This window comes from Bubalus kerabau, chromosome 3, assembly GCF_029407905.1.
Source record: "Bubalus kerabau isolate K-KA32 ecotype Philippines breed swamp buffalo chromosome 3, PCC_UOA_SB_1v2, whole genome shotgun sequence".
NCBI lineage: Eukaryota > Metazoa > Chordata > Mammalia > Artiodactyla > Bovidae > Bubalus > Bubalus kerabau.
The window spans coordinates 93,303,898-93,592,255 of NC_073626.1; the positions used below are offsets into that span (position 1 = coordinate 93,303,898).

Genomic DNA, 288,358 nt, shown 5'->3' on the forward strand with positions numbered 1-288,358 from the left:
TCTCTTTTCTTCTGCGCGTGTGTTTCACATGCAGGGTAGTTAATTAGAGGCCTAAAATACAAGGCACAGGCCCAGAAGGCTCATTGACTCCAACTCTTGATACAGAACTTCTCTAGTTGCCAGGGTGCCATAACAATGGAAAATTTCTGTTGTCTGCTTCCTTCCTAAGTCAAATGTCATCAGGTGAAATCTGCCATGAGTGATAATGCAGTACTGACCAAGATTGCAAAGTATTGATGTGAGTATCTATCTCTCTTCCTTGGATTACCCAAAATTTTACACATTTAGAAAACCAGGAGTAATGTATTTTGACAAATTTTATGTTGACAAATTTTAAACTGCTATGAAGTGTGATGAGCTAAATCAAATAAACAGTGTTTTGAGCTCTTAGATATTTTTTCCAGGCCTTGAACAAACAGTTCATTGTTCCAAGTCTGTCTGGGGACTAGTGCTCTGTGTTATTCTATATGATTTCAAAGAACCTCTGAAGCTCACACAGGCCTTTGAGCACGCAAAACCAAGAGGCAGAGCTTCTAAACCACAAATGGAGACAATGCTCCATATACATGTGTAAATTAAAACCTATAACATAACATAGGCATTATAAAATTTGTGTTAAAACTGATAACAGCTTTACTGATTTACTGACAATGAAAATATATAGCATTTTTTCTGTCAGAGCATTTATCAACACTTGGCAACCCTACACTAACTTGACATGTAAGATGATCAAAATGGATTATGTAATCTTTCCCATTCATTTCTATTGATTTTGGTTATGATAAAATTCATCAGTGTGCCTGGGAATGCTCAGGCTAAAAGGCTCTGGTTGACAAAAGGAAAAAAAAAAAGAAAGGAAAAAAAGAATTCAACAGACTTGTAACTGGATGCATGTAATTTTAGAATAGGATTGCACAAATACAGAAGTCGTGCCCTAAAGGTTCCAGCAACAAATTAATACAAATAAATCTGGCAGTCTCATAAAATTACATCAGTCTATGCAGGGATTCACTTTTGAGATAAAATTACAAAATTGCAAGCGAAAAGTATTAATGTGTGAATGCAATTAAAAATACAGTTTGTGAAAATATTTCCAAACTTTTTTTTAAACTACAAGTCATCAAAGTTATTTCTCTGACTTCAAGGTACATCAACATGCCAGTAAATGGACCATTTTAATCAGCTTTATTGATTCATGCTTTCAGTTCTTATTCAGTTAAAAACAAGGCACATTAAATACATCCTCTTATTGCTCTATAAATGCATGCAGCTCATTCTGTATATCAAAAGTAATAAATAATGGCGATAAAACACCAAGACAGTTATAAAAATGACAACCCAGCCTCAAACATAGTATTTAACAGTCCAATCTAGAACAATAACCCAACACAATACATAAAAAATGCCATATATGAAAACATGCAGTGTGTATATCGACTCCAGAACTGGGCTTATACTTGACATTCTTTCAAAGCACAGTAGGGCTTTTTTACCCCCTATAAAGGGTGGACATAATGCAAAACAATGCAAGGTATTAGTGTCACTGACTTCAATGTTATTACATTCATATGCCAAAAATCTTTACAAATACATAAAAAAGGGAAATAAGATCAATGATCATTCTTACAGTTCAGTAAAAGAATGAAATTTTGTTGTTGTATAAAAGAGCAAACTACATACTTTGAAAAAAGACAATACAAAGCTAGAAACTAAAGCAGAATAGGGAGCATGCATTTAGTAGTGGAAATCCTAAAGTTAAACTGATTGAAAGCAAGAATATTGCAAACAGCATGACGGCAATGAGGCAGACAACCTTGGTTTAACAAATAATCTGGCATTTCTGCTCTTGTTATGACTGTGCGAAGGGCCACTGAAGGGAGCATTCAGCTCTCCACCACAGATGGGGGTACCTTCACCTGAATCCCATTAAAGGCTCTTTAAACAAATCACTTGATGACAAAAGACAGTCTTCCACACACCCCACACCCAGCCCAACAGAATCAGCTAATACCATATTTATACAAAAAAGAAAAAAAATTCTTTTGGCGCTTGGAATAGATTTTGAATCACACTTACACCCCACCCCCCATTTCTTCTCTCCTTTTCTGAAATCAGGTAAAGAAGCTGCACAGGTTTAATTAAGAACTTTATACAAAATGCGGGGGTGCTTTATTCACAGTAAAGACTTGGAACCAGCTCATTTCCAAGACGAGACTCTGGGATTGGTGAAGGAGCGTATGTTTTAGAATTAGCAGATTTTAAGCAAAGGCAGATATGCTCAAAGGAAGAAAAGTGTGCTTTTCTTTGTCCTTAAAGGAACTTCACTCAAAGCAAAGCGTGCACAAACAAGGCCTCTTTTCAAATACAGTTCTGCCCAGGCCACTCAGGTCATAAGCCCGATCCCTACTGTAATGGATTCAGGGGGGATACAAGCCATCGTTATCTTGATTTAACTAGAAATGAAGAGAAAGAGAGAGAGCACAAATGTATAATACTGTGGTACATCATCTCTGATGTTTTAAAGGACAGCTCTTCTATTAAGGGTCGCTGGGCTCTAAACAGTGAAATTACTATCTTGATAGAAAAACAAAACTACAAAACCACATGCGTCTATTATTTAAAAAAAAAAAAAAAAAGGAAAAGAAACCAGTGCAAAAAAAAAAAAAATTACACCTTAAAAGAAAAAGTTCACAGTGATACTTGGGAGCCTCACTTGCTCTGTTTTAGGTTTTCCTTAAGGAAGTGGCAAGTCTAAACTTCATTTTAAAAGCAAAATGAGTTACCGTGCTACCTTATCTGTTTCTGAGGTGAGGGTGGGGGCTTAGGTGAGCTAACCTCCAGTGTGTATATTATGACAGACAGGCTCATGCCCAACTCGAATGAGACATAAAGATATTCTACAATGTTGACATATATAGAAATAACAGCACAAAAGTGTTTTATGTACCAGTTTGAAAAATTAAGTCTGCACAATGAAAACCTGACATTAAAAAAGGGTCACATTTCCTATTTTATACACAACGTGATCTTAAAAATCAAAAGAAGCAGGTAGTTAACTTCACAAGAGGAAGCACAAAGAAGACATATTTAGACGACTGGCTAAAATGCCACCAAAGTATTATAAAAGCATGCCAAATTGGCCCTTTAAATTCAGTATATTATGTGTTTACTAAATTCTGGGCAGATTGATCTTTTTGTTTTGTCTTTCTGTGACTGTGTATATGTGTGATGGTGGACATGTGTGAGTGTGAGTCGAGTATGGTTTTCTTTTTTCTTTTTCTTTTTGGTTGAGAACTTTTCCATCTAGTACAGAAGGAGAAAGGCTTTAAGCAATTAAAATGACCATGAACGTTGTAATTGTGTGCCTTTTTACAAATAATTATAATTAAAGTTAACTAATAGGCTATTTCTATTCTCTTTTACTATCTGTTTATAAATATTCCCTAACCTAAGCAATAACCTAAGCAAAATAGGCCATGTTCGATGGTATCACATGCTCCAACATTTAGGATTTGAGAATTGAAAACTGTGCTATATATGTGGCTATATGAACACAGGTTTTTTAATCCTTCAATTTATTACAACTGTAAAGATTTGAGAAATCTAGTCCCATCCCACTGTATCCAACTTGCCACTTAAATCCTGGTTTTAAAATAAGAAAAGCAGGGATCTTCCTGGCAAGTGTAACAGTCAAAGAAAAACTCGCAGTGACTGGGGGAAGACTGAACTGCTGAAATGAAACTATCACCGCACCTCCCAGCAAATGTCAGTGCTGTCCTTAGACCTCGTACCTGTGGTTCTGGAAGCCTTCAGAGATTCTCTTTGAGACTTGCTCTTATAACCAGATCTAAACTTTTTTTCCCTCTCCAGTTTTACCAGTCATGCTTAGATATAAAGTATGGATAAAGAAGGCAGACAAGCTGAAGGAAGAAGGGGGCTGAGAGGTCTCCAGAAATGCTATTGTTTTAATAGGTCCCACTCTATTTCTTTTAAGAACAAATACTATGAACAAGCTTAATGTCCAGAGGTTTGTGCATCTCACAAAATGCTTCCAGCTTCTCGTTTCAATTTTTGCCAAAATATTCTCTCAAATTGACTTAGAATAAATGAATAAACAAAAAGGGAGTATGTCCAGTCTAACAGATCACAAAATGAAAGCAAAACATTAAATCAGTGTGCACTGAAAATGAGAAAAGATGATAAAATACACTTTTAAGAAGCTAGACTGAATGGCAAATACCAATAAAGGGTCTACATCGACACCCTAAAGCTTTGGAATGTTTCCCAGTGTTAGAACAGGCAGCTATCCGTGTCTACTGTTTTGGAGTGGTGTCGGTCCTCTCTGGTTTGTTACATGATGATTTGTTGTTCCTATGTTTGTCGGCTGTGGATTCACTGCTCAGACTCACAATCCTCCACAACTTCGGTCCACAGGGATGGGAACTCTTCTATCAAGGTTTTCTTCGGCAGTTTTCATGAGTATAGCAAGCCGGCTTCCAGACACCCTTCCTTTTTGAATAGCACTCATCAGCTTAAAGAGAAAATAGGTAACAGATTCAAAAGGCCGACCAGCTTACTCCTGGTCTTCACAGCATTTTAATAGTAACCCTTGCAGCAGGTGAGGATAATTAAGTGCCCCATCAAAACCATAGCAGGTACTACAGTTCACAGAAGAAACTATGATTTTCAAACATTTCAAAAAGGGGCAAAGGGGCAGGTATTTTGCCAGGGCTGCAAAAACCAACACCTATCTAGCAAATCAGTCTGCCTTTAAAATGCAGATTGAATACATCACATTTTGCCCCTTAATGAGCTCAGCACATATACATTTTTTTGAGCAACTCAAATATTGAATCTTTAATTCCATTTTAAAACCTTAAAAAGGAATCTCAGGGATTGAACAAAGACAAACCGTGACATATTTAACTACTCTTTTTTAGTGTTATTGTACTTGACAACTTCAAGTCCCCCAAATCCAAATTCCTTAAAGACTTTTTAAAATCATTTACATTTAAGTCCTTGAAAATGGACCCAGAGATCTACCTTAAGAAGTAAAAGCACTCCACAGCCCAGATTTTAGCTAATTCATTTTTATCCAGTGGATAAAATCAGAATTAGTCTTGAAATTACATGCAGTCGGCGGGCAAAGGCCTTTAATCTGGAAGGCACTGTGCAATTATGAGCATGGGGTTTTTTTTTTTCCTTTTCAAGTTGATGTGGTTTTAACTATTTGCTTTTCTTGATCTCACTTCTTCAATATTTTTTATCTATTTTTTAAAGAACTGATTTAGTCATTCATCAGGAGTATGTATGTGTATATATATATATATATGTAAATCCTCAAAATATTTTTAGGGTTATAGTTTCTAGTCTAAAGAGATACATTTCTTAAAAATGACTCTGAATAAGGGTCAGAGGCATCTGCCGAGGGGCTGGATCAGAATTTCATGACCTTATTAAAAGCTGTTTCACAAGCTACTGTTTATTAGAGATGGACTCCTACATGCAGAAGTCATTAGAGTCCAAACCTAAAAATAAAGTCATATAATGATGCAGAATCTACAGAGATCTTCCATGAGGATTATTTTAAAATATCTATATTCAAAACTATCTAATGGGATACACACGGGCTCTTAATCTTCAGAAAGGGAAACTATTTTAATAAAAATGAAACAAAACCCTGAAAAGATACTCTTCATCTATGAATCGTATAACAAAGAATGTGGACATCTAAAGACAGCAATGTCTTGTTTACTGTTTTGTCTGATTCAATGAATACCTTCAAAGTTTATCAGCACTAACAGAACTGAGAGAGCTGGAGTTTTTTTTTTTTTCCTTTATCCATAAAGGTTGTGTGATGTATCAACTTTTAACAAATCAAAGTTTTCTTCAAACATTACATATTTTTTAAAACCATATTACAAGAAAAAATAACATTTGGGTGTGAATATATTTCATAAGAAATATAATCAGCATTTTTTAAGTTGAAAATTATACTATGTATGCACTTAGTAAAGCATCACTAGTCCCTTTCACTTAGAACTGGACAAGAAATAATTATTAAAAAGACCATAAGAAAACTTGCAAGTAGTTTAAATTATTTTCTATGTGTTTAGCTCTACTGCACTCAAGAAAATTACTTAACACCCAAAATCCATATCCATAACATTAGACTCTTATTGTTTCTAAGACCTCAGGTCTTTGAACCCTAAATGCTGCTGTCTATTTACAACCTATATGAAATGAAGCATTAGCTATTTATTTGAAGAAAAGTTTTCTAAAATCCTGAGACAGACAAAAAAATTTCTCATGGAAAACAACCAGACAAAAAATGTATGAAATGGTTTCTAATTTCCAAGCATACATTTTAAACTCAATTTCAAATGTCCACCTAATTAAACAGGAAGCTAAAGAAGTAACATTCTTTTTTGTAATGCTGGACACAACCCGTGAAAATTTTCTGCATTTAGATTCAACAATGCTCTTATCTGCTGCTCATCTCCAGAGAGACAATTACCATTTCCTTTGCCTTGATCTTGTTTGTTTAACTTGACACAGTGAAGAAAGGGCTGACATTGACCAAAATCCCCAGCATTAATTTATTTCATGTTCAGCATTCATCATTGCCATGGTGCAAGCAAGACCTGGCATTCATTTGAAATACCTGCCCAAGAAGCACTACAGAAAAAACCTGGCCTGTCTGGAAACCAATACATTCTTCATAAGAGCAGAGTTCTATGGACAGTTACAAATAACGTATGAGGTGGTTGAGTTTCCTTCTTTTAAGGAACTTTTAAGGATTCATGTATAGCATCCATTTTGAAGTAACAAAATTTACTTTCTTTCCGGTTGTTATTAAACAACTGAACCTTGAATAAGTGGAAAATTAGAAATAAAGATGCTTGGATTACATGGTCTTGACCCTAGACTATAGCTTTCCTTTCTCTTGCTTTTCAGGTTTGTTGTAACGTAAGAATACAACCATTTCATTTTGGGTTCTCAAGTGAATATGATTCTCAAATGAACACAACTTTGATTTCTTTAAACTTCCTCTATTAAAAATAAACGCTGTACTTTAGAAGTAAAGAAGTATCCGGCAGTGGTCTCCCACAGCATATTTCTTTATAAAGCACATTTCTGATTTATCCCTTTAAGCCATAATTAACCTAGATTTAATCTAAATTGCCCAATACAACATAATGTATCTTATAAAAAGCAAAAGAACACACACCATGCAAAGTCATATCCTTTAGGACATGTCAACCTTCTCTGGCTTCAAGCTTCTTCTTTGTCAGATGAGGCAACAACTGTGCTGACTTGGAGCCCTTTCCTGAGAATCTAATGATGGCGGACAGATAACAAGCAACTATTCCTGTTTCCTGTCACCACAACTCACCTGCAAAAATTCATTGAGTTCAACCTGTCCATTTTTATTCAAATCTACTTCATTCAGAATTTCATGTAGCGTATTTTCATCCATTTGGACGCTGATACTCTAAGTAAAAGGAAAGCACAAAATAATGAAGTTTCACTAAAAATTATGTATTTCCTTTTATTAACATTACTAGCCTTTCAAAAATTCAGAGAGAAATAGTATTTATAGATAGCACTAGATGAGAAAAAAATTATCTAGGATAATCTTTACATTCCTCTGCTATCAAAGACACTGAACCATAAAAAATACCTCTAATACACGTTGAACATCAACAATGGTAATAAAGCCTTTCTGGTCTGCATCGAATTTATGAAATCTCTTCTTGTACCTGGAACACAATGGTAAATAATGGAAAAATATACTTAGGTAAGTGAAGACAAAAAGAGAGAGAGAGAGGGAGACAGAAACTTATTAGAAGTACCTGTCAATGTCTGAAGGCAGTAGGCTAATTTCAGAGCGATCTGTTAACTGTTCTGATCGAGATTTATAGCCCATTTCATAATATAGAAACTTCCTGGCTGTTTCAAGTTCTTCCTAAAACACAGACACACACAAAGTTCAAAGATTTATGGAAAGAATTATTGATTTTTTTTTCTCCTTTTTTTCCACTTGGTTTTCTAAACAGAAAGTTCATCCTCATTTTTCTGGCCAGGACAATTTTTTATTTCCTCTAGTTTTACTGAAGTATAATTTTATTCAATAAAATTCACCAACTTTAGGTACACAGTCTGTTTATACGCTACCACGAACAAGATAAAGAGCATTTCTATCCCCTAAAAAGCTTCCTCATTCCTATTCCAATTGCTTCCTTCCCTTGACCTCTACCCCTAGGCAACCACTGATCTGATTTTGTCACCAGAGTTTTGTCTTTTCTAGAATTTCATATTAAAGGGTTCATATAGTATGTAGTCTTCTGTGTTTGACTACTTTCACATAGCATAACGATTCTCAGAGTCATTCATGTTGTTGCATGCTTTAATACTGTTTGTTTTTATTGCTGAAAATTCCTCCACAGTATTGACTAGCAAAATCTACAGGACCAAATCTTTGTGGTTTGGTGACCAAAGAGCAATTAAAAGTAAATAACTATTATAATGCGGCATGCTGTATCAAGACAGACATCGTGGGTTAACCAATTCTAACATTTTGTCACTTGGATGCTGCTGCTAAGCTGCTAAGTCACTTCAGTCGTGTCCAGCTCTGTGCAACCCCATAGAGCGCAGCCCACCAGGCTCCCCGTCCCTGGGATTCTCCAGGCAAGAACACTGGAGTGGGTTGCCATTTCCTTGTCCAATAATGCTTGGATGCTGCTAGTTGGATGGAAATGACAGAGCTTTGGAAAAAAAAAAAAAAAAAAAACGCTAGTCTATTGAATAGTTACCTTTCTTGTTTTCAATGATCCCAGCCTCAACTAATACTACCTATTGCTGTGAACACTGCAATTCTACCAATTTGTTTGGGATTAGTGAAACTTTCTGAGAGTAATTTTTTCTAAGTCAAAAGATTTTTTTCCTGTATCACAGCACAACAAATATTGAGTTGGCAAAAAAGTTCGTTCTGGTTTTTCCTAAGCTGTTTCGGTAAAACCCAAACAAGCTTTTTGACCAAACCAATAGAGCTTTCCTTCTTAAGAGTTTTTTTACTCTCCTGTATAACACATGATTTTAAATCCCTTCACCATGCTGGATAATTTCTCCCAAACCACAGCTAGTCTGTCATGTAATAAAATGGTCAGAACACAACACAATACTCCAACAGAGATCTGGCAAGTACCTAGAAAGAAGTAACTATCAGCATCATTAGTCTAGATATATGATTTCTTTAGGAAGCTTAAGATTGTAATTGCACTTGGGGGCAGCCATGATCCACTGTTACCTGCTATGCATTTACAGTTAACAAAAAATATATTTCTTTTTTGCATATGCTACTGTTAAGTCTTGTCAAATCTATCATGAATGGATGGTGTTGTTTTTCTACCTAATACAAGGTCTGCCATTTGTCTCTATTAAATTATACCTAATGTAATTGCAATTTCACCCATTGCTTCAATCTATCACCAAGCATTCACCCTTCCTCCAGTTTCTTACGAGTACACCAAAGATGATCATTTGACTAGTTACAAATCCATTATTTTAAAAAGACATCACAGGGGGCTTCATAAAATGCTTTATGGAATCCAAACATATTATGTCTATAACATATCCTCAATCTAACAATCATGTGCTTTTCCTGAAAAGCTATATCTGAAGTGATTTTTTTCTAAGTGATTAATTATTACCTTCCAGAGATCACTACTTCTTGCTAAATACTGATAAAACAAACTTAAATGCCATAACCTACAAAACAGCCCAAGACCAATGCCAAGACCACAGGCTTATAGGTTATAAACTTTATTTCTCCACTTTCATTAGTTACTCAGGACCCAAGCAGCCAACTTAAGAATGTGGTACTACATTTGCCCACCTTCTGTCTTCTGATTCTGTTCCTATTTGCCATAATATTTTAAACCTCGACAGTAGTTAAATAAACCCCATCTGCAAATTCTCTGAGTACCCTGAGGTATATAAAATTTCTGAGTTGGCATAAAAACGCATTTAGAGCAGTCTCCTATTTAAATGCCTATTTCCTCTTATCAATATTTATTTTGCTTTTCTCACAATGAAAATCATTCTCCTTGACAAATAGGAGAAAAAGAAAAAACAAATTGGAATTAAACTATGAGTTGAAAGGTTCCCTCCCTTCTCTGGCAATCAAAAATCTGGTGCTAGCTACCTCTGAGCAAGGATCTAGGTTAGACTTTCTTTGAACTCTTTTCTAGTTTTAAAAGCTACTTTTAATGTTTTTAGGATTTTTGCGAGTTGCTGACACTATTCATATACATTCTGATTGTCCTGGGTACTCTTCCGCTGCTGAGCACCTATCTTCCCTCTGTTTGATATTTGGTGCTTATCAGTTTGCTCTGTCCATGGTCACTCCATTTCTTCACTTGCTTCCTCTTTATTCTTCTTGTTGGAATCAATTTTGAAATAATTTCCCTTTGGGAGATCCCCTCAATCTACTTAAGTGGTCTTCTTTTTAAAGTCTCTCAATGAAATGCATGTTTTCTCTGCAGGTTATAAAGTCTACATTACCAAGTATTACTGCAGCATTTCCCAAAATACATCCTAAAGCAATACTAGTTTCCCTTTCCACCAGTCCTTCCAACATGTGAGAGTTGGATCTGTCCCCAAATAAGCTGCCTTTGGGAGACTGACAATGCACATAAGCACTTTAAAGGCACCAAATTATCTGCACTAGGGAAAATGGTTTCATTTGCTTAACTCAGATTTTCCCAAACTCTTTTGACCATATAGTCATCTTTTCACTGTTATTAATTTAGACACTGATTATTTATTTATAATTATGTATTGTTTTTACATAGAGCTTCCCAGGTGGCTCAAGTGGCAAAGAATCTGCCTGCCAAAGCAGGAGCCACAGGAGATGAGAGTTTGATCCCTGGGTCTGGAAGATCATCTGGAGGAGGAAATGGCAACTCATTCCAGTATTCTTGCCTGAAGAATCCCATAGAATCCCATAGAGGAAACTGGCAGGCTACAGTCCAAGGGGTTGCAGAGTCAGACACGACTAAGCACGCACACACACATATTAACATATATAATTGTGTAAAACACAATTTGGCAGTGTTGCATTCCTAAATATCCTCACCACCTCCTCCATCAATCCCCAACTCCCCTAGCTAATGCCTTCCTCCTTAATCAGTTCTAAGTTGGCTGCCTTTGGTCTTAAATAACGGTTCTCTAAATCATCTTATAAATTTTGGAAAATACACACACATGTCTGAGGTGTATATATATATATGTGTGTGTGTGTGTGTGTGTGTGTGTGTGTGTGTGTGTGTGTGTTGTAACCACTCGATTAAATCTGAAGATCCTTGAAACTATGAGCTATTTATTATTCCCCTAAATATTTAGTATAATGCTCAGGATACAAGTCACTCAGTTAAGTATTGACTGGTAAAAACAACCACAATTCATCTACAGAGAGTTATTCATCACCCTGCTCCTCTTTCACTTTTGCAGGTTACATAATCCCAGTGCTTTTAACCTTTTCTTAGCAGTCCAGTAACCTTTAATTCTTTCTCCCCTCTCCTTTGTTCTCTCTAGACTATCTACTGTTCTCATGAATACTCCTATATCTCAGATACTGAGCAATAACTTTAGGTCTCTTATTTCTGTTATTTTGTTTGTTTAGGGGACTGGGAGAATATTTCTGAGTACATAAATCTGCTCATAAAACCTAAACCCATGTAAATCTAGTTTCCTCGGGAGGGCTGAACACAGCCAGTTCACAGAGTTTTCTTTCTTCTTCCTACCTCCTACAGCCTGCATTCCTGGCACAAAGCACCTTCCTGCATATTCAAATCACTCCAACCATAATTTTTACAGGAACACATTATCCCCAGTCCTTCTACATGGTAGAAATGATTGGCAGTAGCACAGGAGTAAGTTTCACTCTAGTGTTGCCTCACTATATAGCTTTAAAACTGGCCAAACCCAAACTCAAAACCAGAAGAGCTATATAAACCAGTCCCGCCAATGCAGAGGCAAAAGGGCTGGGTGGGAGAAGGGCATCCAGGATCTGGACACCTGGCTTCAATCCCAGTTCCAAAATCTACTGGTTGTATGAACTCTCACCGAGACTTACTCCCTGAGTCTGTTTTCTCATCTGTAAAATGAGGGTAAAGGTTATGCCTGACAGCACTGTGACCAGGATTAAGAAGTTCTTTCCAGTGATTTCTACCATCAGTACACTACATATGTGGCATGAACATGACCGATGGAGAATATTTTAAATGTAGGGCTATGGCTTCACCCCTGAAGACGGATTCTAACAGTCTAAGTGTTAGTCGCTCAGTCATGTCTGACTCTTTGCAACCTCATGGACTGTAGCCCACCCATCTCCTCTGCCCATGGAATTCTCCAGGCAAGAATACTGGAGTGGGTTGCATTTCCTTCTCCAGGGGATCTTTCCAACCCAGTGATAAAACCTGGGTCTCTTGCATCGCCTACATTGGCAGGAGGATTCTTTACCACAAGTGCCACCTGGGATACACTACATGGACTGAACTGTATCCTCCCAAATTCGTATGCTGACAGCCTAACCTCCAATATGATAGGATTTGGAAATAGGACTTTGGGGAGGTAACTAATTTTAGATAAACCTTGTTGGGATTAGCACACTCAACAGAACAGACCAGACAGTACCCCCTACCTGCATCTCCTCCTGAAAGTAGCTGTCTGAAAGCCAGGAGGAAGGCTCTCACCAGAACCCAACCATCTCACCCTGGCACCCCGATCTCAGATTTCCAGCCTCCAGAACTGTGAGAAATACATTTATGTTGTGTAAGCCATTCAGTCTATGGTATCCTGTCAGAGCAGCCTGAATAGACTAAGACAGGTGGTGTATAGGAAAGAGGGAGGAATCAACTATAGGAAGGCCACTAACTGGCTGACTAAAAGGATGACGAGAGCCAAGAACATGGAGCAACATGGAGGAGACCGGAAAGTGTGACCAGAGCCACTAACAGCAAAGTGGCCGTGAAGGAGCCTAAATGGAATAGGTTCAAGAAAGACTAGGGGAAAGGAACTAAACCAATTAACACAGGGAATAGTTTCTGAATAAATACAAGAAAATGCCTCTGCCTGAAACTTTGGTTTAATTAAAAATCATGACGATCTGTTTATTACAAGAGGCCCTGGGCTGTATATGTGGACATCTGAGCATCGATGGCTTTCTTTTTTTAAATTTGGATATAAAGTTTCAAATGACACAAATCAATAAGCATTTGTGGTCAGGCCATAAAACCACGATTTCCTACCAAAGGCAAACTTGCAGGAGTGTGAATTTCACTGAAGAATACATTCTAAGAATGTTTTCAATGAAAACCAGAAAAGGTTCTACCCACAATCATTATTATCTTACTTTTTCAGGAATTACGACCACAAATTTTAGAACATTTTTCTATAAGGGATTTTCCAAAAACAACCAAGAAGAATATTTGGTTACAAGGATATTTGTTACCAGAATTTGTTATGATGACATATTTGTTACAAGAATATCTTTCCAGTTTCCTAAGGCCTAGTAGTATTAAACACATGCAGAAATTGGCAGGAATTATAAAGTCACCATCAAAAACTGTGCTAGCCTCTGAACCTATTTGCTGGGCAGGAAAAGAGACATGGATGTACAGAACAGATATATGGACATGAGAGGGCAGAGGGGTAACGGGGACAGTAAATTGGAAGATTAGGTTTGACATATATACACTACCATGTGTAAAACAGATAAGCCAGTGGGAACCTGCTGAACCGCACAGGGAGCTCAGCTCAGTGCTCTGCGATGACCTAGAGGGGTGGGGTGGGGTGGGGGCTAGGGAGCAGATCCAAGAGGGAAGGGATATATGTATACACAGAGCCAATTCGCTTTGTTGTACAGCAGAAACCAACACAACATTGTAAAGCCACTGCCCCCCAATCAAAAAAAGAGAAAATAACTGTTAGCCTCTACTAACAGATTAAGACATTCCATGTCTATAATGGAAAACGTGGTTTTAGAGACTTCTATATAATACCTCTTTTTTAGAATCATCCCAATTCAATTCTCGGCCCATCAATTCAACAATCCTGGGTAGGGCCTCCTCTGCTGCCTGCACATTTAGGAAGGCCAGGCGAGTACGACGTGAAATCATATCCACAGCGGTACAAGCATACTCCTTAATCCCGTATTTCACCTAGGTTTGAATTAAAATGATTAATTTAAGCCTTTTTTAAAAGGAGGGAAATAAAGCTTCACTTAAAATCCATGCTTAGGTACAGTGATGTTTTTCTTTATATACTCTGGTTCCCTAGTCTAGCAGGCATGAAGCAAATAGTGACATCACACAATTTCCCCATTTTTCTGCCTGCCAAAGGAGATTTGGAAATTGAAACAATTTGGATAAGAGTTATTGTCTTCTCCTTGAACAGAAACTGCCCCAAACATGTAAACTGCATCACTTCTCAGTTACCATCCACAGTAATCACTTCTTTTGTTTATGACAAGGATGTTAATACACATAGCTGAATAGGCAAAGAACAAGTTTAAAGTTAAAATTAAAAAGTTACAGTCTCATCTCTGAAGGCTGTCCACAGTTTTATGTCTCAGAGTAATCAGATGACAGAAGTCTTGCATTCAGTCAACAACAAAATGCTTACTGGACACTCGTATTTAAGATGTAGTGAATTATAAATGTCAAGTCAAGACATATCATCAGGGACTTTCCTGGCGGTCCACCGGTTAAGACTCTGCCTTCCAATGCAGAGGGTGTGGGTTTGATTCCTGGTCAGGGAGTTAAGATACCAAATGCCCCATGGCCAAAAAACCAAAACATAAAACAGAAGCAACACTGACAAATTCAATAAAGACTTGAAAAATGGTCCATGTCAAAAAAAAAAAAATGTCATCAGGCAGAACGGAAGTGGTACAAACTTGAGGAGCTCCAAACTCTCAAAAGGGGCAAAACAACTGAGTCAATAAGACTTGGGATAGCTCTGTGGAGCAGAAAGAAATCCATATTTTCTGTGATTATTGTTATCACTATCAATATAACTTCAGAGATGAAATTAAAATTATGTAAATGAAACAATTTACATATTTGTTTACAATTTACAAATGTGCTGGGCAGACATTTTGCTCCAGCTTATAGCTGATATTTCTGTATTAAAACTTAGCTATGTATAATTTCTAAAGAGGACGAAGAGTGAACAGATGAAAAGTATCCCAGGGCAGATGGGAAACTTCCACAGGGCCATTCACATACCTCTGCTTCAATGTATGGAAATTCCGACACCAGACGCACCCCAACAATGGGCCACCGCTTTCCCGTCACACTTGCCATCTTGGCCACCTCAAAAGCCTTATCACCATAGGTGGCGGCAAGATGCTGGGCCACCTAAAGAAATGAAACTGCATCAGGCAGGTCCTTTGAAGTATCAGTAGCTTCTGGATACAAAGCAAAAAACTACCTGCTTATCTCGTCAGGTTTTCTTTTTTTTTTAACAGCCTGTAACTAATAATCCTAGGAGAGCATTCGATTTTGATTTCGTGGGAGGAAACCACATAGGCTCCGAATGCTTAGGCCAGCACAAAGTCTACTACACATGTATCACTGTACCAGTGACTGATGAAGCTTCAGCTTCACTGTGCTCCTGATATCACTTCAGAAGAACAGCCTTCCTTATGGTCAAGAGAGAAAGAATTCGGGAGGTCCTGTCTGCTAGGAACAAGCCATACAAACCCTAGATTCTAAAACAGAAACCAAAACATGCATTGCTTTTTAGCAACTAAAGCAAAATATTTTTTCCCATTAGTTCACTCCCACAGTACACTGTCAGAAGCAAATTGAGCTATAGGAAACTCGAAGTCATGGAGGCCCCGTGGTTGCCGATCCTGTTACCGGCAACAGTGAGATTAAGTCAAGAGGAAGATGATGCGGCAATGCACACCCACCTCACTTTCAAGTCCATAGTCCTGGACGAGCCTGATGTAGAGTGTGGGGCTCCAGTCTTTGCCCCCCTGAAGGAAAAGCCCAACTGTTCTACTTGGTCCTGCTTTCAAATTGTGTGCCTTGACTGCGGCATTTATGGTATCTTCTGCCATGGATCGATAGGTTGTCCACTTTCCACCTAAAAATACGTTGATAAGTCATTCGTCAGGTTACTACCCATTTTTCTTACAGTTAACCTTTTCTCAACTTATTAATAAGAAAATTCACCTGTTGTTTATAACAAATGTGGTGAAGCCATGGATGTTACTCAGAATCATTAAAAAAAAAAAAAAAAACCTGCTCATTAGCATTAAATGAGATTTTGATGGGAGAATTTAACTCAAGTTGCTATCCAAAGCACATCCAACCACAAGGTAGCATCCTGTACCTGCTATAGTGATAAGGCCACTCTCGCTGATGTCCACGACATGGTTTCGGGAGATGGACTTCGTGTCTGCAGACTTGGGATCTGTCACAAGGGGGCGAATACCACTCCACGCAGCCAGGACGTCCCCTCTTCTCACTGGGAAGGATCAATGCCAAGAGTTAAAAAGGATGACTCAAAGACATCTCAACAAAACCATGAAATAATTAATAAGCAGAAAATAGTTCAGTAAAAGGAACACATAATATGTGGTTTAAAAGGGAGGAAAAGCCCTTAAATATAAGAGCTAGATGAGTGGTAAGTTACAATGGGGATGGTGACATCCCCGGCAGTTCGGTGGTTAGGCCCTTGGTTAGGTCCAGGGGTTAGGTCCATGATTCCATTGCAAGGGGCACAGGTTTGATCTCTGGTAGGGGAACTAAGATCCTGCATGCTGTGCAGAGCAGCCAGAAAAATGGTAAAGGAGGTGAAAAAAAAAGCAAAATTCTGGAAAAATCACTGATATGGGTTCTCAAAAAGGAAACAAAATAAATGTTAGCAGCCCTCAGCTGGGACAATCTGCAGTAGTTACAAAGAACAACAACAGTAAAGCAGACACAAAAACAAACCAAACAAACCAAAAGGCTTATGTGTTGTCATATCTCCTCCAAGAATATATCCTGCTATCTCTTCCCAGAAAAGACAAAAATACTTATTAGGAGAACAGGGCAATCTGGATTTCAGATCCCATTCACATCTGAATTGTGTATTCTTATATAGTGAACCTCCTATATATTTAGACAAAGCAGACTTTGAAAAATATTTAATATACATCTAGCAAATTCTTGTGTAAAGAATCACAAAGACTTTGAAATGACTAAATATTAGACCAGTCCAAAAAAAGAGCACATAACCAAGTACAGGGAAAAGACCCTAAAAAGTTATACTGGATGACAGACAATCTCTCCATCTTGATCTCAAACGAAAGATAGATGTCTGGTAAAGATAACTTCATCTAAGGCTAAGGTAATCCGACATATTTTGGCATAGCTCGTTAAGGGCCACACTCGTAATATGACTACAATCTGAAAGAAAGAGGTACCTGTACATCTCTACAGGGGTGTTTAATTAAACCCATATTCCAACACTGAATCTAAACAAAGCGAGAATAAAACTCATACGCTAGTGAGGAAAACCTAAGGCTTCCAGTCTTGTTAACTGGTGACCATGAGGGCATCTTGATACTGGGATACCATCCCTAGATTTGCTCCCTTAGGGGGGGATCTTCTTCAACAGATTTAATTCTGATGGTTTCCATGGAATGGGGGTTAATTCTCACTCCACACAATCCCACAAAAGTCTTGTAAAACCACAACACAAACCATGCAATATTTTAATCTTTACAAAAAGCTTAACTAGGAAATTACCACTATTTTCCATTAGGGTTCAAACTGCCCTCTGAGTCAAAAATAAAACTTAGCCAACCACTTAGAACGTCATTGTGGTCACTGCAAAGTCTCAAAGTGTGTCTCTGAAATTCCTTAGGCAGCCACACTGATCAGGAATTTGGTTTCAATTCTCACAGCCTTCTGACTGATCTTAAAATTATTTGGTAGAAAACTAAACTTTCTAAAGTAAATTTAAAGCACATCCAAATAATCCTTGTGACAAATGCTTTACCTTTTCTGGTATAACAGGCAGAAAAACATATCTATGAATCTGTACTATCTGAAACAAAAAGACCAAACTAAAACATTTGAGTTTTTCATTCAGGGAGGAAAACTAAATGAAGCACAATATATACTGATATGATTTTTAATCCTTATTTTTGAAATTGATACTCAAAAAAAGGAAGAGAAAACATTATCAGGAAAACTTCATAACAGGTCAAGAACCTTAATTTATTTTGCTTGATATCTTAGCATTCCGTTTTTTAGTCTGAGAATTATATCAGATGAATACTGAGATAAAATTTACTTAAAAAGATACATTTAGGATAATCAAAGTTTAGATCACATTTAAAGTAAGAATCAGGTTTTATGGCCTACAGCATTGTTATATTATTATGTTAGAGTGTGGTTGGATCAGGGGATCTACCGTCTATCAGTTTTCTCCCAACCATGAGATTTAATGACTTGTATGGATTATTCAAAATGCCGTTTTGCAGGGGGCGGGGGGATGTGACGAAGAATAAAGCACTTTTTACCTCTCTACCATCTAAATTAAGTAGTGACCAGTCAGGGCTGTGGGTATAATCTAGGCCCAGGGAACAGCATAGCTAAATATATGAAACATGAATTCTAACCTCTTGTAGAAAAGACAGCAGCAAACTGAACTAACAGGTTTCTCTCTTTATTACTTATTCACCCACAATGGAAACCTCGCGCACTGTTACACTCTAATTAAAGTTCTCTTTGGTAACAGATTCACGAGCACTGGACAGATAGCATAGAGGACCTTCCAATACTGCTAGGAACTTCTGCAGCCATATTGTAACAAAATGGGAAACAACTGCGGGGCAAAGCCAACCTGGAGGGTGGTGGAGTGAAAAGCAGTAAGGGCCCTGCACTGAAGATTTTGCTCAATCACGAAATTAATCACCTCTTGAGACTTCTTATATCTGGAGATCTTCTTTTACAAGATAATGCATTCTTTATTTTATAACAACAAAAAATACAAATTCAATGACTCTAATAAATTGAGTATTTGCTTCTAAATTGTCTATGTAAGTACCTCTAGCTTACATAGAGTTGTTCCATAGACTTTTCTGCAGTGATGGAACTGTTTTGTACCTACACTGTCTAATTCAACAGCCACTAGCTGCATGAGCTTATAAAGCACTTGAAATGTGGTCCATGCAACTGAGAAACTGAAATTCAAAGTTTATCTCATTTTAACTAATTTAAATTTAAATAAGCACACGATATTCACACGTATAGGCTGTAATTTTGCATAAGGCAGTTCTAGAACAAACTGTCAAGTAGTACATCTCAGACTTGTCCTGGTAAATTGTCAAACTGGGTAACTCCCCCAGGGCCACCTTGCCCATGTCTCCAATGGAGCAACCATTCAGTGAAATCTGACAGTGAGAATATAATCTGCTGTACTAAAATGTGACTCTCTCCAAAATACTTTACTGTCACAGCATGCTCCATACTTATCATTTCAAAGTATCCTTCTCTCCTACTAATCTCATCAATTCAAAGAAATGAAAATATTTTTACTAAATTAAGTACTCCTACCCTCAAGTTCTTACCCAGAAATTGACCCTACCATTCCAGCTGTAGCCAAGAACATCATCTTGGCTGTAGCCAAGAACTCACCATGGTATAATATGTGAGGAAAAACCTCAACTCTAGCTTGCATGCTTCAGAACTCAAAGATTCTATTCACCTTGATTTTCCTGGTCCTCATACTGTCAAGATAGCTAAGCAAGATGGCATTACTGTTGCATCTTTCTCACCATGTTGAAAGTCTTTGGCAGTATCAATTCTAGTATTTCTCAGTACCTCAAATACTGTATCAAGTAGAAGTCATGAATACTGATCAATATATATGAAATGGCATATTAGAACATTCTCTGAAGTTTTTATATCAAACAAGAGCTGACATTACAAAATCAAAAGCAATAACATTTTGGCCTCTGAGCCAATATGCTACACTTTAGGTTTCTAATGATTACATATTTAAATAACTGGATATCCTCTTTTAGAATAACTGAAAACTTGAGTAAATAAAGTTAATAAAAAGCACCAGGGCTTCCCTGATGGCTCAGACGGTAAAGAATACACCTGTAATGCAGGAGACCAAAGTTCCATCCCTGGGTCACAAAGATCCCCTGGAGAAGGGAATGGCAACCCACTCCAGTATTCTTGCCTGGAGAATTCCATGGACAGAGGAGCCTGGAGACCTATAGTCCATGGTATCACAAAGAGTCGGACATGACTGAGTGATTAATACTTGCACTTAATAAAACAAGATGAGAGGAAACAACACTACTATTAAAAATGAAAAAAAATTCTTGGTAAACACCACTTATGAGAGTAGCTCACCCAGATGGCACCTAGTTGATTTTTAAGTGCCAATTGCGAGTACTTCTGGAGTGTATAAAGGTTCTTGTCAATATTTTCAGAAGGATAGTGAGGAAATAACATAGTCCTTCTAACCACCATGGTTAAGAATTCTTTTTATTATATTATTTTTATTGTAAATAACTCATTCAAGTTTTACTGTATAAATTATATAATGACTAAAATATAAATAGTAAAGTTGAATAGACATTTTTCACAGCTGGTTGAAAAGACTAAGTGCTGTATAATTGTTTCCAATTATAATTAGTATTTTTATTCTTAAAAACTTGGCAAGAGAAGCGTTGGTTTTAAAAGTTAATAGAAAACGCAGCCCACAGGAAGTGATAATTAAGAGCTAAATGTGCGGTTTTGCTTCACATCAGTTATTTAGCCATACGTTTTGGGGTGCTCTTTCTCATGTTTGCCACTTTCAAAAAAATCAATAAAAAGCATGTGAAAATATCTAAACGAACACAGGGGAAACAGCGTCAGAAATCAATACTTCTCTACCAGCATGTTTAACCTGCGGAAATGAAGTGTTAATCACAGAAATAAGATACCATATTACATTTATAAACTAATGAAACTAGAAAAAGCAAAGCGCGTGACACTATAATTAAACAGCTGGAAAACATCCAAGCCTGTGTAAGTTGATAACCCTGGTACAATCTCTGGCAGTGAAAAGGCAGGTCTGCAGTGAGTTGATACGGCCAGCTCCGTTGTTAATTGAATAACAGGCAATCTATAAACACTACTAATTGCATATGTGAAAACCTGTGTACAACTAGAGACGCTGCTTAGAGAAGCACTCCAGAAAAACTCCATGGATAAAGCACTCTGCAGATCTTCTGTCCCCCTCCACCCCTTTAAGCCACAGCTTGGTTCACCACTGCATCCTCCTGATTAACCTCTATACAGCAGACTTAATGATACATTTTTCAAAAGATCATTTTTCCTCCTAATCCAATACACACCGCACAACTATCAATTACCCATTTCAGAAAAGAACAAACAAGTAATCTAGAAAATTCAGCCTGTGAATGGTGAGCTTTCTAAATTGTGAAAGAAGACATGGTCTCCTTCCCAACAGACAAAATGCTTTTCAGAATTGTTCTGACGCATTTTGCAGAAGTGCGGCAGCTGCTGTGAACAGCGTGGAGTGTTAAGATTTGACACTTTTTTTTTTTTTTTCTTAAGGATATAGCCATTTGGGGAGGCTCAGAAACTGTTGTCAGAATTTTACTTATTCATCTAATAAATCATTTTTAAATGATTATTTCAATCCTGGTGAATACTAACCATTTCAAAAACATGGCTCTGGGATCTACACAAAGTTTCTAATTTTTTAAATCTGTAGAGAAGACTGCTTAGCCCAAGGGACTGGTTATGAGAAATGAAACCTCTACTTTAACAGTCACATCCAAATAAGGCCAGTCACTTGAGAGCAAACGTCACCATCACTCTGAAGGTGTCCACCAGCTTCCATGAAATGAACTGAGAGAAGTAATCCACTCCCTAGTGGATATGATATCACATCATGCAACAAACCCAGGACTACCAAGTGGAATATGCACAATATTTAGAAGCATAAATATTAGGGCTAGACTGACATACACAATATCAGGCTCCAACATGAATGACCTATGGGAAAGAAACTTAAAGCCAATCGGCCTCAGTTTCTTCACCTATAAAATGGAAATTATAAAATAAAACTAATAAGGTTGTTATGAGGAATCAGATAATATAAGCAATAGGCTTAGCAGAGTGTCTTGCATAAAAAGCAATCCATGATGGTAGAGTTTTCAAAAATAAAGCACTCATTACCTACTGAGGAAAAATAAGATTAAAATATGTGAAGCAACAGCATGTAGTCAAAAAGACTGAATGGGGCCTGAAGCTGAGTTTCACTTTCACATTTAGTGAAAGTGAAACTTTCACATTTATTTCACTATATTTCACAGTATAGAAGAGAATATCAGGTTTCACCAAAATTCCTTGAAAAAAATACAAATGAGAATGCCTTGACTTTGGAAATAGACATACTTTAGCTAACTAGGACTCTACCAAGACTGAGGGTACTTCCTCATATACTCTGAGGACTTCAGTTCAATAAATATGAATGAAAAGAAACCATGAAGAATCATTGTGGCTGAATTGCTTTTAAAAGGATAAGCTGATAAGGAGGAAAGGTGTGGCACGGGGAAATAAATGAAGTACAAGCAATAGCTGTCACTTCTGCTTTTATCCTGGATGTTTGCTACCTAGAGAATTCTTAATCTCAAGATTCCTGAGACCACCAGTGGAAAGGCGATTTACAGTGTCCGCATGTTTATGCAATTTACAGTGTCCACATATTAATTTCAATCGATTTTTACAAAAAAAATCAAAGTTGACAAAAATTCTTCGTTAGTTTCACCAATTAACCTGATTACCAAAAGGTATGTTAACTGAAAAGCCCTCTACAGACCAAGGAGGTCCTAGCTGGTATTACCAAGTCCTCTATGTATTAATAAGCAGAATAAAAGTGAGGGGTATAGGCTTGGTGTCTGTTCTAGCCCAAGGCTCATTTCACTAGTGGAAATCCCTACCCATGATATGGGCACAGCAGCTTCTTGGAACCTATACCTGTTTCCAGCACATCCAGTTAGATTTCTCATTCGTGCATCTGAACTTTAAGAATTTGGAACCTGTCAACTATAGCTCTCTGCTCTTGAATTAATTTTGTTTCTTGCTCTAGCGATCTAAACTTCCTTCTCTTGGAATCCAATATAAACCCACTTTTAAAAAATATATCCAGGTAAATGTGAAATGAAGCAGGATTCAGCAACAATAATCAGTTCATTAAAGTACAGTCATACCCAGATAAAGCTCCTTCTAGCTCACAAAATGAGGGGAAAAAGTATCAAGCTGAAATTGCAATGGATATTAAACTGGGCATAACTATTTCTTAAATAACTGTGTGTGAGTGTGTGTGTATGTGAAAGAGTATAAATTTGGCTACATAGATTTCAATTACATGTACTTAATATATTTATACTATTATTACAGATAGCCAAAGAAACTCTACTCAAAATGAAATTACAACCATTATTTGAAATTAGAAGAAACTAAAACTATATAATATGGATCAATCAATCAAACTAGGAGAATCCACTAAACCACTTTGTAAAGCAGTTTGTTTTGTTTGATTGTAAATGTGTGATTACATAATGAAAAGAATTCCTTAGGGAAAAAGGATTCATAGATGCTAGTGAGTCACATTAAGACAAAAACTGTGTCCTTGCATGGCTTCCACTGAAGCCAACATTATAGGATATTCCTGATATAAACAGATGATGACTATTTTTCAAAAATCTTAAATTTTGTACTTTCATATAAAAAGATTTTCATATTGCTACTAGCATCAAAAACCTTGAAAGCACCTAATTCATTTTGATTTAAAATAATTATAAGTAGCATACCAGATACATATAACAAGCTTTGAAACTGAATAAAGAATACTTGCCCTTAAGGAGCTCCAAGTGAGAATATATCTTACATTATTACCTATTATACACTGTTGTGATATACTAGCTCAGTGATTTAAGGGACTACAAAAGATAGGCGGTTTCTGAAGTTTAAATAATATTTTGCCAAAATGAAAACTTGGGGGAAAGACTATCCAAGAGCAAGACTTCGACCTACATAAACAAGGCATGAAGATTTAAAAGTGCATGACCTGATTTGGAAATAATAAGTCATGCAATATAATTAAATGACTGAATGCACAGAGGTGGAACAGCTGAATGCAAACCTGCCAAGACAAGTCATGAAAAGCCTTAGATTCTGTATGAGATAGTTTAATAACTTTGCTAAAGTTAATGATGAGACATCAAAGGGATATTTTTGTGCAGGGACATGATGATAGAATTGTGTTTTATAGAGTTCTGATGGAAGGACCAGACCAGGTGAGGACACAGACCTGATGCACGAAAGCTAGTTAGGGGGTCAGTGCAACTGTTTAAGCGAAATACGACACAGGCTTGAACCAGGGCAATGGAAGTGAGAGCGGATTTACATGATACTTCCGAGTAAGCAGAGATGGGAACTGGACTGGATGTAGAAAGAGAAGGATCAGCAAAGATAAGCATGCCATTCCAGCCTGGGTGACTAGATGGATGGTGAGGTTATTAAGTGAGATAGGAAATAATGTTGGAAAACTTTTGAAACTCCCGTGAATTAAAAAAAATGCATTATATCATATATATCCACTGGAGAAAATACTATGACATCCAAGTTAAAAGAAGGCATGTTCAAGTTAGCACTGGAAAGAAGTGAACTTTATCTTTTTCAATTAAAACAGCATACTTATTAGCTAAATCCATAGTTAATATTCCAGTTTCCACATAGTAACAGCTCACTAAATTTCTTAGAATACATTCCTCTATCGTCTCATTTCTCTAACTAATTCTTTCCTATGGGTATCCTAGATTTGTCAATCATACCTTCTCAAGCTCTAGAAATTAGTGATGCAAACATTTCATACTCTCCTAGAAAAGCATAGGTGTTTAGAGCTCTGCCGGACTGGCACTCCAATCTTGCCATTAGAAATGACCAGAAGAGGATGGTATGCATTTCATGTGGATATAGAAAGTGGAGGGGGAAAAAGGCAACTTCTTACTATTGTGTTATGCCTCAGCCTTCATAAGGCTTCTAGAAGAAGTGGTCAGTACCTAAGAGTCAGAGCCAGCCAGCTGTGAAGATGAGTCAGTGGGGGCGCATGGGAGTTATCTAGTGAAAGCTGGGATGGTTTGGGAGACATGAAAAAGGGAGAGTAAACTTAAAGGAATGCATGTTACCTTCAACGTCACAACTCAAGTAGTTACGCACTTCATTCAAAATGAAGTTGATGTCTTCTTCGGAAGGAATGGGATGGGGTGTAACATCAGTTGGAGTGTCGGTAGTGCCAGCTATAGTCATCTTTTGCCAGGGCAAGAAGAAAATAACTCTCCCATCACTGGTCGCTGGGTCAAGAAGTCCCATGCTCTCTGGGCTGGGGTGAAAAGAAAGGGTCACATATTTCTGAAGTCAGCCAGAGTTCAATCTTAATCTGCATTCTAAAACATTTTATTCACTAATTCTCATATAAGCAAATTAGGAACACACGAACTATTACTTTGACTGCCGCTAACCTAATCTAGAAATTCCTAAAAGAAAAAAAAATGGTAATACAAAAGGAATCAAGCAAGTGTTATTATAATAATATTCTACAGCAAAACCAGCAATGCAAGGTGAGTTAAGTAGGTGGACTTCAATTCCGATTGGGTTTTTAGATCCCTTGCACCATTCACATCAGATAATGTCAGCAGGATAAATGCCTATGATTCCTTTCATGATGGTCACTTAAGTTCTTCAATCTTTTTTCAAGCCCATGAAAAGTATTTTCCTGGAACATTTGACATTTGGTACATCTTTCAGTATAAGGTCTGAGAAGTCTGTGAGAAAAGTGAAGGGTCTAACTTTCTAGAAACTAAAATATAATCAAAAAGTTCTTTACTCTTTTGTGCCTGAATAAGCTTATACCACTTCACCAAATATGAGATTTCTTACTTTATTTCAATTTTACTGAAATCTCAAGAAATGCATCCATGAGAAAAGGGCTCAGTTTTCTATTACTACCTGGATAACAGTGTACTGGGATAAGATCAAAAAGGAGAGAAATATTTTAGCAATGAAAATCTTTAAATAGGCAGAAGATGCCAGTGTATTATACTACTAAATTAAGCTTTAAGGACGCCTCTTCTGCCAGACCAAAATCTTCAAAAATATTAAGAATTTTTCTAATACCTACTTAATATTCTAAAACCAAATTGTAAAACACACTTGCAAGAAGAGGCAACTGAAAATAAACACTGACAAAACGTGCCCAGTTGTGTTATTGAATCATTAGTAACTGTTGTTTTAATGGATTCATTAACCATTCTAAAATTTTGGAGACGTTGTTAAAATGGCAGGAGGAATCTCAAAGTGTCATTTTCAAATAGTTGAACACTACAAACCTTCAGATAGCTGAATTTGACTGAATTCTCATAAGGAACCAATGTTAAAGGTATTTTCTGTAAATATATTTTCAGCTTCTATTAATAATATTTCTTAAATAGGAAATATAATTCTATTTGGTTTCAATAAATTCCAAAAATCCCTGTTATGCTCACACATTTTAAAAGACATACAGTCAACTATTCATAGTTGCTGCTGCTGCTGCTGCTAAGTCGCTTCAGTCGTGTCCGACTCTGTGCAACCCCATAGACTGCAGCCCACCAGGCTTCCCGTCCCTGGGATTCTCCAGGCAAGAACACTGGAGTGGGTTGCCATTTCCTTCTCCAATGCATGAAAGTGAAAAGTGAAAGTGAAGTCGCTCAGTCATGTCCGACTCTTAGCGACCCCATGGACTGCAGGCTACCAGGCGCCTCCATCCATGGGATTTTCCAGGCAAGAGTACTGGAGTGGGTCTTTCTCTTAAAATTAAAAAAACAAGAAACTCAAGATTCAAATGTGTAAGGATGAGAGTCTGAATACGTTTAAAAGCAAACCAAAAATGACTTTTTTATGAAAAAGAAATCCATAGTCAGTTTAGTTAATGCATCTTCTTCATTGAAACTACAAGGAGTAATAATACTTCTTTGCAAAGACTCGTCAGCCCCATGAAATGCCTGCCATGTCCATACAGCCTTTGTAGAAAGAAATCAGTATCTGTAGTCTACGTGAGACACAGGAGAGAATAGGCTTCAATTCTTCTATTTAGCACAAGCAAAAATCACCCCAAAGTGTGTCAATCATTTAAACTTTCAGTGAGGATCTCATCTTCACTCAGGGTTACTTAAAGTAATTTTACTTTCAAAAAATATACTGAAAGCTATAAATATCGAGTATTTTCAGTCTCTGTATGTCTACAGTTTTCCTTTGTACTTGCCATAAAACTTTCTAAAGATCTTAAAAGAAACTAGTTAAAATATGGTTTGTAAGTACCTAATTTGATCCTGGGTTGATATGCCCTTATATTAAACATGTCACTTTATGATAGAAATTAGCTCATGAGTTCAACTTTCAATTTGGTAAATAGTCCTATATTGAAACAAAAGGATAAATTCTACATTCTAAAATTTAAGGAACAAATTACATGTTGGTATAATATATATATGATCATTTTATGGGCTAGATACTATGTGATGTATCTAAGCAACTCAATAAACTTGATCAACTTCAGCATAAAATTATAATATTCAGTAACTGAGACATGAAATGCTGTTGGAAAAGCACAACTACTGAATCTTTTAAAACCTCTCAGTGCAATAAAAGCAGTTTAAAGGGTGAATGTGATAGTTACCAACACACACACAACTGGAACCTGTAGAGAATCAACTGCTTAAGTGAAGACATATGTGTCAAACATAAAATTAACAAGCACAGAGGGAAGACAAAGCTATTAATGAATGGTATAAAAATTTAAGAATCCACTTGGAAATACTTCTCATCAGTTCTAAATTACCTAATTCATAACTCACCCTTAGGGAAAAGTTTGTTTTCTTATGAAGAATTAATTCTGCAAGGTCGCACAAAAGTTTGAAAATGGCTGTCATACTATAGGGATGGTATACAACGCGGTGAGGCATAGGTCTTTTCTCAATATGCATAAGTCACTTGACATCAGCAGAAGAAGCTTGCTGCTAATTTATGTGTGTGTCTAGGATTAGATGTAATGAAAATTTTTCTCATGCAGACCATTGCCATCCTGAAGTACCCTTATTTAAACTGAAATCAATTTATTACTAACTACTCAGCAATCAGTGTTGGAGCCAGGAGTATGCACACATATTATGGGGGAAAAAAACTGACCTCTCACCAGTAGTAAAAAGCATCTGTAGGCTAAAAGGAGGAGACAACTATTTTCATGTATTTCAGTCATTTGATGTATTGTAGTTATTTTTGTAAGATCATCTACCCACAACTCTGATGAAAATTCCAGATTTTTTAATTGGGGGATAATTGCTTTATTGTGTTGTGTTGGTCTCTGCCATACAACAATGTGAATTAGTCCTAAGTATACATATGTTCCCTCCTTCTTGAACCTCCTTCCCATCCCTCTAGGTTGTCATAGAGCACCAGGTTGAGCTCCCTGGGTTATACAGCAACTTCTCAGTTCTTAATGTAGAGTGCCTTCAAAAGTAAATGATTTCTGTGTGTTGAGTTTTCTGAAATTAAAATAGTCTAGAGAGAGAGAGAAAGCTGCTACGATGGCACAAGATAATTCTACATGTGGAATGTTAGGGTCATAATAAGCTTAATAAATGCCATAAAGAAACTCTGAAAATAGCCCAACAGGGTAGACTGCATATCGAGTCCTTATTCCCCATTTAGCTGCCTACACTCAATAAACCAGTGGCTCTTGAAGTTATTGTATTGTCAAACTGATCAGCTTCTAGTTGAAATGCTAGGCCTTAAGTTATTGCTGCTGCTGCTAAGTCGCTTCAGTCGTGTCCGACTCTGTGCGACCCCATAGACTGCAGCCCACCAGGCTCCCCCGTCCCTGGGAATCTCCAGGCAAGAACACTGGAGTGGGTTGCCATTTCCTTCTCCAATGCATGAAAGTGAAAAGTGAAAGTGAAGCCTTAAATTATTATCAGCTGGTTATAAGGGCAGCGCCATAAGGTCTTACTCATCTCTAAGGACCTAGTAGAACCCTTGAGTTACAGCTGTTGAGTAAAGACTGACTGAGAAATCCAGAGAGCTATTTCAGTCTGAGATCTCTGGACCTCACCCACCCAAGAGAACAATTTGATATGGAGAGAAAAACCATCCCTTGGATACCAGCGATATAGCTGCTCAAAGTCAGTACTGAAAGAGGGACCAAACAATTAACCCAGACTGTAATCCCAAACCAAGGGACTCATCTGCAAACAGAGACTGAACAGGAACTGGGCTGCCAGGCCACTCCTCCAAGGTTCCCCACAGGATGTTTAGTGGTTGTGGTTCGAGGTGCTAAAAACGGAGATATTAATTTCTCCCAAAGTAGAACGAGATCACTTACTGCATCTTAAACAGACCCAGCTGTGACTAACACTTTTACAACTTACAGGCATGGGTCTGAAACTAATGCCTAATTTTTAGGATTAAGAAAGACTTTCTGTTTTGAAAGTATTACATGCAGGTAATATATATTTATATTTCTTAAAAACCACCTATCTGCTCGTTGTTAGCATATTATAAAGCATAGTACAGAACATATATATAGCATGAGTTCCTTCATGAAAAAAAGTTTAAAAGGATATACATTTGTGCAAGCATAAACACAAAATTTTATGGAAGAAATCAGAAGGAAGCATTATCGAAAACTGAAGCTGGGGACATGAGGAAAGGAGGGAGACTTTCACTTTTCATTCTATATCTTTCTATTTTTCTATAGCGATTACTTTTGTTTATTTTTGTCTACAGGAGTTGGCAGTAAAAAGAAAAATCATATTTTGTTTTATATTTTAATATCTATATATTTAAAATTCCCTTATAGGTATAAGATCAAAATTTTAATTAGAAAAAGGAACAATCTCAATTTGGGCAAGTTAACACAAAAAGTTAGTAGAACTCATCAAAAATTTACCAGTCATTATTATGTACCAGATAATGTACCAGGAGCTGCGGATGTAGCAGTCAAGAAAATAAAGAAAAATAAACAAAGGAATATTGTCCAAATGTACACAAATTAGGAACTACCATGAGATAAGGAACCAGAAGCTGGAAATGAGCAGCTTCCCAAAGTTGCACAGTTAACAAGAGGTAAAGTGATGAACAAACCAGGAAGTTCTTCACCCAGGTATCACCTTATCTTACTCTTCATACTGTCTTTGTCTGTATACTTCAAAGAGTAGAATGTCTTCACATTTTAACGACAGACAAACTAAGGTTTACAGAATAAAATGGCTTGTCTGAAACATGAAGTGGCAGAAATAATACAGGGAATAATACAGAATACTAATTTGTCCTCTGATATCATGGGACAATAGTAAAGACATGAAACACAACGCACAAGTAAGATCTAAGCAAGTGTAAGGATTGTGATGATGCGTGTGTGTCTATACTTTAGGTACTACATCTGTACTCCAACAGATGTTAAAAAAAAATGCTTCCAAAAACTTACAAACTAGCTGACCTTGCAAATTTTTATCCAACACAAAATAAATCCATATAATTGTGTCTGAAACTATTTTTGAAAACCTCTATATACAAGAAACATTTGCAACATGTACATATATTTACTTCTCGCCTTTTCATTTGAACTAAACTTCTGCTTAACAGTTTTTAAAACTCTATTAAGCACCACTGCATAAGTTTTTATTATTGAAACTGGAAGCACCATGGTCTCTACAGTTCTAAATGAAAACACTGATGACTGTCTATTAATTAGATGTAGACATTTAGAAAACGACAAAGAAACCTTGGAAGCTGGTGGATACGAAATTTCGTTAATATTCTTCTTGGTAGAAGTGTGATATCTTTCTCATTAGAAGTGTGCTTGGTACAATATCTTGGACTCTTTTCAAGAAGACTTAGTGGAGAACTAACTAATAAGGCAGCAGCATCCATTACATAGTGGGATGGCATTCTAGAAGAATGCAGGTATTAAATGAAATATCACGGATCTGTATATCTGTTTTATCAAATATTAAAAATATGTCTTTTATGGAAAATTATTAGAATATAGAAGCGATAACTCCCATTCTAACCATGTTACCTAGAAATGATAACCTTTTACTCACTATCACATCACCTAGAGGCAATCACCATTGGTATTTAAAATACTTCTTTTCATCTTTTTCTAGATACTTATATAATGTTTGCTCATGTTACACATACAATCTTCTATTCTCCACTCAAAATTAACACTATATCTCTAGGGTTTTCCTAGGAGACTAAAATTATTCAGAATTTTTAATGGCCATATAATATTTCCTTGTGCAGATACACCATAATTTACTTATCCATCCTCCTAACGTTAGAAACTGATGTGGTTTTTAATATTTCTCAACTACAAATGATGTCTTAATGAATACCCTGAGCATAAATCATGATTTCACAGAATTATGTACTAGTTTGCCTATTAAATTGCCACATATGAAAATAAAAATGTTCCTATTCATCATGGACACATGAACTTTTCCCCAGATATTTTGAAATGTACATTAGGGGCAATCATTATCAGTTTCTTGGGATCATACATATTTGTTTTCATATTTATTAAAAATAAAAAATACTAAAAATTCAAATGCACATAAAAATTGCAGTTTCATGTGCATCACCCCACTTAAAGGATTTTCAATTAATAGCTGTTCTTATTTCATCTCTATTCCTGCCCATTTCTCTACCTCTGATTATCTTTGCCAAAATGATAAATCAGAAATTATAAATTATTTTTCAAAATATATTTCAAAAATTATAAACATAAGAATATTTGGTCCTCATTTTCAGATTCTTCATAAGCAAGTCTGGGTATTTTATAAAATGAACTTTTTAGTGTTTTCATGTAAATGTCTTTTATGGACATTTTTGCAAAATTAATTTTAGGGTTTTCATGAAAATTAAAATTTAAAAATACTAAGACTTAGCCTCTGATGATGAGTACACTGAAAAAAAGTACAAAAACAGATTCCAAATCACTAACTCATAGAAAGGGGTATTGTCATAAAAACTAAGAAATTCTCAAGCCTGGTTTGCGATTTGTATTTTGGAAGAGCTTTTTTTTCAGTCATTTCTCCTCATTTTGAACAGTGAGCTAGACCATCTATTATTAAGAAAGGTATGCTATAAGAATACGTGTAGACAATTTCTTGCGGCCCTTCTTTGGTGACGATGCATGAGTGGGAACACGGGTACCTGTAGTAACCAGGCATCACGATGTGGACGCCGGCACTCGGCTGGCAGATAGCTGTGGTGTCCTTATCGTCCATTTTGCGCACGGTGTCTGTGAAAGGTCCCGTGGCATTGATAACACACTTGGCTCTCACATCAAATTCCTCCCCTGTGAAAGAAAGCAATGTCAGTCACACACCCCATTTGTTTCTCTGCTCACTGATGCTTTAGATTATTAATTCATCTATTAACTTATGGTGGTGTATACATTATCACTTGAGTGATACAGGCAACCAGAGTCATTGAGAAGCCACACAACAGGCCTGCATGTGAGTACATTTAACCAAAAACAAGTCCAAACTGCAGGAAAAAAAAGCACGCTGCTTTTTCATTTCAGCTCTCATTCCAGTTTGCAAAATGCCTGACATTAAAGTGTCAAATAAGAAGAAAGTGAGTAAATGAGCTGCTTTCTCCTTAAAACTCAAAAGTGTGAGCAGTGGTTTTGAAGGAAACGACGTAATTCTGAAACTTCGCCCACCTGGCCGCAAAACTGGACAGGCAAGCAAATCTCACCAAAGTTAACGTGATTGACTTGAATGGCACGTAAACACACTGCTTTTGTCACCTAAAGGATACTTTTTGAAGCTAGCCACATTTATTGACTTTTCTTAACAACATGTTTTTGTAAAGAAAACATAATGCATTCATTATGTGAGAATTTTGCAGACATTATTATCATGATCATCATTAATGTTTAACAAGAGGAAAAAAAATGGCCAGGTTCCACAAAGGAAAATTTTCATGTGAAACCAGTTGTTGTTGACAATAAGGAATATAGGTAATAGGACTCTGAAATCTGGCTTCAATAAAAGAGAAGTGACAGAGAAATAATCATTCAGTCATTGTAGAGACAAAGCAAGATGCTAAGAAATCTGCCCTGCCGGAGCCTTTGCATACCTGTCAGCACATCCTTACACCGTGCACCGCTCACACGCTCTTTCCCTGTCTGGGGGTCTGTCTTCTTGAGCAAACTCATGACCTCCATGTAATTGGCCGTGGCAGCCCCATACCTGGCAGCGGTGAGAGCAATGGCAAGGTTCATCCGTGCATCGTTGTGTTGTCCTGCAGCGGGAGAAAGCATCAGAGGAGGGACAGGAGTCACCTCAAGCCACAGACTGGTGGTATAGAGAAGTGTGTCACAACAGATATGTCACATCTGTCCCTGTCACGTGGAATATACTTGATGGCTGGTCAGCTCTACAGGGCATGATTTGGAAATACATGGTCATTCTCTGTCAGGCATTTACCTGCCACTTCCGCAATTGCACTTTGTGTACCACAAAAGGATGCAAAGTCTCCCTTTCCTACAGAGCTCACATCAATTATCTGCAAGTTAAGAAATAAGTAATTATTCTCTCCGTTTGGGAACATATGCATATGTCAGGCTTTTCCTAATACAGACAACCCGTACACATGAAAGTGAAGTAATTCAAAACTTCAGAATATTTGACACCCCAACTGGTGTTGATTAACAATTTTAATGAATACGTGCTCTATCTAATATTCAAAATCAAGAGCTTAATCTTCCATAGAGAATCTCTCAGTATTCTATAAAGGAGTTTTCTGGATTTGAATTTCAATCAGAGCTCCTTAAAATGTTAACTTTTTGTTTTTCGTCATACATAAAAGGTAAGAAATTAAGCAGGGCAAAATTTAATTACAGAACAATTCCTACCTGTATTGTTAAAGATTTATTGCTGAAAAATCTTAGTTAAAGAAAACTGAGGGGGAGGCGAAGCGGGGAAAGATGATTAATCACTTTAAAATACTGGCATCACTAGAGACTTTTTCTATTTATTATTGCCAGTGGAGTTAACGCTGACCAGGAAGAATTACTCTACATCGCAGGGGCCAGGTTCTCTGTGCCCTGAATAATTAATTACACAGGACTAGATGTATTGAAGCAGAGTTCAAATTCCCACACATTGGGATCAGTTCTATCAAGATAATACTGATAAAGGGATGAATTTATAATGGATATTGTTGTTGATTTATGTTGCCGGCATACCAAGCATTTAGTATAAATGGTTTATGTAAAGTTTCTTCCTTGTGATTCAGTCTGTGCCGGGTCAGAAGCACCACAGGTAATCGGCTGCAGCTAAAAGGGCACAGTTATAAAGAGAGAATCAATGACAGGACTCTGCCGCCCCTCCCCACAGACATCTTATTCTAGAACTGCTAAACTAATGCAATCAGCCAAGAACCTTCCCTCAAAATTAAAGTCTCTATCAAGTTAAGAACATACATTAAACCTCGACATGCAAAATAAGGAGTTATTTTATCCAAAGATGAATAGAATGAAAATAGAAGAAAGGCAACAACAGCAGCGGCAGCTGAACTTTAAGTCGAAACAGAAGAGGGGCAGCATTTCTATCAATTTCACCTAGCATGACCCTAATGGTGCAATTAAAATAGTAGATATATTTAAAATTAAGTTGAAGAAACTGACTTTTATTAATGTGGCCATTTAAAATTGGAAAATATGATCCATAAAGTTAAAAGCATGAAAACAGATTATACATCTAAATTTTAAAAAATACCCATCCCACTGAATCTTTCTATCTAGTACATAACAATGAAACCTTTAAGGGGTAGGTAGTCCAAGAAATCCAAGTCATGTTCCTATGGTAGGAAAACTCTCACCAATGCAAGTGTGCCTCGACTTAGACACAGGGTGAGAAAGCCACATGTAAATCAATTATTTTAAATCCTATATGACATCACTGTTCCTAGGAACCAGGCAGAAATTCATTTATTAAATGACAGCTCCCGTTGTAAAGTGATATATTGTTGTTACGGTTTAGTCGCTAAGTAGTATCCTACTCTTTGCAACCCCATGGACTGTAGCCCAGCAGTCTCCTCTGTTCATGGGATTCTCCAGGCAAGAATACTGGAGTGGGTTGCCATTTCCTTCTCCAGAGGATGTTTCCGACACCAGGGTCTGAACCCACATCTTCTGCATTGAAGCGGATTCTTTACCACTGAGCCTCCAGAGAAGCCCCTGTAAAGTGATATGCTGTATATCTATTTAACAATCATCCAGTAATGAAACTAACTTTTGAAAATACACAAGCTTTCTTTTAATATATTTTCCAATTATAGAATCTCATTGGAACAGTATTTGTATAGTTCATCAGGCTCTATTGTTTCTATACTAAGATATACCTCCTATACTAAGATACACCTCCTGAATTAGCTTCCAAATGCCAATACTTTTGAGGGTAAATAAGATGAACCTCAGTTCAAAATGTGAGGTGGAAACAAGTCTCTTTGCTCTTTATTTTGCACTCTTACTCTGATACCCAGCAGCATGCCGTGACTCAAATCAGAAATGTCACTTATTTATGAAGGCTCTCCCTGCAATCTTCTACTCCCTTTATTCTTAAAAAAAATTATTTACAACTTCTTGAACATCCATGTCATTTCATACCTCCTTGCCTTTGTCCACATGAATTCTTTTGGCTGGAAAACCATTCTGGAAGCTCTAGACAACTCCTATTTCTCTCCTATGAGCTGATTCAAATATCTCCCTATAAAGACTTTCATTATCTGTATTGAACCCCTCCAAGGCCAAGTTGTTCATCCCATCTTCTGAATCCATATTGTACCTTGTACATGCCATTTCCACAGTCTTTATGAAACTAGTCATCCATGTATCCATCAACTTGAGAAAATGATAAGCCTTAGTTACGAGTCAGGCACTGTGACAAATGCAAGGAACCTAATGGTGAGAAAGATACAGGGATACTTCTGTTCTCCTGGAAGTAACATTCCACTGTAATTACTGCGTGATTTCCACGTCTCCTCGGCCTTGTCATGGGAAGGCAGAAGTCCTACTTTTCATCTTTTCTCTTTCTCATTAGTACCAAGCACAGAACAGGTATTCAGGAAGTGTTAAATTTAGCCAAATTCCATTCAATGTGTTAAATAAACAGGTTTATTTATAGTCTTAGATTTTTACAGTCTTCCAGATTTATATAAATCTTATAGCCTTTATAGATTTATAGTATTATCTCTAACTATAAAACAGAATGCTTTGTCTAAAGTTTAAAAAAAAATCAGTTTATCAGTAAGTTGGTGGCAATAAACTTAAGGGAATCAGGGAAACCCCAGAAGTGTGTAAAATCTAAACTTAAACCCAAACTAGCCCAAGAATGAGAAATGGATATGAATGATTCCCTCTAGACTTAACCCACAAGTTGCCCCGTGCTTCCCTGGGAAATGCAAACACAGTTATTATAAAAACTGAGGAATTAAGTAACCTGACTTTCTTCTGGGCCTAGGAGTTCACACCTCTACCCAGGAGTTCCCTTCTTTGCAGTCATTAAGCTTAATTCAAGTACCTGCTTTGATTCAAGGCCAACCTCCACTCCTCGACCCACATTAAATTCACCCTTTACCCTGAGAGGCTCACAGTGTATGCTTCCTGTGATAAGTGGTATATATTCATTATTCCTAACTAAATTCCCCCCAACTCCTTTTCCTGACATTCTGAAAGGTATATGCCTCCTGTAATTTTTCTGCTGAAGAAAAAAGTTTTTGATAACACTGCATGTTATTGGAATGCAAAACAATAATATCAACTCCCCCACCCAATTGATCTGCTTATTAAGTTTGGGTTTTCAAATCCTTTTCTTCAGAGCCAGGCAACATGAAACTATTCACTGATCACTGAATCGCTTTACGTTGGCACTTACGAAAGGATCCAGACTGGGACTGCGAAAATCTGTTTCCTACTCTGTTCTCCTTTTGCACTTGAAATCTTACATATGTGCACGTACTGAACTTACAACTCAGATGCGAGGAAGCACATAAGAGGTGGGACTATAACTGCTTTTCCTTGTTTAGGAAACAAAATGTAAAATCTACCCACGAAAGAGAATGAAGGTCAGTAGTAAAAGAGAAGGATTTTGCCTTAGTCCACAATGGCCTTGCACCCAGGATCATGAGAGATATTTTAAAGCGAAAAACATTTTTAAGATGCAATTCTCTAGTATGAGATAGGCCTCAAATATAAATATTTTGGAGACAGAGCAATACAATATTGTTCTCCTTAGAGGGTTTCAAAGTTTGGCAACTAAGTTAACATGCAAAATAGCTGGTAAAAAAAAAAAAAGGAGGGGGTGCAGAGAGAGAGAGAAACAAGCATTGAATGTGTAAAGAGTATGAAGAATGTATAAATATGAGAAAACCCCAAGAAATTACCTGGCATTTTCCTGATCCTTCAGATCTAAAATTCCATGATGCCCTGAAATTCTACATACAATCTTCTTTTACAGCCTACTGTTAAATGGTCATTTACATAGATAGTCACTATCCATGGACCCAGAAAGTCTAATTGTTAGCAAAAAACCCTGATTACTTAAAATAATTAAATATTTATTAAAATAATGTGATCATAACTTTATCAATTAAAAAAAAATGTGCTGAGAGTATTTCTTTCCACCTCCCTGTGCCCTGACCTGGGTGTTATGCATTCACGTGACTTAGTGCAGCAGAGGGAAAAAGGATGCAGGAGGAGAAAGAATACCTCCCTGAAGCTTAATCCCATTTCTAACAAAATCCACAGGGCACATGCTTCATCATCTCAAACTGACAGTGACACAATGACCCCTCTCAGGAAGCTTCTTAACAGTCCAGCAAAGGTAATTAAAGGCTAAGGCACCAAACTCGCACTGATTTAATAGAATCATTATATTTAAAATATCCCTTTCTCATGGGAAGAGTGAAGTAGAGGCAGAGCAAAATAGGTGTGTGTGTGTATCTGTGTGAAAAGCGATTACTAAATTCTGGTTTAAGTACGTAGGATGAGTAAGCTTGCAAAGAAAAAGTCAAATGAGAACGTACTTTTCAGGTAAATTATAACAAAAATGCAATCTCCCCCCAGAAGTAAATTATTTATAAAAATGGTTATTTGTGTGGGGAGTGGAGGGGGTCAGAGAGACACATGAAGCAGTTTAGGAAGAATATACCTTACAAGACACAGCAGAGAGCCTTCCCTGGTGGCTGAGAGGATAAGAATTCATCTGCCGATGCAGGGCACATGGGCTCGATCCCTGATCTGGGAAGATTCCACATGCTAGGGAGCAACTAAGTCCATTTGCACCACTACTGAGCCTGTGCTCTAGAGCCTGGCAACCACAACTACTGAACCCACACGCTGCAGCTAGAGAGCAGCCCCTGCTCTCTGCGACCAGAGAAAAAGCCCAGGCAGCAATGAGGACCCAGCACAGCCAAAAATAAATAAATAAATAAAATTATTTTTAAAAAGAAAAGATACAGCAGAGAACGGCTCTGGATTGGGATACTGGGCTAACAAGTTTTGAGTGAATCACTAACCTGGTTGGGGGAATGCAGGGGGTGCACTGCATTCCTCTGGGTTTCAGCATCCTATAAACAAAGACGAGCTAGGTGGGTACCTCTGAAATTACACAATGCATGCATTGCATTGGCCAGAAAGTTTGTTCAAGTTTTTCTGTGACATGCTATGGAAAAACCTGAATGAACTTTTGAGCCAACCAGGTAATAGCTACTCTTCAATTAAAAATAAATAAATAAATAAATAAAAATAAAAATAAAAACTTCAATTTTATCCTCATTTGTGATTTCTCTGACTTTGCTTTTTAAAAGCATAGGATTAAAAAAGACCAAAAGATTATTTTATAAAGACACCAGAAAAATAAAGTGAAAAATCATATTCTTCTATCGGATCTAGAATTATAAGGAAATCTTGATTTGATTAGCTTTTATGAGCCACATACTATATTGCAAAAGTTCTCCCAATTCTTCACCCCTCCTGTATTCATGCCCATTGTCAAAAAGTCTTCACAGTGTTGATTCCCACTCTGACTCTGGACCCAGACACGTGAAACTGTTTTGGTCAAGGGAATGTTAGCAGATGTGATTTTGGAGTGTTTATCTAGGTGGCTCTTGTCTGGGGTTGGGTAAGTGATTCTTCTGGTCTCTTCTCCTATTAGCTGGTGTAGGATGGTTTTGCTGGGATGACTCACCACAGGGCTTCATCATCCTCCTGGTACTAAGCAGGTTAGCCTGGGCATGTCATTCCTGGCTGTGTCGTTTGTTTTTTTTTAATATCATTTAAAATTTATTTATTTATTTTAGGCTGTGCTGAGTCTTCATTGCTGCACGGGCTTATTCTCTAGCTGCAGAGAGCAGGGACTACTCTCTAATTGCAGTGTGTGGGTTCAGCAGCTGTGGTTCCCAGGCTCTAGAGTGCATACGTAATAATTCCTAATTGTTTTTATGCTACTCAGGTTTTATGGTTTTATGTGGAATTGTGAACACACATAACTTACACAGGCAATATAGCCAATTTTCTAATAAAATTAGTCCCAGGTTCAAAGCAGGTCAGTCTTTGAGACTGCATTCTAAGATGGCTATTAAGAATACAATCTATTTTCCTATATTAATAGAAATACTATAAACAGATTAGTGACTAGTTTGTGGCACAACTTGGACTGCAAGAAGATGAAACCAGTCCATCCTAAAGAAAATCAGTCCTGAATATTCATTGGAAGGACTGATGCTGAAGCCGAAACTGCAATACTCTGGCCACCTGATGCAAACAACTGACTCTTCGGAAAAGACCCTGATGCTGAGAAAGATTGAAGGCATGAGGAGAAGCGGACAACAGAGGATGAGATGGTTGGATGGAATCACTGACTCGATGTACATGAGTCTGAGCAAGCTCCGGGAGTTGGTGATGGACAGGGAAGCTTGGTGTGCTGCAGTCCATGGGGTCGCAAAGAGCTGGACTTGACTGAGCAACTGAACTCAACTGAACTATGCTCATTTGCTCAGTTGTGTCTGATTCTTTGCAGCCCCATGGACTGTAGCCTGCCAAGCTCCTCTGTCCATGGAATTTTCTAGGCAAGTATACTGAGTGGGTAGTCATTCTTCCTGACCCAGGGATTGAACCTGCATATCCAGTCTCTTGCAGATTCTTCACCATTGAATCATCTGCAAAGCCCAAATAAAGTGGTCATCCTTGAATAAAACTTTGCTCTTTCACACCTCTGACTTTTCACTCATGGTATTCCTACTCCATGGAACATCTTGCCTTACCTTGTAAACTATTTAAACATCTGCCTGATGATAGGCATTAGGGATCCACTGAGTAAGGAAAATAATCTAACACTGGTCTCTGATCCATAGAACCATGTTCTAAGAGGAAGGACAGGTAAAATCAAGTGAAACAAATTACTAAGACAATTACAAACTGCAAAAATGGCCACAGAAAGGAACACAGTGGGCAGGGAAAGCAACTCCCTGGGGAGTTAGGGAAAGTGGGCAGTTAGGGAAAATGGTCAAGATAAGCAAGAAGTAGAGAAAATGCAGAGACCACCACCTGTAAACTTTAATCCCTGCTAATGTGCAATTATATCCAAGCTTATGTGAAGCATAAGCTATCAGAAATGTGACTGTGGTATTAGGACCACCACATTTAATTAATCTCTGCAAAGTGATTTTTTTCATTATACTTTATTCATATTTCATATATACTTATCAGGAATTAGGTTTAAAAATCTTCCTAGGCTGATATACATTTTTGCAGGAAATATCTTCTAGTATAGACTGGTGAAATTCAAAACAAAAGCATTATATTCAAAGTTTATGAATTGGAATAATTTGCTGTCACTTATCCATACTACAGTTCTCAGCAAATGACACCTGTTAGCCCTAAGCATGTAATCATTGTTATTATTAAATACAAAGGTACAATTAAATACAGGCACAGAATGTGACCTACATCATAATTCTACCCAGCCTTTCTCATTGCAATATCCTTTTCATTATCGTGGGCCTTTTGTTCCTTCATCTTTCTTTTGTCTCACCCTAGGTTCTCAAATAAGCTATTTACAATCTGAATAATTAGCAATCAGCATGGATCTGTGGTCTCTGGCCCCATGTAAACGAAACACTGTGAAGTGCCTTCACATGACATATTTAAGTACATAAAGTTTCTATACCCTCAGGGCTTTCCTTTATTGAAAAAGTTTTACATGAATTTAATGAAGAGTAAGTTTTGTACTTTTCAGATACTTAGGAATCTAGCTGGATTTCAATGAAAATAAACCACTTTTAAACTGCAAACAACAGAAAGCTCCAGGGATTCATTTGCTCTCATCTGTACAAAAATGTCTATACATCCGTTTATGCTGGAGAAGCCCCTCACTTCCCATGCCTATCCAGACCAATTCATTCTCTCTCTAGCACAAGTCAAAAATAAGTTTTTATACTTGTAAGGAAGAAAAAGGAAAATGTGACAAAAATTAGTTGAAATGCAGTTGAAAAGTCAGGAAGCACGACACTCTGGAGACTCTTTGACAGACCGCATAATCATGCGGTACAATTAAATGTGGCCACAGGTCATCCTCCTTGGTTGTTTGTGACATGCACCAAAGCCACTGATAAGTAAAGAAAGATAAGGGTCTTTCTTTACTGAGAGTAGCAGTGTGGCATGCACGGCATCCTAACCCAAAGTAACTGACTTGAGGATGCTTGAGATTTATTTCTTTAGCAAATATTTATTAAACACCTTATTATGCACCAGGCAGTGAGCTAAGTGTCACTGTGAGGAGCAGACTGAAATGGATTGGCCCGAGACTGCCCCAAGACTCTGAGAACGAGAGCAAGTTTACAGTCTAACTTGGAAAGGCTGCAAGTTCCAAAAATTCTCTCCATTTCTTAGCATTTTCCCTTTCTCTTTCCTCTGCAGTTTTCCTACAATATCACCCAGCACAGTGCTCCAGACACACCTCCTTTCCTCTCTTTATGTCACAGGAAGATTCACAAAGCTTCCTTTATAGGAGTGGGCTTAAGTCCAAGCCTCATCTCTACCAACCGTGAAACCTCATGCTAGTTGCTTCATCCAAGGTTCAAGTCACTATATGTACGGGGCGGATAACAGTGGGATTGACAGAGGGTGAGCAGTGAGATAGAATGTATGTTATGACATCATGTGCTCAGTCACTCAGTCATGTCTGGCTCTTGGTGACCCCACAGACCATAGCCTGCTAGGCTCATCTGTCGATGGAATTTTCCAGGGAAGAATATGGGAGTAGGTTGCCATTTCCTACTCCACATGACATCACAGTTCTCAATAAATATTAACTATTATTATTAAAAGGTTAAAATATGCACAGAAAAGTCAAGACCATTTTGTACCTTAACTGAAATGTATTGCTACTGGTCAAAATTCTTGAAAAATAAAAACAAACAAAAAGCTCAGTATATTTTCTAGTTCTAAATAGTTTCTGCTCATCAATCTGGCAAACTTTTCCTGAAACGTATCAACTAATCTCTAATCTCTGCACTTCCTGAACAATGTTTTTTGTTTCTCTTTCTCTCTCTCTCCACATTTTACCACTAATGAGCAAGTATTTTATGGGTGCCACAAAGGACAGGAATTTAGGAGAATGGTTTTCAATCCAAAAGAAAAACTGCAAAAAAAAAAAAGAAAAGAAAAACTACATTGACAGGATAAGAGTGTTTCAAAGTATTAGAATCACCAAGTCTTCATCCAGAGGACTTCATTTTCCTTTAAAAATGAGCCTCTGACAGTTTTTGCAAAGGAAGTCAACACTTGCTATAAAGTGAGAAAAGTCAAAAGGCCCAAGTTCTAATGCCTCAGAGAGTCACTAACTGGATGTGTTTCTGTAACAGATATTGCGTTTTGCTTGTTTTTGCTTTCCTACATCCACCCATCACCCATTACATAGGCCTTGTAAGAGGCAGAGTCTATACCTCCACCCAGGGTCACAGACCTCTAACACCGCTCCACCAATCAGATGCTCTCCACACAGATTTCAATCTAGAGCTAGTGAGCCAGAGAACTGGACACGGAGCATCCAATCTGATGGTGGAGGCAAAATAACAGCAGCACCATCCTGTTCTAGGGGAAAAAGACAGAGATGTGAGCAGTGACGGCAGACGCAGTGCACGACGGGTAGTCATCAGCATGAACACCTTCAGTGCACCAGTTCTAGGGTAGGGTTTTGCCTGTAGCTTTGATTGCTGCAATTATTTATGTCTTCAGCAGCTTTCCCAGGATTTCTGCCTCTTGTTCAAGGTCCTCTCAAAAAGTTCTTTTCTCCTTAAGTCAGCCCAATTTCTTTTTCTTTTGATGGTTTAGTTGCTAAGTTGTGTCCTAACTCTTGCGACCCCACAGACTGTAGCCTACCAGACTCCTCTGTCTGTGGGATTTCCCAGGCAAGAACACTGGAGCGGTTTGCCATTTCCTCCTCCTCCAGGGGAATCTTCCTAATCCAGGAATCAAACCCGGGTCTCCTGCATTGCAGGCAGATTCTTTACCGATTGAGTCTTTTGCTTGTAACTAAAAACCTGGGCCTAGTACCAAGCCTTGTGCCTCAGTTTCTTCACTGCTCGAACCACATAGTTGGCACTTCAGGATCTCTCTGGTTCCTTCCAGCTCTACCAATTTTATAAGCTGCCATCACAAAATGTCAAACAAGCCAACTGAGAACCAAATTCTGTAAGGAAGGAAAGGAAAGGCTTCAAGGGGGACTAATCGACCTCTCATAAAAGGACTGGCCAAAGTGAGTAAGCAAATCCTTTCACTTACCCAGAACCACCTCCCAGGCTCTGTTTCCTCATTCATGTGTGAGCACATGCACACAACTTTTCACAAACCCGCTGAAATGGCTCCACCTGCCCCAGGGGTGATTTCGAGTGTGAGCTACATAATAAATACATGAACGGTGTCCTAAGGACCAGCTGGGGAATTCTAACTGGAAGCAGTCTTTTGAGAAGCTTTATCTGTTGCAAGTGAGTAGTGTATCTTATCGGATTTCTCCCTCTAATCACAGGAAGATTCCACACCTTATCAAGTTGTTATCAAATCAGTCTGACCAGGGCACAACGTCCTGATTGAAAAGAATGTGCACTCTCACATGAGCATGAAAAGCAGGCTAACTCTCAGCCCAGGCAGAACACGGCGTGGAGATCCAGAACGCTAAAGTCCAGTACATACCACCTCACAGACCCATGTGATCGCTGGGCACATCTCAGAGTTAACACCAACTTCTTTGCCACTTACCCTGAAATGATCAGGTTAGAGCATGGTTTAGTTGCTAAGTCATGTCTGATTCTTGTGACCCCATGTAGCCCTCCAGGCTCCTCTGTCCCTGGGATTTCCCAGCCAAGAGTATTGGAAAGTGAAAGAAAGTGAAGTTGCTCAGTCGTGCCCGACTCTTTGCGACCCCATGGATAGTAGTAGCCTGCACCAAGCTCCTCCGTCCATGGGATTTTCAAGGCAAGAGTACTGCAGTGGGTTGCCATTTCCTTCTCCAGGGAATCTTCCCAAACCAGGGATCAAACCCAGATCTCTCACATTGTAGACAGAAGCATTACTATCTGAGCCACCAGGGAAGTCCAAGAGTACTGAAGTGGGTTGCTATTCCCTTCTGCAGGGTATCTTCCCAACCCAGGGATTGAACGCTGGTCTCCTGCATTGCAGGCATAGTCCTGCTGCTGCTGCTGCTAAGTCACTTCAGTCGTGTCTGACTCTGTGCGACCCCAGAGACGGCAGCCCACCAGGCTCCCCCGTCCCTGGGATTCTCCAGGCAAGAACACTGGAGTGGGTTGCCATTTCCTTCTCCAATGCATGAAAGTGAAAAGTGAAAGTGAAGTCTCTCAGTCGTGTCCAACCCTCAGCAACCCCATGAACCGCAGCCTTTCATGGGATTTTCCAGGCAAGAGTATTGGAGTGGGGTGCCATTGCCTTCCTAGTGCCAATCAATATAGCAGAGCCTTATCACTCTGAGAGCAGTGAAAAAACAGATACTGTGAATCTTTACAGCCAAGATCACGTGCTGAGGCAGAAGACTAAGGTACAAACACTGTGAGAAACAGCTTAACAGGGCTCTTCTTTTAATGTCATTACCTACTTCCTAACAGCTAGTAGAATATCTGACATCTCGCAGATTTTTTAAAAAACCCAAAAAACGGGAAGTTTATACACAATGTATTAATAGTCATCAATGAAATTATGTCAATTTTGCAACTGCATACATCAAATACTATGCCAGATGCTCAGCCATATTTTTAAAGCCAACAGATTTGCTCTTCTGGAAAGATGAACACAAAGGAGAGAAGAAAAAAAAAAGACTAGACACTAAGAAAAAGAAGATCTACTTTGAGAAAGTAACTTGAGTTGTAACTGATTGATGATTCAGGATGATTGTTCATACTGTTCAGAAGACTAGAAAATAAATTAGATAACTGCATTCTATTATCTAATTTGAAAATGTTCACTTTAAGTAAAAGACAACAATCCACTTCCTGACACATGCATAGAAAAGTTTTGTTTCATTGCTCTAACCTTCAACTTCCAGCTGGCCAACCTACATCTCATACAAAACGTGAATTTGGACAGTGGATTAGATGATATTAAAAAAAAAAAACTGTCTATAAATTAGTTGGATATATCAATAATAATGAGACAGTAGCTTTAAATTGTTTTTAAAAATAAAGAATAATTGTTGTCTGTTAAATATGCTTTAAATCTTCTAGGTATGGGGATGGCATACTTTTCCTATTTAGGCCATTCATTCTCTATTGTCCTCCTCAACTCTGCTGTTGGCAACACGTAAATGAATTAGCGAGGCTGTATCCCAATAAGGCTCTATTTTATGGATGCTTAAATTTAAATTTTATATAATTCCATGCCACAAAATTTAACCATTTAAAAATGTAAAAACAATTCTCAGCATACAAAATAAGAGGCAGGTATGAACTTAACCTCTGCTCTAGGAGGAAAAGCAGAAAGGAGAGAGGGGAGGGAGAGAGAAAAAGAGGTAGAGAGGGAATAGATAAAGTAAGAATACCCTTGAGTTGATAACTGTTATAGCTAGAGATGTACATATCAGCTCAAAATCCTACTTTTCTTTGTGTATGTTTGCATGTTTTGATAATAAAGAGTTAAAATTTATAAATCAATGAAGGGACTCCTTTCACAATGTATATCAAACATCACATTGTATATTTTTAAATATCTTAACCATTTTATTTGTCAAGTATACCTACATAAGGGCTTCCCTGGTAGCTCAGAGGGTAAAGACTCCACCTGCCAATGCAGAAGACCCATGTTTGATCCCTGGGTCAGGATGATCCCCTGGAGAAGGAAATGGCAACCCACTCCAGTATTCTTGCCTGGGAAATCTCGTGGATGGAGGAGCGTGGCAGGCTACAGTCCATGGGGTTGCAAAGAATCGGACATAACTGACCGACTAAACAACAACAGATACTTAAATAAAGCTTGGGAATGAATTAAAGTTTTTAATGGAAAAGAGAAAGGAGGGAAAGAAGAAGGAAGAAGCAAGGAGGAATGAAGGAGGGAAGCAAAGGAAGATTTGATTTTTGCTGCCACCATCACGCTGACTGAGCTCCCAGTGACAAAGCTAGAGTTAATTTGGTTCATGTGAAGTTTCCTTTACCCTGCCACATGTTATCAAACTTGCCACACCAATAAAACATTGTTTAGAACATTTGGTTGTTCTAAACATTGTTTGGTTGTTTAGAATGCCCTCTCTGGGGGAAAGAACAAAATGACTATAGATTTAATCAAGTACAAAAAGACATTTCCAATATTCTACACAGTTTGATTCATACCTGCACTCAATAAATATTTAAGAGCTTAAACAAGATTCAATAAATAGGCTATAGCCTCATTTCTGATAAACTCTTACATAAGTTAAAATTAAAGAGTACCATTAAAACAATTTTTTTCAAAAAGGTTTCAATGAATATCAAAAAATTTTCCCTTGCTTTCTGAAATTCTGGAGCATGGTAACATGAAGCAAGACTCACATGTAAAAAAAAAAAAAAAACTAACTAAAAACAAATAACCACACCCTCACATCTCTAATCATTTCCTATAATATAAAAAAAATAAAGTTACATATTATACAATACCACACTGAATTGAAATTATATTTATTAAATTTTACTCTTAACTTTTAGATACAGGGCTGGGACATACCATAACTGTCACTAATAACTTTCATTTTAAAATGGAAATTAAAAAGAATACCATGCTCCAGTGAGTAGAGTTTCTTGCCCATATTCCTAGCAGTTCTCAAAGTCTTCCCAGAAAAGCTAGCCAGTGGTTACTGTCAAAGAAAGCTCATACTAGTTTCCATCTGAGATGGTCAAGTTACCCTCACTCAGCTATAATCACTTACAACCTTGTAGATCAACTTGCAGGCTCAGCCCTAAGCAGTCCCTGAGTTAATCCTGATGGTACTTGCCAATATATGCAGAGTTCCAGTCCTCCAGAATTAGACTCTGCCCTCAAACTGTTATTTGCCTACCAGGAATCCCTAGACAATGGAATTATGGTGTTTTCCAGGCTATAGTCTCTTACGCCACATACAGCAAACACAAGAGTTACGGCCCAGTATCTGACTTGGACCTTACATTCCTACTTGGACTAGACCTCTGCATTCATCTCAGCTTGCTTCCCTGGAGTTCTGACATTGTGCCTAGCCCTTCTTTCAAGAACTCACTTTTCTCCCTCTATTTTGAGAAGATGCCTAGTGTCCTCCATTGATACCCATTATCCCAAAGAATCCCCAGAATGCACTTGACTTTATGGAGCATCACTTTCCTGAGAAAACTGCTTCCCTGCTCAGACTCACCATCAGTCTCCTGCACACTGATGAGGGCCAGGATTTCTGGGGTTGCCAAATCAGCTGAGACAGGTGGTTAGGACTATGAGCACTCCCCTCAGAAGAATGCTCACGGACAGGCTAGACCTTGAGCCTGCCTGTTTCTGGTTCACTTCTCTGCTCCTACCAACCTGGCCCTGCCTGCGAGTTACTGAAGGGTATCCATTATTTGAGGGTAAAAAACAGTTTAGCAGATCTAGCCAAGGTTTAGTGCTGCCACATAAAACTATCTCTAAGAGTAGATTCTTCTTACTGCCCATAGAGAATAAGGAAAAGTCACTCATCCACCCTTCATCAATACCATAGTTCAGGATGCAAATTCAAAGTCAATCTTACTTTACGGGCTTAAGGTTCACCTGGTCACAAATAAAAACTTTAAATGTTAAAAATATTCAATTCTAGTTAAAAACCTAAGCCTAAGAATCAAAGACCCAAACAGACTCTTTACCTTAAGGAGAGGTCAAATTATAATATATTACTCCATTAAAATACAACTTAACATGCAGCATATTAGGCTTCAACTTAACATACGTCTCAAAACTTCTGAGGAGCACTGCACAGAGACGCTTTTGTAAAACAACCTTTACAGCACTTTGATGTGACCGTATGTTCATTAAAAGGAAGTATTACTACGTACATACATAAGGTACATAATGAATTCAGTATGTGTCTAGAGTTGGCTAATACCATTAAAGCACACGCCAAAAGCACAGACTATAAATCAAAATGCGATTTGTCAAAGTAAGATCTTAATATGATACAGGTTAGAAATAAGTAAGTAAACCACTGATGTTCTGACATGGAATTAGTGAGGCAAACTAAACCCAAACTGAGCCCAGGTTGCAGTTGACATCCTTTTGTTCTATCTATAGCGTTGGCTATTCCTCTCTCTCTTCCACCTGGGGAAGTACAAAATTAGCATGCATGCACCAGGCATCCTTCACTCCCCCAAGGGTTTACATCTCTTACACTGATTTAAAGACTGATATTCTTTCCAAAATGTTGACATAAGCCAGTTGGACAATTACAGATTTTTTAAAGCCCACGTTACTTGAGTTTTTAAAACTCTAGATTTTTCTTAAAACAGAATTTGTAAAACACTTGACATTGGTTTATTAACTCACTTCCAAACTGGGGACAATTTAACAAAAGACCAGAAAGAGTTGGCACACAGTAAATAAAAAGGCCAAGCCACAAGACAACTATCAAAAACATAAGAAAACCTAGTTGGTGAATACTGGAGTTATCCGGGAACTGTGAACAAAGAGATGGATACTGCTACATGTATTATACCTTCTCTTTCCTATGCCTTCACCTCACTTTCAGCCTGGGTTCCTCCAAATTAGCCTAGCAGATTCTTTACCATCTGAGCCACATGGAAGCCCCAGTCAAGACTCTCCCACTAACCAAATACTGTCCCTAGAATCTGAGTTCCCTGCATCAAATGCTATTTTCACTCACTAGATGCCCACTGCCCACACATTTCAAAGTTAACTCCTTAGCAGGGCATACCTGATCCTTCAGACCGGGGCGGTGTTTGTTACTCCACACCTCCACTCACCTGTGCTCACTCTCCCTTACAGTGGCTTCCTGTACTCCCGTGTGCCTTCTTGCCTTTCGCCACAATGTTCCTCCATATCCTTCCCCACTGGCCTCACCTAGCTATGCTGCTCTTTTAAAATTCAGAAAAGTATGGCTTCCTCATGGAAGTTTTTCTCAGTCCCCATAACCATCTTAGGTATATGCCTCTTATAGAATTTCTCACGTATACTGCAAACCATTGACTTCACTGTCTGCATTCTCCACAGAGCTTTAGGAGGAAAAACATTTTGTGTTATTCTGTATATCTCCAGGATCTATCAAATTGCCTGGTTTTTACATGGTGCTAATATATGGCTCTGGAAAAGGTGATGGCACCCCACTCCAGTACTCTTGCCTGGAAAATCCCATGGATGGAGGAGCCTGGTAGGCTGCAGTCCATGGGGTCATGAAGAGTCAGACACAACTGAGCGACTTCACTTTCACTTTTCACTCTCATGCATTGGAGAAGGAAATGGCAACCCACTCCAGTGTTCTTGCCTGGAGAATCCCAGGGACGGGGGAGCCTGGTGGGCTGTCATCTATGGGGTCGCACAGAGTCGGACACGACTGAAGCGACTTAGCAGCAGCAGCAGCAATATATGGCTCAGGGAAGCCCTGGTAGCTCAGTGGTAAAGATTCCACTTGCAAAGGACACCAGGTTCGATCCTTGGGTTGGGAAGATCCCCTGGAGAAGGAAATGGCTACCCACTCCAGTGTTCTTCCCTGGAAAATCCCATGGACAGAGGGGCAGGGCAGGCGCGGGTTTGCAAAAGAGTCAGACATGACTTAGCAACTAAACAACAACAACAAAAAAATAGATATATAAATAAATAAAATTGCTAGTGGCAGAAAAAAAAATACTAAGAATACTATTCTAACTAGAAAGGTATGAATCAATACTTTATTTCAACTTGCTGTACAAATGCTTTCTTTTCAGTCCTTCCAAATATCCCAAGACTAACAATACATTAAGGTCAATCCTGATGAAGAAAGTCAGAATTGAAGAAAAGAAAATCTTAGAAAATGCGGATGCACATTTTTACAGTCTACACAGACATGGCAATAACACAGTGTAGGCCTAGACCTATAACAGACACACTTTAATTCCAAAGTAACACATGTCAACATCCAGTCAACTTCTTTCCAAAAATCAGGAATTAGGAAGCTCACCAGTGTTTACATGGAAATTGTTTTCTGTTTTTTCACATCTTGGGACTTTTTACAAACTTCTGGAAAGAAGATTTATTAAAACCTACTAAGAGTGATGAAGTACAGACTGGAAGCCCTGCTGACGGAAGCAGATTCCTGGATAGACTCAAGGGTGTGAGGTGAAATGTAGGCTGGTCAATAAGCCCTGAAGTTTTGGGAGGCAAAGCTTCAGCAGAAGAAACATGAAGTGAAAATTCAACTACTGCTTTTTAAGCCATTTTCCAACATTTCTTCAGAAGCTCTCATAGCTCATGCATTGATGAGGGAAAACAAGACTTTTCCCAGTTTCCCTTTCATAGATGAATCAAATGTACATACAGAGACTACCCAGGTGGATCCAAGGGGTCCTCAGTGCTACAATGGTACAGAATTTTCTGGAGGACTCCTGTTTTATTTTGGACACAAGGATTCTGGACATAAGGAAACCTAAAAGCAATGGGAGTGGTCACAACCCACTGGACAGGAGAGAGGCCCTCAGTGCTTCAGTGGCCACTGCTTCCTCCTGCCCTTGCAAACGTCCCCTCCTGTGGAGGCAGAGGATGGCTTTGAGGGTCTGGGGTAACTTAACCATCCCAAAGGCTGACTTCAGGCCTCACAGGCTGACAGAGATCTTCTCACACAGACTAACTGCCCTACACTAAGTGCTATGTGTCTCTCGTGAATTAGGGAAACATTTATGACACCTTGTTTTAACACATGCCTCTGCCCAATCCTAGCAAGGCACAATTTTTATACTAAATCAGATAGTAGAGGTGGAAATTGGGGAATTTTTCTTCTCCCCAGCTCTCTGCTACTCAATAGCCTTCTATGCTCCTGTCACTTTGTTGGTTCTGCTTCAAATTCCTGTGACTTGGCTTCACCTTGTTTCCGGGCGGCCCTGCTCTCTGTTTTGTAACTGCTATTACAGCCAGAAGAATGATTTCAATAAAATATGACAAGATCAGGCCCTTGTGGTGTCTCAGAAATTTCAAGTGCAGTATGTGTGAAATTCAAACAGAATTCAGAGGAGGAAATAGTTTGAGATATGTAGCTCAGAAAGTGTACATGGTGAGGGAAGACCACGTCCTCAAAATCCGATAGTGGAGGACAACTGTGGGAGAGAGGGCTGTGTGCCACGCAGCACACACGAGGCCTTCCCAGGAACGCCAAGGAACTCAGATGCAATCAAAGGCTTGAAGATACAAAAAGGGAGGAGGATAAGTTTCAGTGAAGTGAGTGAAGTGAAAGTCGCTCGGTTGTGTCCGACTCTTTGTGACCCAGTGGACTGTAGCCTGCCAGGCTCCTCTGTCCATGGAATTCTCCAGGCAAGAAAGCTATGGTACATATACACAATGGAGTATTACTCAGCCATTAAAAAGAATACATTTGAATCAGTTCTAATGAGGTGGATGAAACTGGAGCCTATTATACAGAGTGAAGTAAGCCAGAAAGAAAAACACCAATACAGTATACTAACGCATATATATGGAATTTAGAAAGATGGTAACAATAACCCTGTGTACAAGACAGCAAAAGAGACACTGATGTATAGATCAGTCTTATGGACTCTGTGGGAGAGGGAGAGGGTGGGGAGATTTGGGAGAATGACATTGAAACATGTATAATATCATGTATGAAACGAGTCGCCAGTCCAGGTTTGATGCACGATACTGGATGCTTGGGGCTGGTGCACTGGGATGACCCAGAGGGAGGGTATGGGGACGGAGGAGGGAGGAGGGTTCAGGATGGGGAACACAGGTATACCTGTGGCGGATTCATTTCGATATTTGACAAAACTAATACAATATTGTAAAGTTTAAAAATAAAATAAAGTTAAAAAAAAAAAAAGAATACTGGAGTGGGTTGCCATTCCCTTCTCCAGAGGATCTTCCCAACCAAGGGATCAAACCTGGTGTCTCTCACACTGCAGGCAGATTCTTTACCGTCTGAGCCACCAGGAAAGCCCTAAGTTTAAGACAAAAGTCTAAATGAAAATGTATGGATTGAATTAATTCTATTCACATTTGAGGAGGATGACAGAAGAAAAGAACCACAGTTATATTGAACAGCAAAGGTAGCAAATTAAAATAATTAATCTTCAGCAAATGAAGTATTTAACTGCACCTAGGTACTTATATTGTGGGTTCGACCCCTGGGTTGGGAAGATCCCCTGGAGGAGGGCATGGCAACTCACTCATTTTTGCCCAGAGAATCCCATGGACAGAGGGGCCTGGAGGGCTACAGTCCATAGAGTTGCAAAGAGTTGAACATGACTGAAGCAACTTAGCACACATGCGCGCACAGGTGTTTATATACTTTAAATGTTACTCTAAACTGTATGTTTGTTTCATTGTGTTTGTATTAATCATGTTTACACTTGGCTCTTTTAAATACGATCTTTTGCTACTTAAAAAAACATACATAATTGAATGGCTTTCCCTCTTTATTCATATTGAAGGATCATGAAGACATGAGTTTTACCCAAAAGAGATGAGAAAACAAATATCCAAAGAGAAGCTAGAGGGAAGAGATAAAAATATATATTAATCTTGCTCTACACAAAATATATTTCTTGTAACTCCCATGTACTTTTATTTTTTTTAATGTTTTTTGAAGAGGCAACTATTGAAAAAGAAAATTTGGGTTTGTATTATTTCCTCCAGTCCATCCTAAAGGAGATCAGTCCTGGGTGTTCATTGGAAGGACTGATGGTGAAGCTGAAACTTCCATACTTTGGCCACCTCATGTGAAGAGTTGACTCATTGGAAAAGACCCTGATGCTGCGAGGGTTTGGGGGCAGGAGGAGGCAGGGGACGACAGAGGATGAGATGGCTGGATGGCATCACCAACTCGATGGACATGAGTTTGGGTAAACTCTGGGAGTTGGTGATGGACAGGGAGGCCTGGCGTGCTGCGATTCATGGGGTTGCAAAGAGTCGGACACGACTGAGCGACTGAACTGAACTGAACTGAACCGAAGGAAATGGGAGTAGTGAATTTGTCTGATTTGTAAATTCTGACTGTATTCAGATTACTTTTTAAAATAATAATGTATTTACACCCTTTCTTTTGCCAAAAATAGATCTGAGTAGATACTGAGGTACAACACTTTGCACACAAAAGATTATTGAGAGAGAGGCAGAGAGAACTCTCTGGAGCCTCTCCATGGCTATCGTTCAGTCAGTTTGTTCTCTGTAAAGAAAAGTAAAATGGCATGAATTCCTAAGCCCACTCATTATTTTATTTCTCAGGTTAAAAATGAGAATTTAAAACACCTGGAAAATAGGAAGTTCCTGGTATACTAAGAGACTTCAGAGTTACCTGCTGCTACTGCTGCTGCTAAGTCGCTTCAGTCGTGTCTGACTCTGTGCGACCCCATAGACGGCAGCCCACCAGGCTCCCCCGTCCCTGGGATTCTCCAGGCAAGAACACTGGAGTGGGTTGCCATTTCCTTCTCCAATGCATGAGAGTGAAAAGTGAAAGTGAAGCCACTCAGTTGTGTCCGACTCTTCACGACCCCATGGACTGCAGCCTACCAGGCTCCTCCATCCATGGGATTTTCCAGGCAAGAGTACTGGAGTGGGGTGCCATTGACTTCTCCGTCAGAGTTACCTATCCCAAATTAACTCAGCTATATATTAATTATCTTTGACATAAAGACATTACATACAAGTTATTTGATTTGTTCTTAACCTGATAGTTGTTCATCTAACCCCTATGTTCTCTGACCATTTTCTCATCAAAGCCTTATTCTTCTTAATAGACAGTAAATTACCACACTGGTAATACTTTTTCAGTGAATGCAAGACTCTCTCTTAGGTTTTCAATAGTAGAGAAGCAGCAGTTATACAAACTGTGCGGGAAGTCAGTTGTGTGTGTGTGTGTGTGTGTGTGTGTGTATTTAATGTGCAAAGCTGAGTTATTTTTTTTTTAAGTAAATGGTTGTATGGTTCATATTTTCTGTGGATGAATATAATGATCTAAGGAGTGTTTTACTAATATAAAGAGTGACATGAGTAAGTATTAATAGTAATAATGAAACCAGTTTAAAATTCACATTCTAAAATAGTGGTCTATTTGGCGCCAGAGAATATAATCTACCAAGGTGTTAGTTTCATTTATAAGAATGGCTTTTTTTCAGTTTTTCTATATTATATTAGCAGAGCTTGGTTGTAGAATTTGTAGTTGCAACTGCCATAGGGGCTTTTTAAGTGAAGCGATATTTTTATTAGTGCTATTTCTTGTGAGGGTAGATACCAGCCCAGCCTTCCATTACATAAGAAAGCCACTGTGTGTTGTGTGAACATCTAAATATTGATTTGACTTTTTTTTTCTTTCTTTCTTCCTTTTCCTGAGCATTTATCTGGGCAAAGACTCTTAATCTCCCTGAAAGAATTCTAGAAATTCTCTAGAATGCTAGAGTGCATAGATCAGTGGACACCTGGGGACTCTGCCAATAGACAGTGCCAATAGACCCTGTCATACAATAAAGTAGTAAGAAAAAACAGTTCTAAAGATCAATTACTCCGGCTTTTTTTATTTCCTATTTATTTCTCCACATTCCAGTGGTAATTCTTTCTTTCCAAATATGATCTGCTGCTGCTGCTAAGTCACTTCAGTCATATCCGACTCTGTGCAACCCTATAGACAGCAGCCCACCAGGCTCCCCCATCCCTAAAAGACCATATCTTTGAAGGAGAACTACTTTGAGACAAACATACTGGGGGATAGTAACTTTAAGCTTCAATATGTGTTACATTTAAACAGGGCTCCTATTTCTTGGGAGTGTGTTTTCCCAAGGTCTCTAAAACAGAAGCGGAAAATAAAAATTGAAAGTCTTAACCATAAACTACAATTAATTAGCTTCATGTCTAAAAATTTTAATTCTATTACTATAAAGAATATAAAATAAAATTTTACTAAGAAGTGTATAATTTCATGTATTAGGATAAAACAGATCCATCTATTTAAAAAGACTGTACTTAACATGAATATTTAGTCTGAAGATTGGCTTTAAACACAAGCAGATGATATGTACCAGGTTTTAGCAAATTTAAACAAATCAGAGGATGACAACAAAAGCATTTGAGACTCACAGCCTAATTTTAATCTCCCTATACAGATAAAAATCAGAGAAGGCAATGGCACCCCACTCCAGTACTCTTTCCTGGAAAATCCTATGGACGGAGGAGCCTGGTAGGCTGCAGTCCATGGGGTCGCTAAGAGTCGGACACGACTGAGCGACTTCACTTTCACTTTTCACTTTCATGCATTGGAGAAGGAAATGGCAACCCACTCCAGTGTTCTTGCCTGGAGAATCCCAGGGACGGGGGAGCCTGGTGGGCTGCCGTCTATGGGGTTGCACAGAGTCGGACACGACTGAAGCGACTTAGCAGCAGCATACAGATAAAAATAGTGGATGTGCCATTGTTTTGTGGTGTCCAAAGAAACAAAATTTCATTTTCATTTATAAAAAGAAAAATAATTTCGGACTTCCCTGGTGGTCCAGTGGTTAAGGATGGGAACCTGCCTTTCATTGCAGGGGACTCTGGTTCTATCCCAGAGTCTCTGGGATAGATCTGAGATAGATCTGGGATAGATCTCTGCACTCCACAATTAGAGAGAAGCCCATACACAGCAGTTAAGCCACCACAGCCAAATAAATAAATAAATTTTTTTTAAACAAAGAAAACTAACTTGAAAATATTGATGATGACTAAGGCTGTACGTACCAATGCATATATCTTGATCTAAGCAGTAAACATGACTATAATATTTAATTCCATGAAATTTGGTTCCTAGATTCTTTTTAAATTCACCTTTTCAAAACTTTGGGGCTCCTTATACTACCATGGAATGAAATATTAATTATATTAGATAAAAAGAGAAAGGCATTATTATTATCTAAGGAATGGGAGGAGAAGAAATGAAAGTGTACATAATATATACACATACGCATACACATGCACAAAATGAGATGATAAGCCAAAATTCTATTTTTTAAAATGTTATCTTTAAGGAAAATGAGGAAATGGTGAGAAGGGAGAGAGGCTAGCCTTATTTTGAATAGTTTTTGTGTCTACTTTGACTTTGAAGCCCTGTATCTTATGTTTTTTTTTTTAAAGCACACTTTTAAAAAGAGAAATCCCTAAAAATAGAAAGCAAAATTAAAATAATTTGTTGTATCAAGCTGATGGCTTAGCCACGCTGATAGAAACTATGTAAAGTAGCTTTAAAAGACAGTAATTCATATATTCCCATTGGCGTATACTCTAAGAACAACAAAAACAACAAAACTGCAACAACAAAAATCTTAAACTGGTTTCAATAATAAAATTTCTGGAGGTATGATTGATGAGATTAAATAAAGTCATGTACACATGAATTTAAGTATAATTAATTATGTCTAAGAGGGCTTCCCAGGTGGCACTAGTGGTAAAGAATCACCTGCCAATACAGGAGACATAAGAGAAATGAGTTCGATCCTTGGGTTGGGACGATCCCCTGAAGGAGGGCATGGCAACCCACTCCAGTATTCTTGCCTGGAGAATCCCATTGACAGAGAGGAGCCTGGTGGGCTACAGTCCATAGGTTTGCAAAGAGTCAGACACAACTGAAGCAACTTAGCATATATGTCTGAGAATTCATCATATTTTTCTTTTTTAAACAAAAATTTTTTCTTAACTCTTTCTATAGAAAAGCCTAGAAATGACCAAGTGGCAATGAATATCCCTAACAAATAGATTATGGTCCCTAATTATCATTTCCCACAGGAAGAAGTCAAAATTTATTGGAGAAACGAATGCTTTCAGATCTAGGTTAGAAAAGTTTATGAGATTACCCTGGCCTATTTTGTCATAGCAGATAACACAATCATCATAGACCACTGACAGCTCATCAAAAGGGATCAGAAGCCAACTTGAAGAGGTGCCCATAAGTCAGAAAAAGGGTAGTTTGAACATCAGATCAGATCAGATCAGTCGCTCAATCGTGTCTGAATCTTTGCGACCCCATGAATTGCAGCACGCCAGGCCTCCCTGTCCATCACCAACTCCCGGAGTTCACTCAGACTCACGTCCATCGAGTCAGTGATGCCATCCAGCCATCTCATCCTCTGTCGTCCCCTTCTCCTCTTGCCCCCTATCCCTCCCAGCATCAGACTCTTTTCCAATGAGTCAACTCTTCGCATTAGGTGGCCAAAGTACTGGAGTTTCAGCTTTAGCATCATTTCTTCCAAAGAAATCCCAGGGCTGATCTCCTTCAGAATGGACTGGTTGGATCTCCTTGCAGTCCAAGGGACTCTCAAGAGTCTTCTCCAACACCACAGTTCAAAAGCATCAATTCTTCGGCACTCAGCCTTCTTCACAGTCCAACTCTCACATCCATACATGACCACTGGAAAAACCATAGCCTTGACTAGACGGACCTTTGTTGGCAAAGTAATGTCTCTGCTTTTCAATATACTATCTAGGTTGGACAGTCACCATCTGCAGTGATTTTGGAGCCCAGGAAAATAAAGTCTGACACTGTTTCCACTGTTTCCCCATCTATTTCCCATGAAGTGATGGGACCAGATGCCATGATCTTTGTTTTCTGAATGTTGAGTTTTAAGCCAACTTTTTCACTCTCCACTTTCACTTTCATCAAGAGGCTTTTTAGTTCCTCTTCACTTTCTGCCATAAGGGTGGTGTCATCTGCATATCTGAGGTTATTGATATTTCTCCCGGCAATCTTGATTCCAGCTTGTGTTTCTTCCAGTCCAGTGTTTCTCATGATGTACTCTGCATTTAAGTTAAATAAGCAAGGTGACAATATACAGCCTTGACGTACTCCTTTTCCTATTTGGAACCAGTCTGTTGTTCCATGTCCAGTTCTAACTGTTGCTTCCTGACCTGCATACAGATTTCTCAAGAGGCAGGTCAGGTGGTCTGGTAGACTGATACATTTCAAATATATTTAGAACCATGAGTTTAATTAATAATCTAAAAAAACTCATCACATTTTGAGTATACTAGAAAACTAACTCATTATTATTGAAAACTAGCATATAAATGAAAGAATCTAGCATTTATCCAGAAATTTTATACAAAATGCATTACAAGGTAGCCAAAAAGTTAATACTGGGAAATTATAACTATTCTAATTAATGAATGAAGTTGGAATGGCAGAGTTAGAAAAGTGCCATTTTAACCCTCTAACCTCTAATGACATACTGAAATCAATCTAGAAAATAATCATGACAAAAAGGCAAGAAGACCAGTGATGGAAATTCACACCACCACCTAAAAATTATTTATGACAAAACAATTTGATGCAGCCTCCTTGTAGCTAATCACTAAAGATGTCTCACCTCCCCACCTCCAATAAACCACACTTCCTGTATTTTTTGCACTGTGGTGGCTCAGTAGTAAAGAATCCATCTGCCAAGCAGGAGACATGGGTTCGATCCCCAGGTTGGGAATATTCTCTAAAGAAGGAAATGGCAACCCACTTCAGTATTCTGACCTGGGAAATTCCATGGACAGAGGAGCCTGGTGGGCTACAGTCTATATGGCTGCAAAAGAGTTGGACACAACTTAGTGACTAAACAACAACAACCAATCTCTTAAATCTGGGATGCCTCTGTGATTCACTTTAACTAGAATATGGTAGAAGTGACACTGTGTGACTTCTAAGGCTAAGCAGAAGCAGTCTTGCATTTAAGACTCGGTCTCTTGGTTCTCACTGGGGTAAGCCAGCCACCACATAAGAAGTCTGACTACGCAGAAGTCCAACTCAGCCATGTGGAAAAGCCACGATGAGAGAAAGACGTGGGACCAGCCCCTAACTGGAATAATCTTCTCAACCCAGGTAAGAAAGCTTTCGGAAGACTCCAGCCTCAGCCAGCACCTCACTGCTTATAGGAGGGGTCCCAAATGAGAAACACCCAGGTGAGCCCATCCATTCTCAAAACTCTGAGAGAGTCTATTGATATTTTGAGTCACTAAGCTTGGGTGTTGTTTCTTTTGCAGCAACAGATTAATGGGACAGGCCTAAAACCACTGTACAGGAAACACAAGGGAACTGTTAAACAAAACCATGAGGAAGGAAACAAAGGGAGGGATGGGAAACTATTAGTTAAAAAGAATTAATTGGTACACAGAAACCTTAACTAGGATTTTGTTTATTTTATGGGTTTATTTTTTAATCAGGAGCCAATTAAAGTTATGATACTATAGGTGACATAGGATCATAATCAGACATTTGATCTTAAGGAATTACTGTTAAACATTTTAAGTGTGGCTATATTTTAAAGAAAATTCTTAACTTTAAAGCTATAGACTGAAATATCCAAGGATGAATATTTGTTATCTGGGGGCAGCAAACAGGTGGATAGATGAAGCTGGGCCATGAGTTTATGTGTTGAAACTAGAAGTTCATTTTATTACTCTCATTATTTTGCATATGTCTGAAGTTTCCTTTCGTTAAAAATGCAACTATTTGGCTATATTTTGTTAAAGCATATAACTGACTTAAAACCTAATATAGCTGAAAGAAGACATAATGTTATAAGTTTTTGTAAAGTTCTTTATGTTTAGCCAAGGAAAAAAATTATTTTCACATCATTGCATGTCCAAAATATTGATCTAGCTATTTAACTCTGCTTCTGTACTTCTCCTGGAAAAGAGGAATCATGATTTCCATTCTAGTATATGCTGAGTTTGATCAACTAAGACAATTTATGGGGAAAAAAATGTTTTGAAAACCATAGTCTGCTACGCAAATGCAAAACATTATTGGTAGTGGAGACCACGTTTGGCCCAATATTTGGAATATATGCAGTGAGCCCTCTCAAAATCTGTAAGCTCAGAACTCTGTCCTTAATGCATTTGGATCTAATACTAGTCACAGTGCTTAGAAAACAGAACCTTCAGAAAGATTTTTTGGATGAAAGAGTAAACTGGAGGAAAGAGGGCATGGAGATTTTTGATACACTTGCTTTATCTTTGATCCTGCATCTTTTTTAAAAGCTCAATTGAGCAACAGAGTGTGAGAGAGAAGTTATCATTCTGTGACCCCACCAGAAGTAGTTGTTCAAACAACATATGCATACAGATCCTTCTACTGGTGAATTTTAGCATTGTTTTTAAGCTTTTAGATGCAGAGTTATGAATTACTATTTCAAAATGAATTACTATCTCAGTATGCTATACCTGATCAAACCTACTTTTGTGTGCTTTTGATTTTCTTAAAAAAAAAAAACTAATTATAAGAGAATAAATTTAATATATGATGGTATTTAATACATGATGGTTAAGTGAGCAGTAAACAATTGCAAGCTTTCCTAGGGGCTATTTTGCTCTGTCTCACCATTAGGAAGCTAAAGCATATGTTGGATGTTAGCCTGGGTGGACACAAATGTGCCCTATTTACTCAAGGTTTCCTTTGAAGCCACAATTTATAAGTTTTGTTTCTTAGGGGTACATGTCAAACTTCATTTAGCATTAGTTGGTATCCAGATACACTGAATAGCAAAAAGGCAGCATTGTGGGGCAAAATATATGACTGCTATATGAGCAATAATGTCAGTTTCATTTATGTAACTCACAAAAAACAAGAAGAGAAATACAATGGAAAAGCTGACAGGAGGAAATCAAGATAAAAATTATTCACTAAATTTATTTAAGTATAAAACTTCTATAGACAGGGAAAATATTAAAAGTAATAGGTTTTAAATCAACATCCAAGTAGATAATTTTAGAGTAAGTTCTTTTAAAAAGTGTTCTTTAACCCTTAAATTTCAAATAAATTTCAAAGAGTATATACTTATATAAACATATGTGTGTGCACAATATTTTCCTTTTTCCTAAGAATGTTTTGCAAATTTTCTGGAAGAATCTGCAAATTTTAAAAATATATATATATATAAATATATATGGGGACATTTGTGGAATTGATGCTTTGCTTTAGGATATTTTTGTGAAAAGCTGAAATTTGATGGTTGATACAATATGCATAAAATTGACCCAAATAAAACAATTAAAATTAAAATAATATTATACTTAAAAAGTTATTTTATATTTATTAATTTATTTGAAGCTCAAAACACTTCATGAGCAACACATTATAAACTAAATTCATAGATGTGCAGCTCAAAACTCAATAAAGCTTGTAAACTTAAGCCATCTACTTTCATAGTATTGTCTGCTTCAGTGGCACTTCGTTGTTGTTTAGTGGCTCAGCCGTGTCTGACTCTCTGTGACCCAATGGACTTGTAGCCTGCCAAGCCCCTCTGTCCATAGGATTTCCCAGACAAGGATACTGGAGTGGGTGGGTTGCCATTTCCTCCTCCAGGGGATCTTCCTGACTCAGGGATTGAACCCACGTCTCTTGCATTGGCAGGCGGGTTGCTTACCGCTGAGCCACCATGACAGTCTGGAAAGCATTTTTCAAGTATGATTGCTTACAAATGTAAGACAAGTTATCATACCATCTTCAACATATATTTTCTAAGACTCATCCCTGTTGTTCAGCTTAGCTTAGTTCATTCACTTTCAATGCTCTATTTTACTCCATTATGTGAATACACTATAGGTTACTTATTTATTTGTCTCTTGCTAGATATTTGAATTATTTTGCTTTTTGAAGTTATTCCCAGTGCTGCAATAAACTTTTTGTCCATATCTCCTGGTTGCCACATGTAAGAGTTTCTCTGCGATTTATAAAGGATGACAAATTACTAACCCAGTGGTACAAAAAAGAAAAATCAAGTTGAGTATTCCAGAAGTAGAGTAAATGTCAACATATAAGTCCAATATGGACATTTATTTATAAATTACATACTTGTACTATTGTACATATATATATATAAAATAGCCATTTAAACCTTATGTAAAAAAAGACATTTCTAAGGAATTTGATAGAAACAGGTCTAAGTAAAAGTCCCAAAATACTCTTCCTTACCCCCAGTCAAGGTCCTGTGCAGCCCAGGAGGTTCACACAACCACTTTAGGATCACCATAACAACCTCACAAGAACTGTATTAAGAAGCACAGAGACAAACCTGCATAATGGCACAGCTATTTCATTTGTAAATCCATACTATTTGGTTGTTTATTGTATCTATTTCTGTTCTGAAGAAATCAATGTATCTGTCAGATTTAAAGTAGATAACACCCAATTATAGTTCAACAACTGTGTTTATAAAATGTAAATGAGGATTAAAGGCACCATCTTTAGGTTTGACTTATACTCCAAAAACAAAAGGAAACAAAAATGAAAACACAAGACCAAAAAAAAAAAAAAAGAAAAAAAAGATCACCTTTGTGTTACTGGGTAATTGATTTTTCTTTCCTTTTTTTAAAGCTTTCAAACTAGATAAAATCAACACCTTAAAAGACTTGTCTTTAACCCAGGCTTTCTTTTATTAAAGTATACAATTGTGGGTACATGCCTAGAGGAATAATAGTTTGTTCCTAACAAAAGAGTCTGGATTCCACAATATGCCTTTAGCCAGAGGCATCGTTCCCCAAAGCACACAGCTAACTGCATCTCCTGCTGTACCTGTAACAATTTAATTGTATAAGTCAGCCTAGTCAAGCATCTCCAGCTCATGACTGGGAGACATGAAATTCATTGTCATTATTGTCCCTGTCATTTTGGATCATTATATCCTGCTGCAGAATTTTCCTCACTTCAGTGCATTTTTACCTCCAGGAGCCAGGGATTATAGCTGAGGTTGGGGTGGGGGCAGGACCGTGAACTACATTTACCTCGGGGGAGCCAGAGATTAAATTGGCTTTGCTCTCTCACAAGCTGAATTCATCTATTTGTATGCTGTGAGTTTTAGGCTGGAATAAAAATGAATATTCTAGTGAAACTTGGGTTTCAATTCCCCCTTTGAAACATGGCTGTAACCAACTTTTATTTACATTAGGAAAGCCAATGTAATTTCTTGTAGGTTGCTATTTTCACATGTGCATAAGGAATACTTAAGGGCATCATCGAGTATGAAATAACAGATATCTCTTTCTGTCACTGCCTGGACTCGCAGAAGAAAGGATTTAAAGCTGTAATTTTGTTCTCCAGTTGCATCTTACAGAAGCTTAATGGGGGTATCTTACGGTTTTAAATATTTAATGATTTTTAATTATATCTCATTTTCTGTGTACTGGATTGGATGAGTGAAGTTCAACTAGAATGGCAGCAAAGATCTCTAGGATCAAGCAGAGTAAAGTTGACAGAGGAAGACAAGTAAGTTTCTGAGAAAACTGGCAAATCATCCATAGCTGGCTCAAGAACCTCACAGCCTGCCAAGTCACCTGAGCCTGTCGTGCCTTAAACACTTCTTGCTGATGTGGGAAGAGTTCCAACAGTCACCAACCTATACATGGAAACCCAGGATCAGTGGTAATGGCCACAGACCGGTACAGCTGGTCACTCTCTGGCAGGACGGGAAGAGGGACAGAGTAAAAACACTGGACTAGTCTCAGGCAGAAAACCAGTAAGATGACTGTATCGTTTTCTCTAACATAATATAAAAAAGAAAATACAACCTGGTATGTCATTTCCTACCCCAACTTTCACTTCAGAGGGATTTTACGGAAAAATCTGACATCTACTTTGTTTACACAGTCTGTGAGGTCGCAGAGTCAGACACGACTGCGCATAGCACAGCATACTGAAAAAAGATGGAAGTTATTCCTTCACATATGTGAGTTTGTTTTTCAGAGGTTAATAAAAGATGGCAAGCACAGAATAGCCACTGTAATTACATTAACAGAATCCCTTTGCTCTATACCTGAAACTAACATGACACTGTAAACCAACTATATTCCAAATAAAAAAATTAATAAAAGATACTCTCTGCCCTACAGCCATCAAACTCGAACCCCACCCTCTTTCCTATTCTTGGAAACCAGAGTGTTTCCATATCTGTGTAAATATGCCTAATCTGGACATTACATATAGATGAATCATGTGAAAAAAAGAGTATGTGGTCAAAGATGTAAACTTCTAGTAATAAGATAAATAAGTTCTGGGGATGTAATATATAGCATGTTGTGCTGTGCTGTGCTTAGTCACTCAGTTGTGTCTGACACTTTGGATCCCATGGACTGTAGCCTACCAGCCTCCTCTGTCTATGGCAATTCTCCAGATAAGAACACTGGACTGGAGTGGGTTGCCATGCCCTCCTCCAGGGGATCTTCCCAACGTAGGGATCGACCCAGGTCTCCCGCATTGCAGGAAGATTCTTTACCATCTGAGCCATCAGGGAAGCCCAAGAACACAGGAGTTGGGTAGCCTATCCCTTCTCCAGGGGATCTTCCCGACCCAGGAATTGAACTGGGGTCTCCTGCATGGTTATGTTGTTGTTATTGTTAAGAAAGGTTTATCTTGTAAATTACAATGTTCAGAATTCAACTGCAATGGTATATGCTTAAGTATTTTTTCCTTTCTGAAGTACTTTGGTAGCAGGATAATAATGCTATTTTTCTGGTTAAAGAGTAAGTCGTCCTTTCCTTTCTCTAAGCACACATTTATTACATTTAATTCCTTTCTATATACTCCTTTCTACCTTATTTCCATGTTGTTAGTTAATTTGCTCATCACACCATTAGGTTTAACAAGAGTTGCCCTACCTGTGAATACAGCTGTGAAACTGTAGAACTACACTGTTTCACGTTGCTGTTTTGTCTTGCCTCAAGCATGACATAGTTGGACCTACATCATTTCAGAACAAGATTAAAAAAGAAACTATTTCCAGTGACTAGAATGATTTTTACTTTTTCAAGACTTGGGTTTCACAATCAATTTTCAAATATCAATTTGAAATTCTTTTAAAAAATAATTTTTAAACTTTTCAGTAATCTTTGCTAAACTCATAATTTTGCAATCTGTAACAAGCTATAAACGCCAATTGTAGATTAAAGAAATTCTCCTTCCTCTGATTTTAATATGATAATGTTTCTCCTGCATTATGTGACATAGATTTCCCTTGGTTTCTCTATGTAATCAATAAGAATCTATAATTCATAACAATATCAAACCAACATAAGACAGGACACCACAAATTCAGATATGACATCCAGTAATACTCCCCCTCAAGGAGATTCAGATATGCACAAGCTAAAAAATAAAAATAACAAATAAAAGTAGTTTGTGTTCAATAGATCAAGTGGTAGAGAAAATGGCCAAGTACTTGAGAGAGTTTGCATGGGAGGGATTGAAATTAAGAGGCAAAGGGCACAAACATTTCCATGGCAGGATGGGCAGGGGTCCATTTGCAGAATGCCTTCTGATTCCTCCTGCACCAAAAACCTCTTTAATGTAATCACCCAACAAACTACAATGGATTAACGTTAAGGGTTTGAAGAAGGGAAAGAAAATTCACAGTTAAGATTGTCCTTTAACATGAGATTCAATCAGGGGCACCAAAAAAGTAGTTAAGTGCCCCCCTGTGGTGTTTAGATGCTGCAAGGCACTGTAAACTGCATTTTCTGGCTTTTAACATTTGTCAAAGACCCTTAACATTTTTCTAACATTTTTCTATGCTAGGTTGCTCCTAGCATACCTTCTTGAGTTTGTCCCCATTGCCCCATCTTCATGTATACATTTCGCATTCATACATGGAAGCCTGACAGATAGCTAAATTGATTCAGAAACCTAACGCTGAGGAGAAACAAAGGGGGTAGCCTAAAAGATATCCCGTATTATGAAGTATAAATATCAAAGTCTCCTGAAAAAAAGAAAAAAACAAAATATTTCTTCATACTGAGAGTTTAGATATCTAACACTAAATACATAAGATCACATAGTGCGATTTTAAAAACTCACTGAGCTATAGGGCCTAAGCTATCCTTTGTGTCACAAAATTTCTAAGACTTTTTGAACGTGTACAGTTATCTGTGTCCAGCTATTTATTTATAAACAGAAATTCCTGGACTATTTTCCAATTCCATTCTCCCTTAAAAAACGCAGTAAAATTTCACAAACAGCTTTTCCTGTGATGTTTTGTGTTGTATTGTGGTTCATCTGGAGCTATGTTAAGTGGTTAGTTCCTTCAAATAAAAGTGTACGGAACTGTACTTGTTAACACACACACAAACACAATGAATGAACTCTGAACACAAGGCAAATGGGTACTAGATAATGTCACTGTTAGAAAACATCTGATAACAATAAAATAAGCATTAAAAACTGAGGGACTGAAGAAAAAAAAACAACAAACTGGTTTAACAGATGCAATGTTCATCTACCTTCATCACATAAATTATATGTTCAAGAATTGTATCCTGTGCAAAATATGAACATGTCCATTTCAGCCCAGAGGCATTTTTCCCTAGGCTTATAACCCCTTGAAAATAGAGGTTTCATCTAGAAAACCTAACAGATCCTCAGCTGCTTTCAACATTATAATATATTCATAAGGCAAGCGTTCACTGGCAAACACATAACAAATTAAATGGCATGAAGGTGGGGCCCAAAATGCACAATGATGGAAAATGGACCAAACCAACCATGAGATTCAAAGTCGAAGGAATATTCAAGACCGAGTGATGTTAAAAGCAAAACATTGCTTGCAGAGTGCACATGTGTGTTTGTGTGTTGTGTAAGATTAGCATGAATTAGTATGCAAAACTATCTCATTAAGAATACACTGTAAGGGTCATGAGTATCCTGAAAAAACAAAAATCACGTACCATCATAGTAGACAATTGCTCCCACCAGTTTGTCCTTCTGGAGCATTGGGAAATGCTCAAGGGCTCTTGATTTGCTGAGGACATAACTGCTTTTCAGGCAATTACTTCCAGCAACCAGATCATATAGCTTGATTCCTACCCAGTAGTAGGGTAACTGCCACCACCTACAGCATAAAGAGGGGAAAGGTTTCTTTATAAACAGGTATAGAATGTCACTTTATATGACACTTTTTATTAAGAAAAGCAAACTATATCTAGAAGTGTACTGCATAAGAAACAAGAGAAGTGCCTTCCTATTCTGAGACCAGCCCAGCTGAATTACATACATAAATGAATCATCTCAAAGGCAGTGGTTCTGGACCTGACTGCATATTAGACTTTCTAGGGAGCATCAAAAACAAACATAGCTGCCTGGATCTTGTGTTCCTAGAGATCAATTGAACTAGACGAGGGCAAAGACCAGAGTGACTCTAATGTACACCCAGGGTAGAGACTCATTGGCATGAGATATCTCAAGCCATCTATGACAAAATATAGACAAAAATTATAAAATCTGTTTCTAGACCCCACAACACTCATGCAGCTAACAGAGCTACATAATCCTGTATTTCCTATTATCTGTCTTCCAGTTTAAGTCAACTTGATGGATAGCTCTAACAATATTCAGAAAATTGGGTTTAATAATTTACGATTATCTGACACCTACAAACCAAATTTCAGGTTTGGTTAACTCAGAAATTTAAAATGACACAAAATGGCTTAGGGTTTGGAGTTGATATATGTCAGTTCAGATTTCACAGCAGGATTCATTCTGGCTCTGCATTTTAGCCTGCAAATGACCCTCTTATGTTTCCCAGAGCAAATGCAGTTGTTCCTCTATATACTCTCAGAAACTGGAGTTTAAAATGACTAATTATAAAAGCAGAACACAAGCCACTTTGCCTTCAAGATCTAGCCCTCAGAGGTGAGTTGGCAGAGAGTAATTTAGAAAAAGTCACACTTTTAAAAATACAACAAAGGAAAATATTTTAAAAGGATTAAAGATTAGGACCAATTACAACTACTTTAAGAAATACACACTGAGGAACTCCTGCCATTAAAACTGGGTTGTTCTATTGGCCTCGGATAAGCAAAGAGTATATTGATGATACCAAAAGGCTTACTTGTAAATTGGAAGCATAATAGGCAATGGAGCTGATAAATGGGGAGCAATTTCCAGCAGGTTGGCACGCTCATGAAGGGCTTCTTTTACCATCCTGTACTGAAAAGCAAAACAGAGAAAATTAGTTTGGCAGTAACAGATCATAATATTTTCAAATGGCAAATAGACACCCTGCCAACTGATTGATACACAGAAACCTCTCTACCTCTGAGTGAGGATGGCTCCCTCCTAATCAAATTTCTAATAATACATCATGCTGTCAACCTGAAAGATTTTTTAGAAACCTTAACTGTATTTGCATAGGAGAAAAACATGCTGTCAGAGTTCCCAGGTGTAAGATATTTTCCTGACTTGAGTTACAAGATTATTGTAACAATTTATCTTGCATTGTCTGTATTGTCCCTTTTCTCAGTCCCCCATAATATTTTCTCATGTAAGAGGTAACAGATTGTTCAAATTCATGTTAAACGTTTTCTTCTTGCCTCCACTAGCCCAAGCAGACATAGTACTTAGGAGTTGCATGGTATTTTATAAATGATCATGAAAAAGCTTTTGTCTTTAGTTTTCATTATCCCTCTCTGAAGACCTAGCATTACTATCATAATACTAATTTTTACAAATGAGAAAACTGAGGCTCATAGAAATTGAATAAATAAGTTATAGCACATCACAAGTCATCTGATTCTAAACCCTATGCTCTTTACGTCCATCAAGGTCCTAAACAGACATGTAAGAAAAGGGGACAGAGTCAAAATTGACAATGTCAAGTTAGTGCTGCTGTGTTTTTCATGGACGAAAAGCAGATAGGGAGTTCAGCTGGTTTTTTTTTTACCCCCTCTGGGAAATGTCATCTTCCACGCTGCCTTGGCGGTTTTCAAATGGTGGCAGACTGGACACAACCAAGTGTGACATAAAAAAAAAGCATGACTCAGATCATCTTTTCCTTCAGAATATGTCAGTGACAATATGCAATGTGACTGCATTTGCAGTTAAGATCAATTTAATACTCCTCATGTATTACAACAGAGCTCCCCGAACCTGCTTGGAAAGGAGCAATTTGGCAGCCATTGTTCAGAAAAACAAAACAAAAAACAATCACAACTGTTAAAACGTAACACATCCAAAAGTGATTTGGTAAATCTGCTACTTTGACATGTCTGTGTAGAAAAGGACCCTGGTTACTCATGAACCTGTTGCTACAGGAAAAAACAACAACTACAAAAAAAACCTGACACACCTCTCCTGAAAGACACTGCAGCAGAATACACTAAATAGGTATTTCCAGTAGGAAGAAATCTTAGACCATTAAAAAAAAAAAACAAAAAAAAAAACAAAAAACTGATTTAATTGGGTAGAAAAAAAGCATAGTAACAATTTTTGTTTAACAACCAGCATACACAATTACCTGCTCAATATCCAACTTCATGATAGCCTTCTGAAGATATCTCACACCACCATGGATCAATTTAGTGCTTCTGCTGCTGGTCCCCGATGAGAAATCATCTCTTTCTACAAGGGCTGTTTTTAGTCCTGTGTAACCAGAAAACCAAATTAACTTCTTAAATTACACAATTTGTATGTAATTCATTAAATGCACTTCTCCAGGGTAGAGACAATCACAAGAAAAATTACTCTGAACATGGATAAATTTGTATTCAAAGTGCAGTACACTGTCTATATTATAATGAAGAGATTTTAGTCTCTTCCTGGGGGAAAAGTCAAACCAGAACTAGAAGCATATTAAACTGTGAATGAATCACAACTAGAAAATATTACAGTGCAATTTCATGGCAGTGATATACTCTGGTGTGTTTACAGGGTTGAAGGGAAGACTGGCACCCATCTTTATCCATGTAGAGTTAACTCAGTATTGTTACGATGCCTTCTGGAACTGACATTTAACTCCTCACTAAGAGTCCAGACATGTGCCAGCCTCTCAACTTTAGTCAACTCTAATGCACATGCATGTGTGGTAAGTCAGTCATGTCTGACTTTCTGTGACCCTATGGACTGTAGCCCACCAGGTTCCTCTGTCCATGGGGTTCTCCAGGCAAGAATCCTGGAATGGATTGTCATTGCCTTCCTCCAGGGAATCTTCCTGAACCAGGGACCAAACCTGCGTCTCTGGCATTTCCTGCATTGCCAGGCAGATTTTTTACCACTAGCGCCACCTGGAAAGCCCCAACTCTAACGCATCAACCATGAATCTAGACTAGCCGTCCACATGCATGTTCCTCTTGCCAGAGTGGTGTAAGAGTGGGTATAAGACAGGAAAAGAGATCAAAGACATCAAAACAGAAGAAAAAAAGAAGAGGATACCCTCTGATGTTGAGTTTACAGTCTAATTGAAGACATGCAAGCACAACACTGTAGAATTACAAAGAAAAATACAGGCCAGGACAAATGAACCCAGTACAGAGTATCCATGAGCAAAGACAGTATTCTTGGGAAAGGTGAGGCTGAAAAAGGACAAGTCATTCCAGCCTCCTTTCTCTTTGAGAGTTGCAATAACTCTCTTAGGAATGAAATAAGTTTTATTTTGTTTTCTTGCCGACACACCTCTGCCTCTTCAGGATTGGGAGGACCAACAGTACTATGAGTCCCATATGCTAGTTACAGATGAAATCCAAAACTTCAAAAGACCCAAAGTATACATCAACACAAAGCCAGGAGGAATTTTCATGGCTTGGCGTACTCTTGGGGGATGAGAGAATGTCATAGGGTCCAATTACAACGAGAATATGTAACTGGAGCAGTTTGGGCTCACAAAGCTCATATAAGAGAACCTGTGCATGCATTCAATTCAGAGCCATTTATTACATTTAATACCAAAGGGTCGTTTTTATAACTTTTTAACAGTTTAAATATCGTACCCAAATGTCATCATAAAATCAGGGCAATTCCCTTGACTCAAAAGGACAAAATATTTGGAAACTGTGGAGAGAAAAGTAGAGAACTTTGATTCAAGGGCAAAACTGCTAATGCTCTAATGAACTAGCAAAATAACACAGAAATTACAGGTATAATAGATCCAGGTCACTCTTTTTAAGTATTTATGCCAGAAAAAGATCTGTAGAGTTCTAAACAATGAAAATGCTAGCAATATTTAGCTAATTTGATACAGGGTGTTTTAAACACACAAAAATATTTCATGTTAGTACATATTTTTGAGAGCCTAAGTGCCAGTGAAAGTGCTAGTATTAGAAATGAAATAGACATGGACCAAGCTGTTTAGTAGTTCCCAACCAAAAGAGAGGCAAGTGAACAAAATGAAGCAAAGTTTCATGGTGTTTCATTTGAAAATGCAGTGGACTCTTATCTTAAAGGCGGTCAAAAATTAAACTCAGAATATAAATCCCAAATTGCTTAGTGGCGATTACATTTGCAATCTCTTTAGAATGCACTGTGTTGATGAGTTCTATCAACTTTACTTAGTAAATCCAACACAGACTTCTTCTTCCAGCACTAAAATATACCATTTTTTCTTCAGTTGAAGATCAGATGAGGGAGTTGACTTTCAAATGGCATTTAAGAGCCAGATTATTTAAAACACACCTCTCTTCCAGTCTTAGAAGCAGTCGTGGCATTAAGATGCCCACACCATGAGAGGCAGGGACCTTAGACTGAGAGAGGAGAAGCAGTCTTCCATGCAGCCCCTGGCTCCCATCTGCCCAAAGGTACCCACAGGCTGTGGGAGAAGATGCTTAGTCCCCAGTCAGCCTCATTTCCTAGTATGTAATCCCCTACCCTAGAGTGTGGACTGGACCTAGTGTCTTATTCTAATCAACAGAATACAGTCATGATGATGGCTGTTCACTTCCATGGTTAGGTTAGTCACCAGAGACTGTGACTTCCTCTCAGATGAAGCAAGCTGTCTTGTTCTGAGTCCAGGAACCCATGGATCCCCCAGTCAATAGGTCACAAGGAATTGAGGCCTCAGTCCAATAACCTGTAAGGCTCTGAATCATGTCAACATCCATGTCAATTGCTAGAAAGCACTGCAGCTTGTGAGAAACTGAGAGTCAGAGGGCCCAGGCAGATTCCTGACTTGCAGACACTGTGTAGGAAAAAAATATTCTTGTTTGAGGTCACAAAATTTGGGGGGTATTTTATGGATGGGGCTTCCTTGGTGGCTCAGATGGTAAAGACTCTGCCTGCAGTGCAGGAGACCTAGGTTTGATCCCTGGGTTAGGAAGATGGTCTGGAGAAGGGAATGGCTGCCCACTCCAGTATTCTTGCCTGGAGAATTTCATGGAGACAGAGGAGCCTGGTGGGCTACAGTCCATGAGGCTCCAAAGAGTCGGACACAACTGAGTGACTAACACTTTCACTTTCTTTATGGATGACACAATTGTTGTGGTCCAGGCACAGGTTGGAAAAGAATTTCCAGACATGAGACAGAATGAGAGGGAAATAAAGTTTATTACAGTGGGAGACGCTGTTAGAACAGCAGGCCAGCTCAAGGGAGAATCAACGTTGAACAAAGGTCCTTAGTCCACTTTTATACCCAGGGTACAAGGAGTGAGATAGGGGTCTTGTGGGTCATTTGCTGATTGGATAAGGCACGGATACTGGGTAGGGGAAGAGCAGGGCAAATAAATACCTTCTCCCTATGGGGTAGGAGGGGAGACAGGTTATACTGTTCCATTAATAGTTACAACACAGGGGAGGGAAGGACGATAAGGGTCTGGTTTTTCCATTCCTGCATTCCAAGACCCTCCTTGGTTCTATCTGCTCTTTTGTCCTTGGGTCACCACATTCCTCCCTCTCTTTATTTTTAGGGCCAATTCTTCGGCCCCTTTTGATACCCTGCTCATGTCTAACTATCTACTTATTTCCCTTCTCAGGCATTTGGGAACCCAGCCTCAAAGGGAAAGGGGCAATAAGCTCTCTGACTTCTTCAGGCTGTACAGGGGCGTCTGGGGCTCTGGGTTCCCTTGGCCTGGTCTCTGTCCAGGTGCATTTATGCAGACAGATGAGAGTCCATGGGATGATAAGGTGGACTTGTTTCAGCATTGTCTGGGTGTTGGTCAGGGAATATTCTTGTCATACTACCACTTGGGGATTTGTTGTATTCTAGAAGAAACAAACTTAACAAGAAAGTTAAAGGTATGTGGCCCAAAGATGAATAGAAGTAGAAAGCTGCTCAGGGGCTAGCCAGGAGAACCAGGTCCAGACAGTGGGTCGTGATGTTAGTGTTTCTCTGGGTACCCGAAGGTACAAGGATTTGGGCTCATAAAATCTTGACCTAAAACATCTGACTATCTGAAGGCCAGTTCTTCTGGTTTTATTCCAGAGCACAGAGTGCCGTATTTCTGATCTCCACCCTGAACTCCTTTCAGGGGGTGTTGAAGATCAGCAGCTTGCAGTGGTCAAGATGTAATCTTTGTAGAGGCAGCTGGCAAGTGCCAACTTCCAGTCAGCAGGGTCCCTTCATAGCCACATATTTGACCATGTTTTAGGGTGATTTCATGGCCATTGTAATCTGCAGTGCTAGGCAGGCTTATTCCCAGGTCTAGGGAAGATTCCATTGATAGGCCACTCAGTGTGCTGTTATTGGAACAGGCCTTGCGAGTAGCAAAAGTCTCTGGACCATACCTGTCTTACTAGCCTCTTGGTCCAGGAAAATATTCCCTCTTGTTGCTTCTTCCCATATCTAGAGTTACATTATTACAATCATTGATCTCATATGGAACTGCATATCAACATTTTATCACAGGCTCAGTCACACATTTAGTAATGTAAGAAACAATCTTCTGAAACAAGCGACATAGAAAATAATATAGCTAGCAGTTATTAGTAACATCACAAGCAAGAATTTAAGTCAAGAACTTTCCTTAGGTGTAGGCCCAGTATACCCCAGGTCATCTGACTTAGTTAAATGATTATAGCCAGGTGTTAATCTCCTGGTTGTACATCATGGAGCATCTGATCTTTATCTGATGATTGCTTATTGAGATAAGCTTTAGAAACAAACTTAGAGTGTCCTTTTTAATAACTTAAGTAAATCTTTTAGCAGTATACCATAACAACAAGGAACTATCTAAGAAGTGAGTGTTAGTAAACACTAGACATTAATTAACAAAACTAGAAACTTAGTTTAACAATTAACAAAACTTAATATTTAGTGACATATAATTTTTTCATATTAACCTTGTAGCCAGGGAAGGCTTTAGCCCATCAAAAAATGACGTTTGTCAGGGACTGGGAAAAGCCAAGTGGTTGTCTTGGATCTCCCATAGCCCTGACTCTGATTTAACAGCTTCTGTTCACCCATTTTTAATTTTCCAATTTAGGAGTAGACTACTTTAACTGTGTGGATCACAATAAACTGCAGAAAATTCCGAAAGAGATGGGAATACCAGACCACCTGACCTGCCTCTTGAGAAACCTATATGCAGGTCAGGAAGCAACAGTTAGAATTGGACATGGAACAACAGACTGGTTCCAAATAGGAAAAAGAGTATGTCAAGGCTGTATATTGTCACCCTGCTTATTTAACTTATACGCAGAGTACATCATGAGAAATGCTAGACTGGATGAAGCACAAGCTGGAATCAAGATTGCCAGGAGAAATATCAATAACCTCAGATATGCAGATGACACCACCCTTATGACAGAAAGTGAAGAAGAACTGAAGAGCCTCTTGATGAAAGTGAAAGAGGAGAGTGACAAAGTTGACTTAAAGCTCAACATTCAGAAAACTAAGATCATGGCATCCGGTCCCATCATCTCATGGCAAACAGATGGGGAAACAGTAGGAACAGTGGCTGAATTTATTTGGGGGGGGGCGCCAAAATGCAGATGGTAACTGCAGCCATGAAATTAAAAGACGCTTGCTCCTTCTAAGAAAAGCTATGACCAACCTAGACAGCATATTAAAAAGCAGAGACATTACTTTGTCAACAAAGGTCCATCTAGTCAAGGCTATGGTTTTTCCAGTAGTCTTGTATGGATATGAGAGTTGGACTATAAAGAAAGCTGAGCACCGAAGAATTGATGCTTCTGAACTGTGGTGTTGGAGAAAACTCTTGAGAGTCCCTTGGACTGCAAGGAGATCCAACCAGTCCATCCTAAAGGAGATCAGTCCTGGGTGTTCATTGGAAGGACTGATGTTGAAGCTGAAACTCCAATACTTTGGCCACCTGATGCAAAGAACTGACTCATCTGAAAAGACCCTGATGCTGGGAAAGATTGAAGGCGGGAGGAAAAGGGGACGACAGAAGATGAAATGGTTGGATGGCATCACCAACTCAATAGACTTGAGTTTGGGTAAACTCTGGGAGTTAGTGATGGACAGGGAGGCCTGGCGTGCTGCAGTTCATGGGGTTGCAAAGAGTTGAACACGACTGAGTGACTGAACTGAACTGATACTGATTGCCATGTTTTAAGGATATCAGGATAGCAAAAGTCTAACCACGAGAGCTTATTTTTTTGTAGAAGCAAAATGAGCTTTGTCTACGTGTACCATAATCTTAAATAATGTTTATTTACTTTACCAAAGTAACAAAAGATTTTAAAAACAAATACAAATCACTTAAAAGCAAAGAAATTCATTATGTGTTATCGAAAGCTGCATTCTAAGAAAACTTTGTTTTCTTAACACAGACAGTAGACTAAATTCCAGTCTGTTACCAGTTTACCAGATAAAAAAATTTGTTTATTGTTTAATCTTATAAGTCTTTTCCATAAATCTTGAAGTAGCAGTATTCTTGCAAAGGCATCAGAGTGAAACCATAGAAGGCATGTTTAAATTGCAATTGGCAAGGTAGCCTGGTCATTGCTGTGATACTGAACACTTTAATATGATAACTAGAATTATAACTGACAACATTTTACCAGAACATATCAGATTTTCATGAATTTCAGATAATTTCTAGGATATCTGTATTAGTAACATCAACCATACAATATAATCTGAGAAGATACATCACTCCTCCAACAATAGTTTCCATGTAATTTAACATGTCAAATGAACTCAGGTAGTTTAATATTTCTCTTTGGGATGTTTCAGGGGCCCTCTGAAGTATCCCAAAGTTAGTTAGAAGTCAAATGATTTAGGAAGTGTTTTCAATAAATATGAAAAAGGTTTATAACACTCAGATAGGATTATATAGATCACTGTGAAACAATATATTCACTTAGCTAAAGTTAACAAAAGATTTCAAAGGTAAACACAGAACAGATCACCTCAGAGGTAAAGAAACTTGATATCCATTATCGAAGGCAGTTCAACATCTCAGGAAAACTTGTATTCATGCACAAAACTCTTCCTTTGGGGTCCACTTTCTATAAAACCTTCTTATCACTCTCAGTACCCATTACTCTGTTCTTCCATCCTGAAACAGCCACCTGTCAGACCTACTTCCTTTTCCCCTCATAAAATGTAATTTCATTTCTCATACCTTCTTTACTGAAAACACATATCCCACTTTCCTTAAGCAACCAAGAACTGACCTTTACATTAGCATTCTATAGACTGGTGAACATAAACACCAGTGATAATTTCTAAAAAAAAAATTTTTAGAGAACGTCTCAGGATGGCATCAAACATTATTCATTAATAGTCCAAAATCTCTAGTTTCTCTGTAAGAGGAAGTTAGTGTTCAATAATTAATGTTTCAGAATCTTATTGTATTTGAAAATGACCTAGCTATTCAATAAACTTCCGTCACTTAGTTTAGCACAACCATAGAAATTCAGGTTACCAAAATCTAGAGAAACTGTTTTAGACAGAAATTTCTAAAGTATGATTATTCTTAATAGAGTTTATCTAAATGCTCATCTCTCATTTATATATTTTTTGAAGTCTCTTCACTAGAGGTACTTTCATTGCTGACAAACTTGTAACAGATATAATAATATAACAATATTTAACTTATAATAAACCAAGGTACAATGAAAATACTATGCTTAATGTTAATGACTCTTAGACATGTCTATATTAGATTAGCAAACAAACATTAATACTAGATTTAATATTGACTACTTCCCAGTTCACGTGAGTCTGAAATTCTTTTAGGTTACTTCTCTTGTATTTAGAATTGTCTGATTTCTAAGCACATACTTTTCTTTAGGCCAGTTAAATTAGAACTCATTTACAACTTCAGCAATATTATTAAAAAAAAAAAAAAGACACACACTGAAACATACATAAATCCAGATAGACAGACAGACAGAGATCTCATAGTTTTCCGCTTGAGATTTAAAATGTCTCTGTGATCCCCCACCGTTTTTTTTTTCGAAGTTCTAATTTGCCCACAGAGGATGAGATGGTTGAATGGCATCACCGATGCGATGGACATGAGTTTGAGTGGGCTCCAGGAGTTGGTGATGGACAGGGAACCCGGGCACCATGGGGTCGCAGAGTCAGACATGACTGAGCGACTGAACTGAACTGAACTGAATTTATCCAAGGCTGAGGTCTCAGGCAACAAGGACATGGAAAAGGTTAACTTCAAGCTTTTCCTTAGGCAGGCCTTTTAACAAGCTGCTGCTGCTGCCGCTAAGTCGCTTCAGCCGTGTCCGACTCTGTGCAACCCCATAGACTGCAGCCCACCAGGCTCCCACGTCCCTGGGATTCTCCAGGCAAGAACACTGGAGTGGGTTGCCATTTCCTTCTCCAATGCATGAAAGTGAAAAGTGAAAGTGAAGTCGCTCAGTCGTGTCTGACTCCTAGCGACCCCATGGACTGCAGCCTACCAGGCTCCTCCGCCCATGGGATTTTCCATGCAAGAGTACTGGAGTGGGGTGAACAAGCTAGTTGTTTTTAATTGCATATGCAAAAAGAACTGGCTTTGCAGTTTCCAAGAAAAAAATTTCACTTTAACCAGTTTTCTGCAGAGTCTAAAGAGTATCATGGCCATCCTGTGTCAAAAAGTCATCTTTCCTTTCTGTAGTCAGTTTTATAGCTAAAATACAGACCAAATAGTGCTCAAATTGACTCTGATATCAGGGGCAGATCAACTGATAAAAATCTTGGGTTTTCCCTTTGGTGGAAAGTGAGGTCTTTGTCCCATCAGAAGAATCTGAAGGGTTAAGGGAATTTGCAGGAGTGGGGGAAGCTTGGTCCTTCCCAACTCTGAGAAGTTAGAGTAGTTAGAAGGGAATTCTGTAGGATGTTCAGGAATTGGGGAAGCTTGGTTCCCTCCCCACCTGAGAGATAAACATAGTTAGAAGGGGATTGTTTAGAATGTTAGGAGAGTTTTTGATCCTTCAGGCTTTTGAATATAAGAGAAAGACCAGGACCAAAGGGAACCTCAGAATCCTTTCCAAGAGATCATGTGGCTATGAAAGGTCAAGTATGGGTTGTCTAGGAAATCTGTTGGAGAGAGACAGAGGGGGACAGGAGGCAACAGAAAGACACATGTGGCATGAGTGGCCTGAGTTCCTCCTATCCGGATTGTGACTGAGGGCCACGAAGGACTGAATGTAAGGAAATTCTGAGTCCTTTCCCTGCTTTTGGCAAAAGCTAGTGTGCCTCTGCTCTTTCATCCTTGGGTCACCACAACAATTCCCAGTGTGAACAATAACTACAGCCAAGGTGGATTTTTTTTTTTTTTAATTGTGTCAGGGGAGGGATCTTGGAGAAAGACTGAGTCTAGAGGGGAGGAGGTGTTCAAATGGGTGGAGGGAGGTGGAAGGGAGTTATCATCAGCAGAGATCAGCTTAAGCAAAAGAGTGCAGATGACTGAAACAGCCCAATTTATGTAGGGTCTGCTTCTCACTGAGGGGCTGGAGTGCAGGGGACCATCTAGGGGACCACACAGCAGGAGTAGGGCAATATAGAGTCCGCCTCACAAGGCAGAAGATGGTCACTGGAGAGTAATGTGAAGAGAGAATTTTATGGGCTGTGTTATCAGGATGGATTTTTTTTTTTTCTTTCCCAAACTGACACAGTGTGAGGCAGGGAACTACTCTAGACATCAGCAAGCCATCTCAGGAGGATATTTCAGGATATTTTAAGTGACAGCTAACACTTAAAAGTCTCAAAACTGCTTTTGCAAGAATTGGACATTTAGAAAAGTTACTCACATGTACTTATGTGAGAAACCCTAGTGAATACCAACAAAAGTTAAAATGGGCTTCTCTGTCAAAATAGGCTGGTTTTATCTTATTCCATTATTTCCAGTGGCATATCATCAAACTACCTACCAGAATCTCTGAAGAGAAATGATACTGCTCCTTCCAGAGCAAAAAAAAAACCCAAAAAACTCCAAACAACAAAAAACAAAAAATTTAATATCTATGAAGTTACAGCCAAATTGATAAATATTAAAGCACCATGTAACCTGAAAGTATTACCAAAATTTTTCAGAACCTCAAAAACAAGGGGAAAAAAGAGACTCTAAGAAAACACTTCAACATTTTCAACTGCTTTTATGCTAAATGTTCTGGATTTCTCGTTTTTGTTGCATGAGAACGATGGAATGAGGAAGGAGGAAAGTAATGCAAAATCAGGACATTATTAGTAGCTAGAACTGCTTCTTCCTTTGATTAGCTGATGGCAGCAAAGACAGTGAAATCTTGTAAAGCCTTACAATGATCTTGCATGGTTCCACTACCTAAGGTCTTCCTTTTGTTTCACCTCTCAAAAATGCAAACTTTTTTTCCCCACCAATCTGAAATAAAAAATTTAACTAGTTTTTTCCCCCCAGTGTAAAGCAAGAAAGTGACGAGAGAGTGCTGTTTTATCGTCTCAGAGAGAATGAACACTACTTATAAGCGACATTCAACGCTAACATTTTGGATCTTAGGTAAAGTAATTAAATTTGAAGAAGGTCAAAAATAATGCACCCAGGCTTCCAGTAACTGTGCCTGGCTGTGGATCTAAAGCACCAGGGAAGATCTTTTCTCCAAGTGGAAAGAATGAGCAGCAGTGAAGGGCTGGCCTCTGTACATTTACAATAATTTGCTAAACTTGTTCAAGATTTTATGAGGAATAGCTTTTTTTGGTCTCTTTCCAGAAGTTGCTTTTTATGGAAACCAATGTATTCTATCACTGCTGAGAGGAACCTGAACATTTGGGAGTGGTATAATTATTCAATTTTTTGTTTTTATAATTGATTGCTCTATGTAGGTATTCAAATGAATTTCATGGTAGTGGTAAAGTATTAATATTTGGAGTGAGATTATTCTGAAACTCCTACGCGGAATAACAAGCTTAGTTACAGCAGTAGAAAAAAGTGAACTTGAAATCTACCTTTCAGTCATCTTTACCCATCTCTGAAGTTAAAACTGTATCTTCAAGGTACGGCCAGGGATATGAATTAAACACAGCTCATTATAGATTTGCCTTTTCTACTGTGAGTGAGAATGTCTAGCCACTAGGCACCTCCAACTAAACCAACTCATGGATCAAGACAGTTGGATGAATTTAGAGGGATAATTACCATCTAAGGGGAAGAATGGTACGACATTTAACTTTCACAACATGAAACAGAACAGAAGTATATTTTAATACCTTTTACTGATTATCTTATTATACATGCAAACATGCTCAATATAATAAATGCAGAGAAGTAAAGAGAACAAAATAAAACTCTCCTGTAATCACACCATTCAGAGATAACCACAGTTGACATTTGGGTGTTTAAATGTTCACATTTTCTGTGCATGTATATAATCACATATGCACATTTTTATCAAAATAGGATTGTATAATACATTCCATTTTTTTCATTTAACATTGTTTATTGTAAACATCTCTCCATGTCAATACATATTTTTCTATAATTTCATTTCTAACGTGTGAATAGTAATACATTAAATATTTACAATGATTTATTTATTCAGTTCCCTATTTCTGAACATGTGGGTTATTTCCTACCTTCAATACCACAGTACTGCAAGATTATATTTTCATTTAAACTCTCTGAATCTTTATTTCATTATAGTAAGTTTTCAGATATGGCATTATTTAACCATTTTTATATAAAAAGGGCAGAGTAATAGCTATGAAATAAATATCAGAGGCACCCAGGTAATAACACACAAATCAAAAAGTACAGACACTCTGTACATTAGTACCATAAACATAGCTATTAAAACCATATGCCCCATGAAGGAAAAATGATGTCATTTAAGGAAAGGGAAGTTTATCTTTCTTTAGAAAAGCTTTGGGCACTTACTTTTGGATTTCAGAAAGCCATTGAAATTAGTAAGAAAAGTGACTAACCCAAAGGCTGCGTATTTTATATGAAGGATAAATTTCTCTATAAAATAACACTTCTGTAAAGCTGTAAAGCAATCCTGGCTTGTTAATCCTCATGATCAGGATTCTATGCTTTAAGCCTAGTGTTTTCTAACAGTAAATGCTAACATTATACAGAGCTATATAACATTGGATTGGTTATTATACCTATTTTTATTTTTATATTAGAAACAGATACACCATTAATGAAGATATTTGTTAAGTTAGAACATGTCATTAACATACTTTGTGCTCCTTACACACACACACACACACACACACTTGATTATGGAGGCACAAGAATGTATTAAGCTATAACATTAATTATAGTTATACAGTTATACATAAATGGTTAGACAGCATCACTGACTCAACGGACATGAATTGGAGCAAACTCTGGGAGATAGTGGAGGACAGAGGAACCTGGCATGCTGCAGTCCACGGGGTCACAAAGAGACAAGACGTGACTTAGCTACTCAACAACAATAGCAATACAATTTCAGGGGAATAAGGAAGTTGCTGATGTTGCTTTCTCTTTTTACTATTTTATCATAAAACCAGCCAATGTTCAAAGAGAGAAGGACTATCCAAACAATATAAAATTATGAAAAGAGAGAATAACACACTGCTGGTTTCCTATTTACAAAATTCAGACATAACTAATTTTAACTATTAAAAACATACCATATATTCTACAAAAAACTTCCTATGCTTATAAACCTGTGTACTTTTTTGCTTCAAAAACAAATACAATTAACAAACTCATTTTTCACAACTTGTTTTTCAATTTACAATACATTTTAGCCATTTTCCCTGTAAATACTTATAAACCTCTCTGGATAACTGAAGGGACCCAATTTATTAAACCAAACTACACTCATTTTGCTAATAAATACTCTATAAGTAAAATTTCGATCAATATGGCACTGTAAGTTTAGCTTTAAACTTTTCTCCAAATACAGAGAAAATTTTACATATATATATTTTTACATGTATGTGTATATATACATATATGTATGTACACACACAACACACACATATTTAAGTCATGGTTGCCTCAAAAATAAACTCCTCATGAACCACAGATGTAGTGAAACTCAGAGAGGAGTAGTTAGATCCAAGCCTCTGTCTTGGTGGAATCTGGGTCTAGAAACTGACAAAAGTAACCCAGATTTCAGTTCCTGAAAGGCAAGAGGTAGGGAGAGGGGAAGAAGGCAGACCAGTGCTGGAAAGCCAGGACTGAAGAAGGGGCTGCTGACCACTGCCTGCTGCTGTGGACCATCTATTGTGACATGCGCAGGAGGCAGGAAGAGGGACCCAGCCTGGAGGGGAGACCTGGGCCAGGGCACCACCAGCTGTCTGGGAGTCGGTCTGCAGGATGTCCAAGATCATGACAGGGCAGAAGCCTTGATTTGGTTCTGAGAAAAATCTCTGGGGGGACTTGACGGGGGCAGTAACTATATCTGCAGAGTTTAATGTATGGAAACAGAGAGTGATACAAAGCTGATTTAAAAGGGAGAAGGAAAGACGGAAATAAAAGTAAAACAAAACAAAACAAAAAGCTGTAAGGTAAAAAACACAAACTAAAAGCACATGGCATCCAAATCAACGGAGACGGACCAAACATGACACTGAAACACAGATTCTATCAAACACTAAAAAGATAAAGAAAAATCCTGCTATTTGTATTTTATCATAGACATACTAAAACAAAAGGATATAGAAAAGCTAAAAATAATAGAAAACAAATTCTGTCTGTTATGGTATTTTTCCAGTTTCTCGGGTGCTTATTATATTTATTTTATATATATAATATATTGCTGTGCTTAGTCACTCAGTCATGTCTGACTCTTTGCAACCCCATGGACTATAGCCTGCCGGGCTCCCCTGTCCATGAGATTCTCCAGGAAAGAATACTGGAATGGGTTGCCATGCCCTCCTCCAGGGGATCTTCCCAACCCAGAGACTGAATCCAGATCTTCTGCATTGCAGGCAGATTCTTTACCATCTGAGCCACCAGGGAAGTATAAAAATATTATATTATATTATTATTAAATATATTTACATTTAATATAATATGTAAATTACATTTATATTAATATCATATATTACATTTAATATAACATATATATTAAATTTATACAGATAAATTTTAACTTTTATGAAATCAAGTTTAAACAGGGTTTTCCAAAAGAAAATGGTTTCACTGATGTCATGCTTAAAAACATTCTTTCTTACTCCATTTTTAAAAAATTTCTTCTAATAGGTCTGTGGTGTTTTACTATTAAATCTTTGGTTCACAGAGAGTATGATAAATAGAAATTAAATATACATAAATATATACATAAATATAAGCATAAACTTGGGAAAGTGGACACTTGAACAACACATTAAATAACCAATAATTACAAATATGAAATGCTGCCTTTATCATATCCTAAATTTTATGTATTCAGATCTATTTCTAGCCTCTTACTTTTGTTCCACTGGTCTCTCTTGTCTCTTCTGCAAACTATTTTATTTAAAGTAGCTTTAAAATACACTTTCAGAGAAGGCAATGGCACCCCACTCCAGTACTCTTGCCTGGAAAAATCCCATGGATGGAGGAGCTTGGTAGGCTGCAGTCCATGGGGTTGCAAACAGCTGGACACGACTGAGCGACTTCACTTTCACTTTTCCCTTTCCTGCATTGGAGAAGGCAATGGCAACCCACTCCAGTGTTCTTGCCTGGAGAATCCAGGGACAGCAGGGCCTGGTGGGCTGCCGTCTATGGGGTCGCACTGAGTCGGACACGACTGAAGTGACTTAGCAGCAACAGCAGCAGAATACACTTTAATATTGACAGACCTCTATCTCTTTTATCATTATTCTTCTTCAAAATTAATCTAGTAAGTCTCAAAGTCTAATTTTTCCAAATACCTCTGGCAGTTTCTCTAATCCTCCCCACCCAACTTCTGACAAAGACAGTCACTCTAATGTAATCACTGAATTACATCAAATTTCCAGATTAGTAGCAATTGCAACCTAGTCTAATTAGCAATGTCCAGGAAACAGCAAACTTTGATCTGTTGCAATTCTACTATCCTAAAATAGGGCAGTGGTGGAAGAGGGTGAGGGGTGCAGGTTTGTAATTCCCAGAATGCATTATCTTCCATGGCTCTCCCTATTCTGCATCTTTTTTTAACTCAATGCTCATACCTCCTGCTTTTCACAAATCTTTATTTATGCAGAAGTGTTGTTATCCTCCATTATGTCTGAGAACTTTAAGGCTCTCCACAAGGTTAAGACACTTAACTGAAGTTCATGGAGCTGGTAAATGATGAAGCTGACTGATCCCACTCTGTTCTAATCTCATAGCCTTTGTCCTTACTTGCTATCCTATACTATCTTAGACTTGAAGGGGCTGCAGTGAGAATTCAGGAATTATTAGCCAGGCGCCATTCGTAAGCTAGAAGTATATATACATTTTTAAACAGGAGAACTACAATTAATGTTTTCTTCTAGCAAGAGGCAGTATTCTCTGGAATCTGAATTGAAGTCATAAAAGTTAAGTTTACAAACAAGATTTTAAACCAGAACGGGACTAGTTGATCCCTGATACACCCAGGTAGTCACATAAAAGAACAAAAAGAGTTGAAAAAGAAACAGCGTGAAGCCCTCTGAGGGGGTGACTATATCAGATTCTCGTCATTCCAGCTCTCCATTGGCAGCCTGTATCCCCAAGCTTCTAGGCTGTGCTCTTGTTCAGGGACTGGCCACGGAGGTGTTAAACAGAGAAGCAATTTCTATCGATCCTAGAGACCTGCCCAAGAATGTGAGGAGAATTGTGCATATTATGTTTATCAAATAATATTACAAATGAAATAAATGAAAATTGACTCCCAAGAAAATGCAGATGGTAACAATGCAAATAAATGTTCATTATGAAAACCTCAAGACTTTTTCTCTTCCTTCTATGGTCTTTGTTTATTCATTAACAAAATCACATTTGGGCACAGTATTTCATCAAAAAGCTTGTGCAAACATTTTTATACAAGCCCTTTAACATCTAGCAGTTCCCCCAAAACTTTGATGTCCTGAAAAATCTAATTATTACTGGTAACTTTAAAAGATCACAGTAATTTATTTTTGTCAAATATGACTAAAGATTAATGGATACAATCAGGAATAATTTGGTAAAAACATATCAAATGCAGAGAAAGCAAAATTTGTTGTTAAGTGAAGCATCAAATATAATAAAAGAGCAAATTCCATGAATGAACAGCAACAATGCACAATTCATTAACCAAATGCCCACAATCATTTCACACTTCAGAGGGCTACTGATATGATCAGAAATTGTTGTAAAAGGATAAACATAGATTAACTTCAGCATCTCTATACATTTTAATTACAAATGCTACCCTCAGAGGGCTACCAGAATAATAAAGGAAATATAAACTATGGATTTGGGCTTCCCAGATGGCAGTGTGGTAAAAAATATGCTTGCTGACGCAAGAGACGCAGGTTCGATTCCTGGGTCAGAAAGATCCCCTGGAGAAGGAAATGGCAACCCACTCCAGTATTCTTGTTTGGAGAATCCCATGGACAGAGCAGCCTAGAGGGCTACAGTCCATGAGGTGGCAGAGTCAGACACGACTGACTGACTAAGCATCAGTTCAGTTCAGTTCAGTTGCTCAGTTGTGTCCGACTCTTTGCGACCCCATGAATCACAGCATGCCAGGCCTCCCTGTCCATCACCAACTCCCGGAGTTTACACAAACTCATGTCCATTGAGTCGGTGATGCCATCCAGCCATCTCATCCTCTGTCGTCCCCTTCTCCTCCTGCCCCCAATCCCTCCCAGCATCAGGGTCTTTTCCAATGAGTCAACTCTTCTCATGAGGTGGCCAAAGTACTGGAGTTTCAGCTTTAACATCAGTCCTTCCAATGAACACCAGGACTGATCTCCTTTAGAATGGACAGGTTGGATCTCTTTGCAGTCCAAGGGATTCTCAAGAGTCTTCTCCAACACCACAGTTCAAAAGCATCAATTCTTCTGTGCTCAGCTTTCTTCACAGTCCAACTCTCACATCCATACATGACCACTGGAAAAACCATAGCCTTGACTAGATGGATCTTTGTTGGCAAAGTAATGTCTCTGCTTTTGAATATGCTATCTAGATTGGTCATAACTTTCCTTCCAAGGAGTAAGCGCCTTTTAATTTCATGGCTGCAATCACCATCTGCAGTGACTTTGGAGCCCAAAAAAATAAAATCTGACACTGCTTCCACTGCTTCCCCATTTATTTCCCATGAAGTGATGGGACCAGATGCCATGATCTTCGTTTTCTGAATGTTGAGCTTTAAGCCAACCTTTTCACTCTCCATTTTCACTTTCATCAAGAGGCTCTTTAGCTCCTCTTCACTTTCTGCCATAAGGGTGGTGTCATCTGCATATCTGAGGTTATTGATATTTCTCCTGGCAATCTTGATTCCAGCTTGTGCTTCATCCAGTCCAGCGTTTCTCATGATGTACTCTGCATATAAGTTAAATAAGCAGGGTGACAATAAACAGCCTTGACATACTCCTTTTCCTATTTGGAACCAGTCTGTTGTTCCATGGCCAGTTCTAACTGTTGCTTCCTGACCTGCATATAGCCTTCTCAAGAGGCAGGTCAGATGGTCTGGTATTTCCATCTTTTTCAGAATTTTCCGCAGTTTATTGTGATCCACACAGTCAAAGGCTTTGGCATAGTCAATAAAGCAGAAATAGATGTTTTTCTGGAACTTGCTTGCTTTTTCCATGATCCAGCGGATGTTGGCAATTTGATCTCTGGTTCCTCTGCCTTCTCTAAAAGCAGCTTGAACAACGGGAAGTTCACGGTTCATGTATTGCTGAAGCCTGGCTTGGAGAATTTTGAGCATTACTTTACTAGCGTGTGAGATGAGTGCAATTATGCGGTAGTTTGAGCATTCTTTGGCATTGCCTTTCTTTGGGATTGGAATGAAAACTGACCTTTTCCAGTCCTGTGGCCACTGCTGAGTTTTCCAAATTTGCTGGCATATTGAGTGCAGCACTTTCACAGCATCATCTTTTGGGATTTGAAATAGCTCAACTGGAATTCTATCACCTCCTCTAGCTTTGTTCGTAGTGATGCTTTCTAAGGCCCACTTGACTTCACATTCCAGGATGTCTGGCTCCCGATGAGTGATCACAGCATCATGATTATCTGGGTTGTGATCTTTTTTGTACAGTTCTTCTGTGTATTCTTGCCACCTCTTCTTCATATCTTCTGCTTCTGTTAGGTCCATACCATTTCTGTCCTTTATCGAGCCCATCTTTGCATGAAATGTCCCCTTGGTATCTCTAATTTTCTTGAAGAGATCTCTAGTCTTTCCCATTCTGTTGTTTTCCTCTATTTCTTTGCATTGATTGCTGAGGAAGGCTTTCTTATCTCTCCTTGCTATTCTTTGGAATTCTGCATTCAGATGCTTATATCTTTCTTTTTCTCCTTTGCTTTTCGCTTCTCTTCTTTTCACACACACACACAAACTATGATTTATCCATCACTTTTATAAATTGCAACTCCATACACATAAGACATTCAGTCGATTATTTAAAAAGACAGCAATTGATATGTTAGGAGGTATTAAATGACACCATTTTCTTAGCTGTTACTAACTATAAGTATTTTAAAAATCTTGTCAATATTCTGGCTCTAAAAATTCTTACCTTTTCAAAATCATCATCATCATCACTACCATCACCCACAATCAAATGCTAACGTACTAGTTAATGTTCTTTACTGTCCAAAGGAAAAATGTTTGTTCAGCAAATATTAATAAACTCCTTGAGGGCAAAGCCACATCTTATTAGTTTTTATATTCCCAGAACTGGTTTAGTGGTTGACTCACTAGTAGTATTATTACCAATAGCAGAACAAAATACTGGAAATAACTTAAAGAATCACTATAAAGAAATGAATACCATATACATACTTGAAAGTAACACACTGCAAAGTAATGACTATAGTATGATCTTGTCTATGTTTTCTAAAAGATATAAATATAAAAAATTCACAAAAGCAAATATAGGTGAGACTTCAAAAGGAGGTATGGTACAAAATGGACTTAACTAGTAGCTGCCTTTTTACTACTGTATTCAAGATCTGCCAACCCACCCTAATTCTTTGACAAGTTGACTTTACAACTTCCCTTTCCTCCCTTTAGTTCCAGGTCTCCATTTAAACAAATTCTTGCCTTCATAGAATCTTTTCTCATTTTCTTCTCATCATTGATACCCAGTCAGTTCTCAGTTTGGGATTCTACCCTATCATGTACTTTCTCTGCCCCAACTCTGACACATAAGGGAGCACACACACATACACACACACACACACACACACACACACATATATCCTTTTCTAACCAGAGCAGAGCAACCCCTATTCCTACCATGTTATCTTTCACTTTGTTTCTGTCCCTGAGAAATGCTTCTTACTGTCCTGCGAAAGCAAAGATACATCTTTCTTAGCCCATACCTTGTATTTTTCTAAGACCTTGTCCACATGCAGCCTTCTATTATTTGAATATCAAGGTTCCCTTCTGGGTCTATAGAAATATTCAAATCGCGCCTATCTTAAACGAGTGAAAGACAGAAAAAAACAATTCTTGCACATATTACCTCCCTTATTCATATCCTATGACATCAGCAAATTTCACCCTTTGTCCTGTGTCTAGATCTCTTAAAAGTTTATACCCATGCATGCCTCTTCCTTATTGCCTATCCTTTCCTCAACACTAATGCTCTTCAGAGTCTCAGAGTGGCCTGTTGAGTAAAGTCCAAAGGCCTTTCCCTGGTAGGTCAGGTCCACTCCTGCCTTTCCATGATTCTCTCATACCCTCCCCCACACAGCCTGGGTGCTCCCAATTGAAACATCGGTTGTTCACACACACATTGTTCCTTTGCATGTTCCCTCAGATTGGCACACTTTGAGCAAGCAAGTTTGGCCTATTAAAATTCTACCTGTGCTAAATAGCAGCTTGCTTTATCCAGATACAACAGTGCCCCCCAAGCTTTTGCAAGGCACACAGGATAACTCAGTCTCCACCAACAAGAATTACAGAACTGGGAGCAACCTCAGTGTGCTACCTGGATCGATCATCTTTGTATTCACATGTAGTACCTTGAATATTGTATGCATAATACTCAGCTAATATTTGTCTGAAATGAAAGAAAAAGAACTGCTATATATTTCAGTAATAGCATGAATATAAGTGGTGACCTGAAGAAACATATTTTTCTGAATCCTACTGGGAAAATGACACCCTTGGACACAGAAAATTGTCATCTGGTAACTTCTAACCTCTGGGGTAGTCCCAGGACAATTGGGGCAGTCCCAAACAAGATCTCCCATGACAAGGGAATGCATCCTTTTTTCCACTCTTTCTCCCAGGCCTCCAGGGGAGAGAGTAGAATTCAGATCCTTTGAGGGATCTTCAACCATTCTTTCCCTCTGACATACTGTGCCCCAGGATAATCTAATTCAAATTATAAACCATGGATGGAGACAGAATTATACAAAAGTTAGGGTCTGCCAGGCAACAGAATAGGATCCAGGGCTTATATTGTGAATTTACCATTATCTGGAAGTGACAAAATGGACTTAGGCTATGATGTCTACATGGATCAACTCTCAAGTGAGGGTCCTGAGCAATCCTAGTAAAATCTAGGGTATTTTTTTTTGCTTAGGTATGCCTAATCTTATGAAATTTATTTCATTTATGTAAGACTAAAATCTATCAGATATGCAAAGTAAGTCCAGAGTAGATGTGGTAGTAACTTCATCTAATAAAAATTATCCCATGTAACAAATTATCACCATTGAGTATGAAACTGCAATGAATATTGAACCTTACATAGTATCTAAAAAAAATAATCCAGAGTCAAAATTTCTTGTAGCAGTACCCAGTCCAACGTGCTGTATCTAAGAACACCACAGAGGATGATCTCTCCAGGATGATTGGTTCTAAAAGTCTTTTTGCCTTCATGTCATTACTGTCAGCTATCATACTGCCTACAATTTATTGTTTTTTGCTTTGTGTGACAAGCCCTGTTTTAAATCTTCTTCATGATTATGCATTTAATCTTCAAAACAATCATCAACAGAAGGTATTTTTTTTCTTATCTGAAAGATGAAGAAACCGCAAAATTAAGTAACTCGCTTAAGTGTCTGTGTGTGCATGTGTGCATGTGTACACATACATATATACTTCTGATAAAGCACCTGAGCCAGAATACGTACCCATATTTCTTTGATTCCAAACTCCACACTAATAACCACAGGCAACAGAACCAAATCATTAAATATATCATATGTAAGACCGCTGGTGTTCCCTACTAAAGTTTATTTCTTTATATATCCTGTTGCCATGTTGAAAGAGCTTCTCATAAAGTCTTTCCTAAAACTGACTAAAAGGGTGACAGAACTACAGGTTACAGGTCTTTTTCATTTTTTACACATAAACTAGAGTTTCGCAAACTGTGGTCCATGTTTCACTGGAAGAGATGATTTTAATAGAGAAACAAAAAGAATTATTTTAATAGATTAATTCATTTTAACAAATCTTTTTATTAAAGATAAATCACTGACATAAATGTGATTTTAAATCATACACAGATATTTTTATTTCACATAAATGTACTTTATTATGTAAAAAAATACTAACCAAAACATCAAATCAATGAATTCACAGGAATATAAAGTTTTCTTTTTAGATAAACCCATTTCAATGTGAAAGACAAGCTATATTTAATTTTAAAATTGCCTAAGTGCCTATATTTTAAAAATGAGAAGGTGCTTCACAAAGAATGGAAAATGAAGAAATGCAGTAGTAACATGACTTTCCAGCACTGAGCGCACATTTGTGTCTACATCAGGAGGAAAGATGAAACCTCTACCTGCGTTACATGTGTCCACGCCAGGACTCACCTCTGGTGACCGCATCCAGGGCACAGCCACTTCCTGTCGCTCCTCCTCCGATGACAAGTACATCGAACTCAGATGTGTTTTTCAAAGTCAGTATCTGAGCTTCTCTGGAAGGAGGCTCCCTGTTAACAGGTTCTGAAATGCAGTCTGCTGCTTCAACAAAGGCCAGGTTCACCTAAGATAAAAGGAGACCATTTTCAGATGTTCATCTGGAACGCCAATTTAATAAATTTTACATTACACTAAAAAAAAAAAAAGAGAGAGAGAGAAACGCTTGTAATGAAGATGATAACCAGAGCTAGACCAGAGTCCATAGTCCATATGGAATGATAGAATCAACTGCCTTGGAGGAAAAAAAAAGTCCTTAAAAGTCTGTGGTTTTTTTCCCCATGAATCATAGCTATTTAACTATGGAACACCTGGTTTCAGATTTGCTATCTCAACTTATTGTTTTGATTCTATACCCAGCCAAGTTCAATTACTTTGCACAGGGTACAGCAGTTCCCAAATACCCTGTCTGAGACAATTTATAGGAGAACATAAGGAAATGTTTTACCTAGTAGCAACCATTCATTCATATAACATTTAAAAGTGTAGAAAGGAGAAAGAAAAAACACTTTATGCCTTTCTGCAATTTCTTAAAGGTATATGTTCTTAACTTCCCTGACAAAAATACATTCTAGAGTTTGGGGATCTCTAAGTCAGTACAATTAAAAAGAATCTGTTCAACAGAAGTTACTATCCAGCTTAATAACCAGCTATGGCCAATGGGAATAATATTATATAAAGATTTTAGTCAGTGGTTTCCCCATTAAATGCTTTAACATAAAATTATAGATTATATATTTAATACACACTATTTCAATTTGTGAAAGCTTTAACAATAATATAATTAAAGCTGACCATAGTCCCCCTCCAATACTCTTGCCTGGAAAATCCCATGGGCGGAGGAGCCTGGTAGGCTGCAGTCCATGGGGTCGCGAAGAGTCAGACACGACTGAGCAACTTCACTTTCACTTTTCACTTTCATGCATTGGAGAAGGAAATGGCAACCCACTCCAGTGTTCTTGCCTGGAGAATCCCAGGGATGGGAGAGCCTGGTGGGCTGCCACCTATGGGGTCGCACAGAGTCGGACACGACTGAAGCGACTTAGCAGTAGCAGCAGCATAGTCCCCCTAAAGGATAATGACCTTCCTTATTTCTATTAATAGTTCTTTCATTAGACTATAACTCATCATCCTAAATCAAGAATGATGCTCAGTTCAGTTCAGTTGCTCAGTCATGTCCAACTCTTTGGAAACCTCATGGACTGCAGCATGCCAGGCGTCCCTGTCCATCCAGAGTTTACTCAAACTCATGTCTGTTGAGTTCGTGATGCCATCCAACCATCTCATCCCCTGTCGTGCCCTTCTCTTCCTGCCTTCCATCTTTCCCAGAATCAGTGTCTGTCTTTTCAAATCAGTCACTTCTTCTCATCAGGTGGCCAAAGTATTAGAAGTTTCAGCCCCAGTTTTAGCATCAGTCCTTCCAATGAATATTCAGGACTAATTTCCTTTAGGATGGACTGGTTGGATCTCCTTGCAGTCCAAGGGACTCTCAAGAGTCTTCTCCAACATCACAGTTCAAAAGCATCAATTCTTCAGTGCTCAGCTTTCTTCATAGTCCAACTCTCACATCCATACATGACCACTGGAAAAACCATAGCCTTGACTAGACAGACCTTTGTTGACATAGTAATGTCTCTGCTTTTGAATATGCTGTCTAGGTTGGTCATAGCTTTTCTTCCAAAAAGTATCTTTTAATTTCATGGCTGCAGTTACCATCTGCAGTGATTTTGGAGCCCCCCAAAATAAAGTCTGTCACTGTTTCTACTGTTTCCCCATCTATTTGCCATGAAGTGATGGGACCAGATGCCATGATCGTAGTTTTCTGAATGTTAAGCCAACTTTTTCACTCTCCTCTTTCACTTTCATGAAGAGGCTCTTTAGTTCTTCTTCACTTTCTGCCATAAGGGTGGTGTCATCTGCATATCTGAGGTTATTGATATTTCTCCTGGCAATCTTGATTCCAGCATGTGCTTCATCCAGCCCGGCATTTCTCATGATGTACTCTGCATATAAGTTAAATAAGCAGGGTGACAATATACAGCCTTGATGTACTCCTTTCCCAATTTGGAACCAGTCTGTTGTTCCATGTCCAATTCTAACGGTTGCCTCCTGACCTGCATACAGGTTTCTCAAAAGCAGGTCAGGTGGTCTGGTATTCCCATCTGTTTAAGAATTTTCCACAGTTTGCTTTCCACCATGACCCGTCTGTCTTGGGTGGCTCTACATGGCATGGCTCATAGTTTCATTGAGTTAGACAAGGCTGTGGTCCATAAGAATGACACTAGTCTTAAAAAATAAAGTTGTCAGAGTCGAAAGCTTAGAAAAACAGGTAAATATCTGTTTTTTTCCTCCAAAATGCTGATACTAGGTTCATTCACTGTTTTGAACCAGTGCTTGCCACTGTTGCTCTAACAGTTAGTTATCCACAGATACGTAACTCCTGTCCTCTTTTATTTAAATCATAGCAGCAGCACAATTCATAAGGGTATGTTTCTTTTCATTCTGCTGTAGGGGCTACATCTGAAGCTCTGAGCCACAAGCCAAGCTTCTTCCATAAAAGGTGATCTTAGCTCTGATCAAGAGATTGTTCTGATAAGTGACTTTTTAATTCATTTAAATAAAGCAGACCACATTGCTCCTTACAATTTTATTAAGTAATTATCAGGCCAATTGGATTTTTATAAAAATAAATCTAGAAGCCACAGAGTACATTGAAAGAAACCTGGATTAGAACTGGAGAGTCCTGCCTTTGGTCTTAGCACTTGTGTTTACTAGTAAAGGGACTTTTAACTAATTATCTCTCTGACCTTGGTTTTTTTCCTTTGCAACATGGACTAAATCCCCTATGAAGTCTCTATCTCTGTATCTCTGATTTACTCTCAGTCTGCATAATATTATGAAATGAAAGTAGTTGGTAAACTATTACACCAGAGAGGCGTTGGATTATTGCTAAATAGATTCCTTAGTAGCAGGGAACAAGAAACTTTCAAAATATATTTTACTAGGTATCATAAAAACAAAAGGTTATAATCAGGTTCCATAATTTTTCAGGTAACTAATTCAGATTCCAAGCCACAAAAATCTTCTGCTTCTTTACTTAACTCCTCCTAATTGTCTGCTAATACCCATTCCCCCATGTTCATGTTTCCTTACATTTAAGGTAACAAGCTAAGTAAGTGTAACCAGCTAGGCTAGGTGCTGGGGAGAACACAACGCCGTTCAGTCATGGTCTCCCATCTCCTTTCATCTAAGGAGAATAATATATACATACACATACACACAGTAAATACACAAGAACAAATGACAAAATAGAGAAGGGGAGTGGGGGAAGCACCATGCTATGACCATTCAGATTAGGGAAGGAGAGTCTTTCATTTGAGAGTTTCAACTGGGCCATGACAGATGGATAAGACTTGGACATGAGACTGACAAGTGACTAAACCGCCAGAGCATTTTCACACATCAAAAGAATTGTGCTGACATTTGCTGCTTGGTAAGTTTCCTAGAACTAGCTGAAAAATAAATGTAAGGACCCTACTACAGTAGAGTTCATTAGAAAAGCCCCCACTCTACTCTGCTAACAGGTGAATATTAAAGTCAGCTGAACCTCTTTAGCAAGTACACTAGATCGGATGGACATTCCTTCTGCCCATCTCTCCACTGACTGTGCTGTTTCTCCTGGCCTCATCCCCTGCCTCATCCTTCTCAAGGGTACATTCTAACCTGTCTCATCTTAACAAGCAGTAAAAAATGTCTCTTACATATGGTTCTATCACTTAGCCTAAAAATTCCTGAAATATCTGTATACCCTTGCTTTTTTTACCACCTCACCTTCTATTCAGGTTTCCCAGGTGGCATTAGTGATATAGAACCCTCCTGTCAATGTAGGAGACCTAAAAGGCATGGGTTTGATCCCTGGGTCTGGAAGATCCCCTGGAGAAGGGCATGACAACCCACTCTAATATTTTTGCCTGGAGAATCCTGTAGACAGACAAGCCTAGTGGGCTACAGCCCGTAGAAGCAACTTAGCACAGCACCTCCTATTCACTCCCCGTCTCAGTTTAACAGGGATTTTCAGGTGTACACCAGCACCCCTGTCATGGCCTCCACCACCTACACTGACCAATATCTGTTATGCTGCAAAATCCAATGTGCACTTGTCACCCCTCACTTCAGCTGTCATCTCGGCACATTCACTCACCTCATCATCTGGAAGACAATTACCTGAGATGAACCACCCTCTCCCAGCCCGCCCCCCCCACCCCTCCAGCTCTTGAACCCACTCTCTCCTAGTTTCCTTTGAATGTCTGTCTTCTGTGCAACTTTAATCACTGAGGTTCCTCTCGGGTCTGCCTATTTCTTCTCGGTTCACTGATAACTCTATCTAGGGAATCTCATCTTTCTTCGTATTGTCAGATATGTTGTATACCACACTGACTCTCAACTGTGTTCCTCTATTCCAGAACCTGGATACCAAACTACGTAGATGGGAACCTCCATTTCAATGTCTCACATACATCTCAAAATTCTACTGATACAGTTTATCTCCCCAAACCTTTTTCCCTATCAGTTTTCCTCATCTCGGTAAAGGCTTCATTATACATCCAGTTGCTTGTGCCACTTTCTTAAGTCTCATATCTGATCAATCACTGAGTTCTATAAATTCCAACTCCTAAAGAATTCTCACATCTAGTGACATCATCTTCACTGCCCTCTTTCAATCCAGGTACCTTCCCTTTCCTCTGTACTAAAATGATATTCTCCTACAGGTCTTCACACAGTTACCATTCTTCCCTCCAAATCATTCTCCATACTGCAGCTGGGGTAATCATTTAAAAACCCAAATCATGTCATTTCCATCATTTCCATGTGTAAAACCCTTCAAGAGCTTTCAACTCACTATGAGATTAAAGGTAAAGCATCTTCATGCTAGTTTCTAAGATCATTCATAGTTTTTCAGAGTAACTTAAAACAAACAAATGCATGCACATTACTAAGGGCTGGTGGTGATACAACACAGCTGGAACTCTCTTATATTGCTGATGGAAATGCAAAATAATCTAGACATTTTGGAAACAATTTGAGAGTTTCTAAGGACTTTCCAGGTGGCACTAGTGGTAAAGAACCTGCCTGCCAATGCAGGAAACACAGGAGATGCGGGTTCAATCCTTGGGTTGGGAAGATCCTCTGGAATAGGAAATGGCTACGCTCCAGTATTCTTTCCTGGAAAATTCCATGGACAGAGGAGCCTAGCAGGCTATAGCCCATGGGGTCGCAAAGAGTCAGATGAAACTGAACACACACAATAAAGGTAAAAATACACTTACTATACAACCCCCCTGCCAAGGTGGTTTACTCAAGAGAAATCAAAATCTGTGTTGACTCAAAAACCTGTAGGCACATATTTACAGAGGCTTTATTTATAATTTCCAAAAATTAGTAAAAACATCCTTCAACTGGTGAATGACTAAACAAACTGTAGTGCATCTATGAGTTGGAACTGGCAATAAAAAGAACACTTCTCATAGCTGCAACAACATGAATGGATCTTGAAAGCATTATGCTAAGTCATAGGCTGCCAAATTATGGTTTTCCACCCAAATGTGGCTACTACCTATTTTAATAAAGTTTTATTGGAACATGGCCACTCACAATCTTTCATGTGCAGTGCACGACTGCGATAGATTGGAATTTTTTGCAACAGAGACGGTAAGGCCTACCTGGCCCTTTACAGAAAAGTTTGCCAACCCCTGTACCAAGTGAAAGAAGTGAGACTCAGAGGTCTATATATGGCACGATCCATTTACATGACATTCTGTAAAAGCAGAAGTATGGGGTCAGAAAACAGACCTGTGATTGTCAGGGTTTGGAAATGGTGGGGGGGTGGGGGGGATTGACAACAGAGTATGCTTTTGAGGATGATAGAAATGTTCTATATCTTTACAGTAGTGGTAGTTACATGACCATATGCTCCTGTCAAAATTCACAGAACTATGTATTATAAAGGCTGAATTTTACTGCATGTAAATTATGCCCTAAATGATACCTCAATGAACTTAAAAAATAAGTAACCATGTACACAGCAATTACGTGCCAGGCATTATTATAAAGGTTTTACTTTTTACTCATTTAACCCTCTCAATAACCCTTTGACTTAGGTACTACTAGGATCTCCATTGTACAGAAAAAGGGCCCAAGACACAGAAGTTAAGTTCCTGGCCTGTGATTATACAGCTGGTACATGGTAGAGCTAGGAACTGAACTTACACAGCCTGGCGACAGAGACTAAGTTTTTACATTGCTGCAACATAGTGTGTGTGTGTGTGTGTGTGAATGTGTGTGTGTGTGTGCACATGCGTTAGTCAGTCATGTTCAACTGTTTGTGATCCCATGGACTGTAGCCACCAGGCTCCTCTGTCCATGGAATTCTCCAGGCAAGAATACTGGTGATTCTGCATATAATTTGAGAAAAAAAATAAAGAAACAGACTAAATAGTTTTAATAGGATGAGATATTACCAGTTGCCAAAAACAGAAAGCTTGGGGGCTTTTTTTTTTCAGTATGGTTCTGTTGTGGAGGTTCTGCTGCATAGTCCTTCCAAAAATACTTTAAAAAAAAAATATACGGCACTATTGAGGGTAATTTATTTAATTTCTGACACTACATTTAAAATAACATTTTATTTTTGTTTATTTTTCTTCATAAAAGCTGGAAAGTGTTGCAACTGAGAAGCTAAGCACCAAGTTTATTTTAGAGGCAGTAAACACAGCCTAAGGCCCTCCTTATAATTATGACAAGAGAAAGACTCATTTGGGCTTCATATGGCTTTGAGTCACAAAAACACATCTGCACTCTACCTTCCCTAGAAATATGTTGATTAAGGAGAAATAAGAGAAAATCAGCAGGAATAAAATAGTAGCGGTAAGTAACAGCACGTTTTAAGAAAAGAGGCCTTTGGACTCCAAATTTTCCCAGACCTGCTAATAAAACTGCCTTGTTTAATCAAGACATCTTGATTAAAAAGAAATCTGGGAGACAGACTCCATTAGAAGACTGATCCTGAGATTCTGGGAGAAGCCTTGGAAAAGCAATAAGCCCTAAGTCACCTGAGAAGACACCTTACTCACCACCATACTCCCTCATGCACTCAGTGTGTAGTGGATGCCCTCAAGGAGTCTAGAGATTAGAGGACAAAACAAAGAGAAAATTATACTACTGCTTAGTAGATTAAAGAGAGAGAAAACGCTATAAGAGCCATAGGAGGTATCGCCCCGATACAGGCCTGAGAAGGCTTCATAGCTAAATCAGGTCAAGAAAGATTCACAAGCATTAGCTATATGACAATACCAGATATGGAAGTAGACACAGCATGTGATAAAACCGTAAGTCACCGTAGTGAATTGGTCAGCACACTACTTTCTTAAAAGCATGAGTTACAATCCAATATTTAAAAATTGTTCTCATTATCTATGAGCCTTTGTTTTGCTACATTTGTTCACGTTTTTTAGATTTCACATATAATTGAAAATATACATTATTTGTCCTTATCTAATTTCACTTAGGATAATACCCTCCAAGTCTTTAGGGCTTCCCTGGTGGCTCAGACAGTAAAGAATATTCCTGCATCGTGGGAGACCAGGGTTCAATCCCTGGGTCAGAAGATTCCCTGGAGAAGGGAACGGCTACCCACTCCAGTATTCTGGCCTGGAGAATTCCACGGACAGAGGAGCCTGGTGGACTACAGTTCATGGAATCACAAAGAGTTGGACACGACTGAGCGACTTCCACTTTCTTTCTCCAGGTCTACCCATGTTGTCACAAATGGGAAGATTTCATTCTTTTTTTATGGCTAATATTTCACTGTGTGTGTGTATGTATATATATATATACACACCAGATCCTCTTTATTCATCTGTCAGTAGACCAGGTTGCTTCCATATCTCGGTTATTTTAAATAATGCATCAGTGAACACTGGAGCGCATATATCATTTTGAATTAGTGTTTTTGTTTCCTTCAGATGAATACCCAGGTCACCATAGTTCAGGTGGGAGTATAGTAGAAATAGGTGAAGAGGATCAGGACGTAAAAACTACCAGTTATAAAATGAATAAGTCACAGAGATGTAATATACAACACAGGGAATATGGGCATACTATATATGACATACAATACTATAACAATTTTGGCACATAATCTGTATGTTGGCATATATTGGTTATTTGGCACATAATCTACAACAAATCACTATGTTGTATACCTGAATCTAGTATAATATTGTGTCAGCTATACTTCAACTTAAAAATGATATAAATAACAAAATTTGTTATATTTCACGTAAACATTAAGATTTCTATCTGAGATCAACCTGCTGAAATTGAACAGTGGCTGCTGCCCTTAGGCAGGGCTCATGCACCCTTGTTAGCCCAGGATTCCCACTCACTGGCTTGACACTTTCATCCCACCAGTCTGATCCCTTTAGGCATATAGGCTTGCCAAGCCTGGCCTAAAGACAGGACAAGCCCAGCCCCACTTCAGGATCTATTACCTAATTCAGCCCCTGATGTCTGAAGAAACAAGAGCCCAAGACACAAAGCAAACTGCCTTGTGCCTAAGTCCAAATGCAGCTCCCAAACAGAAAAAAATTCTTATCGTGGTACAATTAGGAGAATACCTAGTATTTAATATTACTTTGATGTCGTTATCTCTGATTATATTTAATTATAATGGGCTGGGGGGAAGTAGGTAGTTTTTTTTTTTTTTAACTCGTAAGCAAAGATTTCCCTCCATGTTAAAAAGATAAAATTCCTCCAGCATTCTGATAGCAAACATATAGCTTTTGTCAAGAGACGGGCACATAAAACACTTATATAGAATTGAAAGCCAAGTTCATAATCTTTGAGAGTTTACATCTCAGAGAACAGAATGGGATTCAGAATGAGATCGATTTTACTATATCTGTACACAATTAGACTTGCAAATTAAAAAAAATATATATCCTAGACATTTGCAACTTGAGGTGAGACAGAAAACAAGATCTAATAATTAGTGTCTATTTCTGAAAGAAGTGCATATTTAAAGACCACAGGCAATTAACAGCCAGGTTGTCCTGTAATCATGTAGAGTAATAATTGGAGAATAAAGTAGGGTTTCATGCAAATCACTTCTTACGGCAACTATCACTCTCACTCTCATATTTTGTGGTTCAGTTCTATCTTGATAAAGGAACTGTTAGATTTAAGCGGAATTGCTTCATGTTTTGTTGTCACTGAAAAATACTATATTTTTGTATTCCTGAAAAGGAAATGCAATAAACATCTCCTTAGAGTGACTCTCAAGATATCTTAATGACCTTTCACCTCCTGAATCACTTTGTGATTCTAAACAATGATGTTGCTCACAGTCCTCAATGTAAACAAACTGGGTGAGGGATTCATGATTGCTCCATAGGAAGAGTGGCTAATGGGTGGCCCCTCATCTCCACTGGGGACCACAAGAGAAAATAAGACAAGTCCATCTTTCAGGGGGTGGGGGAGCTGAGAAAAGAGCTCTGGCTCACCTTGAAGGTGCTATCTCGCCCTTAAGTGGTCATGATTCCTTTGAGAAATCACAGAGAAGTTATTTTAATATCAATCACAACCAGCCAAATCATTAAATTACAACACTTTTTTATAGCTGAAAAGCAAGGAAAATACCCTTTGGCTCTGTCTGAATCTACTTCAAATAAAATCACATCACTACATGATCTGAGGTCTGAGGGATATGTTTTACCAGTTAGGTACTTTAAAGACACAGAATATGTGTTCAGAGGTGTCCAAACTTGATATTGGGTTTCCCAGGTGGTGCTAGTGATAAAAAACCTGCCTGTCAATGCAGGAGACTTAAGAGACATGGGTTTGATCCCTGAGTGGGGAAGATCCCCTGGAGGAGGGCATGACAACCCATTCCAGTATTCTTGCCTGAAGAATCTAATGGACAGAGAAGCCTGGCGGGCTATGGTCAACAGGGTAGCAAAGAGTCAGACACGACTGAAGTGACTCAGCACGCGCGCACACGCACACATACACACACATGCAAACTTGATATTGCTCTTCAGCTGCAATAGCGTACTGACAATATAAGGATCTGGAGAGGGAGCCTGAGAGCAGGAAGGGAAGAAGAGCTGCTGCAAGCCCACATACTAGTAAGCCAGGTCCCTTGGGTCTCACCATGACACAGCAGGGCGCATCCTCTGACCAATGACGAAACTGAGTTTTGTTATTCCTTGGGCAAGTAACTGACAGAATCAGAATCCAATCCCAGGCTGGACTCTGAATCATTTGTCTTCATCTCTGCTAAGTTATCTTTCCCTACATGTGTGAGGTACCAAGGGCCCTAAATCACCAGTCTCACTGGCACCAGCAACGCAGGGAGCTGCGGATGGCAGCCGGAGGAAACAGAAGTCCGAGGGAAGTTGCTTTACCCAGGGCCAGCCACACTGGGCAGTGACACCCAAGGGTCCACCTAACAGCATTTTTCCTTAAGTGTTTCCCTGACACATACATTGGGAAATGGACACAGAATCAAAACGGACTCACTGTCCCCCATCCCTCTCAGGTGAATCAAACGCTGACCCAATGAGCCAAAGGACCGCCTCCAAGCTTCACAATCCAGATGGCCCTTGGCTGCATTTTAATTATATGTTCAAAATACTTTGGGGTATAATTTACAATGCACGCTTTCCATTTCTCTGTGAATTATTTCATCAGATATACACATATTTATAACTTTTCTAGTTTATACTCACAAGCATATAATTGGATCTCAGAACTCCTTTGTTGAAAAAAATCACACATTTTGAAATAAAGCAAGTAAAATTATTTTGCCTAACACTGCCTAATACCTTAAAGCATCTATGTTCTTAATTTGCAAACTCTACCAAAAGGAGGCCTATCTAGCATTAACACAATTTAACTGTTAAACTGAAAAATGGGAAGAGGGGAGCTAGTGGACTTTTCCCAAAGCATTTACAGAAAGTTTCCTCAGTCCCACAATATTCCTAAAAAGTTTCTTAAAGAGGCCTTAAAATGGATAAATAGTTGAAAGTGAAATGCAAAGTCAAATCAAAATGAATGTCAGCATCGCTCAGCGAGCAACAGCCTAGAAGCTCACCAGCTGTCAACGCTAATCATAGCTCAGTCGCTGACTCACTGTGTGACCTGCCACGGTGCATTCACCTCTCGGGTTTTGTATGCCAGCAATAAAATAGCATCTCAAACTCCTCGAAGGCCTGATGTGAGTTGTAACTCAAAGATATCGCCATGGCCCCACTTTGGGAGCTGAGTGTTAAATAAAAACCAAAATTAAAAGGAAGATGATAGGATGCACTTCAGAGAACATTTCCAGCTCTGTCTGCATAATTTCAGTGCTTTAATGAAACATGCCTCTGAGAAACGGTTAACCATATACAGTGAAGAATAGTTTCAACTGGCCTCCTGGAAAATGTAGTGTACTGAGAATCCTCATCAAACTTCAGATATATCAGACACAGCCCCAACATATTTGGTTGTGTTTTTAAGAGAAAAAGAGTCCTTCCGGGAATCTATGTACAGGATTCTAAACTAGAGAAGAAAACAGATGATACAGTCTTTGACATAAACTCTAAGGATAAAACTCTCACAAAAAGAAAAAGAAAAAAGAAAATCACACAACTCATTTGTCAAACTAGATTAGAAATTAAAGTCAGGACACAGATTTAATGACTGGATGCTTATCAAAACTTTTCTCTTCTTCCTGAGAACACGACTGGACTACACTTCCCACCTTCCTTACAGTTGGCCAGAAATGATCTAGTGAGTCAAAAAGCTATACAACATGGCAAAACCACTAGAATAAAGGGATACAGGTCCCTGAATAACTGCAGGAAACAACCGTCCACCTATCTTCTTTGAAGTGTAATGTGAGCAAGAAAGAAACTTTCACTGTGATAAGCCATTGAGCTTTGGGAGATGCTTAATGTACCAGTTAGCTTAACACACAGATATGAGATACGTTTAGCACTGCAACTCAATATTTACAATTCCCATACATTGTCTGTTCAGAATCATCTTCTGACAGGTTAGGATCCACCATTTATAGAAAAATAACCCATAGAGATGTTGCTGTTGTTTAGTTGCTAAGTTGTGTCTGATTCTTTGCGACCCCATGCGCTGCAGCATGCCAGGCTTCCCTGTACTTCAGCATCTCCTGGAGTTTGCTCAAATTCATGTCCATTGAATGCATAGAGATAAATCTCTAAAAGAATAGATAATCAAATGAAAGTCCAAGCAAACCATGAAAAGTGAAAGTGAAAGTTAGTCCCTCACTTGTGTCCAATTCTTTGCAACCCCATGGACTGCAGCGCACCAGGCTCCTCTGTCCACGTAACTCTCCAAGAAAGAATACTGGAGTGGGTTGCCATTTCCTTCTCCAGGAGATCTTCCCAACCCAAGGATTGAACCCAGGTCTCCCACATTGCAGGCAGACTCTTCACCGTCTGAGCCACCAGGGGAGCCACCAGGGAAGCCACCAGCAAACCCACCAGCAAACCAAGGTGCATGGTTGACATAATGCTGGTGCTGATGGCTCTCTAAGCAGGTAGGTGAACCTTGAAGCCTATTCTTCAACCACTAGTCCTTTCTCCTCTTAAATATACAGTCTTCACATGGTGTCTAACACTACCTTCTCCGTTCATAGAGAATTTCTCAGGCAAGAACACTGGAGCCAGTTGCCATTTCCTACTCCAGGGGATCTTCCTGACGCCAGGGATCGAACTTGCGTCCCTTGTGTCTCCTGCATTGGCAGGTGGATTCTTTACCACTGCACCACCTGGGAAGCCCATCCAACATTACAGCTCCCACCTAAACATTAAAATCAACACAAATTAAGACTGTTTAAGGACAGTTGCTGTTACAGCACTCTGTAAGATTTTTTAAAAAAGAAAGGCTGTTCATGAACCTATAAAGAATGCGTCTGGAGATGGAGGACTATTTACTCAGAACAAACAAGTCTGGTAGCCAGAATTGCCTCTGGTAAGCATAAAGCCGATGCATCATGTGATAATTGCAGCTGTATCAGTGCTCAGGAAGATTTAGACTGATTTCAAATCCACATACTCTTTAGCTTAGGAGACAGAAGTATGTTTACAACTGAGGTTAAATTCTTAAAGATATTAAGCACCTGCAAAAAATAGTTATATTCAACCAAAGATACTATTGAAAAGTGACGCTTAAGTAGAATCTTTGCAACTGACATTTTCTCAATTGACATCATGTCTTAGATGGTATGCTTATGATTTTAAGTATAATTTTTAAAAATTAGAGCACTTTCAGTTTTATAGAAAAATTGAGGGGACATTCCAGAGATTTCCTACATACATCCTGCCCTCACATAGGCAGAGCCATGCTCAACATCAATCACCAGAATGGCACAATTTTTACCAAAGATAAACCTGCACTGATACAGCATAATCACCCAAAGTTAACAGTTTACTTAAAGGTTCACTCTTGGAGTTAAACATTCTATGGTTTTGGATAATATATTATGACACGTATTCATCATTGCTCTAAAAATCCTCTGTGATTAGCCTACTCACCTCCCTCCATACATCCATGGCAACCACTGATCTTTTTACTATCTCCACAGTTTCCTCTTTTCTGGAATGTCATATACTTGGAGTCATACAGTATGCAGCCCTTTCAGATTGGCTTCTTTCACTGAATAATATGCATTAAGGTCCCTCCATGGCTCTTCATGGCTTGATAGCTCATTTCTTTTTTAGTGCTGAATAATGGAGAGTTGGACTGTTAAGAAGGCTGAGCGCCGAAGAATTCATGCTTTTGAACTGGTGGTGTTGGAGAAGACTCTCGAGAGTCCCTTGGACTGCAAGGAGATCCAACCAGTCCATTCTGAAGGAGATCAGCCCTGGGATTTCTTTGGAAGGAATGATGCTAAAGCTGAAACTCCAATACTTTGGCCACCTCATGCGAAGAGTTGACTCATTGGAAGAGACTCTGATGCTGGGAGGGATTGGGGGCAGGAGGAGAAGGGGACGACAGAGGATGAGATGGCTGGATGGCATCACTGACTCGATGGACGTGAGTCTGAGTAAACTCCAGGAGTTGGTGATGGACAGGGAGACCTGGCGTGCTGCGATTCATGGGGTCGCAAAGAGTCGGGCACGACTGAGCGACTGAATTGAACTGAACTGCATGTTTCACTGTCTGGATGGACCACGGTTCATTTATTTATTCACCTACTGTTGGCCATTTTAACTGTGTCTAAGTTTTGGCAATTAAGAATCTGTGCACATGTTTTTCTGTGGACATAAGATTTCAGCTTCCTTAGGTAAATATCATGAGTGTGACTGCTGGATCATATGGTGAGAATATGTTTACTTTTGTAAGAATTCATCCAACTGTGGTGTTACAAAGTGGCTGTGTCATTTTGCATTCCCACCAACAATAAATGAGAATTCTTTTTGCTCCACATCCTTACTAGTATTTGGTGTGCTTATGATTTTGACTGTGCTTATAATTTTGATTTCTTCTTGATTGATATTCATCTTAACTTCAACTTTCTCTAACCTCTACCAGTTTCTCTGGCCAGCAGTGAATATAAGCAGCATTATGCCAATCAAAAACTCAGCTATTTAAATAAACTTGGTGTTTTATCTTTCTTATTATTTCTAACAAGGCTAGGTCTGTCTATTTCAAAGCTTTTATGTCCTATATGGGAGAAAAGAAAGAAGTATAATGAACACTAAAGACCTGCTAACATGTTAGGTCCTGTGAAGACTGGCTTGTATATTTTTGAGTTGGTTAGTGCTTGGCATGGGAGTAAAGAGACATTATTCTTACCTTATAAAGAAACTAGAGTTTTGGAAACTTTCATAACCTGTGCATAATAACAGACTCATCAAAACTCAACCATACTTGTATAAAGACACATTCAGTGAATTAAGTATCTTTTCATTTGGGGAATCTATTAAGATAAAACCCAAAGTAGATCTTACTTCAACTGGATATAATCTTTCCATTTTCTGCTGTTGCCCCAATCTTATCTTTTGAATTCTGAATCATTGGTATTCAAAGTCCAAAGATTGGTCTATAGAATCTCTTACAAGTAATGTATTGAGAGGGAGAGACTGAGATTAAAACAGTGTTCTCAAAATTCCTATGGATTTTAACTATTGATACATTGCTTTGCCTATCATTAGCATAAGTATTTTTCCTTACAAAGGTAGTACAGGTTTACCTATAATTCAACTCACCTAATACTATCAGCTCACTAACATCACCACTATCATTTTTATCATGTCCCCTTAATTAACCACGCATAACAAAGTAAACTATAGCCTTTAGCAATTCACTTAACGTATAATGAATTGCTATTTCTTACAAAGTGAGAGGTTATTTTGCAAAGCATGAAGATCCTGTTATTAACCAATACTGCTACATCATTGGGCTTCCCAGGTGGTGCTAGTAGTCAAGAATCCATCTGCCAATGCAGGAGACAAGAGACTCAGGTTCCATCACTGGGTCAGGAAGATCCCTTGGAGGAGGGCATGACATCCCACTCCGGTGTTCTTGCCTGGAGAATCCTATGGACAGAGAAGCCTGGCGGGCTACAGTCCATGGGGTCACAAAGAGTCAGACGCAACTGAAGTAACTTAGCATACATACATGCACACATTACATCATTAGATTTGGGAAAATATAAGTCCAATTGCATTCCCTTCTAGCTAAATTCTGATTTATTCCAAAAAATCTGATGCTCCCCCTACCAAAAAAAAACAGAGCTTTTAAAATTTTTCACTATAGAATAATAGCGTTGTATTTTATATTCATCAATTTATCAAAAATATTATATTTGTGTAACTTTTTAGGAACATATCACCATATAAATCAAGTCTGCTGTAACTGACATAAGCTTACATACAAAAAAAAAAAATGATGGGAACGTCATGGAATTTATTACTTATAACAGAAAGAGAGTTTAAGCCAATAATTGGGGTTATCTACCTTGATATTGGCTCATATTCAGATCAGGAATCAAGGAAGAGAGAAAACAGAAGGGTGTCTGTGTGACTGTTTTCACCCATTCTACAAGCTCAGATCAAGGTCATGCCACTTGCTACTAAACCTCAAAGTCTTAACATGGTGTCCCTGAACCCAAGGGTCTCCAGTGATAAGAGCAACTTCCCTGCTAACTACAACCACACTTCAAATCACCTGGGAACAGCTAAAACTTCTGACAAGTGTACTGTATTCCAGGAACTCTCCCATGCTTTAATGGTCTTCAACAGTCCTATGAGGAAAGTACCACTGTTTTCCCCCATCTTGTAGATGGTGAGGGTTGGGGGGCAGGGTGGTGGTTGGCCCAGAGAATTTAAGAAAATTGCCCATCGTCACTCAGTTCTTCAGGAGCAGAGCTGGCAGTCAGACTCAGACAGCCTGCAAAGACATTCCCAAGATTGTGTTCCTGTCCTTTCTGTTGCTGATGAACAGAACATCAATGAGAATCTCTCATTTCCTGGATTCTAATAATATCACTCCTCACACTGAAAAGAGACTCCCTGCCTATGCATGGTGCAAAAAAAAAGTTCACATCCGGGCTTTGAGAAAGCTGTCTGTGGTTCTCAGGCTTCACCTCAGAGCTGGCTCAGGAAGCCCACACACCTCCAGAATGGGTGATGGAAGGAACACCCGAGCGTGGCTTACATGAGAGGGCCACCCTCAGACCTAAATAGATCTTTGTTACATCAGCCACACCGCTGGGGCTAAAAAGAAGCCCACACTGTCACACCAGTTTCCAGCCAGGCCCTAGAAGGTATAAAAGAAACATGGAGTTTAAATTTTTTTTAAGTTTCCAGAAAAAGACCCTCACTCTCTTCTGCAAAGACAAAAGTCCGAGACAGCCCTCCGGGAAAACTCTGCATTCCTACCCTAGTTTTGCCCCCATTCTTCCCATTGCCCGGAGGAACCCTCCTGCAGCCCTGACTATAAGGCTCCCCATACTGCTCCTTAAGCTATCTCTTAGTTACCACCTCTTAATGCTCAAAATTCTCCAAGCCAGGCTTCAGCAATACGTGAACTGTGAACTTCCTGATGTTCAAGCTGGTTTTAGAAAAGACAGAGGAACCAGAGATCAAATTGCCAACATCCGCTGGATCATCAAAAAAGCAAGAGTTCCAGAAAAACATCTATTTCTGCTTTATTGACTATGCCAAAGCCTTTGACTGTGCGGATCACAATAAACTGTGGGAAATTCTGAAAGAGATTGGAATACCAGACCACCTGATCTGCCTCTTGAGAAATTTGTATGCAGGTCAGGAAGCAACAGTTAGAACTGGACATGGAACAACAAACTGGTTCCAAATAGGAAAAGGAGTACGTCAAGGCTGTATATTGTCACCTTGCTTATTTAACTTATATGCAGAGTACATCATGAGAAACGCTGGACTGGAAGAAACACAAGCTGGAATCAAGATTGCAGGGAGAAATATCAATAACCTCAGATATGCAGATGCCACCACCCTTATGGCAGAAAGTGAAGAAGAACTGAAGAGCCTTTTGATGAAAGTGAAGGTGGAGAGTGAAAAACTTGGCTTAAAGCTCAACATTCAGAAAACAAAGATCATGACATCCGGTCCCATCACTTCATGGGAAATAGATGGGGAAACAGTGGAAACAGTGTCAGACTTTATTTTTCTGGGCTCCAAGATCACTGCAGATGGTGACTGCAGCCATGAAATTAAAAGACGCTTACTCCTTGGAGGGAAAGTTATGACCAACCTAGATAGCATATTCAAAAGCAGAGACATTACTTTGCCAACAAAGGTCCATCTAGTCAAGGCTATGGTTTTTCCAATGGTCATGTATGAATGTGAGAGTTGGACTGCGAAGAAGGCTGAGCGCCGAAGAATTGATGCTTTTGAACTGTGGTGTTGGAGAAGACTCTCGAGAGTCCCTTGGACTGCAAGGAGATCCAACCAGTCCATTCTGAAGGAGATCAGCCCTGGGATTTCTTTGGAAGGAATGATGCTAAAGCTGAAACTCCAGTACTTTGGCCACCTCATGCAAAGAGTTGACTCATTGGAAAAGATTCTGATGCTGGGAGGGATTGGGGGCAGGAGGAGAAGGGGACGACAGAGGATGAGATGGCTGGATGGCATCACTGACTCGATGGACGTGAGTCTGAGTGAACTCCGGGAGTTGGTGATGGACAGGGAGGCCTGGCGTGCTGCGATTCATGGGGTCGCAAAGAGTCGGACACGACTGAGGGACTGATCTGATCCGAAGCTCATAACTTAAACTCCATTCTCCCTCCAGCTTGGAATTAGAAAAGGAAGCTGTCCCATGAAGTGACACTTAGCTTTCACTAGACAGCAAGGAAACCCTAGAAGAGCAAACTGTCCCGAGAAGAAGACTGGATGTCTTCCAGGTCCCTTCCAATTAAAGTTTATTATTAAACAGACCTATACTAAACTCCCTCAGTCATGTCCAACTCTTTGCAACACCACAAGCTGAAGCCCGCCAGGCTCCTCTGTCCATGGAATTCTCCAGGCGAGAATACTGGAGTGGGTAGCCATTCCCTTTGCCAGGGGACCTTCCCCCCAGGGACTGAATCTGGGTCTCCTGGATTGCAGGCAGATTCTTTACCTTCTGAGCCACCAGGGAAGTCCCCTATACTAAACAACGAATGATAAATACCTTGCTCTGGAAAATCTGCACACCAGTGCAGGGTTGTTTGCTTGCTACATACTGGTGGGATTTAAGACAGTGCTGGGATGTTTATATGCCAATACTCAGCCTCCTGTTCCTTGGTATATGGCTAGTCTGGGGACAGAGAAACATCAAGAAGTTTTGTGGAAACTTGGTAACCTACATATGGGTGAGGAAATGAGAGGGGAAATGGAATGACTAAGCCTCTCTGCTACTGCTAAGTCGCTTCAGTCGTGTCCGACCCTGTGCAACCCCATAGATGGCAGCCCACCAAGCTCCCCTGTCCCTGGGATCCTCCAGGCAAGACCACTGGAGTGGGTTGCCATTTCCTTCTCCAATGCATGAAAGCGAAAAGTGAAAGTGAAGTTGCTCAGTCGTGTCCGACTCTTAGCGACCCCATGGACTGCAGTCCACCAGGCTTCTCCGTCCATGGGATTTTCCAGGCAAGAGTACTGGAGTGGGTTGCTATTTCCTTCTCCAAAACCTAAGACCACTCAAAAAAATCCTACAGACTTCCCTGGTGGTACAGTGAACAGGAATCTGCCTGCCAATGCAGAGGACATGGGTTCAATCTCTGGTCCGGGAAGATACCAAGTGCCAAGGAGCAACTGAGTCCACATGCCACAACCTCTGAAGCCCATGTACCCTAGAGCCCGTGCTCTGAAACAAAAGAAGCCCCTGCTCAGGGCAACTAGAGAAAAGCTCCCGTGAAGCAGCGATTACCCAGTGCAAACAAAAAATGAATAAATCACTGCTCTAACAGCCAATATTTAAAAAAAGAAGAAGAAGAAAATCCTACATGCATCCCTGGAAGCAGCCTGGAGTATAGATGCCATTTGTGGCCACAAACCTCCTTCCCTGCAGGTGGACACAGTCAAAAGAGGCCAACATTCCATTCATCTTCTCTTCCCCCATCAGCTTTCTCACTGGAATTGAAGATTTAGTTTGCCAGCTCCAAAATATAACAACAACAACCACAGCTCTCTGCCTAGGCCATAATCTCCACCTTTTCCAAATGTGACCTTATTTATCTCAAAAGAAGAAAAAATTTCTCTTGACTTGAGTCAACAGTGGAGACTATTCACTACTGGAAAACATAAGTGTTAATAATATGCTTGCATGAAGAAAAGTCACACCACAAAGTAGCGTGGAACAAAAAAAATCCTTACTATCACCTATAACCTCCAACCTGCCCCCGAAAATGCCAGTCTTTACAAATATCTGTATTTCCTCACCTAGTGCAGCTTTTATTCAAGCAACTGAGTAAAAGGGAAGTGAATCACATTTTAGTGAATTTCACTGTTTTCCATTTAATTAATCAAAAAAAGGTATATGTAATAGTTGTCCTTCTATTCTTTTCCTTGCAAATAGAAGCTAATTTCAAAGAGTTTTGTGAGCTGACCTGGCACCAAAAGACTTACAAAAGTATCACCACCAAAGGTGCTGAAACAATTGACCACCTTTTAGAATCAGCCCGTTTGTATTTAGAATATGACCTCTGTCTGTATTTTAGGGAGGAAGTTTTGTACCAGGAATATCAAATGAGCACCAGCTTGGGGCCAGTGGAAGCAGTGCTTCAAGTGCAGGATTACCAGCAAAATGTGACTGAACTTAAAAGTCAACCAACTGCTTTCTCAAACATCAGTACCTTGGGCTTTCAAAACTAACTTATCATTAAAGGAGGACAGCTTATTGGTTGGCATCATCTCATAAAAACTGGGGGAAAAAAAAACATAAAAAACATAAGCCAATACTTTTAAGCATTGCTGTCTAGAAAAATAAGAGCACACCTAGTCACATTTAAGGCCACAGCTTCTATAAAATGTAGCCAAATAAGGGGCATCAAGGGACAGCTTTTTCTTGACTATGGAAGTCAGGAAAATTTCCTCCCCTAGAATGGCTCTGATTGGCAGATTCTCTCTGAAAGAGGACAGCTAAGGCCTGTGGTCATTTTATGTCAAAGGCTCAACTGAGCTGGTCCTCCCTCTACACATACCCCTTTCTCTTTTTCTGCCAATCCCTATGGCTAGATCCAAACCTGCTACCAAAAACATGCTCATGGCAGTGGCTTTAAGGGACAGGAATCACCACAGAAGAACACATGCACTTGGGCGGGCGTCTCCTGCAACTCATTGACAGAATATGCCTATGGTGATTTTTCTCAAAAGAACTTGTCAGATTAAAATTATAAATGACTCAAAACTGCTGGTATCTGTTTCAACTGGCTGTTAGGGTGGTCAGGATGTCTAACTTAGGAAGGAGAAAACGACAAAATATCCGGGAATCAACAGACCCTTGCTTGACTTGACGTTCTTGACTAAAATTAACTCCTAACTTGATGGACTGGAGGCAGTATCATCTGCTTATTCTATTGAGAAATAAAAGAGAAATCAAACAACAACAAAACATATTTCTGAAACAGTATTCCCTGGGTTCAAAGCTAAGTTATAAATTCTGAAATAGAACATGCTTACTATGGTTAACAGACAGGAACCATGTACAAATTTAGCAACAACTCATCATATTAGATATCGGGACCTTTGGCACTGGCATTTTCCTGTATCGTTTCAGAGTGTACTGGTAAAGATGGTAGACGAAATCTAATCTGTTAAAGTCCATGTCCCAAACAGAACTGCACTTCTAAAATAGCCTCAGCAGAAACAACATCATCTTTTCACACTTATTTTTAAGGAACCGGGGAAACATTTTAAAAGAAATAGTACATCAAGTATGTTCAGGAGTGAGAATGAGCTTCAATAGAAAGTCAGTAACACCTGCAACATGTATACTTAGGGAAACCTTAAGAGCAATATGCTGACAGGGAACTCTGTGCAGTGCTATGTGCCAGCCTGGATGGGAGCAGGCTTCAAGGGAGGATGGACACATGTATGTGTATGGCTGAGTCCCTTCCCTGTTCACCTGAAACTATCACAACATTGTTAATCAGCTATGCCCCAATACAAAATAAAAAGTTCAAAGGAAAAAAAAAACAAGAGTAATGTGCTCACAGTTAAGAAGGGAAAGAAACACCACAACCTATATCCAATACTGTCCATCTTTTGGAGCCAGCACTAAAACTTAGCTTCCTTTTTTTTGTTTGTTTTAAATATGCAAGCCAGCAAGTTGACTCTTCCTAATGTGTGTTTTTTACATGGCAGTTCCCGTTCAGGACATGAGACTCCAAGCAGTGTAACTGGCTCTACTACCCTGGAGCATAAGGAACAGAAACAAGAACAAGACAACCCAGGCAGGGCTGAAAGGTTCTCACAAAAATGTAGGATATGAGTAGTTCATAGCCCAACTGCAAATAGTTTCCCAAATTGCTTCACCTTCGCCTTTGAATCTGGAATGAACCAACCAGCTGGTATCACAAAAAGTCCTAATGACGTTGGGAAGAGGGGACAGGAGATTAATACTAATTACTGAGTTAGTATTTCAGTCCTGAAAAGAACAAAACCAAAAGTTATTTCCTGGCATCAACTTGAACTATGGGAAGGCATAGTGGTAGTGCAAAGGGGAAAAAAAAAAAAAAGAAACCAACACTCTGAATTATTTGGAAACTTCATGCCAATTCCATTTTCATAGCTTTCTCCCACTAAAAATTTTACCCAGTATGAGTAATAATGCTACATAAGTAACTAAACCTTTCAGAAATAAACCCAAAATTTTGAGTTGGGTCTTTTGTGTAGGCTCTTTCTTTTCCCGTTTCCTTTCTCAGCTGTCTGCCTGCTAATAAGACAAATTCTTGGCAGGAACATAGAAGGTATCCAGACATTTGGATGAATTAGACAAAGAAAGTCTAAGTGAATAAACCATGGCACTCAGAAATAAAGCAGTCTTTTAAAAACAAAGAGCCAAAACAGAGGCTAAGTAATATAATGCTTTCTGATAAAGAAATTCACTTTTTAGAAAATGAGATACACATAGTTCTCAATGATCATTAAGGCAATATTCTAAATTAGTGTCTTTCAGATCAAGCTGAGATAGTAATTTCTAAACAATACCATTACACTCGTTTCATATACAGTACTTTAACAGACTTAAGTTTCATATTATAATCAATACATGGATAATTACTTACTTGCTTCCTTTTGTAATGAGCAAAATGAGAGAGGCCTAGAACAGTGGCAAGAGCACCTCCTCCAACAAGAACAGTCCCTTTCACTGCCTTTTGAAATGCCATTTCTTAGCCTAAAAGGCAAAAAAAAAAAAGGAAACAAAAAAGTTGAGATTTTTATCACATAATAATTTAATAATAAAAAGAAACTGTATAGATTATGAAATTATGTTAAACTAGAAAGAAAAACAAACCATAATGAATTTATTAACATACCAATTTGTATACCACAATTCAAAACCAACACACAAAAAACCCTAGGAAACTGACAACATAAAAGTTACCATCCAACAGAAATTACAAAAAGGAAAATTCAGAGACAACTGAGGATATTTAAATAGTATAAAGTCAAGAGAGCTGTGAAAAGAAATGTCATTGTGTGTCTGACAAAACTGCAAGCTGTACTTGCGAATTTGTTCAACCACTAATCCCCTCCACAAAAAAGAACTAGTCGAAGTCTTCTGTCATTCAACATCACAATGAACCTCATGCCTGCTCCGCATTCTTTGGCAAGTGTTTAATTCCACCCTGGTACAACTCTCTTCCTGAGTTTTCCCCTTCCCAATAAACTTCTCACTAAAACTGAAAGCCAACACACTTAACATTTCTAGTCCTGGAAGAGTCTACACTTTACAGATTAAAAAGTAAAGGAAAACCATGCTTTGACCCTTCTACAAAATGACAGATCCAACAGTGCTATAATTTCTTTCATTAAAGGAACTTTTAAAAGAATGAAAAAGAAGGTTTCTTCTAGTCAGAGTTTGCATGGCACCACAATTTCAATGGGAAACCCTCTAGATCCAGAACTCCTTCATGCTCTCTGTATATTTCTAAATAAAGTCTTGCACTGGGTTAGCTATCGACTTTCTGTCTGCTCATTTGGATTGACGGAATTTCTTGATTTTTTTTTGTTTGTTTCAGGCCTTATACACTCTAACATTCTCCAGAAACCAAAAAAAAAAAAAAAAAATGAAAATTCCACTGAAAAACCTACTCCCTTTTATTATGCTAAACAAACAAAAAAGATAACACTGTGTGATCACTTAAAAAACAATTCTAACTTAGAGTTACTATTGAGCAATTTGACCCGCCTAAGTCTTCCACTTACAGCAGCTGCTGGCACACCCAGTCTTACAGTGGGGCCACCACCCTACTGCCGGATGCGTGAAGTTCTGACCTAGCTAGACTCACACCTTCCACTCTACAGATCTCATGACTCAAGTATTTAATGTGAGGCCAGTTTTAACCTAGGATAGTAAAAAACATACACTGTCTCAATGTAAGTTATGATACAATTAAAATGATTGAGTTCATGTTGAATGAATAGAATTTAGCATAACTATCTTAAAGAATTTCAGTACAGTTTGTAACGATGACTCTACAGTAAAATCCATTTTGGAATACTAAAATTATATATGGAAAAAAATTAGCATTTCTTAAAGTCTTATTGTTTCTCTAATCTTCATTTTTTTTTCCTGACAAACTCCTAAATTCTAAGACTCATCTTTATTTTTAAGATTATCACCAGAAAAATATTTTACATGCATATGTTCTCTGCAGCTGGAGGTCTTTTCTTTTTCACCCCTTCACTGCATCAACTGTCCCCTCTCTCCCAAGTTATACAGAAGAGTTGCTGTATACTGGCTGAGGCTTCCATTCAACATTCAGTCAACCCTAAGCAAAACCTAATGTCCACGATTTTCTGACAGTGAAAACCACAACTTGACCAATTGGGCACCTGTTTGTCACAGCTCAGCATCACCATTCCTAGTATGGCTATAAATGTTCAAATCGGTGCCAATCGATCGCACGATGAAACCCTAGCAGCCCAGAGATAGCATACGATACCCTAATTGGACTAATTGGACTTCCCTAGCACTATGAACAAAGTTAGTGGAGGTGATGGAATTCCAGTTGAGCTATTTCAAATCCTGAAAGACGGATGATGCTGTGAAAGTGCTGCACTCAATATGCCAACAAATTTGGAAAACTCAGCAGTGGCCACAGGACTGAAAAAGGTCAGTTATCATTCCAATCCCAAAGAAAGGCAATGCCAAAGAATGCTCAAACTACCGCACGATTGCACTCATCTCACACGCTACTCTTGCCTGGAAAATCCCATGGATGGAGGAGCCTGGTAGGCTGCAGTCCATGGGGTCGCTAAGAGTCGGACACGACTGAGCGACTTCACTTTCACTTTTCACTTTCATACATTGGACAAGGAAATGGCAACCCACTCCAGTATTCTTGCCTGGAGAATCCCAGGGACAGGGAAGCCTGATGGGCTGCATCTATGGGGTCGCACAGAGTCGGATACGACTGAAGCGACTTAGCAGCAGCAGCACACGCTAGTAAAGTAATGTTCAAAATTCTCCAAGCCAGGCTTTAGCAATACATGAACTGTGACTTCCAGATGTTCAAACTGGTTTTAGAAAAGGCAGAGGAACCAGAGATCAAATTGCCAACATCTGCTGGATCATGGAAAAAGCAAGAGAGTTCCAGAAAAATATCTATTTCTCCTTTATTGACTATGCAAGAGCCTGACTGTGTGGATCACAATAAACTGTGGAAAATTCCGAAAGAGATGGGAATACCAGACCACCTGACCTGCCTCTTGAGAAACCTGTATGCAGGTCAGGAAGCAACAGTTAGAACTGGGCATGGAACAACAGACTGGTTCAAAATAGGTAAAGGAGTATGTCAGGGCTGTATATTGTCACCCTGCTTATTTGACTTCTATGCAGAGTACATCATGAGAAACGCTGGGCTGGGGGAAGGACAAGCTGGAATCAAGATTGCCGGGAGAAATATCAATAACCTCAGATATGCAGATGACACCACCCTTATGACAGAAAGTGAAGAAGAATTGAAGAGCCTTTTGATCAAAGTGAAAGAGGAGAGTGAAAAAGTTGGCTTTAAGCTCAACAGTCAGAAAACGAAGATCATGGCATCTGGTCCCATCACTTCATGGCAAATAGATGGGGAAACAGTGGAAACAGTGGCTGACTTTATTTTTTTGGGCTCCAAAATCACTGCAGATGGTGACTGCAGCCATGAAATTAAAAGACGCTTACTCCTTGGAAAGTTATGACCAACCTAGATGGCATATTAAAAAGCAGAGACATTACTTTGCCAACAAAGGTTCGTCTAGTCAAGGCTATGGTTTTTCCAGTGGTCATGTATGGATATGAGAGTTGGACTATAAAGAAGGTTGAGCGCTGAAGAATTGATGCTTTTGAACTGTGGTGTTGGAGAAGACTCTTGAGAGTCCCTTGGACTGCAAGAAGATCTAACCAGTCCATCCTAAAGGAGATCAGTCCTGGGCGTTTTTTGGAAGGACTTATGTTGAAGCTGAAACTCCAATACTTTGGCCACCTGATGCGAAGAGTTGACTCATTGGAAAAGACCCTGATGCTGGGAAAGATTGAGGGAAGGAGGAGAATGGGGATGACAGAGGATGAGATGGTTGGATGGCATCACCGACTCAATGGACATGTGTTTGGGTGAACTCCAGGAGTTGGTGATGGACAGGGAGGCCTGGCATGCTGCGGTTCATGGGGTCGCAAAGAGTCAGACAGGACTTAGCAACTGAACTGAACTGAACTGAACTGAACAATTAGAAACACAGAATAGAGACCTAGTTCTATTTACCTGAAAAATGCCAGTGCCCATCCCACACAGATAGCAGCCTGGCGGTGGCTTGGATATGAGTTTGACAGGTGGTTGACTTTAGCTCAGTATCACTGCTTCTGTCTTCTTGATAACATCATTGATGACCTCACAAAGGACACCACACATCAAAATAGCCAACTAAGGGACGTTATACAACACAGTCATCAAGGGTCTCAGCAGAAGTGGTCATTCAGTCAAGTCTGGGGTTAGCTTTTCCAATTGTGTAGGTCCTCACATTCCCTGCTCACCTTATTAAATTGCCTCAATTTGATTTTCCTGAAACCAAAACTTGCTAAGGAGAATTATCTTCATGGATTTTCTCAGTGAGCCACAAATACTACAGGAAAACTGCTTTGACATATTATTTTGCGGAATTAGTGATAATTGGCTATAATAAAAAGTTTCTTTTTTCAGTATTTTCATAAAATAACTATGCTGAAGTAATATTATTATTTCTATTGTGATCAAATGTATCCATAAGATAATCTAAGTAGTAAGATTTTAATTTGTAACAAATTAAGTCACTCTTAGAGATAATTCAAAAATAAAAACATAGAAGCAGTCAATTTTACCTGGCTCTCCTAAGATGATGATAATCATCACTGTCATTATCATCATTATTAATGTTATAATGACAATAGCTGCCATTTACCGACTTATTTGTTAGGTAATAGGTACCATGATTTTCATTCTTTACATAGATCAGCTCTTATCACCCTCACAACATCCTACTTTAATAAAGAGGCACTTGCAGTTCGAAGGGAATAGGAGATTTGTACTAGGCTAGCACAGTAAGTGACAAAACCACAACTTAATTTTTGTTCTTAATCATGAGGTGGTTCTGCCCTGGCTTTGCTCTGAAAAGGTAACTGCTCCCCAAGACTCACACCATATTTTGCTATTATTCCTCCAAGAAGACCCTATTCTCAAGCATTTACCCAAAGTGTACAGAGCCTCAACATTAGGGTTTCTCTAAGGCAATGAAGAAGCCTCTGACAAAATACTACTAGTATTAGTACTACTAGTAACCTGCCAGATAAGGTAAAACTGTTTTAATGTTCAAAGAAAGCAATGCAACACCAGATTAAAAACCATAAGCTGTGAGCTACTTGTACCCATTTACATTCCATTATTAAAAAAAAAGTTTTCACAATGATTACAAAGAGGAAAAGATTACTGTCTTCTACATAAAAGCTGCAACCAGGAAGCTAGCAAAGACTGGGAACAAAAATGCCAATAACACCTATTGCAACTAAAAGTGTGAGGAAACCAGAGGTAAAAAAGAAAACCAGAGGTAGAAAAACCATCCAAAAATAAAATTATCTTAGTTATCAGAGCATGATGTCCAGGTTTAATAGCCTATGAATAAATCATATATATGTTGACTCAGGACTGGCTCCTGTATTTGCACAGATCAGTGCCAGCCCTCTAATTCTTGCAAGGAGAACACTAGGCCAACTAAAAAAAAAAACCCTAACTAAAGTTACTCAACTAAATCTATCTGTGAGTTTATCAACTGCCCTCCAGGAACTTATAATGAATTTGAAAGCTTAAATAACAAAATCTGTCTTATTACTGTCTTATAACTAGTTGTCCTACACTGAATGTTATTCATACTCTGATAGACAAAAGACTCTGAATAGCCAAAGCAATCTTGAGAAAGAAGAACAAAGCTGAAAGCATCCCAATTTCTGATTTCAAGCTATATTACAAATCTATTGTAATTAAAACAATATGGTACTGGCATAAAAAGAAATACATTGGTAAACAGAACAGAATACAGAGCCCAGAAATAAACCCATGCATACCTGGTGAATTAATTCAGAAGAGAAGATACTTGAACAGGCTCTTTAAGAAAAAAGGATTTGGAGGGGAGTGAGTATGGGCAGGTCTGGACTGAGAAAGATCTGGAGGAGAAAGAGGAACCTCATGGTAAAATTCAGGAGGCATGCAAGATGTTATCTGGTTTGCCTGCAGATGATGTTCATTTGGAAATGAGGTTTCCAAAAAAAGCTCACAGCAAGAGATAAGAAGACTCTGTACATGTGAATAAGGTATTTTTCTATGATATTCTGTTGATCATGAGCTGAGACTGCAGATGAGCGAAGCAAGCTGCTGCATCGCATGACTTATGAAGAATGTTCAAGTAAATTGTTGTGTTGAAGCATATGATGAAGACTGAGGGACCAAGTGGAAGGCAGTAATAGTTCCCACATGAGAAGATGAAAGTCTGGTTTAGGACAACATCAAAAAGTACACAGACAATGATACTTTGCACAAATCTGACAACATCAAAAAATACAAATGCAGACAATGATGCTTTGCAGAAATCTGACAAGGGATTGTGGAAGGAAACAGGAAGAGACTGAATGGCATAAGGGGCTTTAGCCTGGGTAACTGGGGACTTTCCCAACATTACAACATTAAGAATAAGAAAGCGTAGCAAGTTTAAGGGAGAAGAGGAGCTCATTTGGAACCAAAGATATTTAAGATCTTGACAGAACACCTAACAGAAAACTGCAAACAGATAGGTGGGTCTCAAACTCAAATGAGTCTTCAGAGCTAAAGCTATGGTGTGGGGAATCTTCTGCCTAGAACTGACAGATAGACAAACCCGCTACAAAATAAAATGTACTTACTGCCAGCAAAACAAAAACTGGACTTGCTACTTCTCAAAGTTTGCTGACCCATGCTTTGAGCTAACCCTGCACCTTTTCTGGCACAGAATTCCTGGCTGTCCTTGTAGGACTCCCATTATAGACAGTTGAGTGACTTCAACAGTGAACACAACTGCTCGGATATTATCTTAGATAGCCTGAGAGCTCACCACTTCTGCTTCCTCCTGTTCAAAGGTAAGGCTACTCTGCCAGTGAAATCATGCATTTAAATAACTTGACCACACACTTGAGATTTAAAAACAAGAAATAACCATCCAGTGAAAAAGGCTGAGGTTCCTCTCGGCAACTACTCACAAGAGAATTTATTCCAGAACGAAAGCACACTTCCTGGCCCCTAAATTCTCAAAATACAATCTTCAAACTCTTCTCCCTGTTTTCCAGTCCTAGCTTCTCTCTTAATTTAGCATAAATAAAAATCTCTCCAAAAAGAGTCTTCCTCCTCTACGGAGGAAGTCCTGGGTCCCTTCACTTCTACAAAAACTCCTATCTTCCTTCCTAATCTCCAGGCTCTACATTAATTTAAGAAAAACTGAGGCATCTTAGGGTTTTCACTCTTAGGCTAGTACAGATGCAAAAATACTTCTCTGCATCCATTTTAAGAGTGATCAGTGTGGGCAGTGGGGAGTGGAGAGGATAGCTCAAAGAGCATTTTTTTCAGAAGAGTCATTGCAACCACAAGCACCGTGGTCCCTGGAACACGTGTTCTCTCGCAAGATATAAAGGTATTCCATGCACTTCTGATCACTGAACAGAGAACCTCAGATGAACAAGGCATTTAAAACATAAAACAAAACTCCCAGCATGTAACCTAGATGTAGCGTGTACTACTTCACCCGCCCTTTACCTAAGCAGATGCAGGTCCAAAGGCAGCAAGAAGCTCCTGACACTTCAGTTGCGCAGCCACCACCCCACCTTGTAGCTGTGCGTAGAAAGCCTCCCCCTCACCTACTTTGAGCCATGACACTATGTCAAACCCACAGATGGCAAAAGTCAGAAAGCCAGGCCTCAAGGTCTACCTGCACACAAATTCAGGAACTTAAGGGAGAAAGGTGCATGATTCTTAGTAAATAAGGCCTCATCAGAGGAACTCCTACACAGCAAGTCTAGAATCATAGCAGTTGACCGACCGCAAGTCCACAGCAAAATGGAAGAAGAGGGAGCGAGCACAAAAGCACCTTCCCACCCAAGCAGTTTTAACTATAAAAGTCAAGATTTGGAGGGTTGCTTTAAACTAGCCATGTTTCAACAAAGCAGACCCTTTACTCTTACAATTGATTTGAGAGCAAATGTCATGCATACTTTCCCATAAGAAAGAACATCATGGTTTAGGTACACCAAGCACAAACTGATAAAGAACTTACACGCAAACCAATCAAAGCACATCATGTACTAGCACCTCTTTCCCCAAGGTTGACTTTCCAGAAAGGAGAATGATTAACACTCTGCCTACAAACAGATCCTCCCCAGCCAAGCAGAGAGGCACTTCTGCACACATACATCTCACAGAGCAGCCTGTGATCCCTCTAGAAACAGGCAGCCCTCAAGTGTCCTTGAAAGCTGTCAGACGTAAATGAACAACACAGTCAATATCAGGGGCCCATCAACCTGTTCTCTGGAAACAAAGATGAGCCCAAGCCTATAACCTGAAAATGAACTGCTCTTTTTTCGGTTGCTTTAAACGTTTTTGAAAAGGATTTAGGCCAAGTCTGGATAGAAAACGGACCCAAGGGTTATCCACAAAAGACTATCCCAAAGGAAATAAGTGAATGGATAAAATCCTGAAAAAACAGGGAATACTTAAGTATCTTCACCTTCTTCTCTAGATTTGCCTTTATTTTGTGCATTAGTTCAGTTCAGTTCAGTTGCTCAGTCGTGTCTGACTCTTTGCAACGCCATGAATCGCAGCACGCCAGGCCTACCTGTCCATCACCAACTCCCAGAGTTTACTCAAACTCATGTCCATCAAGTCGATGATGCCATCCAGCCATCTCATCCTCTGTCGTCCCCTTCTCTTCCTCCCCCAATCCCTCCCAGTATCAGGGTCTTTTCCAATGAGTCAACTCTTCGCATGAGGTGGCCAAAGGACTGGAGTTTCAGCTTCAACATCAGTCCTTCCAATGAACACCCAGGACCGATCTCCTTTAGAATGGACTGGTTGGATCTCCTTGCAGTCCAAGGGACTCTCAAGAGTCTTCTCCAACACCACAGTTCAAAAGCATCAATTCTTCTGCACTCAGCTTTCTTTATAGTCCAATTCTCACATCCATACATGGCCACTGGAAAAACCATAGCCTTGACTAGACGGACCTTTGTTGGCAAAGTAATGTCTCTGCTTTTCAATATGCTATCTAGGTTGGTCATAACTTTCCTTCCAAGGAGTAAGCGTCTTTTAATTTCATGGCTGAAATCACCATCTGCAGTGATTTTGGAGCCCAGAAAAATAAAGTCAGCCACTGTTTTCACTGTTTCTCCATCTATTTCCCATGAAGTGATGGGACCGGATGCCATGATCTTAGTTTTCTGAATGTTGAGCTTTAAGCCAAGTTTTTCACTCTCCACTTTCACTTTCATCAAGAGGCTTTTTAGTTCCTCTTCACTTTCTGCCATAATAGTGGTGTCATCTGCATATCTGAGGTTATTGATATGTCTCCTGGCAATCTTGATTCCAGCTTGTCCTTCCTCCAGTCCAGTGTTTCTCATGATGTACTCTGCATATAAGTTAAATAAACAGGGTGACAATATACAGCCTTGATGTACTCCTTTTCTCTGTTGTTCCATGGCCAGTTCTAACTGTTGCTTTCTGACCTGCATTTAGGCTTCTCAAAAGGCAGGTCAGGTGGTCTGGTATTCCCATCTCTTTCAGAATTTTCCACAGTTTATTGTGATCCACACAGTCAAAGGCTTTGACATAGTCAATAAAGCAGAAATAGATGTTTTTCTGGAACTCTCTTGCTATTTCCATGATCCATTGGATGTTGGCAATTTCATCTCTGGTTCCTCTGCCTTTCCTAAAACCAGCTTGAACATCTGGAAGTTCACGGTTCACGTATTGCTGAAGCCTGGCTTGGAGAATTTTGAGCATTACTTTACCAGCATGTGAGATGAGTGCAATTGTGCAGTAGTTTGAGCATTCTTTGGCATTGCCTTTCTTTGGGATTGGAATGATAACTGACCTTTTCCAGTCCTGTGGCCATTGCTGAGTTTTCCAAATTTGCTGGCATATTGAGTGCAGCACTTTCACAGCATCACCTTTTAGGATTTGAAATAGCTCAACTGGAATTCCATCACCTCCAATAGCTTTGTTCGTAGTGATGCTTTCTAAGGCCCACTTGACTTCACATTCCAGGATGTCTGGCTCTAGGTGAGTGATCACACCATCGTGATTATCTGGGTCATGAAGATCTTTTTTGTACAGTTCTTCTGTGTATTCTTGCCACCCCTTCTTAATATCTTCTGCTTCTGTTAGGCCCATACCATTTCTGTCCTTTATTGAGCCCATCTTAGCATGAAATGTTAGATATATTTTTTTCCATAAGCCAAAAAACAATAATAACAATGAAAAAACTATAGTTGTAAAAAATACACACACTGAATAAGATATCAAAGGACAAACAAAAAGATTTTTCTGAAATCATTGAGAAAAGCATTCTCCTGGAAAAGAAGATAAATGAAAGAAGCATGTCAAAGTCAGCAGAAAATTTAGAAATAAAATAAATCCTCAGTCTCTGGATGTCCAAAATTTTGGCTATGGCGGATGAGTAAGCTTAGGCAATGTTCACATGCCTAGCACAGCATCCAACCCTAGCTTGGCCCTTGTCTTTCACATCCTCTCTAAAAGTCAGAGTACTTTAGGGCAGGGCAGGTTCCATTTCCAATCAGTTTCCCCAGGAAATCCCTTGCCAGTGGGTCTAACCCAAAAGATGGGAAAAGAAAATGAAGGGAGAGCATTTTAAGAAAGACCAAAGAGGGATTTCCTGGTGGTTGGTGGTTAAGATCCTGCGCTTCCACTGCAAGGGGGTGCAGGTACCATCCCTGATCCCTGGTCAGGGAACTAAGCTCTCACATGCTGGGGAGATGGGAGGGATCAGGTAACAAAAGAGAAAATGAAAGAAGACAAACACTATAATATCTATATCGGTCCATAGAGCTGCCAGAAGGTACTTTGGAAATGATTTCTACTAGTCTCTCCGGGGCACCTTTAGGTCAACTGTAACACTTTAGAACAAACACAACACACAGCTACAGATGACTCAGAAAGAGGTTAGCCTAGGACCACCCTTCCAGGTCAACGGAGGGCAGGCGCCTGGAAGCTTGACAGAAGGAGTTGGCACAGAAAAGAGGTTGAGCTGGTTTCAGAGGTTCAAATCAGAATTTAAGAAATGTAAGCAAAAGGCACCTCTCCCAAAAAGAGAGAGAAAATAAGGTCAACCATTTAAAATGAGCCAGTTAGAAACCTCTGTTTATAAAAATTAAACTCAAAACATTATCACATGAATTCTTTTGGTGTAATTTTTTTTTAATTTAAAATGCAATGCCACAACCAATTAAAGCATTTATTTCACAAAGTCCTCTAAAACAAAAACATATCGAAAGGGAAGAGAGCCCCAGAGGAACAGGACGATACATGCTCACACTCAAGCTGTCACTTATTATGTTAAGATCTGACTTAAAAAAAAATAAATAGGGCTTCCAAGACAGCTTCCATATTGTGTATTTATGCCTTCTGCCATTTCTAAAATGCATACCAATAATACAGAGTCACAAATTTGACCCTTTTCTCTAATTTTCATAAGGTTCACTGTAGAATTACAAGAAATCAATGAAGTCCATCTCAGCTAACAATAGCATTACATTCATTAAATGCAAATGATTGTAGCTTAATTCATAATGGGATAATTTCCATTATATCTGCTTCCCATAGAATTGCTATCAAAAATCATAAAAAAACTACAGTTAGTTCATGTAGGTGAACTTGTTTTCCATTTTAAATTCAGTGTAAAACCAAAAGTAACAGATATTTCTATCATCTTAGATACGTTAATGGATTTTTTGTTTACTGCTGTAAAATCCTATCATTGATTTTCCATAAAAATATATGATTGCCTCTTTGTTTACCAAATATGTAATTTAAGGTAATCTTGAGAGGCATAATATAAAATGTCCCTTATAAGAAAGTCTAAAGTGTTCCTTCCCCAAAATGCCCACCTCTTATAAAGACACAGTCAGCTGAAGGAATTGGGCAGACAGGATGCCTACTATGAAATAACAATCTCGTTTTTATGTGTCAACTAAGAAATGCCTCACTTAAAAAAACTTTAATTCTATCTTGAAGAAGAACAAATGTTATCAATCAATCACACACACAAAAAAAGTTCTTTAGGCAAACAGGCCACACTCATCCTGTGCTTCTTGCAAGCTTTCTGACCCTTTGCTGACTTTGTTGTTGGGTTAGGAAAACGATTCACATTTCTCTAGCAGTACAAACCGCCTTTTTTTTAGATTGTACATGTTGTTATAGAGTCTACTTAAGTAATTAAGACAAGAAAAAATCCTTTACTTTGTTACAGAATAAACTGCAAATCCAACAACAGAGCTCAAAATGTCTTTACACTAAAATATATCATCAAGCCTCTCAACCAGATTTATTATAAACATAACCGTTTTTGAAGTAATCACAATCATGGCTGTTGATTACACACCCTAAAACATCTCATAAGAAAACATCTATTTCACCTTATAAATAAATGTACTTTATTAAAAATGTTTTAGATATCCTAAAATAGTGCACAGGCACTGTGATTCAAATAAGGCAGTTTTTAACACATATAGGGCTTCCTTGATTGCTCAGTTGGTAAAGAATCCTCCTGCAATGCAGGAGACATGGTTGGATTCCTGGATCAGGAAGATCCCCTGGAGAAAGGATAGGCTACCCACTCCAGTATTCTAGGGCTTCCCTGGAGGCTCAGCTGTTAAAGAATATGCCTGCAATGCAGGAGACTTGGGTTCAATCCCTGGGTTGGGAAGATCCCCTGGAGAAGGGAAATGCTACCCACTCCAGTATTCTGGCCTGGAGAATTCCATGGACTATATAGTCAGAAAAAGTCGGACACGACTGAGCAACTTGCACTTTCACTTAACACATATAGGTGATAAAGAACTTTAATCAAAAGAAATATATCCTAAGAAAATTTCAATTAATTTAGCACGTTCAGAAAAAGAGATTTTGGATCTTACTCAGAGATATATTTCATTGTTACCCAATAGCAAATATTTTTAAGAAATATAGCTCTTTGGTCCGGGCGGCAGAAGCAAGATGAGGAAGGGAGCGTCATCGTTTGGAAAGTGTCAGAATAAGACGCACACGCTGTGCCGCCGCCGTGGCTCTAAGGCCTACCACCTTCAGAAGTGTGGCAAGTGTGGCTACCCTGCCAAGCGAAAGAGAAAGTATAATTGGAGTGCTAAAGCTAAAAGACGAAATACCACCGGGACTGGTCGAATGAGGCACCTAAAAATTGTATACCGCAGATTCAGGCATGGATTCCGTGAAGGAACAACACCTAAACCCAAGCGAGCGGCTGTTGCAGCATCCAGTTCATCTTAAGGATTTCAACGATTAGTCGCACAATAAATGTTCTGGCTTTTAAAATTAAAAAAAAAAAAAAAAAGAAAGAAATATAGCATTATTAATTAGAAAAAGCCATCTATTAAAAACAGGCATTTTTCTAAGACTCAAAAAAATCTTAAAGAAACTTAAGATCATTATTCCTAAGTCTTTTTTTTTTTAATAGCACAGATGTAGAAGGTTTGAGCATCTATCTTCAAATGTTACAAGCACAAACAAAACTTTGAAAAAATAGCTTTTTAACTTCAAAATGTTGATGCCAATTGAGTTAACTCAGCCTTATTCATTATTTTTGTCATCGAATACAAGGAAAATGTGCCAATTCTTTCAAAAGCTATAGTAGCAATTGCATTATATACGTCATTAAAAATGCATTTTAGGAAATACTTGTTGGAGATAATTTATGAAATCCTGAGCTCATAAAATATGACATAAGTTTTATGATAATTAGTTATAGCACAATAATTTCAGCTAATTTAATTTACTTACATTGCAAAAAAAAAAGTTCTAAATTTAATTACAGCTCTATCAATGCATAAGCCATGACTGAGAGTTAAAACAGAGACCAAAGAGTATATGGGGTGGAGAGACCAGTTATTCTGCTTTCTTGAACTGGAGAAGATTCCCAGGAAATAAAGCTAACCACTTTTTACATCCTGTAACCTTTTCTTCCACTACAGCCTGCTGAAATTTGCATTTAAAATTCACTCCCCTACATATCTAATTATCTATTACATGTATAAATCTAACTATCAACAAAGGGTCAAATTACACACAAAAAGAAGAGATGCAAAGAAAATCTAAGATGCACTACCTTGAAATAATCATATATTATTTAGCTTAGCAATGACACTCCTTAAAAATCTCACCCTTAAGGAAATAAGAATCAGACAACAGTAGAGATTGCACTAATTCATATTTCTAACCATTTCTTTCAAAAGTATGGAATGCAAATCATAGAACATTTTGTAAATGCTCTATCCCCTGACCCCTCAAAAAAGGAGAAGAAAAGATAGTAGAGCTTTCATCTATGCAGAAGTAATAAACAAAGCTGTATTTCCATCCCAGTCATCTTGGCTAAAACAGTCTTGGTCATAAGATTTTATTCTCCTCACTTGAATGAGGCGTCCTCATCAAGCCTCTCTTTTTTAGATTTTTCTTTTCTTCTTTAAAAGAACTGGCACATACCCGAAATGGAAAGTTTTCAAGGACCAGATCATAAACAAGCCTAGTCATTAAGCATGAGATACTGTGTACCAACACTACACAGCTAATACCCTAGCATCTGACAGTCTAAATTTTAAACAGCATGCACAGAAAATCAAGGGTTCTTACTCAATATTCTTGCTAAAACTGTCACCCTCCCCCCCCCAAAAAAAAGATGTACACACATTCCAAAAACCACTATATTCTTTTAATTCTTGAAATACCAAGTTAAAAAAGAAAATCACCAATGGATATTCTAGAAGGAGAGATTAAGGAGACTTGCTGTGTAATTCTGTCTATACCATTTACTTGCTTTGTGATTTCAGGCAAATCATTTGAATTTGCTGATCATCACTCCAGCTATAAATGAAGCATCTTCAGAAAATGTACAGATCTATTTTAACTTTAAATTTGTATTATTTTATGGTTTTTCTTCATTCAATAGGCGCGCGGGAAGGGGGTGGGGAGAGCGGGTGGAGACTTTCTGCATTAAAGTTGGTGCTATGTTAATGTTTTATTTTTTTAGCATTGTGGAATGCTTAAGGCTTGCATTCATTCTTTCATCCAATAATTATTTGCTGATCATTTAACATGCACCAGGCACTGAACATACACCCGAGGACAAACAACAAAATTCCCCCTTCCAAGAGCTCACATTTGAATGTGAGCTCACAGTTTTTTTTTTTTTTTAATAAAATGCCTAACTGTTCTGAATTTAAATATTTCATAAATACAGATCACACTTTGTCTTCTTAAGAATATTAAATAAGAATTCAATTATTGATGACTTGGAGCCATCCTTAGGAACTATGTAGACTATGCTCCTAGGGCAATGTCCTCAGGAACAGTTGAATACTATTACTTTACTCAGTGGCTCCAAACCACAAACTGTTCCCATTTAAATTCTACTTGTATCTGCTTTATAAAGTTTTCCTGTTTCTTCCAAACTTTCAAGCTGATGGTAATTTTCCCTTTTGATCTTTGAGCTCTCCAGCTCACTTCTAACTTGTTGCCACCATGGTCAGAAAAGCGACAGCCAAGTTAGCTAAACCCGTATTTAAAATACAAATGAATAACTCTGAGCAAGGCAAAAGGAGCAACTTATTAGCATTCTAGTGCTTGTATTTTCAATATGCTGGCTCTATCTTTCTATTCAAGGGCTTTTTCCTGCTTCCTTCCTTTGTTCTAGCTCAGGGGATGTTACCAGATTAATGTCTGAAGTTTGCAGTACACAGTGTGGATGAAATGAACCACACAAGTCTCTCATGAAGATTAAGAATCTCAAACCATATACAAATACATAGTCCAAGATAAGAAAAAGAAAACTCTTATTTCAATTCTGCCTCATCTGAACAAATTCACACTGCATATACTGAAAAAAAAAAATATGGCAAAACTGTGTGCTTCTGCTCTAGAAACAACTGGAATCTTTGTGCTCTCTTGGATTTAAAGAAAAGTTTACAGATAAATGGGCCAAAAAAGAAGCTATCTGCCACTCCTAAAAAACTTCAAAATTCGTTGATGGAAACTGGTTTATGAAAAACACACCTAACATTGGTATGGGAAAAATAAAAACTGTACACTCTAAGAAAATAACGAAAGCAAGAGTTCAACAAATTCTCAGGACAGTGTCACTGAAGGAATCGCCCAACTAAGAAAGGTGAAAAGAGAGGTGTTCCTTCCCACAACATGGATTTGACTGGGACTGACTGAATGTCTGCTACATCCTCAGCACTGCTCTAGGGGGGCTAGAAATTTTTCTGCTCCCATGGATTGGGAGAAACCTATAAACACATCTAAAAACTGAATATTTTGATAAGTGCTATGAAGAATATGATTAGGTCGGAGAGTGACTTGGGGATCTACATAATTTTTTTCAACTTCTTATTTTGTATTGGGGGACAGCTGATTAACAGTGTTGTGACAGTTTCAGGTGAACAGCAAAGGAAGAGACTCAGCCATATATATACATGTATCCATTCTCCCTTGAACTGCCCTCCTATCCAGGCTGCTATGCAACATTGAGAAGAGTTTCACATGCTATTCAATAGGTCCTTGTTGGTTATCCATTTAAAATATAGCAGCGTGTACACGTCCACTAACTTATCTTCAACAAGTATTTCCTAAAATGCATTTTTAATGACGTATATAATGCAATTGCTACTATAGCTTTTGAAAGAATTGGTACATTTTCCTTGTATTTGATGACAAAAATAATGAATAAGGCTGAGTTAACTCAATTGGCATCAACATTTTGAAGTTAAAAAGCTATTTTTTCCCTAACTATCCCTTTACCTCATCTTTCCCCCACAGCAACCATAAACGCATTCTCTAAGTCTGTGAGTAGGTGGGATCTACTTTAGACAGAATGTCCCTGCAGGTTATTTGGCACAAATATAATCGAAGAGGAAGAGCTACCGCATAGAGCCTTAAGAGAAGGGCCTTCCACACAGAGGGGACAGACATGCAAAGACACACAGGGTGTGTAAGCTTGGCCTCTCTTGGACACTGAAAGGCCACTGCGGGGGCAACGCTGTGAATGATCCAGGCAGTGGGTTCCAGATCAGGTCAGGGAGCCAGACAGGTGCCAAATCACATATGACTTCCTTCCAGCAAGGTGTTTCTTCTGACACGATAGAGACACAAAAATCAGTGGAAGGTCCTAATCAATGCAATGATATGATGGAATTTATACAGACAGAGGAAGGAAAGAAGATGGATCCTAGCTACAGCATAGAGGATGCTCCCCAAGGAAATAAGGGTAACAGCAGTTGCTTATTCGTGAGGACACCATTAGCCCTGTTCATAATAAGCAGGTTAAAGTACGAAAAAAGGATGTAATGGGGAGAGATGGGGGAAGAATTAATAAATCACATAAGAAAATAGTAAAAACTGTAAACCACAATCAAAAATAGGAAAACAAACACTTCAGTGATAATCTTGAATATAAATATCTGTTGAACTCAACACACTTGAAAGACTGTTCCAGCCCATTCAGTCTAACAAGGTGGTTAACAAAGAACAGAGAGTGTCAACTGAGAGAGCTCTCAAACGTCAACAGCAGAAGTCTTTTTTATACTTCTCTTCCCCCTAGGGCTAGGGTATGTTGCAGGTGACTTTCCCCCTCACAACTCATTATATCTTGAACTGATTTTGAACTCATATTGGAAAAGAAGCCCACGTCACATCTCAACACACCGAGGAACTCAGAATATTCCCCACCAACTGCACAGCAGGGCGTTAAGGAGCTGTGTGAAACTTAACTGACACACTGAGTATAGACGTAATAGACAAGAGAGACTGCATATGATTAATTATGGTTATTTATATTTATGGGTATGAATCTTGAAGATGCCTGGCCTCTCCCCATTTTATTTCATAATTTTCCCCCTGCTGGAAACTGAAGAGCAAAAGTCAATTGCCTGAGTGTCGGCATCATACTGGAAACTAAAGGGCCATGCATTTCAATTCCAGCTCAAGAAACACTCTGGCTGAGCACATGTAATTCACCAGACCCCAGTGGGCTAGGCTCACACTGTTGTCAGTCAAAGCACACAACTGATGGAAATCAGCAGAGCACATTAGCAATTTATACTAAACAGCCTCTTCTCAACCGTAAGTTTTGAGATAATGTGAAGTGAAACCCCAAGTTAATCCAAAAAATTTAGCCCATAGTTTGAGCCTGTGATCTTACCACGAGGCTGTCAAGACTTACAAAATTGACTTCCAAAATGGCATTTCGAATAGGTCTCCTAAAACTCCAGCCTCCCCAAACTCCAGCCTCCGACATCAACACAGCGACCTCCAGGCATGACCTCACCCACCGCACTTGCACCCATCTCCTTAGTCATTAGTTTGACGGTGGCCAGAAGCATGGTTTGCTTCTCAGGCTGTCTCCTAAGGCTCTACAGCATCACAGGACAGGCAGTCAGCAACCAGAGCCAGACCTCTACCCCGTGACAATCTCAGCCTCAACAAAGCCACCTGTCCTTTCAAAGTCCTCACATAAGAGATGGAGATCATCTGGACAGTTCCTTTTTTGAGGTATTGCGAGATCCCATAACCCTGGCCTTCTGCTCCCCAGAGCCTCCTGACATTTTTCCCATCTAAACTGGACCACAAGCATAGGTCACTCACTGGGTCCAAATGACTGCAATCCTCTTAACCCATTCAGACTTGAAAAGCAACATTTTTATGCTGGTAATAATTATAAAGGTCTAGAAATTGGTGGACAGTCTTAAATAAGTTACACATTCTAAAATTTCTTGACGGCTTAGGAATTCATTCTTTTTGGGTTAATTATACTCTACATAGAGATGGGGTACCAGGCAGTAGAAAATTAATCATGAAGAGAACAAAAGTAGATAAAATAGTATCTGTGTGTTTCTGTTTTAAAGCATATGTGTGTACACACACACGCGCGAAGGCTAGAAAGACACATCCGAAAATGTTTAAAATCTCATCTTTGAATGGAAGGGCTGAAAGTCATTTTTATTATCTTCTTTATGTGTATTATTTTTTAAATTTCTAAAATGAGCATGTGTTATTCTTGTAATAAGAAAAAAGAACCAATCTAGTGTGTGAATATGCAAGTGAGAGAAAAGTGGAAAAAAAAATAAGGACTCTGAAGAGCACAGTGCAGACAGATAGCTGACATTTGACTAAATCCCCTACAATCTGACCACTACTTGAGTGATTTTACTGTTACACAACTTTTCTCACCTCTAATGAACTAGACAGAGTAAAAGACCCACACAAAGAAAGGAAAAGGATAGTTTGCCTGTAGAATTTATTACAAATCTTGGAATAAGAACTACAAAATATCACAGAATTATCTGCTTCATTCTGAAGTACAGTCTCTACCCTACCTAGGATGAATGTGCCTCAAGCATTGGACACAATTAACTATTTAAGCCTGAATTAAACTACCCCTGAACTAGTTGTGCATATATGGTTAATTTCACATTATATTGTCTCGGGGATTTAAAGTTTAACACAACATCCAAAATCCCAACAACTAATCAAACTAGTGACTGCAAAGCTGATCGAACTTACTGGAATTTAGAGTTCCTCAGGCTTCAACTCCATAAACACAGAAACGCTTCAGCCAACAATACACTCAGGGGGCCCCTCCACTGTGCCAGCCCTGAAGGAAGCCCACAGGTACATGGAGAAAGGACAGACCATCCGAGATGAAGGCCAACACTCTCTCCCTGTGCCTGCCCTGTGATAATTCAGCGCTTATACACAGGAACACAGCCACTTCTCTAGGCACGGCTGGGATTGTTCTCATCACAAGGTGCTGTTCTTGGCAAATTCAGACACCACCACTGACCAGTCAACAGACCATTCCCTGTGGGAGGCAGGCAGTGTAGAGGTCATCAGAGACACCCCTGGACTGAATTCCAACTCAGTCACTTACTAGTGGTGTGACTGTGAGTTTCCATCCTCTCATACATAAAATCTCATCTAGTTCACAACTTATATTGAGGATTTGAGATAATGTAAGTAAGGTGTACCCCTAGAGAAGGAAATGGAAACCCACTCCAGTATTCTTGCTTGGGAAATCCCACGGACAAAGGAGCCTGGCGGGCTACAGTCCACAGGGTTGCAGAGAGCCGGACACAACTGAGTGACTGAGCAGGCACACAAATAAGATATAAAAATATATCTGCGGCAACAGCTCCCATTGCTCATACATAATAACTACAGTGGGCTCCCACAGAATGGATACTGTGATTTGTGGAGTGTTCTATCAAAAATAAAAATCCAGTAAAGCCCCTCCTCTAATACAGACCTCACTCTAGGCCACAGGTTACCTGTCCCAGAGGTCACAGGGAGACAGCAGACTCTTCACTTTAGGTCAGACTCTGATCACACAGGATCAATTGTTCCTAGCCTATCTCTAGTACCTCAATTAGTCAGCAGATTGAAAACAGTCCCCATGAGAGACTTGATGTAAGGTTTGTGTCCTGAGTTAACCCAAGTCACTGTGACAACTTTGAGCCCTAAGACTGTTGGTTTTTTTTTTTTTTTTTTGTCCTCTCTTCACAATATTTCCTGGTATTTATTTTTAGTTCAGATAGGGTGAGGAATGCACGCCAACCACTAGCCAGTAGTCTATTGTGTCCCCCAAACCACCTTTACCCATGTCCACACAATCCCCTCTGCTCCCCACAGACTCCTCCACCACCCCCAACCCATCCTCGCCCTCTCACCACCACTCCCAATCCACCGACAGCCAGGAGTGACCCACTCCTGCCACCTCATCTCACATTTGCTCTCCCCACCCTTCTCTGACCAGACTCTGATTGCTGATGTCATTCTTTATTAGGTATAATTGATCAGTTCATCTATGTAGGATCAAGGAAACCAAGGTCTGAAGAGACCTAAAAGGAAATGAGCATGTTAACACCAAGTCCACACACCAATCCTGCAACTGTAAGCAGGACCTGCAAGCTGCCCACTCAAGCATACCTAACCAACACCAGAAACCCACATTTGTTTGATGTTTGTATTCCCTTGGGGGTATAACTGGAAAAGTAAATGATTACAACTCAACATAAAACAATGACAATGGTGAACAAAATAAACAAAAGTCACTTGGTAAAAAAAAAAGAACACAGGTCTAAGTCTGCCTCCCATACTAACTACCTGGTTACCGATTTTCTTCTGCATTGTCTACCTCATCAAAAAATTTGCCTCCACTAGTAAAGAAAAAGAATGTGTACAAAATATAATTTATGTTTCATAACAGAAAGGCAATATGAAAACTTAAACATGTACTTGATTTTCATTTATTCAACATATTCATCCAGCACCTACGGTGTTAGACTGTGAGTAAACAAAGATGAATAGTTTCTGTTTTTAAGGAATTTATTACTTCGAGAAGAGTATTCTAAAACAAACAAGTGATACAAGTAAAATTTGGAGTAGGGGCTAGGGGAGTAATTACATATGGGGTTAAGAGGAGGTAGGAAACATCATCAGGGCAGATTTGTAGAGAAAGCAATAATCGACTCGAATGTTGAAGGTTCAACAGATCCAAGGGAATGTGAGGGAAGTCATGACTGTATGAATGAGTACTGCATTTTCAAGAACAAGGAGGTGTGAAACGTATGCCTGGTATACAACGGTCATAAATGAGGCAGTGAGGAGACTGAACAGGCAGGCAAGGAGATGTTACCTACAATTGCAAGTCCTTTGTCCAGTAAACAATAGATCACCAGTGAAGGCTTTTAGGCATATTCTTGGCTGCATACTGCGTTACAAGGACTGCGCTGGTTAGTTGATGCACATTATGTTAATCCTTACAATATTCCTAATAGGCATGATAGAATCACATTTAAATTTAAAAGCCCACCCTCCCATTCCCAGAAGCAGTGCTAGGAGATAAACTAAAAGGACATGCATCTGGGAGAAGGGAAATCAAGAGACTGGTTGTAAACACCCTGACACAGACTTCTACAGGTCTGTACTAAGCCAGTGACAACAGAGCAGAGAGCAGAGTCTAAATACTCTGGACTCTGACGGTGGTCCCCAGAAGCAGCACTCCTTAGCTTCTGCCAAATAGGAGAAAGTATCTTCCCCAGGGGTTGCACCATCATTTTGGCTGAGAACAGACCCTCAGAGCACCTGATGCTTCTGGCCACTTAAGAGCAGTCCCCTAGGAGGGTTTTATACTCCAACTGGCCACCAAGCCAACAGGAGATGCCCTAGGGCTACAGATACTCCAAGGAGGCTTTTGTTCACCCTTGGCCACCACTTCAACAGGAGCTGCCAGAGGTCTGCACCAAGCTTCTTCTAGGACATCACTGGCACTGGTCCCAGCATGTTCTTTAATCCCCTTTACCTCAGTCATCACCAGAAGCCCAATCTGCCCCATCTCTCACCTCCTCAGCCCTCCCTCCTTCCCAGTTAAGCCCTCTAGAACTCAAAATCTATCCATTTCTTCTCCAGATGTTCTTTCGCCAGGTAATATCCTGAAAACATGGAGAAAGCAAGATTTAATCTGAATTTTGAAGGCTGAAGCCTACTAACGCTGCTTTCACAGCATCCCTCAAGGGGAGGTTGTTTATACTCACATATTTAAGTCTACTGTTCAGCCAGTATAAACAGGGATGGCTGTACTGATGCTAAAATACCAAAACACCCCTGAACCAGGTGATAACTAGCCCCTTTCCTGGGAACTTCCTTTGATTAAGTGACTAAAATGTTAATGTCCAGGTTCACAGAAGGCTCCCAGGACTCCTGCCCAGGCTAAAGATCTGTACCTGTAGTACCCATTCCATTTTAGTTGTAAATACTTTAAGTTAGACTCCTGCTTCCATTCTGCAAATCTCCCAGCCAGAAGATCTAGTGTCTCCCCATTTATCTTCCAATTTCTCCTCGATCCTCTCTCAAATCCTCTCTCAATCCTCTCTTACCTGTTTTGAAGTTCATGTCATTAGACTTACCACCCTTCATCCCTCCTTGCTGCCACCTACCCATCTACTGCTGTTTCTTTTCATTTGCTGATTACGTAAGCACCTGGCTCTTTCCCCTCCCAAGCTCCTAACTGTCTTCATGTCTTCTGTCTCCCATATATACAAGGAGGTCCCAGTTCCTAAAGCCCTTCACCTCTGAGAGTGTTCTCTTTTACCTTGCCTGAGCCACCTGCTCTCATTGTCATAACCTTTCATTTTAGCATTATTATTACTTGCACCAGCTCTGAGACTTCAGCTTCCAGCATCTTACATGTGAATACCTCCTCTTTTTCCAGCTTATCTACTCTGGTATTTCCATTCCAACATCTTCTTGGCATTACCTGGTTTTCCAATCCATTGGCAATTTCCACTACCAAGTTACATACTCTCTTCCTTTTCTGTCCAGCTTATGGTCAAGGTCCATCATTGTAAACTTTCCCTTGAAAGTACCCTTAACTCCCTTGCTCCTCTCTTTCTGCTTCTAACTTACCAGGCAAATCCTCAAGTTGATTAAGCCCAACTATCTGCCTGCTCCACACCTCTACCTAAACAGCTAAAGAAACTGCCTGGAGAAAAAAACTGCATCTACAACTAGCTCAGTTAAATTTGTGGCTACAGGTCTCTAATGGGCAATACATATTGACCAGCAATCCTATTATTTCATTTCCTAGGATGTTTCAAAATAGCCATTTCACATCAGCTCTTTTCCCACCACATCCTCATCACACATCATTGGGAAAGTGCAACCCATGAGGTAAGAACTTCATCTTCCCACCACCCAAACAGACCTTTCAGCCTCTCTATGCATTCTCTCTGCAGAGCTTCCTTCCTTTCTTCATTCATCCTTTCCTGAATGAAATGTCCCTGATCCTAGTGAAAACCAATCTCTTCACTTGTCCCTAAATCTCCCTTCCTGTCTCTTCAAGAATTATATTCCAGCAGGTATCCACTGCCTGCCTTCATTAGTATCACTCTCGCCTGCCTTCATTAGTTTTTCCTCTCTAGTTAATCATTCTATTAATATCATCGCCTCTCTACTTAAACTCATCCTATTACTCTCTGGTTCTAAGAAGCCCTGCCTTAGTCAGTAACTCCTTCCAGGAACTTTTCCATTGCTCTGCTTTTCTTCATGACACAATTACTTGAAAGAGTTGTCTCTATGCACTGTCTCTACTTTCACAACTCAATCCTATAAACTTTTGAAAAACATTTTAACCACTCCTTTTAAAAACACTTTGAACTTTTTTTTTGCTTTGGGACTTCCCTGTGGCACCAGACTCAGTAGCTGTGGGACATGGGTTTAGTCACTCCTCTGCGTATGGGATCTTAGTTCCCCGACCAGGGATGGAACCCACGTCCCCTGCATTGGGAGGTGGATTTTAACCTCTGCACCACCAGCAATGTCCTTAAGTTTAAGGATACCACACTCTTCTGGTTTCCCTCATATCCACTGGCAACTCCTTCTCTTTCACATAATACAGTATTCCAATGGCCCTCTTCTCTACCTGCACACTCTTCACAGGTAATTCCATCCAGCATCAAATACAGCCTATATGTAAATAACTTTTTGCTCCTCATCTTCAGCCAAAATCCCTCCTAGACTCTCCAGATTCCATTTATCTGATTGTCTAACTGACATCTCGAGAGGAATGTCTAAGAAACATCTCAAATTCAACACAGCCAAAACAGAACATCTTACCGCTTCCTTCAAGTACACAAATTGCTTCTCTCCCAAATCTCCCCTTCTTGGTTTTATGGTCCAGTAGCTCAGTTTAAAAATGTAAGCTTTTGTCTTGATTCCTGTTTCCTCTCTCCAGATAATTAATCTGTCAGAAAGTTCAGTCAACTAACTCAACTGCAAAGATAAGTCCTAAATCCATGCACTTCTTTCCATCTTTAACACATGCTTGTCTATACAACTGTAATCCCTTAGTTAGGCTACTAAAATAGTCTCTTAATTAGAGTACCGCTTCTAATCTTCCCTCTCCCACCTACCACAATCCAATCCACTTTGTGCACCCAGGTCAGTCTTGGATAGCACCCATGCTCAGTGGGAACAGTAATACCTACAAGAGACAAAGTTGGTTCTTGGGGGATGGGGGGAGGCAAAGAAAAGTCTTACATGAGTGTTGTCCTCCAAAGCTCGACTTTGACCAACAAAATCTTATTTTTTAATATTTAAGGAATATACTCTTGCTGGAGAAGGAATTGGCAACCCACTCCAGTACTCTTGACTCTTGCCTAGAGAATTCCGAGGACAGAGGAGCCTGGTGGATTGCTGTCTATGGGGTCGCACAGAGTCGGACACTACTGAAGCAACTCTGCAGCAGCAGCAGCAGCAGAGAAAAATTAATTTAAAATTTTAATTAATTAACTTCAACTTAATTTTGCTTCTTGGAATGATATAATGGGAAAAAAAAGTTGAGAGACACTGTTTTATAGCAAAACCATAATATTTCATTTACCAATGCATAATCCTCCAATGGGTTGTACAACCTTAGAATGAAATCTAAATATTTTATCTCGGCTAGTACAGCTCTATAAGATCTGACCCTTGCCTACCTTTTAAAGCTTCTCTTGGACGCTATGGTAGGTTGAATTTGTTGTTGTTTAGTTGCTAAGTCATGTCCAACTCTCTTGTGACTCCATGGACCATAGCCCACCAGGCTCCTCTGTCCATGGGATTTCCCAGGCAAGAATACTGGAATGGGTTGCCATCTTCTTCTCCATGGGATCTTCCCAACCCAGGAATTGAACCTGCTTCTCCTGCATTGGCAGGGGAGCCACCAGGGAAGGCCCTATTGGCATGGAAAAGATGTCACATCCTAAATCCTGGTACCGATGAGTTATCTTACATAACAACAACAACAACAACAACAAAAAGACTATGCAAATGTGATTAAATAAAGGCTCTTAAGTGGGGAGATTATCCTGAATTATCAGAGTGGGCCCCAAATGCAATCCCATATATCCTTATAAGAAGGAAGCCGAGGGAGATTTGAAAGGCAGTATGACCACAGAGATGAAGACGAATGCTGGGAGCCACGAGCAGCTAAAAGAAGCAAGGAACAGCTTCTCCCTTAGCACCTCAGAAGGGAGCATAGTAACTGGACTTCTGGCCTCCTGAACTAAGACAGCATACATTGCTCTTGTTTTAAGCCACCAAGTTTGTGGTAATATGTTTAACAGCCACAGGAAACTAATACATATACTAATATGTATTAGTATATGTAACTAATAATAAACTAATACCTCTCCCTCTCACTAAGTTTTGGCTATATTTACCTTCTCCTGCCCATCAGATTCATCAAGAATACAATTAGGGTTTTGGCACCAGCTGTCTCCTCTGCCTGGAATGCTTAGCTCATCTCTATACAAGTAGGCTTCTGCTCACTCAGAGCTGGGCTCAAATGTCAGCTCCTCAGAGGCCTTCCCGAACCATCCAAATTCAAAATAATCATATAGCTTCCATCAGCTCATATGTCTCATCTTTATTTAATCATTATTATTTCTTTCCTCTACCTGCTAGAATGTTGTTGGGGCTCAGGACAGGCCATCCCCAGAACATATAAAATGGCATATTGATTATTTTGGATTCAAGTTACTTAAGAAATGGTGAATGCAAGAGGGACAGTCTAACTCTCCCTTTTGTCTCTCTAAAAAATAAATAAATAAATCTAATGAGGTATTTATTTCTTGCTTTCAGGAAAGGTACACTCCTTACATCTAGAGGTAGGACACCCTTTTGGACAGAGATAGGAATTTGGGCAGAGATTCCTATGTGAATAAACCTTGTTACTTCTTTAGTACTACCTCAGGCCCAAACGTTTAGGTTCCTGACTAATTGAGCATCAAAACCTAAATTTCTTTGCCCTGTTGATTTCTCACAAATGTATTGTTTCTTTGTCTAAAAAGTATAAAAGCTGCCTGCTTTGGCCACTTCTTAGGTCCCATTTCAATGAGACCTCTGTATGCACAAATTAAAATTTATCTCCTGTTAATATCTTATGTCAATTTTATTATTAGTCCAGCCACAAGAACTCTAGAGATGCAAACTCTACCAGAGAAGAGACTGTATCTGTTTTGTATACCAGTATACTTTTAATTTGTAGAAAAATGCCTGGCATATCGTAGGTGACTGATAACAAATAAGTTAGTGATATAGATGGGAGAAAGGATAGTGGCGCTCTTCAATGAGAGGATAAATAGCATGAGAGAAGAGTGGTGAAGAGGAATTATCAATCTTGTCTGGATTGTGGGACATCCAAGTGAAATCTCTACAGTCTGAACCCAGGGAAGAGGTCTGGTTGGGGATGCTGACTTGAAATGATCGAAAGCAAATATACAGATGTACTCGATAGTACAGAGAAAATCTACAATAAGAAGACGGTGAACTAAGAACAGACCCTGGGAACTACAACATATCAAGCAGAAGAACCTGCAAAGAGACCCATAAGGACTAGTCCAAGCAGAGAACCAAGTGTCATGGTAGCCTAGTGAAAGTTCCGTTTCACAAAAGAGGAAATCAGCAGAATCACAAATGTTTCAAGCAATAAGATCCATGTATTTGCCAGTCAGGAAGACACCAGTAATTGTAAAAAGAACAGATTCTTCTGAGGTACAGCCAAATTTTCAACAGTTGTGGAGTGGATGGAAGATAAGGAGATAGAAAAACAACATAAAACACTTTCAGGAAGCGTAGCTTGAAAGGAGAGAATGAGCACAAGCAAGAGAGGAGGGCAGATCAGAGGAACAAATAATTTGGGGTTTTGGTCTTTTTACTACTGTGATGGGAGAATCCTGAACATTCTTGTAAATATTTAAAATGCAGGTAAGGGACTTCCCTGGAGGTCCAGTGGTCAAGACACTGTGCTGCCAGTGCAGAGGCCATGGGTTCAATCCCTGGTCAGGGAACTAAGATCCTGCATGCTCCTCGGCATGGCCAAAATTAGAAAAAACAACAATAATAATAACAATACAAAATAAAATAAAAGGCAAGTGAACATGGAGAAATTTCACAGAGTAAGCTAGCTGAAGAAATGGGGGATCCAGAACATTGGGGAAAGCATAAACTCTGGAAAACTCTAAGTTGGTTGTTAATGATAGAATTAATGGATTCAGATACAGGGAAGATGTGGAAAGGAGGACAAAATTTTAAGAGTGGATGTGATATCTCTGTGTTCTCAGTATAACAGGAGGCAAGGACACTGTAATGGAGACAGCTAACTTTTTACCAAAAACCCAGTCTCTTCCTCTCCCAGCCAGACTACACTTGCCAGTCTCTTTCGTTCATAAGTGTGACTGTGCACCTAATTTCTGGCTGATGCTACGTGAGTGGAACTGTTATCTTCATTTCAAGACTAACTATTTAGAGAGTGAATAGGCTTCTTCTCTTTTAGAGACGCTGAAGACAGTTGAAAACACAGCCCTAAGGGACAGCAGAATCACAAAATGAAAGGGTCCAGGGTGCCTGAGTCACCAATTAGAGGAAAGTCATCCACCAACCAAGAACATGACATGATTGAGAAATAAACGTCTGCTGTGTCTGTGCTTTTATCTATTTTCAGATCTGTCAGAACGGTTTAGTCTGTTCTAACCACTAACAATCATCTTCTGGTAAGGAAATGCACAGTGGGGTAAGAGGCTTAAAGAAAATAGAAAATATGGGAAGTTCAGGAAAATTATGGGGGGAAACCATAAAAGGAGCTGTCTAGAAACAGGTAAAGATAAGAGAACTGCCCTGTGGCTAAAACTGGAGAACATAAATTTGTGGGTGCCTCCAGTTTGCACGACTGTGTTCATTTTCCTAAGAGCATTTCACAAGCCCAGGCACAGAAGCAGAAAAAGCAGACTGATATCAAGTTGCAGGTTGTTTCCACAGCCATTAAGACTAAAAAGTATTTTAATAATGTCCCTGATGCTGGGAAGGACTGAGCACAGGAGGAGAAGGGGACAACAGAGGATGCAATGCTTGGATGGCATCACCAATTCAACGGACACAAGTCTGAACAAATTCCAGGAGATAGTGAAGGATAGGGGAAGCCTGGCATGCTGTGGTCCATGGGGTCGCAAAGAGTCAGACACAACTTAGCGACTGAACAACATCACGATTCCCAGAAGGCAAGTCAAAAGGAATACTGTCTCAGGAAGACATACTGTGCTATGCATTCAATGTCTGAACACGTTTAGCATCACTGGCGGAAACTGTTGAACCACAACATCAACTATTAGGACGTACAAAAGGCAAAGTTCAGTGAGTCGAGAAGGGGAATCCAAGGTAGCAAAAAAGCAGGAAATATATTACAGAAATGTAAGCAGGACTATCTCTTGAGTCTATTATTTTCTTTACACAGTTTTCAAGGGAGTTTCTGTCTGATCAGAACTTTGCTGTGGCTTTGAGTGAGTCACTTACGTTCTTTGGAACTCAGTTTCCTTATTGATGTAACAGAGTTCACTGCTGATGTATGAAATAATGTGTGCAAAGTGCTTAGCATAGGGCCTAGAAAAGGGTGATTGCTCCAAATGATACTTAACATTACCATTACTATTTATTATCAGTAATAAAAAGACAGGGTTGGGTTAGATCTTTAACCCTCTTCCTATGTTAAAATTCTGTGAATCTATATTTTTTTAGATAAATATCACAGTTCCTTGGATAGGGGAAAGACTAAGACAATGAAAGAGAGAAGTGAAAAGATATCTATTTTAACAGATCCTATGCACACAAGCCAGGAGGGAGATACAGGGAATGTAATATCCTCCCACTGTGAATGCTACATCTGAAAAGGCTGAAAGGACATTCCAAACTCCGGGAAATAAGAGGAACAGTTAAACCAGGTCCAGTGGAGAACAGAGCCCATGTGTTCTCCCCTTGGAAGACATGACAAGAGCTTCCCCTTGGAAGACATGACAAGAGAAATAAAAATACCTCTCTCTTTTATGGTTTTAAATTCATGTAGTTCTATCACCTTATTTTACAGAGGAAGATACTGACAGGTGCAGAGAACGACCAAAGCCACAGGTAGGTGGCTATAATATGACTTCAGGGATGCAGAGAACTAAACACCACCGCCCAAAACTCCTTCTACCTATCCTACATAAATGGTTTCAAAGTTTTGTTCCCTTAGAATCCAGAGACTTTGGAAATAGTGACAAGCAAATTTTTATCAATCGGCTCCCCTGGTAAAGTGGTAAAGAACCCGCCTGCCAATATAGAAGATGCAGGTTTGATCCCTGAGTTGGGAAGATCCCCTGGAGAAGGGAATGGCAACCCACTCCAGTATTCTCCCCTGGAGAATTCCCATGGACAGAGGAGCCTGGTAGGCTACAGTCCATGGGGTCACAAAGTCGGACATGACTTAGCAACTAGAAACAATTTTATCAATCTTCTTGTTATAAATTAAATTTCTGGACTCTTTCTTAAAAGAGACTGGATTAGTTGGGCAGGTGGAGAAGAAGGGAGAAGTTAGTGAAGAGAAAGGAGCCCTAAGGGCTCTGACAAAGGTGACTCTTCAGTGGTTAGTATATGACCTTCCCATTTGCAAATTCCTCCACTGATGTTCTTCACAGATTGCTTTTATAACTTTGGTTCAAATTCAGCAATTTCCCTTTCCTGCTCCTAAAACTAAAATCCTTTAGATACAAAAACTGCCAAAATGTGTAAAGAGGATGCCTGAGAAAAAGCTAAAGATTCCATTAAACTCATTAGCTGAAATGTATCTGTCTGTGTGTCACCTGCTGTCCAATCACACCCCACTCCTATCTATCACTTACTCTTGGTAATTAAGGGATGAGTGAATTATGAGTCAATCACTAATTCAACAACTATTTACTAGGTGTCCCCCGGTAAAGGTGTCCCCTTTCCAAATACACGCAGGGACTTGGGTTGGGCACGTGAGGGCTATAAAATTGTGTAGGATCCAGCCCTTGCTCTGCAAGACCTTCTGCATGAAAGGAAGTGATGCATGTTTTCAAATAATCACCATACACAGGGGTAAAGGAGTGGCATTAAAAGAGTAGTTGAAGGGGTTAGGACATGTACAAAGCACTTCTGACTAGGGCAGGGAGGGAAAGCATCACAAACTGGTAGCCTTTGGTTAGAACATTCAAGAACTGCTAGGATTTCAAACAGGTGAAGTGGAAGGAAGAGCAATAGCATTAGGGGCAGCACGAGGATTAAAACACATCTAGGGAATTGCGCATTGTTTCAGAGAAGAGAGAACTTTAATAATGGGGCAAGACTGGAAAGGCCCATGAATTCAAAGACAAATATTTAGAACTGAATGCAACAGAGCAAAGTGACCCACGGAAGTGTGGAGCAAGCAGTGACATGATCAAAGCAGTTTGGTTATTATCAGAGTGACACAAAACTTCCTTTCTTTCTTCAGTAGAAACAAAAGGAAAATAACTTTTGAGAACCTAGTACTCTGAGCCGGACTGTTTTTATCACTTTCCAAATACATTTAGAAGTTTATTGTGTTTTATTGAAACTCATAAAATCCTAATGAAAATTTTCCTAAAATGTTTACCTTGAACATCAACTTCTGTTCCTATTGTGAATAACCAACCAGACTTAGCCATCGCTGGTCCATAGAAGGCAAAGTGATGCTGCTTTCTAAGCATGTGCCACCCACAGTCATACTCATAGGCCATGTCATTTGACAGTAGTAGCTTCCAGAAATCTCATTTTCAGAAACAGTTTATCTGTTATAATTCATACGGTTTGAAGCATATAGGTGGATAATCAAATATGCAATTCCACAGAAGACATATCACTATTTAAAGAATATGAGGCTAGAAACATCTAAATGAAACAGTTGTTGCTCATCCATTAATAGTCTGACTGTTACAGAATAAAGTACATTAGTAATCACTTCATTTTGTCAGAAAAAAGTAAAAGATAGCCCCAAGTAATTAAGTTTTGTTAACACATTTTGTCATAATAAATTTTTACCTAGGAGAACAACAATTTAATTAATTTTTACCAGTAATTTTAGCAAACTAATAGAACCAGAACTTGATCTAATTAAAATCAGAAACCATGTTTTGTCTGTTGCATGAATCAGAAATCTTATTTTGAAAGAATCAACATAAAATTTCCAACTGAAAAATGGAAAACAAGAATACAGAAATGATGTAGGAAGAAATATTTAACCCAAAGAACTAGTAAGAACTGCCAGCAAAAGAGGAAAATTTTGGAAAACAAGAAAAAAGAAACATTCATGTCAGGACACAAAATTAGAGTTCTGGACAAACTCTGACCACAATCATCTTTAGGTATTCAAACCATCTGCTCCTCATTCTTCCTTTTCCTAAAATGCTCCTGAGACCAATCTCTGGTCAGGTAATACAGGAAGAGGTCTGAAGTTATTAGAGATTTCCTGGCTTGTAGCCATACTGGCCTTTGCCTCTCTCACTTGGAATTGAATCTGATCATCTCTCCCTCCTACATTTCTTTCTCCCATCATGTCAACAACTATAAAATAAGGAAATACACAACATGCCCTTTATTACATTCTGCTTTCTCTATAAAACAACTTCCAAGTTTCCTTCTTAACTCTAGGTGATGAGCCCTGATGGAACTTCCTGAGTATTTTAAAGAGTATCTAAACCCACTTTCATTACACCATCTTAGTTCCATTCCATCCCTCCTTATTCCCCAAAATAACAATCTAAAATCAGCCAGTGTGGGAGTCCCAAACTTAATGACTAATAATTTTCCCAGAAACTTCAGATGAAAACGATATCCTATTGTACACAACTGACTAGAGTAACAGAAAGGCCATTTGACACTTTTTTTTTTTAAAGCAAGCATGTTAGAAGTGGCAAGAATGAAGAGTTCTAATTTTTAACTTGAATCCTGGGCTTTAAAACTTCAGAGACATGGTGAAAAGTATTATGTAGTTCACATACAGAATGTAGGCTTCCATATGCTTTTCCATAGAAAGTTTATTTTTGAAAGCATATGATTGTGCTGGTTTTTTAATACACTGAAGTACAAAATAGCAAACTTTCTTAAAACAAAGATGATCTGCTGTAACCTTCAAGAAACTCTAAGTCTCTTTGTTGCTGAAGTGACATTCTCTTCACCACAAAACGGTCTCCAACTACTTGAGCCCATGTCAACCTCTCCCGCCATAACCGCCCATAACCGCAACAGTTACAGCCAACATTCTACCATGGGGTATGGACTAGGCAAGATCTTATGTTGGTCTCTAACTGTTTGGCGTTTGTATGTTTTACCTTGTTGAATGAATTCTCACCTTCTCAAAATCAGGATGACCATACTTTTTTTTTTTTTTTTTAAACTTTACAAAATTGTATTACTTTTTCTTTACCTAGGACTTGTAATGCTACACAAAGCTACAGAAAATTTCATTTAAGAAGTCATGCTTTACAGATATTCAATTTCTAATGCTCTTACTAAAATGCTATTTATGCACTTACAACAACCTAGTGAGTCTGGCTATTGACAAGAAGAAAGAATAAAGTTTTGGAAAACCTGAGCTGAAATTTTATCACATTAAAAATATAAAGAGGAGAAATTAGATAATAATCTGGAAACTGCTTCCCTTCTGTCATAACCATAGCTGCCATTAACCTCCCCTTCCCCCCACCTCCATCAGACACACCAAATTTATGCGGGAAAAGCCTAGATAATTCATTCACAACATTTAAGAGCTAAATTATCCAACTAACTGCATTTTTTACCCAAGTGATCCTCTTTTGAATATAAAAAAGTAAAATATGTAAGAAAGAAGAAAGCAGTATTTTGAAGTCTACTAACTAACAGGAACATCAGCAGTGATTTTACCTGTATGATATCACATATTCCTACATTTTGTCAGCAAGACAACTGAGGCTCAGTGAAGTTGAATAGTTTACCTAAGGCCAAAATGTCTGGGGTTTTTCTCCCCTACTATATCCAGCTAGAGTTTGTCCCACAGTTCAGTCACTCAATGAGAAAACATTCATTGAGCCTTCATCATAAGCTAGTCATCACTCTAGGTATTAGAAATACAAAGGTGTGTGAGACAGACCAAGCCCTCTCATAGAACTTATATTCTAGTGATGAAAGCGGAAAACTTATACCCAAACAGGATAATCTGAGAACTATAATTGTTGATCTTTCTTATGTACAATAATAGTCAAATATTCTAAATATCTATGGGATTAAATAGTTACAAAAACAAAGGGGGGGCGGGACACTGACCACTGGTAATACTGTGGCCCGCTCGTCAATTACTGAGCTAAACCACTGCATCTTTTAATGAATCAGGAGAGAGAAGGAAGCAGAGTATTTAAACTGCTCACAATGTCCTTTGAAAATAAAGTGACTCTGTGAGATATAAGAACGGGCAGCTCCAACAGTGCTGGTTCTCAAACCCCAAATTCCATCTTTATCCATTATTACTAAGGTACGGATGCATTATTTGAAGAGTTGATTTGGAAATATCAAGGGAGTGTTGTAATTTTACATAATCCCCCTATGAGAAACACAGGAGGGTTTCGACATCCTCATCATAAGACTCCCCATCACTATACATGATACCCCTTGAGCAATGGCATCCAGCACTCAGTCCCAGTCCGTGGCCAGCAAGAACTGTGGCACTCACACACTATGGAATGGTCAGCAGTTCTCAGGAAGTGCCCAGCCCCAATGTGGTGGTTCCCCTTACCCTCCACCCTTCAAAACGAACTTCACTTCTATTAAATTTGGGAACATATGCAAAATTCTAAGTTTTGTTTTTAGCAATGAGAACTCAGTGAAACTCTCCCATCACCCACCTATTCATACAAGGATAAAAGTCGACCAAATTACTATTCCTATAGCTGCCCCTACCCCCTCCCATGATATTTATAGTGTTGTATAATGTGGATTGACCCCTGTCACTAAGATATAGTGAGAATTTGCGTTTGTAAATTACTTCGGAACTCCTGAGGACAGTTCCTGGAGCGAAGGCTCCTTTTCAGAAGGTGGAAGTCAGTCTAGAGACCAAGAGCTAAGATCAGCACTTCATTCACAGGGCTATACCTTCCTGCCGAAGCACCCTGCAAATCTTATTTTTACTCGCAAGTTACTACGTGGGGAGTGGGGGCTGTTTCAAGTTCATCAGTGTAAACCTGTTTCCTCCGAGAACTGTCACACTCCAGCAGCTAAGATCTCAAAGTAGCCTCAGTTCCCTTCTAGAATCTCTACCTCTCTTGCTTGAGAGAGGAGCAACAGATCTTATCAGACGAGCGGCATCCACAAACCAAAAGTTTGCAGCAAACTTTCAATAAGATACCAACCCTCACCCAAAAGTCCTACCACTTACCACCCGCCAAAATGTATTATAGCTAAACCCCATAGGAACGAGCCCACGTTCTGTCGGTGGGGAAAAATTTTAAATCTTTCCCCAGATTCCGCCACCCACCCCAACACCGACTCCATCGGGTCAGAGAGGGACCACTCCCCGCTATAACCAGGGGGCGGGGGTGGGGGTCGGGTGGGGGGGGTCTCCCAGGAAGCACACACCTGAGATTGATCCTCTCGCACGAGGAGAGAGGGCAGGAGCACCGGTTCCTCCGGCCGGGGCGGAGTCTGCCTCCCCCGAATCAGAGTCTCGGCCCAGGTACTCGCGGCGAGGCGCGCCGGGATGTCACCCCCGGGCAGGCAGGCCGAGTGTAACCCGACGCGCCCAGCGCCGCCGCGCCCCCGCCTCCCGAGCAACTTGCTCCTCCCGCTCCCCGCCCCGAGGGCCGCCCCGGCGCCTCGGCCGCCACATCCAGCGGAAGACCTCACTCTGGCCCAGCAGGGAAATACGGAAGTGGAGGCGGGGGACCCTGCCGTGAAAGAGATGGGGAGGGGGGTTGGCGGGGGGGCGGGGGGCGGGGAAGCGTTGCGAACCAGCAGGCAGAGAACGATCAAGGTCTCCGCCTCCCAGTGAACGTGACTAGACGGGGACTCGGGGGACGCAGGGCCAGCCAGATAGGGCCGCGGCGCGGCGGATCCCTGGCTCTGGCCCCAAGCTGCGGGTTCTACCCTACGTCCTCGCCTGGCCACACTCCAGACCTTCGGCCCAACCTCATCTGGGCTAGGCCCGGAGAAGACGGTGGAGGTGTCCGATTTCCTCTGCCCTCCCCCTTGCGGGTCGCTCTCTCCACCTGCCTGGGAGGCAGGAGACACTCGTCCGCCTGCACGCCGGCGGGGCTGGCATACCTGATTTCTTGTTTCCGGCCTGAAACTGGCTTCCCCTACTCGGCAGGCAGGCTTCCTTGGGCCTAGAGACGCGTCTGGGAGGCTGTAGGACCCCTGGGACCGGCCGACAGAGCCTAAAGCCTTGCCCCGGCTCCCCCCACCCCAACCCCCGACCCGGGTGCTCTGGAGGCGCTCCCGGCCTCCTGACCCCTGTCTGAATGTCGGCGAGGAGACCTGCAGGGAAGACCAAGTCCAAGCATCAGGGGGTGGGATGCTGAGCACCCGCTCCTCTGGCCCAGCCTCCTACAGGTGGGGGGAGGGGAGAGCCCGGGCAGCAGAGCAGCAGGCTTCCCGGTTGCACCCCCAAACCCGACCTTGCCCACTGAGCATGCCCAGCTCACTTGCTGGAATTGCAAGGGCTAGACGAGGCCAAGGGGGCCCAAGGAAGGGGCAGATGGGATTCAAATTGACCCATTTCCTTAAGGTCTTTCCTCCGAAGATCTCTGGGAGCTTTACATATAACTTTTCTACCGTGGCATTGCAAAATACCCAGGGAATAGCTGGAAAGGCCTTTCCAAAAAAGGCGGCCAAATTAGTTTGAATCAAAATCGCAGGGGTGGGTTTTTTCAGTCAATTTATTTATTAACTCACTTACTAATTTATTTAAATACCAAAGAATTATATTATAATTGACCCAGAGTAATATGTAGACTCACTGGGTCCCACACTTTTAGTAACAGGAAACCAGCCTACCCAATAGGTTGTCTTTCCAGTGGAACAGTGGTTCTCAGCCTTGGATACACATTGCAATGGGGGATGGGTGGTGGTGGTGGTTTAGTCTTCTAAGTCATGTCCGACTCTTGCGACCCCATGGACTGTAGCCCAACAGACTTCTCTGTCCACGGGATTTCCCAGGCAAGAATACTGGAGTGGGTTGCCATTTCCTTCCCCAGGGGATCTTCCCAATCCAGGGATGGAACTCTTTCTCTTGAGTTTCCTGGATTGCAGGTAGATTCTTTACTGCTGAGCCACCAGGGCAGTCCAGGGACCGGTAGGGAGTTGTTAAATGATCAATGCCAGGTTCCCATACCCACACCAGTTGAATCAGTCTGCTGATGGAACCTGGAAATTTCTATATTTTGAAACTGTTGGTCTCAGAGAGTAACTGGAGGAGCCAGCATCTCCAGAGAATCTGCTTCTTAAACTCTGGGACCAGGAACTGAGCTTTGAACAAAACCTTCAAGTGATCCAGATGCACACTACTGCTTGAGAACTATTGTTGAAAGCCACCCAACCTCCAGATGCTTCAGGTGTGCACCCAAGCAGGGTTAAGAATCTCTATAATAGACCATTGTGCTCTCATTTTTTCAAATCCTGAACATTTGTCTAGAAGAGGAACATGATACACAGAAAAGGAAAAATCTGGTTGCATTGAGGTGCCATTCAGTTCAGTTCAGTCGCTCGGTCGTGTCTGACTCTTTGCGACCCCATGAATCGCAGCACACCAGGCCTCCCTGTCCATCACCAATTCCAGGAGTTCACTCAGACTCACGTCCATCGAGTCAGTGATGCCATCCAGCCAACTCATCCTCTGTTGTCCCCTTCTCCTCCTGCCCCCAATCCCTCCCAGCATCAGAGTCTTTTCCAATGAGTCAACTCTTCACATGAAGTGGCCAAAGTACTGGAGTTTCAGCTTTAGCATCATTCCTTCCAAAGAAATCCCAGGGCTGATTTCCTACTAATTCTCCCAGGATAGTTCACTGCTTGAAATATGAAGACTACCTACTATTATTCACTTTTGTACCTAGCACAGTGCCTATAATATAATAGATGTTTGATAACTGTTCACTGATATGAAATGAATGCTCAGGTGTTGTGAGCCCTGTTACATCTACTATTTATCTTCCCCACAAGTCCTGGTCACCTTGCTAGCTAACAAGCCAGCAGGGATTCAGTTCTCATCAGTAACCCATGATTATCCATGATGGTCTGATCCAAGTCAGACCCTGATAGAATAGGATATGGGAGGAGGTAGACAATATTGGGGCTTCCCTGGTGGCTCAGTAGTAAAGCATCTTCCCGCAATGCAGGAGACCATCTGCAATGGTCTGGAAGATGCCCTTGGAGAAGGAAGTGGCAACCCACTCCAGTATTCTTGCCTGGGAAATCCCATGGACATAGGAGCCTGGTGGGCTACATCCACGGGGTGGCAAAGAGTTGGACATGACTTAGCAACTAAACCACCACCACCAGAGAATTTTGTGGTGAGAAAACTCAGAAGTCTCAGATATGTTTTCACTTCCCAAGGTTGGGGCCCAAAGCAATCAAAGGAAAGCAGGACCCTAGGCATCAGTGGAATTCAGGAAAGGCATTAAATGAAAAAGTGTGTATGGGAGCAGTTAGGAGAGGAGAGATAAAAAGGTAACATGATAAGCATTCAGCTTACTCTGGATCTTCTTTTTCTAAACAACCCACCTCAGCCCTCCTCTTCCCCATGCTCCATATACACCTAAACTCAGCAACAGCCTTGACAAAAAAATTAATTAGAAATTGTTGTGAAATAATTACTTCCAATTACTGCATCAAAACATAGCTGATTTGTAGTTTTTCAACATAAATTATGCATCCACTTTTATTCAGGGCAAAAGTGGTTTAAAAAAAATTAATCCTTAAAGATAACACTGAAAGTAAAGTATTAGTCACTCAGAAATGTCCAACTCTTTGTGACCCAGTGGACAGTAACCCACTAGGATCCTCTGTCCATGGAATTCTCCAGGCAAGAATACTGGAGTGGGTTTGCCATTCCCTTCTCCAGAAGACCTTCCTGACCTAGGGATTGAACCCTGGTCTCCTGCTTTGCAGGCAGATTCTTTACCTTCTGAGCCACATGCACTAGATAATTTCCAAATGCAGAGTTTTATGATCTTTCTGCTTTAAGACTGACAGACTTACAGAATCAAAAATTATTCCCTATTTACTCCATCAGTATCTTCTAGGAGGAATAAAGTATAAAAACAATTTTTTCCTTTTAGCCTTAAACATAATGCTTTAAAACTTAGGTTACTATTTATGAGTACCTAAAGTAGCTTTCCACCTCTCTATCTCTGCCCTTGTGTCTTCTTTATTATGATAAGAATTCCACTGAAAGAATTTGGCTGCTGATTGTGTTATCTAATACAATGTAATTTCCCATATGCCTAAGCAATTTCTTTTCATTTTTAAGATAATTTTGTAGGGAGGGGGCAATAATCATTCATTTACAAATTACTCTTCAGAATTAAGTATTAGGTTAGATACACAAACAATACTTAAAAACATCTTTCCTACACACATACACTTGCTACAGCTTCTCAAGGAATTAAAACCAAACACACTGAGGGTTAAAAAGGGAGAAAACTGAGAATGTAAAGGGTGTGGCACTTAGAACTAAATTTAAAAACATGAAGTAATTACTTCAGCAGAAGGCAGTCTACTGATCTGACCAGTACCTCAGGAGAATTCGAGTCTTGAGTGTTTCTCCTTGTCATCATAAGCATGACTCAGCATTTGGAATGAGACTATGTTTACGGTCTTTCAGATTGAAGGTGTCAAGTAACTTTAGTGCCACCTCTTTCCTCCTGTGCCTGTGAAAACTTCAGGACTATCATAGGTTTTCAGGCTCACTTAGCTACCAAAATTTGAAAACCTTTTCCCTTTTCATTCCTTCCTATCCAAACAAAATCTAAATTTGCCTGCCATTAATTTATCTTGCTTTTATAGTGCTGTCAGGTAAATCTGGGTTATTCTCTATATTCTAGTGTAACAATACAAGCAAGAAGTTCTTCTCTTCCTCAGTCGGCTGCTCAGACAACTTAAATCCAACTGTTGGGGATAACCTTTCTCTAGCATGGGGAACCTTCCATTGGTGATTCTGTTACGCACTTTTTATGATCATTCATCACCTGCTCAGGGTCAACTCTTTTAGTCCTCGCCCATTTCTAGAGAGGAACACACTTTCTGCTAGTGTTCATTGATTATCAAAGCTCATAATAAAATTTATGGACTATAAGGATTGAATGGGGCCATTGTTGTTCAGTCGTTCAATTGTTTCTGACTCTGTATGATCCCATGGACTGCAACATGCCAGGCTTCTCTGTCCTTTACTATCTCCCAGAGTTTGCTCAAACTCATGTCCATTGAGTCAATGATGCTATCTAATCACCTCATCCACTGTCACCCCTTCTCTTCCTTCCCTCAATCTTTGCCAGCATCAGGGTCTTTTCCAGTGAGTTGGCTCTCCATATCAAGTGGCTGAAGGATTGGAGCTTCAGCTTCAGTACTTGGCCCATCTGATGCTTCCCAGGTGGCTCAGTGGTAAAGAATCCACCTGCCAATGCAGGAGACACCAGAGATGCAGATTTGATCCTTGGGTCAGGAAGATCCCCTGGAGTAGGAAATGGCTACCTACTCCAGTATTCTTGATGGGAAATCCCATGGACAGAGAAGCCTGGCAGGCTGCAGTCCACGAGGTTAAAAAGTCATACACCACTGAGCAACTGAGCACAGTACATAAGACAGCACATGAAAACAAACAGCTTCAGCACAGTATGTTAATAACTCTAAACGGGGACCTCAAAGCTCCGTGTTGGGATGGAGCATACAAGTATTCCGGAGAGCATCTCTTGCAGAGGAAGTAGCAGCTTACTGCTAAGACAAGAGGGAATATATGATTAAAGGCCTAGAAATATGAAAAGGCCTAGGGCTTTCTGGAAAATGCTGCCATATAAAATCTGAGGGAGAAGATATTGGCAGATGCAGTTAGATTGATAATCAGAACCTGGGTCATACAAAGTCATACAAAGGAAAGGGACCATAAATACTATTAACTCTCAGATTTTTGTTTTAAAAATGATAAAATCAAGGCTTAGAGTCAGTATTTTGCCTAAAGTTACAGAGCTGTTCAGTCATGTCCAACTCTTTGCGACCCCATGGACTGCAGCATGCCAGGCTTCCCTGTCCTTCACCATCTCCCGGAGCTTGCTCATGTCCGTTGAGTTGGTGATGCCGGAGTTAGCCTAACATTAATGCATGTAGTACATATGCCCTCCATCAAATCTGACTCTTTGTGACCCCATGGACTGTAGCCCACCAGGCTCCTCTGTCCATGTGATTTTCCAGGCAAGAATACTGGAGTGGGTTGCCATTTCCTTCTCCAGGGGATCTTCCCAACCCAGGGATTGAACCCACGTCTCTTGTGTTTCCTGCATCGGCAGACAGATTCTTTACCATTGCGCCACCAGGGAAGCCCCAGCCTAACATACTGTTAAGACTAAAATGAGAAACTGTTTGGTGCAGAAAACAGTGTGGGGGCTTCAAATCTATCCTCTTCTAAGTTCTTTAACCTCTAACTTCCCAGAGCCTCTGTTTCCTCATCCAGGGAGGATGTTAATAGCGCACATTCAATACTAACTCTCTTTCAGGCACTAGTCTTAACCAAGTACTTGTGATCGCTAATCCTCAGAACAACTATGAGTTTTTTGGTTTCTTGGCTTTGTTTTTACAAATGGGAGAATTGAGGCATACAAGTGCTAAGTAACATGCCCAACATAACACAGCTAGCAACAGCCACCCTGGGATTGAATAGGATATTCAATAGGATATTCAATGGGATAATATATGTAAAATGCCTGACTTATAGGCTGTCTATAAAACTATCACCAGTGTCGTTTCCCTTCCCTGAAGCCCACACATTCTGACTTGTGGTTCAATATTGGGCAAAGGCACTTTTGTTCTGAGCTTTGAATGCTATGTATACTCACATCTTTTTTTTCCATTCTATTATTTTAGTAGTTTACATAATTTGGGAAGCACTATTAATATATTCACCTAATAATCTTAATCTAATAATCTTAATCATTGTTAACACAAATTAAGAAGATAATCAAACATTGACCAAAGACTACAAGTTTACTACTTACAAAAGAAAAGAAAAAAACTAATATAGAGTTTCTAGATTAGCAAACTCTGTCCAGAAAAATTAAACAAATTCTTCAAAATTAAAAAAATTAAAACAAATTCTTGATCTGGACTGGTCCAGTACCTTTGAGGCTCAGAGATTAGACCAGGTCATTTATCATTTAGTTGGTCTCGACCTCCTTGTTACTTGAATTCTTAAAAGCAGAATTATAGACATCTAATATCCAACAGAAAATCTTCCCACATTAGTGATTTTCAAAGAGTTAGGATCAAGAATGAGGTAAAAATACAGGATATGATCTTCACCTTGAAAAAATCAAATGAAAATGCTAAGTATATTTTTAATGGGTACTTAAAGTTTTATCTCTGCTTTATAAGAATCTGGGGGCGGGGGGCGGGGGGCACTTCCTTGGCAGTCCAGTGGGTAAGCTTCACCTTTCATTGCAGAGGATAAGTGTTCAATCTCCAGTCAGGGAGCTAAGATCCAACATGCCTCACAGCCAAAAAACATAAACAGAAGTAATATTGAAAGAAATTCAATAAAGACTTTAAAAATGGTCTACATAAAAAAATTCTGGGAAAGAATCTTCTAAATAAAAATAAAATTTAGAAAAAATGACATCAATAAAAAGTGACACCAGGAAACTTACTTAGAATAAAGGTTTTGAGGGTAAAGGAAATTCGAACTCCTCCTTGGGCTGGCATCCACTCTGTTCCTAAGACAGCACTGAAAACAAGTGTTTGTGATGTAAATTGAGTAACATTGTCTCTGGAACAAAGCCTCCCATTTAATAGCAGGAGGAAGGTTGCCGGCAAGTGTTATGTCCTAAATAACTCATTCGGGAGAACATGAGTAAGTATTAGGTTCTGATGTGGGAGCTGAAACAAAATGGAGGATTGGACTCTTCAGAGCAACTCTGGTTATGATTCAGTTAAAGAGCTGACTGAGCCAAGAGTAAACAGCCGAGGAAACTGGAGATGTGTTCAGTTCCATGTCTAAGAACCTGTTACACAACCTGGAGATTATTTCAATCTCATCAGTAAATACTTAAAATAAACTTGACCACAGTTTGTAATATTTTGATGTGATTTTTTTTCTAAATGAATGAATCTGAACAGCAAAAAATAGAGCAACAATAGCAAAGGACAGGGTTTATGCCTGTGCATGTTTAGCCTTTAAAATAAGAAGAATGCTGTGTCTTAATTCAGAAGCCTTGAAACACATGAGCATTGACCTAATTTCTGCCAAGCCAAGAGGGAGGCCCTCTATACACAAGGGTATAGGCCAGAGTGACAGGTGCTGTTCCCTCAATAAATAGCTTGGACTCAAAAGGGAATCTCCTGCATTCCTCCTCTATCAGTAAAAGCATCAAGCAAAGCCAAAAAATGAACCAGGGAAATGCAGAGATTCTTTGTTCTGTTATCTTTGAGTTACTTATTGAAAAGCTCTTTTTTAAATAGCCTTTTAAAATACTTTTTTAAATAGGGGTCATAAAACAAAAGAAGAGAATGGTATACTGTAAACTTCATCAAAGAGAATTTGAAATCTTAATGAAAAGTCTATTAACATTCTCTAGACCACACTGTAAATAGATAATCCTATTTCCTTTCCACCTAATTTTTAATCCTGGTAATTTCTGAGAACTGAGACAACTTGACCTGTGATTTAAAAAAAAAAAAAAAAAAAAGGCTAGAAACTGGCGTCAGAGTATCTGAAAAAAAATATTTTTTTCCTAGTAAATTTAGAGTATATGTGTTCTAAAAATATCTTTCAATAGTCAAATGTAGAGGAAGGCACTTTTTCCTGAGCACATGCTCTTCAACCTGATCCTCTTGGGGTTTTGCAATAGAGAAGTCCAGTCCTCACAAAGAGGCCTTCCTACAGTGGGTCTCAAAGTGCGGTGGCGTGGAATTCTAGCTTTTCCGTCATTTTCCTCACCCAGACACAATTTACATTCCTGCTTTGGGGCTATGTGAAAGCAAATTGTCCCTAGGCTTAATGAGGTAAGGTGAAGACCTATAAGCTGAATAGTGACCTCCCTGGAACATTTGAATGTCACTTTACATGGCAGGTGTGGAGTATTAACAGATATGATTTAACCAAGGATTCAGAGATGGAGAGTTTATCCTGAATTATCAGGGGGGACCCTAAATACAGTCACATGTATCTGTCAATTTAAAAAATAGTCACAATGTAGAAATTGAGAGCTATGTTTTATTTGGCGGGAATTTTTAGAACCACAAGCCCAGGAGACAGCATCTCAAATGACCCTGAGAGAACAGTTCTAAGGAAGCAGGGGGGAGGAACCAGGTTATATAGAAGTTTGCAGCAAGGGGAAGGTAGTCTCAACTAGGGGCAGGTAGTCAATAATAATTATTATTATTAACAATAATCAAAAGATTATTGTTAAGAAAATCCAAATATCTCAACTTAAGGAATTTAGCACTTTGGCACCCCACTCCAGCACTCTTGCCTGGAAAATCCCATGGACAGAGGAGCCTGGTGGGCTGCAGTCCATGGGGTCGCAAAGAGTCAGACACGACTGAGCGACTTCACTTTCACTTTTCACTTTCATGCATCGGAGCAGGAAATGGCAACCCACTCCAGTGTTCTTGCCTGGAGAATCCCAGGGACGGGGGAGCCTGGTGGGCTGCCGTCTATGGGGCCGCACTGAGTCGGACACGACTGAAGCGACTTAGTAGCAGCAGCAGCTATGTATAGGAAGATGCAAGAGTCTGGTCTAACCGAAATCATCCCTTTCATATGCATCTCAGCTAACTGGGGTCAGCATCCTGCTTCCTGATTTTTCACATCCTTAGTTCCTTGCTTATTGTAGGGAGCCCCAGCAGCTACTAGATTGCAAGCATTGTTTTTCCTCTTGGGCTCCCTCTGGGCTCAAAAATTAACTTTGAAGGCACAAAATCACCGAGACATCTTTGTTTATTGATGTGGCAGGAAATATTCCATTTCACATATCTATAGAAGAGAGCAGTAATAGGGAGGATTTATACAGACACAAGAGTAGAAGACAGTGTCATAATGGATGCAGGTTAGAGTAATACAGATACAAGCCAAGGAATGCCAGCAGCCACCAGAAGCTGGTAGAAGCAAGGAGTGAATTCTCCCAGATCTTCTGGAGAGAGTTGGCTCTGCAACCCCAATTTCAGTCCAGTGATAATAACGTTGGACTTCTGGCCTCCAGAAATGTTGTTGTTGTTCAGTCGTGTCTGACTCTTTGCAACCCCAAGGACTGCAGCACTCCAGGCTTCCCTGTCCTTCATTACCTCCTGGAGTTTGCTCACACTCATGTCCTTTGAGTCGGTGATGCCATCCAGAACTATGGGAAACAGTATTTCTTGTTTTAAACTACCAACTTGTGGTAATTTGTTAAAGCAGCAATAGGAAACTAATAACAGTTCCTTCAGCACTTCCTTCATTTATTTTCGACACCAACACCAGTCGATCTTTGTAGAGCTAGCCTTTCAGTACATCACTGACATTTGTAATGTACTCTTTATTCACAATGACAAAGCAATTTACAGCAATGTAAATGGGCTCAATTTTCTGTCCTGTGGGACATTCAAGTGATACTAGAGACTTTAAAAATTTGAGAAATGCCTTGTTTGGTTTGTTTTAGCTTTCTAACAAGTGAAGAAATAACAAAACAAGGTTGAAAAAATTATTTCATAGTTTGAATGTTACAATTAGGCAACTAACGCTTAGCAGAAGGATGTCAGTAATTGCCCTTTTAGCTTCATTTAGAGATAAGAGCAAAAATTTTAACATGAAGTCTGTACTAGATGGATTGCTGCACCACTCAGATCCTCCTTTAAGCAGATCTTCTTTCACCAGATGCTGGAAGCGTCTTCAGCTGGCAACTCCTCTAGAATTTGCCTCTACTGCAAAGAGCAGTCTCATTCAAGGCCATCCCTTTCCTGAACTGATCCTTACCATGAGATTGAGTGAAGCAGGAGTATAAAGGCCCAGCTAAATAATTGGGAGATAACACTAATGGACTGTGCATACTCCAGAATTCCCTTAGGGGGTGAAGGAGGTTTTTTGACCTTGCATCACAATTCACATTTTCCTCTGCCCAATTCTGCTTCTGTGTTCTCCTTATCACAAGTGTCCCTAAAAGTAACATGCATGTCAAGTTGAATCAGAGACCTTCAAAAATAAGAAGCACAGGTAATCCAAACGCTTGAGTTGCGCAGAATTTTTAATTCATTCCTTCTCCTTAATCAGATTTCTCCCCTGGGACTATACATTTCTACCCATCTCAAATAAAGAACCATTCCCCAGAGCCAGGAGCCTTTGTAATATGTTTCTACATATCTGCATGTCCAAAGGCTATCCAAGGGTTTCCTTTCTGGCTCAGAGATAAAGAATCCTTCTGCAAAGCAGGAAATGTGGGTTCGATCCCAAGGTCTGAATGATCCTCTGAAGAAGGAGATGGCAACCCACTCCTATATTCTTGCCTGGGAAATCCCATGGACAGAGGAGCCTGGTGGACTGCGCTCCATGGGGTCGCAAAAAGAGTTGGACATGCCTCAGTGACTAGACAACATCTACACATTCAAGGGCACAAGGCTTCTCTGAACCACACAGAGTTTAGAAGTATGAGTTGCCTAATTTCCCCCCAAACCATACGTCCTTTCGAGTTTCTCTAATTTATTTGTTTCTAATTTTGTTGCAGGAAGGGGGACCCCTAACAGGCCCAAAAGACGGCTCTTGTCTAACACTCAGAAATGAATTGTCCGAGGAGGCACACATGCTGACAAAGTAAGAGAGTTCATTGGGAAGGGGGTGCCCAGGCAGAGAGCAGGAGGGTAAGAGAGTCCAGGAGGACTGCTCTGCCATGTGGCTCACAGTCTCGGGTTTAATGGTGATGGTTTTAGTTTCCTGGTTTTCACTGGCCAATCATTCTGGCTCAGGGTCCTTCCTGGTGGTGCATGCATTGCTCAGCCAAGATGTATGCCAGCAAGGATTCTGGGGGGTGGTAGACATGTGACATCTCCTTTTGACCGTTCCCAAACTCTTCTGATTGGTGTGGCTTATATTTTCATGATCCTTACTGGGATCTCCTGTGACAAAATTACTCACCAAATGGTTACTCTGGTATGTGGCCAAGATGCGTGGTTTCAGTCAGTGTGTTTCCCCAAGGAATTTTTGACAACCAGTGGATATTTGTTGAATGTCACCAGGCTATTGTTTAGGGATACAGGCAACACCCAGTTGTGTATGTGTCTGGTGGTGAAACTAAAGTCCAATGCTGTAAAGGACAATAATGCACAGAAACCTGCAAATTAGGCCCATGAATCAAGGTAAATTGGAAGTGATCAAACAGGAGATTGCAAGAGTGAACATCGGCATCTTAGGAATCAGTGACCTAAAATGGACAGGAAAGAGCGATTTTAATTCAGATGACCATTATATCTACTACTATGGGCAAGAATCCTTAGAAGAAATGGAGTAGCCCTCATAGTCAACAAAAGAGTCTGAAATACAGTACTTGTGTGCAATCTCAAAAACAGAATGATCTCAGTTCGTTTCCAAGGCAAACCGCATTCAATATGCCCTGACCAGTAATGCTGAAGAAGCTGAAGTTGAACAGTTCTGTGAAGACCTACAAGACCTTCTAGAACTAACACCAAAAAAAGATGTCCTTTTCATCATAGGAGATTGGAATGTGAACTCAGGAAGTCAAGAGGTACCTGGAGTAATGGGAAAGTTTGGCCCCAGACTATAAAATGAAGGCGGGCAAAGGCTAACAGAGTCTGGGAGCTGACTATGGCTCAGATCATGAACTCTTTATTGCAAAATTCAGACTAAAATTGAAGCATGTAGGGAAAACCACTAGGACATTCAGGTATGACCTAAATCAAATCCCTTATGATTATACAGTGGAAGTACAAATAGATTCAAGGGATTAGATCTGATAGAGTTTCTGAAGAACTATGGACATAGGTTTGTAACATTGTACAGGATACCATCTCTGAGGAAAACCATCTCCAAGGGAAAATGGTTGTCTGAGGAGGCCTTAAAAATAGCTGAGAAAAGAAGAGAAGCAAAAGGCAAAAGGAGAAAGGGAAAGATATATCTAGCTGAATGCAGAGTCCAGAGAATAGCAAGGAGAGATAAGAAAGCCTTCCTTAAGTGATCAATGCAAAGAAACACAGAAAAACAATAGAATGGGAAAGACTAGAGATCTCTTCAGGAAAATGAAAGATACCAAGGGAACATTTCATGCAAAGATGGGCACAACAAAGGACAGAAACGGTATGGACCTAATGGAAGCAGAAGATATAAAGAGGTGGCAAGAACACATAGAAAAACTATACAAAAAAAGGTCTTCATGACCCAGATAATCATGATGGTGTGATCACTCACCTAGAGCCAGACATCCTGGAGTGTGAAGTCAGGTGGGCCTTAGGAAACGTCACTACCGACAAAGCTAGTGGAGGTGATGGAGTTCCAGCAGAGCTATTTCAAATCCTAAAAGATGATGCTGTGAAAGTGCTGCACTCAATATGCCAGCAAATTTGGAAAACTCAGCAATGGGCACAGGACTGGAAAAGGTCAATTTTCATTCCAATCCCAAAGAAAGGCAATGCCAAAGAATGTTCAAACTACTGCAAAAATGCACTCATTTCACATGCTAGCAAGTTAATGCTCAAAGTCCTTCAGGCTAGGCTTCAACAGCACGTGAACCGAGAACTTCTAGATGTTCCAGCTGGATTTAGAAAAAGCAGAGGAGCCAGAGATCAAATTGCCAACATCCACTGGATAATAGAAAAAGAGAATTCCTGAAAAACATCTACTTCTGCTTCATTGACTATGCTAAAGCCTTTGACTGTGTGGATCACAACAAACGGTGGAAAATTCTTAAAGAGATGGGAATACCAGACCACCTTACCTGCCTTCTGAGAAACCCATATGCAGATCAAGAAGCAACAATTAAAACCAAACATGAAACAACAAACTGGTTCCAAATCAGGAAAGGAGTATATCAAGGCTCTATATTGTCACTCTGCTTATTTAGCTTATATGCAGAGTACATCATGTGGAATGCCTGGCTGGATGAAACACAAGCCAGAATCAAGACTGCAGGGAGAAATATCAATAACCTCAGATATGCAGATAACAACACCCTCATGGCAGAAATTGAAGAAGTACCAAAGAGCCTCTTGATGAAGGTTAAAGAGGAGAGTGAAAAAGCTAGCTTAAAGCTCAACATTCAGAAAACTAAGATTACGGCATCTGGTCCCATCACTTCATGGAAAATAGATGGGGAAACAGTGGAAACAGTGAAAGACTTTATTTTCTTGGGCTCCAGACTCACTGGAGATGGTGACTGCAGCCATGAAATTAAAAGACGCTTGTTCCTTCTAAAAAAAGCTATGACCAACCTAGACAGCATATTAAAAAGCAAAGACATTATTTTGCCAACAAAGGTCCATCTAGTCAAAGCTATGGTTTTTCCAGTAGTCATGTATGGATATGAGAGTGAGACAATAAAAAAGGCTGAGCCACAAAGAACTGATGCCTTTAAACTGTGGTGTTGGAGAAGACTCTTGAGAGTCCCTTGGACTCCAAGGAGATCCAACCAGTCCATCCTAAAGGAAATCAACCCTGAATATTCATTGGAAGGACTGATGTTGAAGCTGAAACTCCAATACTTTGTCCACCTGATGTGAAGAACTGACTCATTGAAAAAGACCATGATGCTGGGAAAGATTGAAGGCGAGAGGAGAAGGGGATGACAGAGGATGAGATGGATGAATGGCATCATCAACTCAACGGACTGGATGTGAGTTTGAGCAGCCTCTGGGAGATGGTGAAGGACAGGGAAGCCTGGTGTGCTGCAGTCCATGGTGTCTCAAAGAGCTGGACACGACTGAGTCACGGAACAATAACCAGTGTTGGTGCTCCTATCACACAGTTCAGATTGTAGCACATTATCGACTCTAAGTTGACCTTTCTTCCAGGCAAGGTAAAATGAATTAATTAGGCTAGATATAAAACAAGGAGTCATGGGTCTGGGGAAAATTGGAGAAAGCATACCACATGCTAAAGAGATTACCTCTCTGCCTAGGCCTGGTGGTCAAACTTTGTGCTACCAGCTAGAACAACAGATATTATATCCTCCCTTCTGTGATACAATATGAAGTCTGTGTTATCATCTCAGAATTATTTTTGCCCCAAGTCTTTAATCTAAATTAGTCAAGCCTTTAAATCTGGATCCTAGTACATCAATAGATAACTGACCCTTTTAAGACAATGTCATAGAAGAAAAGGGGGCTAGGGAGAGAGAGACTGATCTAGAATAAAGGTGACTTATGTGACATAACTGGAGAAGGCAATGGCACCCCACTCCAGTACTCTTGCCTGGAAAATCCCATGGACGGAGAAGCCTGGTGGACTGCAGTCCATGGGGTCGCTAAGAGTAGGACACGACTGAGCGACTTCACTTTCACTTTTCACTTTCATGCATTGGAGAAGGAAATGGCAACCCACTCCAGTGTTCTTGCCTGGAGAATCCCAGGGACGGCGGAGCCTGGTGGGCTGCCGTCTATGGGGTCGCACAGAGTCGGACACGCCTGAAGCGACTTAGCAGCAGCAGCAGCAGCATGTAACATAACTAAGTGCAATAAGTATGTTTTAATTGGATTCTGGCTTGAAAAGAAAATGAATGTGAAAGAAACTTTGGGAATGATCGGGAAATTTGCATATGGCCTGAGTAAAGATGAAAAAGAGAAAGATGACCTTAGGGAGTTATGATTGATTTTTTCTTCAGTGTGATGATAATATTGCAGTTATGTGAAACTATCCTTGTTTTAGAAATACATGTTAACATATTTAAGGATGAAATAATATAACCATGGGTTACGCTGGTAGCTTAGCTCATAAAGAATCTGCCTGCAATACAGGAGACCCCGGTTCTATCCTTGGGTTGGGAAGATGCCCTGTAGAAGGGATAGGCTACCCCCTCCAGTATTCATGTGCTTCCCTGGTGCTCAGATGGTAAAGAATCTGCCTGCAATGCAGGAGATTTGGGTTCGATCCCTGTTGGGAAGATCCCTGGGAGGAGGGCATGGCAATTGACTCTAGTATTCTTGCCTGGAGAATCCCCATGGACAGAGGAGCCTGGCAGGCTATACAGTCCATGGGGTCACAAAGTGTCTGACACACTGCACAATATAACCACTTTCAGATGATTCAGCAAAAGTATAAATGTACAGATATAAGTATTTAATTTTATAACAAATATTGGAAAACATTAACAATTGTTGAATTTAGAAGTAGATGAATAGATATTTATTTGTATTTCTACTCTTCATCTAGCCTTAAGATTTTCATAGTCAAAATTTTGAGAAAAAATAAATGGGGCAGTTTTTATACAACTTTGGCCCACTGCTATCATGGAGGAATTAGGCCCAGCGTTACTAGATATTCTGAATTTTCAAAAGAAGCCTGAAATCTGGAATTTTTTGTAATGCTTCTCCCACTTAAGAAAATATCAGCAACCAATTTTAAAAACACATCAACAACGACGACAAAGCCTCTGTGCAGGCCTAATACAATGTATTGGGATGCTGAAGCTCTAGGTGCTTATCACCAACTCTGAATCAGATCCTTTGCACCTTAATCCTTACAACTTGCCTCTGACCCTCTGCCTCCGATTTTCTTCTTTCTCAAAGTGGCATCCAGCTAACTTAGTCCTTTTCTCACCTTTGCTCTTTTTTTTTTCCCCCCAACTGGTCTCTACCACTTTGTAGTTTCATTGAGCAGTTAGTGGATAATGTGAGAATGAATCAAGCTATGGATTTCTCTGGCATATCAGATGATTTAGCAAACTGGAGAATTGTTTAATAATTATCCTAGGGCATTAAACGTTATCCTAATGATCTAAAGTAGTTATTAAACCTTCCCACTTAAGGTTATTAAATTGTAACATCTGTCTTCAGGAAGCATTTTTAGTGCATGTAATATTCGTAAAACATTTACAACTGCTTTTAGTTATATCTCAGACCCTATGATAAGTTTACAGGTTCCCCCCGCCCCTTATTTAATGGCTAAAAATACTAGGCATGGAGTCCTAAAGGCAACTTGAGTCCTCTGTAGGAGAAGGTATTATACGCAGGCAAGCTTCCTGGATGACAGGCTGCTGTTTATCCCACTGCACCATGTTCTCTCCAGGCCTTGTTTGCTTTATTAGCTAATTACCAGGCTGCATATTCAACCCAGGTTCCAACTATATTAAGGGCTATTTACTAGCTAAAATCAATACTGTTTCGATTAGACACCTGGCGTGGCTTTTGGTAACTAAGCATTATTTGGGCTTCACTGCTTTTACTCCATCAGGGAGATGGGAAAGTGCTTTGTTTTGATTTTTTACACTTAGTGGCTACTGCTTTTAGCAGTAGGAGATAAAAGGGCAGTAGAGAGGCTTTGTCACTGCCGAGACTAGGAACAAATACGTAATATTTACAGCATCAGGAAAGGGGCAAAGAAAAATACAATGATGGACAGTGATTTTACTATTTTAAGGCTCTTTTTTCATTAGATAAATCTCTTTGGATATATGTCTGGTGCACCAAGCACTATATTACCCCTAAAATTAAAAAGATAAATAAAATACAGTCTCCAACCTTGTTAAGTTAGAAAGAAAATTGAAACAATAATAACTATTAAAGAGTGAAAACAGTAAATAGCAGATGTGGAACTGGGTTTGGATATAGCATAGGAAATGGAGTGATCTATTTTGTCTAGAAAGAAAAATTCCCCCAAAGGCTTTTTTGTTGGTGATGTTGGTGCAGTGAACAAAAAAGTCCTTGTTTAATGTAGGTATTTTATTATGAAAGTACAGTAATTCCCTTTTATCAGCGAGGGAACATTCCAAGCTCCCCAGTGGATCCTGAAACTGCAGATATATTACCAAATCCTATATATACTATGTTTTTTTCCTGTGCATGCATACCTGCAATAAAGTTGAATTTGTAAAGTAGGTACAGTAAGAGATTAACAAAAGTAACTAACAATAAAATAAAACAATTATAAAAATATACTTAATAAAAGTTATGTGAATGTAGTCTCTTTCTCAAACTATCTTATGGTACAAATTTAATGCCTTTTTCATCTTAACTAAGTGCTTACCATACACTGTGGCTGTAACTTTTTTGGTGTGAGATGCAAAACCAACGTGAATTTCTTTTTCTCTCTTCATAAGCTCACATAGAAGATTCCTTCTTACTGCAGATCTTAGCAACCTCAGCTCATGATTTCTTTTTCTTTCTGTATTAGGTCCAGAACTTTCAACTTACTTTATGGCTTCTCTTTGGTATGTCTAAATTGCCACCATCACTCTTGAGCTTTCAGACCAATATTAAGTAAAATAAGGGTTACTTGAGCACAAGCATGCAACAGTCTATCTAATCTGATAACCTATATAGCCACTAAATGACTACTAGGCAGACAGGATATACTGGGCAAAGGGATGATTCACACCTGGGGAAGGACTGAGAAGGATGGCTTGAGATTTCATCACATCACTCAGAACAGTGCACAACTTAAAACTTATGAATTGTTTATTTCTGGAATCTCCCATTTACTATTTAAGAACCTCAGAAAACAGCAAGTAACTGAAATTGTGAAAAGCAAAACTAGATAAGAGGGACTACTACTGTAATCCATGGTCATTTTGTAAACATGAAAATATACAGACAAAATAGAGAAAGAAATTCCTATGATCCCACTACTCAGATCACAACCTTTGGTAGTAGACTGCTATAAACATATTATGAATTTTCTATTATATATATGTGCACAACTTTCTCAAACCCAAAAAACATGTGAAAATATAGGATTTGAGTCAGATTGTTCCAAACAAGGTCTTGTAACTTATCACTGTTATAACTTTGGGCAATCTGCTTACTCTCTCTAAGAATTGGTTTTCTTATCTATAATAAACAGGTAACAATACCTACCTTGGTGGGTTGTTATAAAGATAAATGAGAAGACAGAAAAAGTATAATTTTTAGAACTATAATCTCAGAGGCATATAAAGCACTCAACTTATTCATTCATCCAAAAAATATTTATTAAGAACTCTCCATATACACAGATGACACCATCCTTATGGCAGAAAGTGAAGAAGAACTAAAGGGCCTCTTGATGAAAGTGAAAGAGGAGAGTGAAAAAACTGGCTTAAAACTCAACATTCAAAAAACTAAGATCATGGCATCCAGTCCCATCACTTCATGGCAAATAGATGGGAAAAAAGTGGAAACAGTGGCTGACTTTATCTTTTTGGACTCCAAAATCACTGCAGATGGTGACTACAGCCATGAAATTAAAAGACACTTGCTCCTTGGAAGGAAAGCTATGACCAACCTACACAGCATATTAAAAAGGAGAGACATTACTTTGCCAACAAAGGTCCATCTAGTCAAAGATATGGTTTTTCCAGTAGTCATGTACAATGTGAGAGTTAGACTATAAAGAAAGCTGAGCACTGAAGAATTGATGCTTTTGAACTTTGGTGTTGGAGAAGACTCTTGAGAGTCCCTTGGACTGCAAGGAGATCAGTCCTGGGTATTCATTGGAAGGACTGATGCTGAAGCTGAAACTCCAATACTTTGGCCACCTGATATGAAGAGCTGACTCATTGGAAAAGACCCTGATGCTGGGAAAGATTGAAGACAGGAGGAGAAGGGGACGACAGAGGATGAGATAGTTGGATGGCATTACTGACTCAATGGAGGTGAGTTTGGGTAAACTCCAGTTGTTGGTGATAGACAGGGAGGCCTAGCGTGCTGCAGTCCATGGGGTCACAAACAGTTGGACACAACTGAGCAACTGAACTGTACTAATATTTAGCACTTAGAACTAAGTTTAGTATTTAAGTGTACTATTTTTTATAAATATTATAATTATATCCTACAAATCCTCTTTCACTTAGCAACATACAGAGAACATCTTTTTATGAAAATAAATATATGCATGTAGATTCATATCATCCTTTTACTGGCTGTACAATATTCCAGTGGGATGAATCTATTGAATCACCTATTCAGGGACCTGCAGGGAATTCCCTGGGAGTCCAGTGGTTAGGACTTGGTTCTTTCTCTTCAGGGGCCGGGGTTTGATCCCTGGTCTGGGAACTAAGATCCTGCAAGCCACATGGTGTAGCCTGTAGAGGTGGCTTCCAATCTGTATTACAGACAACATGCATATCTTTTTATTCATGCTTTGAATATCTTTGTATTCATGTCCAAATGATTCTTAAGGATACATTTTTAAAGTGGAATTATTGAGCCAAATTTTGTGAACAAATAAAAATGTTTTAACACCTATGATTAGCTTGTACAAGGAAGGCTTTCAAGTAGAAGGGATATTAGAACTGGGTGTTAAAGACTAGGCAGAAGAGATTAGGGAAGAAAAGTGAGAGAAAGATGTAGTAGCAATGAGCTCATTATCTTTCAGTTAATCTGAGGTCATACTCTAAACCAGGCATTTTTGGGGACTAAACAAATAATAAGGAATAGAAGTTTTAAAGAGTGACTAATGTAAGGTAAAATATATAAAGGACAAGTTTTTTTTTTTTTTCTTTCAACCCTCAAGAATATGCTGTTGCTGCTGCTGCTGTAAGTCGCTTCAGTTGTGTCTGACCCGTCCCTGGGATTCTCCAGGCAAGAACACTAGAGTGGGTTGCCATTTCCTTCTCCAATGCATGAAAGTGAAAAGTGAAAGTAAAGTCGCTCAGACAGTTGGATCACCTTCTGGAATGCTAATGTGAACATTTTCACGATCCACAACACCAGGCAGAATTTTCAAGGAAGGAAAACCATTGTTACCTCTTAGCCCACTCTTCCAATGCCCACTTAATCCTCTTTCCGCTCCCAACAAAAGTATAGAAACTACAGGGCTCCCTGATACAAAGTTGTTGGGTTTTTGTTTGCTGTTTTTTAAATTTAATGTATGCAAAATTAGGGCTTCCCTGGTGGCTCAGTGGTAAAGAACCTGCCTGCTAAGGCAGGAGACGAAGGTTTGATCCTTGGATTGAGAAGATCCCCTGGAGGAGGAAATGGCAAGCTACTCCAGTATTCTTGCCTGGGAAAACCCGTGGACAAAAGGAGCCTGGCCAGCTACAGTCCATGGGGTCGAAAAAGAGTCAGACATGACTTAGCGACTAAATGTAAAAATAAACTGGGCCACTTATTTGAAAATGCTTTTCTGTAGAAGTAAAAGATACCTACATAGATTTTTTTCTCTGTAAAAACAGGTTGAGGACTAAGGATTTGCATTCTAATGAGCACCCCAAGCTAGTCTGGATTTAGGGAGTCCTCCAATTCCACCATGTTGAGCATCTCTGCTATAGTCCTTTGCCACTCAGAAGGCAGTTCCAGTATATACTTATGCAAAAGCATTACCTGGGTGCTTGTTGTTGTTGCTGAGTCATTAAGTCATGTCTGGCTCTTTGCAACCCTAGAGACTGCATCACACCAGACTTCTCTGTCCTTCACCATTTCCCGGAGTTTGCTCACTCATGTCCATTGAGTCAATGATGCAATCCAACCATCTCATCCTCTGTCATCCACTTCTCCTTCTGCCCTCAATCTTTCCCAGGATCAGGGTCTTTTCCAATGAGTCAGCTCTTCACATCAGGTGGCCAAAGTATTGGAGCTTCCGTTTCAGCATCAGTCCTTCAATGAGTATTCAGGGTTGATTTCCTTTAGGATTGACTGGTTTGATCTCCTTGCTGTCCAAGAGACTCTCAAGAGTCTTCCCCAGCACCACAGTTTGAAAGCATCTTTGGCCTTCAGCCTCCTTTATGATCCAACTCTCACGTCCATACATGTCTACTGGAAAAACCACAGCTTGGACTGTACGGACCTTTATCGGCATAGAAATGCAGAATCTCAAGCCTCACTTGAGACCTACTAGACAGAGTCTGCACTTTATATATTTTCCTGGACGATTTACATGCACATTCATTTTAATAAATCCTATTCTCTAGGTTAACTGTCAATAAATAAACTGAGTAGATCCAACAAAGAAAAACTTTGCCATGAAAAGTTATAAGACCCATCTATTTGGTTTCGGGGAAGACCTAAAATTCATATACTACTGAATACTGAGAATATACATCAAGAAACCTTGTGTCTCACATTTTTTCCAGTGACTAATCTGGTGAAAAAAACCCCAGAAGGATAAATCAGTGAAACCAGTGGCATGTAAGAATCCAATACTAACATTTCAGGAAAAGTGATGAGGAAAAATGAGATCTAAATGATTTATTCATAGTTATCACCCTCTATGTGTGTATCAATTCCTAACTCTTTTCTAGGTATGAATGGCTTTATGAGGGAGTTGCAGCAAGAAAGATTTAAACAGCTCAAAGTATCATCAATAGATGCAAAATTAAATAAAATTGGTTTTGGTTTTATTTCTCTTGTCAGTTTCTACTGAAGAACTTTTCAAATTATAAAATTATGCAGCTGAAATCAGAAGCAAATAAAAGAAATGTTGGAATTTTTATTTAGCATTGCTAATTGATATTTTTAAGAGGTTCAAAATTAGTAGAAATGCATCTTGTTGAGTCACAAATGTCATTGTACTAATCTCTTATAGGGCTTCCCTGGTGGCTAAATAGATGGTAAAGAAACTGCCTGTAATGTGGGAGACCTGGGTTTGATCCCTGGGTCGGGAAGATCCCCTGGAGAAGAAAAAGGTTACCCACTCCAGTATTTTTACCTGGAAAACCCCAGAGACAAAGGAACCTGAAGGGCTACAATCCATGGGGTTACATAGCGTTAGACAGACTTGGACACAACTGAGTAGCTAACACTTTATATAGGAATCTGGCTGGAGACAACCATCTTGTAACCAAATCTGAATATTTATTAGGATGTTAAAAGTTTCACTGAATAGTTAAATAATTATTTCAGATAGATATTTCAGATAGGTAGGACTTGGAACAAATCCAAAAAGAAAAATATATGTTGGATCAAGTAACAATTTTGTATCCCCAAATTTCTTGTTTTTCAAATATACTTAGAAAAAAGCTTCAAAGTTTGCTAAACCTTAAAGATGCAAGAAGTTTGGCTGTCCTTATCCTGTAAGTTTATTTTAAATAAGGAAATGTTTGGTTTTAACCAAAAAAGAGAGGCAGACAGACACAATTAACCATAGAGCCATAGACCACTTATTTACAAGTGTTTGATTAGTACTCAAAAGCATATATCTCAAGGCATGTTTCACTATAAAACTACTCAGCTAAAATTTCTCTTATGCAAATTCAACCACATTTTGTCTCTTCATACTTGTTGACGATAATGAGAAGGGTGATTTAAAAAAATAAAAGGTCAAGAAAAATAGAAAAGCAGAACGGAAGTGGGAGAAATCCAGATGAAATCAGTCTGTAAGAAGGTTTTATATCATTCAGATATATAAATTTAAAGCCAACAATAAGAAGAAGAAAAAAAGCTTAAAAAAAGTGCTCACTCTTTTCTCATTAAAGAAATGCTATTTTTCCTGAAACTAAGCTTTATTATCAGCTCTAATACTTCATGGTCCATTTGACTAATCTCTAGAAATTTCTTTGTTGTCACTTTATGGCTTACTGTATTATATTTCTCAAAGTTTTAGTATTTGTACATGTCCCTCACTATTTTACTTCCCTTGTTACATTTTTCTTCAATTTACTTTTTAAAAAGTTTAACTTCTTCCTAAGAAATAAATTTCATGAATTATATATTAATATAAACAAATTAAAAAATTTAAATGTCCATATGCACCTAAAAGCATTTCATGAACCAACAGCATCAGCAAATCCTGATGTAATAGGTACTCAATAAATATTTGGTAAGTTTAGGAACAATCTTATTATTAGTAGTTTGTTTATGAACTTGAATACATAAACAAATACAGATTCAAATAGAAACTCATTGCCCATTCATCAAGGTTTTGCTCCAAATCATCAAGTCAATCATAATTTTCATCTTCTGGCATTTGTTTAATTTTATACAACCATTCACAGAGCTTACCTAATTACTGGTATTAATCAAATACTATTTTCTAACTTTTCAGTGTTCCTTTCTATTGATCATTCATCTTGAAAAGAATGAGATCTAAAGGGAAAAAAAGAAAAAGAAAGTGATCCTAAACCAAATTCTGAGTAAAATTGGTTGATTCATCCTTTAGTGAACACCTACAATGCGTGAGGCATTGTTCTAGTTTCTGAAAATGGAAAGATAAATAAGACTTAATCCTGAATTCAGATTGCTTAACATTTCATGAGAAAACAAGTCAGTTAAACAGATAAATGTCATTCAGTGCAATAAATGTTACAAGAGAGATATGCAGAGGAGTGAGTGACCAACAGTGCCTGAGGACAGCCAAGGTGAGGTTTCAGTGGAGTCAGGTATTAGATAAGCTCCAGTATCTGGCACCATACAAGACACTCACGAATCATTCAGAAAACTCATGAACAGTGAAGGAACAGAGTCAAATGCTGACCACTTGGATAAACAGGGGGGAAAAAAATCAGTCCAGATCTAAGCTGTCCAGTATGCCAGGCAAATCAGTTTCACCTTTAGAATAAAGTGATATAAAATATGTGGAGACTTTGAAATATTCTCATTTAATTTTAAACAATGAATCCTAATACACGTAATCCCAATTACATTTAAGTAATATTTTTCATTTTCCAATTTGATTTCAAAGGATGAGTTATTTAACTCTTATACAAGTGAGATTATTGGGAAAGTATAAAATGGAGTAGAAGAAGACCTGTGAATCCAATGTCAGCTCTACCGGTTAATTAGTTCCTGTCTTAGTCAAACTACAGCTTCTCTGGGCCTGAATGCTTTCCAGCTTTGAAAGCATCTAACATTGAGTTGTAGTTGTAAAATACGTTCAGTCTAACTACTGCTAACCATTGTCACTGCTATCATCTGTCCCAGCCTCCCTCATGTTTTGCATGGATTATTGAAATAATCTCTTACCTTGACTCCTTGCTATCTTTCTTGCCCCCATTTACCCTACTGTCAACTCAGCAGCCAGACTACTTCTGCTAAGTACTATTAATTAAGTAAAACCATTCCTCTGCCGAAAACCTTCCAGTGGCATTCCATATCATTCAGAGCAAAATCCAAATTCCTTGCCTAGCTACCACCTGCCCACCTGTCTCCCTAATCTCATTTTCCATCACTTTCATCCACCTTCCTTTCATTCCAACAACAGGAACTCCTTGCTGCTTCCTTAAAAAATCACCTTCCACCTCAGGGACTTGGAATTTACACTTTCTATTCTCTCTCAAAGAATACCCTTCCCCCTTGACACATCTTCTCTGGAATGTCACTTCCTCAGTGGGACCTTCCCTCTTTACCTTATTTACAATTTTAGTCTCTTATCAACATTATGTTTTACCTTCCAGATGGCCCAGCAGGTAAAGAATCTGCCTGCAATGCAGTAGACACAGGAGATGAGGGTTTGATGCCTGAGTCGGGAAGATCCCCTAGAGGAGGAAATGACAACCCACACCAGTATTCTTGCCTGGAAAATCCCATGGATAGAGGAGCCTGACAGGCTATAATCTAAAGGGTCATAGAGAATCAGACACCACAGAGCACATACACACAAACATTATATAACCCCTTTCCCTGGTCTGTTTTTCCCACAGCTCTTAAAACTATTTATAGAACTATACACTGTCTTCTTATATTGCATCTTTTTTTTCCTAATCTTCCCATTTAGAATGTTAGTGCCAGGAGGGTAGGGATTTTTGTCTCTTTTATTCAAGAATGTATCCTCAGTGACTTGAAGAGTATCTGGCACATGATTTAAAAGCCTCAAAAAATATTTCATGAATGACTAATTAATGAAAAGTAAAGACTTTGAATTAGACTTTCTTCTTGTTCTATTCTTCCGCAGTTAAATAATAGAATGTGTGTTCATTATATTGTCTAAGAAGCACATTAACTCATCATCATTATATCTAGATAGATATTATGTAATACCTTCATGTTCTTATTTAACAACATATATTAAATACCTACTGATCCTTTCTGGGACTGTCACTGTTATTTAGAATATATATGAAAAGACTGATGGCATCCCCTGTTTTAAAAAATGCAAATGTCATTGAAATTATAATCATTTGAAGAGTAAGTACTCATTAAAGTAATGCTGGTACTAAATAACCTAAGAAAAAGTTTTTAATATGTCATCCACTTTTTTTTTTTCTTTTGGCCATGCTGTGTAGTGTGCAGGGTCTTAGTTGTTTGACCAGGAATCAAATTTGTGCTCCCTGCATTGGGAGTGCAGAGTCTTAACTGTTGGACAGCCTGGGAAGTCACAGATCTCATCCACTTTGAATGTAAAAGTTAATTTTTTAAAATAAAGTTTACCAATAATATGATGCCAATAAAGCCACAGAAATGTGACAGAGCTACAGAGCTAGAAACTAACTTGAGATCATTTGCTTCATACCCTTTCCATCAAGCATATGAATATCTAGACTATTCGTGTGTGTGCTAAGTTGCTTCTGCTTTACTTCTGCTTTATTGACTATGCCAAAGCCTTTGACTGTGTGGATCACAACAAACTGTGGAAAATTCTGAAAGAGATGGGAATACCAGACCATCTGACCTGCCTCCTGAGAAATCTGTATGCAGTTCAAGAAGCAGCAATTAGAACTGAACATGAGACAACAGGCTGGTTCCAAATTGGGAAAGGAGTATGTTAAGGCTGTATATTGTCACCCTGCTCATTTAACTTCTATACAGAGTACATCATGAGAAACACTGGGTTGGATGAAGCACAAGCTGGAATCAAGATTGCTGGGAGAAATATCAATAACCTCAGATATGCAGATAACACCACCCTCATGGCAGAAATCGAAGAAGAACTAAATAGCCTCTTGATGAAAGTGAAAGAGGAGAGTGAAAAAGTTGGCTAAAACTCAACATTCAGAAAACTAAGATCATGGCACCTGGTCCCATCACTTCGTGGAAAATAGACAGGGAAACAATGGAAACAGTGACAGACTTTATTTTCTTGGGCTCCAGACTCACTGGAGATGGTGACTGCAGCCATGAAATTAAAAGACACTTGTTCCTTCTAAGAAAAGCTATAATCAGCCTAGACAGCTTATTAAAAAGGAGAGACATTACTTTGCCAACAAAGGTCTGTCTAGTCAAAGCTATGGTTTTTCCAGTAGTCATGTATGATGTGAGAGTTGGACTATAAAGAAAGCTGAGCACCAAAGAATTGATGCTTTTGAACTGTGGTGTTGGAGAAGACTCTTGAGAGTCCCTTGGACTGCAAGGAGATCCAACCAGTCCATCCTAAAGGAGATCAGTCCTGAATATTCATTGGAAGGACTGATGTTGAAGCTGAAACTCCAATACTTTGGCCACCTAATGCGAAGAGCTGACTCATTGGAAAAGACCCTGATGCTGGGAAAGATTGAAGATGGGAGGAGAAGGGGACGACAGAGGATGAGTTGGTTGGATGGCATCACTGACTCAATGGACATGAGTTTGAGTAAACTCTGGGAGTTGGTGATGGACAGGGAGGCCTGGCATGCTGCAGTCTATGGGGTCGCAAAGAGTCGGACACGACTGAGGGACTGAACTGAACTGAACTAAGTTGCTTCAGTCGTGTCTTACTCCTTGAGACCCTATGGACTGTAGCCCACAAGGCTGCTCTGTCCATGGGTATTCCCAAGCAAGAATACTGGAGTGGGTTGCCCTTTCTTACTCCAGAGAATCTTCCCGACCTAGGGATGAAATAACTCCATGTCTCCTGAATCTGCAGGCGAGTTCTTTACCACTAGCGCCACCTGGGAAGCCCATTTAGACTATTTAGGATCCAAGTATTCCTTAGGATGGGGCTTCCCAGGTGGTACAGTAATAAAGAATCTGCCTGCCAATGCAGGAGAAGCAGAAAACACAGGTTTGATCCCTAGATTGGGAAGATCCTCTGGAGTAAGACATGGCAACCTACTAAGGTATTCTTGCCTGGAAAATTCCATGGACAGAGGAGCTTCGTGGGCTACAGTCCACAGGGTTGCAAACAGTCGGACATGTCTGAGCACACACGCATTTCTTAGGATAGAAACACACTTATATATATCTATAAGAAGCATTATAAATACTTTCATATAATAGATCTCTTCCATACGTTTTAAGGTGAATGTTTGACCTCACATGTTGACTATCTGTACTTGTGCTTTAGCATCAATTATTACAGAACTGTTGAACTTAACTCAGTTTATACACAATTTGAAGAATTAAAAACACAGGTAAGTAGTACATTGTATGTTATTTATGTTTTAGTCTGCTTTAAAATGTCAGTTTTGAAAGCAATTCACTTAAAATGTTAAAATGAAAGTAGATTAATGACAATGTTCTCTATATTTTTTATTACCATTTTAAAATTTGTGACAGCAAGACTGACATCAGTGGCTTCCCAGGAGGTAAAGAACCTGCCTGCCAAGGTAGGAAGCATTCACAAGAGACAAGTGCTTAATCCCTGGGTTGGGAAGATTCCCTGAAAGAGGAAATGGCAACCTGCTCTAGTATGCTTGCCTGGAAAATTCCATGGACAGAGCAGCCCCTGGTTCATGGGGCCATAAAGAGTTGAACACGATTGAAGGAATAAGCACACACAAGAATGACATCAAGACCCTATCTTTCAATTATAAGGAAAATCAATATTTGTCTCCAAGTAATTTGTGCATTTGCACCAAAACTTTTAAATTTAACACTGAAAATTATTTAAGTTGAAGTGACTGAATTTTTGAGGCAAACTAAATCCAACTGAATACTTCCTGCTGATTCACTAATTGTGTTAAATAGGTAAATCACTTAATCTACATTCTCCACACTCCCATGGAAGAAAATTCAGGAATTTAGAATGAAAAAACCTTCTGCCTCTTTAAAATGGTAGCTTTAATTTTTTAACCTTCAGTTTCTACACTATTAAAACAAGGAAATATTAGGTATCACGGAATTGTTGCAAAGCAAAATCACTGTGAAAGTGCTTCATGTCATAATTATACTATAAATATAAAAGGTCATGAAGATTAGTAGTTTTGACATTATCTCTACCAAAACAGCCACAAAAAGTATAAGCAAAGATTATGAAATTTTGACGAAATAAAGAACTGCTTTTTTTTTGCTAACACAGCAAAAATATGCAGTTTTTGTAGTTTCTTAGAGTAGTATGTAGTTTCTTCTCTTAGTTTTATATTTAGTGGTCCCTATAACTATGTTGCTCATCTTTATACTGATTATAAGGATATTTTATAATTGTTTTTGTTGTTTGGTCGCTCAGCAGTGTCCAACTCTTTGTGACCCCACAAACTGCAGCATGCCAGACTTCCCTGTCCTTCACCATCTCCTGGAGCTTGCTCAAACTCATGTCCATTGAGTCAGTGATGCCATTCAACCATCTCTTCCTCTGTCATCTCCTTCTCCTCCTGCCTTCAATCTTTCCCAGCATCAGGGTCTTTTCTAATGAGTTGGCTCTTTGCATCAGGTGGCCAAAGTATTGGAGCCTCAGCTTCAGCATCAGTCCTTCCAATGAATATTCAGGGTTGATTTCCTTGAGGATTGGCTGGTTTGATCTCCCTGCTATCCAAGGGATTCTCCAGAGTCTTCTCCAGTACCATAGTTTGAAAGCATCAATTCTTTGGAGCTCAGCCTTCTTTATGGTCCAACTCTCACATCTATACATGACTACTGGAAAAACTATAGCTTTGACTAGACAGACATTTGTTGGCAAAATAATGTCTCTGCTTTTTAATATGCTGTCTAGTTTGGTCATAGCTTTCTTAGAAGGAACAAGCGTCTTTTAATTTCATGGCTGCAGTCACCATCTGCAGTGAGTCTGGAGCCCAGGAAAACAAAATCTCCCACTGTTTCCATTGTTTCCCCATCTATTTGCCAGGAAGTGATGGGACCAATACTATAATCTTCATTTTTTGAATGTTGAGTATTAAGCCAACTTTTTCACTCTCCTCTTTCACTTTCATCAAGAGGCTCATTAGTTCCTCTTCACTTTCTGCCATAAGGGTGGTGTCATCTGAATATCTGAGGTTATAGATATTCCTCCCCACAATCTTGATTCCAGCCTGTGCTTCATCCAGCCTGGTATTTTGCATGATGTACACTGCATGTACATTAAATAAGCAAGATGACAATATAGAACCTTGATGTACTCCTTTCCCAATTTTAAACAACTTCATTGTTCCAGGTCTGGTTCTAACTGTTGCTTCGTGACCTGCATACAGGTTTCGCAGGAGGCAGGAAAGGTGGTCTGGTATTCTCATCTCTTTAAGAATTTTGTACAGTTTGTTGTGATCTTGACTTTCATTTCTTAGTATTAATAACTAACATTTATTGATCTAAGTCTATTATTTGCTAGATATTGTAGGAGAATTTTTGGAGAAGGCAATGGCAACCCACTCCAGTACTCCTGCCTGGAAAATCCCATGGATGGAGGAGGCTGGTAGGCTGCGGTCCATTGGGTCGCTAAGACTCGGACACAACGAAGCGACTTCACTTTCACTTTTCACTTTCATGCACTGGAGGAGGAAATGGCAACCCACTCCAGTGTTCTTGCCTGGAGAATCCCAGGGACAGCGGGGCCTGGTGGGCTGCCGTCTATGGGGTCGCACAGAGTCGGACATGACTGAAGTGACTTACAGCAGCAGCAGCAGTGGGAGAATTTTATGTGTGTTGGCCCATTTACTTCTCACAAAAACCCTAAGAGGTAAGTACAATTGTGCGTGCATTTTACAAAGAAAAAAAAATGAGACAGAGAGGTTAATGCTTTGCCCAAGCTCAAAGAGTTAGAGATGCAAATGGGATTCAAATCTTGATAACCTGACCTGATTGTGAACTTTTAACTAATATATTATGTGACAAGTGTTCCAAACAACTGTCTAAAGGCTGATGGATAAAGCTTACCTCTTTGTTACTCAACACTGCTAGGAGAAGCTTTGGGTGTTCTGTTTTACCAGTGCTCTCAACTGACTTGGGCAAGCAGTTTCACTCAGGGGGGCAAACTGAGCCAAAGGAACTACTTAGTATCTGAGCAGACTTAGTTTTTGTGGTCAGGTATGCTGCTGCTGCTGCAGCTGCTAGGTCACGTCAGTCATGTCCGACTCTGTACGACACCATAGACGGCAGCCCACCAGGCTCCCCTGTCCCTGGGATTCTCCAGGCAAGAACACTGGAGTGGGCTGTCATTTCCTTCTCCAATGCATGAAAGTGAAAAGTGAAAGTGAAGTCACTCAGTCGTGTCCGACTCTTAGCAACCCCATGGACTGCAGCCTCCCAGGCTCCTCTGTCCATGGGAGTTTCCAGGCAAGAGAACTGGAGTGGGTCACCAGTGCCTTCTCCACTGATCAGGTATAATATTCCTCAAAACCATGAAGGATTCTGTAGGAAGAATTCCTATCAGTGATCCAAACATTTGAATGTTAGTTTAACAGTATGTACTAGTTCTATAACAGGGGATCATTAAGTCAGAATATTATATTTTATAATATATACATTATATCAGAATATTCCAGTTATATCTGGAATTCTTTACCCTTCTGAGGGACTTCAGGTTTAATGACCCTTAAGATCATAGTGGAAGCTACTTGGTGCTAAAGGAAAAACTGCTAGTAATATCCGTTGATGCAATTATTTAATATATAGAACTTAACTGAAATTTATACAAATGAAATAGAAAGTAAATCTCTTTTGGGTCTGTTATAGACCAGTTGTCAATTGTGTAAGTTCTAGGGTCTTCCCTGGTGGCTCAGTGGTAAAGAATTCTGCTGCCAATGCTGGAGACGCCATTCGATCCCTGATCTGGGAAGATCCCACATACAACTAAGCCCATGTGCCACACTACTGAGTCTGTGCCCTAGAGTTCAGGAGCCACAACTACTGCGCCCACATGTCACAACTTCTGAAGACCATGCATCCTAGCTCCTGTTCTCCGCAGTAAGAGAAGCCACCTCAATGAGAAGCCTATATACCACAACTAGAGAAAGTCTGTGCACGGCAATGAAGATCTAGGATAGCCAAAAATAAATTAATTAAATTAAAAAAAAAAGATATTCTGGAAGGGAATCTCTTAGTTATTTATTTTTTTAAAGAGTGTAAGTTCTAGAGTCATATTTCCAATTCTCCACTTATTTTTTAAAGGATTTTAAGCAGTTACTTAAACCTTAATTTCTTCCATCTGTTAACTAAAAGTGTTCTAGTTTATGTAATTACTTTGCTGTTAGTTCAAGCTGAACAAAGACTAATTTCCGAAAAATACTGCATGCAGTTGTAGTTATTTTCACCTACCCTGTTATTTTTCTTCCACTGCATAAGGTTAGTGTTAGAAGTGTAAAAAAAAAAAAAAAAATCACATTAAAATGGAAATAATTTGTCTGTTAGACATTCAGTTAATTGACCAAATCGAATACTCCTCTCACCAGTGCAATACCCTTTTTGGGTAAACATTGTGTATACATAACAGAGGAAAGGGGAAGAGTGAAGAGGTCTCCAAGTAACTAATAGCAGTATTAACATTTTAAGCATAAACTCAAGATAAGATGGTTCATGAATGTTAAGGAACAAAACAAAGTCAAATGGTATATGACTTTGCAATACAGCCTCTTACAGTAAATGAAGGTAAAGAATAATAAGGAAAAATGTGTTAATGGTTCTTAGTGTTCAAAGTTAAATCTGTAAGTTTCTATTAAGATACCTTACTCACTTTCACAACTTCTGTGCTGAGATGATTCAATCTTTGATGGAAAAAGTTCAAGGTATTTACAAACAATTCAAAAAATGGATTTGTCTATTATATTAGGACACGCAGGAAATTAAATTTGTACAAAATGCCGAGGAGACACAAAATTAAGGTATTGCTTTGGCCCTATTCTATAAGCCAATGACATCCAATTTGGGGCCTTAGGGACTTAGATTAACTGAGCCTTCTGAGTACTGACTTAAAGGAGGTAAATGCCCCAAAGAAATACCAGGAGGCAAGGAAGCTGGGAATCATTTCCAAGACCATGTCTGTGGGCCACAAGGACAAGGACACAATAGAATACACATCATCAAAAAACAAAGCCAGAGGGCTTTCCTGGTGGCTCAATGGTAAGAATCTGCCTGCCATTGCAGGAGACACAAGAGACTCGGTTTCAGTCCTTGGATTGGGAAGATCCCCTGGAGAAGGAAATGGCAATCCACTCCAATATTCTTGCCTGGGAAATCCCAAGGACAAAGGAGTCTGGCGGTCTACGGTCCATGGGGTGGTCACAGAAAAGGCTGACACAACTTAGTGACTAAACAACAACAATATATTATATATGTGTGTTTGTTGGATTGTGATGTTTAAAAAAAAAAACAAACATCTAGAATTTGAGAGCAGAGGCTCTGTGGTGTGTCAGCATTTGCAGGGTTTGGCATAGGATGTGCTAGTTCAAAAACAGGAAAGTTGGATCTTTCTGTGAACCTACTGTACCGTAATTTGTCATGAGTGTGCTCTAGTTTTGAACAAAGATGTTTGAAAGATAATTCACTCCCGGTCAGAGAGGCTTTCTTGCCCCTTAATGTTATTTTGCATATGTTGTATATTTTAAATGTAACCTAGAAGTGACAGTCTGAGCCCTTACTTATCCTTAGATGAGTTGCATAAAGCTAAAGTGTTCCTCCCTATTCCAAACCGAGTATCCCCAACCAGAGACACACTCTTTTTTTTCTTTTATATATTAACAGCCTTGATAAAGTGACAGCTGGTTCTAGCTCTTCAGCTGCTTGCTTAGGAGATCATTTCTGCTGCATACAACATATTTTCCTTATGATTTAAATCCATTATATAGCCAGATATCTTTGTTCAAAACTAGAGAGAAGGTTACTTTCCACATGCAATTTTCAGTATCAGTCAGAATATCTGAACACTGATTTTACATACAACATTGCTTTAGGGACTACTGAAATGCAATCTGCAGCAGTGGCCACAGGACTGGAAAAGGTCAGTTTTCATGCAAACAGAACAACTGTATACAACTTTCTCTGACCAAAAGTATAATGTTAGAGGGAATATTTTTTATTTTTAGTAAAAAATAAAATATTTTTGGTAAATACTTAAGAGGTAAATTTTGACAGGGACTAGAAGGAGCTCAGAAAAGGAGCTCCTTCAATACAAGGAGCTCAGAAAAGTAAAATACAATTGAGATTTGTTTATATACAAATAACTTGAAAAATCAATCTAAAAATGAGAAACATTCTAGTAAACAGGGTCCATCAATAGAGGACTGATTACACTATGTTCTCTCTCCCTGTCTCTCTCTCTCCCAATCTCCACCACTCCCATGACGGTACTAGAATGGAGGAAAAATTTTACTTCCTACTTTGTATCTTTTTGTGTTGTTTGCATTTTTATAACATATATGCTTTGCTTTTTACTTTTTATGATTTTTTGAGCTGGGGAGAGCTCAGTAGTCTGGAGTTGAGCTGCTCATACTTTCTGTTCACGGTACGTTATTCTTATCAGACCACACCTCTTCATTGTTTTGTTCATGTATTTATTGACTTTTATTCCCATATCGTATTTAATTCCCTTTGCCTCCCCATAAACCATCCCCATATTGTGCTTAATATACATCTTTTGTTTATATGTGACCTTACAAAGGATGTATTGTTTTGCTTACATTATTTTAAACTCATATAATATTGTCATCTTTGTAGCTTATATTTGTAGCCTGCCAGGCTCCTCTGTCCATGGAATTCTCCAGGCAAGAATACTGGAGTGAGTTGCAATTCCCTTCTCCAGGGGATCTTCCTAACCCAGGGATAGAACCTGGGTTGAAATCAAACCCAGGTTGGAATCAAAGCTGGGTCTCCCGCATTGCAGGCAGATTCTCTACCGACTGAGCCATCAGGGAAGCCCCTACATTATTTACTATGTACTATGTTTTTGAGAGCATCCATGTTACTCTGTAATACATCTGACCCAATGCCTTCTACATGCTGCATACAAGCCATGGTGTGTCCCATCACCATCCAAGTGCGAGGCTCTGGGCAACTGACTACACAGGACACACTTCTATGAAGCTAGCCCTGAATCTAGCAAGGTTTAGAAACTGTGGTCACACCTGGGATCCACTGAGGTTGGTGAACAAAAGAGTAATGTAATGATATCAGTGTTTTAAAAAATATAGACCTCTCTTGGGAGTAATTCTGCAATACGTATGGAAATTTTAAATGCACTTACCCTTTGGCTTAGCAGTTGCACCTCTAGGAATTTATCCTGCAACATGTCCTACACATGAGCAAAATGGCATTTATTCAAGGATATTCACTGCAGTTTATTTCCACTAACAAAAGATGAGAGATAGTCTGTCCTCTGTTAATGACCTGGCTAAGGTAATGATGGCTCCCTCATGTAGTGGACATTCTCATCATCTTCATGCATCTTAGCATTACAGCTTCAGTCTTCATTTCCTTGCCTTGACTTAATCCTTAGGAAACTTGGCCTTGGGGCACTATTTGTGATTGGGAGATGGAATAAATAAAGTTTTAATTCCTAATCAGTAAAAGGCAGTTAAAAATGATAGAACCGTTAAAAAGAAAGAAGTATCTTCCCATGTACTTGGAAAGAAATTTTCCCGAGATCAATTTTTCTGAAAAGAAGAAAGAGAGAAAAAAGACAATGAGCACAATAGTGTGTATGGTAAGTACCATTTGTGCATAAACACATAAAATGCTATATGTGTATCTACATAGAATATCTGTGGAGGGAAACACAAGAAACGAATGACTGCAGGTTGCCTGTAGGAATGAGAATCTGGGAAACTGATTGCAGTGGGGTGAAGACTTACTTTTTGTAAGACTTACTTTTTAATGCATATTCTTATACCTTTTGAATTTTCTTACCATATTCATGGGTTACTTCTAAAATATATATATATTTTAAGAAACCAATTGACTTGAGAGGAGGAAGAGAACCCTTGAGAAAGGAAGAGAAAGCCATTTTTTGCCATTAGATAGTAGGTGGCCAAGTGGCACAGGTCAAGAATATATGAATAAATGCTGCTCCCAGAGATGGCTGTCAAAAGAAAAGGACAAAGAATTCCCACCCATAAACCTGAGGACTTTGTATGGATTTGAAATTAATTCAATTATTAGACCAGCAATAAAGGAACAATTTTATTTTCAAATATTAAGGAAATAAGAAACAGAGGGAGGAGGGGAAGGAGGGAGGGAGTAGGAGAAGGAGGGAGAAAATTCAACTGGTAACAGCATGAAGGATGGCCAAGGAAACCAGGGGTTTCCCAGGTAACCCAAGAAGTGTGCTGATAAGAGTCTGCATGAGGTAGGAGAGAGGGATGGGAGCAAGAATGAGTGCCATTTTAAAAGGGGGGAATCAGATACGGTGACTGATTGGACATGCTGGAGGACTAGGCATGAGCATATCCCGAGCAGGAGGAGTTGGCAGTGACAGCTTTTTAGGAAAAATTGCTGCATTCTCAACATCTGCATGCATCTGAGAATTACACCTGGATTCTTCATTTCCATGCCTTGATTTTAATCCTTAGGAAAGTAGGCCTTGGGGTACTACTTGTGATTCTAAAATGGAGTAAGTAATGATTTAATTTCCAGCCAGTAAAGGGCAATCTAAATGACTGGCTCCACCATTTCCCCAGGGCTAGTTTGTAACCTGGGACAGAAATAAGCTGTGTGTATTAAATCAATACAATCACTCACAAGTTTAAAAAAAAAAAAAAAAGTCATTGCTTTGGTGGCTATGCATCCTATGAACTATTTCTGTTTCTTAATGGTTTGCTTTCTTCAGCTTTAAGCTTGGCCAGGTTTCCACAGTGCGCCAGCATCAACCAGGGACTAGGTGCCTTGAGCAAGTGTCCCAAGGTGCCATGATGCAAATTACAAGCTCCTGCCTGCCCCATGGGGCTATCACAAAGATCAGCAGGTTTCCTAAGAAACATGATTGTGTAACCTTTCACGGCACTCCCTGTTTTCTTCCTCTCGGCCACCCTCACTGGGGCTTGCTCATCAGAGCTTGGGAGCATGGTAGACTAGGCAAAGTGTCAGGGTGTGCCATCTGGCGATTTTTCCATGCTTAACCATACCAAAGGGGAAATCACGGCCTGCCACAGCATCTCTGATGTGAAACAGGGTCAATATAGAGTGTATCTCTGAAACAAAGTAACTGTATTTGTCATGATGTGTCACTCACAACTGGCAAAGGAGGATTCTGCCTGCCTGATAAGCCCTGTCTCCACAGATTCCAGACACTCCACTTCCTTGTCTCTCTTTGACCCCTCAATTCCTGCTGCTCCCTAAAATAGACCTTCCCAAGGCTCTGCTCTCAACTCTGTGGGATTGCCTCCGTATCTACATTCTTACCTTCCACTCCTAAGCAGCTGAAGCCCAACTCACCTTGGAGCCTTGATTTCTTCAGAGCTAGATGACAGCTACCTAGTAAGGTTCTCCCCTGAGTTATCTCAGTCAGTATTTCCAGAAGTGAACACTTGACTCCACTCTTTAGTTCCCATCCTTTCTCCTTCTGACTTCCCTACACTACACCACTCCTCCCAGTCACTTAAATTACTTGTTCTTCCATAGGTTACTAAGATTGTAGTCTAGATTTCTTTATTCCTTAATCTCTCAGATTCATTTTCCTTCTTCTTCCTGCCTTGCCTCATGCTAGAGACCTCATCCTAATTCAAGACCTCATTGCTTTACTGCTCCCATTGTATTCACTTCCTGGGTGAATTCCCCTACTTACAGTTTCTCTTACTTCCACTTCTCTGACACATTGTTGCCAGATCATCTCTTCAGATGCTCTTGATCTTTTATCTACTCAAAAAAATCTTTGGTGGCTTCCCTTGCTACCGAATTAATACTAGTCCAACAAACTAAGGATGGGTCCTTCAAATTTTTCATATGGCTTTTATTGGTGATTCAACCACTGATGATGAATTTCTCTAAATTTTCCTTAAACTTTCATATTTTCATCTTATAGCACATTCTAGAGTAAAAAGTTCTCTAAATTTACTGTTTGGGGGTAAAATAGCTTCTCAATGTGTGTTTTTCATTTGCAAGCAAAATAAATACTACTTAAACTGATTTAAAAAATAAAAGGCAACTTATTGCATAAGGACAACTTACTGACTCATATAAGTGCAAAATCCAGAATTTGTTCTAGTTAGGCATGACTGTCATACCAGAGTCGGCCTCTCTTTCACTTTTGTACAAGCAAGATAGCTATAACCAACAATACCAGCTATACATTCAACTTGCTTAACCCCCGGCCCCACCACCCCAAATAAAAGTCTCGGCTTATAACTCTGGAAAGAAAGTTCTGGTAAGGATTTGATTTCCCTTGCTATGTTACATATTGTCTTTAATTAAGCACAATGGTGAGGGAAAACATTTGGGTAGACTTATCACTGTGAGAAAAGGAGATGAAGGGCCAAGTTGTCTTACTCAAATCTCAAGGTATTGCTTCTCTACAGAGTAGAAGACTTGTACCAGAAAGAGTACAAACTGTTGGGAGACACACACACACACACACATCCTACATGCCCTTGGCTGCATGTAACAAAATACCTAATTCAAAGGGGCTTAAACAATAAAGGGCCTCATTTATTTTTCCTAACCAAAAATCTGGGCGGAGAAAATTTCAGGATGGCACAGTGTCTCTTTTTCTTTCTGCTGGATCATCCTCTGTCTCCCTGCAAGTCACTAGATGACTGGGGCAGCTCTAAGCATTATACCTCACAAGATGGTGTTACAAGCAGGAAAGAAAGGGCCAAAGAGACACCAGCTTTCCCAGAAGCCCCTGGTTGACCATTCTGTCTGTCACTGGCAGAAACTGTCACAAACCCATCCCAGCTCAATCCTTGGAAAGGGGAATGGAATAACTGGCTTAATGCACACAATTTGTCCTTGGAGCTAGGTAGACTTTCAGGAAGAAAAAAAGTAAACTAGTCATTGGTGGGTCACTAATAGTGTTTGCCATTAGATCATACTTCTTATTTGATTCCTGCCACCTGTTTAAATTTTTAAATTTGTAGTGTTTCTCATGAAGTTTTAGATTGCCTTTTTATTCTGAATCATAACATTTCAGAGTTCAGATGAACTTACGTCATCCACTTGAGGGCTTTTCAACGTTTTTTATTCCAGACTTGTAAGCCATCAAACAAATGCAAATAAATGGGAGAGGTTATAAATGAGCTGGTGAAGTGTGGAAGCCAGGTAAAGAAGGTGAGTTCCCCCCATCCCCCAACATGCCCCATCCCCACCCCACCCCTCCTGCTGCCGGCTAGTAGCCCTGAGACACTTCTGGAATGCAATTTTAAAGCCTCATTTCTCCTCTAGTTCTCTTATTTTAAGGAACTGAGGTCCTAAAAAGTAAAATGATTTTCACTTACTCCCCCATATGTTACTAAGACTGTAGTCTAGATTTCTTTATTCCTTAATCTCTTTGTTATCTCTTACATCTTTATAATTCTGTATTGTATTTGTCTTCAAATTTTGCTTTGTATGTACCCACTTAAAAAAAAATGCTTAAAAATAAATCTTGATGTAGAAGTCTCACCTTATTTCAGCAGTTTGTTGTGTTCTTTCTTTAACCCCAGTCTTGATACACAATATTCCTGAGCTACACAGGAAATGTTTCTGGTGTAACTACACAGTGTTTTATTCTGTTGTAGGAAGGAGAGTGGCTAAGCAACGAAATATTAAGCATGATACCACTTGTGTTCCCACCTTGACTGTAACAGCCTCACTTTTTCTCCTTTGATAAGTTGAAGTAATGAGAACATCCACTTCACTGGGTTGAAGTTCATGTGTAATGTACTTACACGGCCCAGCACACAGCGACTGCTATGTGTTTACTGTTATTTCTCAGTCATCCCCTTCCCCTCAAATTCTTTTTGGCCTTCAAAGATCCTATAAATTCCTGGGAACTTCCCTCTCAGAGATAAAGGGGCAATAATGCCTAAATCCAGAGTCTTCTATCTTATGTTTAGATTCATTTCCATGAATGCATTTCCTTCACTTGACTTTCTCCTCCTCATATAACTTCACTGTATGGTTTGCAATTTTACTTTCCGTGGAAACAAAGGGTAACTCATACTGTGGAGTATAAAAGAGTCCTGGAATCAAGTTTCTCACTATCAAAGAAGGGACATCTTACAGATTCTAGGTCACTTGTCAAGAATCACCAACGTTCCAAAGATGCCTGCTCACATCGCATAGTTCCAATATACTTGGATCTAAGCGCCAGTTCGCCTTCGCTGCTCCGTCAATCCTACTCCCAACCCCTGACAAATACCCTATGTATTTGCCTGAATTAGCTAAGATAAGAAAAGTAAAACAGGAGTGGTTGTTTGAAAACATCTAAACATCTGAACACACAACTAAGTAATTATGTAATTTTGTGTCTACATATTAATAAAATTTTTATTTGCCTCATTCATCGAGGACGACTTCAGAAGACAGAACCTCCTCTCAAGGTTCAACAGAACTAAGTATAATGAGTTTTTTTGGTAAATGTTAATTCAATGTTTATAGTTATTTAATTAAAAAACTCCATTGCTTTTTCTGATATTGAATTAAGGACTTCACACTTTTGTAACAGAAAACTCACTGCACATTGACAAATCTACTCTAGTAAGGTGTGGAAAACATTTTCAGGAAGAGCATTGGTGGTTCAGTGGTAGAATTCTCGCCTGCCACGCGGGAGGCCCGGGTTCGATTCCCGGCCAATGCAATGTGACATTTTCCTTTTTGCCACACGTCTCAGCTCCTCAGAACGAGTTCATTAGAAAGTTAGGAATGGTCATTTTATGCAAATAAAGATGACGAGCATAATTTCCCGTTTGAGTTTCTCATGGAGCAATTAAAACGGCTGATTCCCTGGGGCGCGCCATACTTTTCGAGACTTTCTTTTATATATTTTTGGGGCGCCTAGAGTACACATGTGAAATGTAATGGGACATACATTTACTATATTATATGGATTAAAAAAAAAAAAAAATACCCTTGGCTGGTTGGAGATGCCGGGGATTGAACCCGGGACCTCACACATGCGAAGCGCGCGCTCTACCACTGAGCTACATCCCCCAGCCGAGAAAGCCCTTTCTGTTATAGGTATTCATTCAGGCTAGCGCTAGACCTACGACTCTGGTTAAAGTTTCAAGACTTTATTTTGGTGAGAGCTTCCGCGGTATCCTCTTTTCTACTTTTGCCACTTCCTTTAGAAACTGTTTCTGGGATGTATCAGAACTCCATGCAGCCAGCGTTGTGCGACGCAAACCTGACTGGCTCTCGAGCACTCCTGCCGGGCGCCTGGAGCCCGAACTGACACCCTGCACCCTGCCGAGCGGCGAGGCGGGACGTCCCAGCACAGAGTGCCAGCCCGAGCCCGACGCCGCCGTCGGCTTACTGCGCAGGCGCTGCAGAACGCGGAGGTGGGGGTGCATCCGGCGCTTTGTTGCGGAGAAGAGCCCCTAGTACTGGGTACGAGGGAGCAGGCGGGAATCGCCGCGAGCGCTGTCCTAGCGCCAAAGGAGACCTGCTCCTGAAGCAGAGCGGTGGGGACCTTCTGTGCACAGCCGAAAATCTTTCGGATTTACCTGTACAGCCGCCCCTCCCCCACCAAAACAAACCCACATCTCAGGAAAACATGTTCACGCCAAATCCCCATAAACTGGCCTTTGTAGGGGTTACAGCCAACTCTTAGAGGAGAAAATGACTTCACAGCATGCTTTTTATGTGGCGTCCAAACTGAAAGAAAACGACACCAACGCCCTCTTTGTAGCTTAATTTTACATAAATGATAAGGTCGATGGGAGATACCTCCTCATGATGCACTTTTCTCGCCGGTATTTACACCTTGGACCCATCTGACTGATACGCTGTGATAGAAACGTAAGTCACTTAAGACTACTCCATTGTGTCCTCTGAACTCTTCCTAACCTCTTAGCCTACTCCCAGCCCCAAAGGAAGAAATGTACTCCAGTCGTGTTTCCTTGAAATAACCTCTCTCTCTCTGAAATATGAGTGCTGGGTAATAGGTTGGACTAACTTACCTTATAATGAAATGATGTGTTTGATCCTTTCCAGTGCAGTTTAAACTGATACCACCCCAAAGAAGTGAAGGCTGAGTGGGAAAAGCCTCGGGTGCCCTGATGGGAAAGAACAGGGGAGCGATTTTGTGTCGAGGGAGCTGGGCTACCTTCTCTTCCAGATGACCTGTAAGGCTGATCCAAAGGGCACACGGTGAGGGCCTAGAATTTCCAGTTTTCCGTTGCAGTAGAGCGCCCCTCGTAAATTGAAAAGTCAGCAGGCCAACAGCCAGAGCAGAAAAGCAGAAGTTTCAAAATAACTCTGGGTAAACCACAAGTTTCATAATCAAGTCCTAGATTAAAAATAAGTTACTGTGTTTGCTTACAGTAATTTCAACAAATAATGGCTCAAAATCATAATCAGATTTTGTTTTTAATCAGAACAAGCCAGAACAAGTCACATACTGATTTAATACAACTTCAATGCAGAATGTCTTTAAAAAAAGATAAAAGCCACATCACTGAACCGTCATTAAGGAGCTCCGCTCCAAACTGAAACATTTCCAAACCAACCCCTGCTTTCCATCCAGAGTCATTAGAACATGAACCTCTTCAGCTAACTGAGTCAAGAAACAGAGAACCATTTTTTACCAACCAGGGTTTTCACCAATGCAAATGGCAAGTGTAGTATTCAGTTAGTTGTAAAGGAAACATGTTTGCCTTTGGTGACCGCACCTTGACATCCTCTTTAGGATCCCTTCCTCATATTAAGACTTATTTCTCCATCATCTGAGGCACTTCCTTTCTGGGACTTCATTCTTAGGCAAGAACCTTTGTTCTTAAGGTTCAGAGCTAAGCCTCAAGAAGGCTCCTTCTAAATTGTTCTCTCCTATTTATTCTACCAGTCCAGGACATAACTTGGTGAATTGGGTAAACAAAATGAAGTCAAGCTCTAAAGCCAAGAGAGGATGTGAAATCGATTTACTGGCCTGGCATAACCCAAGAGAAAGATGGCTTTTTCAGCCACTGTAGTGGATGGGAAAGATGAGAGATATGGCATACTTTAAATTAGGGACTACTTCTCGGATCCCATTTATTCTGTATGCAAATAAGACTGCCCCTGCTCTGCTTACAGATGAAGATAGGCTGACTAAGTGTCCAAAATCATACAGTATTAAAAAGACACTTCTATCTTCCACCTTCCCATTTCTCTTGGTTGGGGACAAATTTTCCTCATTCTCAGTCTCTCTGTCACACATCGTGCACACCCCCCTCCCATTCATAACAATCAACCTTACACCCCCACTTTGAGGCAGGTGACTTTTATCTCTGGTACGATTTCCATATTTCCTTTCACATTCTTGCTTCAGCTCCTGGCAATCTTTGTCCAGCAGGTATACAGCATCTTTCCGTCCAAGTTGACAACAAGTTAAGATGCTTGTTCCCAGTCCAAGCAGCAGTTCTTACTCCTATCCGCACATTAGAATTACTTACAAGAGTCTTGGAAAAAATGCTGATACTTGCTCAAGCCCACTCCCAACCAATGAAGTCAGAATTGCTAGGAGTGGGTGTAAGCATCAGTACCTTTTTAAACTTTCAGGTTATTCCAAGGTGCAGCTAAGCCCCGGAGAAGGCGATGGCACCCCACTCCAGTGTTCTTGCCTGGAAAATCCCAGGGACGGGGGAGCCTAGTGGGCTGCCATCTATGGGGTTGCACAGAGTCGGGCACAACTGAAGTGACTTAGCAGCAGCAGCAGCTAAGCCCAAGAGCTGGTACTTAAGGTCTATTTTTTCATGACAACAACAGATGTCTAGTGATGGTTTTAATTAACCTTACTGTGTTAGTCATCTCACAAAATATACATATATCAAATCATGTCATGCACTTGAATCTAGTACAATATTATATGTTAATTATATCTCAATAAAACCGGGGAAAAACCCAAGAGATGTCTGTGGCCAGTCCAGTGGTTCTCAAACTTGGCAGTAGATTGAAAGCACCTGGCAGGCTTTAAAAAAGCTCTGATGCTCGAATTGCATTCCTAAATATACTTATTTAATTGGTCCGAGAGTGGTCTGGGCATAGGAATTTTAAAAGGTGATTCTAATATGCAGCCAAGGTAGAGAACCGTAGTGTTCAAGTACATGCTTTCTCAAGATCTTCACCCAATTATGTGAGCAGCCAAGCTTTCTAAAATTCTGACAGTAGAGGACTACTCACTGCCCAGGGACTCCCACATTGGGAAGCTGGCATTGCAAGAGGATAAAAGAAACTATCTCAGTCCAAATTCTCCTCCCTATTTTCCTTCATATAAAATAAAGCTGGTAGAGGCAGGTGTTCAAGTGCTAAAAACAAACATGCCTTACCCTTGCATATCCTGTCTCCTCTAACCACCCCCACATCACATGAATGAGTTCTTCCAACCAGCTGTCCCTGCTGATTTGCTGGCCATTAGAAGGGCTCACGATGAGATTAAGAAAGAATAGGAGTGGAGAATCTACACCTGGCACCTAGGAATGCCCTGTGCTTGTGGCTTCCTGGATGAAAAAGGAGTGCTTTACTCAACACCTAAAGGAACAGGCAGCTCTTTGAAATACATTCTTTTGCTTCTCAGGGTCATAACTATTAGTTATTCTTCATCACCACAGTTAATTATCATTAATAACAACCCAAGGGCCAAAAAAACTACTGGTTACATTTAATTCAGAGACAGCTAATAAACATTACTCTTTTCAATAAGTACCTCTAATGTGAAAAATTAAAATGATCATAATTTGCATTTAGAATTAGAAGTATTTATTGAACAGTGTTAGATTCTACTTGGAAAGATGCACATTCTATAATTTAGATTCTGGTTACAAATAGATGGAAACAGAAGGAGGTACATATTTAAGATGACATTTAAGAGAGAAAAGATGTTACAGAAAGCCCATACTTCTGGAAACTCAATGGTCAGTTTCAGAAAGGGTGTTATAGGCCTACAGGGAGAAAAAAAAAAAAATTTATCTGTATGGGATATGAAAGATTTTTCCAAACTTAAATTATCTGCTCAACCACAGGAATCCCTATAGTCTTATACTGGCCTATTCACAAAAGCTGGAAATAGGGTATATATTCTCTTGTGGAGGCCTCTGACTGAGGTCTTATTTTACCAACTAGTTAGTCCCCTGGAGATTAGGTATCATATTTTATTCTATATGAACTCCCCATAGCATCAAGCACTCACTGAGTTCTACTGAGGCACATAATAAACATCCTGGCTTTGCAATGTCAAGTGGGAAATTGGTAAAAAGGCTGTTTAAGGGTAAATGGACATAAAGGATTCTATTGCACTGATGAAGATATTCTAAAGGATATTCTAAAACTGGATTATGGTGACTGTTGCACAACTCAATAAAATTAACCAAAATTATAATACTTAGTCTGGCAGTTAAAATGATTGTTTTATGATATGTAAATTAGACCTCAATAAAGCTTTAAAAGAGGGGGTGTAAAGAAATAGAATGGGCTAGCAATGGAATAGGATTAATGTGACAATAAGAAGTTATACATACAGATTGCATAACTGATTGGAAAAAGAAAACAGATGATGCACAAAAGAGGAAAAGTGGAGAATGAAAGGCAATGATTTCCTGTGATGTAGAAAGGAACAAACAGTTGTTACACAGATAGGGAAATGAATGTTTCTAATAACTGTTACAAGGATAGGGAATGAACAGCATTTAGATAAATGTTACGTGGAGCTTCAGAAAGAATTCCATAGTGTTGCAAATATAGATGTATATATTGCATGAATACAATAATAATATAAAATATATATGTGTTAAGGACTCTGTACATATTTGTTAATGCAAAACATCTCTGATATTAATTCACTATTGATTTACTTACAGATATATTGAAAATTGGGATTATGAGAAAAGGAGGTGTCAAAGATAATTCCCAGTATTCTGGTTTGAAAAATTACATGCATCATGGTGTCATTCAATGAAACAGAAAACATGGGAGGGAGAGTGAACTTTATAGATAGTCATTAATTCCATTTTTATTCTGTTCAAATTGGGATAATTCATCTCTCTCAAATGGAATTTTAAATGGATACTTAGATGATGAATTTGGAGACAAAAGAGAGGTTTTGTGTTGAGATATATATTTGAGAAACACTAGTGTAGACAAAACAAAGTCATGGATTGGATGAGACTATTTAGGGAGAGAGCAGAGAATGAGACAAGAAAGAACTGAGGGTCTGGCTTTGAGAAACCCTAATATGTAAAGATTGAGAAAGGAGAATGAAAAGGAACAGCCAGCGATACAGAGGAAAACCATAATAAGATTTCAGGGATCCCAATGAGAAAAGAATGTTTCAATACAGAGTTAAGTTTAAAAATACTGGCACCTGAGAAATCAGGTAAAATTTCAAAGATATAAAATGTCCCTCAGATTTAGTGACATGGAAGTCATTGGTTAACTTTAATAGCAGTTATTTCACAGAAATCAAATGTTAATTCTTCTAATATATGCCATGTGATTCACAGTTACTCTCTCTGGGAAGTTTTCTTGTTTTCTAGTGAAAGAGCTCTGTCAAGCTCTTTACTTTTAATACCTAAACTTAAAGAAACTATTTCTTTTGAAGCAAATTCATCTGGAAATTTATGAGATCCTAGGAATCAAGAAAGGACAAGAGACACAACTACCTTTAATCACAAAAAGGTTTGCAAATAGGAAAGATTATTCTTTTATTCTTTTCTGGTCTTAAAAAAAGATCACATTTACTCATTTACATATTCATTGACTTAGTGGGTATCTATTGATCACATACCATATATCAGGCACTATGCCTGGAACTGAGGCTAAATAAAAAAGTGACAAAGTTAGCAATGCCCCCAAGCTAACTGTACTTAGAGGTAATAATTGAGGAAGCAGCAAACATAAAGAAAGCATTGATTATACAATAAAGGCTACGGTAGAAGGAACTAATATGAGCACAAAAGAGGAACACACAATCCAGACCAGGGGATCAGGGAAGATTTCTGTGGAGACTTTTAAGTATGAGTAGCGGTTAGCCTAGTGAGGATGGGGGTTGGGGGATAAGGAAGATGAAGAACAAACTAAGTAGGAGGAACAGAGTACAAAATGACCTCGAAGCCAAGAGGATCATAAACCTTTCAGGAATGGAATATATTTAGCGGGGTGTGTGTGCTATGTTGTGGAACATGACAAGAAGGAAGCTGGAAAGTAGACAAGGTCTACTTTACACAGAGTCTTGTAAATATCCTAAGACCATGGAGAGCTGTGAGAAAACATGCGGAGTTCTACAGAGAGAAAAAACACGAGTTTTATTTTTAGAAAAAGCATTCTGGCCTTAGATTATAGAGCATATGGAGTGGGTCCCAGCAGGAAACAAGGAAACCACTGGAAGCTTCCTTCTGCTCTCAAGCAATGGAATAATAGACTCAGGCAAGAAATGATGATCTAGAGTTGCATTCTACAATATAGTAGCTACTAGCGACATATGTCTATTGAAATATGGCTAATGCAAATTGAGAAGGTAAAATATCTCATTAGAAGTTTTTTCGTTTTTTTTTTAGAAGTTTTTTTCATGATGACTACATGTTGAAAACATTTTGATATACTGGATTAAGTAAAATATATCATTAAAATTAATTTTACTTTCTTTTTACTTTTTGTCATTAGTAGTTCTATTGGACAACACTGATTCTGAGACTTTGTATTGGAAATGGAGAAGGAGAAAACTGAATTAATGAAGAGATATTGAGGAAGTGGGTTTGGCAGAACTTTCATAATCAATTGGACAACAGGGGTAAGGAAAAGAAAGGAATAAATGATTCCAAAGTTTCTGACTTGAGCAACTAAATGAAAGAATGATAGACTAAAGAGAGTCAAGGATAAGAAAGTTTGTTTTGTTTTTTATTTTAAGGTAGAAGAAGATTCAGTATGTTTGAGTGAAAATATGGAGTCAGAAGAGAGGGAGACAACAAAGATATAAAAGAGTGAAGAGTGGTTAATAAAGATGAGATGTTTAAGAAACTGAAAGACTTGAAATATTTGGGCTTCCACAGGGACACTAATTCACCTCAAGAAGAAGGTTGAGGCCTGGGTGGAGTAGGCAGTGAGCCCAATGCATATCTTTAAGAAATGGAGGGACTTTCCTGGTGGTCCAGCGGCTAAGATCTGAGTTCTTAATGCAGGGGGCCCGGGTTTAATCCCTGTTAGGGAACTAGATCCCCCATGCCACAACTAAGAGTTCAAAGGCCACAATGAAGATCAAAGATCCAGTATGCCACAGTCTGGTCAAATAAATAACTATTAAATAAAATAAATGAACAAGGGGTTGGGGGATGGGGGTTGGTGATGGGAAGGAAGTAGATTTATAGCATAGTAGTTATCCAATAAATATTAGTTTCTTTAAACAGTTCACATACAAAGTAATAATTCTATTTTGTAATTTCACATTAGAATATTTCATGTTTCTTTCCACAAACATATGAAAACACAATAAATATCTACCCCTTTTCTCTCTCTCTTTCAACACACACACACACACAAACACACATACACATTTACATATGCTCCCCACTACAGATATACATTAATCTAGTTTTTTAGACAAAAATGTTACAGAAATTGGGAATATCCCCTGAAGGAGGGCATGGCAACCTACTCTAGCAGTCTTGCTTGGAGAATCTCCATGGACAGAGGAGCCTGTGGGCTGCAATCCATGGGGTCACAAAGAGCCAGACACAACTAAGCACAGCACAGTTACAGAAACTGGAGGCAAATGTGTTAAATTGTGCAATTTCTTTTAGTGATACAAATAGAAAAAAATGATATACTGTTTCTTAGCATCATTAACAATAGAAACTTCATAAATGTGCTCAGAAAATAGCTTCTAAAGGTTAGATGCAGGCCATGCTGGTAGATGCTGAAGAAGCATCTTTAGACAGATTTTTATACTGAAAAGAGTGCTGAACAGGAGTCAGAAGACCTGGTATCCCCAAAGTGGGCAAGGGAGGGTGGGATGAACTGGGAGATTGGGATTGACTTTATACACCACTATGTATAAAATAGGTAACTAACAAGAACCTACTGTATAGCACAGGGAACTCTACTCAATGCTCTGTGGAGACCTAAATAGGAAGGAAATCCAAAAAAGAGGGGATATATGTATACATATAGCTGATTCACTTTGCTGTACAGCAGAAACTAACACAACATTGTAAAGCAACTATACTCCAATAAAAATTAATTAAAAAAAAAGAAGACCTGGTATCCAAGCAGATTGGTCAGTTATCAGTTAGGTGTCTGGGGCAAAACATTTAACTTTGTTGAATCTCCACCTTTTCATCTGTAGAAGACAGATGGCTTTTATAGCTCCTACAACTCAATAGGGTTTTTGTGAGGATTCAGTAAGAAAATGTACTGAAAATTCTTCTGTGATTTGACAAATGCTCATATAAGTTATCTTAACCTAGTTCCAATAAAAATTTATCACAGTCACTACAGTACTGATAATATTCATATTCATAATGGAGAGTTAAGAACTGAGTCAAATTTACAATTGCTTAAGGATGGTTATACTACTTGTTTACTGATTATTGATCATTCTGAACTTTTGTGGGATTTCTTTTCTTGTTTAGAGGAAATACCAAAATACATCACTTCTTTTAGATTTCCGTGAAAGTGTGGCCCTTGAGTCATCTCATCCAAGTCACCTGAAATATATGTTTAAAGCAGAGTTGCCTGAACTCAACATCCAGAGATTCGGCCCTTTGGGCTAAGATTCAAGAACCTGTATTCAAGTGTGACTCTACACACTATAAAACATTTTAGAACAACTTTGTTGAGACACAGTTTATCCATTTATGGTGTACGATTCACTGTTTTTTTTGTATATTCACAAAGTTGCACAATCATCACCATAAAATCTAAAGTCTGTTGGGTTAGTTAAAAGTTTCATGGAGGTGGCTGTTCTGTGGGCCCAAATATAAAGAGCCCTCCCCTAACCCCAGTATAATGACAGATAAAAGAATTTTTGCATGCCATCAGACCTCTCTGCTGGTCTGCTTTCTGAGCACTAGTGGCCCCTTGCCAAACAAATCTCCATGTTACAAAAGGGTTGGAGATAGTGTACAGACAAGATGCAACTGTTGCACGGCCAAGTTGCTGCGCGTGATCAGAAAGCGTTTGTAAGGGGAAAAAAACATGATTAGGCTAAGGCTCCTCTCAGCCCCTCTTCAGATTATGAGACTGACGTGGTGCCTACTGTGCTAAGAGGGCAGATCTCTCAGGCCCTCTTAAGGCCTGCATTCTGATCTAAAGGTCTTTTTCTCTTAAGAATTCAGGATCGATGCAACTTCCTAGTATCCTTAGACAGAGCATGTTGTTAATAGCTTATTGATATTTTCAGTTTGTCAGCTTCTAGAACTCCATTGTTGATTCAGTTTCATCTCTGTTTAATTTGAGGGGAAAGACTTTTAAACAAAAACACTTCATTGTTCTGGTAAATGGTAACCTAAACGGTGACGTGTGAGCCATAAATACTCAAGACTTTAGAAGAAGCCACAACTCTAGTTAGGCTGATGTTTTAGGAAGTCTGCAAAGTGCTTTTCTTACTCTATGGGGAGAATAATGTTCTAGAGAAGCATATTTGGAAAGCTAGGTAAGTTTCTTTTCTGGTTTTTACAGAGAGGTCTTCTTATTTAGTTTACAGTGTTGTAAATTTCTTGAGCATCATATTCACTTAAGAGCATTATAGAGACTTCCCCAATGGTCCAGTGGCTAAGACTCTGCACTCCCAATGCAGGGGGCCAGAGTTCTGTCCCTGGTTGGGGAATCCCATGTGCCACAACTAAGAGCTCACATGCCACAACTAAAGATCCCACATGCCAAAACTATTACACACTGCAGCCCCATAAATAAATATTTTTTAAAAGAATAAAAAAATATTGCTTTACCAAAAAAAAGTATTATATGGGTAGGTGTGTCTGATACACACACATCTTTTCTTATCCCCCTAGGCTTCTCTTCTCTTCTGTTGAAACTGATAGTCACTCTAGGGAGGTCATATCAACAACATCTGAATTTGATTATGAAGATTAAAAACCAAAAAACCCCACAAACTTACAGGGGGTTTAGACCAAACGTTCTTCCTTTTTATAGTTGAGAAAACCAAGGGTCAGATCAGATGATAACTTTGAACTCAAATGCACTTTTCTGCTTTCCTTGGAGTGGGTGGTCATACCTCTAGAGGGAATTATCTTGAATTAAAGTTAAGAGCTCAATGAAATATGATTTTCAGGGTAAATTCTAAAAGCTGTCATGAAGTTAAGTCCTACTCTCTGTTAAGAGCCAAATATTGTATTTTCAAGATTATGACATTAAAATGAAAGCAGAGTGGAAGTTATGTTTTAAAATTGGTTATCTTCCATTATGTCAAAATGAAAGCAGAGAGCAAGTTATGTCTTAAAGTTGGGTATTTTCCTCTGCTATATGCAGACTGTCAATTCAGTATAAAGCTCAGCTCAAACTATCTATGAATGGTTTCTAAATTCCAGAAACCTCTCTGGGAACATTGTTCCAACAGCTGGTGATATTGCCACATATAGATCCTGTCTTGATTTAAAGCATGGGCCCCCACAACATTACCCTTGTTTATATGCCTTGAAGCAGCCCCTAGTTCCAGGAAACACTTTGTCATCATGCATTTGACAATTTTTAGTTGCCATCAGCCACGTCACAAACTTAACACTCAGCTTTCCCAGTCAGTCTTTCCAGGGACCTAACTCACCTCTGTCTGTTTGGGTTTCCATGCTGACATTTAGGAAAACAACAGCCACTCGACTCAGAAAGCCCTTTCTCTATATTCGTACTAATTTTAATATTGACTCTCCTAAAAGCTTCAAAATATTTTAAGGATTTTTCCCCCCTCTTTTTTTTTTCACAGGATCGAGCTTCCAACTTGTATTTTTTAAGTGCTTCCAAATTTTTTCTTAACATATGTTGCACAAAGTCTGTCCTATTAACAGAACCCACTCCTCTTCCAAATAGTATAAAAATCCAAAGATTTAGCCTTTCAGCGAGTGTTTCTAGGTTGTACCATTAATTTGAGCTTTGTGTTTAGCTCAAATCCATTTGTTTAAATTCAGTTCAGTTCAGTTCAGTCACTCAGTCACGTCCCACTCTTTGCGACCCCATGAACCGCAGCATGCCAGGCCTCCCTGTCCATCATCAACTCCCGGAGTTTACACAAACTCATGTCCATTGAGGCGGTGATGCCACCCAACCATCTCATCCTCTGTCGTCCCCTTCTCTTCCTGCTCTCAATCTTTCCCAGCATCAGGGTCTTTTCCAATGAGTCAGCTTTTCGCATTAGGTGGCCAAAATATTGGAGATTTAGCTTCAACCCCAGTCCTTCCAATGAACACCCAGGACTGATCTCCTTTAGGATGGACTAGTTGGATCTCCTTGCAGTCCAAGGGATTCTCAAGAGTCTTCCCCAACACCACAGTTCAAAAGCATCAATTCTTAGGTGCTCAGCTTTCTTTATAGTCCAACTCTCACATCCATACATAACTACTGGAAAAACCATAACCTTGACTAGATGGACCTTTGTTGACAAAGTAATGTCTCTGCTTTTGCATATGCTGTCTAGGTTGGTCATAGCTTCTCTTAGAAGGAACAAGGGTCTTTTAAATTTCATGGCTGCAATCACCATCTGCAGTGATTCTGGAGCCCCCAAAAATAAAGTCAGCCACTGTTTCCCCATCTGCTGCTGAAATGCTTCAGTCGTGTCTGACTCTGCATGACCCCATAGATGGAAGCCCACCAGGCTCCCCCGTCCCTGGGATTCTCCAGGCAAGAACACTGAGTGGGTAGCCATTTCCTTCTCCAGTGCATGAAAGTGAAAAGTGAAAGTGAAGTTGCTCAGTCGTGTCCAACTCAGCGACCCCATGGACTGCAGCCCACCAGGCTCCTCCATCCATGGGATTCTCCAGGTGAGAGTACTGGATTGGGTCGCCATTGCCTTCTCCAGTTTCCCATCTATTTGCCATGAAATGATGGGACCGGATGCCATGATCTTAGTTTTCTGAATGTTGAGCTTTAAGGCAACTTTTTCACTCTCCTCTTTCATTTTCATCAAGAGGCTTTTTAGTTCTTCTTCACTTTCTGCCATAAGGGTGGTGTCATCTGCATATCTGAGGTTATTGATATTTCTCCCGGCAATCTTGATTCCAGCTTGTGCTTCATCCAGCCCAGCGTTTCTCATGATGTACTCTGCATATAAGTTAAATAAGCAGGGTGACAATATACAGCCTTGATGTACTCCTTTTCCTATTTGGAACCAGTCTGTTGTTCCATGGCCAGTTCTAACTATTGCTTCTTGACCAGCATACAGGTTTCTCAAGAGGCAGGTCAGGTGGTCTGGTATTCCCATCTCTTTCAGAATTTTCCATAGTGTATTGTGATCCGTGCAGTCAAAGGCTTTGGCATAGTCAATAAAGCAGAAATAGATATTTTTCTGAAACTCTCTTGTTTCTTCGATGATCCAGCAGATGTTGGCAATTTGATCTCTGGTTCTTCTGCCTTTTCTAAAATCAGCTTGAACATCTGGAAGTCCACGGTTCACATATTGCTGAAGCCTGGCTTGGAGAATATTGAGCATTACTTTACTAGTGTGTGAGATGAGTGCAATTGTGCGGTAGTTTGAGCATTCTTTGGCATTGTCTGTCTTTGGGATTGGAATGAAAACGGACCTTTTCCAGTTAGGCTCTCCCAAGTCTTTTTTCTATGATCAATCGAAGATTCTGAGTTGAAATCCATTTCTGGAACACCCAGTTTGGTGTTATATTTGGATGGGGACACATTTCTTTGTACTTGTGAAGGCAGTGAAAAATTTTTTTTAGTGAACACAACAGGATATTTGCTTCTAACATTTTTGAGCAGCTCTCCTTTGCTTCCTCTTTCCACTCAGAAAAGTCTATTTGAAATGAAGATTTGATAAATATGTGTAACAAAGTAAGAATTTTAGAGAGGTATTATTGTGTGTGATTAAGCACTTTGATGCTGGAATCAGATTGTCTGGGACTGAAACTTGGTTCTCTTACTTGCTATATGAAAAACCTTGAGACAGTTGCTAACCTTCCTGTGCCTCAGTTTCTAAAAGGAATAACAAAAGCTAAGTGGAAACTGAGTAGTAAATACATGCAGATCTCTTAGAAGTCAACTTGCCACAGAGAAGTAATAAATATTAGCCATTTTTATATAACTGAATTAAATAGGATAAAATTCAGAGATCAGTTACCAGGAATACAGGAACCATAGAATTTGGAGGACATGCAAGATCCCTGGGATACATAAATAGGAAAATTCTGGGAGGAATTGGTGAGCAGTTCCTTATTTTTTACTTAATGGTTTGAATTTTTACTTTATTGTTTTATTTATTTATTGCCTTGAGGAATATTAATTATTTCCTTGGATTTAAACTTGCCTCATAAAGAAATAATGAGAGGCTGTATTTAAGGACTCAGTCCTTTATGGCTATTACTGTGATCATATTCCATTTTGATATCCATTTCATGATAGGGTTAGGATCTGAATGCAACCCTTTCCAAATGATTGTGACTAATCTGAGCCATTATGATTTTGGAATTCATCTATAACAAACGTACCAGAAAAGACTGGGAAGTCTGCAGGGGACAAAGGGCAGGAAGGCTGCTTGCTCTCACCCATCAGGAAGGTCATCCATAAACACTAACCAGATCTCCATAGACATGTGGGAAGGCTGGAAGCTGAAACAAATATTTAGAGTATAACTTAGGATGATTAATTCTTGATTTACCTTGTTTTGGTTAGATAAAGGCAATGATCCAGCCATTGCATAGAAACTTGTGCTTATAAAGCTTACTTGACCATTGTTGAACTACTCAAGCTATTCACAAGTCTTCACTTGCTCATTAAAGGAATGGTCAGAGACCATGATTTAAGAATTCATTAGAGAACGGAGATTAAATAGATTTAACTCTTTGGTGCGGGTAAGATATTTACTATACAGATGTATATGCCTGTGAATATGAAGAGAATAGTGGTGTCCCTAAAAATTCAGTGCCTAAATAATGATGAAGACTCATTTGGGATATATGAATTCAAATTCTTTACGGTCTGTGCCCAGGAATTCAGCTATTCTTCATTTGCTGTCTTCTGTTCTCCAGCTCTGCCATCCAGGTAAACCTTACCTTCCTGAGCAGGTTTCAGGACTTCCATTTCTTTCTCATCTCCTTCAACACTTGCCCTATGTGAGGCTGTTCATTTAACTGTAGTACAGCTTTACAACAGGTATCCTAGCCTCCATTCAACCTCTCAGATGTCATCAGAAAGGCTGTTGGCAGTACCATGGGTGGCATGGGCAACAGATCTCCCAAAGGCAAACATCCTGTGTATGTTCAACTACAATCTATGCCTCCAGAGAGGAGGTTCACAACTAAGGCCAGAGGGCAGACTATCTGCTCTGGGAGGCCCAGAGCACTATGCAGTGATAAGAGGAAGGCCATTGTGACTCCCTGCTTAAACATACACTCTAGTGCAAATGCACAACCTACACTTCACCAGCACTCTGCATCCTTCAGGCTAATTGTTGGGCTTGGCCCTGCAAACATAGAAACGGATGTATCTGACCCTACCTTTTAGGATGGAGTAGCCCAAAAAACTATTCTGAGACATTCTGAGACAACAGGGTTAGAAAGAAACAAAAGAGCACTTGTCATTTCAGGATGACAGTTGTCATCTAGAGGATGTCTATTGTCAAAGTGAAAAAAAAGAAAAAAAGGGGTCCAAGGTGAAAGGACAATTAAATCAGCTGAAAGTTTTTTGCCTATAAAATGACCAAGTCCACTATGTAGTAAAAACTAAATGAAATGAGGTGAAAGTCACTCAGTCGTGTCTGACTCTTTGTGATCCCATGGACTATACAGTCCATGGAATGCTCTAGGCCAGAACACTGGAGTGGGTAGCCTTTCCCTTCTCCAGGGGATCTTCCCAACCCAGGGATCTAACCTAGGCCTTCAGCATTGCAGGCAGATTCCCCACCAGATGAGCCACAATTAAATGACAATTAAATCGGCTGAAATAGTTTTTTGCCTATAAAATGACCAAGTCCACTATGTAATAAAAACTAAAGCTCTACATATATGTCAGCTCCTACAGAAAGGGTAAACACTAGCCTTTATTGCTTTGACATTCTGAAATAAGGAGGGTAAAAGTAGTTATATAGATTTACACAGATCTTAAAGTAAGAAATTTCCAGATAATTAAGTGACTCAGATTTTTACTGGCCTTTAATTTATAATCCCATTCATGGATCCATGCAAAATCTGATTTAAAAATTAATACAGCATTTAATTAGGACAGATCATTAAGTAAGACCATCTGTATTCCATTCAAAGAACCCTTGTTCCATATTTTACCTTAATCTCAGAAATGTGTCAATATGCGTAAGTACCTTTCACTGTTTATTTAGACAGTCAGTGGCATATAATCCAAATTTGTATACATTTATGATTTTAAAAACTAAAAAATAGACTCTCAGAAGCATCTAGGCAGGCTATAGAAAGGAAGAAAAAACACATCTTCATGTGCCTTACACCACCACCCTCCCAAGACAATGGAGAAACATCTGAAGAGATTTAAAGAAAAAAATAACTAAAAATATTTACACTTGGAAAGTTGTCTTTCAGGCATGAGGGAAAATGAAGAGATTCTTAGGAACACATTGTCTCACAAAATATCATGTCCTGCAGTTATATTCTGGAGAACTGAGAGATGATTCAAGATTAAGATATTCAAAATGCAGTAGTGATATGAAAGAACTTGCATAGTTCTTCTTACTTAGTGTGGCTTTCTTTCATTAATCCCGTTGAAAATGTGATATCAGATGAATTCTGAAGTTTTGAAACAACCTTAATCTTCAGTGATGCTTTAACCTGGTCTTTCCTGTTTTTCCTTTCTCTTTTCCAACTACCTGAACAGAAATGTTTATTTGCAAATCTGTACCTCTCAATTTATAATGAACCTCTCTCCATGTTTAGTGATAATCTAAAATAATATCTGTTGTTCTCTAGTTTTATAACTTGTTTAAAAATGATAAACAACTTCTGATTAATGATTATATTTGTTTATCTCTGATCCTTCTAAAAATCTCAGTAAAATAAACATAAAGGAACAACAACAACAAAAAAACTCACAGGAGGAAAAATAATGTGAGAAGAAATTAGCGCAAAGAGGATGTCGACAAATTTGAAAGAAAGAATGCACATGGATGAATGCGAGAAGGCTTAAGATTACACCAGATACCTAAACTGATGAGAGTAGTGGCTGGAACTGAAAATAGAAAAAAGAGCCATTAGCCTCTCACATCTTCATGCCACACTACCCAGCAACATAGCTACCCACGCACATGACCACCCCATTCAAGGAACTATTATTACCTTCTCAGGCAGGTTCCTGGCTTATGCATGGATTTCTTTCTATATTTGGCATGAATCAGTGAATCATTTTCCAGACAAATTAAATTATAGGGAACCCACACTAAGACATCAGAGAATGGGGAGTGAACTCCTGCAGAAAACAGAAAGCACAGGGAATATATGAAATTCCTATAAAATATCAAGAAATCTCAGTTCTATTTCCTGTTCTGTAACTAGGAGAGATCATTAGATAGGAAACTGGAACATGTGGTAGGCAGAATAGTGACCACCGCCCAAAGATGGCCATCTCCTAATCCTCTAATTTTGTGAATATGTTATGTTACATGGCTAGGGGAAATCAAGGTTGCAGATGAAATGAAGGTTGCTAATCAGCTGACCTTAAAGTAAGAAGAATATCCTGGATTATTTGAGTGGCCCAAAATAGAGTGTCTTTTAAATGCGGAAGAGGGAGGTAGAAAAGTTGAAGTCAGAGTCAGAGTTATAAGATGTGAGAAAGACTTGAGCTGCCGTTGGTGGTTTTGAACATGGAAGGGGGCCATGAGGAAAGAAATGTGGTCAGCCACTAGAAAGTGGAAAAGGCAAGAAAACCAACTTCCTGTAGACCTTCTACAAAAAAACACAGCCCTGATTTTAGCCTAGTGAGACCTGTTTAATAAGAGTTCTGAACTACAGAACTATAAGATAAATTTATGTTGGTTTAAGTCATTTTTTGTGGTAATCTGCTACAGCAGTCATAGAAAGCTAATAAGAGGGTCTGGCCCAAACAAAAGGTGAACAACACTGACATTTGGACAGCTTGGTCCCTCTCCTTTCACCCTGCAGCAGTGAAGCCTCAAAGCAGCCGCAGCCTTCTCACTGCACACTGTCCTCTGCCCCTGCATATACATGCACAGAGCCTCGAATTAGCATATAGAGCTTCCATCTAGAACCTGAGAGACAGCCCACTATCCCCAGGAATGTGAATGCAACCTCCAAAATGCAAAATAGGAATAAATATTTTTAAAAAATAAAATCGAATGCTGAGGAAGCAGAAATGTGGAGGACAGAAAAACTGTATTTAAAGTGTATAATTTATATAATCAGAAAGACACGTAGCACTGTATCTATAAATCAACGAAAGTGTTATCGAAGAAAAAGTAGTGGAGAGGAAGAATGAAAAAATTTAAAGTACATAGAAATTATAAAACAAGTCAGCAGAATTTTTGAAAATTAGTAGAGTGTTTAAGCACTTCCCTGGTGGTCCAGTGGCTAGGACTCCAAACTCCTAATGCAGGGGACCCGGGTTTGATCTTTGGTTGGGGAGCCAGATCCCACATGCTGCAACTAAGGGTTCACAAGCCACAACTGAGCATCCTGAGCGCCACAACTAAAACCCCACACAGTCAAATAAATAAAGAAATAACAAAATATAGTTTTTAATTAGTAGAGTGCTTAGAACATACCAAGAAAATAATTTAAAAGGCAAAAAGATGAGCTATAGGAGAGGAAAAGTAAGAAAATCAAGCATGCCAACACAGGAAATACAAAATCAAAACAGTAAGAATTTGAGAAGGGAAGGGGAGAAGGGCATATTGATAAAAGGAAATGGTCGACGAAACAGTATAAGAAAATATCCTGTTACTGAAGAACATGTTTCTGTAGAGTTCTTGGTACAATGAATGAAAAGAGACAGACATCAAAGCTCATGATACGATTTCAGAACACCTGAGACAGAGGTAAGAGCTTCCAGAGAGAAGGCGGAGACCACATTCAAGTAAAGGGAACTGCAAACCCAGGAAGACAGAAGAGTGGAGCAATGCCTATTCCGAGAGAAAATGTTTAGCTTTGAGTTATCTACCCACCCAAACTATCAATTGAATGTGAGTGAATTAATATTTGTCAGACAAGCAAGTTCTCAAAAAATGGCCTTCCAATGCCTGATTTGCTCTATCAAATGAGTAAGTACAGTGAAAGAGGGAAAAATTTTCAGAAAATGGTCAACACAGAGTGGTGAGGAGAATCCCAGAATGACAGCTATGCAGAGGCCCTGAAGAGCAGTCAGTCTGTGTCCCTGGAACAGAAGCAAGCAAGCAATCCAGCAAGCAGCTTGATGAGTTTCCCTCTGTTGATGTGTTTTTCACGTCAGTGAGAGTTTGATTTTTAAAAATTAATATTAAAAATTTGGGGCTGTTAAATAATGTTAGGTGTATAGAAAATAAAGAAAACTTGTAATAACAACAACCAAATCAGACAGTAATTAACTCTGGAAGGCAAAGTTATAGAAGAAAGGAAGTGTAATCCAAATAAATTACATATTCATCTACAAACAATATTTATATGGACACACAAATACAAACAATTTATGCTGATTTAACAAAAAATTGTGATATAGTAATATTTGGAGGATGAGAAGGAGAGTGGCACATTGCTAAATACTCATATTTCAGAGTTGAGAGGTAATAATTCATGTTTAATACCATAACTACAAATGGCATTAAAAGCACTGAGACACATAACAGGAGAGTCCGGAAGGCACAGCAAAAAGAAATGAGAGTGGTCATCTCTAGGGAGATGCACTAGGAGTGGATCTACTGGGAAATCAGAGCAGAAAACTTCTGTGCTTGTATTTATCTTTTACAATTATATGTATATACTACTTTGATTTTAAAAATTGAAATAAAAAATGGCTATTTACTAAATTGTGAGCCACACATTGAGAGAATTATTGTATGTAAGCCCCTTCCATAAAACAGAGCTACATAGAGCAAGAGTGATCATTTTTATTGCTAGGAAACTTGAGTTATGGGTTTCCACATCTTTAAAACTCATATTGATTACCTGAGTCACTTTTTTTTAATTGGGAAAGACTAATAATCCATCCAGTGGTAAATATTATCCATCATCTAAGACAAATGAGCATTTCTTTGTTAATTATGCTTAAAACACAAGAATAAATAGCTTTACCTCAACTATATAAAACAAATATTTGATGCATACTAAAACTTAGAGAATGTATTTAATGAGATTTCTATTTTTTTCTTCCTTCCTTCCATCCATCCTTTTTATTTTACATTTCTGTATTTTCCCATTTTAAAAACATAACTAGATACTTCTCTTGTAATCAAGAAAGGCATATATTAGTTTAAAACTCAATTTAAAATAATATACAAAATTCTGTATATAACATAATATACACACACATAAGAGAAAGAGAATGTTGATAACACTAAATTTTAGGGACAATTATCTTTGCTGGAAAAACGAGTCTTTTCTCTCTTCTAATTTTCTATATTTTTAAACCTTCAGTAACATTTTACTACTTCCAGTATTAAGTAAATAACACAAATAACATTCAATGCTGGAAGATTTTTTCATTTTAACCCAAACTACTTTAATCCAAGCAGTAAGGGTAAGTCTAGGCAACTGCTGTATGCAAGTGGCCAATAGTAAGTATATTTAGGAATAACCCTATGGAGGGGACTTGGGTTAATTCCTCCAACTTCAATTCTCCTCCAGCACATTGCCTGGCAGCCTGTTAGTTTTAATGGTATTTGCAGCATCTCCAGCTTCAGGGACTGATCTTTGTGTGTTAAATTGATTAGGATAATCCCATTTCCCTTAGCAATGGCACTGGTTAAGGAACAGACGAATCACGGCTGAGCCAGTCAATGCATGGCATTCCCTGGTGATCCTCACTAGCTCAGGGGTGGTCCAATCTCCTTAGGACTGGAATTTGGTAGATTATCCAAGGTCAACATCCAGCAATAGTTTTGCTCATTTTAATTTTGCTAAGTACATTGTTTTAAAGTGCCATGTTTTATTATAATTTCATAAAAGGAAGAACATCCCAGTAAAAATTAAGATAGCCAATGGTCTGAAAACAAATGACAGTCTTTCTCAAGAAAGGGCTGTTGTCATTATGACATGAATATTTTCACTGCAGCAGGTTAAATCTTCAGCATGGGTGGGTTCTGGACCAGTTGCATAAAATGTCATATTCTCATTCAGCAGGACTTAAGGTCTGGAAATGGGATTTTTCAACTGTACATGCATGCATGCTTCGTCACTCAATCATGTCCAACTCTTTGTGACCCTGCCAGGCAAGAACACTGCAGCGGGTTGCTATTCCCTTCTCCAGGGGATCTTCCTGACCCAGGTATCAAACCGGGTCCCCTACATTGCAGGCAGATTCTTTACCATCTGAGCCATCAGGGAAGCCCTTTCCAGAGTATTCCTGGTAATTCTGTGACTAGTCTTGGTGGAGAATTTCTATTCTGGGAGACATTGGTATTCTTCAACTAGAGTGTGCATGCCAAGTCACTTCAGTCATGTCTGATTTCTTGCTACTCTATGGACTGTAGCCCACCATACTCCTCTGTCCATGGGATTCTCCAGACAAGAAAACCCACTGGAATGGGTTGCCATGCTCTCCTCCAGGGGATCTTCCCAACCCAGGGATCGAATCCACATCTCTTACGTCTCCTGAATTGGCAGACAGGTTCTTTACCACTAGTGCCACCTGGGAAGGCTATTCTTCAACGAGAACAGGGTCCTATTGCCTGCTTTCCCCACAGGTATTTTTCCTGTTCTCCAATCTGCTTCTATTTGCACTTCAAGCTATATTCCTCAGCCTGGCAGATCCATGAATCAGGTCTCCTCTGGCCCTTAGTTTCTAATAACTAACATCATTTCTCTTTTTCTTATTGCCTCAGAGATTACCTGGTTCCATTTTGATGATTATTTTCTTATTCAGAGCTACTCAGGGAAGAAAGGATGTAAGAACCATTGATGAACCTCTATAAACCATTAATCACAAACTCACAGAAAGGAAATAGTGGCATGGCTATTTTCTGAGACTTCACACATTAGGTACTTACCCTGAAAGGTGAACATGAGTTCAACCTGATCCAAAATAACTTATGGTTGCAACCTTAATCAATAATTTTATCTGGATATATCATATTATTTGGAAGAATGGGATTACATTGCATTTTGAAAACAGATTCAGTGATTCTCATGATAAGTATATTTAAGAATATACTTATCTGGTGATAATACAGTTCAGCTCCCTAAATAACTGTTCAATAGTTGACACTTTCATGTTCCTTTTCTGCCAGTTTCCAAGATGAAGACTTATGTTCATTTCTAGAGTTCAGGTATTATTCCCTTTCCCTTATTCTCTCTCTAGCCCTCTTTCTCTCTCCTCCCTTCTCTGTACCCTGCCTCTGCTACTGATATTTCTGGCATTTGTCCCTCATGCTGTTAATCTTCCCAAAGTGAGGAGATGTGATTATGTTACCTCTCATTACCTAATAATGTACATTCCTGTTGGGGAGCTTTTGGGTCAGCTTTTGACTGATCCCTTGGTTTATTCAATAATGATCATGCTAGCAGGACTGGTTTCATTCTAAGCACTCAGCTTCTTTTCTCCAAAGGTTTTAGCACATGAACTATAGCTGGCAAATCCTCTGAGACTCCATAATTCACTGAGTAGTCTGGCTTAACAAATATCTGAAAAATCCCCAAGCAAGATTTGGCTAAGGACACAAAGAGAGAGAGCAAGTAATCTTGTGCAATGACTGCTCTATCTTTCTTCTTTGCAACAGGGAAATGACAGTACCATCTGGATCTTCTCAACCACATGCGAGTTGGGGGAAGCTCAGACAGGTATTTATTTGCAAATTTAACAACCTCAGAATGGATAAGGGCTTCCCTGATAGCTCAGTTAGTAAAGAATCTGCCTGTAATGCAGGAGACCCTGGTTCGATTCCTGGGTTGGGAATATCCCCTGGAGAAGGGATAGGCTACCCACTCCAGTATTCTTGGACTTCCCTCCAGGCTCAGCTGGTAAGGAATCTGCCTGCAATGCGGAGGACCTGGGTTCAATTCCTGTGTTGGGAAGACCCCCTGGAGAAGGGAAACACTACCCACTCCAGTATTCTGGCCTGGAGAATTCTGTGAACTGTATAGTCCATGGGGTTGCAGAGTCAAGACATGACTGAGTGTCTTTCACTTTCAGAATGGATGCCTGAAGGTGTCCCTGCTTTCAAGCTGCCTTTGTGACATGACTCCTGCCAACCTCTGCAGCCTCTTCTCTCACTCTTCCTCATATATAGACTGTGCATTTCTAATTATTTGCAGTTACCTGATTGTTCTATACACTTGCAGATGCAATTTTTTCTGCCTATTTAACCTTGCCAACTTAATTCACTTGGCCAACTTCTACTAGAATTCCATATTCAACACAAACATGATCTCCACGAAGCCTCATGAGTATTCTTGGGTAGCTTCTGCAGGAGACACTATTCCTTGCCAAGAAAAAGGTGATTCCTCTTTTTATTCTTTCAAATGGAGCCCCAAATTTGTTCAGAAATCAGGTCACAATCTCTAGTTCTTAGGAAATGAGGCTTCAGCAGCAGGTCAAGGACTATTGTGGGACCAATTTGGAGCAAGCTGATGTAAAGAAAAATCTGTTGAAGGGTTTCTTCTCCTTTATCAGAAGACAGTATCCAAGGAGAAAGTCACTTGCCCATACACCTCCTGCCTCCTGCATTTGAAACATGCTTTGCTGGGACAAGGGTGCCAGAACACTTCTGTGCTGCTGCCATCATTTGACATTGAAAGGAAGGCCAGTAACATTGCAGAGATGGCAGCCTTAATGTCATAGAGCTACTGAGCCAAAATTTGTTGAAGCCACTGCTAGTTGGTTCTTCTGTTGCCTGCATCTGAGAGCATCCCTAACTGCTACTTTCTCTGTGTGTATACACGTGATCCATGAAGTGACCCCATCATCTCCTTAGAATCAGTTCTACCTGAGAGTGAAAACACAGTCACTATACTAGTACTCTATCAGTGATGACAGGAAAGCATCTGTCACTGAGTATGTTTGGACACATTTTTTTGTTGTGTAGTCGCTAAGTCATGTCTGACTCTTTTGCGACCCCATGGACTGTAGCCCGCCAGGTTCCTGTGTTCATGGGATTTCTCAAGCAAGAATACTGGAGTAAGTTGCCATTTCCTTCACCTGGGGATCTTCCTGATCCAGGGATCAAACCCATGTCTCCTGCATTGCAGGTGGATTCTTTACCACTGAGCCATCAGGGAAGCCCAGACACATACTTACAATGCCAATAAAAATACGGCAGCTACACTGGCAAAAAAGACTCATGCTTTCATTAAGCGGTAGAATTTAATATAAACTCAAACTGACCAGGCAAATTATCTCTGCAGTATGCCTGCATACAGAAATACAAGAAAGAAAATTTTTAGCTGAGTAGAAATTAAAAAAAAAAAATTCTCGTCTAATGATTTTCAAAGTCTCACAATAAGAAGACCAAACCTCACATTACGGGAGCCAAAAATCATCCATCATCAGCTATATATGTTTCTTGGTCTATATTATTTCTGTCCCAGACACTGGAAGTCTGGACTTCTCCCAGAGAAGAGAACTGTCATCCTGTCACATGATTGCAATTGGCAAGTCTTACCAAGAAAGTTTGGCAGATTCTTAGAACAGGACTAACATATGTTTTATATATGTGTGGGTAGGTGTATATATAGCCATTCATCTACATACATATATGTACACTTATTTATTTATAAGTCTTAGTTAAAGTTAGAAAAATTAATTTAGATGCATATGGGTAAGCCACACAAATTAGCACTAGTTTTAAAGGAATTAGTATAAACCTAAAAGAAATCATTCTGATTTTTTTAAGTAAAAATGCCAATGCAAATTTTAAAAGTAGAACATTATGTTAATAACTTTTATCTTTAGGTTATTGCTCATTTATATCAATGATTCACTCACTCATTCAACAAGTGTTTATGAAATAAATTACAAAGACATATATAAAGACAAAGTCCTTGCCCCTGAGAATCTTATGGTCTAGCAACAGACAAAAAAAAAAAGAGATAGTTCATTCATTTCAATTATTTGAGAAATCATTGTTGAGGAGCTTCTCTGTCTGTCCTATGTACTGATAATATGAAGGTGAAAGGACAGAAAATGCCTGCTTTCACAGAGCTTATGTAATACTGGGGGAGGAAGACAGTAAACACACACCATCAACGTATTATGAATGTAAGCATGCAGCAATGAAGATCCACCACAGCCAAAATAAATAAATAAATCTTAAGGGAAAAAAAAAAAGCAAAGAGATGGAAGCTGAGGATGCAGACAAGCCTGCTGATATAAACTGTTAGCTCCAAGTGGCAGAATAGATATGACGGCAGCAGAAGTTGAAAGAGCAGGATGAGTGGATGTACAGAGTCAGATGAGGATGGTCTAGGCTAGGGGTCAGAAGATTTTTCTTAAGGAGCCTTCTAGTAAATATTTTAAGCTTTGCAGGCCGGAAGGCTTCTCTCACAACTACTCAGCTCTGCCTTTTTCATGTGAAAGCAGCCATAAACAATCTGTAAAGAAATGGACACTGTTGTAGTCCAATAAAACCATTCACAAAAACAGGCAGCAGGCTGGATTTGGCCCATGGATAATAAAAGGAGTAAGTAATAAAGTGAGCTTGAGCTCCTGATGATGTTTAAGGTAAGAGGTAAAAATATGGGTCAGAATAGGTGTTGGACACCTTCCTACAGAAGGAGGATACTTTAAGATGGGAGCTGTGAAGCTACACAGCTCCCAGGTGTGTCAGCCAGGGATAAGAGAAGTTGTCATGGAACTGCTGAGATAGGAAAGAAGCATTAGTTTTGGTAGGGAAACTGCTTTTGAGTGACCTCAGTATAATCCAGGATGGTGAATGGATCTCATTTGGAGCTAGAAGCTGGAGACTACCTCTTCTCCAGTATGCTCTGTGCTGTGGACTCCAATGAGCGGACTCCAATTCAAAGAAAAAGTGCAAGGCAAGGCTTCATATGGGTAGAAACACACTGAGTTTTTAAAGAAAGAAGATACAATCATTGGTAAATATGGGGATGGGCAAGGTTTTCTTACTCCATTCATGTCTGTATCCCCAACACAGTCACTAAGTAGGTTAACTTGGGTTCTTCACTGCTTAAAGATAATCCAGCAGCTTCCAAACAGGCAGGCTTTTAGATTTTGTTAGACATCAAATTGTATTTTTGAGGGCCTGGTATTTTGCATCAGACTCATTTAGAGTTACTGATCAGTCACTCACTATGACAGCATTTTGAACTCAATCTATAGAAACAATTTTAAAAGATACCTAGCCTGATAAAAAAAGAAATGTCATTTGAAGGAATATGGATGGACCTAGAGATCATCATGGGCTTACCTTGTGATTCAGCTGGTAAAGAATCTGCCTGCAATGTGGGAGACCTGTGTTCGATTCCCAGGTTGGGAAAATCCCCTAGAGAAGGAAATGGCAACCCACTTCTGTACTCTTGCCTGGAGAATTCCATGGACAGAGGAGCAGGACAGGCTGCAGTCCACGGAATTACAAAGTCAGACATGACTGTGTGACTAACTTTCATTTCACTTTCAGAGATTATCATACTAAGTGAAGCAAGCAAGACAGAACAAGACTAATACTATATGATGTCATTTACATGAGGAATCTAAAATATAGTACAAATGAATTTATTTACAAGACAGAAACAGACTCACAGAATAGAAAACAAAATTAGTTACTACAGGGGAAAGGGGGAGGGATAAGTTAGGAGTACAGGATTAACAAATAGAACTACTATATATAAAAAATATACAATCAACAAGGATTTACTGTATAGCACAGGGAACTACTGGGCTTCCCTAGTGGTTCAGCTGGTAAAGAATCCGCCTGCAGTGCAGGACACCTGGGTTCAATCCTGGGTTGTGAATATCTCCTAGAGAAGGGAACAGTTGCCCACTCCAGTATTCTGGCCTGGAAAAGTCCGGGATCACAAAGAGTTGGACACGACTGACATTCACTTTCACTTTTCACAGGGAACTATATAAATATCTTATAACAACTATAATGGAAAAGAATCTGAAAAGAATATTATATGTATAGATAACTGACTTACTTTATTATACCCCTGAAACTAGTACAGTATTATAACTCAGCTATACTTTTAAAAAATTCCCAGGACTGAAGTTCACTGCAAATAACAAGTATACTTTACCTAGAAATGGTCGCTTGGATGATCATTTCTAATGATTCTTGAACAACAGGTCTTCACCCTCATTTCTAAAAGATTTTCTAAAACTCCCAGCTCACTAACTGTACCCTATAGAACCGGACCAAACATTATTGATGCTGTTGTTATTTTGTTGGTTATTAAAGTAGATTCTCCAAATGTTTAAATTCAGTTCAGTCACTCAGTTGTGTCTGACTCTTTGCAACCCCATGGACTGCAGCACGTCAGGCCTCCCTGTCCATCACCAACTCTTGGAGCTTACTCAAACTCATGTCCATGGAGTTGAAGATGCCATCCAACCATCTCATCCTCTGTCATTCCCTTCTCCTCCTGCCTTCAATCTTTCCCAGCATTAGGGTCTTTTCAAATGAGTCAGTTCTTCTCATCAGATGGCCAAAGGATTGGAGTTTCAGCTTCAGCATCAGTCCTTCTAATGAATATTCAGGACTGATTTCCTTTAGGATTCACTGGTTGAATCTCCTTGCAGTCCAAGGGACTCTCAAGAGTCTTCTCCAATACCACAGTTCAAAAGCATCAATTCTTCGGTGCTCAGCTTTCTTTATAGTCCAACTCTCACATCCATACATGACTACTGGAAAAACCATAGCTTTGACTAGATGGACCTTTGTAGACAAAGTAATGTCTCTGCTCTTTAATATATTGTCTAGGTTGGTCATAGCTTTTCTTCCAAGGAGCAAGCATGTTTTAATTTCATGGCTGCTGTCACCATCTGCAGTGATTTTAGAGCCCAAGAAAATAAAGTCTCTCGCTGTTTCCATTGTTTCCCCATCTATTTGCAATGATTTTAGTTTCCTTAATGTTGAGTTTTAAGCCAACTTTTTCACTCTCCTCTCGCACTTCCATCAAGAGGCTCTTTAGCTCCTCTTCACTTTCTGCCATAAGGGTGGTGTCATCTGCATATCTGAGGTTATTGATATTTCTCCCAGCAATCTTGATTTCAGCTTGTGCTTCATCCAGCCTGGAATTTCGCATGAGGTACTCTGCATATAAGTTAAACAAGCAGTATGACAATATATAGCCTTAACATACTCTTTTTCCTATTTGGAACCAGTCTGTTGTTCCATGTCCAGTTCTAACTGTTGCTTCTTGACCTGCATACAGATTTCTCAGGAGGCAGGTCAGGTGGTCTGGTATTCCCATCTTTTTCAGAATTTTCCACAGTTTGTTGTGATCCACACAGTCAAAGGCTCTGTCGTAGTTAATAAAGCAGAAGTAGATGTTTTTCTGAAACTTTCTTGCTCTTTTGATGATCCCAGTGGATGTTGGCAATTTGATCTCTGGTTCTTCTGCCTTTTCTAAATCCTGCTTGAACATCTGGAAGTTCACAGTTCAAGTACTGCTGAAGCCTGGCTTGGAGAATATTGAGCATTACTTTGCTAGCATGTGAGATGAGTGCAATTGTGCAGTAGTTTGAGCATTCTTTGGCATTACCTTTCTTTAGGATTGGAATGAAAACACCTTTTCCAGTCCTGTGGCCATTGCTGAGTTTTCAAAATTTTCTGGCATATTGAGTGCAGCACTTTCACAGCATCATCTTTTAGGATTGAAATAGCTCAACTGGAATTCCATCACCTCCACTAGATTTGTTCCTAGTGATGACTCTGCATTCCAGGATGTCTGGCTCAAAGTGAGTGATCAAACCATCGTGATTAACTGGGTCATGAAGATCTTTTTTGTATAGTTCTTCTGTGTATTTTTGCCACCTCTTCTTAATATCTTCTGCTTCTGTTAGGTCCATACCATTTCTGTCCTTTATTGTGCTCATCTTTGCATGAAATGTTCCCTTGTTATCTCTGATTTTCTTGAAGAAATCTCTAATCTTTCCCATTCTATTATTTTCCACTATTTCTTTCAACTGATCACTGAGGAAAGCTTTCTTATCTCTCTTTGGTATTCTTTGGAACTCTGAATTCAAATGGGTATCTGGTCCCATCACTTCATGGCAAATAGATGGGTAAAAAGTGGAAACAGTGGCAGACTTTATTTTTTTGAGCTTCAAAATCACTGCAGATGATGACTGCAGCCATGAAATTAAAAGATGTTTACTCCTTGGAAGAAAAGTTATGACCAATCTAGACAGCATATTAAAAAACAGAGACATTACTTTGCCAACAAAGGTCCTAGTCTAATTAAGGCTATGTTTTTTCCAGTAGTCATGAATGGATGTGAGAGTTGGACTATAAAGGAAGCTGAGCACTGAAGAATTGATGCTTTTGAACTGTGGTGTTGGAGAAGACTCTAGAGAGTCCCTTGGACTGCAAGGAGATCCAACCAGTCTATCCTAAAGGAAATCAATCCTGAATATTCATTGGAAGGACTGATGCTGAAGCTGAAACTCCAATCCTTTCACCACCTGATGCAAAGAACTGACTCAATGGAAAAGACCCTGATACTGGGAAAGATTGAAGGCAGGAGGAGAAGGGGATGACAGGATGAGATGGTTGGATGGCATCTTTGGCTTGACGGATATGAGTTTCAGTAAACTCCAGGAGTTGGTGATGGACAGGGAGGCCTGACATGCTGCAGTCATGGGGTCGCAAAGAGTCGGAGACGACTGAGAAACTGAACTGAACTTCCTTTTCTCCTTTGTCTTTCGCTTCTCTTCTCAGCTGTTTTTAAGGCCTCCTGAGACAACCATTTTGCCTTTTTGCATTTCTTTTTCTTGGGGATGGTCTTGATCACTGCCTCTTGTACAATGTCATGAAATTCCGTCCATAGTTCTTCAGGCACTCTATCAGATCTAATCCCTCGAATCTATTTGTCACTTCCACTGTATAATCGTAAGGGATTTGATTTAGGTCATACCTGAATGGTCTAGTGGTTTTTCCTACTTTCTTCAATTTCAGTCTGAATTTGGCAATAAGGAGTTCATGATCTGAGCCACAGTCAGCTCCCAGTCTTGTTTTTGCTGACTGTATAGTGCTTCTCCATCTTCAGCTGCAAAGAATATAATCAATCTGATTTCAGTATTGACCATCTGGTGATAACTATGTATAGTCTTCTGTTGTGTTGTTGGAAGAGGGTGTTTGCTATGACCAGTGTGTTCTCTTGGCAAAACTCTGTTAGCCTTTGCCCTGCTTCATTCTGTACTCCAAGGCCAAATTTGCCTGTTATTCCAGGTGTTTCTTGACTTCCTACTTTTGCATTCCAGTCCCCCATAATGAAAAAGACATCTTTTTTGGATATTAGTTCTAGAAGGTCTTGTAGGAGTTCATAGAACCGTTCAGCTTCTTCAGCATTACTGGTCAGGGCATAGACTTGGATTACTGTGATACTGAATGGTTTGCCTTGGAAATGAACAGAGATTATTCTTTTATTTTTGAGATTTCATAAAGTACTGCATTTTGGACTCTTTTGTTGACTATGAAAGCCACTCCATTTCTTCTAAGGGATTCTTGAATTCTTCTAAGGGATTATATCTAGTAGATATAATGGTTATCTGATTTAAATTCACTGGTTCCAGTCCATTTTAGTTCACTGATTCCTAAAATGTCAATGTTCACTCTTGCCATCTCCTGTTTGACCCACTTCCAATTTGCCTTGATTCATGGACCTAAAATTCCATATTCCTATGCAATGTTGCTCTTTACAGCATTGGACTTGACTTTCATCACAGGACACATCCACAACTGGGTGTTGTTTTTGCTTTGGCTCCATCTCTTCAGTCTTTCTGGAGTTAATTCTCCACTGATCTCCCATAGCATATTGGGCACCTACCGACCTGGGGAGTTCATCTTTCAGTGTCCTATCTTTTTGCCTTTTCATGAAATTCATAGGGCTCTCAAGGCAAGAATACTGAAGTGGTTTGCCATTCCCTTTTCCAGTGGACCACATTTTGTCAGACCTCTCCACCATGACCCACCCATCCTGGGTGGCCCCACAGGGCATGGCTCAGTTTCATTGAGTTAGACAAGGCTTATGGTCCATGTGATCAGTTTGGTTAGTTTTCTGTGATTGTAGTTTTCATTCTGTCTGCCCTCTGATGGATAAGGATAAGAGGCTTATGGAAGCTTCTGGATAGGAGAGACTGACTGAGAAGGAAATTGGGTCTTGTTCTGATGGGTGGGGCCATGCTCAGTAACTCTTCAATCCAATTTTATGTTGATGGGTGGGGCTGTGTTCCCTCCCTGTTGTTTGTCCTGAGGCCAAACTATGGTGGAGGTAATGAGGATAATGGCGACCTCCTTCAAAAGGTCCCATGCATGCACTGCTGCACTCAGTGCCCCCAACCCTGCAGCAGGCCACCATTGACCCACGCCTCCGCTGGAGACTCCTGGACACTCACAACTCCTGGACACTCATGGGCAAGTCTAGGTAAGTCTTTTGTGGAGTCACTGCTCCTTTCTCCTGGGTCCTGGTGTGCACCGGGTTCTGTCTGTGCCCTCCCAGAGTCTGTTTCCCAGTCCTGTGTAAGTTTTGGCGGCTCTATGGTGGAGTTAATGGTGACCTCCTCCAAGAGGGCTTATGCCATACCCAGGTCTGCTGCACCCAGAGCCCCTGCCCCTGCACCAGGCCACTGCTGACCCAAACCTTTGCAGGAGATACTCAAATACAATTCTGACTCAGTCTCTGTGGGGTCACTGGGTCCTGGTATGTTTAAATTATTTCCTGATAATAAGCCAGGTCGCACTTTATAAGGATAAATTAACTCTTTAGGACCCCAGAGTGTAATATGTTGTACCTTGCTAGTAATCTGCTGCTGCTGCTGCTGCTAAGTCGCTTCAGTCGTGTCCGACTCTGTGCAACCCCATAGACGGCAGCCCACTAGGCTCCACCATCCCTGGGATTCTCCAGGCAAGAACACTGGAGTGGGTTGCCATTTCCTTCTCCAATGCATGAAAGTGAAAAGTGGAAGTGAAGTCGCTCAGTCGTGTCTGACTCTTCGCGACCCCACGTACTGTAGCCGTCACTGGGATTCTCCAGGCAAGAACATCTAGGAGGCAATGGCAACCCACTCCAGTACTCTTGCCTGGAGAATCCCATGGACAGAGGAGCCTGGTAGGGTGCAGTCCATGCGGTCGCTGAGAGTCAGGCACGACTAAGCGATTTCACTTTCACTTTTCACTTTCATGCATTGGAGAAGGAAATGGCAACCCACTCCAGTATTCTTGCCTGGAGAATCCCAGGGACAGAGGAGCCTAGTGGACCACCGTCTCTGGGTTCGCACAGAGTCGGACACGACTGAAGCGACTTAGCAGCAGCAGCAGCGGTAGTAAATTGGGCCCTAGGATACTGGTTTATTGCTTATAACTTGTAAGGTTTCTGTTTTACTGATAACAAAAGAGATGGTGCATATTTCACTTGATCTTAGTGAAGAAAAACCACAAAAAATGGTTTGGTTCAATTAAAGTACATTGGTGTGAAAACCTATCTTTTTCTTTATTTAAACCATTTGTTTTATATTTTATTTTGGACTTTTTATTTTATATTGGGGTATAGCCAATTAGGAGAAGGCAATGGCACCCCACTCCAGTACTCTTGCCTGGAAAATCTGATGGATGGAGGAGCCTGGTAGGCTGCGGTCCATGAGGTCGCTGAGAGTTGGACACGACTGAGCGACTTTACTTTGATTTTTCACTTTCATGCATTGGAGAAGGAAATGGCAACCCACTCCAGTATTCTTGCCTGGAGAATCCCAGGGACGGGGGAGCCTGGTGGGCTATGGGGTTGCACAGAGCCTGCCGTCTATGGGGTTGCACAGAGTCGGACATGACTGAAGCGACTTAGCAGCAGCAGCAGCATAGCCAATTAACAATGTTGTGATAGTTTCAGGTGAACAACGAAGGGACTCAGCTATATATATACATGTATCCATTCTCCTCCAAACTTCCCTCCTATCCAGGCTGCCACACAACATTAAGCAGAGTTTCATGTGCTATACAGGGTCCTTGTTGGTTATCCATTTTAAATATAGCAGTTAAACCATTTCTTCCTTATAAGAAATACATATTGTAAGCAAAGACATTTCATGGCGAATTAAATAAAATTTGATATTTGTTTAGTGATTATTTGGAGAAGGTGATGGCACCCCACTCCAGTACTCTTGCCTGGAAAATCCCATGGACGGAGGAGCCTGGTGGGCTGCAGTCCATGGGGTCGCTAGGAGTCGGACACGACTGAGCGACTTCACTTTCACTTTTCACTTTCATGCATTGGAGAAGGAAATGGCAACCCACTCCAGTGTTCTTGCCTGGAGAATCCCAGGGACGGGGGAGCCTGGTGGGCTGCCGTCTGTGGGGTCGCACAGAGTTGGACACGACTGAAGTGACTTAGCATAGCATAGCATAGCATAGCATAGTGATTATTATATGCAAAGTCTTAAAGAAACAAAGCCTTACATATTATTGGTTTATTTAGGTATATTTATATATAACCAGTATTTGAGATTAAGAAAAAGCAACAATTTAGAAGACTATGTTACATATGAATAAATGAATTATGCAAATAATAATAGCAGTTCCCAATTACTGAACTTCCACTATTTCTCAACCTTATAGTAATAATTTTATATGCATTCATTTACTTACTTCTCACTTACATTTACATTCATTTATATCTCACTTACATTCATTTACTTACATCTCACTACAACCCTAAGGGGTAGCTATTGGTATCCCATCTTAAAGACAAGTAAATTATGACCAACAGCTAATAAGTGTCAGAGCTTAGTTTCAAAATTAGATCCATTTGACTGCAAAGCCCTTGCTCTTAATCTGTATCTCATTATGCTTCAAAAACACACATTTTAGGCTGGGTAGAATCAATAAGTAAAAGCCGGTTATTGTAGGATATGGATTTTTGCCACTCTTGACAGACAGAAAGATGTGACATTTCTACTGCTGGCAATAGGTCTTCAAGAGTTCCTCTTAAAAATGCAAATCTGTACTCCTAGAAGGATAACATGGTAAGAAAATAAATATTTTTAAGCTCTTAACATGTGTGTCCTTGCAAAATCTTAAAAGAATGGGACAAAGGGCAGATAAGTTTTGATAAGGTTGAGGAGTGACAGGTATGGAATAAGGGAGGAGCAACCCTGAGCAGGGGTTTGGGAGCAGTACCACCAGGAAACAGGGAAGCATAAAAGAACAGGAGTTGGGGGGTGGATGGTGTGTGTGTTGTGGGGCTCCTAACTAGGGACAAGAGAAGAGAACATCTAAGACAAGATTTCATAGCTCCATAATTTGCACTACGCCAATATTGCTGCTTCTATTAAAAAATTCCACAGCATTACATGAGCAAGTATGATAAAATTGAGTTGCATGAATTCAAAAAGTATAGTAGTTGCTTGAAGCAATGACTGAGTTATAATTGCTATTGTCAAAGAGCTTACAATCAAAGAACATTTTTTCCCTCTTTCACACCTATTTGCTCCACCATTCTTTACATAATATCAGATGTTACCCATAATCTCTTGCAACATGATTCTGAATTAGTCTTATACACAGAATAGGGATGCTAAGAGAATTGATTGCTAATTAGTTCTGTTGCTTCTTTTCATTGCAGTCATATTCTTAAGTTAGTATACTCGTCAATATATGAATCACAAAACTTAACTGCAGTTTTAGTTAAATACTTAGTTACCATCATTGTAATGCTAATATTTATAAGGATGATAGTGATGATAATAATAATGAACTGGAGTGGTTTTAGGGTTAGAAATGTAAGTCTAAAAATGCTATCTTCATGAACTGCGTTTATCCTACATCAATAATTTTGCATCAGATTTGCTCAATTTACAAATCAAAAATAGATTTTTCTGTCAGCAAAGACTAGGCTTATATCTGAAAATCAAGCACAGCTTGTACATCATCATTAACCATAAAGGCTCTGAAATCAGAACCTAGCTGCCAATTTTGTTGATGATGCATAAGATGAAATCGAGTACAGCTGGCTCTTCTTTCCCATGCTAGCTCTGCAGTACTGACATTAGTGAAAAATCTGTTTGTTTTTTGTTTCAGGAAATTAAATAGCTATGACTAAAATGAAGCAGAGGGAACAGATATATCTGAGTAATAAACAGGTGCTATTTTTATTTTTAAGTTTATTTCACTTCCATTAGGTGCAACACTACTTTGACAAACTGCAATGACCTCAAAGAAAATATGTGAATCTTAAAAAAAAAAAACAAAAACTAGAGGAGCCCCTTTATTGATAAATGGGAACCAAATTACACAAATAATTTATAATTTAAAATCCACCATAAGTAAATATAATTCTCTTAATGATTATTCCTCCTAATAGTGTGTCTATGGACTGATTACACCTTCAAAAAGGAGATTTTATTTCCTGACATGTCAACTGCCTTAGTAGAATAGGCACTTCATGATTTAGGTCCAAGGTGAGTAACATAGTGGTGGAGAAATAAACCAATTTCTAAATATTTCCTTAAAATGAGGAAGTGAGAGAATTTTCAATGAGGCAATATTAAGTTAATGGCATAAAACTTATTTCCAAATCCCTAAATTTATTGGAAGCTTGTTGAATCAAGGAGATCCTTATCCTCTTTTTCCAGGCAAGCATTAAATATGCTGTGCCAGTGTGGGGTAGAAGGAAGGACTGAACACACACATTAACTGCCAACACTTCAGGAAATCCGGTGAAAGAAATCTTTTTAAAGACACAAGGATAGGGGGAAGGGATAGTTAGGGAGTTTGGGACTGGCATGTACACTCTGCTATATTTAAAATGGATAACCAACAAGGACCTACTGTATAGCACAGGGAACTCTGCTCAATGTTATGTGGCAACCTGGATGGGAGGGGGTGTAAGGTGAGAATGGATACATATATGTATAGGGCTGAGTCCCTTCTCCTGAAACTATTACAACATTGTCAATTGGCTATATACCGAAATGCAAAATAAAAAGCTTAAAAAAAAAAAAAACAAGGAGGAAGAGAGGTGACAGCAACATACTTTTGAAAACTGGAAAATAGGTGAATGAAATCTGACAGACTTAGCAGATCTCAAAGAGAGGAAACTAAGTTAGCTAGGGAGAAAGCTGAGAAACACCCCCATTAACACAACAGAATCTTCCAAGAAATGACAGCCCTAGGGAATTCTGAAACTGAAAATGAAGGAGGGACGGTCTCCTGGAGGACTGGGTGAAAGCTGACCAAGGAGCAGTTCTCTCTGTTAATTCCTTTTCAAACTGATGCCGAAGGAAGATTGACTCTCCCCACTTTGGAATAAGTCCCTCATGTTATTTTGGACTTATAGAGGCCAGGCACAGTTGAAGACCTAATATTCTATTGAAAACATCCCTTCAAGCCCCTTTTCCGCTCAGCTCCCAGGACACTGGCAGCCAAATCTTGACCCTCCACAAACCAGAAAGGTGGACTAATACCTGGCCATTCCACCTGGAAAGATCTAAAACTATAGCTAACCAGGATATCCAACAAATAGTCTTTCCAGATCACCTTGCAATAAAGCTCATGATCAGTGAGTTCCATATGGGTGTATGCATTCAGAGCTCCCAATCAGCTTTTAGTCTTTCATTCTTAACTGGAAGCAGAAAATCAAGGATTATAAGACATCTGAGAAAATCTCTAATGCAGAGGGGATAGGGGACTTGGGGAAGGAAGGAATAGGAGTTGTAATTTAATGGGTACAGAGTTTTAGTTTAGGAAGATGAGAAAGTTCTGGAGGTGAATGGTAGTGATGGTTGCACAACAATGTGAACTTACTTAATGCCACTGCACCATACACCTAATATTGGTTAAAATGGTAAATCTATGTTATATATATTTTGCAACCATAAAAATAAATTAAAAATTAAGTTTATGAGACTGTCAATTGGAAAATACAGGTGTGGAATTTTCTTTAAAAATATAACAGAAACAAAATTAAATAAAAACAAGTATAAAAGTGATAAGAAATTAAAGCACTAGACCAGAAGATCTAACGTATAATATATAATTAAGATATTTCCAGAAATGGAGAAAAAAGAAAACATACAAGAGGAAATCATTAGTGAAATAATCCAAGAAAATTCCCCATAACTGTAAGACATTAATTTCCAAATTGAAAGCCCTATTCAGTGTTCAATATGATGGATGAAAACAGAATCACATCAGAGTGTTAACACTGGAAAATTTTAGAATAATGAAGACAAAGGAAAGATCACCAAAGTTTCTAGAGAGGAAAATATCAGGTCAAGAATCACAATAGTGTTGCGTTTCTTAACAGTAAGACTGGGACTGGAGCAACGAGTTTAAATTTCTGAAAAAAAGTATTTCCCACCTAAAACTGTATTATCAGCCAAACTGTTAATTAGGTTATAAGAAAGAATAAAGAGATTGTCAGAAATGTAGGATCTTTAAAAATCTACCTGCTAGACACTCTTGCTCTGAGTCTACTGGAAGATATACTCAGAGAAAGAGAATGTATGTTGGCAGGGAGGAGAATTTGGGGGAGAACACTAAGAAAAAGAGAAGTACATGGGCAGAGAGAACAGAGAATCCAACACAGAAAAAGGGGCAGAGAAGCCCTAGATAAGAGTACAGGATTACAGGGTAACTATGGCTCACCATTTGCACAAGTCAAACTCCATACCAGATCTCCTTAGACAGTTTTTGGCTGAGGACAGTGCAAGGCTCTTTATTCCATATGCTTCCTTCCCTCCACACAGAACAGCTGTGCACAGATAAAAGTGGTAGAATTACTCTAAATGCTGATGGTGCATGAGGCAATAAAAGAATATGTCCCTGACTTAAATGGTTACACTGAATGCTGTCAGCCATATTAGCAAGAGTCTTATGATCTCTGCAGACTACAATTTTGAAGAAAATACGTATTTGCCTAAATACATTAAATTCTCTCAGGTGGACATTCTCCTGCATAGGAGTCTGTACATGTGTGTGCTAGGTGTGTGAGTAAGTCTCTGAAGGGATATACAAGAAGCTGATGACATATTTGTTTCTGGGGAAAGGAAGTGTGGGGTTGGGCAAAGGGGGCATGAGGAAAACTTACTTTTCAAGATTTATCCTTTTGTTCCTTTTGAATTTTTATCACAATTCAAAAAATTGAATAAATTACATTCTTTAAAAATTTATAGTTTTAAGCAAGAAATTCAATGTCTAGGAGTTTATACTAAAGAAATCTCTATCCTTAAAGCAAATGATGTAGGTGCAGGGATTTCTTTGTGTTAGCAAAACTTTAGAAATAGCTTACATATTCATTTACTAGGTACTGATAAAATAAATTATGTATATTCCTGCAAGGGAATAGTATGCAACCAGAAAAAAGTAAAAGCCCTTTATGTACTGATACAATACTATCTCCCAAATAAGCTGTTAAGGGAAAACAGATAAGAAACATACTTAAACAAATGTGCGAACTCACATTTGGTTGTATACATGTAGACTATCTCTGGGAGAAAACACAAACATTTTAAAACATTGGTTTAGCCTGAACTTCATGGCAGGTGAACAGGGATATGATGGAAATTATTCTCTGGATGTAATTTTACCTTTTGAATTTTGAGCCATTTGAATATGTTACCTTTGAAAACCAAATGGAATTACGGTTTTGAAAATGTGGGGCATTTTTAAATAGCCTAGATTCTTTTCATCTCGATTCTTTCTTTTTTCCCTATTGCAAAGCCAGTATGAGATCTTTCATCTAATAATAACACTCTGGTTGTAGTTCTGCAATGTTTAAGAAATGAAATCTGTTACTCCTGCTGGGATCAGAAGAGTTGTCAGCATACGTGGGCAGCAGTGGGTGAAGAAGAGCTTTTGGATTTAAGGCACATAAACTAAATATCAAAGTTGAATGTATTATAACAACATTGTTAATATAGGAGAAATTTTTACCAATGTCACATATGAAGACATCAGTGATATACTTCTCTAAGATATAGATAGATCATTCAAGATAGACCAAAGGGACTTTGCTGGTGGTCCAGTGGTTAGGAATCCACCTTCCAAGGCAGGGACACAGGTTTGATCCCTTGTCAGGGAACTAAGATCTCACATGCCGTGGGGCAACTACCTAGCCTGAGTTCTCCAGCGCCTATGCAAAGTTAGAGTATTTCAACAAAGACCCAGCATATTAAAAAAAAAAAAAAGACCAAAGATAGGAAAAGAGAGGGATAATGGGAGCTCCAGACTGGATTTCTAAGCTATGTCTGGGTCCCTTTTCAATAGTATGACTTATTGGGATAGAGGAGCATATTTTCTGTTTCCTTCTTCCTTTTCCATGTTTTTATAAACCATCACACATATTAGAAATGTGGGTATGAATTTAACTTCATAGAAGACTTTTGAAAATGCTATAAATAACTAACTTCCAGGAAATTAAGTGAGCTTTGTGTATAATAAAGCCCCAGATGTAATGTGATAAAGACAAAATGTAGTGGTAAAGATCCTTGAGCCCCCAAATTGGTCTATTTGTATTCAAAATCTGTGTTCAAAGACCCCACCATGGTCTCTAGCACGGCCCACATTACCATCTATAGATTCATCTAGGACAAAAAATATTTGATGAGATTATGGAATTATCTAAAAAAGCCTTTGACTATATGAACATTTACTTTCCCAAACAAAACTGACAGATTTTCCAAGACATCACATCAAGCTTCTACTGTGTTGCCATCTGTCTCAATACTGAAAACTTGAGTAATCTTTAAGTAGGTAAATCTTTAAATGAAATCCTCTTAGCATGACAAATGACTCTAATGGCATCTCTTAATGAACAAATGGCTACCAGCTTGAAAAACCTACGTCTCTGAAAGAAAAGTGCAACTTTCAATAGAAATCCCAAGGACAGTAAACAAGCAGAAAGAAGGTTTTTACTGGAGGTATTGGCCAAGCACTGGGGAAGGTCAAAGGCCAACACTCTTTAGAAAGACAACCATGGCAGTCCCATGGCAGTCTTGTTGAGCAGAACCTGACTAGGGCAAGGAAGCACTAGTGGTAGGAAACAATATAGGCAGCTGTTGTCAGAATTCAAGTAAAAAATGATAAAAAGTGAAGGAAGAGGGAGGAGATGGTCAGATTTTGAGAGGAAGGAAATATGGGTGAGGGGATACAATGTTTAGACTTAGAATGGACAAGAAGCTCTGACAGCTTTGGCAAAGAAAGTTTCTGCCCCCCTCTCCTGAGTTGTCTGTGCATCTACAGCTCTTTCAGGGCCTTGTTCTCCTCTTTTGCCTTCAGAGGCCACCATTCACTTGCCTGCTACTTGCCAGACGTTGGGATCACAATCCTGGCCTCAGGGAAATGCGATGTGCAGAAGGTTATAATTTGCGGTGCTCTTTGCTTTGATTGTCCCATACTCCCCCCTACGCCCACCACCACTCAAGTCTGTGCAGATGTTAATACTGACTGAAGGTGAGAAACAAATGAAAGAAATTACAACACAAAGGATAGATTATAAACTGTCTATGAAATAAAACTTTCCAACAGTTTAAAGGAAAAGAGCAATAAAAACCTTACCACTTACAGAGATCCCTTTAAGAGCACACCCTGATTCCTAGCCTTTGCTCGCTAGCCTCAAGTCCCACGGTAATTGACTCTCCTCTTAGAAAATGTGGTGCTGGTGCTTAGTTGTGTCCGACTCTTTGTGACCCTTTGGACTATAGCCCGCCAGGCTCCTCTGTCCAGGGGATTCACCAAGCAAGAATAGGAAGGGGTTTCCATCTTCCTGACTTAAGGATCAAACCCACACCTCCTATGTCTCCTGCCTTGCAGGCGGATTCTTTACCACCAAACCGTCGGGGAGTGCCTGTCTTCAGGTCTCTATACTACACATCTTTACCATGGTTTGCCTTACTCATGGTAGTTTAATTTCATGAAAGATCCAGCCCTCTTTCCAATCAATGCAACCCACAGGATATTATTATATTTGCATATTTGCAGCAACACCTTTCCCAAGACTGAGTTCGGCATTATGAAATAACACTATAGAGGGTCTCTAACAGCACAGCTCCTTGTAGAGTTTGCATTTCAACTTGTGCCCACTGGTAGCAGTGAAGATTTGCCACCTTATTCTTCTTGGTCATCCACTGAATTCTACACAAGCATATCTCCCAAAGGCAAATAATAATTATCAAAGACAATTCATATTAAGGAAGAAAAAAATTTCCCTAAATATAACATAATCTGCACCGAGTCTACCTTAAATGGAGATAACTGGCTACATTTTTATTCAGTTATGTCGATTCTCACTTTGTTCATCCTCCTGCTTCTAACTATGCCCAGATTCCTATAGGTCTGTAAGAAACAGGATGCATCACAGTAACCTTTTCAAGTGACAGCAACTCCCTTCCTACACAAAGATGTTGAAATCATGGAATTATTAAAGAGTATAGATACAAATGTCATGTGTGTGTGTGTGTGTGTGTGTGTGTGTGCAAAGTGAGGGAGGGTCTTTTTCCAGGTATAATTAACTTGGCTCTTTTAAGTATCTGATTTCATTTGCTATGTGAACTAATGTTTTGGTTCTTGGCTATACTAAAATATTTTATAATCACAAATATTGCATAGTTCTAGGGAGCAGTTTTATACCCTGGAGTATTAAATACTTATAGGTATAAAATACTTAAAGGAAAAGAACGTCTTAAATTTTAAAAAGAGAAGCAACTTAGCCAAAGTTTAAAAAGTGAGAATTCTTAAACTTTGTAATATATGGTTACAATTTGCTCAAGAATAAAGAATGCTATCATGTGATGGGTTCCAATAAAATTAAACCTTTCAGTCTCTTAGAATTTATTTCTTTGCTATTCTTGTTACTATGATAAATGTTTTCATTCACAAGGATAAGGTGGACTCTAAGATCTCAGCTGTAAAAATGTATGACTATTTCTGCTTCCACATTCATTTATTTAATGTAGTCTATGATTTCCACTATTTACAAATAACTGTAGATAGCCTAATGGGCAGGTCCTAAAAATTTCAAGATAAATTAGAGAGAATTTTTGCCCTTATAGAGGTCAGTTTAAGAGGGGAGATAGAGAAATAAACAAAAAATTGAATATGGGTCACAACAGAAAGATGTACAGAGTATGACAAGTAACTGATCAATTTTAGAGTGTGTAGGTGGGAGGTGTAGGGAGCATGGCAGTGTTGGTGTTAGGCAAAATTTCACAGAAGCTAAAGCCCCTGATCTGAGTACTGAACGGTAGACAGTATGGGAAGTTCATTCCAGCCTGAGGAAAGAGCTTGTGCAAAGGTACTAATACATGAAGTAACACAGGCAACTTGGGGAACCAGTCTTCATTGATTAGGAAAGGGAGCTGAGGCTGGGTGCATCAACAAGTAAAAAGGTGGGAGATACACAGGGACCAAAAAGGTTGCTGTGTTTCCTGTCTCCGGCTTTTACCACTATACTCTCTGTTGTGATGGTAGAAGGGTTTAATGTCTCTGTGACAAGAAGAGTCTCATCCTCCCTGGAGTTAGTCACTCAGTCATGTATGACTCTTTGCGACCCCATGGACTGTAGCCCACCAGGCTCCTCTGTCTATGGAATTTTCCAGGCAAGAATAGTGGAGTGGGGAGCCATTCCCTTCTCCAGGGGATCTTCCTCACCCAGGGATTGAACCCAATGTCTCCTGCATTGCAGGCAGATTCTTTACCTTCTGCTCCCCAGGGAAAGAGGTTTACCCCAAAATGGGCATTCCTATTTGATTTTGACATGCCACTCCCTATGTGACAATATGAAATGCTCCCTCCCCCCTGCCCAGTAACAGTAACATAATAAATTCTATCCTATGTGTATTCATCAATATTAGTCATCGGGTAAGTTCTGTATGTGCACTTCTGTCCCAGCACTAAGGCCTTGAACAAGTAGGTATTAGAGACAAGTATATCTCTTTCCAATTCAAATGGCAGAAAATTCAGTCCCAATTGACTGTAGCTAAAAGAGAACTGATTTACTCACATGAGAATCTGATAGGTTTCATGAGCTTCAGGAAAAGCTTGATCCAGGCTCAAGTCTTGAACTCCCAATTCCCCTCCATCTCTTGGATCCATTTTCTCTGTGTCAGCTGCATTTGCTAGCAGTTTTGTGGCATTGTAGCATTGCTGCATTTGTGGCAGTTTTCATCTTTTCATGCTGAAGTGCTAAGAACAAAAAAAAGGAAGAGATCATTCCTGGTGGCTCCCACACATATCCTAACTGTCCTTGTGGCTACTTGGGGTGCTGATTGGTCAACATAAGGAATAACTAAAGTAAGCACTGGTACAGATGAATGAGGTCCAGGTGGTATTTGTGTGATGATTCATCTGCCACGACACATCTGGATACTAGAACCATGACCTCCGGGGACTCGTTTGCCACCTACCCTGGATTCCGTACTTCCACAACTCCTCCAGTATCAGCTCCCAGCCCCTTGTCTCTTCCTCAGGAGACATTCATCACGCTGTTTCTCTCTCCCCTTCTATGTGCCTGTGGGTATCCTCTTCCTACTTTCAGGGAAACACTAGCCCATTCTGAAGCTCCTTCAGGTTCTGTCCGGAAACCCTTTTCCCTAATAATTTAGGATTCTATAAAACAAAGCTGGAAGCATGAATAGATTATTTTGTTTTGCCTTTCTTTTTTCCATGTCTTGGGACAGTGAACGTTTAGCAGGAGACCTGCTTACAGACGTGGGAAGGGAGGAGAGAAGCAATAGCAGAAAATACAAGGAGGAGAAAAGTGTAAACATAATTTAGATTTCAAAATATTATCCCAAGGACTCACTCACATGGCATTTCCAATTGGTAGTACAGAAAGTTCTGGGTTTTTTCCTTTCCTTCTCTCCCCTTCCTTTCTCTCTGATATGAGAAAATAGATAGACCACTGGCAAATAAGCTGGTAAATGAGTAGCCCTTATATAGAATGTGTGATGTAATTGTCCTGACAGGTATCACATGCTACTTTTCTTTTTAGGATGGAATTTATATATCAGTCTCAGCTAAGTATAGCTCCGATCTGACTTATATAAGCTTACAATATTTTGTGTTTATAGTTTTGAATATTGTGACCACGGAAAATTGATTTTTTTTAATGTGTGGGGTTTCTGCTTTTTTGAGGACTGAATCCTTCATTAGTACTTTTAAATAGTACATTTAAAATAAAGAATTTCCAGCAAAAGAAAATCAAGGAGTAACAGAGTTTTTCATGCATATCATTGATGCCTTTCAACAGGATGTAGAGTCAGGCTCCAAACAGAAACTGCTCTAAGAAGTCAACACAGGGAGAATTTAACTCAAGGAATTTGTAAAAATAGGCAATGAAAGGGAGAAGAGAGCCCCCAAAGAAGGGAGTGACTCTAGGATAAAACAACTATCCTAAAAAATAGGATAAAACAACTATAATTCTTAAGTGGGAGGAATAAAGGGAAAAGGGGATGTTACTGGAGCCCAGGGTCAAGGGTCATAAGGCATTTGGGCTTTCCTGGTGGCCCAGAGAGTAAAGAAGCTGCCTGCAATGCAGGAGACAAGTTCAATACCTGGGTGAGGAAGATCCCCTGGAGAAGGGAATGGCTACCCATTCCAGTATTCTTGCCTGGAGAATTCCATGGACAGAGGAGCCTGGTGGGCTACAGTCCATGGGGTTACAGATTCAGACAGGACTGAGCGACTAACACTTTCACTTTTCAGAGCAGGGGGCAGATGAGGAATATTATGCTTGCCCCATCCTCCAGCTGTCTCCTTTCCTGCTTCCCACTGGTCACACCCAGCTGGCACTAGTTCCTCAGGGAAGGCAAGGCAATGCTGCTTGCAGGATCAGCTCCTCTGTGATTACAGACCAGAGACGGGGAAAGAAGAACCAGGAATGAATCAGAGAGCACACAGGCCTGGGACCCTGAAGCCTCCACTAAGAATTTTTAAAAATTCACTGTTAACAAATCCAGGTTTGATATAATTTATATTATATCAAATTTATCCAGGAAAAACAAAGTTGTCTATAATGGGTCCCATCAAGGAGTTACCAAAGGCTCTACAACTTGGGGATAAATCATTGAAATCAGAAGAAAAAAAAAAAGAACCAGTTATATATGTATATTCATATTTTGAACTGACGTTGGAAGCCCTGTTAATTTTGCTGAATTTAGTCAACCTTCTTTTAAGAACACCACCTACCTTTATTCTTTGGCTTTTTAAACGCAGAAAGCTGCTAGATCTATAACCTTGCTTGCCCCTTTCATTTGGAATACTGAGAATCCAGTAGCTTTTTATTGTTAGGCTTCTGTTTATCCATTTAAAGGTTACTGCATTGGCTTATACTAGGACTTCAATGATAGTGTCCAAAATGAATTTTCTATCACCCAAACTATTTTCTATCTCTACTGCACTACTGCACGGGAAACAGCAAATGCTGTGCTCATTTCTTTGAAGCCTCAACCTGGCTGGCACGCCTCTCTAAACATAGATCAGGATTAACTGAGTAATAAGGCAAGACTGCACAATAGTTTCTCTAATAAATTCTTCAATATTGTTACCTTAGAGAAGTCTTTTCAAAGGATTTAACTTCAGGTACACAGAAACTTTGGAAATATTGAGAAATGTCCACATGCTAAAACATTGTTTTAAAAAACTGTAACAAGCTTTATGGTGTCAAATTTTCAGTCTCCTACTTTTATTTTTACAAATTTCAGCATGATGGTTCTGGGGTTTTTTTTTGCTTTTACGTTGAGAAAACTGATTGTTTCACTTGTACTTCTACTGGTCCTAGAACTAAGCTTTTTTTCACCTCTCTAAAATTGGGCATGTTTCTGTTTTAGTCTGGATACTCTAATTCTCTGTTAAACTTTTTTTAAAGTTATAATTTATTTATTTTTAATTGGAGGATAACTGCTTTACAATATTGTGTTGGTTTCTGCCATATATCAATATGAATCAGCCATAGATATAGGCATGACCCCTCCCTCTTGAAGCTCCCTCCCACCTCCCACCCCATCCAACCTCCCACCCCATCCCACCCCTTAAGGTTGTCACAGAGCACCAGGTTTGAGCTCCCTGCATCACACTGCAAATTTCCACTGGCTATCTAATTTTACAGGAGGTAATGTAAGATCATGGCATCTGGTCCCATCACTTCATGGGAAATAGATGGGGAAACAGTGGAAACAGTGTCAGACTTTATTTGAGGGGGCTCCAAAATCACTGCAGATGGTGATTGCAGCCATGAAATTAAAAGATGCTTACTCCTTGGAAGGAAAGTTATGACCAACCTAGATAGCATATTAAAAAGCAGAGACATTACTTTGCCAACAAAGGTCTGTCTAGTCAAGGCTATGGTTTTTCCAATGGTCATGTATGGATGTGAGAGTTGGACTGTAGAGAAAGCTGATCACAGAAGAATTGATGCTTTTGAACTGTGGTGTTGAAGAAGACTCTAGAGTCCCTTGGACTGCAAGGAGATCCAACCAGTCCATTCTAAAGGAGATCAGTCCCGGGTGTTCATTGGAAGGACTGATGCTGAAGCTGAAACTCCTCATTGGAAAAGACTCTGATGCTGGGAGGGATTGGAGGCAGGAGGAGAAGGGGACGACAGAGGAGGAGAAGGGAACGACAGAGAATGAGATGGCTGGATGGCATTACCGACTGGATGGACATGAGTTGGGGTAAATTCCGGAAGTTGATGATGGACAGGGAGGCCTGGCGTGCTGCAATTCATGGGGTCACAAAGAGTCAGACACGACTGAGCGACTGAACTGAACTGAATGTAAGATGTATGTTTCAACGCTACTCTCTTAATTTGTCCCATCTTCCCACCCCCCCTAATCTATTCTCTTACTCTAAAAGTTTAAGTTCCATTCCATGGCTGTATGAAAAAAGAATAAGAAATAAGCAAGAGAGTTTAAAACTACGTGAGAAATTGGAAGTTTCAGAAAAGTAGCAGTGAAAGAAAAATACCTCTTTATAAGCTCCAGAAGAAAGAACTTTAAGATGAAATTAAATCAGAGATACAGAACATTTTATGGAAACGGGAGACAGATGTGCTTTTGGAACCGGGAAAATACTGGTTAACTTTTAGTTGTGATCACACTTTGGTGGTGTCTATGTGAAGCAAATGCTTTGGCTCTAAACTTGTTTCTTCTGCTTTTATGTTTTCTGCCTTCACCAACCTGGAGACAGGAGAATGAGGTAAATTTTGACTCTCTGGTGGTCAATGAGATAACTTTTGCTTATCTCATAAATACTGCTGATAGATAAACAATTTAGTGTCTTTCAACTGAAAACTTCCTCCTAAAGACCATACAACCCAGGTTTGGGGGAAAAATTGGAGAAAGCGGTCCTTGAATATTTGCTACTCATAATTTATTCGCTCACGTGGTGAATATAACATTGGAAAGGGCCTAAGACATCATCAGACCATAACTGTGTTTGCTGTCATTTGAACAAAGCAAATAGTGACAACTATTTTTTCCTCTTAATATAGTTTTAGTGGTAGAGATGAATTCATTCTTTTTCTTTAGTAGTCCTAATATATTTTCTTTCTGAAAAATGTACAAAATAATAAACTACAGAAGACTGAATAATTCTATATTTGGTTACCTTTTTTCCATAAGACACATTAGTAACTTTACACCTGAACCCAGTTATAGCCTTTAGTCCCCTACAATGCTAGTGTTGAAAGGGGCTTAGAAACCACTTGTCCTTCATTTTGGACATGAGGAATCTGAAGCAGAGACAGACTAATTTCTGCAAGAAGGCATAGAGAGAAACAATGAAAATATAATTAAAACCTGAAAACTGGCCCAGGCAATTCTTCACTATAATATTTTGTCCTGATTGTGAGCCAAGAACCACTTTCTCAGCCCCTTTAATTCACTCTATCCATGCCTGGTCACTTCAAAACTTTGCTGACTTCTGCAAATTACATATCAGCATCCCAGAAAATGTGGAGTTCATACACCTGAGATCTTTTGCTCAAGAAGAACTATTCTTACTAGTCTATTAAATGGTGGTTCCTGGAACAAACAGACTGCCTCCAATTGTATATGGGCACCATAATAGAAAGGAGTGTCCGGATGTGGGACTGAATGGCCTAAATATGGTAGCTAGAACACAAAGTCCCGAGGGCAAAAAAAAAAAAAAAAAAAAATTACTTATAGAGAAAGCCCCCTTTAAATGGCAGCACTGATGAAAGCTAGGACGTTGAAAGATTATAGACTTTGGAAAATTCAAATGTTCTATGTTCAAGGCCTATGGTATGTTCAGGCCAAAAAGACACGTACAAAGGCTCTAGGACTAAATGCGTGAGTCATGGAATTCACGCCCACGCTGATTCTACTACACACTTTATACAACTACCCAAATCAAAACAGTAACACAGGCCTGGCCCCATAAAAACATATTTAAGTAATCCCTGTGGAATTTAGGAAAAAAAGCATACTGTCCAGATAGGTTGTAGGCAGAACTCAATAAGATGCAAACATACGCGTATACTTTAAAATATGCTAGATGAGGACGTTTAACGGGAAGTTTTTGTTTTGAATAAAGGATTTATTGCCACAAACACACCGGACCTGAACTAGAAAGGGATGTGAGAAAGCGGAGCAAGCATCAAGTTGTGTAAATCAATGTGGGAGTAACTCAGCGACCTGTTAACTCGTTGCCAAGTTCTCGGCGCCAGCCCTTTCCCGGGTGTGGAAGGAGGGCCCCTCTTGCCCGGGAGGAGAGGCATGGGTCTCGACCCCGGGTCTTCCCGCCGGCTCTGCTAGGTCCTTCCCACTCGCGTGCGCCGCTTCGGGCAGGGCAGGCCGGGGCGGGGACAAGAGAGTACGGAGGGAAGGGCCGAGGGCGGTCAGGGAGGGCGGAGGGAAGCCGAGGAGGAGGGCGGCGGGCGGTTTTATTGTTTCCTTTCGCCCTCCTCCTCCCGCGCCTCGCCCCGGCGTCACTGGAAAGCAGCCCGGGCCGCCCGGCGGCGGGTTATTTATAGCGCGGGCTGCGCGCGCGTCACGGAGCCCGGCCCGACTGACGGGGCCGCTGACGCGCTTGGCCGCGGGGCCGAGTCCGCGGGGCTGCGCGTCGGGCGCCGGCGACAATGGGGTTCTGTGTGTGCAGCTGCCGTCGCCGCTGGGGGCCGGGGGAGGAGGGCGGGCAGCCGCTCCCCGACCCCCCTTCCTCTCGCCCGCGACCCCCCGAAAGGTAACCGGCCTCTTCTGCCCCTGGCCGGGCCCCGCCAGCTGCTTTTTTCTTTTCTTTTTAAAAAATTTAATCAGTTAAGTTTCCCTCGCCCCAACCGCTTCCATCTCCCCCGCTTTCCCTTCTGGCCCCCCAACATGACGAAACAAGGGGCTTTAGCCGGCCGGGGGCGACCGCTTTGTGCGTCGCGGGGAGCGGGACCCGCCCAAGGCGCGCCCAGCGGGGGACGCGGTGACCGAGGGGCCGGGAGCGCCGGGCAGGTAACGTATCCTGGACCAGGAGCGGGGGCTTTGTTTGGGTCGGGGGAGGGGAGGGGAGCTGGGGTGGGTGTGGACGCCGGGCAGCCCTTCTGGGACTCCTGTCTCCCCTCCACTCCCCGCTCTCCGCCCCGCTGGCCGGCGCGCAGGAAGCCAACCTGGGTGTGTGGCGCGAGAAGCGAAAGAGAAACTTCTGCGTGACTAGCTGAGGCTCCTTCGAGAGGCCAGGACGCTAGAGGCCCCCACCCCCACCCCGCCGCCGCCGCCGCCGCCGCCCCCCCCCCTCCCCCTGCCGCTCACTCTCCTCGCGGGGGACTTTGGAGCCCTCCCCTCGCCCGCCCCCGCCCCGCGGAAGGAGGGGCTGGCGAGGATTTTAGGGACTTCCCGGGACACGGAGATCGGCTCTGAACCATCCCCTTTCAGCTGTCGGGAGCTGGGCAAGCTAGCTCTGGAGCCTCTCGCACGTGGCAGGCAGGCAGAGAACTTGCTGTGCCTTCTAGGAAATTGCAATCGATTTGTAATGCAGTTTCGCTAATTGGGAGTTCAAAATTAAACTTTAATAAAGCATTTGTGTCGTCTCGTCTAATTGTGAAAGCTTCCATCCGTCCTGGTAGACTCTGAGTCTCAAGTTAATGGCGCTAAGCTAGATTTCCCCCCAAGTACAATTCCGTCAGCCGGCGTCGGCGCAGCTGGATTTCCGTTAGGTACAGATGTTGCTAATGGCATCTTAAGCACGGATGGGCAGATAGCATACGGAATGCAACATGTTGCCATATGGTTCCGTTAGCCTTTCACCTCCAGGGATATCAATCACATATATTCTGGGAGGAACTTAATGACTCTCTGAACGGCAAAATGAATTACCTGGTACAATTTATATCCCTTGACCTGATACGTTATAACAACAGGAAGATAGCATCCCACAGTTCCTGTGGTATGAACTGAACTTCAGAGCTACATTTCAAATTTTATAACATCTATTTGTAGTGTGAGGGGCCCTGTCAAACCACTCTGGCTGAAAAATCCCTTTCTGTATTGTCCTTCCTCCCCTCCCCCCCCCCCCCCCCCCCCCCGGCTTATAGTTACAAAAGTTTAGCGAAACTGTTGTTTTGGTAATTGTCAATCAGCTGACCAAATACTAATTGAAGAGAGTATGGAGAAATAGAAAATACGATTTCCAGAGCTAGTTACTTAAGACCAATCATCAGGAACGCCATACTTTAAGAACTCCCCAAATTAAAGGACTCCCAAGAAAAATCTATTTTGTGAATCGTTTCACTATAACTCCTAAAATCCATTTATTAACTCTTTGAAATTCTGTTTTTTTAATACTTCATTCTTACGAAAGTAACTTACAAAAATGTACTCAGAAATATGAAATATAATGACTTCCTTAGCAAAATAGTTTATCTTCCCTCCCCGGCAACCCACCTGAACTTGAATTCTGTATGTGGTGGTACTGGTGGTTTGGGTTTTTTTCTTCGAAACATGTCAGTGACAGCATACTGAAGTCACTGTTAGATCCTAGTAGAATGATCCTGTAATATTTCCCAGGTCTTTTTAAAAATATCCTGGTGATTAATAAAATGTTTGGCTCTAATTTCAGATTATAAACATGGTTGTCTTTTGCTGTATCCCTCCTTTTTCCTTCACTAATACAGAGAGGCAACATTGCAAGACAAGAAACTTAAGTGTAAAAACAGTAAAATACTACAACTTTTTAAAAACTTTTTCCTATTAAGGGATGTATGAAAGCTGTGGGCGTACTATCTTTTAAAAGATTTTGCTTCCAACAATACATAAACCACATTAATTCATGTGAACTGATAAACTAGGGTAATACACAAAATAGACCTAGTCTGAAAACATATTTTCAGTCATAAAAGTTTCATAATTCATTTTTATATTACAAGATAACGTCTCCTTTTTTTCTTTTTGTAATAGGTGATGATTTGTTACCTAGTGCTTGAGTTCGGGCAATGATTTTGATAATTATGAAATAATATAAGATCTTTTGTGTATGTAAATAGAAAATTTTATACAGAACAAAATAAGATATATCTGAGTTATGACAACCGTTACTGGAGACTGTTTTTGGGTAATCTTTTAATGGCTGAAATTGTATTTCTCTGTAGCATCAGCATTCAATGAGTTTTAACCTTGATCTGTAGTGAGGCTGTTAATCATGACTACATCTCCATGACTCCTGAATAGGTTGTGAGTGTGTCCTTTAATCAGTCACACAGAACTCGCCTTATAAAGCTGTTATTGTCATGAGCAGATACTGCAGGCTTTTGTCAAGCCCGGTGATTATTAACGTTTTCGTTCTTCAAAAGCCAGGCTGAAAGTCCTGCTGTGCTTTATTTCACAATTCAAGTCCATTAGTACGGAAAATCCTAAGCAGCAATATTTGCCTTTTCTCAAGTTAAAGTATTACATACATCGTTCATAATTTCAGGCCCATTCGTGGACAAAAACTATGTGTGTATTTGGTATACATATGTAATAACAAAAACAAGATATGCATCTTGCATCATGACTTATTTGAAGTGAAGATTTGATGGATGTCCATTGTTACTCTAGATGAGGTGGCTGGCTGCCAAGGCGATCCCTCTAGCTTGAAAGTACTGGCATTGTTATTGTCTATGAGGGAATCACTTTCTAATTTTTAAGCTCCCAACTTCACCTCCCTCTTTCAATATGGCCCTTCCATACTGCTAATCTGAGAATTTGTTTGAATGTGAAAACTTTTGAAAATGTGTTTGTATTGGTCAAGATTTTCATCAGTATTTCTGGTTGCCTGCTGGTTTACCTTGAGCTGGCAAGTATGTTTTAATTGAAAGTGAAGAAATACTATCAGGACAAGGTATATTCCCCATGCTCTGAGTAATTTTAATTGTGATGTAATCCTCGGTGCTTTCTTATCTTTTTTACTTATGAATGTATTTTAAATTATTTAAGATAGGACAGATTTACGCCTTTCTCAAGGTAATATGGGACAAGTTATGGATAGGTATTAGGCCTCTATTAGAACACGTCATTCGAGTGGGTGGGGCTGGGGAGGAGAGCCCTCAGGAAAGAGTATACAGGCCCACTGCACTGGCCCTGTTTGCTTTTCAAATTTAAAACCCATATTGCTGTGTTGGAAACTTGCTTCTCTTTTATAACCTTTCATTAAAATTTTTTTTTTTTTTTAAACTGTCAATCTGTAAATATTTAACCAGCCAAGCAGGAAACAGTCTTTTATTCTCAACTATATGCAGCTTTGTTTTTATCTGGGTTAGTGTGAGGGGCATGCAAATACATAAAAATTTGATTTGATTTTCCTTACTTTGAAGATTGACAGAGGCTTCTTTAGTTAATCTTGTTCAATTCCATGTTCTGTATTCAGATATTGAAATACAGTATTTTTGTACATTTATAAGATTGTGTTTGCATTTATTTATGTTTCTTTTTTTAAAGCATGTAGACTTGAATGTTTGTTCTACTTTTTTTTTTTTTTTCTTCACATCATTACTCTGGTACTGCTTGATGTAACTTGATTAGCTCCCTCCCCAGTCATGATTGGTAATTAAAATAGGCATTAAAATTAGTCACTTAGCAATTTTGCTGTTCAATTGGCAATTAAATTACTTAATTGCAATTAAAGTCCTAATTTTAATTGGCAAAATGATAGATGTAGATTTAAGATAATATGTATAAATACTTTAATAAGTGTCTATATAAGGATTACTTAATTACTCAACTTCAAGTTTATGCTGTTAACTTTAGAACTTTTAAGTGAGCAATGAAATTTATATTACATCTATTCAAAGAATATGGTAATTAGATTTATTACTTATCACTATAAGGGTCCTTGCTATAAGTTAACTTTTGTAATGTTAAAATTGTAGGCTTGTTAATTGCAGAATTATGTTGAAGAAGAGGGCATATATGTCTTTGTCATAATATATCAATAATATACCTTCAGTTTTTATTAAATTGAAAAGTTGGTGAAAAAAGGTGGTTATCTTATCATTAAAGGTAAAATTAAAAACTAGCTAGCTGTTATATACAATGAAGACTCTTGCAAAGTGTATGTATTTTATCTACTAAAAGAAAATCCTACATAGTACTATGATGGTTACTGATGTTATTAGCTACTTTTACAATTTCAAATGCCCTTGGTGTTTTCTTAGCATATAGCACCTTATTCTCAGAACCTTTAAAGCATTTTTCAGTACTTTGTACTTTTTAATGACTCCTATGTTTAGCGAAATTAGCAATAAAATCTAAAACCAAAGTAACCCTTCCTTGCTTAATCAAAAAGAAGTCTTACATAAGAAAATATTGAAGATTGCTAGGTGTGGGAGGAGGGGAGAATGGAGAATTATTAAATGGTTACAGAGTTAGAATTTTAGAAGATTAAGAGTTATGGGGGTAAGTAGTGGTGATGGGTGCACAACAGGATGACTGTATTTAACACGATTAAACTGTACATTTAAAATTGTAAGATGGTAATTTTTATGTGTGTTTTACCACAGTAACAAAAAAAAAGTATTAAGTGGTTAATTTAAAAGTATTTAGGAGATAGTTACTGAGAGTCAAGAATTAGAGAAAAGATGAAGGATTTTTATTATGCAAAATACTTTTTGAGTGGCATGAGGTTTTACCATATGTTCAGTTTTATAATTTTAATTTACAAGTAGATGCTTCTAGAAAAAATGAGAGCTGTTTTCTTCTTCACATCTTTACACATTTCGAGAACTGAGTTCTGTATCAAAGTAAGAAACAATTTTTAAAATCTTTGGATTAAGTGATTTGGGATGAAAAATGGGCTGGGTAAAACTGAGTAAAAGCCACAACTACCCAAAATGTAAATTACCAGCTAAGCATTTTACTTATTCTCTAGGCATCTCATAGAAAAGGAAAAAATGATTGGCTGATTAATATCTTTTTAATGCAAGTGAAATGGCAAAGTAAATAACTGGAAATCTTCCATATTAAAAAATGATTTTGTATTTTCAGAAACTGAGATTTTTTTCAAAGTGAAAATTTCTATCACTAATATAAAACTGAATGACAATAAATTACATGAAATTTGTCCAAATATAACCTAAAATAAATTTCATTTTTATGCTTAACATAGATTCCATTAACTAATGTTATGAAATTTCTTCAAGTTACCTTGATTCTTATAGAATAACAGTTGTGTCTGTTTACTATATTTTAACTGTGAGAGCTAAGGGCTACTCTGAGTACATTTGGGGAGAATAGTGAAATAAATCCCTGAAGATCCCTTTCCCATGCATTATGATAGAAAATCCTTATGGAATTAAGGATTCCATAGAATTAAGAATTAAATCCATATTTGCTTTCTAAATCATACCAAAAATCTCAATTTTATTAAGTATAATCTGCTTAGCCTTGCATAAAATAAAATGCTTAGATTTAGATTGGAGTATGTATTATTTACATAGTTTTTTATGAAAATGTTATATATATATATATATATATACACACACACACACACACCAATATGTTCTGCTTCATACTGGCTAATATCATAAAAGATAATATTATTTTCCTATGTGCTTTTTCTGAGGTCATCTAATACTGTATATTGACAGAAATAATAATATTGTAATTTTAGTTGGTTTCAAAAAAAGGAGCTCTTACAGGTAGGATCAGTTTTTATTCCCATTTATTTTAAATTGTTAAAAATACTGACCTTCATTTGGGGTAACTTTATGTATTTATACATGGCAGTAATTTAAAGTTATATCAGATTCTGGGCCCTGAAAGAAACATTATTGTCATTTTAATTGAGTTATAAAGTAGTTTATATTCAAGAATCTATTTACGTTCAAGAATCTTGCAGGATTGCAGTCATATAAATGCAGAATTTCAGTTTCTTTTAGCCTAGAGCATCATTTGAACATTTTCTAAAAGGTTGTTCAATTCTACATTTTGATTCCATTATATGTGTAATTAAACCTCTGTGCACAAAAGCATTCTCTTATGTACTAGCAAATACACCCACAGGAATCCTCTTATAAACTATAATTTATTTAAACATGTAATCATAGGATTTTAAAACATGCTTTCATTTTTCCAAACTATATGCCAATTTGAACTGCTTGGTGATAAAATGAAAGATTTTATTACCATTTTGATTTTTTTTTCCTCTGTGACCTGACGGTGAGTTAAATATGGGTGGGCGGAAATAAAACCTATTGTGAACCTAATTTCAGTGTTAAACTGTTTCCCTTTTTGAGAAAAATAGAAGAGAATCAAAGATTTGTAGTTATTTATGAATTCCAGCAGAATATGAATGTCTGGGCCTGCTGCAAGATCTCCTGGAGCTTGACCTAAGTAGTAAATAGCTAGGGGTGTGTGTGTGTGTGTGTGTGTGTGTGTGTGTGTGCGCGCGCGCGCGCGCGCGCGCTTGTGCGTGTATTTGTATGACGGTGTGTGCTTGTGTGTGTTTGTGTGATGGTGTGTGTGTGCTTGTGCATGTATTTGTGTGATGGATCATCCTGAATGTTGTGGAGTCAGGCCCCCTACTGACAGCATCAGTCAATTACAGACATTGGCCCTTCTACTGAGACCTGCCTTTCATGAGAATCTGTTGGGGACACAAGAGTCTCGTGTTTTGAGCGTGGTGGTTCTTTTTTACACTTTCTAATGTCTACCGGATCCTTTCCACCCGGAGCACATGTGAGCCCTACCAAAAACGCCAACCCAAAAAAACAGCTTACCCAATAATTGGTTTAAGAGTCTATCGGTCTTGATTCTGATGTGTCTTAATAAGAAGACACACTTCCTAGCAGCTATTGTAGAATAGGGATTTGAGGAAGAGAGAACTCATATGGATTGTAGAAAAGAAGGCCAAAAAGCCACATCTTTCCCCTCGCATGTTGATGTTATATCCGATTCATTACCAGTTGCTAATAATTGTTAACAATAAGCTGCTGTGAAAACTGCTCTTCGATCTTGGGTACATGAAAGACTTGAACGAAGGCTCTGCTACCAAGAAGCCAGACTCGACAGGTTGCTGTGACAGAATAATGCTTCATATTACAGTGTTTGTCTTCTTGGAGTTCACTTTAAGAACTCCAGCACACCTTTTCCATTCACTGGGACAGAATTTTCAAACTGTCCGCAGACTCACTCCGGGCTAAAGCCAATTGTTTTTAAAAATGGTTTAAGGGAGGAGAAGCGTGTGGAGGTAATGCACCTCCTTAAGATCTGCATATTTGTGTTTGGAGAGTGGTGGTTACAACCTTAAAGTTCTCCTGGCCCCCGCCTTCCTAGAAATATATTAAAAAATAATAACTGCCACCCCAGCATGGCTGCGCTTGAGTTTCCGACTGCCTGAAAATAGCTGCTGGGAGCCTGGCCCACCGCTGGGATCAAGGAAAGCACCCTCAGGCCGCGCCCTGCTCCCTTGCGGAAGGGGAAGGGAACCCGGGAGGGCGCCACAGAGCTAGCGCTGCTGCTATTTTGGGCCCAGCTGGGCGGGTGCGTCAATGCCTGCGCCCCTGCGTCACCGCCACCCCCACCCCTTTCCTTCTCCCCGGCTCTCCAAACTCTCACTTTTTCCCTTTCGTTCGCGTGGAATCGCTTCTGCCCACAGGGCGCTGACGCTACCCAGCTCATGCTAATAAGCTATTCTTCCCCCTCCTCCCCTCATCCCCCTACTTGCACACCCTCACCCGCCACCACAACACGCCCCCTCACACACACACACACACACACACACACACACACACACACACTGCACACACTTCCTGGTTTTATTTTTTCTCTTGCCCGCTAGGGCACCGCCGAGCCGCTACGGCGGCAGCAGCGGCAGTCGCAACATTTGGGGGAAACTTAAGGTGGTCACGTAGGTTTTCCCGAGGCTGCAGCGCGGAAGAGCCTGTGGCTTCTCGGGGCAGCCTCGGGGCACTGATGGCAATGCCCCTCCGGCCGCCGAGGAGCAGGAGGCGGCGGGAGCGGGCAAAGGCGGGGGCTGGGAGTGCAGATTAGGACTGAGCGGCTCCTGGACTTGGAGAGCTCCCAGGCACTCTCGGCCCGCCTGTACTGGGAACCTCAGGATGAGGGGTCCAAAGGGGTCCCGCAGCCTGGAAGTCAGCCACACCAAGAGGGAGGGGCGGCTGCAAATCTTCGCAGGCGGAGGAAGGGGACGCCCCCTCCCTCCCCGGGTGACTCCCCTCGCTCCACTGGAGAAGTCCCAAAGCCCGGCCAGCTCTGGTTCAGGAACCAGGAAGCGAGCTGACTCCCGGGAGAAGCTTGTTTCTTTGCTGGAGAGCGCCTTGTGCCCTCAGTCTGTGGAGTGGATTGCCTTGCGAATTGCAGTCGGCCGAAGCTAGGGCGACCGCGGGGGTGCGGCGAGCTCCGGCCGCCCTCCGGGCCCTCTCCTGGGAGAGCTGAACCCACACACAGTGCGCTTCGGAGAGATCCAGCCAGCTCCGTCCTCTGTGTCCCTGGGTTTAGTCTTGCCCCCTTGGCTCTCAGATTGTGGCTTCCAGAGCCCTGGTGCTTCAGGGGAGGGTCGATTTATTTTCCTAAAACTCGTAAAAGGAACGAGTTGATGGGCACCCAGGAGTGTCGAAGTATGAGAGTTGGTAAAAGGTGAGACTAAAGCACCTTTCTGCAGAACACACCTGTTGCCCGTTGCTCGGCTGCATTGTCTGCGAAAGGAAAGAGGGCGACGCCTCACTCTGACTTTTGGGGTCCCTGAAGGGCTGGGTCACGGCTACCCTTTCCTTTTCCCTCCCCTCCCCACGCACCACGTCCTCCCTCGCACGTGAGCCCTGCGAGGAAAGAAGGAAACACAGAAAATAGGCCCTCCTTACTCTCTTCCACTTTGGAGAGTGTGTGTGTTGGGGCGCGGGGGTGGGATATGCTAGAGGAGAAGGCCAGGGACAGGAAAAGAGAGAAAAGGGGGATGCGCTGGACTAGGGAAATCCCACGCCAATTGTAGGAGCCCTCTGAGCGTCTCCTGTCCTGGGACATCTGCACTCGCTTCCGCTAACGGGGGTGGCAGTCGTGGGTGGATGAGGTTAGGGCGCTGCCAGGCACGCCCCATCTCGTGCGATTCCAGGTGCTGGTACCTGGCCCACGCTTGGGTTCCCTTCCGCCGGGCTTTTGTTGCACCTTCTCCCACGTGTGAGCTGCTGGGCGGCAGCGGTGGCGCGGGGGGTTGGTGGGGGGAAGGTGAGGTGAGATGTCGAGGCGCTGCGGGTTGCGCGGACCTGACTGGAGAGGTCACACCTCTTTCGGAAAAAGAAAAAAACCTAGCTGGCTACCAAGGTGAACCCTGAACAGTTCCCACCTTAAAATCGGCCCTGCTCGTGACGTCAGGTCGGAAATATACCAAAGCGAGCGCTGGCCAGGAGTCTGGGGAGAGCGGCCGCGCGGCGATTGGGCGGCGGGCCGCTGACGCGCGCTGACGCGCGGAGACTTTAGGTGAATGTTGGCAGCGGCAGCGCGAGCCACATAAACAAAGGCACATTGGCGGCCAGGGCCAGTCCGCCCGGTGGCTCGCGCTAGGCTCCGCGGTCCCGCTCGCCTGCCCAGCCGGCCGCCTTCCCCTGCTCCCTACCCGCTCTCGGTGCCGCAATTCCCTTCGCCCCTCTCGCCCACCCCTCCCCGACCCTGCCACCCAGACTCCCGGAGGGAACTACACTTCGGCCGAGTTGAATGAATGAAGAGAAACGCAGAGAACTCCTAAGTGAGTAGGTGCGGCTGGCACAGCTCGCATTCTTTTATCCTTCTTTCTTCTTTTGCACGTCTCTTCTTTCCGTTTGTCTGGTGCAGGTTCTCTGGAAGTGGGCGCCGGAGGCGCGGAGCGCGAGTGGGGCCGGAGGATGGGGAGTAGGTGTGCGCAGCTCCAGAGGGCATTTTGTCGAAACTCCTGCTTTGCCACCCCGCAGAGGCTTCCTGGCTCCTCATTGGTGGACGTGGAAGGGAGCTTGCACAGTTTGGGGAGCTGCGGACTTGCCCGCGGAAATGTGCGCAAAGTTTGCTCTTAGTGCGGAATTGATTTAGGTCTTTGGACACGTAGACTCCAAGTCCTGTGTAAAGAGGGGCCTGGACGCGGCCCAGAAAGTGACAGGAAGAGAGAAAGTTCTTCAGTTTATGTGTTGCTTGGGAACTGTGTCACCGCGGCTGGACAGCGTGCCCGAGTTTCCTGGGTATTGTTGAGTGAGGAGAGGTGGTTGGTAGAGTGACCTGTTACTAAGTTGCTTGAAAATTTCTGGTTTTCACGTGTGCCGCGCTTGTTTGTGAGTTTGACAGAGAGAGAGACAGAATATTTAGAGTAGTTGTGAAGCTGCAGAGTTACCAGAGGGTTAATATCCAGCACAGGCATATCTGTCAAGGGCTGGGAGTTGGGGGTGGTCAAGAGTCCCTTTCTTTCTACTTTTTTTTGGTTACCCTCCCTCCTCCACGAAGCAAGACTGTGACGGGGGTGGGGGGTGGGGGAGGAAAAGAGACTTGGATGTTTGGCTTTCTGTTTCATTAGTAATAAAATTGTCTATGCTCTAGAATGCCTTCCAAGTGGGAACATCTGAAAATTACTAGGACAGAAGAATGCCTTGTTCCAGCAAGTAGGCAGATTGTGCAAGGCTGGATAGGGAAGGTGCTCAGCTTGTTGTGCTGAGGGGTGCTTCTACCACTGGTGCCAATATTGGATAAGCAGTATTTCCCTCTGTCTGCAACTCACCTAAGATGCTCTTGACAAAATATGGTCCCCTCTTTCTGCTCCTTGGCCATTAAAGATGAAAGACATTTCCTGGAAAAGTGAATGTCAACTCACCTGTATCCCCAAACCCAGTGCTCAGTCAGAAGCTCTTAGGAAATCCAGATGCTTCCATTCAGATTGCCTTCAGGGCTCCCCAGGCCTTACTAACATTTTGTACCTTCCTAGGTGTGGAGGGAGGACTGTTTTTACATTTTATATTCTTGACTTCTACTTTCCTTACCCTGTACTAGATGAAAAGCCAATTTCACCACAGGGGGGAAAAATCAGGAGAAGGTTCCAATGCTGTATTTTATTAAATCCTAGTTTCTTCTTATTTAGTTCTGAATTAAACTAAAATGGAAATGACACTCCCTCCCACTGTCCCACACATACGCAGCAAAGGGACTAGTTTATTTCATCATAAGTATTAACTAAGTACATGGAATAACTCTCCTCCTTTAGAATCTTCTCTCTGCCAAGATTGATACAGTCCATGGGTGAAATTTTCTGTTTCCAGCCATCTCTTCTACACAATCATTTTAACTGCTAAGTTTGATAAAGGCTACACACTAATTTCTAATTAAACAATCAAGAAGGGCACAGACGGGCCTGCCTAGTGATACAGATGTCCAGCCAAATCAGTCCAGAAATTCACCCTAAGGCTTCCTGTGTCTTCATTTCAGGGAGGAGATCTGACAGGCTGGGCTCTCCACTGCTCTTCTAAAAATCTTGGAAACTTTGTCCTTCATTGAATTACGACACTGTCCACCTTTAATTTTCTCCAAAACGCCTGTAACTCGGCTGAAGGTTAGTGCCACTTCATTTTCCCCCCTCCCTTGAGTTCCTTAAACGTCAAGAAACAGGGCAATGCGAGCGATCTTTCCCCGCAAACCCTGTAACTTAAGTTTTTCCCCAACCCATCGCCTTCGGGAACAAGTTTCTCATTGTGCAATTCAACTTCATTTCTGGATTGAGCTTGCTGAACCCGAGCTTCAGAGGAAAGGCTCTTGGGAACGGGAATGCTCCTGAAAGGGGTGAAGGGGGAGGCGTTGGAAATATCCGGGAATGGAGACCGTAATAACTTTCCAGTTCAGGGTCTTTATTGGGTCAGCCTTTCCTTGCTCCGCACTGTTCCGATCCGCAGTAATCGCGCTCTCCGCCGTTCCTCTCGCGCCCCTTCTTGCTCTCTGACCGCTGCGGGCTGCCGGTGTAGCTCCAGGTGTACCCGAGCCCGGGAGAAAGTGTTCACTTGACCAGGCTGAGTGTATATTACCCTGTTTCATTTCCAGCCATGCCTTGTGTTCAGGCGCAGTATGGGTCCTCGCCTCAAGGAGCCAGCCCCGCTTCTCAGAGCTACAGTTACCACTCTTCGGGAGAATACAGCTCCGATTTCTTAACTCCAGAGTTTGTCAAGTTTAGCATGGACCTCACCAACACTGAAATCACTGCCACCACTTCTCTCCCCAGCTTCAGTACCTTTATGGACAACTACAGCACAGGCTACGACGTCAAGCCACCTTGCTTGTACCAAATGCCCCTGTCCGGACAGCAGTCCTCCATTAAGGTAGAAGACATTCAGATGCACAACTACCAGCAACACAGCCACCTGCCCCCACAGTCCGAGGAGATGATGCCGCACTCCGGGTCCGTTTACTACAAGCCCTCCTCGCCCCCGACGCCCACCACCCCGGGCTTCCAGGTGCAGCACAGCCCCATGTGGGACGACCCAGGCTCCCTGCACAACTTCCACCAGAACTACGTGGCCACTACCCACATGATCGAACAGAGGAAAACGCCGGTCTCCCGCCTTTCCCTCTTCTCCTTTAAGCAGTCGCCCCCCGGCACCCCCGTGTCTAGCTGCCAGATGCGCTTCGATGGGCCCCTGCACGTCCCCATGAACCCGGAGCCAGCGGGCAGCCACCACGTGGTGGACGGGCAGACCTTCGCCGTGCCCAACCCCATCCGAAAGCCCGCGTCCATGGGCTTCCCTGGCCTGCAGATCGGCCACGCGTCGCAGCTGCTCGATACGCAGGTGCCCTCCCCGCCGTCGCGGGGCTCCCCCTCCAATGAAGGGCTGTGCGCTGTGTGCGGCGACAACGCGGCCTGCCAGCACTACGGCGTGCGCACCTGTGAGGGCTGCAAAGGGTTCTTTAAGGTGAGCCAGGTCGGGGGCGGAGGAGGCAGCTAGGGGCCCCCTACTGCCCAGAGCCTCAGAGTGCTTGCTCCGCTGGGGCGCAGGGTTCGGACTCTAACGGGTCTCCAGCGATTCCCCGGGTCCCTGGAAGCTGCCTTGCAGCCGCCCCTGGGCTGTGGCGGGGGTTTCTGGGTGCCTGAGAAAGGCAAGTAGAAAGGCGGGGAGACCCGGGGTCGCATCTCCTCACGAGGCCGACCCTGGCCGCCCCCCGCCTGAAGTTGCTGGAGCTGAGTTGGAAGAGGGTCATTTGCATGTGCTAGGAGCTGTCTTCTTGGTTCAGATTGAAATTGGTTAGGACAGAGAACCGTGTCTGAGCTAACCAAGTGGAACAGAATTCCCTGTGGTCAAATTAAGTGATCTCTTTATTTCGCCATCCTGATTGAATAATCTTATCATTTTAAATAGAGAAGGTCTCTAAGGAATGTAAATAATATGAATGCCCACGAATTTGTATTTACTGAGCGTCTCCTTCTCCTTCTCTTGGCATATAAAACACAGCAAGGAGCGGAAGGTTAGCTCAAATGTTAACGCTATCAATTTTCTTCTGTTAAATGCCCTGGGGGAGGGGAAAGAAAAGAGAGAGAAAGGAAAAAGGAAAAAATAAAAAGGAGTTGTGTATGTGTTTGTTTATGGTGAGGGAGTGTGGTTCCTGTCCTCTCAGAAATTGTCCCTGGATTCCCTGAATTGTTGGATTTTCAAGAGAAAAAAAATTTTTTTTCCCGGCCTATATTGTCTCCTTTTGCAGCGTACGGTGCAAAAAAACGCGAAATACGTGTGTTTAGCAAATAAAAACTGCCCAGTGGACAAGCGGCGCAGGAATCGCTGTCAGTACTGCCGGTTTCAGAAGTGCCTGGCTGTTGGGATGGTCAAAGAAGGTAGGTTGGGACAACAGCCCACTCCCCAGTCTTCGCCTTTGGGAAACTGCTGCCCCTATCCTAACCCCGCTTTCTACTTCCCAGAGCCGGGCGAGGGGAAGTGGAGGGTATCTCCGGCTTTCTCCCATCCGCCTCTGGCCTCTATGACCAGGCAGTTGCATGCCAGCCCATTTTGCCCAAGAGAAAGCCGCCAGGCCCTCCTCGCCTTTAACTATACGACCCATTTGGAAGAAGACATAAAACAACCCCGCATTTTTTATGCTTCTCGTCAGTAAAGGCTTTACAAGCAGTGGGGCCCGGGCGCTGCCCGATGCAGGGGCGCCCCCGGCGGCTGTGGCCTTCCCTGGGGAGGGGTCTAGGCGGCAGCTGGGTCCCGCTTGGGGGAGGCCGCGCTCAACCGACTGTTCCTTTGCAGTGGTTCGCACCGACAGTTTAAAAGGCCGGAGAGGTCGTTTACCTTCCAAACCGAAGAGCCCACAGGAGCCCTCTCCCCCTTCGCCCCCGGTGAGTCTGATCAGTGCCCTCGTCAGGGCCCATGTCGACTCCAACCCGGCTATGACCAGCCTGGACTATTCCAGGGTAAGAAGCTGGAGGGGGTTTCATTTGGACAAAGCGACAGATGGGCAGGACCCCTTCCCCACACCTGTCAGTAACCCCTCAGGCCCAAGGGACAGAGGAGGCATGCAAGATTCTGGATTCACTGCTCTGGGCAGGGCCACAGAAGACGGATGGTGTTGCTGGGCGTGTGGACATGAGGACAGGGCAGGGGAAGGAAAAGAAGATGAGCCACAGTGGTCAGATCTCTTTAAGGCCCCTTCCCAGTACCTGGGTGCACACCCATACTCAGCACACCAATGCCTCTGATGCCCAAACCAGAGGCGATGCAAAAGCCCCCACTTGGGTTCTACCCCAGTCCTCCAAGGAGAAGCTTTAACCCCCACCTTCTCTGGTGCTGTCAGGGAGAGGGACAGCTGCTTGGGGTTGGGGAAGGGGAAGCAAGGAGGGGTCAGGAATGGCAGTGGGTGGGGGAATCAAGTGGTCAGATTCCTCTTTTACCCCAGCTATGAGGAATGTGTGGACTTTAATTGGAGGAAGTAGTCGGGCAACCTAGACGGCACTGCAATTTTATGAAGATTTGCAAAGGGTAACTCTGCTCAAGACCCACTCTGGGACTGGCATGAATACTAACGTGTCAATTGTTTTGTGGAGATAAGAGTGAACATTTCCCAGGGCTGGTTGGCACTGTATTTAGTCTGTATGAAAATGGTAATTTACATATTTAAAGCAGCGACCTCATAGCACCATCCCTAATTGAATTAATTGCCCCGGAACATCTAATTTCCTTACTGGTCAGAGAGAGGTTTAATTGTTATAAAAACCTGGCTCCCCTACTAGAAATGAGGTTAGCAATTTCACGGGTTATATATTTTAGAGAACCTCATTAAGTGCTTTTTAAAATGAAATTCCAGTTCCAGGCGAACCCTGACTATCAGATGAGTGGAGATGACACCCAGCATATCCAGCAATTCTATGATCTCCTGACTGGCTCCATGGAGATCATCAGGGGCTGGGCGGAGAAGATCCCGGGCTTCGCTGACCTGCCCAAAGCTGACCAAGACCTGCTTTTCGAATCGGCTTTCTTAGAACTATTTGTGCTGCGATTAGCCTACAGGTAATGGAAGGCTGGGAATGAAGGAAGAGAGGAATCAAGGAAAAGAAAGAGGAAAAGGGGGAAAAGGGTGGAGGGAGAAAGAGAGGAGAACAGATGTGAATAAAAGAGAAGATAGGAAGGAAAGGGGAATAGATAAAAGGAAGAGAAGGGAAGCAGTGAGCATAGAAGCCTTGTATGAATAGAATGGAGGTGGGATAGGGGGCGTTCTTGATTGTTATGAAATTAGACCCTTTCAAGGTCCACTGGTCTACGTTTTATTAACTCTTGGGTAATTAGGTGCCTCTTAAATCCCTCATTTATTGCTCTTCAAGTAATTAGTTGTTTAGCCTTTTTTTTTTCTCTCTCTCTCTCTTTTTCTCCCCTCTCTCTCTTTGGTATTAATTGCAGGTCCAACCCAGTGGAGGGTAAACTCATCTTTTGCAATGGGGTGGTCTTGCACAGGTTGCAATGTGTTCGTGGCTTTGGGGAATGGATTGATTCCATTGTTGAATTCTCCTCCAACTTGCAGAATATGAACATCGACATTTCTGCCTTCTCCTGCATCGCTGCCCTGGCTATGGTCACAGGTCAGTACCACAGGCACAGGGCATTTCTCCTCCTGAACTTTCTTTTCCCGCCGATCCTCCCTGGTCCTGTCAGCTAGCTAACTGCTTAGTGCATTCCTCTTTTGTTTCTGATTGTGTTTTCTGCAGAGAGACACGGTCTCAAGGAACCCAAGAGAGTGGAGGAGCTGCAAAACAAGATTGTAAATTGTCTCAAAGACCATGTGACTTTCAATAATGGGGGCTTGAACCGTCCCAACTATTTGTCCAAACTGTTGGGGAAGCTCCCAGAACTCCGTACACTTTGCACACAGGGGCTACAGCGCATTTTCTACCTGAAACTGGAAGATTTGGTACCACCACCAGCAATAATTGACAAACTTTTCCTGGACACTTTACCTTTCTAAGACCTCCTTCCATGCACTTCAGAGAAACTGGAAAGAAACCTAAAACTGTCCAGAGGGGGCAAGTGACAAGGGCAGAGAGATCCCCCTGAGCTGTCTCAGCTCTAGTCAGCCCCCTCCCCTTCCATACACCCTGACCCTTGATCCCTAAAGAAAAAAAGAGAAACAACAAAAAAAAACACAAAAAACTGTTGCTATTTCCTAACCTGCAGGCAGAACCTGTAAGGGCATTTTGGCTCCGGGGCATCTTGGATTTAGAACACGGACTACACACAGTACTGTGGTATAAACTTTTTATTATCAGTTTAAAAATCATTTTATTGTTCAGAAGGAAGATTGCTAATGTATGACGGAAAACATTTGGCCACATTTGGTTGTTGCAGTTAAAATAAATGTAATACACATACACACACACACACACGTTGTAAGAGGACCCACAAGTATTGCCCTTTAAAAGATTTCAAAGTTTTCTGCTGTAAAGAAAGCTGTAATATATAGTAAAACTAAATGTTATGTGGGTGGCATGAGTTGAAGAAGGCAGAGGCTTGTAAATTTATCCAATGCAGTTTGGCTTTTTAAATTATTTTGTGCCTATTTATGAATAAATACTACAAATTCTAAAAGATAAGTGTGTTTGCAAAAAAAAAAAAAAAGAAATAACTACTCAAAAAAGGGACAAGCATGTGATTCTAGGTTGAAAATGTTATAGGCACTTGCTACTTCAGTAATGTCTATATTATATAAATAGTATTTCAGACACTATGTAGTCTGTTAGATTTTATAAAGATTGGTAGTTACCTGAGCTTAAACATTTTCTCAATTGTAAAATAGGTGGGCACAAGTATTACACATCAGAAAATCCTGACAAAAGGGACACATAGTGTTTGTAACACCGTCCAACATTCCTTGTTTGTAAGTGTTGTATGTACCGTTGATGTTGATAAAAGAAAGTTTATATCTGGATTATTTTGTTGTCTAAAGCTAAACAAAACTTGCATGCAGCAGCTTTTGACCGTTTCCAGAGTGCTTATAATATACATAACTCCCTGGAAATTACTGAGCACTTTGAATTTTTTTTTAACGTCTAAGATTGTCAGTTAATATATTATTTTATGTTTGAGTAAGAATTTTAATATTGCCATATTCTGTAGTATTTTTCTTTGTATATTTCCAGTATGGCACATGATAGGAATCACTGCCTTTTTTTCTATGGTGTATGACAGTTAGAGATGCTGATTTTTTTTTCCTGATAAATTCTTTCTTTGAGAAAGACAATTTTAATGTTTACAACAATAAACTATGTAAATGAACAGAATTTTGTCTTCTTTCTGGGTTAGGTAAAAATGATTACTAAACAGCAATATATAATAGACAGAGTTGGAGATTGATTTGGGATAGGTCATTTATTCAACATTTGAGTTTCAAACTGACAGCCTAGACCTATTCTGGCAAAAGGAACTGGAAAATTGAACTAATTATCCAGAGAATTCAGAACAACATTTTTCCTTAACCAGAACTTTCCAGTGTGGCAGCATGCATTTATCAGAATCAGGTGAGAATATCTCAACTCTTCTATTAACTTTGCTCTGAAAGCTAAGTGCAACTTTCATAGGAGAAGTTCAGAAGACCCAATAGCATTTGAACTTTTCCAGTTTTGAAGTCCTGTTGGGTTTTTTGTCTTGCATGATGTTTAGAAAGTATCTTTTTAAGACTCTGTCTACACGGATTTGAAGTGTATTGTATATAATCTCTGATTTTTTCCAATTCCTTGTAAAGGGTCTTGGAGGAAGAGTCAAGCATTTTGGTCCCTTTGGGTCAGTGGTCTTTGGCATAGAACAGATCTCAGTAAAGACATTTCTTACAACTTTTTTCCTCCTTCAGTGAATAGTGATGAGGTTCAATTTGCTGTTTTAGAATAATATAGCTGTCTTAAAAGTTTCTCGGATAAAGAATAAAATATCGATTTGTCAGGTTCTGGTTCTTTTTAGGTACAAACAAACTATATCACAGTATCTAGGCTTCCACTCAGTACTAACTTTTGGCAAAAAAGTAGTAAAGTCACTTTTGGTCTCAGCTTCTTCTCAGTCACCTGGTCCAGCTAGTCGTAAATTCTGGGAAGTGTAGGATGGGGATGATTTTCTTCCTTGATCCTAGTGAGTTACAGATGGACTCCTGGTCACTGAAATTGACAAAAAGAGTAATTATTTTTTTTAATGCAGAGTTAGTAAATTGCCAGGAGAGTTCTCAGGTTTTATTTTTAGTTTACCTTTGCTTACTTTTTTTTTAAAGACATGTTTTGTGGGTCGAGCAACAGAGAGAAGGCAGGTCTCGGTGGTAATTTGAGGTTATTTTCATGTGATGCGCTTCTCTACAGGTAACTCTGAGAGGCAAAAGTTGGTGGCCACATAAAGAGATTAAAAAATAAGCGGAATGTTTGACGCCCTTGCTTTCTTGAAAAGATGAGGCTTGCCATTTCCTTTTATTTTTCACAACTTCTGCCCACTAATAAGCTGAGAGAAAGAGAAAGCTCTTTAGAAATGTTGGAGTCTGCAGAGCCGTCAGCAGTCTTCTCCCAGGTGTCTGCAGCTCGGAGACAATTACATCCCGACTCGGAATCCTCCAGAGTTGAACCCAGAAACGAACTCTGTTGCAGGTTCTCCCTTAAGGCAGCGGTTGCGCATCACCCGAGGCCAATGGGGTATCAGGTAGTGCGCCTCCCGAGAATTTGGGGTGAAAGGAGGGAGGGGTGACTCTCTCCCGTGTCCGCTTGCAGACTGAACCGGCTCCGCGTATATTTAGTTGGTAATTCCTAAACTGAAAAGTGGCTAGCGCTTTTTCTGCTTCACAGTTACCGAGTCCGTTTCCAACTCCCCGCAGCGCACCGGGGTGTGTGGGGGAGCCTCGGAGGTATCTCGCCTGCTGCTTCCGGGATCTGTGAGGTTGAGGACTTGGCTTGTCTTGGTCTTTCTAGGAGTAAAGGCCAGGAAAATCAACAGACACGCTGTTTTGCCAGAGACAGACGTTGTGTGGAACTTCTCTAGAAAGAGATGAAAACTTTATACTGGGGGCTTCGTATTCCCCTCCCCTTCCCAAGTCTCCTTAAGAATTTCAGTTGTTGTGTGTCGTTTCAGCAATGAAACATGTTTTATCATTGTTAGAAGACATGACCAGACCCTTCTGAGCTCTGAAAGAAGGTCTAATTTCTTAGTCTTCACAGTTTCTAGACCCACGGTGAGGGGTTGCTTAGAATGCCCTAAATTGAAAATCCCATGGACGGAGGAGCCTGGTAGGCTGCAGTCCGTGGGGTCGCTAGAGTCGGACAGGACTGAGCGACTTCCCTTTCACTTTTCACTTTCATGCATTGGAGAAGGAAATGGCAACCCACTCCAGTGTTCTTGCCTGGAGAATCCCAGGGACGAGAAGCCTGGTGGGCTGCCATCTATGGGGTGGCACAAAGTCGGACACGACTGAAGCGACTTAGCAGCAGCAGCAGCCCTTAATACCAAACACGGATGAGCAATGCAACAGCGTGTTATTTGGTGGGCTCCGCTTCTTTACCGTCCAGGCGACTGCCTAAGTCTCTCGATCCGACCTTGCGCTTTCGGAAAGATTTCACGAGAGGGAAAGAGTGTTTGAATTTCTGGTCCTGATTTTAACAAGAGAGATAGCCTGGTCCCGGAAGCTCATAGCACCCTGCAGTGACAGCGGCACCCAACGACCTTATCCTGTGTATTTCTTTTTGCTGCTCCACTCCGTCCCTCGAGAGTCGATGTGCCCCCTCCACTAAAAGAAACTTATCATAAGTCTTTTTGGACACTGGTTCTCAGAGTGCAAGGAGCCGGCCAAGGAGAAGCAGATATTCCTGCCAACTTAAGAATGTCGCTTGAAGGTTCAATTTCACTTTGCTATGAGACTCTTGGCTTTATTCGCGCTTCAACGCTAATAGTCAATTATCTAATTGTATTTTAAACCTAGGCATCGGCAATGAACACTTTCAAGATACAAAGTCTGTGAAGGAAAAGTTTCATTTCATTGTAATATTTTGGTCAGAGTTTTCCAGTTAAGGGTATATATCCATCCCCCTAGGCCCTATCCCGGATAGCGATACCACGACACTTCCAAGCTTCTCCAGAGTTGTGCATCTGTGCGCCACCATCTCTCCGCTTAACTCCGTATTGCGTGGGTTTCCTTTTTTATCCGCGGCGCGGTAGCGCTCGGAGAGTGAGGGCTCGGGTCTCCCCGGCCGGTCTTGCTTCTCGGTGTGAGAGAGGTGCTTGTTACTGTCTCCAGGCCGTGTTGCCCGCCGTCACCTCAAAAATGGAGACAGGTTCTGTTAAGGTTGGGGGGGGGAGGGGAGAGAAGGTATCTAGTCCTGAGGATCTAAAAACTTTTTTTCCCCCCAGTATTATTTTGTCTGCTGAACAAGAGGTCTGGGAGTAAGTATCGCAAACATTCTCCTCCGAAAGGGGTTTTAAGGCTTACTCCAGCCACACCTGTGCCCGCTCTTCATTCGGGAATAGGAACTGTCACTGAGTGGGCGCGCCTGGAAATTTCTCAGCCGTCTAAGTCTCCTGTGCACACCGCGAGTGGGACTTGACTCGGTTTTAGAGTCCCACGGGGGAGGGATGGAGTTTGGGGTCCCAGCCAATGCCCATTCAACCGACCCATCCCCCCACCCCGAAATGGGTCTCAGCCAGGACTAAAAGGAGCGCATCCGGTTGCAACAGTCTTCGAGGAAAAGTTCTGCCTAGCTCTGTGCATCGGGCAGAACTCAACCAGGGGATCTCATTTTGCGAAGCTGCGTTTTTTTTTTGGGTTCAGTCAGTTCAGTCGGTACTGGCTGACTTTACTAGTGAAGAGAGATAAGAATTTCAAACAGGGCCGTCATTTTCTGGTAATTCGTTTTTAATAATAAAACAAGCACATGCAAACCCGCTTTTCATTTTTACTTTTAAATTTTACCAGAAATCCAAAATTGGATATTACGCATAACCATTTAGGATGGTGAGGCTGTCATTTAAATCCATTTTCACTCGGTCTTTCCGTTTCCTGAGCACGGCTGGAGACGACAGCTGGGGCTCGAAGGATCTTTGCTCCGACTTTAATTTGGCGCTTCTTTAGGGAAATTCCCGCTTCCGTCCGAGGGCGCTTCGCGGAGCATGACAGCGGGGCCCCACCCCACGCCAGAGGCTAAGGAAGTGGCTGCACCTCTATCTCCTAGCCGCGATGTGCGCTCCCTGCCTAACAGACAAGAGGCGGGAGAACTCCGAAGAACGAGATTCCAGCCGCTTACTCCCCACCCCACGCCTTCTCACTAGGCCCCCCTGCCAGCGTGGTCTGATTTTGAGGTCCCAGGATTACTGGAGAGATGCGTGTCTGTCTGTGGTTCGGGGATGCGAATGTGGTTAGGCACGCGCTCCAGCTCTGCCCGCTGCATTTTGGAGACAGGATTTGACTCCGCCGGTTGCACCAGGAGACTTTGTCCGGGGAGCCCTGGACCAATTAGAACGAACTCGCCCGGGTTAACTCTGCTTCCTCCGTTTCCTGGCCTGCCCTCCCCAGCTGCTCCCAGCTTCTTTCCCAGCTGTTCCGTGTTCCCCCAGGGCCGGAGACCGCAACAGGTTCCAGTCGCCGCATGGCCAGGTCCAGTGCGATTGGGCGAGAGCACGTGCGGCCGAGCGTGCCCCCCGGCTTTCTCTGCTCCCACAGATCAGTGGTCAGCCTTGGGTCTCCCCTAGTTGTGAGCGGGGCTGGAGCGTTCATTCACCCTCACACTGGGGAAAACCTTTTCACCTAGTTGTGGAGCGCACAAATAGGCGTGGCAGAGGATCCAGTCAGAGGCGCATCCGCGCTGCGAGCCACAGGACCGGGGAACGTCCCCCTCCCCCGCCCCGCACCCGCCGCACACGTGTGCCCCGCACGTGTGCTCTCAATTCCGAAGCTCGGAAGAGTGATCGTGCGCATCCGGCTCTGCTTACAGGTCTCCTGGCACCACAGGTTATGAGCCTTGGGCCCGCGCGCTGGGGGATGCGAGTCGTCAGGTGGCCAGAGGATTGCGGCGCCTGAAGGGGCCTCAGGGTAGCCGGTCCGCCTGTCTGCCTGCGGCGGGAGCCCTTCTTCCTCCCCTGAAGACGGCGACTGCCGGGTGCGGGCTGCCCTCTGCTCGGTTTAGCCGAGCTCTGTCGTGCTCAGCTGGACCTGACATAGAGCCGAGCAGGGACCCGGATATTTGGAGAGATTGGCCTCCACGCTTTCCGCCGCGTTTCTTCTTCCCCCGGTTGATCTGTCTTACTCTTGTTTCTCTATATTCCTATCTAAACTTGTTTTTAGAGCAACTAGAATTTCCAGGGTACGTGCCACCTGTCCTAACAAACAGTGTCAGAGTTTCTGATACAGATTCCCCGTCGAGGGGCAGCTGCGCGTGAGGGAACTCCATCTGACGCTAGAAGGCCTTCTATAGGGACTACTCCTGCTAAAAAGGTCGTGTTAAAGAGCTCAGATTTTCAGACCTTTGAAAAGGGTAAGAGGTAGAGGTAGAGGGGATCTCAGTAAGCTACAAGTAGGTCAGTGTTTTTCAAACTGAGGGTCCTGACCCATTAGTGGTTTGTAAAATCAATACAATCAATGGGTTGCGATCAGAATTTTCTTTCAAAGGAATTTAATAACAGACAAGCAACCACGAGTGCTTTGCACAGAATGTAGCCGAAGGGTAAAATGTTTAAGCACTGTTGGCTGAAACTTTGGATAGGCCACAAGTATAGACTGTATTTATGAATGTGGGTCTCAGGCAAAAAGTCTGAGAGCCACTGCTGAGGGACCCGTCTATGCCGGAAGTGAAGGAGGGGTGTTGCTTTTACTGAGAGATGCTGATAAGGAAATTTCAGCACTGTGGTTTTGTGGTTAGTCTTCACTTCTCTGTATATTTTATTTTTTGTACCCCATCTCCTCCCCAACTGCACCAAGATTCCATATTTCTTTATCCCCTGGCTTGGTAAGAGCTTGGAGCCCCGTTGGGGCATTGTAAGGACCAGGAGACAGGCCCACAAAGCCACTCCCTTTTCCTTTCCCTCTGTCATTTAGCACCTGGGAAGAGAGTGAACAATGAAGAAGTTTCCTGGGGGAAGCCAGAGAGAGGGTAGGGGAGTGACCCTCACATTGTCCATTCACCATGTGCCTGGGCTTTTCATTTATTGCCCAACACTAGGAAAGAAGCAAAGCTTTTGAGGGAAATAGGTAGAGACAGGAATGGGTAAAGATAGTGAAAATACTGAGAAAGATCAGATAAGCGGGGACTGAGGGGATGGAAGAAGGAAAGTTTGAGGATTTATTTAATCAGAGTGCTAGAACTGAAGGCCAGTAGAGATGGGAAGGAGAGGACTAGAACGCCCTAGAAATGCAGGATGCCAGGGAGCCAACAATAATTGTGGATGGGCTTGGAGAAAAAAGAAATGATAAATAAGAGCAAACAGAAAGGGCACATAAAGGAGGCTGGGGGTGGGGTGGGGTGGGCAGATCTAAGGAAAGTTGGATGTTGAAGCCATAATAAAAGCATTATGTAAGGGGAGGGTGGCTTTAGGTGTGGGAAACCTTGGGTTAATGGGGACCACACAGCAGTTTCAAGTTATGTCAGAAAGAAATTAAGAGGGGAAAAAAACAAAAAACATTGGCACAGAAAAGTACTTCTCCTGTTATTTCATTCTAACTAAGGAACTTAGAAGGCAGGGTTGTTTCCAAAGGGGTGCTGCCATCTCCAGGCTGAGGGGATATGGATTCCTTTGAAGATTCAGGCCAACATGAAAGGCAGAGAACCAAATGGCAGATGAGTAACTTCCACGGTTAGTGAGATTCCTCAAACACAATGCATAACTGCTTGTCTTGCTGCAAGGCTAGGTCTCAGCTCATGTAATCCTCTCAACTCCAACCTGTGAGGTTCAAATTGTTGCTTCCATTTTACAAATGAGATAAGGCTCAAAGATATTGTTAAGTATCTTGGCTTCTAAGTACTTGGAATAGCTGGAATTTGAACTCAGAACCAAGACTGTAATCCCAACTGCCTTGCTCTTGTGCTACCTGGGGAGAAGGATTGTACCGTTTCCCTCAGCAACTTTTAACAAAACTATGAATTTCTGCTGAGAGTTGAAGATATTGTATTTAGACTTCTACAGGGGAGAACTGACTAAATCATAGTGGGGTAGTGATAATAGTGCATTGCTCTTCTTTCTTATTTACGAGAATAATCCCTTAGAAGGGATTATTCTGACTAGGTTTTCATTGCTTTCATAGTTAATGTGTGAAGGAGTTTTGAGTTGCTTGCTTTGCTGCCCATGAAAAGAACGGGAATGATTGCTGTATTTGTTTATGTCACTGAGAAAGTCATATTAAAGGTAGTAAAGAGGAAAAATGTTTTTGCTCCTCAAGTTGTTTGAATTTCCTTTTATTAGTCATTTGATTTTTAGCCAGCTTCTACGTTTCCTCTCAGAAAAACCAAATTGCACATCAGTAAGCTCACCACAGCCACAGCCCGGAGCAGACCACTCTGTAAAAACGGGCTATGCAGGAGCCATGCACTCTTTCTCCTACTTCTCCTGTATTGTGGTCTGCAGTGTTTAACTGTTATGAACATTTTCTTAAAAGCTTCTCTCACAGTCTACCAAATGGCAAGAATAGATTTTGCTTAGAGTGTCCAGTGTAGCATGATATTTCTCCAGAAGACTATCTGTATCCAACTTGGCATGGCCAAAGGGCTGCCAAAACAGTCTTATTCTATTACACGATTTATTAGACTATAGCGCTTGACAAACAAAATATGGTGGATTTAGATCAGCTATTTGCTTATATAATAGATTTTGTCTTTGACATTTAATTTAAACTTCGCTTATCTGAGGGCTGGGAATAGGATAAGTATGTTCTGCATGTGTTCTGCTTCTTGTTTTATAAAACTTGCCTGTCTGAAGCTATCCGGAATAATTCACAATCAGTGACTTAGGACAAGGAAGCCTTGTGACATGTTCTGAAAGTGCCTTTCTGAAATGAAGTTGTGAAAAGTTGAATTATGGAGACCCTAACAGAGGGTTTTATATTTGAGGAATGAAGATAGCTACATTTGCTTTCCTGGTCTTTTGCTGAATTATCCACCCTGTACAGTGAATTGATAGAGCTCAAAACAAGCTTCCAGAAGTCCATAATGAATCTATTTGATGCCACGGATCTGTGTTCTGTGTAACTGTCCCACTCTCAGTAGCGCTGGGCAGAATGTGCCTGGGCCACATGTGTGGAAACATCAAAAACATTTGACAGATCAGTGACTTATTTTTAATATATCAGAGAAAAATAAAGTCTGTTGCTGTAAAATCTGCACTTGCAGATGTGTTAGCCCTAAATAACCTTTAAAATTGGTCGTGGCGTGGTGGGAGATCTTGGTATTCATGAGTGTTTTGACATGTTTGACATTTTATGTATGGTGTATTGCTCTGTCTGTCTTGCATTTTTTTTCCCCCAATAATGCATGTTTTCCTACTAAAATGCAGCTCTTGGTGTTTATATTTGGCATCTATAAGTTTCCTTATTGGATGGTTTGTTATTATTTATGCAAATCATGTTTTAATGAATTAGGTTAAAACTACTTTCTTTACTATGGCCATAAAAAGAGAGCCATATAAAGAAGAGATAATTTGATTTTTAGTTTTTAAAGAAAAAATATATTTGATATATGTCAAACATACCAAATTTGCTACAGTCCTGGATTATAACATAAGGAAAAGCTATTCTATGGGATGATTATGCTTTCAGAAGCTGAGGAATTTGTATGCCAGAATCTGGTGTAATGAATAGAGGTTTTGAAGTCTGTCTGAGAAGCATTTAAAATTGTCCTCTATTTGTTTATTTTTGGAAGGAATGTAAAGGATTCTTAGTAGGGAATTACCAATTGAACTGAGCAATTTAGGTGGCCTTTAGGTAAGTATACTTTAAAAAAAAATCTACATACTTAAATATAGAGAGAATCAAAGATTTGGACAACATTCTCTGAATAAGATATAGGTTTGATACTCATGGTCATCTTTCCCTTGTATCTTCTATGTTAGTTCTGCAGGTAGAGCTGAGTAAATGAGTTCAAAAGACTTAGCTAATCTTTGGCGAGGCATTTTTCAAATTTATGAATACCATGTTAAGAAAAGAATTGCAGTTTTTTTTTTTTGAGTGTTGGAAAAGGCAACAACTTTGAAAAGATTTTGCTACCACTTTTCACCTTGTGTGATAAACATGCGTGCTACGCAAACTCTGTTCTAATGTCTGTTCAGACTTGTTGAAGAGGATGGCTGGATTTGGCTGAAAGTATTGTAATTTAGAACTAACAAATCCCTAATTACCATTTCCCCCCCTCTAAAGCTGATTTTGCTAATAATGTGACTTCCCTTTGAATGTTATTCTCTTTAAGACTGTTACTGACTCTAAGGCTTTGACATTTTTTTGTCCCAGATATTTCTCCTGATCTTAATCTTCACCTGTTGTCATCTGCTAGGACCGCACTGTACCTCCAGGAGGAGGACAAAGGGGCAACTTCCTCTGTCCAGGATGTCATTGCTGCTTTTCCTTTGGAGTGGAAGTTTTATGTGCACTTTCCTATGTTCCTTCTCCCTGGGGACTAGCACATCACTTCCATGACACGCACAACAATTGTGGCCTGGGGTTTGACAAGAATACCATAAGTTTACTTTCAGTTAGCACAAGTATTTAATGTTGCATCTTGCAACTCAAGTAGTAACAAGAGACCAACTTACACACTATCTGTTATCTATCGGGATCTTCCAGTTTCTCCTCAGGACTCTCAAAGCCTTAGGTCTTTCACATCCCTTTGAGGATTTTTCTGAGGAAAATTTCTCTCATAAAACACAAGACAACAGAAAACTTTAACATGAAAGGTGAAATGCTGTTCTTTTAAAAATAGTATTTTGACTTGTAGAGCAAAGTGAATGATAGAGACTAACACTAACAGGATTGTGAATCTGATTTCCAATGTTATGAATTAGGAAAAAAATGCAAGGCTCATCTTCAATGTGCAGTGTTTTGTATGCTTAACATTGCTTTCATCAAAATATGTATTGTTGACTCATTCATTACATATCTTGTATGTACTTAACAAAAAAAGCAAGAAAAAGAAAATCAAGTGCTTGTCTTTCCTTGAGGTAATTTCCCTTAACATGTATTCAAATTAAGCATTCCAATGTCGTATAATATAAAATAGTTATGGAATTTGATGACGATAGGAAAGTTGTTGTGAGTGAGAAATGCACCACTCATTAGATTGCAAGTAGCAGTATATGATACGGAAAAGGCAAGGTACTTTAAACAGGAAGCTGTAAATAAGCATTTTTTCCTTTCTGTAACTAGAATACAAATACTTGCATTATGTAGACATATTCATAAATTTTGATGATAACTTAGTGAAACAGGGCCATAAATATGGAAACTAGGCATATTATTAAATGTATATGATTTAGCAATGAATGCTTATTATTTTTAAAAGTCTATGTTCCTATAGCTTTTACTTAGAGAAATCAATCTCCCACTGTTATGAACAACCTAATCATTTTTTTCCTCTAGCTAATAACGGTAACTTCCAAAATTGAAGACTGAACAGCAGTCGTCAAACTTAACAACCCTGTGATCAAATTACAAAACTGATGACTAAAAAGAGCATGAAACCTGTGATACAATTTCACAAAATCTTTTTTGAAAGCTTATTCAGATTAACATGAACACTGTCACATGTGCTCAACATTGATTGAAAGAACATAAATAAAATGAACTGTTGTCTGGCAGTAAGCTGACTTGTGTGGTGTGATTCAGTGGAGGTGCTGTTATAAGGTTTTTATTTAACCTTATTATTAATAATCCTTATAATGGGCAAAGATCACATTAATTACAGTCACAAATGTACTGAATGGAGAACTTGGTGAAACCAGAGAAATACGGAGGCACAAGGAGAGGTCAGACATACACAGAGAAAATGAAGCACTTCTCAGCTGAGAAAGATAAAAGCGAATATATCCACTACATGTCTCAGCATAACGGGTTTGAAATACAGATTATGAGTGCAAGGGAAATATTTGTAAAACGCTAATGCTTGGAGCGAAGGCTAGATAAAAAATTTGGAAGAAATAGTCCACATAAAATTAGAGCAAAAAAAAGAAATCATATATGCTTTTAAAGCTGCATGTGCAGGGACTTCTCACCATCAGAACAAGAGAGGTGCTAATCTTTTCCTGAAGAAAGCTTTAAGGAGGCAAGGCCAAAATCCTGCATGCAGTCCTGAACCTCCCAGCACCAGAGGGATGTTGACAAATTGGACAGGTTTCAAAGAACCACAACAAAAATGATTAAGTGCTGAAACAATTGACTTTAGAGAAAAAATTAAAGGAACCAGTTATGTATTGCTTATCCAAACAAGACAAGCAGTAAACTGGGGAGGAGACACAAGAAAACCATGTATGATTATTTGAAGAGTATAACTATCAAGGTAGAAGATGAACTGTTTAGGTTGGTCCAAGGTGGTGATAACTTTGAGATAAGGGGAAGAAAATAAGTAAAGAGGGATTTAGAAAAATTATTTGCTTAGCGTTATTTGTAAAATAATAGGAACAATTTTGAGGAATTAGTAAACTGTATTGCATTATTATTATTTTAATGCAAAAAGACCATTTATTCACTACTAGGAAAACTTTGAGATGAGAAGAAAAAAACAATAGTTTACTTCAATTTAGAATGGGAAGAATTTTAAATGTAGTTTAAATGAAATATGACACATTTGAATAAAGGTCAGAGTGAATCTTAAATGAAGCTATCCTAAAAATAGAATCTTTCCTACTTTCAGAGGTCTTCTGAGCAGTAGCTGATTTACTCTTCTTATAATATTCTAGACTAGGGTAATCTTACGTTGGTCGATGGAATAAGAGGATTTTAATAAAATATTCCTTTCATGGAATTGTTTCGCCTTATAATAGAAGCAATGTTGATGGAACACAGCGCACTAAACCCACAAATACATAAAAGAAGCAAGAAGTGCTCTCTTTGTCTTTTATTAGTATTTTTTCTGGCATGTCCCTCTGAAATTTGGTGCAGCTTGGAAGGGAAGAGCATGAATGGAATGAAGTAGCCACTTTAAATTATAATAAGCAAGAAAGTGAGGGAGAGAATACTACAAAGCATCCTGCTCTAGAAGCCAAGAAAGGAAAATATTTCTTCCAGCATCAGTAAGAAGTAGAAATAGATCTAAAAACATTAATAGTTAAAAAAAAAAAAGTAAGGTAACTCAAGACTCAAAAGGATTGCCTGCTTTCCCTGCCATAGGAAGGGAGTGATTTTTCTGTGCTGAAAGATGCAGTCTGTGAAGTAGAGAGAGATGCAGAAAGAGAATCTCATTAACATGAGCTCTCCACTCCCCATGCACTTTGAAACTGCCTGCTGTCAGGCTGCTGAGAAGCCAACATATGCAGGCTTCCAGGGCGTGCCTGCTGCAGAAGGCTGCGTGTAATTATTTCTGGATAGGATCCTATATATGATTCCATGATAATACTGACTTATAGTCTGTCTTTATTTGAACTGATAGTTCCTATATGCCTAAGCTTCTGACACTAAGGTATCATGTTGGGAGCACACAGGTATTTTCTCTTAAGCTGCCTAGTAAATGTTGATGTCTGAAATCTGGTGCATTTAGTGTGCTGATTGGAGGGGAAAAAAAAAAAAAGCCAACATGTATTTTTACATTTTTGGAGATGTTGTTTATATCCAGTACGTGATAGTTTGTGTCAATTATAGTGGGTTGGTTTTATCTGGAGTACCTTTACATTTCTAAAGTGTATCTTTTATACCAAAACTCACCACATAATTTTAGCTTCAAGATAGTATATAAAGTATCTGTGTGGTACCTTCTCAGTCTGCCTCAGAGGATCCCAACTTCTTTTCTTTATTATTATTTGTTTTAAAATGTTAAAAAAAATACATTCCCCTAATAAAAGTCAATGAACTATATTTACTGGACAGTTTTATTAAGTGAAGAGGATGCTATAAGATTTCAGTATATTTTTAAATTCATTTTGTAAGTGGTCATAATTTCTGTTTTTATTTTAGCAAACTCCTTAGCCCAGAGACTTAAGTTAATCATTTTTGCCTTAAAAAGTGATAGAAAAGAGATTACACAGGTAGAGTATGCTGTAAGCAAACATTTATAATCGCTAAACTGCTTTACTTTTGTTACTGTGCTAATGATTTAATGGAAAAAATGACCTTACTTTTGCACAAAAAATTAATTAAAGTAAATAAAGCTGCTATTATTGACTTTTCTTGTAAAACTAATGATAAACTTTTCTAACAAGGAAGATTTCTGCTGTAACTGTGCATTTAAAAATACCACTGTGGATAAAGGAGGGGTTGATTTTTATTTTCAGTGTTGTGATAAGCTTATTTCAAATACTCTTAATTCTTCTGATCATTTATAGGAATGTTGAATTTTAGATTATTCTATTTAACCTAGGTTCTACAACTAATGTCAAAGTCTGTTTATTATTCTAATTTATTTAATAGCCAAGAATTTGTTCTAAGTGCTATTAATGTTCTTTTTTAATGAATTAATCATTTATTTTTCCTATTTAATCTTGTAATGGCTCCAAAGTGGAATCTCAGTCCTAACCCTTCCATTTGCATGCTAAACCTTTCATTTAGTTTGCTTTTTACATGATTTTGAGCTCAGGTTTTTGACCATAAAACTTCATGAATTTTTCTTTTTCTTCATACATTTTTCTTTTTTTTAAAAGAGTTTTCTGGATGTGGACCATTTTTAAAGTCTTTATTGAATTTTTTACAATATTGCTTCTGTTTTATGTTTTGGTTTTTTGGCCATGAGGCATGTGGGATCTTAGCTCCCCAACCAGGGATTGAACCCTCACCTCCTGCATTGGAAAGCAAAGTCTTAACCACTGGGTGACCAGAGAAATCTCTGCATTTTTTTTCTTCCTGTGCTGTTTGTGGTTCCTTTCTATTTGTCGTTTAAAAGCAAAGGATAAGTCCAACCAGGGCAGAGGGGTCATGTTAAGGAAGCTGAGGGGCAATGACAATGTATAAATGAATTGTCTAGATCCTTGCAAATTCACTAGATCATTGCACAGCATGTAAATTTTCTTTGGGTACAAGAACATTATTATTAACCATGACATGGCATGCAATATTTATAATGTCTATTTTGTGAATTAGATTGATTTTTGAGATGGTTAACATTTGTTGTCTTCTTAGGAAGATAAGCACTTGTCTTTTTATAGAATTATCAAATGAACTTAAAGTGGTCCCACAAGGTTATCTAAGGCCACCTTTCTCTGGGCCAATCTTGTCCTGTTTCCCTTGCATGTCAAAGACAATATTCTAGTTTATATCTAAGTACACATAGGGATTTGTCTTGGAATGGGGATTTGAAAAAGACTTTTATGAGCACTTTAATATTAGATGCTAACTACTTTGAATATGCCATTAAAAGCAATGAAAGATTTATCTTTTGATAAATTTCTGGGACCCAGTGAAAATCCTTAGGCACTCAAGTATTTTACCCCATAGTGCATTAACACATTTATATTCCAGATAAACGTCTCAGAAATGACTGTTTTTAGGCCCACTTTAGGAAGGGCATATTTTGCATATAAAATATTATGATACAGTGACAGAATATTATAGCATTTAGTGAATGATTTTGTGAATACTCTCCCAAGTGTTTTTAGGATGCCAAGTGTATCTAAATTACATTATGTACATTTGGCTTACTTATACAAAATGTATTTATTTATAGAAAAAGTAGTTTTTTGAGATGATTCTTTAACATATGTGAATAACTTCCAGTGATTTTTTTCCCAAGGAATAAGATTTGAGTTGGTATGAACATGAGAGTTCCTGACAATGGTAAGCTTTGTTGCTTAACACTTTCTTTGTGGATTTATAAATAAAGACTTATGTTCTAAAGATGTGCACAGTGCAGAGGAAACGCTTGAGGCAGTAGACATATACTATTACATATACAGATACCCAATTGCTTTGACACTAATTAGGGCATAAATAATGGCATACCTAACCAAAGGCAAGCAAAACATTTGTGTAGTCATTAAAGTAAAATTTACTTCTTCACAGGTTCAAAGTTCATGTTTAAAGCAGTCTAGGTCAGTTAGACAAAACATAAACTAGTAGACGCATGCACAGTGCCCAGCTGTTCGTTGTACTGAGTGCACTGAACTCCCATTGAGAGTCTAGGATCTGGAGCCTTGTGGAACTAGGAAGTGTTGACGTATTTAATAGGACAATCCTTGTCTTAGAGCTTTTTATTTTCCGTCAGTGTATATAAGATTATCCGTACCTATCTTGCTCCCCTTGTTCATTTCTATTCAGAGTTTTTAAGGGAAGAATGAACCCATATTATGCTGATATCAGGAGCCCTTCAGGAATTAGATTAGTTGCTTAGTTTAAAGCTCTCTGTTTTAGAAAAATAAAGGGAAGAAGCACAGTCCCATGAAATGATAGCTTTAGGATCCTTTAGGAGTACCCTGGGGAATAGTTGTGAACAGCTGGATATAAATGTGAGAGTTGACTAAATACCAGATGATTGTTATTCCATCACTCAATAATTTAATGCATTGTTTCATGTACAAGATAGAGTGAGATTCCTGGCACTTCCTGTGAGCATTGAAATAAAAGTAGCAATCGTTGTAACTAACCAAACACTTAAATTTGCTGAGAAGTTGCAGACTACTAGCTGTTTTAATTTTGAGCAAATTTACCTAGCCTATCTATGCCTCAGTTTCCTTTTCTGTAATTGTGACAAAAAAGTAGTCTGGCATATGATGAATTCCCAGTAAGGTATGGTTACTTCTATTGCCACCATCTCATTAGGTCCTGAGAATATAAGCAATTTTAATTTCAATTTCATCTTCCACTCATTCTTTTTATAGTTGTACTTGGTAGTTTGTAATATTGTTCAATCTGAAGGGCCATTTTTGTGTTTCTTTAATTGACAAATCTTGACAGCAAATTCTCTATGTTGCTACTCTAGGAACATAGAGAATACAAAGAAGAAAATCCATAGTCACTTCTGTTAAGTCTCTTACAGTTTAATAAGAAGGACATGCAGGAAAACAGGGCTTCCCAGGTGGCTCAGCAGTAAAGAATCTGCCTGCCTATGTAGATGTGGGTTTGATCCCTGGGTTGGGAAGATCCCCTAGAGAAGAGCATGGCAACTCACTTCAATATTCTTGCCTGGAGAATCCCATGGACAAAAGAGCCTGGTGAGCTACAGTCCATAGAGTGGCAAAGAGTGGCACGACTGAGCACAGCACACAGCACAAGAAAACAAACACTTTCAGCACAGTGTTAATGGCTCTGAATAGGGACCTCTAAGCCATGTGTTGGGATGGAGTACTCAAGTATTCCTGGGAGTATCTCTTGCAGAGAAAGTAAGAGTTTACTTCTAAGGCAAAAGAAATGTAAGATTAAAGACCTAGAAATACGAAAAGTCCTAGGGTTTTCTGGGAAATGCTGGCATATAAAATCTGAAGGAGAATATATTGACAGACACGGTTAGATTTGATAATCAGAACCTGGGTTCTGCAAAGCCATACAAAAGCATTTATATTTTATACTTTCACTAATTGTCAATCCATGAAACTTCAACTGGGAAGTGAAATCGTTGGATTAACTTTTCATAAAGATCATTCTGCCTAGACATGGAGGATGGACTGAGGGTGAGAAGTTGCTTTAAGAAATAGAGAATGTTGCATATATCTAGAGAAAAGATGGGTCTCTGAATTAAGGCAATACAGCAAAGGAGACTGGCAGGCAGTCTGTCTTGGTCTCTGAGGTGCAGGGGTGATTCAGGCTCCCCTCCTCTATTCTAGAATTCTTTCAGTGGTGTCTTGTTCTTGAACAAATGTTAGCCATTCTTGTGAGGGGGGAGCAAAATCAGGAAGAATCTGTGTCACTATCTTGGTGGTGTCACTCTCCTTACTCTTTTGAAAGTGGTTACTTATGGGAAGATGAATAGTGTTGAGAGAGGGTGAAAATTTTTTTTCCATTTTATTATACATATTTCTGCACTGGTAATTCCCACCCCACCGCCCCCCCCCCTCCGCCCCCACCACCCAGGTGCCATGTACTCATTGGTGAGTTTTATAAATTAAAAAAATTGATAAAATTTTCTCACTATCAAATAAAATTAACCAAAAGGCACCTACTCCTCATTGTTTTCTTGTGGGTTTGGAATGTTTTTTGTCACTGAAATGTATACCTTGAAAGTTGTGACTATCTTGAGAAATAATTTTATAATCATCTAGCAAGCTGTATTTTATTTCTGATTGTTTTATATGTTATCAAAGACATATTTGTCACTTACTACTTAATAACATTTTTTGCTTTTCTTAATATATAGAGTACCAAAAAATTCATCTATCAAGATTATCACAACAGCCTTTGGCTGTGAGAATATCAAGAAATGACTAATAATTAGTTTTCATTAGAGAGAAGAGACAAGCAAAGAAGAATAAATCTGCTACCATATATGTGAGTCAATCTAGAATTGAGGGTTCTATTTTTTCTTCCATGTGAATGACTTTATTTTTTTTAATTATAATTCTACTATAGAAAGAGAAATAACACATGAATACTTCAGATTTGTAACATCCTTGAAAACTTTATTAAGGATAAAATTTGTTCATTTAAGGAGGAGCAGTATTTAAATTAAAAATGTATACTGCTGCAAAGAGTATAAATTTGTTTTAATGGGTTATGGAAAAAATACTTGTTCTTTGTGACTTACATGTATCAAGAAGACAAGAATTTTAATGGATCTTGGTGTTCTTTGTTGTTGTCTTAAACATTATGTTAGTTTCAGGTGTACAACATAATTATTTGATGTGTGAATATTTTGCAAAATAAATATATACCCGGATGAGATGGCTGGATGGCATCACTGACTCGATGGATGTGAGTCTGAGTGAACTCCGGGAGTTGGTGATGGACAGGGAGGCCTGGCGTGCTGCAATTCATGGGGTCGCAAAGAGTCGGACACGACTGAGCGACTGATCTGATCTGATCTTTCTTCTCATTGCAAATTATTTGTGAATAACGCTAGGTTCTTTGAAAATATACAACGTTTCCTGGTTCTCTTAAGAAAAGACCTATTCGGGGTTCCCTGTATCACCTCTCAGCTTCAGACTCTAAGTTCAGTCAGGTTTGTCTTATATCTTGTTGCTGACAAATCTTATGCAAAGAGTAACCCCAGCATCACAAGTGATGATGTGTTCTGTTTTTAAAGGCAGTTTCTGGGTGTCTAGGTCACATTTCAAAGCATCAGTTTGCATGGTCCACTCCAAGGCTATGAATTCTTCTATGGACAGATGTTTGTGGAATATGACTTCTTTTTAAAAATTTTTGCTGTGATTGTTTCTTTGAAGTTCCTACAAAGGTAAGCAAAAAATCAGGGTTGTGGACTATTTGGGGAGAAGAGTCATTGTTATTTCAACGATATTTTATTTATAAGTCAAGAAATGTCTTTTTTATACCATTCTTTTTTGAGTTGTTGTTTAGTTGCTAAATTGTGTCCAGCTCTTTTTGCAACCCTGTGGACTGTAGCCCGGCAGGCTCCTCTGTCCATAGGATTTCCCAGACAAGAATACTGGAGTTGGTTGTCATTTCCTTCTGAGAGGATCTTACCCATCTACAGATTGAACCCATTTCTCCTGCTTGGCAGGCAATTCTTTACCAATGAGCCACCAGCAAAGCTCCCTTTAAAAGTAGAGTGATGTAAATACTCAATCTTTTTGAAAAAAAAAGAAAAATACACGTGCTCTAAGACAAAAATTATACATTTAAGTTATGAGATTTTATGCTACAGGAAAGGTATACAAATGTTGATGCATATGAAAACACAACTCATTAAAATGAGCATTTGTTTTTACAAATAATTAATACAATAGATTTGGCAAAAATAAGGATTTCATCCTTTAAAACAGTAGGTCCGTATAAATCATAATTTCATGGAGAGGTGTAAAGCACCCATGTATTGCTAGAAAGATGCAACTATGTCTGTGAAAAACATACTTTCATGTTTTATTTACATTTTGTGAATATTTTACTGAAAACTTAGGGGTAAAAATCAAACGTATTGCCTATTGTTAAAAAATCATGCTTGTAGCCTCCCAAATATCTATTTCAAGGTTATAAATATTTACTAAAAAAAGACTCAATCTGTAATCAAAATAAATTATAATTCAAGGACAAGATACTATCATGTTTAGAACTTAGCAATCAAAAATCAGACAAAAGAACCATCACTGCAGATGCCCTTGAAGAGTGAACTGTATGCTTTTTTTTTACTGATCCCAACCAAGCAAAGAATTTTTACCTAAAATAATTTTTTTTTCAGTTGTAGGTTAACTAGGCATGGCAACCCCCACCAGTGTTCTTGCCTGGTGAATTCCATGGACAGAGCAGGCTGGTGGGCTACAGTCCATGGGATCACAAAGAGTTGGACACAGGTGAGCGACTTTCACTTTGGGGCTTCCCAGGTGGTGCTAAGTGGTAAAGAACCCACCTGCCAAAACTGGAGACTTAAGAGAAATGGGTTCCATTCCTGGGTCAGGAAGATCCTTGGAGGAGGGCATGGCAACCCACTCCAGTTTTCTTGCCTGGAGAATCCTGTGGACAGAGGAGCCTGGTGGGCTACACTCCATAGGGTTGCAAAGAGTTGCAAAGAGTCAGACACAACTGAAGTGACTGAGCACACAGTCTTGAAGTTTTTGTTTTTAATCCTTGTAAAGATTTCCTGGTTAGCCAGTTCATAAAATGCAGCTCACTTGGGACATTGTGAGGTAGAGAATGACAGGATATGGGTCTGGAGACAAAAGCAAGAGCTGAATCACCCAGGATCTTTAAGTGGCATTATCCTTATTCTGAGGGCAGTGGGTCCCCAGCAACATAAATTACCAGTAGATATTATCATTCTTATTGGAAGATGATGGCTTCTTTATTTTAAAATTTTTTTTCAATTAATTAATTATTTAAAATTTAAATTTATGTATTTTAATTGGAGGCTAATTACAATATTGTATTGGTTTTGCCATACATCAACATGAATCCACCACGGGTGTACACATGCTCCCCTTCCTGAACCCCCTTCTCACCTCCCTCCCTGTACCATCCCTCTGGGTCATCCCAGTGCACCAGCCCCAAGCATCCTGTATCCTGTGTTGAACCTGGACTGGCGATTTATTTCTTATATGATATTATACATGTTTCAATGCCATTCTCCCAAATCATCCACCCTCTCCCTCTCCCACAGAGTCCAAAAGACTGTTCTATACATCTGTGTCTCTTTTGCTGTCTTGCATACAGGGTTATCGTTACCATCTTTCTAAATTCCATATATATGCATTAGTATACTGTATTGGTGTTTTTCTTTCTGGCTTACTTCACTCTGTATAATAGGCTCCAGTTTCATCCACCTCATTAGAACTGATTCAAATGTATTCTTTTTAATGGCTGAGTAATACTCCATTGTGTATATGTACCACAGCTTTCTTATCCTTTTATCTGCTGATGGACATCCAGGTTGCTTCCATGTCCTGGCTATTATAAACAGTGGGGTACATGTGTCTCTTTCAATTCTGGTTTCCTCAGTGTGTATGCCCAGCAGTGGGATTGATGGGTTATAAGGCAGTTCTATTTCCAGTTTTTTAAGGAATCTCCACACTGTTCTCCATAGTGGCTGTACTAGTTTGCATTCCCACCAACAGTGTAAGAGGGTTCCCTTTTCTCCACACCCTCTCCAGCATTTATTACTTGTAGACTTTTGGATCTCAGCCATTCTGACTGGTGTGAAATGGTACCTCATTGTGATTTTGATTTGCATTTCTCTGATAATGAGTGATGTTGAGCATCTTTTCATGTGTTTGTTAGCCGATGATGGCTTCTTTAAAGAAGACTTTTCTCTGGGGTCAAAAGTCCCTAAAGAAGAAATGCACATTGAAGATAAGGTATCCATTAATTAATTAAGCAAATACTTACTAGATTTCTATTAGTACCAGATAACATGAGGGATGTAAAAATGAAAAACACAGATGCTTAGTCTAATGGAGCAGTAACAAAAAGCAACAAATATGCTATATAGTAAGCAGTGCTGGAATAGATGTATGCACATTGTGTCACAGGAATGCAAGGACACATGTTTATTTCACGTCATTAGGAAATGAAAAAAATCTATGAATGTATATGGTTTTTCTATACACATAAAGCTTATAGAAATTATTTAAAAATACTTTTAGTGTTTGTGTGTGTGTATGAAATCCTCAAAGGTGTGTAAGGCTTTTCTTACAAAAAATATTATACAGGTGAACTTGATATGAGCTTGACACAATCATTGTTCTGAGTTGGCCTAAAACATTTTAGGCCTCGATATAATTTGATGTATAGAATGACTATATTAACAAATCCCTCCACAGAAGAAATTGCTGAGACAAATATACATTTATCTGCTCTGTTACTCAAGACTCTTAGTGTTAATTCATTAAAAAATGTATTGATTACCTAGTATGTATCAGGCAATATGCTAGGGCTGGGGATTAAAATGGAAAAGAAAGACATAGTCTTGGCTCCTCCAGAAAATATAATCTAGTGGGAAATATAGATAACTAGACAGTGAACCTCACGTTGTTGTGTTTTTCTAGTTGGCAAACATTTTCTTCTTCACTGATAGTTGTTACTTCTCAGTATTGAGTTGTTTCAAAATCTGATTTGAGGTGATACTAATTAGTAGTTGTGAATGAGTAATACTGTCTTTTCTCATTCAGGAGCAACCTGCTTTGTTTATTATTCCTAAAACAATAACATCGTAAATATGGAATTGGTTTACATATATAATGTCTTATTTATTCAGTTGGCTTGTTTAAACCTTTTGGGAACAAGCCAGTTACAAATGAATGAATAATTATTTACAACTGTCATTGATGAAGTGTTTTCTGTGTATCCTTTACATTCAGTAATTCATTTAATCATCAGAACAACCCTGTGAAGAGGATCTTATATTCTCCATTTTATTGAAAAGGGATCAGAAGCACTGAGAGGTTAAGTAACTTGCCCAAACTCATGCTGCTGCTACTAAGTCGCTTCAGTCGTGTCCGACTCCATGTGACCCCATAGATACGGCAGCCGACCAGGCTCCCCAGTCCCTGGGATTCTCCAGGCAAGAACACTGGAGTGGGTTGCCATTTCCTTCTCCAGTGCATGAAAGTGAAAAGTGAAAGTGAAGTCGCTCAGTTGTGTCCGACTCTTAGCGACCCCATGGATTGTGGCCTACCAGGCTCCTCCATCCATGGGATTTTCCAGGCAAGAGTGCTGGAGTGGTGTGCCATTGCCTTCTCTGGCCCAAACTCATACAGCCAACAAATTGGAACCAGAATTTAAGCCCTGGTATCCAGGCCCCAGAGCCTTTGCTCTGAATCAATATACTATACTGACTCCAGCATGAATCAATGTATAAACATTCCATTGTATATAAGCGAAAAATTTAAATATCAAGAGTTCTAAACTATAAAGATTTGATTGTCATTGACCATGATATAATCTGATCGTCACAGAAAGATTAGGGGACCTTTAAAATTATTTCCTTTGACTGTAAGTATAAAATAGAAAAAAGGTAAAGTCAGTGATAAAAACATATTGTAAGAGTTTAATAAATATTTGTTGAGTGACAATTATGAGACATGTATCAGATTTACCTGGTAAGGTCTAAGCCAGTGAAAACTTAGTGCAGTTCAAGAATACTATGATTTCCCAACTTTAACGCTATATTTAGAGTCAAAAGTAGGCAAAACTGATATAGGAGATACACTTCTTTGTATCTTCACAAGCTTTCTTCTCTTCCAGGAATTATAAACATATTTCAAGGGCTATTCTGGTACTATCCTAAAAGGATTTTCTTTCTAAACTGAACATTAGGTGTTTGGAAATCAGCCCAAAACCAACAAATAACCCCATGCCTCTGTGCTTTAAAAAAAGTAAAATTTCTTACTTTGAGTTTATTTCTAGATTCATATGCAGTTATAAAAATTAACAGTAAGATATCTCATGTATCCTTTACTCAATTTGCCCCTTTGATAACATCTTTCATAACTATGGTGTAATATCACACCTAGGAAATGGACATGAATATATAATCCATTGACCTTATTCAGATTTCACCGGTTTTACATAAACCCCTTTGTGTATGTGTTTGTGTGTGTGTATTTTATTCTATGCTGTGTTACCACATGTACAGATTTGTAGAACCACAGTCAAGATAGAGAACAGTTGCTTCAGCACAAGAATCTGTTGTGCTATCTTTTAATAGAACCTTCCCTCTCCCCAACCTGTGTTCCTAACTCTTGGCAACCACTAATTTGTTCTTCATTTCTATAATGTTATCTTTTCAAAAATGTTATAAAATGGAATCCTGTATTATGTATCGCTTTGAGATTAGCTTTTTTCACTCAGTAAACTTCTGAGACACTAACTTTAAAACTTCAGAAAAATGACCATGTAATAATGATATGAAGAAATGGATATTTTTGAATAAGAATTCCTTCATGTTGCCTGTTTCTCCGACCACACCCCCTTTGCTGAATTACCTCCTTCCTCACCTATCTACATCAATTCATATCGTGTCAGCAATCTTTTAACTTCAGTAAAAAGATTTTACCTGAGAAGGTGGAAATCACGCAAAAGGAATTGAGTCTGATCTATCATCTACCAAATGTGTAGTTTCTGACAATGAGCTCAAATGAAGGAGTTACATTTAAAAACCACATTTTCACCTTGGAAATTTTATTATTAGACTTATAAAGATCACATAAAAATGAACGTTTGTAACCATTTTCAGAGAAGGCAATGGCACCCCACTCCAGTACTCTTGCCTGGAAAATCCCATGGACGGAGGAGCCCGGTAGGCTGCAGTCCATGGGGTCGCTAAGAGTCGGACACGACTGAGCGACTTCACTTTCACTTTTCACTTTCATGCACTGGAGAAGGAAATGGCAACCCACTCCAGTGTTCTTGCCTGGAGAATCCCAGGGACGGGGGAGCCTGGTGGGCTGCCGTCTCTGGGGTCGCACAGAGTCGGACATGACTGAAGCAACTTAGCAGTAGCAGTCTGAGTGGACTGTATGTTGACTGAAGTGCAGTGACCATTCTAGCCAGTTTGTAGGATTTGAGAATACAGATTTATATTTTGGGCTTCCCTGGTGGCTCAGCTGGTTAAGAATCCACCTGCAATGCAGGAGTCCTGGATTCAATCCCTGGCTTGGGAAGATCCCCTAGAGAAGGGAATGGCTACCCACTCCAGTGTTCTGGCCTGGAGAATTCCTTGGGCTTACAAAAAGCTGGACACAACTGAGTGACTTTCACTTTCGTATTTCAGAGATAGCAAGATGAATGTGTTTACTTAGGGAACTGATTCTCAAAGTGGGATCCCCAGACCAGCTTCATTAATATCACTTAAGAACTTGTTAAAATATGCCTTTTCTGGCTCTGGACCTACTGACTTAGAAACTTTGGGGATGGAATCCAGAAATCTGTTTTAACAAACTCTATACATACTTCAGATGGGCAGTACGGTCTGAGAACCATTAGTAAAAAAGCTTACTTATGGAGAGCTTATATTGAGTAGTATATGAAAGTGAAGATTTGAAAACTTTCAGTGGCCAAAAACGGTGATCCTATGTTTGACGGAATTTCTTAGGAACTGTTCTTATTCCTCTGTTTCTTGATTCTGATCCACTTACAGTGATGTCCACTCACTTAAACTCTAAATTTTAGTATATTTGACCTTGATTCCTGCCCCTTCGAATCTACTATTTACTGAATTTGAGTATATTCTATTTTACTCTGACTTACCTCTGGTAGAGGTAGCTCATACAAGTCCTGGGATTTTGGGGAGAATAAGAGAAACTTATGTGGTTTGAATTTTGGTGAAATGAAAGATTTTCCAAACTGGCAAGTTTAAACTATTGTTTTTACTATTGACTATCCATAAAAGACTTTCAACAGAGGGGTGACATGATAGAATTATATTTTTGGAAAATTAGTTTGGAAGCAATTTGTAGAATATATGGGCTGGAAGTTATTTATGGAGCTCATGTCATAAACTAGGCATGAAATAGCCAGAGCTATTTGGCTATTTGGAAGGGAATGATGTTGGAAGAGAATGATAGTGAAGGGAATAGAATATGAGAAATGTTTAGAGAGAAAATCCAGTGTAACTTGGGAACTAATTGGTGATGAATAACAGGGAGGAAATAGCAACCAACAAATTAAGAGACTTGATAAATGGGAAAATGATGCTGTTGACAGAAATCTGACACAATTTCAATTCAAGTGTCTTGTTTTGGAGAGTTAAGCTTCTAATTTGAATGTATTCAGTGTGAGATAATGGTGAAATACTAAAGTGTTCCTGCTCACTAAATAAATGAATAAAGATATGTTTTTCTCAAGGATCAAATGAGAGAGTTGGATTGTCTTAGGGAAAATTGTGATTTTCTGCCTTAAATTTTATTTATCCCAACATGATTAAATATATCTGTGTGATTTTGAAGGCAAGTTATTCCAGACAGCTCATCACAACTGCAGTAAACGAACAAGACAAAGCTAACTGAAAAAAGCATGGCTCTGCGCAGTAGTCTTCTGTGACAGAGAGTGTAATGGTCCTGGTCATGATAGGGCTTTGATGGTACAAAGGAGTGGATATGGATATTGGAAAGGATGGTGGTGGTTTAGTAAATGAGGAATGGATCTATCTGGTATATTTTCTTTATTTCAGTAGTTTGCTGCTCAATCGATCTTGCTGACCTTGGATACCTAGAATAATGCACAGTAGAAACGGATATGAAAATCAGTGGCATATGATTGTGGTCTTGTAGAACAATCTGTTAGAGACCCCTTGCTTATTTAGAAGTTGATGACAACTAAAAGATACCACCTACTCTGAGATGGGGAAAGGTTCCCAGGTTCCATTTTCTTATCTTGCCAAATCATGATAGAATTTAGAGTTTGGAAAATAACTTTATGGACATTATTTAATTACATGGAAACTATAAAAAGGGGAACATATTTTTTCTTCAGCAGATATTATATACGCTACTACACTCTTTACCTGACAAGTCATATTTTCTTTTTTAATTCCTTGCAGTTTATAATAAGCTTGAGAATAATATATGAAATAGAGCCTGGGGACCCCAAAACACTGAAGACAAGGTTCATAAAGAATTTATAAGAAAAGGCTGATACAGCTCTTAAGGCCATTTCTGTTAATCCCCTGTTACTATGGTTGTCTGAGGAGCATATTAATATGCCTATTGGCAGTGTAAGTCTATTGCATTTTTGGGTCAAAGAGCCAAAAGACTATTTCTTTTCTTTTCTTCTTCTGATTGCTCTACCTGGGCTGTAACTAGCTGAACATTTACAACTCTGAATGATATAATGCAATTAAGACTCTCTATAACACTCTAATTTGCATATCTCATTATATAGAGTGACACCATTAGAAGACATGTGTTGAAGCTTTCAAAATGATTATGATATGTGAATGCATTATGGGATGAATATGTTTTGCTGAACCAAGATTGTACAGCATTCACAGGCATACTTAGGCTAGCAAGTGCTTCTTGAGGAAGTGATTTCTCTGAGCAAATGTCAAACACATTCTTTATTTTGCTTGTCTTTCTTAGGAACACAAGCACAAAAGGGCAAAATAAGATATAAATACTGTAAAATAGAAGTTTTAGAAGACAGGAATTATTCAAACACAATTAGCTAGGCTTCTTATACTGTTTGTCCCTCCAGGTCTGCCCTTCCACTTGGCTTTGGCCCATTGGAGGCACCAGCGGTAGAAAGAGATTGAGGTATTAGTTTTCCTGGGCTTCTGCCATGGTGGACCAAGATTTAGCAGTGACTGCATTTGGAGGAAGATTTCCATGAAATGAATGAAGCGTAAGCTTCAGAACCACTCACAAATTCAGGCTCTTTCCAAGGCCTAGGGAGTGGCTTCAACAATATTTGCATGGTTGTATGTTTTTGTTAAAAGGAAAAAAAATGTTCTGACATTAAAAAGGATATTCGAAAAGAAATTTTAGAATATTTCCATAATACATCATAAATTTTCAAAATCCAAGTGAGAAATAGATTCCTGATTAGGAGATAAATGAAGGATACTTTCTTTTATCATCTCTAAATATATTATTTAAAAAACTGAGAGATAAGCAATGAAATATGAAACAAAAATGATAAATTGAATGATTAAATTAGCAGAAGCTATTCTGATAATGAGAAATAAAATAAAATTTACTTTTAGATTTTACTAAAAGCTATAATTCATTAAGAGGAAGAGGTAAATTATGAATGGAAAGAATGAAACTGCCTTGAATTGTTTGATAATCTAATTAACAAAGAGAAATGAATCATACAGACATATAGGAAAAAGATATAAAGTTGCTGATGCTTTGACATGAAGACATCAACAAAGATAATAGAAAACTCACAATAAAATCCTATAATGAGGACAGTTAGGACAAACTAGTTAATGACTATTGTCAACTCAAATAGTATTTAATATTAGTTGCTACACAAGAAAACTTGAAATCTTATAGCTTAGATATGTCAGACAGTTAATAGATGGTTTCCAAAATTTGAATACAAAACAAAAAATTTACATGACAGTAATAATAGGAACTGTGAAGCTACATATTGTAATAGCTGATTCTAAATTCACAATGATGAAAAATTTCAATCCATAATGTTAGAGAAAATACTGATTTATTTTCTCCTTCTAAAAATCGATCTTAAAATTATATGAAGAAGCAATCAGAATGTGCAAAAAAAGAAGTCAGATAAAAGATGTTTCAGAACTGTTTCTGGTAGTTAATAAATAATTATTTTCTAGATTTTGCTATGTTTGTGATATTTATTTGATTTTTAAAATTTGAGTTTTTAAATTTTAAAATATTTACATTCATTCCTAATCTTATACTTGTAATTTTACTTAAGTTTTTCCTAAAAGGAGTACTTTAAATTATGTAAACTGGAGCCCTGTAAAACCTGAAGCATGGCCCCTCTCTACACCACAGCTCTAACTGAGATCTGGTAATAGCTCTCTCACCTTGACCCTTTGAGTAATAAGTGTTAGACACTCAGTCCTATTGACTCTTTGTGACCTCATGGATTGTAGTGTGCCAGGCTCCTCTGGTCCATGGGATTCTCTAGGCAAGAATACTGGAGTGTGTTGCCATGCCCTTCTCCAGGGGATCTTCCCAGGGATCGAACCCTGGTCTCCTGCCTTGCATGCAATTTCTTTACTGTTTGAGCCACCAGGAAAGTCCAAGGGTAGGAACGATAGTAACCCCTTCTTGATTTTATGATTCTCTGAGGAATTCATCATCTTTTTTGGTTTCTCAACCTTGGCACATTGACATTTTGGCTGGATAATTCTTTGTCATGGGGACTGTCCTGTGTGGTGTAAAATGCTTACTACCACCCTTTGCCTTTACACATTAAATTTCAGTAGCACTTCTCATGTTCTGAAAACCAAAAGTGTCTCCAGACATTACCAAATATCTCCTGTGGGGAAAAAAATCATCATCCTCAGTTGAGGACCCCTGTCTTAAAAGTTTATCAGTGGTCCCTTTATTAAAATCCCTTTGAATACCCCTTTCAGCTTGCCATATTTTTTTCTAAAACAATTATCAAAATGATAGGAACATATTTAAAATTCTGAGAGGTTAAAAATATGTACTGTACCATTTCTTCCATTAAAAAACTATGCATTACATTTCTGTAAATATAATGCATAGATTTTTAAAAAATATAATGCATAGTTTTTAAATGAAAGAAATGATATAGTACACATTTTTAACTTCTCCAAATTTTAAATCTGTTCTTATCATTTTGATAATTGTTTTAGAAAAAAGTGGCAAGCTGAAAGGGATAATGAAAGGGATTTTAATAAAGGGGCTTCCCAGGTGGCAGAGTGGGAAAGAATCAGCCTGCCAGTGCAAGAGATACAGGAGAGGCAAGAGACAAGGGTTTGATTCCTGGGTCAGGAGGATCCCCTAGAGTAAGAAATGGCTACCCACTCCAGTATACTTGCCTGGAAAATTCCATGGACAAAGGAGCCTGGTGGGCTGCAGTCCACGGGGTCAGAAAGAGTCGGACACAACTGAACGACTGAGTACGTGTGAAGTAATAGTCTGAAGCAAATTATTTCTAAATGCTAAGTAGTTTTTAAAAAGAAAAATATGCAAACATATATAACAAATATAAAAATGAGAAAAGGAAAATACATTCTAGAGAGAAAAAAAGCATAATGCCATTAGCTAACAAAACCCTGAAAATAGTTGAAACTTCTCAGAAGATTTAAAAACAAAAAACAAAAAACCCACCAACAAACAGGGAGTATCATAAAAGAAACAAAAGAGAGGTAGGTTTAGATGGCACTTTTGGTGATGGCAAAGTGAAGGGTGTTGGCAAATCCTCTTTTTTCAAATCCAACTGAATTCTTTTTGCTATTGAGTTGAAGGAGTTCCTTATATACAGTTGACCTTTGAACAATGTGGATGCTGGGGACTCCAACCCTCTGCACAGTGAAAAATCAATGCATAACCTATTGATGGCCCTCCTTATCTTCATTTCCCCATCAGTGCAATCAACAAACCGTGGATTGTGTAGTACTGTAGTATTTACTATCGAAAAAAAATCCGTGTATAACTGGACCATCACAATTTAAACCTGTGTTGCTCAAGAGTCACTGTAATTCAGAAATTATGATCGGATATGTAATTGGCAATTTTTTTTTCCCATTCTGTAGGTTGCCTTTTCACTCTTGACAGTTTGCTACACTGAAGTTTTTTTGGATTTATGTAGTTCTACTTGTTGTATGTATTTGTTTATTTGCTTTTACTATCTGTGCTTTTGATGTTGTATGCATAAAATCATCACTAAGACCAATGCCATTAAGCTTTCCCTATGTTTTCTTCTAGGAGTTTTATAGTTTCAGGTCTTACTTTTAAGTCTTCCGTCTATCTTGAGTTGATTTTTGTGTATGGTGTAGGATAAAGGCCCAGTTTTATTCTTTTGCATTTGGATATCCAGTTTTCCCAGCACCACTTAAAGAGACTATCCATTTCCTATTGTGAATTCTTAATGTCCTTGTTGAAGATCAGCTGAGCTTATATGTGTATATTTATTTCTGGAATCCTCAGTTCCATTGTTCTATATGTCTCTTTTTATGCCAGTATCATACTGTTATAATTACTGTAGCTTTGTAATAATATATTTTGAAATCATGAAGTGTAATGCTTTCAGCTTTTTCTTCTTCTCAAGACTGTTTTGATTATTTCAGATTTGTTATGATTTTATATGAATTTTAGAGATTTTTGCTATTTTTATTAAAAATACCATTGGAATCTTGATAGAAATTGCATTATGTTGACCACTTTAATTTTTTAAATTAATTAATTTATTTTTAAATGAAGCAAAGATGAATATTTGTAATGATAAAAGGTGCAATTCACAAAGAAAATAGATGCTGTAAACCAACAGACACCTAACACCAAAGAAACAAGGATACATAAAGCAAAAACCAGAAGAAATATAAGAGAAAAGAGAAATATATAATCATAGTGAGACATATTAACATTTCTCTGAGAATAGTTTACCAAGTGCAGAAAAAATAACAATAGAAGCATTTTGAATAATGTCATTAATAATTGAAATATATTTCTATTTATATTAACTTGTATTACTCTTATATCCTACACAAATATATTTAAAATTTTGTATCTCATATGTTGTTTATTAGATGTCCATAGGACATTTAAAAAAACTAGCAAAAAGATAAACATTACTAAATTTTAAAAAGAATAACTTTTTTTGGTAATTCATTTATACATATATACATTTATTGTTTTTGAAAATTTCCACTATAGGTTATTAGATGATATTGACTATAGTCCCCTGTGCTATATAGTAAAACTTTGTTGCATATCTATTTTTTAAAATTAGAAATCTAGAATTCTATTCAAGTTAAGTCAAACAAATGGAATCAAAATGTCATAAATTTTTTAGTCAAGCAAAAATTCATAAGTTTTCTAAAATATATATTATCCATATTATTTATATATATGTATATGAGAGCTTTTCTACTATGCTTGATAAAGACTTGAGAAATAACATAAAAAAAAG

General features: G+C 39.6%; 4 protein-coding genes, 1 long non-coding RNA gene and 2 other non-coding genes across 13 annotated transcripts; 4 read left to right on the plus strand and 3 right to left on the minus strand.

Annotated features, from left to right (window-relative positions):
* Positions 1–884: 884 nt before the first annotated feature.
* On the minus strand, positions 885–150,784 carry GPD2 (glycerol-3-phosphate dehydrogenase 2). 3 transcript variants are annotated; one of them, XM_055572520.1, is made up of 18 exons: positions 150,005–150,163; positions 114,809–114,918; positions 91,882–92,053; positions 70,122–70,246; positions 68,718–68,815; positions 67,555–67,718; positions 33,291–33,455; positions 32,358–32,502; positions 25,292–25,485; positions 16,408–16,542; positions 15,983–16,158; positions 15,294–15,425; positions 14,067–14,225; positions 7,857–7,969; positions 7,685–7,763; positions 7,397–7,495; positions 4,410–4,531; positions 885–2,453 (listed from the first exon to the last, which is right to left on the minus strand). In XM_055572520.1, exons 2-18 carry the CDS (start codon positions 114,908–114,910, stop codon positions 2,450–2,452), a joined length of 2,184 nt encoding a protein of 727 aa, XP_055428495.1. In that variant the 5' UTR covers positions 114,911–114,918; positions 150,005–150,163; the 3' UTR covers positions 885–2,449. The 3 variants fall into 3 exon arrangements, with proteins under 3 accessions (XP_055428495.1, XP_055428496.1, XP_055428494.1); XM_055572521.1 differs by lacking the exon at positions 150,005–150,163 and adding an exon at positions 150,689–150,784 and having other exon boundaries at positions 885–4,531; XM_055572519.1 differs by having other exon boundaries at positions 885–4,531; positions 150,005–150,162.
* On the plus strand, positions 127,508–127,867 carry LOC129646413 (60S ribosomal protein L37-like). The gene has a single exon (XM_055572522.1). The coding sequence runs from the start codon at positions 127,508–127,510 to the stop codon at positions 127,793–127,795; it is 288 nt and encodes a 95-aa protein (XP_055428497.1). The 3' UTR covers positions 127,796–127,867.
* A 39,575-nt stretch (positions 150,785–190,359) lies between the features above and the next one.
* Positions 190,360–190,430, plus strand: TRNAG-GCC (transfer RNA glycine (anticodon GCC)). Its single transcript has one exon. It is a non-coding gene; the product is annotated as a tRNA-Gly (tRNA).
* Positions 190,431–190,711: 281 nt separating this feature from the next.
* Positions 190,712–190,783, minus strand: TRNAA-CGC (transfer RNA alanine (anticodon CGC)). The gene has a single exon. It is a non-coding gene; the product is annotated as a tRNA-Ala (tRNA).
* Positions 190,784–221,484: 30,701 nt separating this feature from the next.
* NR4A2 (nuclear receptor subfamily 4 group A member 2) lies at positions 221,485–258,666 on the plus strand. 5 transcript variants are annotated; one of them, XM_055572525.1, is made up of 8 exons: positions 221,485–221,637; positions 251,072–251,195; positions 251,678–252,543; positions 253,328–253,457; positions 253,873–254,036; positions 254,927–255,129; positions 255,517–255,695; positions 255,822–258,666. In XM_055572525.1, the coding sequence occupies exons 3-8, from the start codon at positions 251,680–251,682 to the stop codon at positions 256,076–256,078; spliced, it is 1,797 nt and encodes a 598-aa protein (XP_055428500.1). In that variant the 5' UTR covers positions 221,485–221,637; positions 251,072–251,195; positions 251,678–251,679; the 3' UTR covers positions 256,079–258,666. The 5 variants fall into 5 exon arrangements, 4 of the variants coding, with proteins under 4 accessions (XP_055428500.1, XP_055428502.1, XP_055428498.1 ...); XM_055572527.1 differs by lacking the exons at positions 221,485–221,637; positions 251,072–251,195 and adding an exon at positions 249,122–249,377 and having other exon boundaries at positions 255,517–255,533; positions 255,638–255,695; positions 255,822–256,059; XM_055572524.1 differs by lacking the exon at positions 221,485–221,637 and adding an exon at positions 249,127–249,377.
* LOC129646415 (uncharacterized) lies at positions 223,672–234,107 on the minus strand. Its single transcript, XR_008711908.1, has 5 exons — positions 234,008–234,107; positions 233,606–233,820; positions 233,203–233,384; positions 227,850–227,955; positions 223,672–224,211 (listed from the first exon to the last, which is right to left on the minus strand). It is a non-coding gene; the product is annotated as an uncharacterized LOC129646415 (long non-coding RNA).
* On the plus strand, positions 238,213–239,906 carry LOC129647280 (spidroin-1-like). Its single transcript, XM_055574435.1, has 3 exons — positions 238,213–238,308; positions 238,976–239,402; positions 239,550–239,906. The coding sequence occupies exons 1-3, from the start codon at positions 238,213–238,215 to the stop codon at positions 239,855–239,857; spliced, it is 831 nt and encodes a 276-aa protein (XP_055430410.1). The 3' UTR covers positions 239,858–239,906.
* Positions 258,667–288,358: the final 29,692 nt, after the last annotated feature.

Bases quoted from the DNA above. Each gene is read 5' to 3' on its own strand.
- GPD2 (XM_055572521.1), bottom strand. From the start codon at position 114,910: ATGGCATTTCAAAAGGCAGTGAAAGGGACTGTTCTTGTTGGAGGAGGT. The intron at 32,503-33,290 runs GTATGCAAAGGC...TTTCTTTCACAG, and splicing joins GTGTAAGGATGTGCTGACAG to GGGAGGAATTTGATGTGAGA. The intron at 7,496-7,684 runs GTATTTTTTATG...CCTTTTACTTAG, and splicing joins ATGTTCAACGTGTATTAGAG to AGTATCAGCGTCCAAATGGA.
- NR4A2 (XM_055572523.1), top strand. From the start codon at position 249,347: ATGAATGAAGAGAAACGCAGAGAACTCCTAA. The intron at 252,544-253,327 runs GTGAGCCAGGTC...CTCCTTTTGCAG, and splicing joins GCTGCAAAGGGTTCTTTAAG to CGTACGGTGCAAAAAAACGC. The intron at 255,696-255,821 runs GTCAGTACCACA...TGTTTTCTGCAG, and splicing joins TGCCCTGGCTATGGTCACAG to AGAGACACGGTCTCAAGGAA.
- LOC129646413 (XM_055572522.1), top strand. From the start codon at position 127,508: ATGAGGAAGGGAGCGTCATCGTTTGGAAAGTGTCAGAATAAGACGCAC.
- LOC129647280 (XM_055574435.1), top strand. From the start codon at position 238,213: ATGGTGGTTCCTGGAACAAACAGACTGCCTCCAATTGTATATGGGCAC. The intron at 238,309-238,975 runs GTAGCTAGAACA...CGGCTCTGCTAG, and splicing joins GACTGAATGGCCTAAATATG to GTCCTTCCCACTCGCGTGCG. The intron at 239,403-239,549 runs GTAACCGGCCTC...TGACGAAACAAG, and splicing joins CGCCCGCGACCCCCCGAAAG to GGGCTTTAGCCGGCCGGGGG.